At 43.2% G+C, this 288,358-nt stretch overlaps 2 protein-coding genes and 2 long non-coding RNA genes across 8 annotated transcripts in view; all 4 read right to left on the bottom strand.

Moving 5' to 3' along the window:
• Positions 1 to 7,343: 7,343 nt before the first annotated feature.
• Positions 7,344 to 24,069, bottom strand: LOC119869704. The gene is made up of 3 exons (XR_005353195.1): positions 23,864 to 24,069; positions 23,428 to 23,600; positions 7,344 to 7,752 (listed from the first exon to the last, which is right to left on the bottom strand). It is a non-coding gene; the product is annotated as an uncharacterized LOC119869704 (long non-coding RNA).
• Positions 24,070 to 83,198: 59,129 nt separating this feature from the next.
• LOC119869699 lies at positions 83,199 to 84,528 on the bottom strand. The gene is made up of 2 exons (XR_005353194.1): positions 83,980 to 84,528; positions 83,199 to 83,530 (listed from the first exon to the last, which is right to left on the bottom strand). It is a non-coding gene; the product is annotated as an uncharacterized LOC119869699 (long non-coding RNA).
• A 4,637-nt stretch (positions 84,529 to 89,165) lies between these two features.
• On the bottom strand, positions 89,166 to 248,952 carry AUH (AU RNA binding methylglutaconyl-CoA hydratase). Of its 4 annotated transcripts, XR_005354315.1 has the most exons (11): positions 248,660 to 248,952; positions 239,372 to 239,439; positions 239,176 to 239,263; positions 210,892 to 210,978; positions 186,009 to 186,101; positions 184,349 to 184,405; positions 111,656 to 111,731; positions 98,895 to 99,082; positions 95,452 to 95,502; positions 94,264 to 94,311; positions 89,166 to 89,774 (listed from the first exon to the last, which is right to left on the bottom strand). XR_005354315.1 is itself a non-coding variant. In XM_038527301.1 (10 exons), exons 1-10 carry the CDS (start codon positions 248,922 to 248,924, stop codon positions 89,697 to 89,699), a joined length of 1,023 nt encoding a protein of 340 aa, XP_038383229.1. In that variant the 5' UTR covers positions 248,925 to 248,952; the 3' UTR covers positions 89,166 to 89,696. The 4 variants fall into 4 exon arrangements, 3 of the variants coding, with proteins under 3 accessions (XP_038383229.1, XP_038383230.1, XP_038383231.1); XM_038527301.1 differs by lacking the exon at positions 111,656 to 111,731; XM_038527302.1 differs by lacking the exons at positions 111,656 to 111,731; positions 210,892 to 210,978.
• Positions 248,953 to 286,308: 37,356 nt separating this feature from the next.
• Positions 286,309 to 288,358, bottom strand: part of NFIL3 (nuclear factor, interleukin 3 regulated) — a 14,852-nt gene continuing 12,802 nt past the window's right edge. For both annotated transcript variants that reach the window (XM_038527300.1, XM_038527299.1), the window contains exon 2: positions 286,309 to 288,150. In XM_038527300.1, coding sequence (XP_038383228.1) covers positions 286,609 to 287,997 — 1,389 coding nt within the window. In that variant the 5' untranslated portion in view covers positions 287,998 to 288,150 and the 3' untranslated portion in view covers positions 286,309 to 286,608. The remainder of the gene's footprint in view (positions 288,151 to 288,358) is intronic.

Raw genomic sequence — 288,358 nt, 5'->3', positions numbered from 1 at the left:
TCACCACAGGAGCTGCTTTATGACCATTGACCCCTGGGTCCTACTCCCTGTCCTGGTTTGGGGCCTCTTGGTTTGAAAACTGCCTTTTCGGTGTGTGCATGATAAACTGTGACTAATTGCTACTGTGGTGATCTATTGGTCTTAGTTCTGTTATTTCTGAATTTTCAACAGAGGTAAATACCAACTGAGACAGTAGAAAGAACTGAAAGGGTGGGCTCCAGGGAGAGAGACTCAGCGGCAAAGGGGCCAGGGGCCAGGAAAGTCTCTTTGGACCTGGTGACATGCCTCAACTCGATCAACTCTATGAAGACACATGTCAGGGCAGTAGAGCAGGAGAGTCCCGCGCGTGGACCTGTGAAGGGGACACGGGAGCAGAATGCGCTGGTAGGTGGCACGGCGCACGGGGAACTGCACGTGGACCACATGCACCTGTTACATATTTATTCTATTCCAAAAGCACTTCATCTCGTCTGTTCAGAACGGTGGCTCTCAGGCTGAGGGAGGGGTGGGGGGATACTCAGGACGTCCTAGGACTCGCCAAAGACATTTTGAGAAGCCAGGAGGACGATGGGGGCTCTGAGCCAGCCTGGCAGTCACTATAGGAAACCATGCATTACATTCGCCATTTCCAGATGCCCACCCAGACCTGAAAATGTGCCACGAGCTGACAATGCTGTGTCTGCCAACCACAGAAAGGTGATGGTTCCTTATCACTGTAGTCAACAGTGACCTCTCATTTCTATCAGGGACACTTCAAAGATCTATGAACGTGCACATCTGCAATTTAATGCTAACACTTTCACATAAGCTGAAAGACAGTATCATCTGTAATAATGTCGCTCCTGGCAAGCTTTGACCATCATCGGCCACGGACGCCTCTATTCATCTCCTAGTTTTTCTAAATAAATGCTGAGTTTCGGAGTGGCTTCGTCTTTATGGAAGAGTTGCAAAGGCGGTGCACCCCCTCACCTGGCTCCACCCGTTGGTAATGTCTCAGGTGTAACCACAGCACACCTGTCGACTCTGACAGGGCAAAAGAACTACTAACTAACCTCCACACTTTACTCTGAGTTACCCAGTTTTCCACTAATGTTCTTTTCTGTTCCAGGATCCCACACTGCATTTGCCATCCTGCTTTTCCTTTTTCTTTTTCTTTCTTTTTTTTTTTTTTTTTTTTTTTTAGTTTGAGTTACGAAGCATCATATGCCTGGCTCTAGCTTCAATTTTAGCAAGATCTAGTAGACCCGCCGTGAGGCAAAAATAAGACAAGAGGTAGAGCCAAGCTTCTTTATATATCAGAATATGAATTTTGCTCATGCCACTGTCTGTGCCTTCCTTTCTGAGACCCCGAAGCAGTGGAAAGCAATGATATGTCACCTGCCCCTCAGTTGCAGAGGAGCATACACTACATCTCTTACTTGCCCCTTGTCTACCCCTCAACTTGTCGGGTTTCTCCAGAGAAACAGAAGCAACAAGGGGTTGGGGGGCGGGTTGCATGGGGTGAGGGGTTTATGGTAAAGAAAGGCTCCTGCATCCCAGAGGCCTCCAAGTCCAAACTCTGCAGTGTGGTCAGTGGGCAGAGAGCCAGGGAAGAGCTGATGTTGCAAACTGAGTCCTGAGGCCGCCTGCTGGAGGACTTCCCTCTTCCTTTGAGGAGTTCAATCTCTCCGTTCAATCTGGTCCTTCAGCTAATGAGATGAGGCCCACCACATCAAAGGAGGGCAAATCTGCATTCCTCAAAGTTCACCAGCTTCATTGTTAACCTCCTCCCAAAACATCCTCACAGAAACATTTGGAATAATGTTTGACTACATATCTTGGCACAGTGATCACTCAATCTGACACATAAAATCAATACACATCATAATATCTTTCCCTCTTTTTAATCTGTAGGTATCCCACGAAAGACTCCAGAAAGGTAGGAGGGAGTCAAACACTGGCCTGCAAGGACGGCCGATGAAAACGGACCGGTTTGCACTCTGTATAGGAGACTCGGTAGGCATGTACCTAAGTGCATCCTGCTGCTTGTTTTGAACAGGAAGTTCTTTGGTGTACATTGGAATAAAGGGTGCGGTGGCTATAAAAGTGTGGTTCTGTCATGTGTCCCTCAGGGAAAGAGCATAAGAAGCAGCTCTGGCTCTGACCTGGGGCACCTGACACACATGAAGGGCTTTCATGGAAAGGCCAGTCCATTTCCAAAGTCAAGAACGGTGAGACAAAAAAAGAAAAAAAGAAGAAACCACCATCCTGTCTCAGATCCCTGGTGATCCGGGGGATCAGAAGGAAATGCAAGGGGCACCTGGGTGGCTGAGTAATCTGCCTTCAGCTCAGGTCATGATCCTGGGGTCTTGGGATCAAGTTCCGCATCGAGTTCCCTACAGGGAGCCTGCTTCTCCCTCTGCCAGTGTCTCTGCCTCTCTCTGTGTGTCTCTCATGAATAAATAAATACAATATTAAAAAAAAAAAAAAGGAAATGCAAGAACAACATGACCTGGCTGTGTGGGTCAAACTATAGAGGCCCATCAGCTATTACCCACTGAAGCAGGGGTGAGCGCATGATGGAAGCATGCAAGAAGGCACCGGCCATGATTTCTGTGCAGAGACACACTTCAGAGTCCAGTGGAGGAAGGAACAAAAGCACAGGTGCCCACAGAGCATCTTGGACCTTGATTTTTTGACCTGGAAGAAAATTGAGGCTCTTGTGAAAGGAGCTCTTAACTTCCCTTTATTCCCAGGAAATTCCACCCTGAACTGGAGGTTACCCTTTGGAGTTTGAAACATAAACATTTAAGAGGAGTAAAGGAGGAACATTGCATAGCAGGTGGAAAATTTAGAAAGCCAGCGTTCTCCAGCATGCTAGGAGGAAGGAGAGGATCCAACGGAAGATGTAGGCTCCCCTGATAGAAATGCCCTTTCACTTGGGCAAATGCAAATTTTCAAATATGCTGCAGAGCCCCTGAGGTTCCTTGTGACTCATGCATGGGTCCACCAGCCTGGAGAGACATCGCCGCATTGTCAACCTCCACTCACTACCGACCACAAGTGTGACCACCAGTGATGTCTGGGAAGACCCTGCACCATGAGGCCTGCACCATGTCAGAGCCTGATCATTCTGGGGTCACTTGAGAAGTCACTCACTAAATGCTGCCATGTAGAGCTGGGGCATGCCCTGAGCCGAATAATGGGGCTCTGAGACAAGGTCAAGCCAACAAAACCCTCGTCTACGGAGCTGTGGTGGCAGGTCTATGGCATTATGTGCAGGTGCATTCAATGCAAAGAGTGAGCCCTAGTGTAAGTGATAGAATTGAGTTAATACTAGCGTATCAACTAAGGGACCATGTGAACCCAAGATGTTAGGAATAGAAGAAACTGGGTATGCGGACCTCTGTGTAGTATCTGCTCAATTATTCTTTTTTTAAAAAAATATTTTATTTATTTATTCATGAGAGACACAAAGAGAGAGAGAGGCGGAGACACAGGCAGAGGGAGAAGCAGGCTCCACGCAGGGAGCCTGATGTAGGACTCGATCCCAGGACCCCCCGGGGTCACGACCTGAGCCAAAGGCAGGCACCCAACCGCTGAGCCACCCAAGCGTCCCTGCTCAATTATTCTGTGCAACAAAAACTCTACTAAAACACTGTCAGAATCTGCTGAAGACCAAGAAGGCCAGGGGCGTGTGACGCATATGCAGACTGAACTCGTATGCACAGAATATTTCTGGGGAGCTGAGGGTAGAGCTGGGGAAGACACTTAGTTATCTACTTTTTCATTCCCTTTGCATTGTGTACCACGTGCATATGTTACCCCCTCAGTAATAAATAAAATTTAAAATTCAAAAACACGAGGATAAAGGAGCTCAAATAAAACTACTGCACAACTCATGTAGAAGCAAAGTTCTGGGGAGAAAGAGAAGCAGAATCAGACAAATCTAACTGAAGAAAGAGGAGAACCACATGCCCAAACCCTGCGTTTGGGCGGTTTCTATTTTCATTGTGGCCCAAGTAGCACTTCAAATATTGTCCAGCTTCTGAGCAACAACACGATACACAATACACAATACAGCCGTCACTGGCTCCCACGGGACAGCTGGCCGAAGCCATGGGTGGCTGCCCTTTGGACACAGCAGTGGTCTCTACATCTCCTCGTACCCAGTCTCTCCCTCTGACTCACAGAGGGTTCCAGCCTGCGGATGGAACTGAGCTCTTCGGCTCAGCCAACTCTTCCTTTTGGTGGGAACGTGCTCGTTCTGGCTGGAGACCTCCAGCCATGGGACATGAGGACTCCGCACAAGAGATACCCGACGGAGGCAGCAAAAGCGACCCCACTTTGCCCCCATCCGCAGATTTCTAAACAAATCTAAAAGACAACAAGCTGGAAAATCCAGCAAAGCTGTTCACAGGAACCCACGGGTTAATTAGCAGACCAGGGTAGCAGCGTGGAGAGATCGTTACTGTGTTGTTAGCATTTCCTGCTTTAATAAGGGGGGATAAAGTCCCGAAGTCCTATTAACGGAGCATGTCATTTCATGGTGACAAGGGGCCAAGGCTTCCAGCTCTTCTCCTTGGCAGTTTTCAAAATGTTGTTGAACATGTCGCTTTGTGGGTTCACTAGCTGTTTCTTTTCTTCATTAGATTGAAACGCTGTAAAGACTTTTAACAGCATTCTAAATTTCTGGCAAGGAGCTACAGAACCAAGAACCGCTAATGTCCTCTGCTTAGAGCCTCCTCGAAATGTCAAGTGCTCTTGTGGCTTTTGTAGAAGTGGCACAGAAATCACGCTTCAAGTTTGGAGGATGTAATTCACTCCCAGGAGAGGGATGCCGCCTGGCGAGGGCTCCCGCGGGGTGGCACTCCAGCTCGGTCTCCGCCTTGGCCTACCTCTTTCTGTTTCTCTCTGTTTGGAAGGAGTAAAATCACTTCATTTCCGATCTTGTTAGTGGAACTGAATTAATGGTAACCAGAGGCAGAGATGCTAACTGTCACTACGCACAATGGGATGCGTGGATGGTCGCACCCAGTTCAGGCTGCAGGGTATGGAGACAAACCCAGGGACGTGTGAGTGCCCCACGTGGCAGGACAGTAAAGGCCTTGTGTGCATGAGGACTTCCTGGGGTGTCTGGTGAGCTGCAGGCTCCCTCCTAGACCTACTGAGTTGGGTGGTCTGGGGTGGGCACGAGAAACGTGCCACGATTCCAGGCAGACCCACCAACTCTAGTTGGGGAGGCATAAGCATGGTTGAGGACAGGAGTTATCTGTCCTTGTAGCCTGTGTCAAAGGCCTGGGGAAGGAGTCATCTGGGGTAACTGCTGAAGAATGGGTCAAGGGTTCCTACATTTCTTCCCCCAGAGGATCTGGAATCTACACGGGCCTCCACTGCAGTCCCACAAGGGAAGTTTCAAAAAGTCAGAAAATAGGACCCTTACTAGATACTTTGCAATTACAGTCATTACTTAGATTAAAAACAGGAAAAGGATTGTACCAGGCAGCAAGTCCTGCGTCCTGTCTGATGCGTGAGCTTGTGGACATTATGCCCTGGAGCACTTGCCATTCACGGTAGCTGCGCGGACACCAGCCACCTGCACAGCCGCCTCCGGTCACCCATATGTGTCTGGCTCTCGGCGGGGCTGCCTCCTGCACACAGGTTCCCTCGGTCCAGGATGCTCAAGGGGCAACCCTCAGCCAAAGAGGGGTGAGGGCTGGTGGATAAACATCCCAGCTTCCTCGTCCCTGGTGGGGTGACCCTGAGTTCACCTGAGGGTCCCCAGTGGTGATGAAGCATGGTCACCCCACCCCACTGGCTTTTCCCTGCACTTGCCCCCCTCTCTCTCCCACGCGAGCTTCCAAAGGCCGCCGCCCAGATGAAGACCTAACCCAAGCGACCTCAGGCTGTGATTTATGGAGTAAACCAAACTCAGATTCAAGCCTCTGGTTAATAATGATGCTTCCTCCGCTGCTCCCTCTGAATTGTTTGGTTTGGTTTTTACGAATTAAGGATAAGCCAGCACACAAAAGTTATCACATTAACAGGGGATAAATCCATATGAACGGATCAGTGATAAACGATTCAAAATATAGGCTAACAGAAAAATCATATGATAATAAGAATGCAAATCCAGAGGGGGCAACTGGAGCTGGCTCTGGGCCTGTCAACCATAAAGCTAACATTTCCATTTGGTCTGCAGAAGTGACAGGTATGGTACAATTCAGAAGAAGGAGACAACCTGGGGTTCCTGGGTGGCTCAGTCAGTTGAACGTCTGACTCTTGGTTTTGGCTCAGGACATAATCTCAGGGTCATGAGATCGAGCCCTGTGTCAGGCTGTGTGCTAAGCGTGGAGTCTGCTTGAGATTCTCTCTCTCCCTCTGTTCCTCTCCCCCTCTAAAATAAATAAATAAAATCTTAAAAAAAAAAAAAGAAAAAGGAGACGACCTCTGACATCAAAGAAGAGAACTACACTCAGTGGCAATGCAAGCAATGTAAAGTCACCGATGGCATGTGTGCACAGCCGCGTGGCTGTCACTAGTAGGAATTAGATTTTGCGCATAAAAATGTTATAGAGACAGTTTGTATTCTCACTTCGAAGATGACACATTACCTTACACCTCACCCACAAATACTAATTCAAGATGGATCATGGGCACAGCTATAAAAAAAAAAAGTATAAAACTTAGGAAAAACAGGAATTTTAGAATCTCATGCTAGTCAAAGAGCTCGTAGGCCCAACACCAGAGGCACAATCCACAAAAGGAGAAAGCTGGTAAAGGGGACTTCATCAAAATTATAAACCTTTTATTAACTTTCTAAGGTACGGAGGATAAACACACAAATTAGCGACTAAGAAAAATGAATTGCAAACCATACGTGCATCGGACAAGGAACTTGTACCTAGAATATATGAAGAAGTCTCAAAACTCAACAGTAAAGAAAAAACACCAATTAGAAAATTGGCACAAAAAAAGAAAGAAAAAGGAAAATGGGCAAAATACATGATACATCTCACCAAAGAAGATGTACAGATGGCAGACACACACTGGAAACACATTCCACGTTGTCATCCATCAGGGAAACGACATTAAGCCATGATCCCCATGCACCCGTTGCCTGTAATAGAGAACAGTGACAACCCCAGATGCTCAGATGGGTCAGAAGGCCTGGACCCCTCATGCTCAGCTGGGGAGGGTGATTGCAAAATGGTACAGCTACCCTAAAAGACAGTTTGGCACTTCCTTATAAAACTAACAGGCAATGAACACATGACCCAGCAATTCTACTCAGGAGCATTTATTCCAGAGGAATGAGAGCGTATGTCCATGCGAAAGCCTGTGCTTGAATATTCACAGGGGCTTTATTTGCAATAATCAGGAACTGGAAACAACCAAAATGTTCATCAAGGGTGAGTGTTTTAAGCAAACTGAGGTCCACCCACACCTCTCCATCCCACTCAGTAATAACACGGAGCAGAGTATTGGCCCAATACAGGAATGTGGATAGATCACTGGGAAGTTATGCTGAGTCAAAAAAGGGAAAAAAAAGCCAATTTCTAAAGGTTACAGAATGTATGATTCCACGGATATGAGAAAATTACGCAAATGGAGAACCGATGACGGCATGCCAGGGTTTGGGGGCGTGGGTAGCAAAGGGAAGTGAGCCATCCTGAGGGATCCGGGTGGTGGTGAAAGCGACTTGTGTCTTGCCAGCATCCATGTCCGTGTCCCAGCTGTGACACTGTACCATAGTTTTGCTAGACGTTCCCACTAGAGGAAAATGATAAAGGATTTGCAGGATGTTTCCGTGTTACTTGTTACTTGTTACAACTGCATGTGAATCTACAATTACCTCGAGACAAAACCTGTAACCTTCAAAAATGGAGCCAAACACCCAGAGAAATTAATACATTTGAGAGAATTTCAAAATCATGTTTGTACATAAAGGCAAGTACTCTACTGACTCTCAATGCACATTATGTAACAGGAGGAAAAAAATTTTTGATGATTATGGGATTGTGTAAATAATTGCTACTTACTAGTTACAAAGATTGTTTTTAAGTATCAGCAAGGTTGGTTTTTTGTTTTGTTTTGTTTTTGTTTTTTTTTATAATTTCACCCTTAAAACTTTAGGAAGTTTCTGGAAGCCAGAAATCATTTCTACTGCTGGATTCTAGATGGATGTCTTCATTATTGGCCTGGGCTCTCTGTTCAGGGGGGTCTGGGGCACCGTGGGGTCTGCACACCGGGTTTTCCTCCACCGATTCCTGTCTGGTCCCGGCAGAGGAGCACAGGATGGAGGGATGTGTGGGTCTCACACAGCAGCCGTGACTGCCTGGAGGACGGCTGTGCTGGAGGCGCCGGGAGCTGCCCAGAATCCAGAGGGTGGAGGAGGCTATGAGCCAGAGCTGGTTCAACGCTGAGCAAGGAAGTTAACAGAAATGAGAGAGGCCCTCCCACCACAGGTAAGGAGGTGGCCCGGGCATGATGCCAGGGGCCCACACCCACGGCGGAGGGTGCATCCCAGCCAGTGTCCACGGTCCCCCCACCTCTCAGCTTCACCCACAACCTTCAGAAAATTTGGGGTGCCTGGGTGGCTCAGCAGTTGAGCGTCTGTCTTTGGCTCGGGTCGTGATCCCAGGGTCCCAGGATCGAGTCCCACATCGGGTTCCCTGCAGGGAGCCTGCTTCTCCCCCTGCCTGTGTCTCTACCTCTCTCTGTGTGTCTCTCATGAATAAATAAATAAAATATTTTTTTTAAAAAAGAAAATTCATGACTCTGTTGTGTGGCAAGAAATGACACCCACTAGGACAGGTAAATATGCATGTTGAGGCTCCCACACACACCCGACAGTGGCGTGTGGGGTGCAGAGGGCCCTAAAGAGGTAGCAGGACGGCAAGAGGCCCCAGGCAGCAGGAAAGGGGAACACACAGTATTCCCCCAATCCAGAAAATGGAAAAGGAGGAGGGCTATGGAAAATGCCCTCTGCTCCGTCGGGCGGCTCAGCTGCCCTCCCAAAAGCAGAAATAAAAGCTCTTTGAAAAGGCAGTGATTTGCTTAGAAAACATTCATTTAAAACTGTCTTGCAATTATTGACAGTCTCCTTAGACCTGGGCAGGAGCAGGGTCCCCTCGCCTCCCATGTGTGCCTGCCTCGGGCAGAGTCTCCTCGATTTGGAGGGGAAATAAAATGAGAGTCCAAACACCGGGCTGGAAATGCACGTGACGGGAAGCAGATTGTCCCCAGATTGAGGAAACTCGGAGCCGTATGGTCACCCACCTCGGTGGCCTGCATCCTCCTCTCTCTCTCTGTCTCTCTCTCTGTCTCTCTCTCTCCCACCCTCCTCCCCATCCCTCGTACACTTGAGCTCAGCTGGGCAGCCGTCCAAATGATTCATATTAAATTCTGGCTATATTCAGCACAAAAGTCATCTAACATCAGAGGATCAAAGTTACATCAACCAACAAGCGCTGGGGAATTGATAAGCAGCTAAAATTAGGTCATCGCATAGCAGCAGCTTTTGATGGATGAAGTGAAATTTAGCCGCAGGTTTGCTATTTAAAGATCCGTTACAGATCTCTTCCTGTAGTGGCGATGAACTCACAACACAGAACCGGGCCTCTGATGAAATGTTTAATCATCCGCGTCCGCCCGCTGACCGTGGCACAGATTTACAGGTTCCTTAGGAGGAGGCTGGGCTCTCCGGCCGAGCGGCGTAAATAAGTGCATTTTCGTTCCCGTGTCCAGAACCTAACAGAGGCGATTTCTCCCTCCTCCCGGCGGGATTCTGCAACGTTATTTTAATCACTTTTAAAAGCCTTCTGTCAAACACTTCAGCCTGCAAAGCCTGACCCGGCTCCACGCTTCAAAATTCTTCATCTACTTAAAGCAAGCACCGGGCTCGACGGCCGGGCCTTCCTCAACCTGCCTCGGTGGCCTCATTTCTGTTCCCTGACACTTTATTTTTATATATTTATTTACTGTCAAAATGGAACCTTTATTTATTTTATTTTTGGTATTACTATTGTTGGTTTCAGGGGTAGAATTCAGTGATTCATCAGTCGCATGTAACACCCAGAGCTCATCACAAGTGCCCTCCTCCACGCCTGTCACCCGTTACCCCATCCCCCCCACCTCCTCCCCTCCAGCAACCCTCAGTTTGTTTCCTATGATTAAGAGTCTCTTATGGTTTGCCTCCCTCTCTGATTTCATCTCTTTTTATTTTTCCCTCCCTTCCCCTATGATCCTCTGTTTTGTTTCTTAAATTCCACATGAGTGAACTCATATGATATTTGTCTTTGTCTGATTGACTTATTTCACTCAACATAATATCCTTTGGTTTCATCCACGTTGTTGCAAATGGCAAGATTGCATTCTTTTCGGGGTGCCTGGGTCAGTTAGGTGTCTGCCTTCAGCTCAGGTCATGATCTCAGGGTCCTGGGATCGAGCCCCACGTGGGGCTCCCTGCTCAGTGGGGAGTCTGCTTCCCCCTCTCACTCTGCCCCTCACGCCTGCTCATGCTTTCTCTCCTGCTTGCTCACTCTGCTCTCTCTCAAATAAATAAATAAATAATCTTTTTAAAAATTATTTCATTCTTTCTGATGGCTGAGTAATATTCATATATATCTATATATATATCCCATATATATGGATATATATATATCCCCACATATATATGTCATATATATATATATCCCACCTCTTCTTTAGCCATTCATCTCTCAATGCACATCTGGATTCTTTCCATATGTGGGCTATTGTGGACATTGCTGCTATAAACATTGGGGTGCAGGTGCCCCACTGTATGTGTATCCTTTGGATAAATACCCAATTGCTGGGTCATAGGGAAGCTCTATTTTTAACTTCTTGAGGAGCCTCCATACTGTTCTTCACAATGACTGCACCATTTCACATTCCCACCAACAGTGCAAGAGGGTTCCTTTTTCCACATCCTCTCCAACATTTGTTGTTTCCCGTCTTATTAATTTTCCCCATTCTCACTGGTGTCAGGTGGTATCTCATTGTGGTTTTTATTTGTATTTGCCTGATGCCAAGTGATGTAGAGCTTTTCCTCATGTGCTTGTTGGCCATGTGTGGGTCTTCTTTGGAGAAATGTCTGTTCATGTCTTCTGTCCATTTCTTGATTGGATTATTTGTTCTTTGGGTGCTGAGTTTGTTAAGTTCTTTATAGATTTGGGATACCAGCCCTCTATCTGATAAGACATTTGGGGAGTCAGCCATTCACAACATGAACACCTGGACCTGGACCTCAGAGTGTTCACTCTTGGCTATGTTTCTGTAACAGATTTAGCATGGGTTCCCCCAGAAGCCACCCTTGTATAACATTCAGGAGAATGTTGTTCCCAGAGCTGGGGTGGGGGAAGGGCGAGACAAGGAAATGAGAAGGACCAGGAAGGGAAGTATTACTTCCCCAGGATAACTGGACCTAATCCCAGTCAGGATGGGAGGTGGGTGCCAGGGTGGAATGTGGAGGCCGCCCAGGTGTGTACAGGAGATGCAGGTGCAGGAGGCTGGGCATTAGCAGGTACGTGCTGCCTGGGAGCAGGGGCGTGCAGGGGGCTTGCTGGCAGCCCGAGCCACTACATCCAAGAGTTCACGTTCAGGAGTGCTTTTCCAAAGCTTAGAGCTGAGCCCCAGGTTAGGGGAGATGGGACCCCCCCCCCACCACCACCAAGCTTGGAGTCTAGGTGGCAGGCACCTGCACACAGCAGGTGCCTCAGGGCATCCCACCAGAGATGACGTGGCCATGTGTGGGCCCGTCAACCAGAGGGCCTATTGCTTGGGGCCAGTGAGCTGCCACCCTAAAAATTACACCAGGTGTCATTATTAATCACCATTGCCCACCAGTTAGATTGTATCAGGATGGCTCTGGAAGTCATGGTGGCAGATCATATCTTCCAAAGAGGTGACCCACCCCACCAGCTCTTCCTATGGCGTGACGACAGCTTCCTCTAGAGAGGTGTGTCCTAGACTCTCTTCTGGGGTGGGCTGTGTCCCTCCCAAATTCCTCTGTTGAAGCCCTAACTCCCAGGACCTCGGAACGTGACTGTGTTTAGAGACTGGGTCTTGTTTAAACGGGGCTGTTAGGATGAGCCCCAATCCAAGATGACTGGTGTCCTTATGAAGAAAGGAAATTGGGACACAGATAACACGTAGAGAAAAAACCACGTGCAAACACGGGGTGCAGATGCCACCCACGTGCTGACCGATGAGCCTCAGAAGCAGCCAGCCCTGCTCACGGCCTGTGTCTAAACCTCCAGACTGCAGGCTGGGAGGCGCTGACCGTCTGTGGTTCAAGTTGTCTTCTGAGGCACCCTGACTCGGCCGCGCCAGCACACTCCTCCTCACCCTGGGCACATCTGTCCCTGCCAGCAGAATGTAGTGCCAGTGACACTGTGTGACTGCAGGCTGTGGGTCAGGCTCTGACTCTCATGGATACTTGCCCTCCACCCCTGGTCCCCCTGGCTGCATGGGGGACCCCAGCTGGCCAACATGGGGGGACAACAGAGGGACCAGCTCTGAGCCCCCAGCCAACAGCCGGCATCAATCACAAGATGCATGGGGGAGTGAGGCTTTGGGGGGACCCCCCAGGCCCCAGGCTCAGGGTCCTTCAGTTAAGGTTCCAGGCACGGTGGAACAGAGACAACCCCCACCCCCCCGCCCGCGCCTTGTCTGAGTCCCCAGCCGTCCCAATCCAGGAGCGTAACAACGAGCGGCTCCACACTCTGTTTCTGGGTAACTGGGACAGTCTTGAACAGAAGCTAGTGTTGATCCTCGGTTTATCAATATAAAAACTAAGAGGAAGACAAAGTCAATGACTTCTCAAGGTCGCATCTTGAGAAAATGGTAGACATGGGCAAGTGGCCTCCCTGTGCTGAGCAGATTACAGGGACAGAAACGCGCTCAGCCATCGGCGGCACAGACACAGCCCGCAGAGGCCCCTGGTGTGTGCACACAGGGTGTCCACCTGCCACGAAGACTTGCCCCGCCCCCCCAAGACCATGTAAGCAAATCCGTTGGATAAATTCCAAAGGTGGCGTGTTTATTGAAAACATTTCCCCCCAAAGAGATGGCCAGCACCGGTGCTCTGCTAACAGCATCAGACCCCTGTGCCAGCACAGTCTTGGCAATGTTCCGGGGTTTCTGATAACTGGCAACGCTTTTAGACCTTTCACAATTATCTTTAAAACCTGATATAATATACTTAAATCAGTATATGCTGAATTATAACTTTGAAGCTTTATCTGTTGTCCTCATGCTGGGAAAGGCAAGAGAAGCAGCATAATTATACCCGTTTCCTTTTTCTTGCTCTCTCTGCATCTCTAAATTCTTGCTAATTATATAATTATCTCTAAATTGTCATGCTGGAGCATTTGCATCCTGCTCCCTATCTGGAATTTACACACACACACACACACACAGGCTGCCTGTGCTTCTATATTTAAGCAGACTCGGTGCCCGCCGCCAGTTCTCGGGACCCAGCTTCCGAGCCCGGTGGCTCGCACAGGGTCCACCTCCAGCTGCTGGTTGGCAGGGCCCTGGTGCGACATTTTCTCAGTCCTTGTTTGTTTGCTGTTTCCTTGCTACTGACCCTTTGGCAGCCTTGGTACCATCACACCTGCCTTCAGGTGTTTCTTATACACACGTTTTCTTACCTCCGACTTTCATGGAGATGCACGGGTCGGGGATATTCTTTGGCTTCTAGCAGTTCTGAGTGTGGGTTGTACACCTGTTCTGGGTTTAGCAGAACCTTTGCGGGTTCTCTTTTGATCACTCCAAGTGGCTATGCGGGCGCTGTTGGTGGTGGCCCAGTCGCAGTGGAGGAAGGGTACCGGGAAGGGATGGGCAGTGAAGCAGGAATGTCTTAAGTCTAGGTTTGGCCCCGTGGCCACGCACTGCACCCCGGGGTTACTTTACCCAGATGACAGGGTCACCAGTGTACCGCAAACCTGAGCGGTCTGCTGTGCAGACTGTCCTTGCCTCTCCGTCTCTAGGTCATCCTGAAGTCGGCCGGTCGACTCGGAGTCAGGGAAACCCTTCCTGCAGAGGGCCGTGGAGTGGACGGCAAGCACTCACCTGCCAGTCTCCACGTCTCGTGTTGTTTCTGCTCCTGCTGCTGGAACAGCTTGGCTGAAAGCTCTCCAGGGGAAAATCATGTCCTTGTTTCAGTTCTTGCCAGCGACCCACTTAAGGGTCACCATTTGTCTCCTACGATATAGCAGCTTAGCTCATTAAAAAAGATTAACCTTGGATAGAAACAGACTGCGTGCGTGCAAATTATATGAAACAGTGACTTGCACTGTGGCACAGAGGGCGGCCTAAGGGACTGTGAACAGCTGCACAATCCCCAGGGCCATTCCACCGGGATGAGGCCACTGATGTCTGGGGTCCAGGGCATTTCTGTGGCTCTGGATGCACATTACTACCCCCTGAGCCACCTGCAACCCCAAGCAGATCACAGCATGATCTTAGGGCATGGGACTACTGCTGGAAGTTTCCATAGTTCCCAGAAGATCTCAGTGAGTGGCTCGGGTCTAGAGTCCGGGTCTGGACTGAACATGTGGCCTTTGGTTGGTGATCAGAGCCTGCTTTCTCCTGGAGTAAATGTGACCATGAATTCAGATCAAGTCAAACACACTTGTCTTCTCTGGCCACAGGTGCTAACAAAAAGTAACAAATCAGGGGAAACATCTTATTTGGGAAGAGTCCTCAAAAAGCATGTTTTTTCCCCTCTGTGCCCCAGTGGTCTAGGCAATCTTGCACGTTGGCTACTTCTGGACTTACTCTGGGGGCATTAGAACTACACACAGCCCCCATGCCTCAGGCTGACCCAGGTGTGCAAGGACACCTCTGGGTTCCAAGTTGGTTCCAATGGCCCCACCACCCCTTAGGCTACCTAGGATGGTCAGAAGAAACTGTGCACAAGGACCATTTAAAATTCAAAATATTCGTTCATTCAAAGAGTCACTGAGATCATACTCTGTGCCTAGCACCACGCTAGGTACTTAGGACAGGGCTGTACATATAAGGACATGGTCCTTGCCATCTGGTCTTTGTTATATCACATCCCATTACACATGACCATTTTATATCTGCACTGTCATATGTTAACATTATACAGGACTATATTGTAGATAATCTATTATTATATACGACTACCTTATAGTCCATATTATATATTACATATGACTATATTACAGTTCTTATTATATTATATATGACTGAGTCCTTACCAATATCATACTATATTAATTTCATTATATGTGACTATATTATAGTCATTATGTTATATTATATTTGACTTTATAGTCCTTATATTACATTATATATTATATATGACTATATTATAGTCCTTATTATATATTATGTTATATATGACTATATTCCAGTCCTTATTATATTATATATTATATATGACTATATATTATATATTACATATGACTACATATGACTATAATAGTCCTTACTAATATTATACTATATTAATTTTATTATATATGACTATATTATAGTCCTCATTATGTTACATTATATTATATTTGACTGCATTATAGTCCTTATCATATTACATTATCCATTATATATATTATAGTTCTTATACATTATCCATGACTATATTATAGTCCTTATTAATTATATATTATATGTGATTGTATTATAGTCCTATATTTTATATGAGACTATATTAGAGTCCTTAGTAATATTATATTAGTTTTATCATATATGACTATATCATAGTCCTCATTCTACTAGTCCTTACTAATTACATACATTGTCTTTACTACATTCTCATAAACATAATAATTGAAAAGAGTAGACATGTTATGAGTGAGACAAACAGGCGGCTGAGACACAAAGTGGGGAGGTTACTTTAGAGGAAAGATGGGAGCGGGTGACCTCTGAGCTGACCTGGTAAATTGAAGGCGGCAGGTGACAGTGGTGAGAGGGAGGCTGTCTTGGGCAGAGGCATCAAGAACAAAGGTGGCGACATCAGGTCTTAGGGTAACCCCGACTGCCCCTCGGGGCATACCCCTCGTTCTTCTCTGCTTGCCCCCCCACCCTGGGAGGCCAGGCCTGGGCCACGAGGGGTCACAGACAGACCCACGTGGCAGGGACGGACGCCCCCAGGCAATGCCGGTGAGGACCTTCCAGGCGCCACCACACCAACTTGGAAGCAGGTCCCCCCCAAAGCTGGCTGACCCTGAGCCTGGGGACCCCCTAAACCACACCTGGGGGCCCGGCCCACAAACTCTCTGAGGCAATAACCGTTCACGCTCAGGCTGCTGCATCTGCTGTTGTGCGCTCTTTGATTTCTGTGATTTGTCCTCCCTGCTCCCTACAGCCTGGCCCCTCTGGCTCCTGCACGTGTCCCCATCACCTTCCGGGCCCTTGTTTCCTGGCACCACGAGATGTCCCGGCCCCTGGCCTGCACTGAGCCCTGCTGCGCTGGAAGATGGTGTGTAGGATGGCTGGCTGGGACCGGGGTGCTCACTCCTTTGGGGGGGCCCTGCTTTCCGGGTTCCTGGCTTCCCAGGGACCTGCATCCCTGTCTGCTTTCATCCATCCATCTGTATGTGGACCAAAAGCAATGAGTTTTTGCTGACACCTGGGATCCCATCCATCATGCCCTGCTGTGTCTGCAAGCCCTCTGGGACCGGGACCCCTGTCCCCAGCTCATGGCCACCTCCTGGGTCCTGTGGTGTAATGGCCTATGGCCCCGGCTGGCGCTCTGGGGCAGATGCTCAGCCTGTCTGCACCTGCTTGCCCCCTGCCCCTCTTCCTGCCGTCCTGACCTCCTGGGTCCCCAGGCCAGAGGGGAGATCCTGACCAGCCTGTTGGGTTTTCCTTTTTTTTTTTTTTTTGGTTACTTGAGAAAAAGTATGCATAATATAAAATTCACCATTTTAAGAGAGAGATTGCAAGCAGGAGATGGGCAGAGGTAGAGGGAGAGAGAGAATCCCAAGCAGACTCCCCACCAAGTGCAGAGCCAGACCTGAGGCTCCACCTCACGATCCTGAGATCATGGCCTGAACTGAAATCAAGAACTGGATCCTTAACCCCCTGAGCCCCCCCAGGCACCCCAGTGCTAATTATTGTAAAGTGTACAATTCAGGGGCTTTGCGTCTATTTACCATGTTGAGCAACCATCACCATCATCTGATTTCAGAATATTTTCATCACCCAGAAAGGAAAGTCCATATGCCGTGAGCAGCCCTGCCGCCCTGGAGGTCGGGCTCGTGTGCTCACCCAGAGGCCTTGGGGTGGGGGGGGGCAGCGTACACTCAAGTGGGTGACGTGGACTGGCCGCCGTGTCCCACACACACCTGCTAGTCACCTGGGATTCTCCCGTCGCAGATCCTTACATCTGTCCTTCTGTCCTTATCCACCCACACAGATGTCAATGCCATGGACTCTAGTTGTCAGTAGTTCATCACTGCCCACTTGTTTGAGGTTGGGGGGGGGGTTGTAGGGATACCTTGTCACCTGGCTTTGCTGCCCATGCTGTCCACGGGACTCTGAGTTTCCCTGATTGCTCTGTTTTTGAGTTGTTGGGGTGGAGGTGGGTGGGGAGGAGAGGGTGGGAGAGAGCAGAGCCTGCCTTTATGAATCCTCAGTTAAGGCATCTCTGTGACTTTCCCATGGCCCCTGAGCCACAGGGCTTGGAGTTCACCTGGCACCTCTCCTGGGAAGTGATTGAAGTCATTAGGAAAAGGTCAAGTTGTTTTTAAAAACTATTTTTTCTCTTAAGATTTTATTATTTATTTGAGAGAGAGAGAGTAGGAGAAGGGGCAGAGGGAGAGGGACGAGCAGACTCTACACCGAGCATAGAGCTGGACACAGAGCTCGATCTCAGGCCCCTGAGATCATGACCTGAGCCAAAATCAAGAGCTGAATAACCAACTGAGCCACCCAGGCACTCCAGAAAACTCTTTTTAAGAAGGAAAGAAAAGGTATAATATGGCTTATAAATATTTGTTCTTAAAATGCTTAATTTTTAAAGGCGATGTAATGCTACCTGGAACCTTAATAAATGTGCAACTCTTCAGTATCCAATGACCCGAACAGATGTGGGTATGTGAGCGTGTATGGGTCTACAGCTCTTGGTAGCTCAAATACAGGGCTTGAGAGCTGCTTTTTAGAATGTCATTTATCAAATAGGAACTTTTATGGTGAGTTGTGTCTTCCCTTGACTGTCAGGACAGAGCCAGCTCTCAGGTTTGTGTGCTAGCTGATCGATGGGCTTCCATGCTTGGAAACGGCTGCTGGCATTTGAAGCAGAGGCAGTGCACACTTGTCCCAGCTCGCAGGTGACACGGGGTGAGCACAGAGCAGGGCTGTGGACAGGGCAGTAGGTCAGGAACAAGCAGCACCCCTCCTCTGCTGACAGGACCACAAGATCACCCAGAAAAATGCAGGGGCCCCTGCTCATGTTGTGTTTGGAGTATTGTTAAGATGCCCCTGCTTCTCCTTCCAGCGAGGCTGCATCTCACCTGCCCTTGGGCAGTCCTTCTGCAAACCTTTCTGGTAATGAGCTCTCTTAGCTCAATTAAAGTATGCCACCTTCGGAGGTGAGCTTTCGGAGCGAGTGCGAATGGATTGGCTCCAAACACTGGACTGTCAAGCCTCATGTTGCCCTCAAATTCTCAGGAGACCTACATTCTTCCTCACAGTTCTGAAATGTCACTGGGCACAGAGCTCGGGACCTCCAGACAGACTGGACAGCTGATGCAGCCCTCTGTAGATGCAACAGCTCTGAAATCACACCAGAGCTAGTCAAGGGGTGTGTGCACACTGCCCAAGCACAGAGCAGACGGAGGATGTTGCATCTCGGAGTAACTGTGCCTAGAAGACCAGGAGTAAGAGCAGCACAGAGAATGAAGCAAAGCACTCTCAAAAACAGTGAGGTTAATTTTACAGTATGTATGCAGTTTTGGTGTTTACCTCTTTCCCTATTTACTTATATCTGAATTGGAGTTATTTGTGGTAAGGGAATATTTACCTACCGCAAAGAAACCTGTATCAGAGATGGATGACAGCAGCCCAAAGAGGCAGACAGACAAGTCACTCCTCAGGGGGATGCAACAGGGTGGGGTAGAGGCTTAGTCTATGAGCCTGATGTTGTGTCTTATGCACTCACAAATATCTGCTGCCTACACACATTTTGCTAATTCATGGAAAATCAGAGATCTGAGCAGGAAGTATTTGTGAGTATAGTATACTGAAATCTGTAAGATGGATGGATAGATGGATGGATAGATGGATGGTGGATGGATGGAGTAATGGTAGATGGATAGAGAGATGGATGGATGGATGAATGGGGATGAATAGAGAGATGGAAGGATGGGTGGATGGAGTAATGGTAGATGGATAAAGGGATGGATGGATGGATGGATGGATGGATGGATGGATGGACTGACATGTCATAAAGCAGATGTAGCAACATGTTAACTGCATAATCTGGGTGGTAAGGATATCAGTGGTCCCCACAGAGTTCTTTCAACTTTTCCATATGTTTGACATTTTTCATAATGAAGTGTCAGAGAGAAAGCTTGTGGCCGAATGTTCTTCACAGCTTTGTCCTTACCAAACTCAAGGAGCTTGTTAAAAACAAACTCCTGAACCCACCAGGCCCACATCTGAGTTTCTGGGAGGGAGGCCAGAGAGACTGCATTTGCACAGCTCTGCTGCAGATCTTGTGAACCTGGGGTGTTAAAGACACTGCAGAGAACTCTCCTCAGGAAAGCTCATCCCAACATAACCAGGCACAGCTCTGCCTCTCACCTCATGAACCTACAGCAGCTGCCTCGAAAGAGTGGCTGCAGGTCTGACACCCTGACTGCCATGCTGGCACCCAGATTGCCAGGATCCAGGACGGCAGAAGCGTTCACCTTGAATATTTGGTGGTTTGATGGTGGGACGGCAAAGTAGACCTAAGGTGGCCCCATAGCCACGTGTGTGAATTAGCACCATGACCTGGCCCCCAGAAAACATCCTGACAACGCTCAGGCCCCTCACCCAGACCCTGTGGCTGACCCTCCAGAAAAGATGCATAAAGAGACAAAATGCTGGTTTGGGTCTGTATTCAGGAATGTTATCCTGCATCACTCTGAGGATCAGCCGTCTCACGGGCAAGGCCAGGAGCAAAATGGGAATGTGGGGCCTGTTGCTCAAAAATCATTAAGAATTTCAAAGTGGTAACAGCAGAATGTGAACACCAGCCTTGGCTGCTTCCAAGCCTAGGGCTCTGAGGCCAGCCCCCCATGGTGTGTATTATGGGAGCTCCAGCCACTAGGCCAGTCACAAGGCTCATAAACGTTTTTGTTTTTGCAGTCAATTATCTGGTCCAAAGTGATCACATATCCCCACTACAATCTCCAGGAACACACCTATTTTTCCTCATTAAGTCTTCAGCTCCATGGAAAGCTTATTTTTCACATCACGTGCGATGAGTGATTTACTGGGGCACTGAAAACATATCTATTGACTATCAAGGATGCTTCTAGGTCCTGGAGCGACAGTGAGAAGAAGCAGAGTCTTCCAGGGAAGCGGACAGAGAAGGAAAGACACAAGTCTGATGAGCAGACAAGTCCCTGTGAGCCGTGCAGGGACAGTGGGCGCCCCAGTGGCTGGACGATGGCAGTCTCGAGGGGCCGGCCCCAGGACTTCCCAGCATCTCATGATTCCTGAGCTCTCTTGCTATTACTGCTGTTACTGCGTTCACTTTATTTTGAAGAGGTTGATACCTGCAGGCAGCACAAAACTTCACCGTAAGCAGACGGTGTCAAGCCCTGGGCTGTAGGATGACCTGGACGTCTGAGCCACTGTGGTCCTGCTGTCATCCCTGTGCCTGAGGGTGCGCCCCATGGCTGAGCCTGGCAGGTTGCTAATCCCAGCTCCCTCTGTCCTCAGGAAGGACACCCCCGAGTTGCTGTCCTCCGCTAGGGTCAGGGCTCCGAGGGCAGCGGGCTTCACATGCCCGCAGTGTGGCTGGGGGAGCATGGCCCTGTCTCAGCACCTCGCTGTCTCCCACCCCTCACACCACGGGGTGCTTCTGGAGTCGTTCCTCATGTGAGTACCTGACCAATCATCATGTCAGGGTCCCCTTATGAGCAAAGTCAGAATCAGAGGGTGTGAGAACAGCACCTGCAGAAAGGAAGTGGGGAAGAAGCCAAGGAGGAACAAACAACACCAAAGGGAAAGCCAGGGGATGATGCCTGGAGGACACCAAGGAAGAGGTGGTCAGCAGTGAGGGGACACCAGCGAGGGTGGCAGTGAGGGTCCCCGTGATCCCTGCCTCAGGTTATACTAGGGACACCATATGACTGGCTGTAATGAAGTTAAGAACGGGGTCCCGCTGGCCTTCAGAAGAACCCAGACTCCATGAGGACGAGCTCCCCTTGCACACGCAAGTGCCAGGCTGCCCTAGAACCTGTGCATCTCCCCATCAGTCACTGGGGCCGCAAGTGGTGTCACAGCATCTCACACTGTGCGTCTCCCACCTCAGAGCCCAGAGGACAGGAGAGAGCAGCCCCATGGCCCACAAGCGAATTATGGTCATTTCCATCATCCCTCTCACCGGTGAGGCCAACCCCACGGGAGAAGTTCTCCCCAGGACTTCGCAGATGCACCGGTGACCTTGAGCCTTCGTCCTTTCCTTAGACCAGTTTTAATGGGGTGGAGGGAGAGGGGGAAGAGGGATGGGGTGCATTTCTGGCACCAGTAGACAAGGCTGGTTTTCGGATCCTTTCCTTGGCCCGCAGTGCTACTCATCCCTCCGAATTAAGGTTCACGCCAACACCCCTCCCGCTAGCTCTCAGCCTAGAAATAACTTATCCTCACAACACTCAAAAACATATCATTAAAAAAAAAAAAAAAAAACCATATCATTCCGCCTTCCCGACCTCATGCCCCCCACACACTCATCAGGAACACCACAGGAGAGGAAGACAGCTGGATGCCCCCGGCTCACTCAGGATCTCCAGAAATTTAAACCGCGTGGGGCAGGCGTGCAAGGTGTGCACTGGTGAGGAACACGGGAGGCACCAAGAGATCTGAATACACAAACCATGTCCGAAAGGCCGCACGATCCTCAGGTATAGACCTAAGCATAAGCAGATGAGCTACCGGCAGGTACGGGGGGCGGGAATTACCACCACCGCTGTTAGAAACGCAAAGTGGGGCTGCAGCTGGCTCTGCGCTGCCCACAGTCCATGCTTATCAGGCGGTTCAGGTGAGGTGGTGAGTTGGGGAGGACAGTGGGGGAGGCTGGGAGGCCGCCGGTGGCGTTAGGGAGGACGCCCGTGCTCAGTGACCTACATTCCCTCTCTGCACCTGCCGCTCCTGGGAGGTGGGAGTGATGGCAACTGGGCAAGTAGGCTTGGCAAGATGCAAAGGGGTCACATGGTTAACCCACGGTGGGCGGCAGGCCCGGCACCTGGACCAGCGAGGGACCGGCTCTGACCACTGGCTTACCCCTCACCCCCACCCTCCCCCATCCACAGGAAACAAAGAAGAAAATCATCCATTGCTTTGTGTTCTTTGCAAACACCCACTGACCACGTACATGCTGGAGGAGACTCCCTGTCCGTGCCGGATGGAAAAAGCACTAGCCGTGGAGGCACGCGTGGCCTCCGTGGAGGACAGAGCGAGTGAGGGAAGGCTCCTGGCACGCCAGCGGCGCCCTTGCTTCCCTGCAGATGCACAGAACCCCCGGCCTCCTTCTCCTCTTTCTAGAACTGCCGGCCATCTGCTGCAGAGGAAAACTGCTCCCTCTGCGGATGGCAGAAGGGCATCGAGCTCACAGCAGTGGGTCTCGATAGAGCGTGGAGCCAATTCGTCCTGCAGAGAATCACGCCAAAGCTCCAGGTCGCTCAGCGAGGAGGCTAAACACCAGCAGTGAGCACCTGACACCTGATGACGTCTGTGGAGGAGTCACCCTTGGTTGAGCCCCGGGCTGTACACCTTCCACTTCCAGAAATGGGACTGCCGCTTCCTCTGAGTCACGCTAAGAAAATTGGGGTCTCCGGATGTGACCAACTAAGCCTTTCAGATTGGAGACCATGCCGCACCTGCGCGGCCACATTTCTCAAGACTGGGTGCCGCGTGGAGGTGAAGGGACAGCGGTGTCCCCGTGCAACGCAGACCTCACTGTGGCTCCGTGAGCACTAACACACAGCCCAGGAGCCACTTATTTTGATGCGTACTCAATGCCTGACATTTTTAGCACAAAGAAAAGCACTTCTAGTTATCTGGGGGCCGGGGGGGTAGCCCTCCCAAAGCCAGGCGTGCCGTGGGCAGCGAGCGCCAGGCGTCCCCCACCTCCACGGCTCTCCGAGGTGTCCTAGCGAGGGCACGGCCAGGAAGGGCAGGGCGTTGACACCCCAGCCTGAGCCCTGCTCTAGAAAACCCGAAAGTCCCTCTCACCTTCCAGGGTGGTCGAGATTTTGCAAGTCGGAGGATGGGGCGGGGATTCAGGTGCCGGTAAAGTCCGAGGTCGAGGCTGGACACACCGCATTTCAGAGCATCCTCCGTGGGAGATGTCCCCCATCTGGGGGCAGGGGGGTTCCGGTGGACGCCCCTTACCGTGTGTGCAGCATCTACGTTGGCGAAAGACAAAACTCCACCAAGTACGTGTGAAAAATCTGATGGGATTTTGTCAAAGCGGGTTCACGAACCCAGCCGTGTCCCATCCCACAAGCAGAGCGATGGTGTATTGAGTTGTAGGAAGTGAAGATTTTTATAGGCAGGAGGGGGGGTGGGGGGTGGGGGGCCCGGAAGTTGTTAGCAGGAGTGGAGAAAGCATTGTTTGAGGCCAGGACATCTTTTGGGGGGCCTGGGGGACATGATGCAGAGCTCTTACCATTCAGGTGACCTCATCAGGGCTGCTGGGGCGGGGGAAGGATGGATGTCTGATTGTTAAAAGGCCACATTCCCGGGAGAGCTCAAAACTGTAATCAAGGCTGGGTTCGCCGTCCCAGGGAGCCAATGAGTCCGTTTGAGCTTGTTCTTTCTTGACAACGTGTGTGAGGCAAGAGGAAGCTCCTGCCCAGGAAAGAAAGAGGCGTCGCCAGCTTTGAGGACAGACACTGAGCAGAAGGAAGCGCCCCGGCCGCCTCAGCCACGGCCACTGCCGCCTCCAGGCCTCGCCTGGGCAGGAAGCCTGGGAGCAGGTCACAGGGGCGGGGGGGGGGGAGGCTGGGGGGTCCGCAGATGCTCATCCCAGAGACCCTGACCCCGAAGCTGGACTTCCAGCCAGGAGGGGACCCAGGACTGCCCTCCCTGCCAGCAGGAGGCTTCACGAATACAGCTAAAACCACAACCAAGAAGGAAGGTCTGATTGTTCCAGTGAGTTCCATGTGCATCCTGAGTTCTCTCTCTCTCTCTCCCTCTATCCTGTCTTACACCAGATGGGGGTTCCACTCAGAAAACAGAGGAGGTGAGGAAGAGCGGGGAGGCTCTGGGCTCCGCCGTTCACACGCAGTGCACCAGCCATGTCCCACGTGTGTTCGGGGAAGAAGCCAGGGCTTTGCAGTGGGAACCTGAGAGTGCGGGACGGGCGTGTGATCTCCAGGACACTTCTCACCCAGGGCCAGACACGGGACCATGTGTCAGGGTCCAGAGTCCTCCTGGATGGGGAGAGGCGGTCGCCGTTCCCGCAGACAGCCCTCGTTGGGACCTTCCCCTGCTGCTCGCCACTCGGTGGTGACATTGGCCACTTGCAGATGTAGAGTCTCATGTTCCCCTCCCAGCAGCAAAGGTGACTTTCTTTTGTGATGCGCCCCACCTAGAATTCCTCCACGGGGCTCAGTTCACAGTAACACACCCCAGACCCAAGACGAGAAGGCAAATCTGCCGCGTCCACCTCTCCTCTGATTCGGTGGCTGGAAGGAAGGTGGGTCAGCTATTGCGCCGAGAGCGCTGAGGGCCCCGGGGTGGGGGTCCTTCTCCCTCCTCGAAGGGCACGGGGACGCGGACTCCAACCTCAGCTGCTAGACACCCGCTTCCCTTTCAAATGGGCCCGACGAAGCCCGCCCCCCACCCCCGTGCCGAGAGTGGCTCCCCCGTTGCCACACCGTGTAGGACACTGGGGCCGTCCTGGCGGGGAGGGGGCAAGACCCCCTCGGGCCCCAGGGCTGGCAGCCTCGGCTGGGGCCTGGTTTTTCTAATCTAAATTCTCCTTTCTTATTCTATTTTGAGATGCTCTCTGGGATTTCAGGAATGCTAAGACGTGCCAGTTGTGAAAGGCCGAGTACACGCTGATCACACAGGCGCACGTGGGTGGAAGCCAGTCACGCGTTAGGCCCCCAGGCCTTGGGGCGGACGCCCGGGGGGCCCGGGACGGAGGGCTGTGCGCGGGCGCAGCAGATGGCTGGATGCGGGCTAGCGGGGTGGGCGGGGGGGGGGGAGGCCCTGGGTGACCCCGTCATGCGGAGGAAGGTCAGCCTTTAATGAGGGCAAGCCCCCAGGGGTGACGGTAAGTAGGACAAGCAGCCCGGCAAGTGGCAACCAGTGTGTGCTTGGCATCGCCGCAAAGCTACAAAGTGCCGCCCTGAGATTTCACAGTCGCTAGTGGCAGCCCAGGACTGGCCCAGCCGGGTCCCCTCACTAGGAAATTGGTCACAACTCCACACACCCTTACTCCCGAGCTTTTCCACACATTTAGAGATGTTTTGCGTGTTCTTCGGCCACCCTCCCCCCATGAGGTTGTGTAGTACATTTCTGGATTCTTCTTAACCTCTTAGCTTGTAGAAAGGCCCTTTCCATCTCTAGTGGCCCAGCCTGGCATGGCTTGGGCATCAGTTTGACTGGGGTGGGGGCAGATTATCAGATTAAAACTGAATTGAAAAAAAATTAAAAAATAAAAAAAAAACTGAATTGAGCAACAAAGAAGGTGGCATTTTGCGTTTTCTTGGCTTAAGGACAAACAATAAAATCTGACTGGATAATGTTTGATGACGTTCCAGGTTTACTTGGTCAGACACCAAACAAAGAGGCATAAATGGAAGTCCTATCCACGCTCCACTGCCACGAGGGCCACGCAGTGCCAGCCTGGTCCTCGGTGTCCACGTCACGGCGGCCACCCCTGAGTCCCGGGACGGATAGAGGTGACAGCAGACCGGCCACGACTCCCTCGGGCAAGCGGTTAAGAGGGTTTCTCTTCAAAACGTTCGCATGTTGATGAGACAATGAGTCAGGAAGTGATCGGATTCAACTTGCCTGAAGATAAGCTGCTGGAGATTTTCAAATTGGAGTCTGGCACCCTGCGTATATAAAAAAGTCACTGACTTGTGTCTATTCAGAGCTATGAATTTCCATGTTACTAGAGTTTCTTCTTTCTTGACAGAGAAAGTGCTAAATATTTAAAGGCTTAAAGTGGCCAGGAAATTCATAAGCTCACATTCAAAAATAATTTCATTCCGTTCTAAAATTAGAGGTGGAGAAAGTCAAGAGAATCAAAACAAGTTGTTACAATGAGGACTTAACGTTGGATCGAGCCTTGGTGCCCTTTCCTTCCAAATCCATTTTCATTGATTCTTGATAAGCCCCAGCCTCCCACCAGAACACAGGTTATAAAGGGGGTCCCAGAGGTGGGACCACTTTCCCAGAATACTTCTCACCGTGGCGGCGGGGAAGGGGCCTGGGCCTGGGAGCCTCTTCCCCCATCGGAATGCAAATTGCCATTCTGGGAATGTCAATTGCTGCGTGGCTGATAATTTTATGCTTTTGCCATTGGAAGAAGCATTCAGGAAATGTGCCTCAGGCATATTTAGTTTGTTGAAAAACTAAGAATGTCACATATATATGGTTTGGCCACCTACTTGGCACTGGGAACTTAATACAGCATTGTTATTTTTCTACAGAGCCAGAATGCTAAAGAGCTGATGGCTGAATGGTTCTTGGGTATGTTTCAGAAAGAAACATCTACATTTGATGCTGAACAGCTCTCTAAAGGAACAGCAAAAGCAGAGGAGTTTTCATTTTCTAGAAGGCATAGAAGACCACTCAAAAACAAAACAAAACAAAACACAACTTATAAATAGACCATCATGTCCCAAAGTCAAGTAATACACCAGTGTCCTGAGCAAATTTAAAAGGTGTGGTTCCCGGCCCGCCCCGCTGGCCTCTGAGCCACAGTTAGCAACCAGGCGTGTCTGGGCTGGACTGGGCCGGGCTGGGCATTGGCGTGAATCGATGCACGGACTTTATCCATCATGTTCCTCGTGCTTTCTTCACCATGTGTCTTGGAGCTCACTACATGTGTGTACGTATGTTTTTCCTTATGTGAAAGAAATATAATTGATTTAATAATTTTCTCCAGTTGACAAATATTTTGGTTGTTTCCAATCCAATGGCCCCCAAAACCCTAACTCTCATTTGAATTTGCAATTCCCTGAGACCTGGACATTTTCATACGTGTTTATTATCCACCGGTATTTCAATGACTGTGGATCACCTACTTATCTTGCCCATTTTTAAAATTTCACTGCTTGCATTGTTCTGATGATTTTGCAGGCACTCTTTTTGTATTCTGGATACTATTCCTTTGCTTGCTAAATATTTTCTTCCTATCGGTTACTTGTCTTCTCCAAACTTTCCAGAATGTTTCTTCTGCATTTTCCTTTGCACATGGTAGACTTGATATTCAGCTTGCCAATACCAACTCAAAAAATATCTTATCTGGATTCTGACTGAAACAAGTTTGTGTTATTTGGGAAGAACTGAAATGTTTATGATATTGAGGTATCTCTTCAGAAGAGTCTGTCTCACTATTCAAATTTTTAATGTTTTTCTTCAAGGCTTGCATGTAGACTTCTGATTGATGGCCTCTACCAAGGAAATATTTTCTGTTAACTCAATTGCTTACTTAATTAGGAGAGAGTGTTGAATATGTTTTTAAAAATTTATTTATTTATTTGAGAGAGAGAGAGAAGGAGGGAGGGATGGTGGGAGGGAGGGAATGCATGTGTGTGCTTGGTGGGGAAGGGTAGAGGAAGAAAGAGGGGGAGAGTCTCAAGCAGACTCTGCACTGAACACGAAGCCTGATTCCAGGCTCGATCTCAGCATCCTGAGATCACAACCTGAGCCAAAACAAAGAGTTTGATGCTCAGCTGATTACACCACGCAGGTGCCTTGGGAGTGTTGAACATTTTTAAATATTTTTCATATCCATTGAGAGAATAAATGAGTCTGTGATTTTTTTTCTTGTCCTGTCTCTATCTAGTATGGGATAAAGATTATACTGGCTACCTACAGTTGGGATGTATGTCACATTCTCTATTTGCTGGAGAAAGATACATAAGGTAGGGGTCATCTATTCCTTGAAAGTTTGGCAAAACACACATGTACCATCTAGGCTTTTGTGTCTTGGTCATTTTGGGCACCTGTAACATAATGGTGCAAATGGGTGGCTTATAAACAGTAGAAATTTGTTGCTTACAGTTCACAGGGCTGAAAGTGGGTGATCAGCCTACCAGCATGTCCAGTGACAGTCTTCTTCTCATTGTATGAACTTCTCATTGTATCTGCACATGGAGGAAGAGGTGAAAGAATTCTGTGGGCTCTCTTCTATAGGGACACTAATCCCTCATGGGGGCTCCACCCTTGCAACCTGATCACCTCCCAAGGCCCCACCTCCTGATACCATTACTTTGGAGGGTAGGATTCCAACATGCAAATCTTGTGGGGATACAAACATCCAGACCATAGCAAGAGGTGCTTTTGTGAAAGGAGGGTTCTCACAATAAGTGGGGGGCTCTAATAGGCTACTGACTCTGTACTGTCTCCTGCTCTTTTGATTTAAAGTAAAGTTGCCCCTTTAAGAGAACCAGACAAAGTGGAGTCACTAAGATAATGGTTTAGATTTAAATGGGCTTATACGGTGGGGGATGATGGGAGACGATGGGCGGGGGCAGAAGTCACACACAGATCCTCAGGACTCAGTGTGGTTCATAGGCCAGTAACACCAGCATCACCTGCAAACCCCTTAGAAATGCTGAGTATCAGGCCCACTCAGACCCACTGAGTCACACTCTGCATTTGAGCAAGATCCTCAACAGATGTTCAGACCCATTAAAGTCTGAGGAGCTCAGATGGGGAAGGTTCCATAGTCAGATCACACGAGCTGTGAACATTCTCACTCTGTACTTTACAAATCGAAACTAGAAAATGTCAATAGAATGATAGGTGTGGTTTATGTAAGACAAGATGTTGTAGGCATCCACTCAGCAGACCCATTTTTCAAAGAAAAGACTTTGACCTACATTAAGAGCTGGGTGAGTGAATATAGGTTTTTATGTCTTTGATTCAAGTAAAAATGTTTGAGGTCTGTAATGACATTATTTGACGATTCCCAGCTTTGACACACTTCGCCAAACCAACTGCCTACAATCTGGACTGTATCAGGTAAAAGGGATTTTACTCTAATTTATGTTTTCCCAGATTACCATCCTATTTCATCCAGACTCTCAAGAATGTTGACCTAGAGTGGTATTCCATTATAATCTTTTTCAAGACGACAGTGATGGACATGTTACACTTCTGATATTTTCAGTTGTGTCTTGTTTTTGCGGTTTCGTTTGCTCATTCAGAATAGCCAGACATTTTCTTTCTTTCTTTTTTTTTTAAAGATTTTATTTATTTATTCATAGAGACACAGAGAGAGAGAGAGAGAGAGAGGCAGAGACACAGGCAGAGGGAGAAGGAGGCTCCATGCAGGGAGCCCAACATGGGACTCAATCCCCGTTCTCCAGGATCACACCCTGGACCGAAGGCAGCGCTAAACTGCTGAGCCACCCGGGCTGCCCTAGCCAGACATTTTCAAAGCACTTTTTCATTTTTATTTTTTTATTTTTTTATTTCTTTCACTAATATTTAGTTTAGTTTTCATTATTTTCTTACTTCCACTATCTAATCCTTCCAAGGGTTTTTTTTATCCTTGTTCTGTGTTTCCTGTCTTCTGACACTGGCATTGAGAGCTACAAATTTTCCCCTGACAATTGTTTGATATGCTACTCTCACTGACACTCATTCTTAAATCCATTAAACTTATAAATTTAGTTTTATTTTCTTTTAATTTTAAAGGGTGTTTTTAGATCCTGAAAGAACCACTTTACCAAACTTTCAATGTCAAAGCTAATCTTTATTGTGGCCCATTCCGAGGATGTGGCCTATATAATTTCTGCATTTTGGAATTTGTTAAGATATTCTTTGTGTTCTGCTTCAGCAATAATTTCTGTGAATGTTCTATTTGTGTTTGAAAAGGAGGTGTGGACTCTGTTGGCATAAAAGAAAAATATCTGAGTGCACAGATTTATATCCATATATAATCAGGGCTCTTAATTATGCTACTCCAATCTTCTCTGCCCTTTCTTATTTTGGTCTACGCTGGAATAAATGGGCTCACACAGCCATTTGCCTCCACGTATACTTACTTGTCCACACACCTGAGTTTTGTAGGGCGTAGCAATATGGCCAGGCTAGCAGATGAGTCATGATTAAGTCTAGAACAGCACTGGTCAACAGAGGCTTTGATGATATCTTTGCTTCTTCTTGGGATGTTGGTTTAAGAACATAAGATCTAGAGCCATGGCAGCCATTTTTGTGACCATTGGCATCTTTATTCATTTTATAGTTTGTTTTCTCACAACATGTTGTGTCATCTTTATGATTCTCTCATATTTATTTCTATTTTTCTGGTGTATATTTCTTTTTTAAAGAATCCCTCATAGTTGGTCCATGGGTAGGACATTTCTACCTGTCCTACCCATGGACCTGGTGCCCATGCAATGTCTATCATTTGCCCATGTTTCACACTGACCTTGGGCCTGAGCTCCCCAAGCCTTTCTGCCTTCACAGCAACTTCTGCCTTTATTTTCCTCCAATTCTGTTTTTTCCAGAGGATCTGATCTGTCTGCCCACATTCTGTCTTCCACAAATTGTTCAAAAGCTCTCCTCTGCTTGTGGCATTCTTGCTTTCCTGTATTACCAAGGGCCTATTCTTTTAAAAATATCTTTTTTGGTCATTTTATGGGAATTAAGGCTGAAATAAAGGTAGATGCATGAGCTCAGTTATCGTAATTCAGTATCAAAAACTTTAACACGGACTTCAATAATTCATTCTTTACAAATTTATAGGCAAATACTGGTCTTCAAATGATCCCATTTGGGCCAAGGGATATACTGATTACAGTTTTGTTTTCCCTTCCCTGGGCTATGTTTTATATTCCTTATGCTGCTGACTTTCTCCTGTACTATTTAAAATACATGCTTACTTCTAAGTAGATGCCCAACCTAAACTAAGGAGTCAAGCTTGAATTCACATCACATCGAATACACTTGACAGCAGGGCACACCTCGCATCAGCAGCTTTTGGGTGTAGATTTGACTGCAATCCATTGGACACTTGTGTCGATTCTCAGGCAACAGACAAGACTTTGAGGGTCAGGACCCCGAAGAAGCCTCGCTACATGGGTTAGGGGCTGGAGTCCACCCTTTCTGTGTCGGCCAGAGCACATTACGGGGCCTCCCCAAGCCTCATGTCCTTCAATGATGAAGTGACCGGGTAGTGGTATCCACTTCATGGAACTACTATGATACTTGCACACGCAGTGCTCAGAGCTGTGGCCTGAGCAGTGAGCTGTGGCTCACTGCCTGTCCTCATGACCAGCCTCACAGTCCAAACTAAAGCCTAGAAACTTCCGTGGTCAGCATGCACCAGCCAACCACCTGAGCACCTATGTGAACATAAGTCTTAAAAGCAGCCACCTACAGATCCACAAAAGACAGGCAAACACTCGTCAAAATACACAAGGGTGTATGCGCATGTGTTTGTGTCTTCATTTATATGTGCTCATGTGCGTGTGTTCATGCGTGTAGATGAAAGTGGATGTGGATGTGTGTGTACATGCATGGTCATCTTCTGTGTTGAGGTGCTGGTGTATCTGTGCATGTACGTGGGTATGTGTGTACACGGGTGCATGTAAGGGTGCAGCTTGAGCTCATGATCGCATCTGTGCACGCGCACATGCATGTGTTTATATATGTTTGGAGGACAGTGCACGGACAGCATAGAGCACCTCATTCCTACAGCCCAACCTCAGCCTCACGGAGTTGCTCAGCTTACAGAAATCACTAAAACCCTCTGTCAAGTGCAGCTTTGCTGGCTGGTGCTCACTCACCCAGTGTCCAAAGGGATGCTCCAGCTGCCTTTACAGGGCTCGCATTAGCATAAATATTACATTAGTAGGACCGGTTAGAGTGTGCTTATCTCTCAAGAGACTCCGCAATATGATCTTGAGACACTTAAGTTTGACATGTGTGTCCCACATTTAAATAAAACCCTAAGACAATTTGGTCATGTGACTGACAGCTGGCAGGGGAGGGGGGATTGGAGGCACAAACAAATGTTTCTTCTTAAATAAAAAATTTATCCCTGAAGTATTTATGGATCAGTTTCCTAAATTGCTTTACAGTCGATAGAGGAAATTGTCCTTTTGCTGTCTCCCATGATATCAGCATCCTTTTGAAGCCATGATCAACCTTCTTTCCATTCATCTTCCACCAATTTTTCAAGTTGGCATGAGTTATGGATTGTCCCCTCAGATCTCCTCTCTCCTGAAATAATTATAAAATTGAATTATGGTCTCATATTCAGTACTTTCTGTAATTGGAAGAGCTACCCATAAGGAAGTCGGACAAAATCCGAGCATTGTGTTTATCATGTGCTTAGAGGTGTGGGCTTGCTCAGCCAGTAGGCACATCTTCATTCCAAGTGCAACCCAGAGCACCAACAAAGCAGGCAGGCTTACCTGAGATGCTCTCTCTTGTCCGTGTTTCAGTGAAACTGTGTACCTGGTATGCAGACATAGGCTTTCATGCCGATAGAAGGTTCTGGCTTCGTTATCTGAGGCTGTTACAACAAGATGCATCAGACTGGGTGGCTTATGTCTCCCAGTTCTGGAGGCTGGAGGTCCAAGCTCAGGCAGAGGGGCAAGCAACCACCCTCCTGGCTCTTGGCAGGCGCAGTCCCGTCATGGGGGGTCAAAGCCCCATGACCTCATCTAAGCTAATGACCTTTCAAGCCCCCCCATCCCCATCACTCCGTGTGGGTAGGGTTTCACCACCTGAATTCTAGAGGACACCAGCCTTTCGCCTGGAACAGGTTCCACGTCTGTCGTGGTGTCTGTCCAGGTTGCAAAGAGTAGGCTTCGCTGAAGCCCCCTCACATAGGCATGGATATGGCAGGGTGGATGGGGAGCCTTCCAGAAGCAAGCTACCTAACCCAGCCTGCAAGGGTCTGTTGCCCCCTCCACAGTAGGAACCAGAGCCCCTGCATTATCTGGGAGCCCCAACTATGGCTCAGGATGCACCACACACATATGCACAGCAGCAAGACAGACAGCACTCTGCCCATGACCCCGCCACAAGCCAGCGCTGAGCAAGCCAACCTTCACCAACATCACAAGACAGAAGCCTTCCCTGCTGGCCGGCACAACTGAGGGCCGCCTTCACGTCAGCTCCAGCCCTGCAAGGAAGCCCCTGGCATGCTAGCTGTGTGGGCATCTAGGCAAAGTGGGTAGTGGCATCCCAGCCTCTGCCCTCGTGGGGAAGATGACATGGAGGCCCATGCAAAGCCATCCTACCGACCTGGGTGGCAGCTCGAAGCCACACAGAGGTGCTGCCCCGCAGGGACCACCATGCCTACATGGCTACTAGTGTAACTTCCAGGGCATGGGGCTCACAGCCCTTGGGAACCTGGACTCACAGCCCCATGCAGCAGCTGGTAGCCACAAGTTGCCGGGTGCACCTGAATGGGATGTGCTTTGGGGGGAAATACAGCAGACCCCAAAGCCAGCATGAAACAAAGGGTGCGTAATATCTCAAAAGTAACGTTACAAGTTAAAATGATCATATGTGGGCAATGTGGGGTTACATAAGGTATATATTATTAAAATCGATTTCAAATTGACGCGTAAGAGGTTGGAGAAAATGTAGGGTGGATTCACACAAAGGAAGGAGAGCCTGCCGCACGCTGAGACCTGGTTGCGCCTTGAGGACAATCCACACAGCTAGACAAGCCATCCATCCCGGGCGGCCGGGTACTGAGTGGGGGCTCTCGCCGGAGGGACTAGAGTCGTCAGCCTCAGAGGCGGGGAGCAGGATGGAGGTTAGTGGGCACAGTGGGGAGATGGGGACTTATCGCTCAGTAGGGACAGAGTTCCGCTTCGGGAAGGTGAAAAGTTCCGGGAGCGGCCGGTGGCCGTGTGAAAGCACTTAGTGCCACTGAGCTACACCCTGAAAACGGCTCAAATGGTAAATTTTATGTGATGTGTATTTCACCACAACAAAGCTTTTTAAATCAATTTCACCTGTTTCTTCTATTCACTTGTATGTCTTATCTACTAGAACCCTTTATACATGGAAGTTTACTTAAGATTTTACGGATTTTCTGCTAGAACATTGAAAACGATCAATGTGGCAGCTTATGTGTATCCGACAGCACGGGGCCAGAGGGAACCAGTTATTTAATCAGCAAACATTCAGTGACCAGCTCTGCACAAGTCAGGGTGGCAGGTCTCAGTATGTTAAAAAATGAACATAAGGTGCAATCCTAACATAGCTGCAAGGGGCTTACGGTGAGACGGGGAGAGCCGCGTGTGTGCGTGCACACGGGTGTGCATCAGATGTGCGTAGGAAGACTAGAGTTGGCACAACAGAGTGTCCAGTGGCAGAGGCCGCCCGCCAAGTGAGAGAAGAGACCCGCCGCCTGCCCTGAGGCCCCACCGGCCCAGCGGGCGCTCAGCACCTGTGTGTGCGGAGTGGGCGTGGGAGCGGGACAGGTGCAGAGGCCTGTTAGATGTCTGTTGGCCTATGACCTCGAATAGATTTCATCAGAAGGGATAGGATGGTATGTGTGATGCACCCTATATTATGACATGGACTTTTTTATAATTATAAAGCTATTCTTGTAAAATTTTTAAAAGATTTTATTTATGTATTCATGAGACACAGAGAGAGAGAGACAGAGACACAGGCAGAGGGAGAAGCAGGCTCCACGCAGGGAGCCCCACGCGGGACTCGATCCCAGGTCTCCAGGATCACGCCCTGGGCTGAAGGCGGCGCTAAACCACTGAGCCACCCGGGCTGCCCATATACATGGATTTTTATCCATATAACTAAAATAAATAACAGAACACATAAGTAAACAGGAGAGAAGAGATAGGTCGTCCGACAGGAGATTTCTACTTATAAATACAGAAAGAATAAGGAGAGTATAAACTTATTATCGAACACCAAAATAATCACGTGTTTGTGGAGAACACGGGTATGTGCAGTTTCAAAGTATCTCCCCCACAGTATTTATTAATTACAAGGGCAAAAAGAGTAATTTTATTCTTTCTTATTTACCTTATATTCTCTAATATTTCTTATGAATATTTATTTACCTTTTAACACTTACTTTATAATACTTGCATTTTTTTTCTAATTAGGAATTCCAGCAGACACCACCTGAGCCCGATGCTCAAGGTTAACAGCACCAGGAATCACGCATGGTGACATCACGTGCCACTGCAGGTGGCACCGAGGACACACATCACCTCCCAATCTAATCATCCCGGCAGGTTGACCCAAACTCAGGGACATTTTACCCAATACCAGACCCAGGCTCTTCAAAGCGTAAAGTTCTGAGGGACAAGGAAATACTGAGGAATTATCACAGCTTGGAGAGAATTAAGGAGAAAAAGCTAGGCGCAGGGATCCCTGGGTGGCGCAGGGGTTTAGTGCCTGCCTTTGGCCCAGGGCGCGATCCTGGAGACCTGGGATCGAATCCCACATCGGGCTCCTGGTTCATGGAGCCTGCTTCCTCCTCTGCCTATGTCTCTGCCTCTCTCTCTCTCTCTCTCTCTCTCTCTCTCTCTCTCTGTGTGTGTGTGTGTGACTATCATAAATAAATAAATAAAAATTTAAAAAAAATTAAAAAAAAAAGCTAGGTGCTTTGTGGGGGAGCGGGGTGCTCGGACGGAAGTTCTGGGACTAGCTCATGCCAGCGTTAGTTCTTACTCCTGACAAAGGCACTGTGTCATGCGAGATGCAGGGTCACCCTCAGGTATTTCTGCAATGTTTCTGTAAGTCTAAAGTTGTATCAAAGTGTAAAAGTTGAGACAAATACAGAGGCCCGGGCCAGACGCGCCCAGGCCAGCTCTCTGGTCACCTGCTCAAAGCCCGTCATCATCTGGTCCCTGCATCCCCTGCCCGCTCCCAGGTTGCTGTCCGACGCGGGCCAGAGTCAGGAGCCCGCAGCCACCTCTGGCCCACTGTCAGGAGGGCTGAAACCCTTTGTTTACTTGAGGGCCATCCAGAGAGGTCCTGACTCGGTTTTATTAAATGACAAAAGTAGGGAGTCCTCATTCTAAAATGTCAAAGAAAGCACGTGAATGAGAGAAACAATAACAAACAGTTCACCTCCACATAAGTCCATCCCAACCCAGAGGCAACCAGGTCCCGATGGGCCGGCAGCTTCTCCATGCTTCTCCGCAAATGTGGTTTTCTTTCCTACCTTTACGAAGAAACAAGGGTCATCTCACATGTGCAATCTTGAAACTGGCTTTCCTCATTTCACAGCTCCTTGTGGGTATTTCTTAGATATATGGCTGTATAACTCATCCCCAGTGCGCCCAGAGCTGCAGACCATTCCAGCATCCGATCTTATTATGGTTGTACTAGAGTTTACCAGCCTTTCTCCTATGGATAGATTCAGGTCATTTCCAGGGTCCTGCCACATAAGCAATAACTACCTCCTTATCTATCAGCACTCTTGTTTCTGAAGAAGAGTCCCTAAGAGGGATGGTTAGGACAAAGGATACAAGCATTTTTAGTTTAATAAATATCCTTCTATGGATGGCTCTTCCTAGTGGGTTTAGCAGTCCCATCCCCACCAGCCAAGGAGGGGGACTCCATGTGTCAAACCCGCACCTGCATCCATTCATTCAGCAGGAGTTTAGCCCAAGGCCAATGTGACCCACTCCATTAAAATGTTTATTTTATTATACATTGTTTATATATATATATAAAAATATGTATATATATGCATATATATGATCTCTCTCTGTGTATATATATACAAACACACACACACACACACATATATATATATATATATATATACACACACACACAGATTTCTGGTCTATTGATTTTTTTTAAGATTTTTTATTTTTTATTCATGAGAGACACAGAGAGAGAGGCAGAGACACAGGCAGAGGGAGAAGCAGGCTCCCTACAGGAAGCCAGATGTGGGACTTGATACCAGGACCCCAGGATCACGACCTGAACCAAAGGCAGATGCTCAACCACTGAGCTACCCAGGTATCCCCCATCTATTCATTTATTTCACGTTTTTCCCCCATCACTTCTATTCTGTTTTGGTCCTAGTAGCTTTCTACAAAGACCTATGGGCAGGGAGAACACGCAGCCAAAGCCATACTTCCTCCTAAAGTTTTCCTGGCAAGTCTCTCACATTCGTTGCTCTTTAGGAGATTTAAAATAACTTCTGCTAATTCAAATAAAATTCATTGGGATTCTATTTGGAACTGTGTCACATCTATGAAATAAATACATGAAATGCGTTAGTGTTTACAGTAGATTAACATATAAATAATGTATACCTACAGAATCTAGCTTTGTGTTAAAATATGTACAGATACACACACACGTATATTTGCTAGAGATTTGTACTTCTGAGTTTTAGACATGCCTCTCCAGAAATATGGGCTGGATATCTCCCTTTATCTGAGAATGAATTTACATTTTACAAAAGGTTTTACAGTTTTCTTCAGGGTGTATCTTGAACATTCATAAAATTTTTTTTTTTTTTTTTTTTTTTTTTTTGTCCAGGGATTTTACGTTTTGGGCAATGTTTTATCTCACTCCCAGGAGAACACCAGTTGCTACTTAAAAAAGAGAAGATTTTGTTGATCTTTGTGAGTTAATTTTTCTCCCAGTCACCTCTTTAAATTTTCTGTCATTTATTTTAGCAAAAGCCCTTAGGTTTTCTGAATATAGAATCTCATCATCTGTAATTAAAGATTCAAGTGATTTTTTTTTTCATGTTTATTTCACTAGGTATAAGCTCCATAAGGGCAAGAATTAGTGTTTTTGTTTTTACATTATATCCCACTCTCGGCACACAGTAAGGTCTCAGTAAGTATGATTCACAGGGATGGAAGGGAGGAGGGAGGAAGGGCGAGGGAGAGAGGGTTTAGCATTTCATTGCCAGATGTGATGCTTGCTGTTCTAACAAGTCGTCTTAACAGGATATAGACACTTTATCATTGAGCCATCTCTGGTGTGTGACCTGCGGCTTCAAACCTGGGGGAGCCACGCGACACCTCTGTCACCTGGTTCCTCTGACAGAACTGGATGCTGCCTCCCGATTCCCGGGTGGCATTGCCCCTCTGCAGGGATGAGACAGGAGGGGAGCTGGCACCTGCTGAGCTGCCTCTCTGGGCCCGGCACTGTGCTGAGTTTTCTGACGTGTTCATTCAAGTCTCCCACAAACCAGTGAGGTAGATGCTCAGGTTCTCGGGTATTTCTCACTCTTGCCTCCGGAGACTATTTTTATCGGAATCCACAATCTCTAAAAAGTAAACATCGCTCACTTCCCTGGGGAGCACACACAAAAAAAGAAATCTCATACCTATATGTTACTTTATGAATCATACCCTCCAAATTATCCTTCATTTTATTCACCAGATTTCTTTCGAATGAGGACTTTATTATTTTTTTAATATTTTATTTATTTATTCATGAGAGACACAGGGAGAGGCAGAGACACAGGCAGAGGGAGAAGCAGGCTCCCTGCAGGGAGCCCGATGCAGGACTCGATCCCAGGACCCCGGGGTCATAACCTGAGCCAAAGGCAGATGTGCAACCGCTGAGCCACCCAGGTGTTCCAAAAGTAGCATTTTAAAACTGAACATTCCCTCAAAAATCAAACATGGAATTACCATACAATCGAGCAATTCCATTTATGAGTCTATTTCCCCAAAGAATGAAAAGCAGGGATGTAAACAGGTGCTTGCACACCCGTGTTCATAGCAGCAATATTCACAACAGCTGAAAGGGGGAAAGAGCCTTGGCTGAATGGATAAACAAAACGAGGTCTCTCCATACAGTGGAATGTTACTCAGCTCTAAGAAGGAAGGAAATGCTGGCCCTTGCTACAAGGATGAACCACAAGGACATTCTGCTAAATGCAATGAGACAGAAACAAAAGAACAAATACTGTATGACTTGTGAGCATCTATGAGCCACCCGGGGGAGTCAAATCCCTAGAGATAGAAAGTAGAGGGGGTTTGCCAGGAATGGTGGGTGGGGGAGGGGCGTCAGTGTTTACTGGGTTCAGTTTGGGAAGATGGAAAAGCTCGCAGATGGACGGTGGTGCTGGCTGCACAACGTGTGAGTGTACTTAATGTCTCTGAACTGTACACTTAAAAATGACGTGAATGGTAAATTTAATGTTATATACATTTCATGACAATAAAAAACACATTTTAACTGTTTTTTAAAAGTGGCATGTTGTCTTGCCTCTCCCAATGACTGCTGAAGCTCAGTCCTCATCCATGGGAAAGAAGTACAGAAGAGTACAGTTTCTAGAGGCAGACAGACAGATAGACAGACAGGCTTCCTGTTCTGGCCTTACTGTTTCTCAGCTGTGTGACCTACAAGAAGCTGTCCCCCATTCACAGCACTTTTGACGTCAAATGTGTGGCTTTTCCACACCAAGAAATCCTCTAATTTTCCATGGACACCTGCTGGGTGTCCTATAATTTAATTCAGTTCTGACACTAACCACAAAGACTGAATGTTGACCCCATGGGTTAAAGGCTCAGACTCCCAGGACTGCTCCCACTTCAGATGCCACTTATAAATAGTGGGTCCCTGGTTCACTCATACTTCTATCCAACATGGCTACAAATTGGGGGTTACCATGACTCCCTCCTCAGGTTTAAGAATTTGCCATGATAGTTGACAAAGAACTCAGGGAAACACTTATGTTTACCAATGTATTATAAATACTATTGCCAATAATACAAATGAACAGCCAGACAAAGGGGTATCGAGGCAAGGTCCAAAAGGTCCTAAGCACAGGAACTTCTGTTCCCCTTGGAGTTGGGTGCATCACTCTCCTGTCATGAGGATATGTTTACCAACCCAGCAGCTCCCAGAATCCCACACTTCAGAGATTTTTATGGAGGCTTTATCATGTAGGCATGAGAGATCATTAACTCAATCTCCAGCCTCTCTCCTCTCCCCAGAGCTTCGGATGGGTTGACAATTCCAAGCTTCTAACCATGATTTGGTCATTCTGGAGACCAGACCCCACCCTGAGGCTATCCGGTAGCCCACCAGGAGTGACTTCATTAGAATAATACTTTTACCACCCATGAAATTTCAAGGGATTTAGGAACTGGGGGCAGAAACCAAATATATATTTCAAAGGATGTCACAGAACTTAGGAAAGTTACTTCACCTTCTGAATCTTAGGACTGTTGTGTGGAATTTATAAACCAAAGTTTGCAGCAGTTCCTAGCACTATGCCCACCACGTGACAGTCCAATAATAAAGGTAATGAATGCCTGCTGTTGCTGCAGTGAAGACATATATGATAACCACTGGAACTGCAAATCTGTGGGGGATTACTGCCATTTAATTCTCTAGATAGGAAAAAACTCACTCATCTGATTGTTCTGTAACTAATTTTCTTTATATTTTTAGATGCAGTGTCCAAAACAATCTTGGAGGACTCACATTTCTCTTTCATAACGTACTACAAAGCCACTGCAGCCAAGAGACCAAGGTGCTGGCAAAGGCTTGACATACAGGTTCAAGAAATTGAATTGAATCTAGAAATAAATTCTTCCATTTATGTTCAATTCATTTTGACAAGGATGCCAAGACAACTCAGTGGTAGGAAGAATACTCTTTTCCACAGATGGTGCTGGGACCACCGGATATTCACACGCAAAAGAATGAAGCTGGATCCCTACCTCACATCATACACAAAAATTAACACAAAATGGATCATGGATACAAGTGTAACAACGAAACCCATAAAACTCTCCAGAGAAAAAAAGGCGTGAAATCTTTGTGACCTAGGGTTATGCAATAGTTTGTTAAATACAATACTAAAAGCAGAAGTAACAAAAGAGAATATTACAAATTTGGACTTCATCCAACTGAACATTTCTGTGCTGCAAATAAGACTATCAAGAAAATAAAAAGATGACCCACAGAATGGGGCATGATCATATACATTTATGACTTTTATCCAGAATATATAAAGAACTCTTACAACTCAACAATAAAAAGACAAGTAATCTAATTGAAAAATGAGCAAAGATTTTAATTATACACTCCCCCCCCCTCCAAAAACAATACACAATCAGCCAGTAAGCCCATGAAAAAGTGCTCAACATTGTCAATCATTGGGAAAATGCATATATCAAACCCACACCCCTAGTGTGGGCAATAGCAAAGCATTGGTAAGGGACATGGAGAAGTTGGAACCTGCATATATTGAATGTGCTTTAAAGAATGTGAAGTGGTGTAGTCACTTTTTAAAATGACTTGGCAGTTCCTCAGAATGTTAAATATAGGGTGGTCATATGACCCAGCAATTCCACTCCTACATATCTACTCAAGAGAAATGAAAACATCCACAAAAAAAACTGCTCATACAGCAATGATTCATAATAGCTAGGAAGGAGATATAATCCAAATCTCCATCACCTGATGAATGGATAAATAAGATATGATATACCCATTCAGGAGGATATATTATATATATATAATCTACATTTATTTGACAATAAAAAGGAATGAGGTACAGGTGCATAAAAAAACATGGATAAATTCTGAGGACATGATGCTAAGTGGAAGCAGCCAATCACAAGGGACTATCTAGTGCATGATTCCATTTATACGATGTGTCTGGAACAGGCAAATCTATAGAGACAGGAACTAGATTAGTGTTAGTGATGAGAGGGATGGGAAGTACCTGCTGGTAGAAAGGATACAGGGTTTCTTTTGCAAGGGAACAAAAAGGCAGCACCTTGGTGGGTATTTGACTGAATAGCTGGTACTACCTCGAGCCCGGGGGATGCAGGAAACTACCCATCACAGCCTCTAAACCACTTCTCCTGCTTGCTCTCTAAGCCCCAGCCCCTCGGATGTTCCAGCCTTCCCTTATGAAGCCTCCTCTTCCCATCCTTGCTGTCCACACGTGATCAACGCCCCTCCCCATCCTTGGAAACACTTCGCCGCTGCCCCCCCCCCCGCCCCCCAAGCCTCCTCTCCATCCCTACTCCTGCCAAGTACCCTTGGATGGGCCACGGCAGTGCCAGCCAGTTCAACTGTCCAGTCCTCAGCCTCTGTGACCTGGCTTTGTCCCCACCATGAGGGAAACTGTGGAATCAGCCTCACCTTCAGGTTCCTGTGCCTACAGCTAGACACTTACCATCAGATATTCGTTGCTGCACAAGCATGACCCTCAGGTGGTGAGCTAGGACAAACCTGGTCATTCCCACAAGCCAAACCTCTGATACTTCAGAAGCAAAGATTCTGAAGCTAAAGCAACAATAATCTCCAATGCAATGACTTCATTCTTGAGCCACAAAAACCCCAAAACGGGAACTCTGGAGACATGCCTGAGCTTAAGCCATTATGAAATGACATCTGAGCAAAATAATTATCTTTAGAAAGCCAGGTGATTTTTGGACACCCGACATTTAGAGGGCTGAGACCAAGTCAGTAGGTAAGGTATCCTATCATTGCATAGAAACCAACATAACCAGCATTAATACACACGGATCTGTATCCATACGTACATATACCCCCTCCTCCATCTTTGTAGCCATCCCTGCCCTCACTCATCCATTTACCCGCCCATCCCTCTATCCTTGCACCCATCTTTCCTTCCATCCATCTATCTATCCATCATCATCCATCCTTCTATCCATCTATCATTATCCACCTATGTACTCCCTCATCCTCTATTCACTCATCCATCCATCTACCCATGCACTCATCCATCCTTCCACTCACTCATCCATATACTCATACCCATCCATCTATCATGCATCCATCTATCCATGCATTCACCCATCCTCTCGTCCATCCATCCATCCATCCTCACACTCATACCCATCCATCCATCTATCCAGCGGGCCAGCCAGCCAGCCACCCATCCATCCATTCATCTATCCATCCATCCATCCTTTTATTTATCTATCATCATCCATCCATGATAGATATCATCCATTCTGTATCAATCCATCTATCCGTCATCCTTCTGTCCCCCTATCTATGCACAAACATGTCCTTCAGCTCCAGTGTTGTCTTCCCTGCTTGCCAATATAAATAAGGTCTTAATATCCTACTTTGTTGACATACCAGATAAAAACTGTCTAAAGAATCCACATGGTCTGTCCCACAGGCTGGATTTGTCTGTTTTCCTTGGCATCATTTGGTTTGTTTCTTTATTCCCTGAATTTCCTATAAACTGAAAAGTAATCTGGAGTCTCCATGAAATTGAGGTTAAATATTTTTGTTGAGACCACTTCACAGACAGGCTTTGTATCTCTTCTTCCCAGGGGTACATGATACTGATGCTGCTCTCAGTGGCACTAACTTGATCACCTGGACAAGGTGGGGCCTCAAGACCCTTGCCGCAGAGCAGGGCATGCCCTCACAAGTTACAACAGTGGTGGATGTGATTCTGGGCACTGGGTGACCACCAATCTACATCATTTTTACGAATGGCCTGACACTGATGGTCAAGTTTGCATCGAGGAGGACGAGTGTTCTGCAGTGTGACAGGATGGTGACATGGGTGGAAGGCCCAGGGCCTTCCATCTGATGTGGCACACTGGTCCAAGCCAGAGCGGGGCAGGGACAGAATGAGGAGGGACAGTACAGAGGCAGAAATGACAGGATCTGGTGAGGGTTTCATGGAAATGGAGGAGTCTGGGTTTGGGTGTGGGCAACCTGCTGGACGGCATGGGCTTCTCTCTGAACCTGAAAGTGCAGGGGGCAAGCAGGAGGACCAGGGGGAGGTGGGCTCAGGTGCAGCCCCCGGGGCATCCGTGGGGCATGTGGGAGGCCGTGCACAGAGGGGCTGGGGCTGGGGGCTCCAGGACTCAGCTGCGGGCCAGGATCAGAGGAGCCTGGAAGGGGAAGGCGGCTCCAGAAGGCAGCCAGGAAGCCTGGACAGGAGGACTAGGAACTCCAAACATGCTCATTTTTGAAACTGGGAAGGAGACATTTTAGAGAGGGTGAGGCATCAGAGAAAGCGAGAGAAGAGCATGTCAGGTAGGCAAAGCTTTGAGACAACGTCCTCCTGAGGTAGGCTTTTTGATGCCATATGACAGGTCCGATGACAGAAAGTGGTAACATTTTAAGACAAAAAAGCTTACCATTAGGCAGTCTGGTTTATTCGTTTGTTTGTTTGTTTTTTAAATTCTGCTTTATCTTTTTTCTTCCAAATTGAGATAACATGGACATGCATCGCTGTAGGGGTTCCAGGTGCACAGAGCAATGGCTTCACTTACATACACTGTGGGGCGGCCCCCGTAAGTGTGGTGAACAACCATCAACTCATAGACACAGCGAAAAGAAAAAGAAAAAAAAGTTCCCCCGTGATGACAACACTTAGGATCTACTGTCCTGTGACAGCTTTCCCGGGGAGTCACAGCCGGGGTGCCTGTCGCCTCGGTGCCACCTATCGCATCCCTAGCTCTCGCTCACCTTATACCCGTAGGTCTGTACCTCCTGACCACCGTCCCCCGGTGTCCCCTCTCCACCGCCCCTGCTCCTGGGAACCACACATCTGATCTCTTTTCTAGGAATTTGGTTGGTTTTGTTGTAGGGGCTTCGTTTGTTTGTTGTTTGTTGTTTGTTGTTTGAGGCCCCCCAACAAGAGATCACGTGGTATCCGTCTTCCTCTGACTTATTCACTTAGCATCACGCCCTCAAGCTCCATCCACGGTGTCCCAAATGCCAGAAATTCCCCGTTTTTCCATGGCTGGATAACCCCCAACACGTACATACACTACAACTTCTTTGTCCAGCCACCCGTTAGCAGACATGTTCGTGTCCCTGTCTTGGCTGCGGGAAATAATGCTGCTGCAAACACGGGGCTTAGCTACCTCTTCAAAATGCTGTTTTCTTTCCTTCTTTCTTTCTTTCTTTCTTTCTTTCTTTCTTTCTTTCTTTCTTTCTTTCTTTCTTCTTTCTTTCTTTCTTTTTCTTTTTTTTTTCTGCATTCCCAGAACTGGGATTGCCAGATTGTAGGGGAGCTCCATTCTGAACTTTTGGAGGGGCCTCCACGCCCTCCTCCACGGGCCGCACCAGTTTGCATTCCCACCAACCGCGCCCGAGGGCCCTGCTCCCCCACCCCCTGCCAGGAACTGCTGTCCTGGTGACACTGTTCGAACAGGCACGAAGTGAGAGCTCACTGTGGTTTTGATCTGCGTTTCCCAAATGACTAGTAACATTGAGCGTCTTTTCATGTTCCCGTTGGCCATTCATATATAATCTTCTTTGGAAAAATGTCTACTCATCTTTTGCTCCCACCCCCCCTCCTCTTTTTTTGAAAATGAAAGTCATAGCTCATAAATTACTTTCATGGGTCATTAAAGGATCCCAATCCACATCGTGAAAGACAGCACAGTGCTATGTCTCCAGACCACCAGGGAAGGCTGCCTCTGCCCCCGAAGGTCTGTGAGCGTGTGCCCCACGCGGGCAAATCCACAGAAACAGGCATGTCAGGTCTCTGGCTGGGTCTGGTGTGCAGGGAGGGGCGGGGGACAGGTGCCCAGAGAAAGGGTAGATCTGCGGCCCCCTGGCTGCTGTGATTCCAGCTGACATCGCCAGGTTGTACTATTTCACAGTCAGCAGTGCTCCCCAAGTGGCCCCAACCCCGTCCCCAGTCACTGTGTGAGCCTGTCCACATAGCAGGGACCAGGCACCTGCTCACCGGCCCGAGCCTGACTCCCTTCTCCTGCCTCAGCCCGGCTCAGAGCAGGAGGGGCAGCAGTTTGCCCAAACCTCCTGATATAAAAAAAAAAAAAACAAAGGGCACCTGGGGGGTTCAGTGAGTTAAGTGTCTGCCTTTGGCTCAGGTCATGATCTCAGGGTCCTGGGATCGGGTCCTGTATCGGGCTCCCTGCTCAGTAGGGCACCTGCTTCTCTCTCCTGCTCTCCCTGCTTGTGCTTTCTCTTTCTCTCTGTCAGACAAATAAAATCTTGAAACAAAACAAAACCAAAATGGGAGCCTGCCCGCTCCTTAACCCCAAGCGAAAGGGGCTCCATCCCACACTGTGCGTAGCTCCCAGAGGCTGCCCTGCCCTCCTGCAAAGAAGATCCAGCTGCCTTTGTACCTTTTTGTTTTTGTTTTTGTTTTCCTTTCAAGCTCAACATTGCTCCACGAGAATGCTTCCGGGAAATGGAGCGCAGCATAGATGCTGGCCTGGTCGTTAACGAGCCCCCGCAAGCAGCCTGGGAACCAGTTCAGACACCCTTGTCTCAGGCGAAGAATTGCTCACTGGGCAAGAGATGAATCACTGAGGACTAGAAATGATCACTGAGGATTTTCAGTTAAACTACTTTGCCTTCTGTGGAGGTAAGAGTGTCAGAAGGGTTTACATGTGAATGTACTCGGGCCATCTGGGACGTGTTTCAGCAAAATCCCAAGGATCTGCCTCCCGCCCCCTTTGGTGTTTGGGTCCTTTCAGGAAGGAGCATTTGATGCAACCAGGGGGAATGAGGAAGATCTTCTTGCAGGAAGGGGTATTTAGGTTGGGATTTGAAGAATCACCTTCAGTGTGGGGAGTGTCTCAGGCCCAGAGGAAATGTAGGAAGGCAGGAGGATTTAGGGTGGCTCCTTTGGAAACCCAGAAGGGTCCTGGGTCACGGCAGGGTGCATGGGAGGGTGGGAAGGTGGCAGAGCCAGGACACAGGCACTGGCACACAAGCCGGGGGGAAGCCACAGTCTGCAGGTAGGGGGAGCCGTCGGGAGGTCACGGGGTGCAGGGGAGGCGTCGGGAGGTCACCCACAGGGAGCCAGGTAACCGATCTGCTATAAATCACACACAGTGAGACGCTCTGGAGCAGCGGCAGCTGGAGGCGGCACACGGGAGGCTTCGGCAATTCTGCGAGCAAGGGGTAGGGGCTGGAGTGCGCCCTGTGCCCAGAGACCCTCCGCCCTCTCGGAGCTCCCGTCCCCCGTCACTCGGACAGCCGGGCCCCCGAGGAACAGGGACTGCGGAGAAGGCACGTGACCAGGCAGCCCACCTGGGCCCCAGCGACCATGATGTCACCGTGGCCCAGTGGCTGCCACTTCTGACAGTAACTGTCTCATCGTGTTTCTCTTTCCCGCATCCCAGTCCCACGAAAACCCGGGAGAGGAAGCTGCAGGGGAGACGGCGTCCTCACCATGACTCCTGCCATCAAAGGTCCTTTTGCTCCTCTTGGTGGTGGCACTGTCACCAGGCACGAATCGAGGCCTCGAGATTTCACCCGGTCACCCCCCAGGTTGTGTAGGCGGAGGCCTAGGGCCACGGCCTTGCTTCCAATATGATGCTGTTGCACCCTGACGTCTCCTCGAAATCTGTCACCAACGTGGAACCTTCCTTCTCCCTCCCCGCAGGAGGACGGCATCTCCAGAGACGCCCAGAGCCCTGCCCCCAGCTGCCCTCTGTGGTCACCCCGGCGTCACCCAAGTAAGAGGGTGCTTTTGTGCTTTTAGGAGTCCTGGGTGACCGCGCAGGATGGGGAATCACGGCCCTCCAACCAATCTGGCCCCCGTGCCTGTTTTTGTAAATAAACTTTTATTGTAACAAGGCTGTGCCTGTTCATTTGTGGATTGTCTGCAGCTGCTCCTGTCCAGGACAGTAGAGCAGAGAGTGCCCGTGCGGCCACAAGGTGAAAAATATTGGTGACTGGCACTTTGCAGAAAAGTTTTCCAAAGTCTGATCCAAGGAGTCCATCTCCGCATGGAGAGGCCCCGAGGCCACAGCGGGGAGGCCCAGCTGTTCCACGTAGCGGCCTCGGGGCCAGGCTCGGCCATTTCCTGCCAGGGCGGAGGTCCTGAGGGACACGGGCAGAAGTGGCCCCGGACCCCAGGTGACCCACAGAGCAGGGCTGAGGAATGATGGCTGTCAGGCAGTGCTGGTCATCTATTACCCAACACCAGATACCCCCTCCCCCTCCCCCCTCCCCCTCCTCCCCTCTCCCTCCTCCCCCTCCCCTCCCCCTCCCCTCCCCCTCCTCCCCTCTCCCCTCCTCCCCCTCCTCCTCCTCCTCCTCCCCCCCTCATCGCCAGAACAGGCTGCAGCTGGGAAGACGGAGCAGGCCGACAGGGTACCAGGGAAGATGAGATACGCAGCCGAGGCTGAAGCCGCTCCCGCCGCTGCCCAGTGGCAGGATGTCCCCGCAGGCAGAGCTGTTCTGGAGAAACAGCCCAAGTCATCGTGAAACCAGCTCTGCGACCACACACTTCTGTTTCCTCCGCCGTGTACGTCACCCCTACCCTCAGCAACAGTTTGACCACATTTGAGTTTGTGGGTTTCTGCCTTTAAATGAATATTATCATTCTGACGGCACTGAGTGCCTGGAGGGTCCCCCGGGATGGGAGCCCCCTGCCCCCGGAATATCCACTAGTGGGTTCTTTCAGAGGCACCGAATTCCAGAATGTCTTTTTAAAGAAATGAGCCTGTCATTGAGAGTATCTGGGGCTTCAAAGGGACGGGGAGCACTGTGAACCCTGCTGTGGCCCCCACGGCTCCTTGTCAATCTGTCCTGCACTTGAGCCAAGGTCTGTGGGTCACTGGTGCTCCACTGCATCTGGACAGAAGGCTCGGGGCCCTCTCGCTCTCGGGGTGGCAGCTGCTCCTCACAGGAGACAAAGGGCAGCGCCGTGGCAGGGGATGCCCGCCCGGAGAGCAGGTCCCCTCCCCAGACGGCGGGTCGGGCAGGGGGCCCCCAAGACTCGTGCGCCCCAAGGCTGGACCCACGTTCTCCGGCGTGCTTGGCCAGGGCATCTGCAGGTGTGCCCAGAGTGAGAGGCTTTTAAATACGATTGACCTGGGCTTGGGGGCAGGAATGGGGGGCCAAGCCAATCACACCTGCTCCGGGGACCAGAAAACCCTTTGTGGCTAGAGACACTGAGCTGGGCCAGGAGGTGGCTTCGGAGACAGCAAGCGTGAGAGGGCTTAGGTTGGGAGAGGCCGGGACAGCATCAGGTGGACAAGCAGGCGCTGGGCCATGGGGACTGGGGGAGCACTGTCCCTGGAGCACGGCCTGGTCAGCTCCTCTGCTGGCCGTCTCCCCACCCCTTGGTCGGGCTGCAGGAAGGCGCCGCGGCACCTTCCGTTTCCCATCGTCCCGAGGGTCCCAGGACGTCACCCTGGCTCCGCAGGCCCCCGTGCTTCTGGTCCTCACGACGCTGGCTCCGAGGAGTGAGTTAGTCCCCTGAAGGAAAAAGAAGGCACCAGTCCCCCCCTTTCTCTGCACACCTGTCCACCGAAGTGTTGCCTGTCCACGGTCACCTGCTCCCCCAGGTGTTCCCTGTGCTAGAAGTTTCCGTCCTACACCGAGCATAAAGTTGCAGCGTTTGTTCTCAGGGTGGCGGCCACACCAGCACTGGAAGGCCTGGGCCCTTCGCGCTCCCGAGGTGCTGGCTGTTGTCCCCAGGCAGCCCCGAGCTCCCCGGTGTGTGCCAGTTCTCATCCTTGCAAAGGCCCAGGGGAAGTGGGGGCAGGAGGCAACTGGGGCCACAGGACAGGGAACATGGGATTTTACTATTTTAGAAAGCTTTCTGATTTTCCTGAATACCGCACGCTCAGGAAAGAATCCATTCACGCGAGAAAGCCCTGGCACGGAGCAGCAGTGACGCCTAGGGCCGCCCTGCGTGGCACGGCGAGTGGCCCAGTCTGAAGCCAGAGGCTCCCATTTCCTCAAATGCAGTTGGTGTCAGGCCGTCTTAGCGCTGCTGGTCCCTGCGCCCCCGGGGCTGCAGGTGCTCCCGCCCAGGAGAGCTGGGGAGGAGCCTCCTACCCAGCAGCCCTGGCCTCGGGCGGCCACTGTGGGTGCACGCACGCCTGGGACCCCCTCTGGGATGCACTGTGGCTTCTGGAGGACTGTTCTGCCCTCGGTGGCCGTCACAGAGGTATTTGGCAGGTGCCCCACGGGGCTGTGTTCCTACCAACAAACCTTGGCTCTCTGCCCACTGACCCCCCCACCCCACGCCCGTTACACCCCAGGTCAGGGCACCTGCTAGTTGGCCTCCCCGCCCCACCTGCTGCGGGGATGCTGTAGCCACCTGAGGAATGGCAGGAACCCAGGCCAGGAAGGGAGCCTGGCCACCAGCAGGGCCTTGGGCCTCCCTGAGGGTGGGGGTTAGAGTGTCGCCTGCTGGGAGCTGCGAGGGAACGGACTGGCCACAGCCAGACAGGCCCTGAATGACACTGTGAAGTGCGGATGGCCCCAGCCCCGCCGCCCACACACCCAATGAGGCCAGGCCAAGTCTGGGGGGGGGCAAGCGGCCCCCAGGCTCGGGCACTGGCCCATCGCTGCCACCCAATGAGGCCCATCATCAGGCCAGGCCACCCAAGGACTGAGGGGTCAAGGGACTCCTTCGGGCACGAGTTCTCCCCATCTGAGCTGGAGGGAAGGGAGAAGGGGAGTGAGCTGGTCCGTGCCCTCCCTCCCCTCATGGGAACCCAGAGAGGACCGAGCCACCCACCCTCACGGGCGGGGGACAGACAGCGGGCCCGGGGTTGAGAGCAGACTCCTGGCCAGCTCCACCTGGGCCTTTAGTGGCTTCTTGGCTGTGAAATTCAGAGCACAGGTAGGCCAGTAGAGTCTGAGGTCCTCGTCCTCCCCTGCACACTCGTGACACACGGGGACCCTCCAAACCCTCCCAGACCAAGAAACCAGATGTTCTGGGGTGGGGCCTGGGCTGCGGAATTTTAAAAACTGCCCGGATGATTTCAAGATGCATAAAGGTGAAGAACACCTGACCAGTGACGGCTTCCAGACGCTGGTGCTGGTGCCTTCCTGGGGGTCCGGTTAACTGCAGGTTCAGATCTAGGGCGTTGGCGGGGCCAGGGGCGGGGACGGCGTGGGGAATGGGGCGCCAAGCATCCGCGTTTCTAGCTGGCTCCTGGTCCATGCATGCAGGAGGCAGAGCCGTGTGTCCCAGTCTTTATTTATTTTTGACTCTAGCTCCCCAGTGCGTCATGTAAAAAAAATCACACGTCCTCCCTCAATGATACTTGAAAACTGTAGCAGGAAATTTAAAATGATTCTGAGACCAAGTGTCAGTTGCACAAGGACGAAGCCCTGTTGTGCTTTCACATGGACCTCTGTGGCCGGTCACAGGCAAGTCACCCACACCCATACCCACACCCAGGATCTGGGAAAACAGCCTGGTCAGAAGCGACACCAAGGCTCTTGCTCATGCTGGCACCCAGCAGTCAGGTGGCCTGCAGTCCTTGCCCGTCGTGGGGCTTCTGTCCCAGTCACCAAACAAGGGAGCAGCCAGGTGACCTCAAAGGCCTTTCCTATGTGATTGGGACTTTTGATCTCAACTCAGCTTTTGGCTTTCTTTATCACATAACCAAATGGTCTTCAGCTGCCTCTGTGACTTGCAGGAAAGAGGCAGGCCTCCAGCAGTACTTTGCACCCTGGGCATCCACGTGAGAGACTGTGCCACAGAGTTCCAGAAAGATCAACGGCCCAGATCAGGCATCAGAAACTCTACCGAAAAGGGCCTGGTGATAAGTATTTCAGGCCTTAAGGCCTGAAGCTCTCCACCGCCACATTCTCCACCACCAAAGCATAGACAATGTGTAACAAGAGGGTGTGGCTGTGTCCCAGTAAAACTTTATTCACACATCACAGCGGCTCCTGTCTGCCGGTACTTGGCCTGATGTGACTCAGACTTCAACCGCCACGGGTGATCCACGGAGGCGGCAAAAATGAAGATCCTGAGCAAGCAAGCATGAGTGCAAGTCTGTCCATTTTTTTTTTTTTAAATGCACTTAAAAATGTCCTGGTAGTAACATTTTTTTTTTAGAAGTCAAAAGAAACAAGGGACATTTGTATGAATAGGATATTTTATTTGAACTGAAATACTCAAAATATTATCATTTCAATGCGGGGCACCAGTCACATTTCCAGTGCCCAACAGCCACACGTGGCCAGTGGTTGGGGTCACGAAGGGCAGAGTTTAGCGTGAGGCCTGAGACTCTGCATTTCCAACAGGCTCCCAGGCACTGCTGCTGCTGCTGGTTCAGGGACCACGTTCTGCGGCAAGGGCCCGGAGAGCCCTACCTACTACGGACAAGATGACTGCATAGCTTTGGCACAATTCTGTGCAGAAGATTCGGCAAACTGCACACCCACCCTCAAGTGATACGAATGTTTAAGGGCCCATCTGAGGGAACATCCAGCTCCACGTTCACTCATCAGGTCTGTGAATCGCTATCTGTGCATCACTATCAGGTCATCTTCTTTCCAGTGCTTGCTCAGAATCTGCTGCTTTGACACAAAGCCCAGGAAGCGGAGGCCGGGTCTCCTCGTCCTCTGCAAACTGGAGAGCCACGGAAGCCGGTGGTGTGGTTCTCAGAACCGGAGGCTTGGTGGTGCATGTTCCCGCCCAAAGGCAGGAGGAGGGTGTCCCGGCTGGCAGGCGAGCAGCGAGGAGCAGGTCCTGTGAGGAGGGCCCATGGAAGAGACTGATGGAGGACTCCCACGAGAGACCAGGCCAGGACGGAGAAGAACCACCCAGGGGCCAGGCCCTAGGGTGACGGGGGGGACTTTCATCCTGGCCCTCGGGGGACCGCAACAGAGGCAGCACCTGCACAACTCTTGCTGGCCAAGGCCAAGGGTGAAGATGGGCTTGGAGACCAAAACTCCACCCCCTCCCCCGGCGCCTCCTGTCCTCCTTGCCTCCAGCTAATGGGCTTCAGTTGGGGGGGGGGCGGGGAGGGCGGGTGGCTCCCCGGGGTGCTGATGCCCACACGGGCGCCGGGCCCCTTCAGGGGAACTCGGCTTCTCATCATCCGACATCTAACTCAGAGGAGGGGAGGAAAACTGTCCTCCTGGCTGGTGGCTCCATGGAAGTAGCAGCAGCCGTGTGATGTCACCCAGAGGGGGGACAGCGATGCGGTCGGGCCGCCTCCCCCGGCTCTCCTGCAGCACAAGGCTGAAGCCGCAGAAAAGCCACCATGTGCCCGGGGCTCGGAGGGCCCCGCTGTCCCCGCGGGTAGCCAGCACTGCACCTACGCCCCATCCCCCCCACGCCCCTGCCCTGCCGGGTGGCCGTGGTAACCCCCACTATGTAAATGTGTCACTGTGTTCCTGCCTGCGGGCGTGCTCCTTCCCTGTGCGCAGCTAAGCGGTGGGCCTCAGGGTGCTGGGCGGGACCAGGGGGAGGGGAGGGCACAGGCACAGGCCTCCCCCACCTCTGCTGCCTGCAACCATGGGTTATTGAGGCAAAGGAGATGTCCCAAGTGCAGGTGTGGCGGGTGTCACACAGTGGTTCCTCCAGGGACGAACTGGATGGGGAACCTGTGCTGGGGGGGGTCAGAACTCCTCTACCTCGTCTGCCTGCACCCAAATGCTCCCTCCTGCAGGATTCCTAGAGCCCTGGGCTCTTCAGAGCGTCCTCCCCTCCTGCCTTCCTGTTGCGTAAGCAGAAACCACCCTGTGATTTGATCCCTGACCTTCACCTTTGCCCATCTTGCTCTGCGGCCCACCTGGTGTCTCTGTCTACAAGGGTGACAGGGACAGGGGCCTCGCTGGCCACTTCCTGGAACTCAGGCTTACCCCCAGCACACCCACCACAACAGCACCCTCCCTCCCCGGGGCCCAGGCCTCTGGAGCCGTGTCATGGGAGGGCAGGCTTTTCCTTTCTGCCTGGGTCAGCTCCAAGTCCCCTCTCTGGCCACAGAGACCTGGCAGCAGAGTACACCTCGGGTGACCCTCTGCAAGAGGGGGAAGATGCTCAGCAAGCGGGCTGTGCCCAGCAGTGGGCACCTGACGTCCTGTGGGTCCTCCGCCCCTGGCCAAGTCCTCTATCAGACTCATCGGACTTCGGCCCGTCCTGCAGCTCCATGTCGTGCAGGCCGGCGCTGAGAGCGAGCCCACTCGCCTCCCCTAGTGCGCAGTGACCACAGGAGAGGGTACGTGGCACAACATGCCAGCACTGAGAACGGAGGGCAGAAGCCATGCTCTAAAACCACAGCCCTGTTCGAGGAGCTGGGTGGTATATTTAGCAAAGCAGGATGTTTGTGGGTAAATCAACATTTTGCTGTAAATAAAATTTTGAGCTGAGGATTGCAGAAACTTCTCTTGCCTGCATGTTGACAAGAGAGATGGTTTCCTAAAACAAGATCAGTATGACCTTTGTTTCAAAGACGTCCTTCTGGATGAGGGCTCGGGTGCCTCTGTGATAAGCCGTGTTGTCAGGAGCCAGGGCCAGAGCCTAAGGAGCTTAGAGAAGCTTCTCCCCAGGTAGACCAGCAAGCCACCCCAACTCCTGCTCGTGCCTGTGTGCCGTGGCCCCACTGGCTCACTGACGTCTTTTCCTAATAGGCTGCCGCTCCATACAGTTCCATGAATGGGGCTCACAGCTCTTTAAGTCAAGAACTGCCGTGGCCTGCTGACCCCACACTGAATGACTCTGCGTGCACCTCACGCCTTCCATGCACGCACAACATTCACACATCACATGGACGAGGCTACTTTGTCTCCAATCTTGCCTCTCCCCCACTTTTGCCGAATTGTATTTTGACTCATTCCCTCTGTGTCTGATGGAGAACCATGGTGGGGAGGACACGGGGCCATGTGTCAGGGAGGAAACACCGCCTCACGTTCTCTGTGGTTCCTGCCACTAAGAGGTGAATCCAAACTGCTCCCTTGTATTTGGGCTGGCTGGCACGGCCTGTGTGACCCATGGAAACACAAGATCAGTGGCTTCTGGGAGCTCTGCACTGGGTGACAACAAGCTTTGAGGCTCCTGCTTGTGTCTCCTAGAACTCTTGCTCTCAAGGCTCCAGGCATGGAGAGAGGCCAGGTGCAGGTATTCCAGCCGCAGCCCCACCGGAGCTTCCAGCCAGCTGCCAGCACCACCAGCCGGGAGCCACCTTGGATGGCTGGCTCAGTCGAGCCTTCAGATGACCGCACCTGCAGGGCAGACCGTAAGGGAAAGCACCTCACAAGCCCTTCCCAAATTCCTGACCTGTGGAATTGGGAGCAAAACTAAATGGTTGCTCTAAGCCACTGCATTCTGAGTGATTTTGCGTTGCAATGGATGACCAAAGTACTAAGGACATGAATCTCAGGGACGCTTCACTGGGAGTCCTGACGGAAAATTCCAGATAAGGCTTCCTGGAAGAAGTAGTATCTCCAGGGGTGAGATGGGGGGCAGTGATTTCTCAGAAAGAGAAACCAGCCCAAGTGCAAGCAGGCTGCCCCACCCCTGAATGCTCCCTCCTGCAGGATTCCTAGAGCCCTGGGCTCTTCAGACCGTCCTCCCCTCCAGCCTTCCTGCTGCATAAGCAGAAACCACCCTGTGATTTGATCCCTGACCTTCTCTTTTGCCGATCTTGCTCTGCGTTCCACCTGGTGTCTCTCTCTACAAGGGTGGGGGACAGGGGCCTGAGAGGCAGTGAGAGAGAGTTCCATTTCCCTGGGGATGAGCAGTCTGTGGGAGGACAGAGGGAAGATGGTGAAGATGTTGGCAGAGATAAGCTTCTACCAGAGATGCTCCAGAATCCCCATTGGGCTGACTGCAGTGCGGAGGTGAAGGTGTACCCAGCTATCGTCCAGGGCCTCTAGGAGGGAAGCAGAAGCACCCTCCATGGTCTCAGAGAAGTCACAGCAGCTCTGCTATCTCGGACTGACAGAGACAACGGGTGTCTACACCAGCAGCTGGCGACTAGTGGACATGCCACTCTCTTCCAAGGAGCTCCTTCGAAGCTCATGGCTGCAAGCGGGCAACACTGGACTCCCCTGAGAAGGAGCAGTGAGAGTAGCTGGAGCACGCAGGTCTCACTCCAGGGATGACAAGTGGGCGCCTCAAGGCACAGGTGCTGTTCGGTGCCATGTCAGAGGCACGAGTCCCAGAGGTGGCTTGTAGGCCAAGAGGAGAGCCAACTGGAGTGGAAGTTCCTACATCTGAAACCAGAGACGCAGACCCCAAGGCAGGAGCAGGGCCACCACAATGGGGGAAGGTCTAGATGGCCGACCTGGCCACCTGGTGATACGTTAGGTTTAGAACCCATAGGAGCCACACTTCAGGGCAAGGTGGGGTACACTTCAGAACCTTCAGTGCCTGGCAGGGGGGTCTACCTGAAACATGCTTTCATGTAGGGGGCCTGAGAGGCTGCCCAGGACTCTGAGTCCCTAACACACTTCTAAGTGCATCGATGCTGCCACTGGCCCAGGGGCCATACCCAGAGCTGCTGGGATTGATAGGACATCTCTAAGAAGATGAGCCATCATTTTCCCAAACAACAGCAAAAGCTTGGAAACTAGAGGTTTTCCATACCAAAAAAGGAGAGAAAAAAAAAAACACAGAAAAAAGAATAATACTCATTGTTTCAGGAAACAGCAATGAAACAGGAGCAAATTAAATGGTTTAGTGCCACAGTCACAAGACTGCCACATCCCTTAGTGTTCTCCCACTCATGACAGTCACAGACACAGTGACTTCAGACACTTGTTCACTAGCTCTCAGCTCGGCAGCCCACACGTCCAGGCGGGCGGGCCAGCTGCTCTGCTAGGTGCCTCATAAGGCAAAGTCCAGGTTCTGGTCGGGAGACACTGGGAAGAACCATTTCCAGGCTCATCCCTGCCTTGCAGCTCTAGACTGGACTCCCTGTTTTCTTGCCAGCTGTTGGGAGGAGAAAGGGGAACTGCTCTAGGGAACTAGAAGGCACTCTCAGGTCCTTGTCCCAAAGCCAACAACAGATACCCCCCTCACATCACATCTCTAACATCCCCTTCTGTGACTAGCCAGGGATCTTAAAAGATTGAGATGAGTTTAGGCTCACCCAGAAAATCTCCCTATTTTTCAGGTCAACTGATGTAAATCCCTTTGCTGTGCAAAGTGACGTAGCCCTGGGAGTGATCTCAGGGGGGTCCAGGCCATGGGACCCTCTTGGATTTCTGTACCACAAACTAAAAATGGTGCCTTAGGCAAAAACAGACAAATTGCAAAGACTTTCTTCAAGGAGTTTTATGTCTATGATCATTTCAAGTTAATTTTTTGTATACAGCAGGGGAAGGGTTGTTTTTCTCCCCCCTATATATATTCAATTGTTTAAAAAACTCTCATTTCCCTATTGAACTGAGTGGCTGTCTTTGTTAAAAATCGATTGACTCTTTACGTGTGGTTCTCGGTTATGTCCCCTTGATCTGTATATCCACACTTCTTGATTACTGTAGCTTTCAGGAATTCTGGAACTCAAGAAGTGTCTTTCCTCCAACTTTTTAAAAGTTGCTTTGACTATTCTAGATCCTTTATACTGTTGACCTTCAAACAATGTAGGAGTTGGGGATGCCACCCCCTTTTCAGAAATCTACATAGAACTTTTGACTCCTCCAAAACTTAATTACTAATATCCAACTACTGATCAGAAGTCTTACTAATAACACCAATAGTTGATTAAGACAATATTGTGTAGGCTAGATGTGTTAATACACTGTATTCTTACCATCAAGTAAGCTAAAGAAAAGAAAATGTTATCAAGGAAAATATAAGGAAGAGAAAATATATTTATAGGACTGTCCTGTATTTCTTGGAAAGTAATATGCATCTAAGCAGGCCCATGCAATTCAAACCTGTCTGTTCAAGGCTCAACTGTATTTTCAAAGTACATTTTAGAACTAGCCTCTCAATTTCTACACAAAACCCTGCTGGAATTTTGATTGGGATTGCACTGAATCTAGAACCCAGAGATGAATTTGAGGAAAGCTGGTGTCTCCATGACATTGGGTCTCTCAGTCCAGTAACATGGTACATCTCGCCACATACTCAGGTCCTTTTAAATGTCTCTGTCAAAAATGTTCTATAGTTTTCCATGAACAGGACTTGAGCATCCTTTATTACATGTGTTTTTCATTATTTCATTTGGCGTTATAAACAAAATTTTTAAAAAAGTTTCATCTTTCAATTGTTTGCTGCTGCTATATATGTGTACAATTAATTTTTGTATATTAACCTTATATCCTACAACTTATACTAGCGGCTTTATAGTAGTAGATTCCTTGAGATTTTCCGTGAAATCATGCCTTGCTTAAATATGGACAGTTTAACTTCTCCCCTAACAATTTATATCTTTTTCTTGTTTTTACAGACACAGGTTCTCTGTGAGATGACAACAAGTGATAAGAGTGAGCATGCTTCCTTATCAGGTTCCTGATCTTAGAGAGAAAGTATTCAATATTTCAACAGTAGATACAGTATTGTGCTAGGTTTTTCACAGATGCCCTTTATCAGATGAAAGAAGTCACTTTTTTGCTTAGTTTTTTAAAAGAAAAAACCAATTGCACAATCACAGTAAGAGACGTTAACCTTCCTCTCTCAGCAATTTATCAATTAGTTAGAAAAAATCAGTAGACATAGAGGAGCTGAACATCACCATTAACTTTAACCTGTTATTAATACATCATTACATATTCTTTTCAAGTACACAGAAAAAATTACACATACAAGTCTCAAAAATGTAAAAGATTTGAAAATATATGAAGCAGATTCACTGGCTGCAACAGAATTAAATTAGAAGTCAATAGCCAAGGATGAGGTCACTGGGTGATGGGCACTAAGGAGGGCACTAGGTGGGATGAGCACTGGGTGTTATACTATATGTTGACAAATTGAATTTAAGTAAAACACTGAAAAAAAAAAAGGAATCAATAGCCAAATGATATCCAGGAAAAACTCCAATATTTGGAAACTAAAAGACACACTTCTAAATAACATATGTTTCAAAAAAGGAAGTTGCAAATAATTTAGAAAATATTTCAAACCTAAGTGGGAGTGAAAATACATCATATCCAAATGTGTGGGGTGCAGCTAAGGCAGTGGCTAGAGGAAGAACCATAGCTTCAATGCTTATGATAGAAAAGGGGAATGGTCTGAGGTCAATGATCTCAGGGTCGTTCTCAAGATCCTACAAAAGAAAGTAAGAAAAGTAGGCACAAAGGAAGCAGAAGGGAAGAAATAATGATGAGCAGAAGTTAACAGCACAGAAAACAAACATTACCAAGAAATTCCAAAGCGAAATCCTAGCATTTTCAAAGCAACAAAGTAAGTAAAGTGATACCCGGACGAGTCAAGATCAAAAAATCATGACAGGACATAAACCATTGATATCAAGCATGAAAGACTGGTTATCATTGTGGGTATGAGAGATAGTAAAAGGACAGCAAGCTAGTTTCATGAACAACTTTATGCCAACCAGCGTGGTAACTTCATGAACTGTACAGATTCCATGAAAAAGATAATTTACCAGTATTCGGACAAGCTGGAAGAGAAAATGTGGGGAGCCCTGTATTCACTAAAGACCCTGGCTTCGTCATCATAAACCCTCCCACCAGGGAAACTCCAGGCCTACTCAGTTTCACTGGTGAACCCGTCAAATATTCAAAGAAATAATAAGACCAATAATATAGGCAAATCCTTTCAGGAAACAGAGACAGAGGAACACATCTCAATGTGTTTCTGAGACAAGCATAACATCAACACCAAAATATTATAAAACATTACTCCCCCCCCCCCCCCCCAAGAAAAGGGTTGTTTTTAAAGCAGTAAAGTCAACGGGGTAGCATTCATGAAAGTCTCAGAGTCTGCTGGCCCCATGGCAAGAAAAACAACAAACTTCAGCCAATGAGCATGAACTTCAACTCCTGACATCAGAACATTAAACTTCATTCCATGATGCCTCTTCAGAGCTTGCCATGTTTGGTAACAAATCATCTTTTTAAGAGAAAAAAAAAACATGAAAAACAAAGCTAATTCTGAGTGAAGAAACACAGAAAACCACATTATTGGCTTCGCAGAAATCCAAATATAGTAAGTAGGACCCCAGGAAAGCTGCGTGTCGGGAAGGAAACTGTAGGACGGCATGGAGGAGTTCAGGAGGGGAATGGGCCTGCGCTCCCCGTAACTGGCCTGCGGCGCAGAGTGTTTTTTTTTATGCGTGGAAGAGAACTCTGTGAAGAAAGCATTGCAAGTTCTATTTTGACAGACGCTCTCAGTGTGGTTTCCACTGTGTAGCTAAGTGACCTTTCTGCTCCGGAGATCCACGATAGTGACACACAAGAACCTTCTCCACCGGTTATTCAGAAGCAGGGTGTTACGTGGCACACAGTGCTCGGCTGTGCCAGAGACTTCCACTGCGTGAACGTTGTCGGGGCCCCCGGGCTGCCTGGGAGTTGCTGTGCTGAACCTCCCCGGGGTCACCCCCTTAGGAGCCTGCAGCCAGAGACAGGGACACGACGGTTGCCAAAAACCAATAGTGACCACGTTTCTTATCGGGAATCTGGGACCCGGGCTCTGAGAGAGGACTGTGTGGCCGGTAGTGTGACAGCACCGGCGACTCATGAGAACCTGACCAGGTCCGTCCACGCAGCGGGGAGCTGCCCACACCGTCACGGCGGGGTCCAGGGTTGGAGGTCCGGGTTGCCCCCTGCGTGTCCTGCGTGTCCTAGTGGAGATGAGGTTGGGAAGCCCGGCGGCCACCTGATGCCACTGCAACCGCCCGGTGAGGACACAGCTTTAGTAATTCAGGTTTAGGATGTTTTACCCAGATTCTAGTCCAAATGGGTCCCTCTGCACGGACCGAGTGCGATGCTCTGCTGTGGGACGGGTTCTGGGGGAAGAGTAGGTAATGGACTACCGATGACACGGGGGGTATCTAGAACAGACGTGAGTGGATGCGTCCCTGCGTGTGCCCACACCCCGTGCTCTCCTAGGACACCGAGGGCCTGGGGTCTCGGGACGTCATGCCAGGTGTGGGGGTATGGGCAGGTGACCCGCCGCCACCTCATCCCTGGAGCAATGACAGAGCATCCCAAGGGTTCCACAGGTGACGAGGGAGAGTGGGGGAGCTCCCACAGCACCTGGCTTGGGGGGGGGGTCGGGGCAGTGGCGGGGTCCTCGGCAGGAGGCGGGAGCAGGGAGGCCCTGGCTCACCTCAAATCTTACAAGAGCACCTGGAGCTAGTTTGTTGTTCCCAGTTGGCCTCAAGCACCACTTAAATGTGGTTGTGGGGACAACTGGATCTGACGTGGCTCTTTCTTCTCCACACCATCTCCGTGGGGAGCGCGGGGTCACAGAGCCACGGGCGAGCGCCTCTGTTTTCTGCCTGCTTCGCGGTCTTGTTTTACAAAGGGAACAGACTGCCACCTGTGCCCGCTGCCCTGAGCCCCGGCGACCCTCTGTCCCTTCCATTTCCCAGGGTGACCCCATACCTGGCGGACTTCAGCGTGATGTTTGATCTCCTGATAAACGAGCAGTTCAGGGCTCGGCAAGGCTGGCTGCAGGTGTGTCTGCCAGGAAATGAGCCCAGTAGGATTTCTGTGGTTTGCAGGGAAATTTCCAAGCTGGGCAGATTGGGGAAGCAGGGAACCAAACTCGGGCGGAATGAGGAAGGACGCCAAGGGCCGACCTGGGCTCACGCAGGCCAGCAGAGCACGGGCAGCCACTGGGGCCCGGCCTGGGACGACCCTGGAGCCCGCTAGGCGGCCCCCTGGCCGAGGCCCCGGCTGCATGGCTCTGGCCTCAGTGGCCCCTGCTCCCTTCCACCCTGGGCTAAACGGCCCCCAAGGAAGGGAGAACCAGGCCGTTCAGGGTGAAAGTGGACAGGACTGGGGAGCAGGGACACTGGCCTGTGTCCGGGGGACCCACACCTGCAAGGTGCCCCGCCTGAGACCTGCCCTTTAGCCCTCCATCATGCGATGGGCCTCTGGGACCTGCCGGGGCCTCAGGGGGGCATGGGGACACGCCACGGTGGCGTTTCAGGAGAAGCAACCAGTCCCTGCCGCTGCCCAGAGTGTGTGGACGGCAGAGCTGTCCACAGGGCCGGCCTGTTTGCGACGGAGGGATGTCAGGGCACATCGCTGTGAAATCTGCACTGTGGATGTAAAGCTACGCAGATCCAGTGAGCCGCCGAGTGGACGATCCATGGTCACTCCCATGTCCGGGCTGGGGCGTCTCCAGCCTCCTGGCACCATCTGAGAAGCCCTGTGCTGTGCCCCGTGGCAGGGGCAGCCCCGTCCCTCACACTGCCCCCCAGGCCGCTGCCTGCCTGCACCGAGCAGGTGGGGCAAGCCTGTGGCGGGGGGGACGCCGCAGGTGGACAGAGACAAGGGTGTGTCCAGCCGCGGTCCCCACGGAGCGTGGCAGGGAAACCATTTCCTGCCGGTGGCCGCAGCGTGGGCGGGGAGGAAGGGCCGGGAGAGAAGACAGCCCGGCAGGCTGAGCCCCCACGGCCCGCTGGGGACTCGACACGGACTGGGGGTCCAGGGTCAGGCTGCTTCTGCGTGGCGTGAAGTGCACTCTGGAAGGAGCCGGGGCGACCTGGGCCGGGCTGGCCGTGGACTGGACTCGTGGGTGGTGAGTGCTGCGCTCTCCGTCTGGAGCACCCGCCCCACCCAGCACCCGGCCCGGGGAATCGCCAGTGTCCTCGCAGGGGCTTCCATCCTGCGGTCGGCCGGATAGGCCCCCGAAGACATCCACGTCCTAACCTCCGAGCCTGGCGGGGTCACCTCATCTGGCAAAGGGGGCTTTGCTGATGTGATGAGGTTGAGGGTCATCCAAGGGGGCGTCCTTACAGCAGGGAACTCACGGTGGAAAGCGAGAAGGGGGTGCGAGGAAGGCAGATCCTGGGAGCAGGGCCCACAGCCTGTGTGTAGATGACCGGGGCGGCAGAGCCCCTGGCCGAGGACCAGGGCAGCCTCCGGGGTCTGGGGGAGGAAGGACGTGGATCCTGCCTCGCCTCCTCCAGAAGGAACTCGCCCTGCAGACACCTTGACTTCAGCCCAGAGGGACTGACCCCAGGCTTCTGGCCACAAGACCAGCACCGCGCACCGCCTCCCTCAGAGGCCCAGGCACTCCCCCAGCACCCCCAGCAGCACGGGCTCTGCGACAGAAGGACTGGGACTCGCCATGCCCAGGATTGGTGGCCCTACAGGCCACAGTGGCCACTGCTGTGCTGGGTATCGCTGGCACCTGTGCGTTTCTTTCATGTCTGGGGGGATGAGGGGAGGACGTCCCGAGGATGATCACGTCCCTTCCCCAGCCACGCTGTACGGCGACAGCTCCATAGGTTGAGATGGCCCTGCCCATGACCAGAGGGCCCAGGGACGAGGGCCTTCTCCTGGCCACAGTGGCTGGGGGCAGAGGCATGGGCCTCTGCCAGGGATGAGCCACTGCAGTCCTTTCCGCTGCGAGCCCAGAGCCCAGGGCCAGCCCGGGTGGCTTGAGAACTTGCCAGCTAAGGCCCAGGTCCCCGGGGCGGCCTGCTCCGCCCTGGTCACACTCAGCAGGCTAAAGGATGCTGGCTGCATGTGCACACCTTCAAACAAGCATGTGATGAGCGGGTGCCAGGCCAGGTGCCCCACACATCACCCTCAGAGCCGCCCTCAGCAAGGCCGGGGGGCAGGGCAGGTGTGCATCGGGGCAGGTGTGCATCGGGGCAGGTGTGCATCAGGAGCTGGGCAGCCCCTTCGGGCTACATTTCCCACCTGCGTGGAGAAGAGCTCGGGTGCCTTGAGACACGGTCTGCCCCACGGCCATCAGGAGGCCAGGTCCTTGGCCCGGTCTGTGGCCCAGCCCCATGTGTCCTCCATTAGGGCCCCACCTCCATGGCCCATCCTTGGCTCCAGCCCAGAGCAGCCACCTTGGGCCCCACAACCCTTATCCCAGCTTCCTCATCAGTCAGGCTAGATCACCAACTCCACACAGCAGGATCGTTAAAAATTTGTTTTCTGATGTAACCACAAAGCGGAAAAACACCGGCCCTCCTGTGATAGGTGTTCGGTGACCGCTTGGTGGATGAATGACTTCATACTTGATTATTTGTCAACTGAGCACTTCACAAATATCACTGTTGGCAATGATATTAAGCTTCCAAGTTCAGACCTCTTCTTTACATCACGTGTGCTAATCTGGCAAATTTTAGGTTTGAGTAGGTTGTAGATCATCCATAGGTGGATTTTTTTTTCCTGTTTGTTTAAAAAAAGGGGGGGGGGGGGAATCTGCTGTAAAAAAAAACTGCGAAGGCCAAAGAATATGCTGACATTGCTCACAACAGTGCTCGCATGTTGCACAAGATAAAGGAGAGGCCGTCACACAAATAATAATTGCAGAAATGCAAAATAAAACCAGGACAGCACCTTTCCCAATGACAGGGCTAGCAGAGGGCCGGGGCGCATCACCCCCCGTGGGGAGCTGGAGAAATCGACGCCCCACGGCCGGGGGGAAGGCGGCCTGGCACGAATCAGAGCAAGCCGTCGGCAGTATCCGGGAGGTTCAGCAGTGTGCATCCTCCACCCGGGGCCAGCCACGTGCGGCCGCGAAACCTCACAACAACCAACACGTCCCCCCGGAGAGCACCGGCTACGAGGAAGGGCAGGCGGCGAGGAAGGCCGTGTCGCCGACTGGAGAAAACGTGCATCATTATTCTGAGGTGCCGGGGAGCCAGCCACAGGCCCGTCCGGAGTGCACGACACTATTGTTTCTGGGGAAAAAGGTGTGTGTGTGAGTGTCCAAGTGCACACGTGTGGGTATGCGAGTGTGCGAGTCTGGGCGTGCGCGTGTGTGCTCTGGGAGCACGGGGAGCAGTCGGGGGTGGTCGGGAGGGTGACGCAGGTACATATCCGGACAGCACTGCTGGATGTGCTCCATCCTCACCACGATCCTGCCAGGGGGTGCCCGCTATTCTGTCCGCTCCTCGGATCAGGAAACCGAGGCAGCGAGTAGCCAAGCGACCTCCCCACCTAAGGTCCCTCGGCCAGGAGGCAGCAAATCCGAGTCCAGAGGCCCCGCTTCCGAAACCCACAGCGCCACCATCCTGGCCGGACGCCCAGCCCAAAACGCGAGGGGCAAGGCCGCCGTCCAACACTTCAAATGGCCGAACATGGACGTTTCGGACTTTCTTTTTTGTCTTTTTAGAAGTATTTCTACGTTTCAAGTGACTACTTCAGAAACTGGAGGAGGCGACGCCTTTCCCTCAAGAGTGAAGCCGGGGCTGTGGGATGTCTCCCGTCCCCGTGTCCCCCCACCCCTGCCCTCCGAGGGGTGATGTAAGCGGGCCCTAGGGAGGAGCGGCGGGAGCCTCGCCCTTATGCAATCGGGCCGCGTTTCATAGGAATTACAGCGCCCCCGGGGACACTGACAAAATCCTCGGCCAAGAGCTGTCAAACGCAGGTTTCAAACGCAGAAGGAAGACACCCGGCCCGCGTCCTGATTAAAACTGGGAAAAAGGCACATCTGCCTGGTTTCGCGGCGTCCGCTGTCCGCCTGGAGCCGATGGTCTGGCCTCTCTCCGGCCGCCTCTCCTCGTCCCTTGGGGCTCTGGCTCCCAGGATGTTGGGCTCCTACTTTCTGGTGCTGCCACCAAAATGGGGATGTGAGTGCCTTCTGCATAATTCATGAGATTTACTGAGCGTCCAAGTGCTACTACGGTGTCAGAGCCACAAACGTAAGCCCAAGCATGGGAACAGCTGCTCCGCCTCGCCGCCCGGCCAGCCACCGGCGTCTCAAGTTCAACCCAGAACACCTGCCCGCCCGCCGTCCCAGCCTCAGACGCTGCGTTACGTAAGCGATTGGAGGAATGCACGCTTGTTCGTCTCGTGGCTAAATAAATGTGAACTGTCCGGGCCGGGGCAGGGGCCCTGGGACGCCCTCTGGCAGCGCCGGTTCCAGGGTGCTTGGCTCCTGCATCACCAGCAGCGGCCGAGAGCCCAGGTCGAGGGCTGCCTCTATGTCGGGGAGCCCTGGGATGCGCCCACAGAAACAGAGGGCAGTGCTGGGGTGTGGGGGTGGGGTCAGGTCTTCAGGCAATCAACGGAAGGACAACGCTCCCTGCTCAGAAAATGAGGAGCACATGGGGGCCACAGCAAAGAGAAAGAGGTTAGCTCCCTGCTGGGGAGCCCTGGAGGCCACGTGGCCTCAGAACCTTTAAGAACTAGCAGGTGTACAGGTTCTGACATCAACCCCTACTCCAGCCGCTCGGAGGCCCTTGTGTTCTCAGGTGGGGGGGCAACCTTGGGTCCCAGCGGGCCAGGGACGCGGCACAAGGGTCACCCCCAGCAGCTACGCAGTGACAAGGCAGCCCTGCATCAGCCTAGACTGCACACCTGAGCAAGGTCACCTGTGCACACCTGTGGGGGGGGGGTGGCAGGGAGCAGCCCACCTAGGCTGGACCCAGACAGCGGTCCATACAGACTGAACCTCTCTAGGGGAGTCGAGGGCCCTGAACAACTTAGGGGCAGGATCTGCCTTCTTCAGACTGTGGGGTGTGGCCTGGGTCGTTGTTTCTAGGTTTCAAAGGACCAAGGGGCCTGGCCCGCCTTGCACACGGTGCACGCCCTGCCTCTGCACCTGTGAGCATGCCAGGTTCAGGTTTCCCAGGCAGGCATACACGAGGGGACCACCAAGGACCAGAGGCGGCCCCAGCTGGGGACACAGTCACCAGACTGTCAGCATGTGCTACGTCCAGGTGCGGTCTTGGCGAGTCCCTGGTCTGGCTCACAGGGCCTAGTGCCTACTTCCTCCCTGCTTCAAACTGGACAGGCTCTTCTGAGACTCTTGTGCCTGGTCCGTATGAAGCTCTGGGCATCTACCTTCTCCCACACCACCTGGAGGGCCGGGCTGGACATATGACAGATTGGGGTCCCCCAGGGACAGGCCCTGGGGACGGCAGAGGGCCCCACGGCCCCACTGAGCACCATCCAAGTCCTGATCCATAGAACCACAAGGAGAACAGGTGGTGGTGTCGTGAGCACCCAGTTTGGGGACAGCTTGTTACACGGCAATAACAGAACTGCACTCGGGCTTCCTCGTCCTACCCGGTCAATCGGGAAGATAGAAATGGAAAAACCACAGTATGAAATGACAGACAATGAGTGAATTACTGTGCATTTAGAACGAACGCCAAGAACCAGACAATGGGTTATGGGAGTGAAAGGGAGTCAGTAAAGCTGGAAGGAAAAAGCCAACACAGTGCCCAGAACTCTTCTTGGCTGGTTACGTGCAGAAGCACATCGCTGTGAGAAGAATATCGGCCCCTTGAAGAGGTCCGAGTCCTCACCCTCTGGAACCTGTCAATACACCAGGCTTCTGACCCGGGGGGGCTGGGGTAGCAGAGGAAGGTAATTAGGAGGAAGGGAAGACCGCTAATTGGCCTTAAAATGGAGAGAGGGATTTCGGAGAGCCTGAGTGCGTGCGGTGTGGCCACAGGTCCCTGCTGGGGGTGAGGGCAGAGGAGCAGGGTGGGCAGAGAGCTGGGGCTGTGGTTGCTGCTCTGCAGGTAGACATGCAGGTGAACATGGGGATGTGGGGACATGGGGATGTGGGGACACGGGGACATGGGGACATGGGGATATGGGGGGATATGGGGACATGGGGATGTGGGGACACGGGGCCATGGGGACGTGGGGATGTGGGGACACAGGGACATGAGGATGTGGGGATGTGGGACACGGGGACATGGGGTCATGGGGATGTAGGGACATGGGAACATGGGGATGTGGGGATGTGGGGACATGGGGAAATGAGGATGTGGGTATGTGGGGACACAGGAACATGGGGACATGGGGATGTGGGGACATGGGGATGCAGGGACATGGGACACTGGATGCAGGAGGCCTCCAGCAGCTGGAAGGGCAGGGACGGGATCCTCCTCTGGAACCTCCAGGAGGAAACAGCCCTGCTGACACCCTGACTTAGCCCCGGGAGACCCAGGCCAGCCCCCGAGCGCCCGAGCTGTAAGACGACAAGCCCGTGTCCTGCAGGCTACGGCGCTGTGGCTGCCCCAACTGTAGGAAAATTTGAGACGACATATGTGTTCCAGGCACTCCCCTTGACAGCAGGGCGCCCCGCTTTTCCAGGCACACAGCACGTCTCCCTGCCAGCTCCGTGCCTGCTGCAGCGCGGACCGCGTGTCCCCTGCCTTCCTCGGCCGTCTGTATCGACACCCGGGGTAGCTTCTCGGGGTGAATCCCTACGCCTGAAGGTGCTTTTCCGAAGGACAGAAGCTCCCTCTTCTCCTGTGGTTTTAACCTCTTCCGTCGGGTGCCCTGCACCCTCCTGGCGCGGGGCGGGCGCGCCGGCCTCACCACGTCCCGGCCTCTGTGCTCGGCGCCGGGCACTCCGTCTCGGGGGCGGGGGCGCTGGCTGCGGGGCTGTGCGGACACCCCGGGGAGCCCGACCTCGCCCCTGCTCTATTCCGTTTTGTCTACTGTGTCCTTTGCGTTCAAGACTTCCTTTCCTTTCAGGGTGATGCACTTGGGAGCCCGACTTGTCGAGGGCATCCTTTTAAATTGTTTTGAAATATTTTAAGAGCTTTGATCCCTTGATGCGCCTTTGGCCGTAAGCACTGCTACGTGGGGTCAGGACACAAGCAGAAGCTCACCGTGGTCTTTTTCCAGGGTCACCTGCCGAAGCTGGGGGCACAGACTACCATCCCCCCCCCTCAAGAGCCTGGAGCCTCAGGCCGGCTGTGTCTGGCGGGAGCCTCCCCGGGGGCGGGCTTCTGTCCCAGCTCAGCCTCTGGGAAAGCCCGAGTGGCGAACCGAACACCCGCTCAGCACAAACAGGTTAAACTGAGTTCATTCACCAGCGAACGAGAGCCCGCGATTCACGGAGCCTCCGACCCTCGCCACGTGGGCCTGGCCGGCTGGCGCGCACTGCCTGGCCCCGCTTTGCCGCCTGGACTAGGCCCGGCCTTGCTCTGCCCCTGCCCTCCCGCCCCTGGGCTTCTCCCTCGTCCCTTTGTGTCTTCGTGTTACCCACCCCGTCCCAGGAGAAAGCACACTTCTTGGCACACTGTGTGTGTGCGCGTGTGGGTGGGTATACAGAGTGTGTATGTGTGTACAGACATATGCGGCATGAGTATTTGGGGGTGTGGGGGATGTATGTGTGTGTGGTGTGCATGCATGTGTGGTCTGTGTGGGGTGTATGGTATACGTGGATGGTGTGTGTTTGGGTGTGTATGTGGGAGGGAGTATGCGTGTGGGGTCTGTATGTGTGTGGTGTGTGGTATATGTGTGTGTGTGCTTGGTGTGTGTGTGTGTGTGTGCGTGGTGGGTGTTTGGGTGTCTGTGTGTGCATGGTGGGTGTTTGGGTGTGTGTGTGTGTGTGTGTGTGTGTGTGCATGGGGTGGTGTGCCTGCACAGGGTGAGCCCTGGAGCAGTTTCCATTATTCCAAGACAGCACACAGGTTAGGCGCGGTAGGAACCGAGGGGAGTCCGTTTCTGAGGACCAGGCCCGCCAGTGAAAACCTGAGTTTGGGGTGCCCGATGGGGGGCAGGCTCGCCAGGCAGGCGGGGCTCGGGGAGGGCCCTTGTGCTGCGCTGGCTGGAGCCTGTGCCACTTGGGGTCCACACCTGGCAGGGACCCTTCACTTGCTTGGGGCCTAGATGGTCCCAGAGGGGCCAGGCCCTGCGCCCCGACACCGCCCCGAGAGGTTCCGTCCCCCAGACACGGAGTCCAGCCTCCTCAGACAGGTCCAGGGTCCACCCACTGGGAGCATGCAGGTCACCTCACAGACATCTGATGGCACCAGGTACCTTGGCCAGGAGGCCCTGTGCTCCCCAAAGCCCAGCCCGCGTCACAACAGGTGTCAGAGCAGGGGAGCCCCCCCAGCCGGGCCTCATGTCCCCTGCCGCCGAGGAGCAGGGTCTTCACAGGGCAGACCTGCCGCTGCTGCACCTGCCCCTCCCAGCCCCCCGCAGCCGCCCCACCCTCCGGCTTGAGCACCCCGAGGCAAGGAGCGGCCTCATCACTTCGAGCCTCTAGAACAACAGATGGTAATGTGTTGACACTGAGAGATTTAAGGGGACTCAGTTACGGTCTTACTGAAAAAGCTTCCTCTAAAATAAGAAAGCACACAGATTCCTCAACTCCCAGAAATTGCTGACAGCTTTGTTTTCAGCCCAGCAGGAGTAAAAAGAAGCTGACAACTTATTTTTGCAGGTTATGCTCATTCAAGTCTATTTTTAGATCTTTTTCCTAAGTAAGTGCACCAGAATAGCACTCGGTTTGAGAATCACCATCTGTTCCGAGCGGCGAGCTCTGGCTCACAGGGTCCGGGGTGGGTGCGCCCAGCCGCCGCTGTCCCCCGCGGCCGGGAACAAAGGGGGCAGTCTGCGCCTCCCCCGTGTGTGACGGGGCGCTCCCGCGGCATCACAGGCAGGGAGCACCCCGAGAGTCCATCAAACAACCGTTAGAATACATTTTATTTATAACCTGAGCACCACCGGCACATGCCCTTGGCTTTAAAAGAAAAAAAAAAAAAAACTAAAACTAAAAAACAACAACAAAAAAAGGAGCTCAAAAATCCATTGTATTGAAATAGGTTTCTTATAAAAAGGCCATCCAACCTTATCTTGGTCGTTAAGATAAAAATTAACCTATGGAAACAGAAAGCCACCGCCGAAAGCTATAAAAGGCCTGCTCTCTCTTTCGGGTTTATGGCAGCCACTCCTTCCCTCTGCAGCCCGCTCCTTCTCGAAGCTCAGAGAGGCCCCGCTGGCTGGTGACTCACACTCTTCTATGGAAATGCAGTTGGTGCATGACGTACCTTCTGAGAGGGGGGACCTGACATATGAGTAACGAGCTGCCCAGCACCTTCTGGAAATCAGTGCTCGCATGGGGGGCCCTGGGAGGCCCGGGTGCCGCCGGCAGCCCTGAGCCCACAGGCCTGACCCTCCCTGCTGCCCGGCTATTTTTAACCTCCACTAAACTTAGCTCGTTCCACCCTCTCGAATAACCTAGATCTAAATACCACCTTTCTCCTGCGGATCCCAAGAACCTTTGCAAGGAAAACTGTGGGTTAGGTGGTCAGCGACAGGCATGCAAGATGCTACGGCTAAGATAATAAGCCTGTCCCCGTGGGGGGAGGACGTGGCAGGAGATTCAGGGACTGGGGGCACCAGGCACTGACTGAACTGCCCGTGTGCCTATCCCGGGGGTGGTGTCCATCTATTGAGACCGTGTGACCCAGCCAGGGCATGGCAAGGAAGCCTCCCCACCCCATGGTCACTCTTTCCAGCCTCTGTGAGTGTTTTCTAAAATAATTAACAAAAGGAAATCACGCTTGCTCACATAGACACGCACACGCTCTGTCTCTCCTTCCCCAGTACAGAGTCCTTGGGGACACGGGGGCTTGGGGACTCGCGGTGGAGTTCACTTAAAACCCGGTGCCAACACGCCCCCTCTCATCAGCGCCCCGTCCCAGGAAGGAGCTCCGCAGGGGTCAGTGCCCTTTCCAGAGCCGCCCGCACGTAAGCAGCATCAGCGAGCCTGGGGGCCTGCTTCCTGGGTCTCTGCACTGACTCCAGGACGGCTCCAAAGTCAATGTTTACCCACTGCACTGGCCTTCGGGGAAGCCAGAATCTGGGAGGTGAGTGGGGACAGGATCCCGAACGCTGAGCAGTGAAGCCAAGACGAGAAGGGGCCGTCCTGGAAGAGGTCCCATCAGAGTACGGCAGTGGCCTGAATCACACCTGCCTGGAGGTGCGGTCACAGTAATCTAAAGTACCAAGGGAACAGGTCACTAGAAGGTCTCCTCTTCAGCGGGAGCCAGAACCCAGGGTGTTAGAAGATGGTGTGTCAGTGGTGGGGGGGTCCCACACCCCTCCTCTTCTCCTTTCTCCTTTTGCTGTTCAGGGCACCATCTGGTAGCGCTGTCGGTGAACTGATCCGGCCTCACTTACATACATATAGACCTATGTCGTTCAGAGAAAAAGAAAACCAAGCGCCTCCTTCTTCAGAAGTGTCATTTAGGGGATGGGATGCATTATTTAGGAAAGGTCCCCTTGTGTTAGTTACCTGGCCATCCAGCAGGAGAAAACTGAGGAGCTGCTCTGCATGCGAGAGACACAGTGGCTCCTAAGTGGCCCTGCGTGAAAGTAACTGGACATTTCTTATCCTCTGACTGAACAAATAAAATGATAAATAGCTAACATGGATTAGGAGGCTATCGAGGGGACCAGCACTATTAAACACAAGGTCAAGGGCAGCCCAGGTGGCTCAGCGGTTTAGCGTTGCCTTCAGTCCAGGGCGTGATCCTGGAGACCCAGGATCGAGTCCCACGTTGGGCTTCCTGCATGGAACCTGCTTCTCTGAGACACAGGCCTGTGTCTCTGCCTCTCTCTCTGTATCTCTCATGAATGAATAAATAAAATCTTTAAAAAAATAAACACAAGGTTGACAAAATTGGGAAAATCCAAGCCACACACGTAGGTTCAGTTGGTGGCAACACAGATTTAAACATCCCGTGATCACCGAGTGGTTTCCCGGGTGTTCTGGCCGTAGAGCGAGTGCAGAGGTGAATGAGAAAATGTACCAATAACCTAGAGACACAGACATGGATACCTGCCCAGCGCTGTCTGTTGTCTTTACAAACCAAATGTAGAGGACTTGTCTTGCCTTGTCTCTCCACTCCAAGCATGGAGTCCTCTCCCCCAGCCCCAGGCCCAAGTCCTCCCCCAGATACCTCCAGGTGGAGTGGAAGTCACATCACCCTGCTGCCTAGTGGCAAGGTTGGAAGATGGCAAGTGGGCCCTCTTGCATGGAGAAGCTGGCTGGTGGGGGAGAGGGGGTTGTGGGAGAAAACGGGACAACCAGGCTAGGTGTCCCAGAAGCTGGCTGCTCAGTGATTCCCTCTTGTGGTCTAGTGTACTTCAAGTTGGGTGTGTGTTACTTGCCACATAAGAAGATCCAACACACACCTTGGAGTCTTGCCCTGACCACACCGCTCCATCGGATGACCCCCTTCCCTGTAAGTGTGTTGCATTCCCTACATCTCTGGCTAATGTAAGGTCTTTGCTGACAGGGCCACATGCTGGGGTACGTTAGGAACCTCTCTAAGCCCTCTATGTCCCATTGCTCAAAGGCAGATGCCACTAAGCTGAGGTCTAAAGATTGCAAAGAGGTGAAGCCTGCAGATTTCTCCCAGTCCAGGTTCAAAACTGATTTGAATCATGGTATTGGTTGGACAATGCACCGCCTCCCCTACACTAGCCCCGTGAAAAGCCAAGTAGGGTTCTAAGGAGATCCTTAGCCCATGACAAGTTCCAGGACCCTCTACAACGGCACCAAGAAAAGTGAACCAATGAGGGATATGAAGATGCCCACAAACAGGTTCTCTCCACTGATCCTTTGGGGGAAACCCTTCAGCAGGAGACTGGGTGGCTAGACTGGCAAAGGCAGATGGGTCAACCATGGATATCTGACATCCACAGGTCCTGTCACATCCTTTTCTCTGACACAGAATATTTGGGAGCCAGAGAGCTCACTGTGCTTCATCTCCGTTTATAAACAGTTCCCTCCCTTGTTGACACAGCGTGCTGAGATGGCTGAACAGCATGGAGGCCAGACCCTCCCTGACTGCGGAGTGATACTTGGCCTCAAGATCAGTGGATGAGACTGATTTGAGTGATGGGGTTAGGGATGCGCGTGGCTGCTGGGCAGAACTCTGCAGTGTCTCCAAGCAAACATCTGCATCTGTGGACTGCAGGGATGGGTGCTGTAGGGCAAGCAAGTGGGCATCTGGGGCCAAGGATAACTGGTTGGGTCCAGGTTGGCCATCATGGCTGCCATGATTTTGGGGGCCAGAACAGCAGCCTCCCTTCTGTTTCTGTTAGAAAAGTCACCCTCCAGGCATAGCACCTACTCCCACAGCCACAGGGAGGACATGTGATCTACTTCAGCCCAGCAGAGGCCTCTCTGGGAATGAAGTTCTGAGATGGAGCCAAGTGAGAAGAATCCCCCTTTTTCCCCAATGGTGAGCCCGGCGGCTGGGAGCTGCCACGGGGTGGAGCCAGTCTATAAGACCAGTCCCATGGATGAAGTTGCATGGCAGAGAACATGTCAAGGAACGGATCGTGTCCCTGCAGCCCTGACACCCTGGGTCCAGTGGTGTCCAAGGATGCTGCTCCCCTGTCCCATCTGTGTTCCATGCTGAGAGTCACAAGGCTCCCTTTCACATAAGCTACTTAGCTTGATTTCCTGCCACTCACGACAAAAGTCCTACTGCACCAGCATTTCAGACTGCACTCAACTGGTAAGATTTGCAAATATTTAACAAGATGCAGAATTTTAATTTACCTTTTTAGTCATATGAAATCAGTAATAACTGTCACACTGTCCGTCCATCATGCATGGGCATATGACAGTTCTATCTCCATGGCCCCAAAAATGTTTAATACAACCAACAGCATCGTCAACATTTAGGTCATGAGACAGAGCACTGTAAAATAGATCTGCATTTTTGTCACAGCAAATTAGAATAAGGTAAAGGTAAGATTAAAATATGGTAGAAGAGTGTATGTGCATGAACCAATCTCAGAAATTCCTACTCCTAAAAAACAAAAACAAAACAAAACAAAAAAACACACACACAAAACCCAAAACCAAAAAACAAACGAAAACCTCTCACCTAGGTTTCTCTGTTTCACTCAATGGCTTTAAAACAGTTGTTAATCACATACACATAAAGAAGCCAAAACACATTTGGTTATTTCTGAAACACATTGTTTTGAAGCTCTGTTTTTATCTTTCATATTTGTGTGTCGAGAGTTATGTCACAAAGTTAATCATTCCCAGGATGCTTGCATTTGGGGTAATGAAAAACTTCTTGTGCAAGTGGCCATGAATCAGGGAGTGCAACATTGCATAATGTGCTCTGAAGCACATGTCAGGGGATCAGAGCCCAGCATTTCTGCCTCTTGCTGACCTTTTCTGAAGCAGAACTAGAGCCACGTGATGCATGCTTCCTGCCAACAGTCACTTATTGCCAATTATTAAGTTGGATAATGTGGAGAAATAGAAATAGAAATTTCAGTTCCTTCAGAGTTCTAAAAAGAACACTCTTTGAAGTCCCTGGCTTCTGGCACAGTGCTGTGGCTGACTTGAATGTGTTACTCTTGATCATTATGAGAACCACCCATTAAAATTGAAATAAAATATTTTGCTAAGTGGTTCCTGGCATTTGTGTTAGAAACAATAGCCATAGCCCCACAATAAGATTATTTTATACGTAAGAAAGGAGAAGCAAAAAATCAAAGACACTAGGAGCCAAAGACGTACGCATAATACATCAAATCTCAGCCCGTCGTGTTTGATGTTCTTGAGCAAGAATGTTAGCGAGAAACTATTACTTAATCTTGCCAGTATTATCCAAAGAGAACACTTGCGAAATACTCAAGACAAATATGCTGTAATTATTACATGAATAAAGAGCTTGTGTAGCAGAAACTGCATTTGTAATATCCACACAGACTTGAGTGGAGCAGACTGGTAATTAGCCACATCAACAACAATGGCCACTGTGTCTGAGGAGCTCTGGGAGTGCACCGTGCCAACCTGCCGTTTTCAATGACACCTTAACCAGAAAACTCTTCTGAAACTTAACCAAGGGTTTATTATACATTCTAGTAGCCTATTAGAATATATCTGGTTCTCTGGCATATATTAGAAATAATAAATCATCAAATTGCATCTAGATTATTTTCATTTTATTTTTTTCTTTTTTGTTGTTATTTTAGAAAAGGACTCTTTCTTTTAAAAATAAAAAGTTTTTAAAAAGAAAAGAAAAGAAAAGAAAAGGACTCTTTCTTGGATTCCATCACTAGTGAACTCTTACTGTACTTGAAATCCTGTCCAAGAGCTGAGAAGTTCAAATTAATAAACTGTTTTGTCATCATAGCTTTAATGTCCAACAGTGGAACATGAATTTAATAGCATGGAAGGAAACTTTATACTCCTCCTAAAACACAAAACACGTAAATGCCAGGATTTCAATAATTAACTCTTGGGGTTTTTTTACTACGTGAATTCTGCCATTTATGTATTGATTGGCTCTGATTTATGGCTATTAGCTTCACCACTGGTGGTTGAGTGAACACAAATCCTCCACAGACCAAGCCAACCTCATGACTAGGCAGGGGCAGCCACAGCTGGAACAGCAATTTTTTGTTTCCTGGGCCTATCCTCAGAGCACACGTTTAAAAGACAACACCACACTAAACCTTACACTACTTTGACTGTAATAGATTCAACATTTGGGGGATGCCTGGGTGGCTCAGGGGTTGAGCATCTATCTGCCTTTTGCTCAGGTTGTGATCCCAGGTCCGAGGATCGAGTCCCACACTGGGTTCCCTGAGAGGACCCTGCTTCTTCCTCTATGCCTCTGCCTCTCTCTCTGTGTCTCTCATGAATAAATCAAATTTTTAAAAAATAAAAAAAAAATTAACATTTGGGCAATAAAGTATATTTAGTATTTAAGGCTATAATAACAGCAACAATAAATATGAATATGAATAATTAATATATATTAGTATTGATTAATATACTATTATAATTATATTATTATTCAATAAATATCAGTTTATTCAATAAACATCAGTTTTGGTGTACTAGAAGTCAGATGGCTACTCTGAACACCTTATTTATTAATAACATCCATGATCCATGTGGTTGCATTAGAATAGTCTGCATGGGAATTACGTAAGTGGGAATGGTGCAATGAGAATCTCCAAAAATCTGTTTCTCCGTATAAGCAGTAATTTTCAAGATCAACTTTTACAAGACCTGGAAATTAACCAAAAGCTTGCAATAACCTAATGAACATTTATTCCGGAAAAATGGCTGCATCTCAGTAAGAACATCAAGCTATGTGGCATTTTAACTTGCCAAATATCCAGTCTGCTTTTCCTAACTCCTTGAAAACTAATGCCCTCAAGGTCAGGGTAGCTGTGACCTGACCACCATTGTGGCTGTAACCTACCCAAAGCTCTTTTCTTAGGAATCTGTCATTTTCTGACCTGTCTGCCAGCTCTCTGGAAGATCAATTACTGAGGAAAACCCCAACTCATAGGCCTTGCTTTTATTAGATCTGACTTGAAGCCCCTTCACTGTAAATAGTTTTTTCCATAGGGTATTTGTGGAGAACAATCAGTGGCAACTGTTTAGCATCAAAGTTACCTAAGGCAGTGACAGCAGCTGGGACAAGTAAGAAACTGGCCAGAAAACTTAAATGGAGAAACTGGGGAATGAGATATCCATTCAGGGCTGTAAAATGCTCTGACATGTTCCTAGGAATCTAGAAGGCAGTGTGCATGTGCAGGGCTGTGTGCACCCTCAGGAAAGACCTGAGAAGGCCCTAACTCTCATCCCTAGCCAACCCTGAGGCTCTGCACAGAAAGGAAGTGAAGGCTAAAGCAAGGTTCCCAATTACCTGGCAAAACATTTAAGGCATGCCCCAACATGTACACAGTGCCCCTCTGCAAGACCTGGAGACTTACTGCTTCAAGGCATTTATAGGAATCCCAGCTGAATCATTAGCTGATCACTAAACTAAGTACAGACTCCAGGGACCACAGACAACAAAGAACAGAATTATGTCAGATAAGTCAATACGCAAACAAACTGCAACATAACAAACAGCAACCACAAATATGGGGGAGGGGAGATAAGGACCCAATTTCCAAAGTTGCCATATTATATTATTTATTTTTTGACATAGTATATTATTTTAAATACCCATTTTCAACAACATATTGTAAGACATGTAAAGAAACAAGCAAGTGTGACCCCATACAAAGAAAAGAAGCAATCAACAGAAACTGTTTCTGAAAAAACCAAGGCATTGAATGTACTAGAAATGGTTAAAAAAAAATGGTTTTAAATCATTTTAAAAATCTTCAAAAAACTAAAGAAAAGCATGAGAACAATGTCTCACCAAACAAGAAATATTAGTAAAAAAAAAAATTGTAAAACAGATCCAAAGACCAATTCTAAAGTCAAAAATATAATAACTAAAACAAAAAAAATTCACTAGTAGTATCAAGAGCAGATTTGACGTGGTAGAGGAATCAATAAACTTGAACACATATCTATAGAAATCATCAAATCTGAAGAGCAGAGGAAAAAATGTTCAAAGGCCTCAGAGGCCTGTGGGATACTATCAAGTGTACTAACATATGCATAATGGGAGTTCTGAAAGGAGAAGAGAGAAAGGAGTAGAAAGAGTATCTAAAGAGGTAATGGCCAAAGACTTCCAAAATTTGAAAAAAGATACGATCTACACATCCAAAAATCTCAGTGAAATCTAAGCAGAAAGAAGACAGTGACCCACACCAAGACACATCATAAACTGCCAAAAGCCAAAGCTGAAGAATCTTGAAAGCAGCAAGAGAGAAATGATTTGTCATTCACAAAGGATCCCCAAAAGATTAACAGCCTATTTCTCATCAGAAACCACACTGGCCAGAAGACAGTGAGACAACACATTCACAGTGCTGAAATAAAAAGACTCCACCAAGAAGCAGATATCTAATAAAAGTGTCCTTCAAAAATTAAGAAAAAATTGAGACATTTTAAGAGAAACAAAAACAGAAAATTTGTCACTAGCATTACTTCCCTACAATACATTCTATAAAGGGAGTCCTTTGGGTTGAAATGAAGGGACACTAGGGATTAATTCAAATCCACTAGAAAAAATTAAGTGTACTGATAAAGATAACAACACACACATAAAAAAAGAAGAAGGAAAAACCCAAAACAGTATAAATGTGTTTTTTATTCTTTAAGTTATTTTCCTTTAATCAGAATTAAAAGACAGCTGTGTAAAACAATAGTTATAAAGCTGTTCTCGTGGACTTATAATGCATATGGATTTAATTTATCTGACAATAGCACAGAGGAAGTGGAAAGGTACAAAACCACACTGGAGCAAAGTTTTCGTGTGCCACTGGAATTAGTTGGTATTAATCCAAAACAGACTTTGTAAGTTAAGATGGTAGTTGTGATTCCCAAGAAAGCAAGTCAACAAATATATAGCAAATGAGATGATAAGGAAATTAAAGTGGTACACTAGAAAATACCTATTAAACACAGAAAACCAGTAATACAGGAAGAGAGGGAATAAGAGACATGCCACAGAAAACAAAGAGTGAAGTGGCAGATGTAAATCTTACCTTATCAATAATTACATTAAATGTAAATGGTCAACCACTCCAATCAAAAGGCAGAATGGGAAGAATTAATTTAAAAATATGATCCTGGGACTCCTGGGTGGCTCAGCAGTTGAACTTCTGCCTTTGGGTGTGATCCCAGGTCCAGGGATCGAGTCCCACATTGGGCTCCCTGCAAGGAACCTGCTTCTCTCTCTGCCTATGTCTCTGCCTCTCTCTCTCTCTCTCTCTCTCATGAATAAATAAATCCTTAAAAATTTTTTTAATAAAATAAAATAAAAATAAAAATATGATCCAACTTTATGCTGTCTACAAAAAATACACTTTAGATTCAAAAATGTAAATAAGTTAAAAACAAAAGGATAGACAAAATATATCATGAAAAAGCAACCAAGAGAACAGGAGTGGCTACACTAATATCAGACAAGACAGACTTTAAGATAAAAACAGCTACTATGGACAAAGAAGCACATTTTATAATGACAAAAGGATTAATTCATCAAGAAGACATAATAATAATGAATACATATGAATAACAACAGAGTCCCAAAATACATGAAGCAAAACCTGACAGAACTGAAGGGAGAAATAGACAATTCAACAATAGTGGTCTCAGACTTCACTATCTCACTTTAAATAATGGATAGAACAAGTAGAAGACCAATGAGGAAATAAAAGAATGAAACAAGACTACAAATGAACTAGACCTAATAGAACGCTGCATCCAGCAAAAGAGGAATACATATTTTTCTCATATGCACATGGGATTTCTCCAGGACAGATTCTATTTCAGGTCATAAATTCTCATTAAAATTTGCCAAGGACTGAAATTATACAATGATGGGATTGAGGTACATTTCTAACCACAATGGAATTAAATTCAAAATCAATAATATAAGGAAATTTGGGATAGTCACAAATATGTGTAAATTAAGGAACACAATCCTAAAAGACAAAAAGGACAAAGAAAAAAAAACACAAGAGAAATTTAAAAATTCTTTGAGATGAATGAAAACAAAACCACATGCGTTGGGGTCCCCAAAACTCCTTCACGTTTGGTAATTCACTGGGAAGCCTCAGAGTACTAAGCATATAGTCTATTTATGACTATGACATAGTATATAATCAAAAGGACACCAAGCAAAAGCAGCAAAGGAAAAGGTGTAGAGGCAAATATTGGAGGAGACCAGTTGCAAGCTTCCACGGTCCTCTCCCAGTGGAGTTACACACAAGTTTAATTGCTCCAGTGACAAAGTATAACCGGATGTGTAAAATGCTGCCAACACCTTATCAGAGACTCAGAGCCCAGGGTTTCTGCTGGGGCTAGACATGCAGGCACACTCTGCTGACAGATACCAAATTCCATATTCCAAAAAGGAGAGCATAAACTATATTGTTTGCTAGTGCAGGCATGATTCAATCAATTCTGGAAATGGTGGGAATGTCCCCAAATATAAGTTTCCAAATGAAGGCCAAGGACCAGGAACTTCCCCAAATATAAGGCAAGGGACCAATCTTGCAGCCAGTCCTTCAGAAGAACAATAGTCAGACCTGTTGTGTTAACTCTTTTCCACAAACATAGCAGAACTCATGGGATGCAAATAAAGCATACTTATAGAGATATGTATAGTTGTAAATGCCCATATTAAAAGGATCTCAAATCAAATAACCTAACATTCTACCTCAAGAAATTAGAAAAATAAGAGCAAACTATAGACAAAGTAAGTAGAGGGAAGGAAATAATAAAGACTAGAATAGAAATAAATGAAAAAAGAGGACAGAAAAAGAGAACAAAAAACCCCAACAAAATGAAAAGTTGACTCTTTGAAAAGCAACAAGACAGGCAAACCTAGCTGGATGGGCAATGAAAAAAGAGAGAAGCCTGAAATACTAAAATCAGGAATGAAAGAGGGGAAAAGTATTGCTGATCTTATAGAAATAAGGACTGAATAATTGTATGTGAAAATACATAACCAAGATGAAACTTAAAATTCCTAAAAAGAAGCAAAGTATTGACACTGACTCAAGAAGAAATAGAAGATCTGTACAGAGGTAAAATGAGAATGAATGAACAGAGTATTTCCAACACAAAAAAAGCCCAGGTCCAAATGGTTTTACTGATAAATTTTATGAAATGATTATAGAATTTGCACCAATCCTACACAGACTTGTTTTCTTAAAAAAAAAAAAAAAAAAAAAGAAGAAGAAGAAGGGAACACTTCCTACATCATTCTATGAAATCAGTATTATCAGTATTACCCTGATACCAAATCAAAGAAAGATATCACAAGAAAGGAAACTACACAGTAATATTCCTTTTAAATACAAACCTGTAAATCTGGAACATGATCTTAGCAAGCCACAACCAGCAAAAAAAAATTATACACCACAACCAAAGCAATTTATCCCAGGAATTCAAGGTTGGTCTAATATCTGAGAATCAATTAATGTAATAACATATCAAAAGAATAAAAAATAACCACTGCATGATCAAATCAACAGATGCTGGCATAAGGTAGACAGTGGAGTCGAATTAAGAGTTTAGAAATTAACCTTTTTGACAAGGTTACCAAGACAATACAATAGAAGAAAGAATGGTCTTTTCAATAAACAGTGCTGGGACAACTGGGTATCAACATGCAAAAAGAAGTAAATTGATTATACCTTTCACCGTATACAAAAATAAACCAAAATGAATAAAAAATCTAAATGTAAAAGTGAAACTATAGAACACTTGGACAAAGACACATCTTTATCACTTTGGGTTAGACAATGGTTTCTTAGGTGTGACACCAAAAGCACAATCAACAATGGAAGAAAAAGATAAACTTCACCAAAATCTAAAACTTTAGTGCTTCAAGGGACACCATCAAAGAACTGAAAAGACAACTCACAGGAGAAAAGATTTATAAATCATATATCCAATAAGATACTCATAACCAGAATGACTTGTATCCAGAATATATAAGGAAGAGTTACAACTCGATAAATAATAATAGTAATAATAATAATAATAATAATAATAATAAATGGCAACCCAATTAAAAATGGGTTTAAAGAGTTTGAATGGGTATTTTTCAAAAAAAAAAAAAAAACCAAAAAGATATACAAATGACTGACATGCGTATGTGAGGATCTTCAACATCATTAGTCATTAGGGAAATGCAAATTGAAAGCACAGTAAGGTGCCACTTCACAACTACTGGACAGCTATAATCAAAATAAGAGTTAATGCAGGTGTTGGTGAGGATGTGGAGAAATTAGAACCTTCGTATGCTGCTGATGGGATTGTAAAATGGTGCATCCCCTTTGGAAACCAGTTTTGCAGTTCCTCGAAAAGTTATACATAAAGTGGTTGCATGACCCAGTAAGTCCACTTCTGGGTGAACATCTGAGTGAAATAGTATATGTACCCACACAAATACTGCATGTGCATGTCCATAGTGGCATCATTTATAAGAGCCCCAAAGTAGAAACCACCCAAAAGATGGCCAACTGATGAATAGATAAATAAACGGGGTATGTACATGCAATGGAATATTTTCGGCCATAACAAGGATAACATGCTGATGTATACTATACCATGGAGAACCCTGAAAACATTACAGTGAGTGGAAAAAGCCGGCCATAAAAGGTTACCTATTGTATAAACCTATTTACACAAAATGTCTAAAACAGGCAAGTCCAGAGATAGAAAGTAGATTAGTAGTTGCCAGCGGTTGGTAGAAAGGAGCAATTGGGAGAGACTGCTAATGACTACAGGGCTTCTTTTGGGGCTGATGAAAATATTGTAGAATTAAACGATGGTCATGGTTGTACAGCTCTGTGAATATGCTGAGACCACTGAACTGTAGACTTTAACGGGTAACTTCTATGGTATGTAAATTATGTATTAAAAAATAAATAAAACAAAAATATCCACAAAAATCACAAAGGTAAGTCTTCTTCAATTCTGACGGTGGGGCTGCAAACTCAGAATCAATTCAAACATTATGAAATACAGCCTCAAAATGCATCCTAAACATAAGTGCTCCAGGTGCCAGCAGCTTTGGGGAACTGTTCTCACGCGAGACAAATAGACAAGATGAGGTCTTTTTCCTTATGGATGTGGCCCTGATTCTGCATCTGCTGGAGGCCACGGAGCAAGAGAGGTAGGACCTGTCCCAGGCCAGGACGTAGCTTCTCCTCCCAGCTCCCTTCACCAGGACACTCCTCTTTCTCATGTTCACTTTCCAAGACTGGCTTCTCCCTGGGGGAAACCAGATACAATAAAAAAAATGTTGGTTTTGTTGAGTTTCATGGGAAAGTCAACACAAATGTTCCTAGCTACATGTGCAAATGTGTTTAAATACGTGTGAGAGGTCACACGCTCTGCCTAGACTCAGGAGGACAGCACAGTGGACAGGCCAGGGTAAAACTGTCAGTCATTGTAGAAGAGTGGTTTGAGGGATGCCTGGGGGGGCTCAGGTTGAGTGGTTGAGTGTCTGCCTTCGGCTCAGGTTGTGATCCTGGAGTCCTGGGATCGAGTCCTGCATCGGGCTCCCTGCAAGAAGCCTGCTTCTCCCCCTGCCCATGTCTCTGCCCCTCCCTGTGTCTCTCAGGAATAAATAGATAAAATCTTAAAAAAAAAAAAAAAATAGCGGTTTGATGGTCACAGGCCACGCATACGCTCCCACAAAGACCAGAGGGAGAAAGTACCTTTTCACGTTGGGTGCAGACCTGCCCTGCTGTGCCAGCATCCAGGAGGGCACCCACCGCTGCGGCAACTACAGCTCTCTGGTAATCCGGGTATCCTGCCACCAAGTCAGATGTGGGCTGTCACTTCCGGTCTTCTATGGTATGTCACCCAACTCTTGTATTTTCAAAACGCTCCAATTAGAGCCACTTGTGAGCGAGGGCTAAGCTTCATAAAAGGTGTGTGCTTCAGGAAAGTGTTAATAGACAGCTCAAGAGAAAGGTGACTCAATCCAAGAGAGGCCGTGAGGAGGCTGAACTTCTCGGGCCTGCCAACCCGCTCTTCACTTTCTGTAAACGGCACAAAGGTCTCATTCAACTCGGCTCCAGGGCTGGAAGTGAAAGTGATCTGACTATTTTTGAAAAGGTCAGGAGAGTCCACTTGCCCATCTTCAGATTCCTGTGAATCCTCTGCCTGTAGACGTCACGGCGACGGGCGTCCCGCCCCGAGCTGCCACGGGATGCCACCGCGATCCCACTGCTGCTCTCGTCAGCGGCGGTCGGTCCCACTCGGGGGCGAAAGGGCTCACCGTGTCTGAGGAACGTGCCACAGGGCGCCTTCCGGGCCGCGCATCGGGGCAGCGCCTCGGTCCCTGCAGGGAAGCCTGCCCCGCTCCGGGCGGCCGGAGTCCCCGGCATCTCCTCTGTGGCAGCCACACGGCAGCCACTGGGGCCCGGGAACGGGCTGCTCGTCTCAGGGCAACGTCCCTCCCCGGCCCCCGGGGCCGGTACTGTGGACATGGCATTTGGGCACGAGGCTCAACTTTCTTGAGATCCCCGGGGACTGCTGCTTGGGGGCCAGCGTAGGTCTGAACCACGGCTCCCCGTGCGGGGGGGACGGGGACGTGTACCTGCGCGGACCGGCCCACCAGCGCCCGGGCCCTGCCCTGAGGGCCCACCCTCCACGTCAGCCTCAGGCTTCCCCTACTGACTGTCCTCAGGCGTGTGTGTGGACAGCGCAGGCGGCCAGTGGCAGTGGCCCCGGGGCAGGGGCAGGCCCCAGCACCACACGCGGATCTGCCTTGAGCCGGCGCCAGCTGCCCCTCTCCCCTTTCCCGGGGTCAAAGCCAGGTTTCTGAACACACCCGAGCCACCTTCCCCCCGACAAGCGAAGTGAACTCGGCACCACCACACCTGTGGGAGACGGCTCTCCTGCCCACAGAGCCCGCCTGCACGGACGTGTCCCATCTGTCTCTGCAACTGATCATGAGCAACAGCCGGATTCCCTGACAGGGGCTCAAACAGGCTCAGAGGGGTGAGCTGCTGAGCCTGGGGTGGGTCTCATCACCGATTTCGGATGAAATCGGGCCGAAGAACTCCTGTGTGCTTTCCAGAGCAGCAGAGCGAATCTCCGACCAAACTGGGACTGAAGGCAAGCCTCCCAAAGCGGCCCCCACAGGACAGGGTGCTCTCAGCCACATCGGCTTCCTTCTTCAAGGAGTGGCACTACTGACCTCAAACTCACACTCTGGTAGCTGGTTATGGGAGGTGATGCATGGCTCGCGGCTGCCAGGGTGGCCCTGCGGACCCCAGGGTGCAGGGATGAGACACCGGGGCTCGGAACGCAACGCCTCCACGGTCCAGCCGCCGACAGACCCATTCACTGGCCTCTGAGTGCTGGACGTGGGCAGGCGGCCCGGCTGCGGGGAGGCAGCGCTGGGCGGGCAGCCTGCGCCGTCAGACCGTTCGATAGGCACAGGTTCAGTATCTCCCCAGTCTCGAGGACACCATGGGCCCGATCAGGCAGGGGCGGACACACGTGCACGCACGCACACACGCATGCACAAGCACGCACACCCCAGCCGCCTGGGGCTGTCGCTCGGCTGTTTGCAGTGACCAGTAACTGCTCGCCAAGCGCCAGAGCCTCTCCCTTTGCGGCGCTGGGAGGAGCACACACTACAGTGCGTGGGAACAGCCGGGGTGTTTGGGGCCTCACACACGGTACAAAGCCCAGGTCTCTCATTGCATCCACATCCATACCTTCCGTGATCTCGTCAGTGTCCCCCTGAAGCAAAATGGACTGCAGAATACAGTGTTTTCTGTACTATTTAAAAAGGGACAAAAAAAAAAAAAAAAAGGGATGGACGCGCTGCCTTGCGCAGCCCTCCAGGGAACAGTTGGCTGAGGACGGCTGCCCTCCTACCTTGCCTCCTTAGGCTGGCGCTGCGGGGGCAGGTGCCACGAGGGCTGGCCCCCACCACCCATGGTACGGGTCTTGGGCTGTCCTTGGCATCGATTCTCCCCATCAGGTGCCCCGCTCTCACACGGCCTTGAGCATCACCTGAAAAATAAAGGCTGCACGCCAGGTGCTCGAGGACTGGGAGCCCTCCCTCCAAGGGGCAGCTGCATTTCGGAAGGCTCCCGAAGGACTCTGAAAGTCCAAAGGATGGTATGGGAGACGGTGGGTTTTTAGGGCCTGAGACCCACAGGTCTTTTGAGCAGAGGGTTCAATCCCCAACACCCCAAACACAATCTGTGGCCTGTGTCACCTATGCAGAAAAGTGGCTCTCTGACCTGGTAACTTTAAAAGGCTGTTATTTTTTCGCTTGCTACAAATGTACAATTATTCTTTGATACAAGAAAACAATTTCATCGCCGTTTTGATAAAGCCCAATAATGCTGACAGACACAAACATTAAATATTTAACTCGGTGGGTGACGAAGAAATAGCAGCATGATTAAATATTAGAGTGCCTTTCTGTCAGGATTTCTGGACCCCAGATCAGACCAATGACAGGACCTACCACCAGAAGGGAGAGAGTTGTGGTCAAGTGAGATAAAAGATCAACGGCCTGGCCAGCGGGGGGCAAGCCCACGACAAACATAAGCGTCTGCCGTTGAGCACAACACCTGCGAGTGATACCCTACTGTTTCGGGTCCACCTAGAGAGTTCTCATCTGAGTGTGGCCAGGAAAGTGACCCTTAGTGACAAGCCAAGTTTTTGACAGAAGAGAGGGGGATAAAAAAAAGGACCAAGGAAAAACATCTTTTTTAAAAAAGATTTTATTTATTCATGAGAGACACACAGAGAGAGGCAGAGACACAGGCAGAGGGAGAAGCAAACTTCCTGTGGGGAGCCAGATGTGGAACTCGATCCCAGGACCCCGGGACCCTGCCCTAAGCTGAAGGCAGACACTCCACCCCTGAGCCACCCAGGCGTCCCAAACCATCTATTTTTTTTTTTTTTTATTGAACACAATATGAACTTGAAATGATCCTCTAAATAACACAAATGACTCAAGACAATCGGAGTTTTCTCTATAGGCAATTATCACCCTTCTCGTCTGAGCGGCTATGGCTTGGAGCCCTTCTTTCAGAGAAGTTATACATTAACGAGTGCTATGTATTGCAGGACCAGCAGGTCCCCTGCTCTGACATGATGTGAAATGCTTTTCCCCTTACCTGGAACTGTGCTTGGTTAAGCATCTTCCCTCCAGGTCTTCTCCAATGTAATCGGGACACGTGGGGATCGCCACCGCGTTGCCAGCTTGCATCAGCTTCCTGTGGCTTCCGTGTGAAGACGTGCAAATGTGCAGCATGTAGGAGGTCAACTTGGGCAGCTGCTCTGCCCACGGGTGCAGCCCCTCCCAGAGGACCCACAGGAACAGGTCCAGCGTCAGGACCACCCCAGCAAGGCCGCTGTGCCCAAGGAAAGACCCCGGCAAAGGCCAACGTCTACATAGACAACTGGGCGGATGCTTTCCCCTCGTCCTAATACAGAAAAGTCCATATGCTCTCAAGTCACTATGGGAAGATGTCTTTGCTTTTGGACACGCTCCAGTGACTTAATCAGAACTTGCAGGAAATTCACCGGCACTCAATCAGCAACAGACTGCGTCCGTGAGAAGAGAGAAGTCATTCAGCACACACTTAATATTTTCCCCATTAACATAATTATTTCCCATGTGGTGAAAATCATGTGGCGTTTGGATGTGTCGCAGACAGAACAAAATGGCTCTGAAATCTTTAAAGCGCTATGAAAACAAGGGCCAGCACTTTACTTGCAAATTATCCAGCACGAAACAAAAGACACGAGTTTTATCAGGTAACCAAGCGTGCACCTCACTAAGATACAATCAGCAGAGCCGGACGTGGACTCTCATAAACTGCGTCCACAAGAGGCCACTCAGCTGCGCACTGACCATAAATCTGCAGGGTCTGCTGAGAAGGTGACGCCACCTCCGCCCTCCCCCACCCCCCGCCGCCGGGCACAGTGGGCATCAGCAGACAGCAAATCCATGCTCATCTCTTGTAACGTGTTTCAAATGTAATGGAGAGCTCAATTTCCCAAAGTAGAAAACAACAAACCAACAACAAAAAACCCCTCAAAGTTTCAACGATTTTAAAAATTCAAAGTCTGTGTGCTTTCCAAGAGCAAGGAAGCTCCGGCACGGAGCGTGGGAATGCACACAACAAGGCAGTCACTCGCAAGCCAAGTGTCATTTCACGGCAACAAAGCAATGCTGTACTGTTGGGAGGGCAGCGGACACCCCCACCGTCTACAAGCAAGGAGGAGCATGTCCCACAAAAGTGGGGCTTCCCCAGTGCCGCCAAACTCAGCCCTGGACACAGCCTCAGAAGCTGGTATGGTCTGATAAAATACAAAATAAAGCTAGCTCGATCGGTTCAGATAGAGAGCTATCAAGTTCTCCCCACTGTACACTGATCCTACCGCTGTGTCCCACACACTTCATATTTGTCCCCTCCCCAGGCGGGGCTATCAGCTCAGACATACCCCCGAGCCCCTTCCTTTCTAGTCACTTTGCCCGGCCAGGGGTTACAACAGGGAGACAGGGTGGCCGTGTTCACCTCCTGTCCTTACTGAAACCAGGGGCAAAAGCTGGCAGCAGGAGACACTCCAGGCTCCACTCCACTCTTTATCCACAACCCCGAGCCGTTAGACCCCTGGGCCGGGCCACCTGCTGGTCTTACACTCACACCCCCTCCAAGCAGGCCTGCGCTTGGCCTCCTGAGGCCTGAGGCCTGGGCCCCAGGCTCTGACTGGGCTCATTTCCCACCATTCACACTGTATTCTAAGACCACGGAGGTCACCTGATACAACTGGCAATGCAAAGGGGGTATCTCCTCAAATCCAACATGCAATGATTTATTCAGTTCAAAGGGAATGGGGTAAGAGAAAAATATCCAAGTTTTCTTTTCACCAATTTTATTTGTATTTGGTAATTTTCACTCAGAGAATCTATCAGTTCCTTCTTCAGTTTGAGATGTATGTATATATGGACGTATGTATGATCCCTTAGAAACTTTATTTGGTATAACTTCACATTTTTGGTATATAGAAATAATTTTATTTCGTTATCGCAGCACAGTAGACATACAATCAATATTATTTCCTAGAGTGTGCAATATATAAATTATTCACATTAAAAAATTAAGAACAGAAAGCCTCGTATGCAGGAAATATTTAAAAATGTGTATGTAAGTTTGAATCTGTTTTTGACAGTATACACTACTAGCTTTATAAATCTGAATGGATATGATGTGATGCACGTTTGAACAAAGTACACAGAGGGGTCCACTCCAGATGCTCAATTCACTATACAGAGAACTCGCTCTTCACTTTGGTTATTGGGATTCCAGGTGCGGAGGCATACGTGGATCTGAAAGATACTTCCAGAAGTATATTTATTACACTGGCATTGGAAAGATTTCTGTGTCTTCTATTCTCCTTTATAGCGAGGGGGTCTTTTCTCTTTAAAAGCAAGAAGACCTTCAAGTCTGTCTTTTGTTGGAATAGTCTAGAGAAACAAAACATTATGTTACCTATGCCAAAAAGTAAAAACAACTACAAAACTTTAACAAACTTTATGCAGAAGAACTGATCTAAAATTTTGAAATCTAATCATCATTTGAATAATTCTCTTACCAAATTCACCATTCTGACTCCAAGTACACTTTTCCCCCTATTTCAAATGTATTTTAAAAAACCAACAGACTTTATTTTTTTAGACAATTTTAGGTTTACAAAAAATTGAGCAGAAAGTTCAGAGTTCCCATAGATCCCCTCGAACCTCCCAAGATCCCCCCCACACACTTATTAACATCTTGCATCAGTGCAGTATGTTTGTTACAACTGATAAATCAGTATTATCAATAACTATTACCCAAGTCCACTGTTCACATAGGACTCACTATGTTGTATATATCACGGATTTGATTTTGACAAATGTATAATGTCATCTATCCACTACTACAGAATCATATGGAATAGCTTCCCTGTCCTAAGCATCCTTTATGCTCCATCGACTCATCCTGTCCCCTGCTGCCTTTTCTAGAATCTGTTTTTGCCAGTATACACTACTAGCTTTATAGTTGGAATCCTATAGTACATAACTTTTTAGATGAAAACCCTTCACTTTGCAGTATGCTCTGGAGGTTCTTTCGTGTCTTTCTGTGGCAGGAGAGCTCATTTCCTTTTATCACTGAATGTGCCTCCTTTGTATGTGCCTCATTTTATCCATTCACCTATACATCTTGGTTACTTCCAAGTTTGGCAAATATGAATAGAGTTGTTAAAAAACCATGTGCAGATTTTTGTGTAGACATAAGTTTCCAACACATTTGGGTAAATACAGAGAAGTACAACTGCTGGATCACGTGCTAGGATTATGCTTAGCTTTGTAGGAAATGAGCAAATTGGTATCTTGTTTGTGTTTGCATTTCTTAATGATGTATGATGTGGAGCATCTTTTCTATGCTTACTTGTCATCTGTGTTTCGATGTTGGTGAGGTGTCTGTTTTACCAGTCCCTAGTCTTTTTTGGATATAAATCCTTTATCAGATGCATACTGCAAAGATCCTCTCCCAGCCTGTGGCTTCCCCACAATGTCTTTTGCAGAGTGGAAGTTGTTAATTTTAATGAAGTGAAACATCATTTTTTTTCTTTCATAGATTATACTTTTGGTGTTATATCTTAAAGAAGTCATCACCAAACCCAAGGATGCTGACATTTTCTATGTGATCTTCAAGAAGTTTTATAGTTTTTCATTTTTACATTAGGCCTGTGGCCCAGCTAGAGTTAAGTTTTTATGAAGGGTGTAACATCAGTGTCCAAGTTCACTTTTTTGTCGCTGAATGCCCATATGCTTCTGTGCTACTTGTTTTCAAGACTATCTTTTCTCCACCAAATTGCCTTTGCTTCTATGTCAAGGACCATTTTATTTTCTGTGGGTCTACTTATATGACTATTTTATATGAATCTACTTCTGGGTTCCCTATTCAGTTCCACTGATGCATTTGTTTGTTCTTCTGTCCATTCCACACTGTTTCATTACTGTAGCTCTACAATAAGTCTTGGAGTTGGGTAGTGTCAATCTTCCAACTTTGTTCTTCAATGCTAGATTGGCTAATTCTAAGTCTCTGAACTTCCCATATGAACTTCAGAACTGGTTTGTCCATATAGATCAAGTAACATGCTGAGATTTTTACTGGGGTTGTATTGATTCTCTAAGTAAAACTGGGAAGAAGTGACTCTTTAGTAATATTGAGCCTTACTATCCATGAACATGGTATATCTGTCCGTTTACTTACATCTTGATTTCTTTCACCAGTTTTGTAGTTTTCCTCTTATAAGTCTTGTATTTTTTTTTGATTTATACTTAAGCATTCTACATTTTTTTTTGTACTAATGAAAATCCTGTTATGCTTTTAATTTTAAATTCCAATTCTTCATTGCTGGCATATTAATCTTATATCATGCAATCTGGCTCTAATTGCTGCTTAGTGGGTTGTTTGTTGTTGATACTTTGGGATTTTCATGGACAGTCATGTCTTCTAGGAAGTTTTAGTTCTTTTTTCCCAATCTTTTATTTCTTTTTTCTTGTCTTACTACATTAGCTAAGATTTCTAGCAGATGCTGAAAAAGAGAAATGAGAGGAGATGTCCTTGCCTTGTTCTTGGTCATTAAGTATGATGCTAGCTGTGGGCTCTTTTATAGAAGTTCTTATCAAGGAAGGAATTGTCCATTTAATCATAGTTTGCTGAGTTCTTATTATGAATGGGCATTGGATTTTGTTAAATGCTTTTTCCAGATCTACTGATACAATCACCTGATTTTTCTGTTTAACCTGTTGATGTGATGGATTTACAGTGATTTCTGAGTGTTAAACCTGGCTTGCAAATATATAAAACAATCCCATTTGGTTCTCTTTAAATATTGTATACCTACATTTTATACATTTTCAAACAATTGAAATTGTTTTTATACATTGTTGGATTTGATTTGCTAATATTTTGCTGAGAATTTTTTACATCTACATTTATGACAGATAATGGTCTGTGGTCTTTCCTAAAATGTTGGGTTTTGGTATCAGGGTAATAGTGGCCTCAGAATAAGTTAGGAAGGGTTCACTTTGCTTCTCTTTTCTGGAAAACATCACTAAAAATTGATATAATTTCTTCCTTAAATGTTTGGTAGAATTCACCAGAGAAACCATCTGGGTCTGGTGCTTCCTATTTTGGAAGTTTATTAATTATCTATTTAATTTCTTTAACAGACATAGGGTTATCCAGATTATCTATTTGTCCTTGTGTGTCCTTTGGTATGTTGTATCTTCCAAAGAATCAGTCTATTTCTTCTAGGTTATCAAATCTGTGGGCAGAGTTGTTTATGGTATCTGTTTATCATTCTCTCAATGTCCTTGGGAGCATTAGGGATGGGCTTTCTTGTATAACTGATATTGGTGATTTTTACCTGTCTTTTCTTTGGTTAGCCTGTGAAGTCTGTCAACTTTACAGATCTTTATGAGTCAATTATTTTGTTTTGTTGGTTTTTTCTTTTTTTTTTTCTATTTCCAATTTCATTGGTTTCTGTTCTAAATCTTATTTTGCCTTTTCTACTGCTGACTTTGAATTTTATTTGCTTTCTTTTTTCTACCTTTTTTATTAAAAAAAAAAAAGATTTTATTTATTTATTCATGAGAGACACAGAGAGAGAGAGAGGCAGAGACACAGGCAGAGGGAGAAGCAGGCTCCATACAGGGAGCCTGATGCGGGACTCAATCCCAGGTCTCCAGGGTCACGCCCTGGGCTGAAGGTGGCGCTAAACCGCTGAGCCACCCAGGCTGCCCCTTTTTCTACTTTCTTAAAGTGGAAACTTATGACTGACTTTAGATCTTTCTTCTCTCATATATGCATTCAGTGCTAAAATGCTGTTCTAAGCAGTGCTTTCAATAAATTTCTACAAATTTTGAGAGCTGTATTTTAATTTTGGCTTAAAAACACTGAATTCCTCTTAAGCCATCCTCTTTGAAAACATGTGTCATGTACAAATACGTTGCTTAACCTGAATTAAAAAGACTAATCCCACCATTAATAGGTGTGATTTCCCAGCTATCCTTCTGTTTTGATCTCTAGTTTAATCCCACTGTGGTCTGACAGGATGCTCATCATCACTGTTCCTTTACATTTCATATGGTGTGATTTATGGCCAAATATACTTCTAAATTTTTTCTTTGAAGTCTACGGCTGCCCACTGGTAAGAAGTGCATAATTTACTTCATTCATGGCATGTGCTCATCAACGACAGGTGGCAATTTATACATACAGACCAGCCGCAGGGAGCACTCTAGCTGTCCCTCCTAACTCATGACACTGCCATACTTAAGTGGGAGCTGAAGTACTTTCCAATTCTCACAAAAGGTAGGACAAAATTCTCTTGCTACTTTGGATGATGCCCTAAACGAAGTTACATTTTTTAGAAAACAAGGAAGGAAAGAAAAATGGGAGATTTGTTCCTCTATACAAAGTCCTACTAATTCGTGTAAAACACAAATTTTTCTGTAAAACAGAAAACTGTATACACTGTTAGGGAACTTTCAGTGAGCAGGAGGAAGGCTCAGAACCAATGAGTCTCAAATACGGATGGTCCCACAGCAGGCCCACGTTCACCCTACTGCCCTCCTCCCTCCTGTCTACACTGGAGTGAAGGTTCAGACTGACACCCATAAAATACAACATGAGCTAGAGATAGCTACAGCACGAATGGTACTAACTTAATAGTTCTTTAAATTATTCAGACAAGAGACATTCCTATATGGAAGAGAATCAGTGATAAGAGCTGGTAATAGTCAAATAGCAAAAACAACTCATTTCAACCCATTTGTATGATTTTAGGAAAGGCATGAGCATAATCTTGCTCAGAGATATATATAATTCATTTGACTTGTACAAAAGGTAAACATAATTTATAAGAGGTACCCTCACTAAATTTGTAGCTGCATTACATACCTGAGCATAACAAGCTTCTTCTATGGCTAATCCTGTTACTAAATCAACCTGCGGATAAAAGCATAATTAAATTTCAGCAGGAAATGCTTTTTAAAATATGGAATACTCAATATAAATTCAAAGTAGTAATGCTTCTCTCCAAAGCACAGTAACACTTCTCCAAAAACACACAATTCCTTGATCTGATACAGCAAATTGGAAGTATGACCAGCATGAGAATTCTGGAACCGGGCTGTCAGGTTCAAATTCTGCCTCTACCACTTGAGAGCTGTGTAACTTTGGGTAAGTTAGTTACACAATCTTTGCCTGAGAGAACAAATGGGGGTAAACTAGGTAAAGCCTTTATAAAGCATCTATATATGGCCTGGCATGTAGTACAAATCATTTAAAGCATTTGCTGTTAGTATTGTTATGATTATGTGAGAATTTTTAAAAACCATTCAACTACTTTGTAAATTTTTAAAACTGTGTTTATTGCTAACAAATTCAATCTCTTTTTATTGCTAAGAAGCCCATGAAGATATGGTGGCCTCTGGTCTGTAAGGAAGAAGTATCTTTCTTCAAAATTCCATATCTAACCAATGTAACTGCTGTAATGAAAGCTCAATATACAGAGGTGTCTGCATTGCTTCCTTGCCCTGCCTACTTCTCTCCTGGCTCAGGGCCTCCACTCCTCAGAAGCCAGCTCTCCAGGGTAACCCTAGGACACCCTAAAGACTTGCGTTATTTAATGCAGGCTCCCTGCATAAAGCACATTGAGACATTAAAGGTAGAGAGAGGGCCTGGCTCAGCTCTGAGCCTGAAAGTTCTCCTCAGAATGTTTTTTTAATAACACAATACTGGTGTTGAGAATATACAGAACGACCTTTTCTTCTGGTTTTCTATGAACTATTACCCAATAAATCTGTCTATAGCTGAATGGCAAAAACAGCGAGCATGTCATAAGCTGCAGGACATGAGTGAAATTCCCAAGTTCTGTGATTAAGATCCTGATTCAACAATAGCTTAAGCAGAATGAAATCAATAGTGTAGCTAAAAACGAAACAAAACAAATTAAAAAAAACCTAAGCCTCAGTAGCCTGTAGTAATAGTAACATTGGAACAGCTGGATTTTAGAGCATTAAAAAATAAATTAAATTAAATCTCCACTATCTCCTCCAACATGAACTCAAGCATTAAGGCACTCACCTCCATCCCTTGATTAATTGCTAATTTTGCCACTCTCACTGCAACGGGTCCCTAAAATTCAAGTAAAGAAATAGATTTTAGTTACTATTTATGCAAATTATGTCGTATGTCTCAGTAAAATTCAGAAATTCCCATTGCTGGAACCATGGCAAAGAAGCAACAAAAACTGTAAGACAGTTAATGGGAAATTTCTTTCTGGCCTTGCAAAGTCTACACAACACTTGGAAGAACTCTACTGGACTACTAACTCCATGCTTGCAGGTCAGCAGATGGGTGTGCCAGGAGAGGGTCGACCATTCTTCAGTAGATCTCCCTGGAAGTGAAGTAGGGAAAAGAAAAGGAGATGATGACACAATGCCACATGGAAGTGAAGGAGGGAAAACAAAAGACGATGACATGACACCACAACCACAAATGGCCTGACAGGAACCTGGGCTGGCGATGAGGTGAACGCTCCTGTCAGGGTCTGTTTCACACTCTGGCTCTGCACCTGTCCTCCTCGGGCTTCCATAACTAAGCACGATGAGGATGTATGGGTAAAGAGGTGCCCTCCAAACAGTGCTCCGACACCACACAAAAACTTGCAGCCCAAGTAAGTCCTTCAAGATACGTGAGGGTCACAGGGGAAAAAACTGGGTATCTGCCGTGAAAATATTACTTTTGTCGACTTTAAAAAGCAAAATGCTCCAGATGGAATTTAGCTGTTTGCCCACATTTTAAATTCCTAAAAACTGTTTATGGGTCATGAAGTTAGAATTCAATGGTATCCTTTCAAGTGTCTTTTGGATTAGAATGCAAAATAGGCTCTAAATAGCAGAAGCACCAGAGAACTCCAATAAATAATGAGTAAATCCCTGATGGCAGGAAAAATACCATTCTTCCCAGGCAGAGGTTTCATTCATCAACTTTAACCCATCAAAATTCTCTAAGTCAGACACTTATTAAAAATCTTCCTCAGAAGCCACAAGTTTGTGAGGCTCGTACAAGTATCTTTGTCAGAATTCTTGAAAATGTGATCTGCAATATGTGCAACACACACTAGAACCATGCTTTTAAGATCATCAAGCCTTTCCTTTTTTTTTTTGTTTTTGTTTTTTGTTTTAAACAGAGTGCTCCTGTCAGTGAAAGTCTTCTCTATCCCCCTGCATCCACCAGCTGACCCAGACCAGGTGGTTGTCCAACTCCTGTGTGTGCATGAATGGATGGAACAGGTCTGGGAGCCACTCCTGAGGGACATGTGGACCGCAGGGACAGCAAAGTTTATGAAACTGGGAAAACAGGAAAACAGAAATGCTGGGAGATGCAATGTTCACTCAATGGGCCTCTTTCAAAATATAAAAGCAACAAAACTTCTTCTTCGGGACATTTTTTTTCCTTGAACAGAAAAATGGAAGTAACATCCAATACAGAAATCAGAAACACTGATTTTATAGAAGTTTTCTAGTATCTAAAAGAATCATCATTCAGTGACAGAAACTAGAAATAAAGAGTATCACCCTCAAATTTTGTTCTGTAACTTCTGCATATGTACAGCCACACATCTTCTGAACCACAAGCATCTCCCTTGCCCTGGGGTAAAGGTTTAATGGTTAATGTTCTCGGACGCACAACCTCCAGATAAAAGGGACAGGACATAAGGACACCTGTTTTGCCACCTTGTGGAGTGCAGCTGGCTGTCAGATGGCAGGTGGGGAGGCATGGGTACTGAGAGCCACAGGAGAAAATGCGATGAGGTACAGAGGTGCCCAGGGGTACAGACTGCAGGAGGGAGCTGAGCCTTCAGTCCAAAGGACCAGGAGAGGCTGCAACGATCAGAACTGGAAGGATGCCATGACTTTTCTTAAACACCTCCCTCATTTCAATGCAGATGTGCACTGGCCTTAGAGTTTTAAGCCAAAGGAAGTCATTAAGCCAATACTTAGTTAAACTTTTGCTTCTCCTGCTACATGTACCTTTAACTTCTCTTTAGGCAGACATTACCTTAATGTTTTGGGGAAATATTAATACCAAAGTTTCAGTGAGAGCCTTTTTGTTTTTCCTTAAAGCACCAAAAATCTTTTCTATTTGCTGTCTCCATCAATTGAGAGCATAGAGCTCTTGTCACTTACATGGGGAATGAATCATGTAAGGATGTAAGCGCCGTGTCCTAAAAGAGCACACAGCTAGCTAAGTGAGAAGGACTGAAGTATCAACACCCGGCAGCGTGGTTCTAGAAACTGACTCCACCGTGAGGCCCCACCTGTCAGCAATCAGGGGACAAGGGGGCCCAGCAGACCTGAGCCCCTGTCTGCCGACTGGGAACTCCTAACAACACCTTCTGAAACACGATGCAAAGCTCTAAACAAATGTGAAGGGCATAAGCATTTCTCTAGAGGGAAGTTTCATGAGACTCCCAGAAGGACCTGTAGCCCCCAAAAGGGTTATGAGTCCTGTTGGCATCAAACGGTGGAGGTGGAGAGGAAGTAACTCTGATTCCAGTACTGGGGAGGGAGTTATAAAACCTGAAACTCCACTAGGGATCAAGACAAATTGCTAATTGCTCACAAAGCAAAAGTCCTCTTATCTGTGATTTTAGAAGAAAGGAATATACGGAAAATACACCAAAAAGAAAGAACAAAGAACACCTAGACCTGGCCCCATGATGCACCGCTGTTAACATTACTCATAAGAACTGTTGTTTGTGAGCAAATGCACCATGTATTCCAGATTCGAAAGTCTTGAGGCGGGGAAGAATACTGTGTGCAGAGGGGTGAAGACAGTGCCTACAACATCACAGAAACACAAGCAGGGGCGTCTGGGTGGCTCTGTCGGTGAGGCGTCTGCCAGGCTCCTGGGAGGGAGCCCCCTTGTTGTGTCGGCCTCCCCGCTCAGTGGGGGAAGTCAGCTGCCTTCTCTGCCCCTCCCCAACTCATGCGCTTTCTCTCTCTCTCTCTCAAATAAAAGACAAAAAAACAAAAATCAGACACAATGAGACACATGGTGGCTGTGGTGCGGGCAGGTCACTTCAAACCAAGCTGCGGCAACCAAGGCCTGTGCTGGGATGCTGGCTGTGGTCTCCCCAGCATGGATGCTTCAACGGGGCTTCAGCTTGGGGGTGACTCAGCGTGACAGCCCATCTGTGGCTCTCTCTCCGTGTGTAAGCTCAGGTCAGAAGGGTCAGGGGGCTAGTGAGGGAAGTTGCTAGGAAGCCGTCACACGTCAGTATGCACGCCACGCGTTATCAGAGCACGGCTACCACGTGGGCCCCACATTATCTCCAAATCTTAAATTTTAATTCTGAAGGTCCTTCATGTTAATCTAATTTATTACTGCTTCCAGTTTTAGGGCTACCACATACTTTTCTATTTGGAAAACATCTCACATTGGTATGTGAGAGGACTGTTTTGTCAATTTGCTGTAAAGTTATTTAAAAAGAGGAAAAAAGGAAATGCCATCAGAAATACCTGAGGTAAAAACTCTCTTGCTAGGTCCAAGGCCTTTCGGTAGGCAGCATCCCCCTCCTGGTTCTGTTCTAGAACATGGCTGATCAAGCCCACAGCTTTGGCCTCTTGACCATCGAGCACACGTGCAGAGAAGATGAGCTCTTTGGCAAGGGACATCCCAATAGCACGTGGCAGGCGCTGCGTCCCCCCTGCAGAGAGAATGGGGCAAATGCAGGCAATAAGTTCATACCTTTAGTCTTAACATTTCAATGTTTCACTTCTTGACTTATAAAATAAACAAGGGCCAGAAGTTTATATGTCGAGATTAGTAACTGGCAAACTACTTCAAAGCAGAATCTAATTAGTTTATCAAATTAATAATGCCCCCCAAAACCATGGGAGTACCTTCTGTAATTGTTAAGGGATTCTGGCTCTCTTTATTCCTTGCAACACAGCTGGTGTGTCCCCAAATTGAATCCACAGTCATTACCACAGCAAGAGCATGTGGCACACAGGGTGGGCAAGCCACACTGTCCCTGAGCCCATTCACCGGATGCTGGGCACCTCATTTTTGGTTTAGACAAAACTTGTCAGGATCCAAGAATTCAACTCACCACATGCTCTTTAAAGAATTGCAGATGGTAAGTGAATTGCAGACTAATAAAAGAAGGAAGCCAGGTAGTTACAGGTGAAAACAGGTTCTGTCCTCCTGGTGGCGCTTATGCTTTTGGCGCAAGCACGAATCCCCCATCTCTCCTCCCCGTTATGTTCTAGTGACAAGGCCAGGATTTCGTTAAAGAGAAAGCTAGACAAAAGCAGGTAATATTCTTATCTGGTGGCCTCCATTATTACCAATAAGAATACGGAAGCAGCTACAGTGTTAGGCTTTTTTTTTTTTATTACTTTTTTAAAAATTTAAATTCAATTTGCCAACATACAGTATAACACCCAGGGCTCATCCCATCAAGTGCCCTCCTCCGTGCCCATCACTCAGTAGTTACCCCAGCCCCCCCACCCCTACATCCCCTTCCACAACCTTGTTTGTTTCCCAGAGTTAGGAGTCTCTCATGGTTTGTCTCCTTAATTCCACCCCCCCCAAATCTCATCCTTAGGGCAGCGGAGGGGCTGCCCCAAGGCACTGGTGGCCAGGAAAGCACACTGGCGACCCGTCATCCAAACAAGCTCACTGGGTTTTGTTTGGTCCACAAACGTCCCAATCAAAAGTGGCGAAGTGAAAAATAACGACCACAGGTTCCAGAAAGCATATTTCCCTTCAGTGATGAAATATATTCCTACATTTTGAACACATAAAGCTAGCACGCCTGCATTGGTATTAAGCAGATGCATTAAGAACCACGAGAAGCCATTTAGGAAACATGGAGGATTCAGAAAAACAAACATACACAAAACTCAGTGAGTTGGAAAGGATTGATACTTTCAATAGGGACTGGGTTTGAACACAAATGAGTACTGCTTCTATAAAATACAGTTTATTAAGTGTTTACACTGCCTCAGCAGTAAGAGATGGTGAATTTATAAGTGTTTTACTTGATGTGGCAGAAAAACGTGTGTTGGAACAAAATGAAGCATTGACAAATTTAAATCTAACTGTAAACGGTGATGTTGCTCGGTGTGGGAAAGATGGGTCTAAGAACTTATGGGACAAGCTGCAGGGAAAAGACAAGTTATTTATGGCGCTCCCAATGGCAGCTGATTAGAACAGAGATATAAATACAACCCATACAGCTCTATTTCCTCATGGAGCTGATGAGAATTTTCACGAGACAGATGAACTTATGGAGACAGTATTCATGATAAGCACATTAGGAGATGATTCTCTTTTGTGTTCTGTGAAAAGTCTGATGTAGACTGTTCAAAATCAGCCGATGTGACCCTCAACAATCCCTGTTAATGTCATACTTTCTATTCAACTGGGACCACGGAGTCTTGCAAGTCCATAGAGCTTACACCCATTCATCCTATCATTTCATTCATAGTTATTCTCCAGGAATGAGGATTTTGTAGAAGTTAAAGAAAGAACAGTGATGAAACAGAGGCCACAAAACACATCCATTCCCTGAGCTGAACAGCATATAACTCAAGCCCTGCTTGGTGAAATGGATGCATACCAGAACAGTCTGCTGGAGGACATGACCTCCTGCTCAAGAGAGCTTCCTGGTTTTGCTGAAAACAATCCTCACCAGAGGATCTAGGAAAATCCTCACCTTGGCTCACCAACTAACACTGCATCTAAGACTCAGCCTGTAGGTTGACATCACAAGCCATCCACCCTAGGAACCTCATGTAAGTGGGCCCATACAGTGCTCATCCTTCTGTGTCTGATATATCGCACTAAGCATAATGTCCTCTGGGTTCGTCCGGTTGTAGGGAGTCAGCATTTCCTCCCTTCATGAGGCTGAATAATATTCCATTGTATAAATACCAAGTTTTATCTATTCACTGACCCGGTAATGGTCACTTGGGTTGCTTCTACCTTTCAGCTATTAAGAATAATGCTGCCACGCATGTGGGAACAAATATCTCTGAGACTCTACTTTCTATCCTTTTGGGTAGATATCCAGAGACAGAGTTGTTAGATCATACAGAAAAATCTGTATTTAATTTTCCTGAAGAATAGCCGTACTTTTTGCTACTAGCTGCTCATTTTACATTATCAACAGGGCACAAGGATTCTAATTCCACATTCTCACTGATAAGCATTCTTCTCTGTAGTATTTTATTTGGGGGGGGTGGGGGGGGTGGGTTTGATGGTAACCTTCTTGATGGGTGTGAAGTGGTATCTCACTGTGGTTTATGATTTCCCTAACAACTAGTCACAATGAATTTCTTTTCACTTGCTTATTGGCCATTTGTGTATTTTCTTCCAGAAAAAAACATCTATTTAAGTCCTTTGCCCATATTCTAATTGGGTTGCTTTCTGGAGATGATTATAGGGGTTCTGTATATATTCTGGATAGTAATCACTTATCGGATATATGATCTGCAAATATTTCTTCCCGTTCTGTGGATTGCCTTTTTCCTCTGTCCTTTAAAGCACAAAAAGTTTTTAATTTTGATGAAATCCATTTTTTTTCTTATATTGCCTGTGATTTTGGTGTCATATCCACGAAATCATTGCCAAATCCAAGGTCACAAAGTTCTTCTACTGTTTTCTTCTAAGATATTTTTGTAGTTTCAATTCTTACATTTAAGGTCTTTGATCCTTTTTTAAAAAAATTATTTATTTATTTATTCATTCATTCATTCATTCATGAGAGACACAGAGAGAGAGAGGCAGAGACAAAAGCAGAGGGAGAAGCAGGCTTCCCACAGGGAGCCTGATGTGGGATTCGATCCCAGGACCCGGGATCACCCTCTGAGTGGAAGGCAGGTGGCTCAAGTGCTGAGCCACCCAGGTGCCCCTCTTTGATCCATTTCAAACTAATTTTTATTTATGGTGTAAGGTAAGGGTCCAACTTCATTCTTTCACATGTGGAAGTCAGTTTTCCTAACACCATTTGTTGAAAGGGGCATTCTTGAATAGTCACACTAATACGTTATTTAAGTTGCTCATTCCTACTGAAATTTTATCTTTAGGAAACCTGTCTGGTGACAAATCATCTGGCCTGTTTTTCTGTGCTGCAACCAGTCTGCAGAAATCAAAGTTCGACAGAACTAGAGGTAACTGCCTCCCTACTCCCTCAGTCATATAAAATTTGTGATTTCCAAGTTTATAAAAATGATGTGACCTGTTCAGTTTGCCTTCCTCAATTAACACTGATAGTGTGAGCAAGAGCCATACAAATGGAAGTTACTAAACCACAGGGCATCACAATACAAAAAACTAGATACAATTGATGAGGAATCTAAGATTTCCACCAGTATCTCACAAATAGTTACCCTAAATAGAAAATACCTTTCTTAAAGGTTTTTTTTCATTTATTTATTCATGAGAGACACATAGAGAGGCAGAGACACAGGCAGAGGGAGAAGCAGGCTCCCTGTAGGGAGCCTGATGTGGGACTCGATCCCAGGACCCCAGGATCACGACCTGAGGCCATGGCAGGTGCTCAACCTCTGAGCCACCCAGGCGTCCCAACAGAAAATATTTTTATGTCAACATTCTACTCCAGCTTGGAAGTGCTTCTGTTTGTGAATAGCAATTTTCCATTATAAAACGAAACAAAACACGAGTGCCTGTTAGGAGAGTCAAGGCTCGGTGCAGCACCGACCCCATCCTGCAACCAGAGAGACAAGAAGCGCCGCCAAGACCTGATGTGAGGGAAAAGGCGTCCGATTTCAGTTCCAAATGCAAAGAGGAGTATTAGAGAGAATTTACTTCAGTTCATCTTTCATTAATTCTTTCTGAATATTCAATTCCACTATCAGTTTAGCCTTAAGTAAAAACAAAGACACCATGTCCTATTTGTCCGCTGCTTCTCTTATACCAGGCTCACCCACTAGATCACACAACCTGCTTACTTCCCATAGGACTAGAGTTTAGGATGATAAAATGCCACCTCTCCATACAGCCTCGAGGACTGACAAGACTAAACAATGGGACTACACCTGAGGTGGTCCCCAGCGGAATGCAACCTGTTCCACTCTGGCAGCAGCCCTAATGTGTCAAGATCTCAGAGTTCTGCCAGCCTCTCCCCAGAACTTACGCTACTGTCTGTCCCAAGAGCTTCCGACCTGGAGCCCTGACTCCTGGTCATGCCCTGCTCTGAGGCTCAGAGAGTTTTAACAGTTTGCCCAAAGTCAGAAAGTTAGGTTGCAGAAACAGGATTCACACTTACCTCTGACTGATTCTTATCTACTATGTGGTAAGAAAATACAAAGAGCAACTTATGAAAAGAACTGATGGCTTCTTGTAGAAAATAAGAGGTGTGTGTATGGTATGCAGCAGTATGTAATAATGTAAGCAGGCATACACATACCGAACCTGCCTAAAAAGTTGTCTCTGTGGAGTCAGATGATAGCTCTTTTTTTTTTTTTTATTCTGCCTTCCTGTGTTTCCAAAAAAATCTGCAATGTATAGGTAATATGATACTGTAATAGCGTCATTTCCAACATGGTAACACAATGTTCACGCATTCAACAAGTACTTATTGCGGCTTCCTGCTCCAGGCACATAGATACGGTTGTGTAATAAACACCGTCTGGATCTTACGCTCTCATAGAGAAGCCTACAATGAGCCAATGAAGACATACTGTCAGGCAGCAGAACAGTAGAGAGTGTCAGGGTGTTGAGTGCACACAGCATAGACAGGATGGCCAGGGAGGGGCTCTCAGGAGGTGACACTGGAGCCGAGACCAGGAGAAAGCAGGGAGTGCCCCAGTGCTCAGGTCTTGTGGAGACTGTGTCTGATTCATGGAGGAACACAGGGAAACTGGAGTGACTAGAGCACAGAGCAGGGATATGCAGGTGGCAGCAAACACAGTCCAAGAGGAGCAGGGCCAGATACTGTGGGCCCCCTGCACGGCCCTAGGGTTTACTGAGGGTGACAGGAAGCCACTGAGCATCTGACAGCAACCTCAGAAAGGAGTGGTGTGGGATCATCATTCTATAGTGAAGATTTGGGTTTGAAGACCAGCTATAGTCATGATGAGCCAAGAAGACAAAGGTAGGTAGGCTCACACTATGTGTAGGAGGGTCCCAACAGATTTGGAAAGAAATTTCAAAACAAGGTCCCAATTTGCTTTCAGTAGTATCTATCGTGTTTTGGCTGCCTTCATTAAAATCTTGGGTCTTGCTTCTGGAGACCCCCTACTGATAGGTGGCCTGGGACAGTCAATAGATCTTCCAATGGAGGCCAAGGGGCCAGACCCTCCTTCTCTCAGCCCTAGCCCAGCTGGGTAGGCAACCAAGAGGTCTGGTCCATGGGATGTGATTTCTCAGGACCAGGCGTCCTGAATGGGTGACCTTGTGACAACGCAGGGGCAGGGGGATGTGCAGACCCGATGATCCGTGTGTTTATACTGTGATCCTGGCCACGCTCTGCCAGCCAGTGCGGGCTATCTCATTCCAGGGCTCCTAGGTTCCACTTTGTGTTCTAAGCCCTGTTGTCTACTCATCTATTAATTCTGGAAACCTTACAATAAATTTCCTTTTCTTTTAGGATAGTCTGAGTCAATTTCTATTGGATGTTTTCTATGTCATGAAGGACACAAACAATGTAACTAGTAGTTTTGTCTTTGTCTTTCTCAAAAATAGATGAAGCCAAATGGGAGTGTATCTATTGTATTTTTTTGCAAATAAAATCCATCTGTTCAATCTCTTAATTTATTGGTTTAGTGACCTACTGTGTGCCAGATGCTGTCCCGGGTGCTGAACATACAGTAGTAAACCAGATAGATTCTCCAATCTTAAAAAGCTCATTACATCTTAGAGGCAGAGAGGAAAGAAGAAGAGCAGTTAACAAGCGCAGGAACAAGACAGAACAAGTGCCATGGAGAGAATTTAAGGCAGAGGAACAGGCTGCGAGATAACCGCTATGTCTGATTTAGATGGAGTGGCTGGGGAAGCCCTGGTGGATAAATGTGAAACCTGTGCCTGAATGCTAACAAGGCAGCCACATGAAGATGGGTGAGGACACCAGCTACGTGAAGGCCTACAGTGAAGCCTGGCTCAGCATATTTGGGAAGGAGATTACTGTAGGAACATAGGGGGAAGGAATGTGAGGGGAGTAGAAGGAAGGGAGTGAGACAGGCAGGTTCAGATCACACAAACGCAGTGCAGTTTCCATCTTGGGTGATGGAAAGACGCTGGAGGTTTCTGAGCATAAGGTGACATAATTAGATTTGTGTTTTAAGAGATCCTTTGTAAGCCTGGCAGAGAACACGTTACAGGGGTGCCCAGCAGGAGGCTGCTGGTGTCATCCAAGTGCCATATGACGGTGGCTGGAATGGAAGTAGGGTAGCACACGGTGGGGGGATCAGGGAGGGGAATTTGGTGTAACTGTCCAAAACTAGTGAAAAAGATATGAGGAGAATGGGAAATTAATCCATAAACCGGTTTTCTGACTAGAGCACAGGAGTGGTAGGGGGCACTGTTCTCTGACACGGGGAAGACAGGAGGCAGTGGGGTGTGCTCAGGCCATGTTAAGCTCCACACAGAAGTGGAGCAGGCAAGGATGTGACCGGATATGCTGTCTAATGCTTATTCATGATAACCATCACACGCATGGCATTCAGAGCCAAGGGCCTGCATGAGACCACCTCGGGACACTGGTTAGAATAGAAAGGAGCAGAGAGACTCAACAAGACCCTGGGAGGTGCCCAGTTGTGTGAGTGAGGTGGAATAAATGCAGGAAGGTGGTGCTCAGCCGCAGCCAATCACTCCCGGGCGTCTGCCCCCTACTGCTCACTCCAGTCTTCTTCTAGTGAAGCCTGCAAGGATCTTCTGGGAGAGTCTGTCCTCACAAGAATCAAGGCATCCAGGAATAAAGAGGTGTTTTCCCAGGTGTGACCACATCCACACATGACCCCTGGAGCAAGGAGAGCCACCTCATGACCATGATGGAAGCAGCAAGGGCAGAGTCTTCCAAATAAAGATGGCACAGCACAAAGACTTCACTGGGCTGCCAAACTCAGCAGTCCCCAAACTGCCTTACTTGGAGACTTTCTGTGATTGCTTGGCACTTTCTTAGAATTCCAGCTCCTGAAGTAGGGTTTTCTGTTATTAGTACCAACAATGTCTGTGAGTGTAGATGGACCAAGGAAAGTGAGCTGAACACATATTTTGAGGAGTGGAAAGTAAACATGTGAGGGAAGTGTGGGGGAACTGCTGGGCAAAGCAGATGACATATCCAAGATCTGTGGTCACAAGACGAGTTAGCATGGTCATCTGCTTCTTCCCAGCAACTGGTGGCCATCTGGGTGCAGGCACAGCAAAGGCAGAGATAAGCTGGACAAGTACACAGAGAGGGAGGCAGAAAAGGAAGAGCAAGAGGGGACACTGACCGAGCAGACCCCAGGCAATGACATTATGTGAGCAGTCCTGAGCGTTTCCTGTCTGTGAACTAACTCATGTTGGCTTCCCGACTTCCCTGTGAGGCTGGTGTGAAGGGAGATAAGGTTACTCGTAAGGAAGTCATTCTGACGAAGGACCATGAGACCAAGGCTGGGTGCCAGAGCAGGGATGTGCTGAGATGAAAAGGGCCACAGATACAGTGATTTGGTGAGGTCCAAGGAGGCCTGGACAGCGGGGATGCTGTAGACACACAGGAAATCTCAATAAGGAATGCAGCTGGTGGTGATGGCATGGAAGTCAAGGGTATGACCCTGATGGTGCGGGACAGGAAGGAGAATAAGACATGAGTGGCTGCAATCAGGGACCTGGAACTGACACTCACTCTGGGGATAGGAGGGAGTAATGTACACAAGATGCCGATTATCACAACTCCTGAAACAGGCTTTCTTTGTTTTAAAACCTGTGGAATAGCAAACATTGGGATACTGGAAACCTACTACTCTAAATCGGAAAAATAGTAATATTTCCTTGGTCCTTTCAAAAGCACCAACTCATTTCCCCAACTATTAATAAAAGAGCTGGAAAAACTCTCTTAAACTGCCAGGTAACAACAGTTGACCACAATTTCTGCATAGTATTTAGCATTTCTAAATACCAATTACCTAATTATTTAACACATAATGAATTCACTGAGGGAGTATGTTTGGTTGCAGAAAACAAATCCGTCAAGTATGAATTATATTTCCTCCCTCATGCCATTAAACATATGATGAAAATAAACAATTTTAGAACTGTCAGAGGGCTCATTCACATCCAAATCTAACATGCTCTTGGCACTCACATTCTGGAAGCAGGTAGCTCTCTGAACCACTGTCAGAAGCCAGGGACAAAACAAAAACAAAAACAAAAACAGGATGCAAATACTTAAAATGGATGTCTGTCGTTTTTGCTTGAAATCTATCAATAACAAAAATGAGTTTGTAACTGCAGTTTTTCCATGGTTGATTCTTTTCCTTCATTTACTAATTTTCAGGATTAACAATGTGGCTCCCTAGAATCTGTCAAAGGTGACAAGTTTCTAGTCTCTGAGAACCTTCACAGGCTTACAGATTTTCACATTATCTGATGGATGCATTAGCATGCACCAGGTTCATCTGTACGGAGGTTCCAACTGGCCCATCTTTGGCCAGTGGGAACAGACGTAGACTGCCTCTAGCGACCTTCTGATATGACCGTAATAGTCTCTGATAACTTCTCATTGCCCTAGGATCACAAAATGTTCCAAGCTCATCTAGTACATCTCCTCCCCAGACCCTGAATGGGCCACTTTCCCCGAGCCCTGGTTCCTTTCCACAGGGCGGCATTTAATCCAGCATCTGTACAAGAGCCATGACTTCGAATGCATATCGAAGATGTAGGGCCTTTCCCAAAAGTCATATTCTTTCAGTGATTCTGGGCTGAGTTTCGAGGCTCCGTTCTTCTAAAAGATGATGAGCATGGAGGACGAGTGCCAACAAAACGCATGTGGGGAACAAGTCCTTGGCAGTCAGGCTTCGCTGTGTGATGCTGCCACATCTCCAACCTTTTCACTGACCACTCTATTAAATCCAGCCTCTTTCACAGGACCTACAATTTTATTACTCTGATTCGACCACTTCCTTGAAACCTTTGAAGTCAACCACAAAATCTAGGAGAGTTTTTTCAAGGCTGCATCAAGATCATAAACGGCAAAGAAGTCAGAGCACAAGCTCTTGTCTTCCTCCTTTGCTGTCCTTGACCTGCATACTCTGTCCTCCAGGTTATCTCCTGGTTCAAAAAGGCTGAAGTCTTGTCATCATGTGTGCAAACTAAGGAGAAGGAAAGGCAAGAGTGCTGTGCTTTCAGAGGCACTGGTTAAGCCCTAGCCAACACCTCTGCTTCCACCTCACTGGGTAGAACTTGGTCACGTGGTTGCAGGTGGCAGGAAAGGTTACCGTCTTGTCTTGTTCAGGTATTTTGCCATAAATAGGGAATGAACCTGGGCTCTTATCACTAAGGGAAAATGGAAACAAGTAAGCAATGAGCAGTTGCTACCCTGCTTGGTGAAACTGTATAAATCATGTAACAAAATGTTCTCATGTTTACTTACCATGTGGATAGAATGAAAATATATTTGAAATTTTATGTTCCTGTTCAAAATTTCCCAGAATTTAACATCTGTTATTTTAAGAAGGCATCAAGGACTGTTCTATGTAATCTCTCCTCAGGTTATGCCACTTAAACTTACTTTAAAGTAGCAACTTTAGATGAGCAATAGCTTAAACACAGCAAGCTTGTTTTTGCCAGCAAAGGGAAAAGAGGTCAAGATTTTCACATTATTTGGCGATGTCCCCCACTGCTCTGTATTCCTCACAGCCTCGTGGGCTTGCTGGCCCAACCTGGGACTCCCAGACTAAAGTCCTAAACTGAAAGTCTAAAATAAACCAAACACAGATGTTACCTTCCTTTTGTTATATTGACATTATTTAAACAGTTTAAAGCAAGCTTTATTTGACAATTCACAATCAGTTATAATGTAATATATAAATAACTGCCATAGCTTATGGATCACAAATTATGTTTCAGTAACATTTACAAGGTAGAAAATGCCATATTCTCTATTTCTGTTTTTTAAGCTTCTTTTTTTATCCTTTACCTTTTCCCTTCTTTTACAACTTCATGAAAAAAGAAGCCACAGTAATACAGAGAACACTGCTAACAAATACACCAAGTTGAAAAGTTATGTAGCTACCACATTAACGGCATCTGCTGCCATAATGAGAAAGGATCTCTGACTTCTAGAACTGAGTATCGCTTTTGAATTATGTCTAAATCCCCTCTCATAAATAGAAAGCCAATTAAAGTTACTTTTTCCTTGAATTGTGGAAGGAAAATGTTAGCTTTGGATTATAATGCCTGTTGCAACTGATCACTGTGAAACTCTGTCACAAGAGCTTTCTTGATAGATCTGGCCTAGATGTTTACAAAACCAACTTCCTTTTGCTTTTATAATGAAACATCAAGGTCAAAGAGGAATGTGCAATGTGAACAAACATGGCGTGTTTACTGGTCTCATGATAGATCATGTCACAATCATACAAAAACCATAAAAATATTTATCCTTCAATTTGTGACCAATGCTTGAAGTGTTGTAATACTTTCTGTTCCCCGAGGATTTTTAGCATGTTGTAAAGTAGTGAGAGAAAACACACATGGGCACACAGAAAGAAATAACACAGGGATGAGTGGGAAGAAAAACCTACCCAGCTAAACTCCAGCAGAATCTAAGAGAAATACATCAGTTTGAGCTCTGTGTGGTATATTCTAAAGGAGCCTTGTAAATAAAAGCTAAAAAATTTTCAGAATTGGGGCAGAGGAAAAAAGGTTAGACATTAAAAATATTTTTTCCAGAGCAAATTAAGCTGCCAAAAAAAAAAAAAAAAAAAAAAATCAAAACCTTTGTGACTTAGTTTTCATTAAAATGTACTCTAGAAAGCTTTCTTGACCAGTCTCCCATTCACTGTCAGAGGAATAAGTATGCAAAGGTTTTATTCATTAAGAAAAAAAAATGTATTTCCTTTAAAATATTTATGTATAATTTCTACAACAAATACTTGAAGCCCTGTTATATTTATTTTGACTTTTGAAAAAAGAGACTGTTATATACCAGATGAAATACAAAATCATAGTTTTTAAAACCACTGTAAAGACTGCCAGGGTAGACGTGTGCCTATTCCGGGCTGCCCCGTGTCCTCCACCATACTGCCCCGCACTGCCCTCCGCCACCCTTCGGAGCTGCAGGGGCTCTGCACTCAGTGGCCCGAGGACTGCCAGACGCTTCCACCGGGACCTCTCTCCCACCCCAGCACAGACAAGCCACAGGCAGATGACACTCTCCTACAGTCTGAATCATGCACGGAGAGAGGGCAGAATTAAGGGAGCAGTTAGCTTCACCAACTCAAGCATCAGATTTTAGACAAGTCTGGCTAATGCCGTGCTGCCACACAAAACGTTCTGTGATGGGGGAAAAGGTGTATGTGTGACCCATCCAATACAGGAGTCATTAGCCACAGAGTGCTGCCCTGCACTTGAAACGTGCTGAGTGTGGCTCATGTTTTCACCTTAGTTCATCTTAATCAATTTAAACAGACATGTGGTCTGCAGCCACAGCACTGGACCACGCAGGTCAGTCTCCTGTCCCTTCATCCTCCTGTGAGCTCCTTTTTGGCTGCAATGTTTGTTTCTGTTGCAAAACCAAAGAAACTCTGATAAGATCTACAGTTCATTTTAACATGTACAGCACCTTAATCCATAAGCAGCTAAGGTGCACGACCTACCCCTAGCTCATCTATCCAGCAGGAAAGTGCTTTGCACAAAGGGAGAAGGAGGCAATGCATGTTCTACAGTCTGTATAACCTTTGTCATGCCCACATGAGAAGGGAGAACGTCAGAAACCATACAGTTCGCCTGTTCTTACACTACCGTGGAGGCCACAGCCCTATGCTGTGTCTAGGTTGCCTCTTGGCTGCTTGCTTCTGCATCTCCGCCCCATGAGCCACTCCATAGGGCTGCCTCATGACCTGGCAAGTGGCTCCCTACGGTGAGCAATGTACCAATACAGACCTGGGAGTGATTTCCCCGGTCTCCTGCCACATTCTTTTGGCAGTCTGTATGCCCAGGCCTCATGAGGGAAGGGGCCCCACATGGTGTGGACATTGAGAGCCTGCCAAGCACAAAGACTGGGTAGTGGACAGCCCATGCTCTAAAAGCCATCTCTTCTTCTGCTCACCTGTACTTTACCGAAAGCAGTTTTTCCAGGGCACATTCACACGGTATTTTCCAAAACTTCAAAATCATCCTCCAGTCTTTCAAAATTAAGGAAGAGATGAACAGAACATGTTAACCATTATCTTTAAAAAGTAACAGGGGAAGATGGGGAGAGTATAATACAGAAGATGTTCCTTCTGCAAAGCTCATCCTATGAAAAACATAGTCTTTGTCAACTATCACATCAGTGGTGCTTCTAGCCTTTCTAAAATGTATTAATTTAACTATAACAATAAAGAGTGGACCCTTTGGTGCTTCATAAAAACTGGACCCAACTCTTCCGTTAAATGAGGGGTCTAGAAAAGGACTAAAAACACATGTGAAGACTTATCGATACGCACATATTTTCTCCCTGGATATCACAGACATCTGGATAAGCACAGTCACTGTAAGGTATTATTGATAAATGAAACAATACACACAAACATGTGACAAAATGACTAAACAGTGGAGTGGACATGAAGATCTGAATACTCTTTTTCCTTATCAAAAGCAGGTCACATGATAAAAAATTTGAAGATTCTGGCACAGCAGAGCCATTATTAATAGATAAATAGCAACCATTATGTACTATGTCATTTAACACCCTATTTCTTATACTTTTTGCACGAATGCTTTGGGGCTGCTACTATCATTAGTCCTCATTTCACACATCAGAGGATCAAAGGCTCAGAGAGGTCACCCGTGCCCATCAGGTAAACCAGGGGGTGAAGGAGGGGAGTCTGATTCTGCAGCCCACCTGCTTCTCCTAACAGCAAGCCACCTCCCTCTAGAAGACAGAAGAGGCATGGCTTCCCAAACAGTTACCCTTCTGTTGTTAGAACGAAGTCTTAGTGGGAGTTAGCGTAGGAACAAAACTGGAACAAAGGATAGATGGATTATCAGTATCAGGGCAGTGCACAATGGCAGAAAGCTTCACAAGAGCACACAGTGGTCAATTCCTACGGGCAACATGTTGTTGCAGAAAAATGTATTTCAATGCAATGTCCACAAAACAGAAGACCCGCACACTTGTGTCCACCTCCCATTCTGGGGGCAGACCTTCCTCCCCCTCACTCTCTGTGGCTGATGCAGGCCTGCCTCTACCTCATCCTATGGTTCTTAGGGCTCCTAATGCAGGAAAAGGCCAGAGGCGCAGAAGAGGTGGAGCCGAAGACCAGGCGCAACCCCCACACCCCTCCCCCCCACCTACCCCCAGGAGGGTGCGGGACAGGGTGGCCAGCTCACTTTTTTTGTTTCAACTGTGAACAGAAAACAAAGAGCAAAATGAGCAAAATAAAATGAGCATGGCATTTCACAGTGGCTGAAACTACAAAGATGAACTAATCAGCATTGCTCCTGATTGGGACAAGTGCCAACTAGCCGGTGAAATGACAGTATGAGGCTCTGTTATTTAGGGGAATAGTCAACAACTGTTTCATATTAGTGGAGAGAATGAGCCACTCTTCAGAGCATATCCAAGCAAGATGAAGCAACTCTTAACTTACTGGAAACAAATTATTTCTGTAAGATACATCCAACACCCAGTCAGTTTTTCATAACTCTTAACTCATGCCGCAAGAAGAAAACCTGTCAAAAACAAGTAACCTTCTCCCCACATCCAAAATGAAATAAAACAAACACATACTCTCCATCAATTCCAACCTCATCCTGAACCAGCAGCTCCCACAACACACAACACACACGAGTTCTCCCACAGCTTTTGCCTTTTCAAGCTCAGCTGGCTAATTTATAACAATTATCTGATATGTATTTTTCAAATGTTCATTGTATAGTATTAACAGAAATCATTTAAAATGACAAAACTCTCACAATAAAATGGTGGGGTAAAACCCCAAACACTGTACCTGTAGACTTCCCAGTTACTCATTTTGCTCCTACTTACTCAGCTTGCTCATAAATGCACAGAAACTTCAGATGCAGGTTTAATAAAGATGTTTTCATATATTTATATTAGGATTTCGTATTTCAAACTACCTTAAGGCACAGATGGATACAAAATATATGTGAAATTACCTTGAGTAAATGCTAATGCTCTTTCCTTTTCTCCCCAAATCTCACAGCTCACCTCTTGTATATGCTGCTGAGGATAAGGGCAAAGGCCCGGAGGGGACAGACTAGCCTCTCCCTTGTTCCCCTTCACCCACTCCCAGAGTCCTGCTGATCACACAGCACACATAGGAGGCTCCGGAGAAGTAATCCCTGTCTTCCCCCTGTTCTAGGAGGACATCTGAATGGAACTTTCAGAGGCGACAACTATTAATTACTGCCATCCTAGTAAGAACAATAAAAGTTCTTTTACCCTCATTGTGCAAAATGTGGTGGCTGATGTTAACAATGGATTGACAAAGATGTTCCTTTGAAAAATTAAGTTTGAGATGCAAATATTAAAATTAAGCCATACTCTCAGTATTTGAAATGGAAAATTCTTTAGACACTGGAAACATAATATGCATCAATTACAGATTTAACATGTATACCGCAGATTTTTGTAGGACAGATCCTTGGCTAGCTCACTGCTAATTCCTAGCCTTTTTCTTTAACAATTAACAAAAATTAGTTGAAAACTCAATGTGGGAGAGGAAATAAAAGGTGGGGAACAGCAAGGAAAGAGAAGTGCCACAATCCTATGGCATAATTGTAGAAAATCAGGCCAGGAAACACACATGACAGATTTCAAGGTCAGGCCACATGGGGCAAAGCTGGTGTGTGGGCAAGACCTGTGTCGGGGCTACCACAACCCATCTCTTATGTGAGGACAAAGAGTGTGAAGGCATTCCCATGACAAATTTAAAAAACGAAGCACTTTTCGAGAGACAGGCCTTTCTCTCACGTGCTGTCCCACACAGAATGGTCAGATGCCATTTTGGCTTTTATCTGATGAGAGGAAATCTGGACAAGGAAGGCAGAAAGGATCATGATTATCTAATGACTGCCAACGATCAGCAAGAATTGAGTGACGAGGAAGGCAAAAATGATCTTATGGAAGCAAGATCACAGGGATCAAGGGTAACAGAGGGGGAGAAGTGCCCAAGCAGGTGGTTTACAAATACCTACTGGGGGGAGCAGACACCTGCTGGGAGCAGCGAACTGGCCCCACTCGACTCACAGGCATTAGCCCCTCTGCTCCTCCCAACCCCCTTATGATGCAGGACCACCGGTGCCCTTCACATAGACAGGGAAACAGAGGCCCCATGTCAAGGTCAGTCAGGCATGGGGCCAACACGCAAACCAGGCCACTCCTCCTGCTGCCCTCTCATTCCTCCTGGGACGCCCCCGCTCCCTGGGATGCGCCCCCCCCGCCCCCCGGCCGCCAAACAGGCACACACCTGGATTTCGCTAAGCCTTCCTATCTCAAGCTGCCAGCAGTGTTACAGGGGTTGGAGGTGGGAGACTGGGGCAGGCGCAGAGCCCTGCTGTCCTCAGAGTCCCAGCCCCTGTCCCTAGCTGGGGAACAGGGTGTACAAGGGTGTATCTCATGGGAAACAGGTATGGCCCTGATGAGGCAGAAGGAGCCTGGGGCAAGGCTTCTGCACAGCTGCACCACAAGGCTGCTTCCAGTGCCCAAGGGATGAGTCCTGCTCTTCCTGTTCCCTCCTCCCATCCCCTCAGATGACAGGAACACAGGCAGTACGTAGCCCTCAACCCAAAGTTCACGCACCGTGTAGCAGAACAGCAGTCCCGACAGAGGCTCACGATAAAGAAGCATGTGGGTGATGAAAGCACACCAGCACGGTGGCTCCCCCAAATTACGCTGGCCTCCTCACTCCTCTGGGGAGACCACACAAGCCACCCACAGGGCACAGCGACAGCACACGCATGCCAGGGACACTGTTCTTCACTGAGGGAGCGCCATGCAAGGACTAATGCAAAGCTTCCGTGATGCAGAGGGACATGAAATCGATATGCGAGAGGCAAGGGCAATGATAAATCAAAACTGAGACGTGAAGAAGACTGCAGAGCTAAGAAACCCACTAAGGGCCCAAATAATACTGCTACAGAACTAATAAATGAAGTTGAAATAGCATCTCATCAAAGAGATGAGGCAAAAGACACCATGCTTATGGCAAAATACTTGCAAAAGAAGGCACTCCGTGCACACTAGTAGGTTAGAAGCTAAGCAAACACACACAGGACGACTGTTTAACAATGGAACCTGCTGCTCCTTGTGGAGCCTAAGCCCATAGGCTGTGAACGAAAAGCCTCATGATGAGGATGGCAAAGTGTAAGGCTGGGAGGAGTCTGGGTCCCTCCCTGTCCACACCAGCAACTGGCTCCCAGAATCCTCAGCAGACACACCCAGGGCCCGTTCTGCCCAAACTGGCCCAGATCAGCACCCCCGGCTCCTCCTGTCCAACCTCCCCAATCCTCAGCCCCCTGTCCTCCACATCCCCCACCTGCACTCTAGTCTTCCTACTGTTGCAAGTCTTCCACCATGCTCGGGCCAGGACCAGGAACCTTAAATCTCTTTGATCTTGCCTTTCCCTTCAGTGTTCATTGCATGCAACCGGCAGCCAGCAACCATGCACAAAGCTGCCCTTTCCCCTGCTCTCTGATTCTGCATCGGGACAGCACTGCATGGCTGCAGGAAGTCCTGAGATCTATGGAATGATGCCACCCAGAGTTCAGCACCCAATGCCGGGGCACAACCCAGGTCAAAGGAAGCCCTGGTGAGCACTGAACTCTCCAGCAACCCCCACAGTGAGCCCATGTGACACCGCTCCTGTACCCTGTCTCCAAAGGCATCTCTCTTCTCCCCAGTCACACAGGCTCTGCAGGGTCTCTCGCATCCCCTCTGCCCTGTGGATATCCACCTTGGCCACACATACGCATGCAACACCTTGATTCCCAACTTCTGCATCTCCACAGGTGCTGTCTGCTGCCTGCGCCCTTCTGCATCCACCACACCTTCTCCAGTTCAAAAGGAATCCCCCTGATTTCTGCCAGGATCCAAGACCTTCGGCACCATATTGTTTTCATCCTTTCTGTACTCAAACCTGGGTCTACTTTACCCAACTGTGGTTGTAAGCATGCTCCCTTCATTCCCACGGGTAAAGCTTCACTAACACATTGGCCTTCAGTTACAGAGTACCTGGCAGACGCTTAAAAGACAGTGGCACAGAGGCAGCACTTCAGAAATAAGCTTTGCTTGTCTATAGCCACAGTATCACATATTTTCTACTTTCCTTCCACTCTCCCCCGCCCCTGCAACTCGGCTTTACTATTTTTCTTCATTAAAGTCCTTGATAGGCAATATTATACCACTTTCAGGTGTACCACATCATGACTCAACATATATATATATTATGAAACAATCCCCACAATAGGTCTAGCAACTACTCGGTACCATACATAATTATTACAATATTATCGGCTGTCTTCTCTGTGCTGAACTTCAAATCCCATGACTATTTATAATTGGGAGTTTACACATCCGAATCCCCTTCGCCTATTTTAGCCTTCCTCCCTGCTCCCCTCCAGGAATCACTAATTGTTCTCTGTCTTCAGGAGTCTGTTTCTGTTTTGTTTTGCTAATTTGTTTTGTGTCTTAGATTCCACATCTAAGTAAAAGGCATGCATCCTTCTCTTTTATTGCTTAGTATAACGATACTCTCTAGGTTCATGTACGCTGCCACACATGACAAGAGCTCATTTCTTTTTATGGGTGAGTAATATTCCAGTGTGTATGTGTATCACATCTTTATTCACTCTTCTACTGAAAGACACTTGAGCTGCTTCCATATCCTGGCTATTGTAAATAATGCTACGATAAACATGGGGGTACAGAAATCTTTTCAAATTACTGTTTTCATTTTCTTTGAATAGCCAGGAGTGGGATTGCTATATCATAAGGTACTTTTTAATTTTTTGAGGAACTTCCATACCATTTTCTAAACTGGCTATATCAACTTCCATTCCCACCAACAGTGTATGAGGGTTCCCTTCTCTCTGCATCTTTGCCAACACTTGCTTTATCATCCTGTCTTTTTGATACTTACCATTGTGACAGGGAGGTGGTAGAGCTCATTGTGGTTCTGATCTACACTTCCCTGATGAGAGTGATGTTGAGGTTATCTGTATGTATGTCTACTTTGAAAAAACATCTACTCAGGGGTGCCTGGGTGGCACAGTCAACTGAGTGGCCAACTCTTGATTTTCGCTCATGATTGCAGGGTCAGGAGATTGAGCCCCACAACAGCTCCACATGGAGCAGAATCTGTTTCAGTTTCTCTCCTTCTCCCTCTGCCCCTGCCCTGCTTACACACTCCCCCTTCCAAATAAATACATACATACATACATACATACATGAATAAATAAATAATTCATTCATTCATTCATTCATTCCATGAAAAAAAGAAAAATGTCTACTCAGGTCTGTTGCCCATTTTTTTTTTTAAAGGTGTATTTATAAATCAAAACCACAATGAGATACCACCTCACACCAGTGAGAATGGGGAAAATTAACAAGGCAGGAAACCACAAATGTTGGAGAGGATGTGGAGAAATGGGAACCCTCCTGCACTGTTGGTTAGAATGTGAACTGGTACAGCCACTCTGGAAAACTGTGTGGAGGTTCCTCAAAGAGTTAAAAATAGACCTGCCCTATGACCCAGCAATTGGACTGCTGGGGATTTACCCCAAAGATACAGATGCAATGAAACACCGGGACACCTGCACCCCGATGTTTATAGCAGCAATGTCCACGGTAGCTAAACTGTGGAAGGAGCCTCGGTGTCCATCAAAAGATGAATGGATAAAGAAGCTGTGGTCTATGTATACAATGGAATATTACTCAGCCATTAGAAACAACAAATACCCACCATTTGCTTCGACATGGATGGGACTGGGGGGTATTATGCTGAGTGAAATAAGTCAATCATAGAAGAACAAACATTATATGGTCTCATTCACTTGGGGAATATAAAAAATAGTGACAGGGAATAAAGGGGAAAGGAGAAAAAATGAGTGGGAAATATCAGAAAGGTAGCCAGAACATGAGAGACTCCTAACTGGGAAACAAACTAGGGGTGGGGGAAGGGGAGGTGGGTGGGAGGTGGGGGTGACTGGGTGATGGGCACTGAGGAGGGCACTTGATGGGATGAGCACTGGGTGTTATTCTATATGTTGGCAAATTGAACACCAATAAAAAATAAATTTACAAAAAAATAAAGGTTGTATTTAGGAGATTTTTTTTTAAGACTTTATTCATGAGAGACATAGAGACAGAGAGAGAGGGAGAGGGGGAGAGAGAGAGAGAGAGAAGCAGAGACACAGGCAGAGGGACTCGATCCCTGCTCCATGCAGGGAACCCAATGTGGGACTCGATCCCAGGTCTCCAGGACCACACCCTGGGCCAAAGGCGGCGCCAAACCACTGAGCCACCTGGTCTGTCCTGCTGTACATTTTTAAATTGAATTGTTTGTTGTTTTGTTCTTGAGTTCTATGAGTTCTTTATATTTTGGATATTGACCCCTTAGAATACATTATCTGCAAATATCTTCTTCCATTTGGTAGGTTGGTTGCCTTTTTGTTTTGTTGGTTTCCTTAACTATGCAAAAGCTTATGCAAAATAGACATAGTCCCAATTGCTTATTTTTGCTTTTTTGGTGCCTATGCCTGAGGAGAAAGATCCAAAAACATATTACTGAGACTGATACCCAAGAGCTTAGAGCCTGTGTTTCCTTTTAGGAGTTTTAGAGTTTCAGGTCTTACACTTAGGTTATTATGCCTTGAGCTTATTCTTTGTATGGTGGAAGAAAATGGTCCAGTTTCAGGGATGCCTGGGTGGCTCAGTGATTGAACATCTGTCTTTGGCTCAGGGTGTGATCTAGAGGTAGTGGGATCAAGTCCCACATCGGGCTCCCTGTGAGAAGCCTTCTTCTCCCTCTGGCTATGTCTCTGCCTCTCTCTCTCTGTGTGTCTCTCATGAATAAATAATCTCTTTAAAAAAAAAAAAAAGGAAAAATGGTCCACTTTCATTCTCTTGCATATAGCTGTCCAGTTTTCTTAACACCATTTTTTAAGAGACTGTCTTCTCTGTTGTATATTGTCCTAGGTTAATTGACTATATAGGTGTGGGTTTGTTCTGAGGTCTTTATGAAGTTCCACTATGTGTCTGGTTTTCTTACCTGTACCACACTGTTTTGATAACTGTAACTTTGTAATGTATCTTGAAATCAGGGAGTATGATGTCTCCAGCTTTGTTCTTTCTCAAAATTGCTTTCACAATTAGGGGTCTTTTCTGGTTTCACACAAATTTTAAGACTATTCTAGTTCTGTGAAAAAAGCTGTTGGTATTTTAATAGGGATTGCATTAAATCTGTAGATTGCATTGGGTAGCATGAACATTTTAACAGTATTAATTCTTCCAACCTATAAACAGGGTATGTTTTTCCATTTATTTGTATCATTTTCAATTTCTTTCATCAATGCCTTAGAGTTTTCAGAGTACAGGTCTTTTACCTCCTTGGGTAAATTTATTCCCAGGTTATTTTATTCTTTTTTGATGCACTTGTAAACGGAATTGTTTTCTTGATTTTTCTTTATACTGGTTTGTATATATTTGCAACATATTTCTGTATATTAGTTTTGTATGTACAACATTACTGAATTCATCTTGGAACATTGTGTTTTCATTTTCATTTGTCTCAAGATACTTTTTAAGTCCTCTTTGATTTGTCGATTTGATGTTGTTTCACCTCCATGTGCTTGTATTCCTTCTACATTCTCTTGTAACTGATTTCTAGTTTCATACTGCTGTGCTCTGAAAAGGACCTGCCCTTGATAGGATTCCAATCCTGAATTTATGGAGACTTGTTTTGTGGCCTAACATGCAATTTATCCTAAAGAATGTTCCATGTGCACTAAAATTTTATGTATTCTGCTGATTCTGGATGGGATGTTTTACATATACCTATGAAGTCAATGAGGTAAAAGTGTTGTTCAAAGCCACTCTTCTCTCATCTTCTGTCTGGAAGACTGATGTAAGTGGGCTATGAAACCCTCTTACTGTTTCTGTATTGCTGCCATTTTCTTCCTCTATGTCTGTAACAGCTGCTTTGTATATTTAGATGGTGTATTGAATACATAGATATTTACAATTGTTATATCTACTTGATCCCTTCAGCTTTGTAATGTTCTTTTTGTCTCTTATTACAGTTTTTGTTGTAAAATATGTTCTGACACACATATTGCTACCCAAGCCTTTCTTTTCATTTCCATTTGCATGGAGGACCTTTTTCTAACCCCTCACTTTCTGCCTGTCTTTAGGTCTGAAGTGAGTAACTTGTAGGCAACATCTTATGGGTCTTCTTTTTTTATCCATTCAGTCACCCTAGTTCTTTTTGTTTTCTGCCCTGTATCTTTTGATTGTAGCAGTTAATTTCTTTAAAGTAATTATTGATTGGATACACTTACTGCCATTTTGCTCATTGCTTTCTGGTTGTTTTATAGTACTCCATTCGTTTCTTGTTCTCTTGCTTTCTTCCCTTAAAATTTGATGACATTATTCAGTGTTATGTTTAGATTCTTCTTTGTGTATCGATGATCAGTTTCTAGTTTGTGGTTACATGAGGTTCATATAACACCTATGTATATAGCATCTGTTTTAAGTTGAGGGGGCTTCAGTTAGAACAAATACACTACATTTTTACTCCACGTCTGTGATATTCTTCCTTCTTGTGGACTGCAGTGCCTGGAAGTGGGTCTCGATCAGATCGCATCTCTGCCTCTCCTATCATTATCAATGTGCCTTTTTCTTTATACCTTTAGCCATGGAAAACCTGTTCTCCTAGTCTTCAGGTCCTTCTCAAAGAGAGATGTTCTACATGTTGTTGCAGTCTCGGTGTGTCCATGGGAGGAGGTGAATTCAAGATCCTCGTATGCCATCTTGGCTGAGAATCTTACACATTTTCATCTAAGTAAGCTGATTTCAGAAAAACTAAGTTTGTACGTTTTATTATTTTTATTTTAGTAAATGGTTTGTCATTATAATAAAACACATGAGGGAAAAAAAAACACATGAGATACTTCAGGCTGAAAAAACATTCAATTTAGGGAAAGGAAAAAATTTGCTATAAAATGTGTTTGTTTTTAATTTTAAACTTACATTTCTCAAATAATTCTGAAAAGTTTCTCTCAAAACAAAGTAATACATCAATTTGGGACTAAAACCAAGAGTGGTATAAAAAATTTTTTTGATAACAGGTGTCCAAGAAAAAGAACAGATGATATTTTGCTGTCCTCAATGGCTGAGTGCAAGTACTACGCTGTTCCTCCCAATCCCCAGGCAAGGGCAGCCATGTAAAGTTTATCAGCCAATGGTGCAAAGGGCAGGGGCTCCACCAACACCTACAGGTCTCTTTCACCTACACTCAGAGCACGCCAGAACCACCCAGCATGCAGGAGGAGGAAGGATGGGAAAAGGCGGAGTCATACTAGCTGTCCCAAGGGGTCCATCATGGACCAGCTGCGTGGGCCAGCTACCGAGCAGGACTAGGCCTGCTTGATGGATCCAGACTAAATCACTCCTGCATAAGCACAAGGGCTAAATAGATGCTTATTGTTTTCAGCCAGTAACTCTAGGAGTGGATTGTTAAACAGTAATATTGTGGCAACAGACAGCTGGAACATAGACAAAATCCCTTACAGGGAACAAGGACTAGAAATAGACACAACTGTACTGATTTTTTCTGAAACATGTTCTGAGAATACAGACAGTAAATACACAACAAACAAGGGAAGTTTTGATCTGCTCTATGAGAATCCAGTACATGAAACAGATGGACACTGTAAGGACAAGCACAGAGGCCTATCCATCTGTTGCCTGTTTTGAAAATGAAGTCCTACCAGGATGCTATCACACCCACCTTGGTGTGTGGTCTATGGCAGACCCACACAATGGCAGTCGAGATAAGGAGTTGGCCCCCACCACTAATGGCCCCCATGGCCTGACAGATTTACCACCTGGTCTTTTTTTTTTTTTTAATTTTTATTTATTTATGATAGTCACACAGAGAGAGAGAGAGGCAGAGACATAGGCAGAGGGAGAAGCAGGCTCCATGCACCAGGAGCCCGACGTGGGATTCGATCCCGGGTCTCCAGGATCGTGCCCTGGGCCAAAGGCAGGCGCCAAACCGCTGCGCCACCCAGGGATCCCCCACCTGGTCTTTTATAGAAAGTTTCCCCACCACTGATATTGATACAAATAACAAGTATGATCTAAAGAACTCTACACCCCATCTTCCTGTCAAATATATAGGTAACATGCATGAAAACTCACTGTATCCTAGGTCAGAGAGAAACTCCTACCAATGACAAAGTAATTTATACTAGATAATCGGTATACTAGTTTGTCTACAACGTAATGAAGATCACATATCAAACACAGTCTCCAAAGCTAAGTATGCTTCCACATTAAAAACATACAAATCAGTTAAATGACAGGTGAATATGATAAATGAGACAGTTAAAAACCAGATGAAATTTCTGTAAGTGACTTATGAGAAAGTACCTAATATGGTAAATATCTCAATCCTAAAATTTATCTATATGAACCAACAGAAACAATGAAGGGGGTAAAAAGACTGACACAGAGCAAAAGCAAAAATAAATTTACCATATGTAAATGAGTGATAAATATATTTGCAGGAAACATAAAACTAGAAGAAGTGATACAGAGATTTTAAAATGAACTAAACAGAATTTCTAGAAACGGAAAACACAGTAACTAAAATTAAACACTTCACAGATATATTCAGCAGCAGGTTAAACACAGTGTAAGTAAACTAGAAGTATCCCAAATCCAGCACACAGAGAAGGAAATTCAGTGATCAGGTCTTGTTAAATATGATCAGAGTCTGAGAAGAAAGGAAAGAAGGAACAGATAGAAACAGTATTTAAAGAGGTGCTGGCTGGATATTTCCAAAACAATGAAGGGCACCAATTAGCCTATGAAGAGTGCCAGTGAATTAGCAAGATAAATAAGATGAAATGCGTATCTTAATAAATAAAATGGTAATCCAGTCAGAGAGGAAGAAAATTTTTTAAAGGAAGCAGGCAAATAAAACAAAACAAAATAAAAAGAAAGAAAGAAAAGAGAAGATGAAGCAGGCAAATAAAACAAAATAAAAAGAAAGAAAGAAAAGAAAAAAAAGAAAGAAAAGAGAAGATGAGCCTCAACAGATTATCTTCAAAGAAACAAAAGCTACACTACAGCCAACTCCTCTGGCATATAGAAGCCAGGAGAGAGAGACGGAGATCTCCTTACAAGGCTGAAAGGAAATACAAACCAACCCTAGGATGTGAACTCAAGAAAAGACAGGCTTCAAATGGAGTCAGTTGTGCTAAACTCAAACTGGGCAGACCAAGACCTAACCCCTAACACAACTGCACTTTCAGCCTCTCCCAGGAATGTGACCTTTACCTGGTCCATTTGCAATTGCCTGGCTGGCACTAGTGAGCTCACTGACAGACCCCCACCTTCCCTTAAAGGAAGGTGACCGTGCAGGGATTGATCCTTTTATAGACAAGAGACTTCCATTTTGGACAGCACCTACACAGAGCTACTTTCTGTCAGCCAGGATGGGATGCTTGTCATGAGTTGCTCAACAAAGCCGATTATATCTTCAAATTAACTCCACTGAATTTTGTTTAACAGAGTCGGAGGCAGTGGTGGGATCAAAGGAAATTTCCATCAGCTTTGAAGACAAGGAGAAATGCAGGCATGGCACCCAGGAACCCTTTCCAATCTCTTTCTTGTCTTTTCTGAGGGCCTAGGAACGTTCCTCTCCATCTGACCTCTGATCTCTTTGCATCAAGTTCTCAATCTTAATGGGCTCTATAGTTCATAGGTCAGCTGGAGACACCAGGCAGGTCCACCAGGAATCCAAGTCATGAGTGACTGCTTTAGACCACAATCCCCCATGTGACTGGAAAACCCCAAGCCCTGGTTCTGTCCCTGGATCCCACAGTGGGAACTGCTGGCAGTTTGGTCTGCAGGACCCATTTGTTTGGAATCCTTCCCTTGATTCCACTTTGGGAACAGCCAGCAGCTGCCACTCCCTACTTGCCTGGAATCAGTCCACAATCCCCATTTCTGGGGGTCTGCTGTTCTGTCCTTTCCCCATCCAAGGTTCTGTAGGAATTGGTAGTGGTATACACAGGGCCTTCCCTTGGCCTGGCCACAATAACCTCTCTTAGTAACTGCTGGTATGCTACAGGACACATGTGTATCTGTATTCTGTTGTGTAGTAAGGGCCATTGCTAATGAGAATCTCAGAAGTAAAAAGCCACGAACACTAGTGGGCCCAGGTTGAACATTTAATAGTTATTATAGAACTCATCACGCAAGTTAAAAACTCACGTTGGGGTAAGTTGTTCATGGAAGAGGTTAGACTGACAAGTTACCAGTCAACCTCAAGAAGACTTACGTAACCAGGTAAACGGTAAAAACATCACATACTTCTCCACCCAGCAGTACAACCCTTTCAGGTACTAGTGTGGCTTAGCTAAAAATAACTGAACTAAACTAATTAATAAGAATGGATCCTTAAATCCAAAGAGTTGAGCAAGTCAGTTTCCAGCACTGAAAACAACCTAGAATTACAACAGCCATTATGGGAACCATTCTAGTTAGACGAGATCACTTAAAAGATGCCCTTCAGGAGGAGCCCTGGTGGCTCAGCGGTTTAGTGCCACCTTCAGCCCAGGGCGTGATCCTGGAGACCCGGGATCCAGTCCCATCTCAGGCTCCTTCCATGGAGCCTGCTTCTCCCTCTGCCTGCGTCTCTGCCTCCCTCTCTCTGTCTCTCTTGAATAAATAAATAAAATCTTAAAATAAAAAATAAAATAAATAAATAAAAAGTACCCTTGAAACCAAGGGGTTCCCAAAACAAATGGAATACCTATTTTTATCGGTATACTGGAACTTTAAAAAGGCTTCAAAATTCCAAAATAGCTTCATTAAAAAAGTCACTGCGCAAGGGTAATAAAAATTTTAAAAATCTAGATCATAAACAAAAGTCCACCAAACTGTAAGCCTTACAGTGACAAGGCCAGGAACCTCAATCATACCTGGGCCTCTGCCTCATCCCTCCCTTGGGCTCCATCATTGAAACACTGGCCCGGGGTCAGTATCCTTGTTGTAATCAACTGAGTCAGGTCCTTAAAGGGCCTGCGCAAACTTCTCCACACCAACTGGAATGCCCTCCTCTCTACCTTCACAGAAGGGCCCCCCTATCGGTCCTTCCTGGAGTTGACAGACTCCATGGGCTTCTCAGATAAACTGCTACTTCCCTTCAAACAGTAAAAGGGAAACTAAAATTAAAATCAGTGAAAAAACTGGCCAGACTCTGGTAGATATTGGAGCTACACTCTGTATGTACCTCAAACCTCACCTGGAGCCCGCAGATGAGATCCTGGAAAAACGAAGAGGCTGGCTTAACTTGAGAATTCCTCCCAGGGTGTCAGCATCCCCATCTCTCTGGGTACCCAACAGATGTAAAATGCCCTACTGTCCTTTCCTTCCCAAATCTAGGCCACTGGCTATTGATCCTTGGGGGGTTTACTACTGGCAGAAATATTTACAGTTCGTCCTGGCGAAAAATCGTAAGACATTCAAAAGCATTTAACAATATGATCAGAAATTTGGCCACACTGGAAGCTAATACTCAGAGCCTCGTAGGAAGTTTTTTTATCAGCCTTGTCCTTTGAGCTAAATGTAGCAGAGAGAAAGAAAAACACTCCAGCACAGGTGAATGGGCATGCCAGTCCTGTGATACTATACAAACCACAGCCCAATTAGAAGCAACTACCCTTATCCAATATATCTTTGTGAGACCAGAAACGTGGCTCTAGAAACAACTCAAAGTCCACCTCTTCTTTCTACCAATCAAAAAAACTTTTTAAGTATTATAAAAATCCTGGCTTTAGGGAACAAAAGTTGGGTTCTTTCCCTGTGCCTTTGTGGTGTGACTGTTCTAGCAGGGCTTCTCCAGGACATCTCATCTAGGGTGACTCTTTCAAGTACAAATGTCAAGGAAGTAACTCATTATCAGAAGGAAAACAAAAGGGGGAAAGTTTATTTTGAAACTTAGGCGAACAAGGGATGCCTGGGTGGCTCAGCGGTTGAGCATCTGCCTTTGGCCCAGGGCATGATCCTGGAGTCCCGGGATTGAGTCCCACATTGGGCTCCCTGCATGGAGCCTGCTTCTCCCTCTGTCTGTGTCTCTGCTTCTCTCTGTCTCTCTCATGAATAAATAAAATCTTAAAAAAAAAAAAAAAAAAGAAAAGAAACTTAGGCGAATGAAAAAAAAATCTTAAGTCTCTTTTCCATAAATGTTATAGAAAATAGAAATTCAAATAGAAAAACCTTTAGCCATCTGAACAGGTAAAGTTAACTTATTCCAACTATTCTTGTATAAACCAGTGAGCTTTGCATTCTAATAGCCATCTCATGACTAAAATTTTAGAACAAAAGCTTTAAGTCTTTGAATACATCAGCCTGTATGTTTATGTATCTACATATATGTACTGTAGATATGTAGCATTTTTTACCTCTGGATAGTACTGCCAACCGAAGCCAACTCATAAAAGAGCTCTGTTTAACTGGCTTAAAGAAAATTAAGAGATTTGTATGAATTAAGTATCAGTAAAATTCTCAGAAATATAACAGAAAGTAACCCAAATGCTTGTTAGGTTCATATGATCTGAGGAAATATTTGCTATTAAAGCTTGTTTAAGTTTGGTTTAATTGAAAGAGTTATGTCTTCAGAATTATCAATATTAGATACAATACAGACACGCAACTTTTATTCTATCTGGGTGCAGTAATCAAAAAAGTTCATGTTACCTCCATTACAGAACTTATCAGGCAGAAAAATAACTTCAGATGATGATTGACTTTGTCTAATGTCTAACGAACTTATTGTAGGTAATCTAAACAAAACCGTTATGAACAAATGACCTAGTTTTTGAGGTACCTCCATATTGTTTTCCAGAGTGGCTGCACCAGTTTGCATTCTCACCAACAGAACACAGAATTCCCCTTTCTTGGCATCCTTGCTAACACCTGTTGTTTCTTGTGCTGTTGATTTTAGCCTTTCTGACAGGAGTAAGGTTATATTTCATTGTGGTGTCAGTTTGCATTTTTCTGATGAATGATGTTGAGCATCTTTTCATGTGTCTGTTGGCGATCTGGATGTCTTCTTTGGAAAAATGTCTATTCATGTCTTCTGCCCATTTTTTGATCGGATTATTCTTTTTCTGATGTTGAGTTTTATAAGTTCTTTATATATTTTGGATACTAATCCTTTATCAGATATGTCATTTGCAAATATCTTCTCCCATGCCACAGACTGCCTTTTAGTTTTGTAGACTGTTTCCTTTACTATGCAGAAGCTTTTTATTTTGATGAAGTCTCAATAGTTTATTTTTGCTTTTGTTTCCCTTACCTCAGGAAACATATCTAGAAAGAAGCTGCTACAGTCAATGTCAAAGAGGATACTGTGTTCTCTACCAGGACTTTTATGGTTTCAGGCCAGAGAAAGATAAATATATAATTTCACTCATATGTGGAATTTAAGAAACGAAACAAATAAGCAAAGGGGAAAAAAAGAGAGGAAAAAAAAACAGGAAACAGACTTAACTACAGAGAACACATTGATGGTCGCCAGTGGGGAGGTGGGTAGGGAGAATGGATGAACTACATGATGGGGATTAAGGAATGCAATGCTGTGATGAGCACCGAGTGCTATACCGAAGTGTTGAATCACTATACTGTAGACTCGAAACTATTATTACACTGTATGTTAACTGGAATTTGAATAAAAACTTAAAAAAAGAATAACAAATTATTTAAATAGATTTAAATGGAGGACGCCTGGATGGCTCAGCAGTTGAGCATCTGCCTTTGGCTCAGGTCATGATCCCGCGGTCCCAGGATCAAGTTCCACATAGGGCTCCCTGCGGGAGCCTGCTTCTCTCTCTGCCTATGTCTCTGCCTCTCTCTCTCTGTCTCTCATGAATAAATATATAAAATCTCAAAAAAAAAAAAAAGATTTAAATGGGAAAATAGTTTCAAGGTGAACTTCTCAGCAAGTAGTTTCCAAAATCTTCTGGTTACTTGAAACCTTAAAGGTTTGATAAGTTAAATGATGAATTAAAGTAAATTCGTGGACAACCTAGGTCATCTCCAAATAAATAAAAATAAATAAAAATAAAAATAAAAATAAAAATAAAAATAAAAATAAAAATAAAAATAAAAATAAAAATAAAAATAAATAAATAAAAATAAAAATAAAAATAAAATAAAAATAAATAAAATAAAATAAAATAAAATAAAATAAAATAAAACAAAATAAAATACTTAAACATACCAAAACTAGGTTTATCCACTTTTGGCTTTCCTTACAGATGAACTAAAGACCTTCTGGTCTAACACTAAACATGTTTCGTGTCACGCTGGAAAATTTGGTACAAGGAAAATATATGTTTAAGAATTACAAAATGTATTCATAATTTGCTATTAACAGGCTGTTCTTAATTATTTAAAGCTACTAGAAATAATAAAGGAAACATCTCTGTATATAAGGAAAGTAGGATATGTGTTTCCATGAGAGAAGGTATGAAGAAAGGAGATACATTTTTTATTGAGGGAAAAGAAAGTCATTTTGCTGTGAAGGGAAGCTACTTATTTCAGAATGGAAAAAGGGAAAAACACAGCACAAAACATAAATTCAAAGAAAAAGTGGCAGATTCATAGAAAAGGAATCTTGAGAAAGAAATTTTATCTGTGATCAAGCTGGCTAAGTTTGAAATGGATCTAATTAAGTTTAAAAAAAGAATTTTATTATCAAAACTACACCGGTACAAAATCATAATTGGTTTTCTTTCTGTCAAAAAGACAAAGTTTTCTTAGATTAATGGTTTGCTCCTGATAAGAGACTGTGAAGGGTTTTATCTTTTAAAGTAATCTTCCTAGAAAGCAAAGTCTGTTTTCATTGAAATAATTTTCTCTACTTCATGTTGTCACAATCACTTCTTTTTTTTATTTCTTTGATTTCTTTAAATAACTGAATCTTCTTAATTAAAAGAGCCAAGATTTATTTTTTACAATTTAACTTTCTGTATTTGCCTAAGTTTTTAACTGTCGCTACGGTTAAATACATAACTACTGTTTCATAGCAACCTGTGATCCTATCTGACCACATATTTTAAAGCCTTTAGGTATTTCTGACAAACTTCCCCAGATCAAATTATGAAGGTTTTTTTGACCTCAAACTAGCTTTGGGATTTTCCAAAGGGCCAAACATCTCAAGAGACTTGTTCTTCTCCTTATAAAAAAACAGAGATGTTAAACTAATCAGGTTAATTTACTATGTTAAATGACATGGGAAGCACTGTCAAATAAGAATTAATACAAAGCCCCCTCAGCCCCGGTGGCGCAGTGGTTTAGCGCCGCCTGCAGCCCGGGGTGTGATCCTGGAGACCCAGGATCGAGTCCTGCGTTGGGCTCCCTGCATGGAGTCTGCTTCTCCCTCTGCCTGTGTCTCTGCGCCCCCGCTCCTCTCTATGAATAAATAAATAAAATCTTTAAAAATAAAAAAAAATAATAATAATACAAAGCCCTCTTTATGTTGTATGTATCTTAAAATACTGTACATTACAGAAATAACTACATTTCCTTAAAAAAAATTTTTTTTAAAGATTTTATTTGTTTATTCATGAGAGACACACAGAGAGAGGCAGAGACACAGGCAGAGGGAGGAGCAGGCTTCCTGTAGGGAGCCTGACGTAGGACTCGATCCCAGGACCTTGGGATCATGACTTGAGCTGAAGGCAGACACTCAACCACTGAACCACCCAGGCATCCCAATAACTACATTTCCTTATCAGATGAGCTCTCGTTGGATCTTTAGCAATGGGCATTTTAAGTTTTTGTCATTTATGGAGTATTCTGCTTTTTATTTTATTTTATTTTATTTTATTTTATTTTATTTTTTTATTTATGATAGTCACACAGAGAGAGAGAGAAAGAGAGAGACGCAGAGACATAGGCAGAGGGAGAAGCAGGCTCCATGCACCGGGAGCCCGACGTGGAATTTGATCCCGGGTCTCCAGGATCGCGCTCTGGGCCAAAGGCAGGTGCCAAACCCGCTGCGCCACCCAGGGTTCCCCGGAGTATTCTGCTTTTATAAAAGTGTTCCTGCAAACGTGCTTCATCTTCAAGGAGATGACAACAATAGGTTTCTGATAATTTTAAGATGACAAAACTAAGTTCTGGCTAAGAATTTCCAGAACTAACAGAAACACTGCACTCAAGAAAACAAAGATTAATTACATAGGACTGAATGAACTTATTAGGAGGATGATAAATTTTTTTAATGCAGCAATTTAATAAAGTACATCTTTGTAAACAAAGATAAAACATTTACTTTTCTCCCTCTCTGGCCCACCCAGATTTCAAAAACTCTTGAGTATTCTTTTCATGGCAACATATTTAGTTATTTGCCTCAGTTCAACAGTAATCTGTTCCCCTTATAACTCGACAAAATTGGGAACACTGGCTGTATTACCACGGCTTTGACTGGAATGATATCTGCAAGGAAAACTTGATGGTGAGTCCTTGGCATGGCTTCCTGGCCTCAGGGACTTTGAAAGGTTCCATCTGAGATTCCTCACAAACGTTTTCAGCAAAGTAGTCCCAAATATGAGCTATATGGTCAAATTCTATGCTTGCACTTAATTAAGCAAAGAATCCGGCCAAGTCGAATGTAAATAAATTAAGTTTCACTGTGATCGGTTATCTTTAGTAAAAAGTGGGGGTGACCATAGAAAAAAAATTACTTTTGTACCTTTGTAAATATCAGATTTTAGTCCTGTTAAATGTCTTTATGGTTTTGTTATATACCTGTAAACTGGCCTGGATCCTGAATTCTTCTGATTTCCTCAAATATCTGAGTGTGACTTTTCAAACTACTATTTCCCATGTTCTTTGGAATGACTTAGAAGAACAAAGACTGCCCTTGAATCCCCTTGGAAGATCTTGCCAGGTGCCCTCCTTACCACTCAGATGGCAGCCAAACGTAGACCTGAACCTTGGGTACACATCTACTAGCTGAAGAAAGACCATCTGACATTTGGTCCTATGTGGATGCCAGAGACGCCCCCTCCCCCAAACAAAACTGACTAGGAAGTAAGTAGTTGACATTGAGGGAAACTGCTTTCTCCCAAGATATCAGATCAAGACATCATACTTTAAACAAGAGAAGCTTTCTTCTCCTTTCCTTACTGTGGCACTGGCCTATAAGGATCATGCCATCAGTCATATCTCCCAAGCCACTGCTAGAAATGAATTAACCTTTCAATTTGCTGGATTTGGAATCAAAACCCTCTGATCTGTCCACAACGCTCTATTCCATTAACAGTGCCACTTCAGTGGGCAGGGTGTATGACCTGACATGATTTATCTTTGTCTGTGGCAGTCATCATTCTCCTTGGACCTGTGAATGCCTAGAAGGCTGGCACATAACTGGGCAATGCCTCTTATCTAACTGCACCCCTGACCACAAACAAACTGAGACATCTGACAGGTCAACTCTCCAGGATTTACATCATCGAGTTAAAAAGGATCTCCCAACCCCTTTCATAATCCTCTGGCAGGCCTCTACTTCCCTGGTGAGGAGTACATGTAAACAAGGCTGTGATTGGGAACCTCTCCTTAACCCCTGGAAATGCTACAGAATCCAAAGCTAAGACAGCTGCCCAACAAAAACCCTGAGACTCTCTGGCCAAGGTTGTTCTTGAAAACAGAAGGGTCCCGGATTTTCTTTCAGCTCAGCAAGGAGGTGTCCATGTTGTGGCCGATACTACTTGCTGTACCTGGATTAACACTTTTGGGGAAGTTGAAACTCAACTATACAAGATCACTAAGAGCTCCATTTGGCTAAAGAAAATGACTCCTTCAAAGGGGTCTTTCTTTGACTTACTTGAATTTTAGTGGTTTGGGTGTTAGGGACTTGTGTCTGGTTATTTTTGGCAGAAGTTTCTTTGCCATAGACATACTTGCCACAAACATCTGTGCCACAAACATTTTTGCCACATAACTAATTGGCTATAAAGCAATTTGCCATAAAAGAGAAAGTAACCTAAAAGAGGGACATTCAGGACACCTGGGTGGCTAGCGGTTGAGCGTCTGCCTCTGGCTCAGGGTGTGATCCTGGTCCCGGGATCGAGTCCCACTTCGGGCTCCATGCGAGAAGCCTGCCTCTCCCTCTGTCTATGTCTCTGCCTCTCTGTCTCGCTCATGAATAAATAAATAAAAATCTTAAAAAAAAAAAAAAGAAGAACATTCTTTAAAAAGAAAATAATGAAGCATGAAAAATAACGAAATTAAAAAGATTTTATCATGAAATACAAAATATTTATTACATTTAAAATGTGTGTAAGATTTATGGCAATACTGCACATATAGCATTTTATTTTGTGGACTATACCTAAGCACTTGTCTTTAAACTCCTTTGTTCCAAATTCTAGCATGCATATTTGTAACTGAGCTTTGTGTTGCATTATGAAAGCCTTCCAGCACACTGTTGTTTGTTCTTGGCATCCTGTCACATGTCCACTGACAGACGTTCCAAAGTTCTCTGGGAAACCTGGGTTCAATTCTGTGCCTTCGAGTTCCTCAGTTTTTCTCCTCCGGTGCAGTGTTTAAACATAAGAAACCAATGCTTGTGGTAAATCATCATCATCTGTTAGCTCAATAAAGTCATCTATAATGTTGCTAACTGGAAGAAATGTTAACAACATAATGTATTTAATTCTTCTGTTAAATGTAGCATCTGTTTAATGGTACAACTTCTGTCTGATACCAGTTATTTTGTGATAGGTGTTTTCTGCCAGCTGAAACAAACAGTAGGTTATAGTTTTATCCAGGTGTAAGTTAAGAAAAAAAACAATACTTGTGGGGATCGCTGGGTGGCTCAGCAGTTTAGCGCCTGCCTTTGGCCCAGGGCATGATTCTGGAGATCCGGGATCGAGTCCCCCGTCAGGCTCCCAGCATGGAACCTGTTTCTCCCTCTGCCTGTGTCTCTGCCTCTCTCTCTCTCTCTCTCTCTCTCTCTCTCTCTCTCTCATGAATGAATAAATAAATAATCTTTATAAAAAAAAAAAGAAAAGAAACAATACTTCTATCCTCAAAGTCATTTATTAGGGATCCAGGATCTAATGTTGGATGTAAGTGCTTTACGATATTTTAAAAAATCTCTGTAAGCCTCTTCAGATTTCCCTGGAGATAAAATGAACAGATTAGAAAGGCTGCTACTACTTCCCATGATGTGTAACATATATAACTGGCAGTATACCTCTGGACTACACTGGTATGTACACTCCATCTAAGCCACATTCTCTGTATATACCTTAATTCTGTCTATATCATATTCTCCATTATCAACCAGTAAAACATTTTCAACATTTTCAAAAAATTCATCAGGAATCACGCAAATGTTTCCTTCTAGGAGTTAAAAGGGATTGCATTCTTCTTTTGCTCCAACTATGAATATTGCTGGGTAAACTGGTAAAGACAGCATTGGAAAACAAGCAATTGTATCTAAATTAGGTAAAAAGTCCATAATCCATGCTAAGACTGCTCTGACTTACCAGCCGCTTCAACGACTGCTTACCCAGGGTCTGCAGACTAATACACTAACACTCCATAAGGCAGTGTGCAGTTGGGCTGAGCTCCCAGCAAGGCTTACCGGCCTATGTTCAAGTGGATGGACATGGCTGTTGTCACCCACCATCCTGGGACCCCCATATCAACCATCACTGTATGGACCACTACAAGGTCTAAGACTTATAAGACATAAAAATGATAGTACCGAGTTGATGGAGAAATCAAACTTAACTGTCAACTAGTAATTTTTTCTATGTTTTATGGCAAATGTGCCTTACAAGCAATTAGTTAATGTGGCAAAAATGTCCGTGGCACAAATGCTTGCAGCAAAGGTGTCTACAGCAAACATACCTAGAACCTTGGGCACCAGTGCTCCTAAGTATACTCCAGATACTGAGAATTATCCTGCTTATAATAATCACAGCACTCTCCCTGGCACCCTGTATTCCCTGAAAAGCTGGAAGTGCACGTTTGCAGCCACCAAACACCAAGCAAATGATCTCCCTAAGACTAGGACACTAGGAGAGAAATGAGAAAAATAACCACCTAAGAAATTGTGAACCTGAAGTTGTGACCTAGGAATACCACAGAGAGTCAGCCAAAGCAAAAAACAAAAACCCACCATGACCCATGAATGTCACAGGAAGGATCCCTAAAAGCTGCAAGTACAGAGCAGTAGTAGCCAAGAGTGGTGCTAGTGCCTTAAGTTTTTATCACATCTTTCACTTACACTGAGAGTCTAATCAAAAGGGAGGAATTGTTTAAATTGGCCCCACATGGGGGTCGCTTGTGCCAAGCCCCACATGAACCAACCAAGACTTAATACCTAGGCTGAGTGCAGCTTTGACCTCTCCCAAATACGTCACCTTTAACCAATCAATTTGGAATTGCCTGGTCAGCACTAGTGAAGCAATCTGCCTGACAGACCTCCCTTCTTCCCCCAAAGGAACATGACCTTGCCTAAAACAACCCGCTCTTTGCCAGAAACTTCCTTTTTCAGTCCCCTTCTGCCTGTAAAACCTTCCATTTTGTACAGCTCCTTGGAGTTCTGTTCTATTTGCTAAAATGGGATGCTGCCCGATTCATGAGTCATTAAATCAAGCCAATTAGATCTCTAAATTTGCTCAGTTGTGTTTTCTTTTCAACAGACTCTACATCCAATGAACCTATTCTTCAAGAATGAAGGTAAAAATAAGAAAGAATAAAACTCCATTTCTCACAGCACATACCAGGTTAAATTCCAAACAGCCTGAGGTCTAAAAGTAAAAAAATAAAGTCATTTAAAAACAAACACATAAATATACAAAAAAGAGATGAATTCTTAATCACCTGGGCCTATATCTCAAGATGCACAGGTAAAAAAAAAGATGAATGCATTTTAAGAAGACTTTTACACAGAGAGGCTAAGCAAACTTTAAAGACAAATTAGTAAAGAGGGAAATTGGTAGAGGGGGAAAAAATGGGCAACTGGGGAAAAAAAAGACACAAAGAACTAATTCTTAATACATAACAAACCACTAATTTGAGACTGATAAAGCAATTTCATAATAACAGAGAGAGCAAAAGCTACACACAGACCATGGAGAATTCATTCCAACAGTCTGCAGGAGACCAGGCGATGTTACTCCAAAACAGCCACATTGGCTTCAGGACTATTTGAGCTGAAGATGACTAAGAAAAAGCAAAAGAAAAGTTCCAGAAATCGATCCAGGAGTTTTCCTGTTGTCAAAGGTGCGTCCATCAAGGAAATCTCCATCTGTACGGGTGTCTCCGTCTCCAGTCCCAGGGAGAGGAGGTCGACGTCTCACAGTTCCCATCAGTGGAGGATGTGCTAACTTAAGTCTGCATCACAAACCATACTGAACAACCCATTCCCCACACTTTTCCATGACCCACCTCCCAAGAGAAACCCCAACCCACTAAGATGGCGCATGAGCCCTCGAGTCCTAGCTACCTCCTGCACTGACTCATCACTGAGTCTTCTCACACGCAGGTGCACACTGTACGTGCCAACACACTGTTCTTCTCGCTTATCTGTCTCGTCAGCGTGACTGCCAGGGCCTCAGGCAGAGGCCTGGAGGGCAGAGGAAAAGTGTTCAACCTCCCCTACAGGCCTTTGGAAACACAGAAACTACGAACTGAGAAATGAAAGTTCTACCAACTCAAAATGCCCTTCCTCACCGTCACATTAGTAAGCGTGCCAACGACCAGCAACTGTGTTAGTGGGGTGTGTGGGGCACACAGGGTTACAATCCCTGGCAGGAAGCCTAGCAGTACCTGGGAAGAGTACCCTGAGCCTCAGCCATCTCACTCCAAGGGTCTCGACTCCAAGATGGACTAGTGAAAACATCCGCAAAATGAAAATAATATGAAACACGCAAAAATGTTTTCCTTGTGACTTTGTCTTACAAAAGAACAAAAACAAGGGTCTATCAGCAGGGGACAGGCTGAGGGGATGACAGCACATCTGCATAACAGAAAAAGAGAAATCAAGAAGACATCCTCACAGTTGTCCAGGTATGAGTGCTCAAGCTCCACGCACTGCCGTCGAGTATCCCCATATGCCTGCCATATGGCTTGGATGGAAGGTGTATGGTTAACTTCTTAAAAAATGACACAATGTTTGCTAACATTGGTTCTACCACTCTACATTATTGCATGTGGTATGTGTGAGTTCCAGATGCCACATTCCTGTCGGCATTTGGAACAGTCTTCTTAACCTTAGCCACTCCCCTGGGTGTTCAGGGGAGTGCCAGCCTGGGCTGAGCAGGACCTTCCCTTTTGATGCTGGACATCTTTTCATGAACTTACTTTTTAGTCACACATCTCTGGTGAAATGTCTTCTCCAATCTCTTGATTAGTTTTTAAGGCATTTTTTTCCCCTCTTACTACTGATGATGACAGTTCCTGACACACACATAAAGGATGCAGGTCCTTCGTCAGATCTGTGATCTGCACAGATTTTGCCCCATCTTGGACTCTCTGAATATTCTCCCAACAGGGATAAGAAATAGCTTTCATTTTGATCAAGCCCAATATTTACAGTTCCTTCTCACATAGATTGTGCTTTTAACATCTAGGAGATCTTAACTTTCTACCCCAAGAGCACAAAGAGTGTTTTTCTAAATTCTGTGTAGAAGTTTTATACTTTTAGGTGTCATGATTACATCTATGATCCATTTTGAGCTCATTTCTACACGTGGTGGGAAATACAGATCAAAGTTAGTTTCTGTAGATAACCAATTGTCTTTTCCCAATATTCTGCCTTTTTATTTTAAATGTTTACATCTGTATTGTTTTTGTCTTTAAGAGGCCTACTGACACGTCTTCAAAATAAAGTATATTCCTTTTTCCTAAAAATATCTAAAAGTAGGGGCACCTGGGTTGGCTCAGTTGGTTAAGTGACTAACTCTTGATTTTGGCTCAGGTCATGATGTCAGGGTCATGAGACTGAGTCTGTGCTGGGCACCACACTTAGCGTAAAGGCTACTTGTCCTTCTACCTCTGTTCTTCCCCTGGTCTTTCTCTCTCAAATAAAAAAAAAAAGTAAAAAAATTCCTTAAAAATACACCTAAAAGTATTAAGGATATAACAAAGAAATACTAAAGGCACGGATTCTTAACAATGTTGGATTTTTGACAAAAGATGCCCTGGCCTAAATGCTATAAGAAAGCCCAAGGGAGGGGGAGTGGCTCCAGTGGCAGTGGGCACACAGCCCAGGATGCTGTCAGGGCTACAGGCTAGGGCACAGAAATTGCAAGAGTTAGCAGATGAGCCTTCACTCTGACCAGCTCTCACTTACAGGATACTAATGTTTGCCCTTACTGTTTCTCACTAAGATGTAGTTACACACACACACACACACACACACACACACACAAGCACAAATTAGAGCACTGTTATAATGAGCAGGCTGGCCTAACAGCATTTTCTGCCCATGGTCAATAGTATAACAGATGTCTATGTCTACAAGATGGAGCTCCACTGTAAGTGACAAAAGAGAGGAAAAAAAGAAATAAGTAATGAAAACAGTATTTCTAAACACTGGCCTAGAGTTCTATAAACGCTCTGGTGGCTCTGTGACACACGAAGGAAACAGTATCTCACAAACCACTGTGTCAACCCCACTTTCCTGTTACCTCACCCCTGCAGCTGTTCTTTTAGCTGATTACACAAAAGTTGTCTCTTCAGATTTTTTTGTAGCAGTAATATAAAATCAACAATGTAACAGATACACTAATATACACTTAATGATCAAATGCATCTGCCTTTGCTCATAATCATGAATGTGACAGATAAAAAGTATAAAGACCATGTCCAAAATGTTTATCAACCACTCTTTTTCTTAATTCTAAATTAAAATTTTTAAAATTAAAAAACCTCAGAGGTCCTTTGCAAACTGTAGTCACTAACATCTTGTTTTGGAAACAGAAAACTGGAGAAATAAAAAAAGAGCAGAGAAGTTCTAAAGGGACGAGCCTGTACCTGAAAAGATGGGCAGCGTGTGGCTGCTGTGCCACAGATGACCCAGGGTGTCCTATGAAAGTCAAGCACCCTGCTGGCCCCTCCACCCTACATACCCTCAAGACTCGCTCACCCCAGCTTGTCCTGGTGTGTACATCTCGCTCACCCCTCTGGAAAGTTATTTTCATACCATAGTCTTATCAAACCATTCTGCAAAGGGCCATAAAGGTCACTGTATCACTTAGCAAATATTTACTGTTTCCAAAGTTCTCATTCTCTGCCAGGTCTGGTGTAAAGCTTGGGAGTAACAAGAACTCCCCCCGCCCCCGCCCCAGTATACAGCTGAGTCTTCTGCACCCCAGGGAGCTGCAAGACACGAAACCCACTAGCTGAAGTCACATGCTTAGTGAGTATTAGATTCTCAATCAGTAATTAGAAACCTTAAAAAAATGTTGAAGGCATATTCATTATGTTTTCTTCTCACTGGAAAATAGTACCCATCATTTTAATCTCATTAAATATAAGAGAATTTCAAGTCTGCAGGATCTAATGAATCATGGGCATTCTCTTGCAGTCGCCTCCCCATCCAGTCTCCTATCGGACTGTGGACTGTTGACTCGCTATCAGGGGCTCTGTGTCCTCCCACTCAGAAAGGTGCCCATGTTTCCCTTCTGCAGGACTCCTATGTCACCCAGATGGACACCCTTTTGGGAGCACTGGAGGCAAACAAGGGCCCAAGGAAGAGAAGGGATTACATGTGACAAACTGGCAACTTCCCTCAGTGCGCAGAGAAGCCGTGAGCCTGTGGACATCTCTGCTGTGGCCTAAGAGAAAGGGTGATGCCCTGGGAGTCTGGGGAGCTGGGGCTGCAGGGTCCCCGTAGGGAGGATCTTTGGGAGTCAGTCTTATCACTTTATAGGAGAGAAAGATGATGACCATGCCACTGGAACCCCTCAGCAAGATCAAGCATGGAGCCTCTGGCCAGTTCCTCTGCATGGCAGTGAAGGGCCCCCAAAGTTTGGGATACACCAAAATACATCTGTCTGCATGCTGGGATCCCTCCCCACCCTCCAACTCCACCACAGAACTGTCTCCTCTCACGGGGCTTCAACAGTGCAGGTGTGCCTGGTCAGCAGTGGGAGTACTCATACATCCAACCTGTTGGGTCTGTACTACTTACAAAATAGCTGAGTTTCTGAGAGGAGTCACTGGGCAGTGGAAAATACAAGTCAGTCACTGGCTGATCGTGTGCTCACTACAAAAGCCAGAAGCTGTGGTTGCCACTGAGATAAGCTCCCAATGAGCCTGTAAAAGAAAAAGGGAAAGGGAGCCGAGTGTTGCCACAGGTCAGGATGGAGGGGGCATCCCCTGCATTCCTGCTCCTGCTCCACACTCCTTCACTGAGAAGCCTCCAGCCTGCAAGCACTCTGTCCAGCAAACACTGTGATAAACCTTCTCTGATCAAGCACACACCACTGCACATCACCCCTCAGTGTTGTGATCCTCCAACTGTACTGGGTGGGGCAGGGGGGAGAGGGGGCAGCCCGGCTTACGTCAATACTATCACCATCTCAGCTCCTGCACGTTTGTCCCCTCTGCCCTTAAATAGTTTTCTGTGTCCAGCTGAGCCACCAGAGCTGTTAAGGAAATCCATCCATGTCTTGTCTTTTCTTTCTTTCTCTCTCTGTTTTTGAGGGGTGGGGATGCAGGAGAGAAGCAGAGGCCATTTCTGAAAACTTTAACATATGATCAAGGAAGAGCTACATGACAAGAGAGGTGCTTGTAAAAAAGCGTACAGCAAAAAGTGAGCAAGGGATGTTTATCTAGCGCTCCATTCATGCCAGGCCCTGCTCTCAGTGCTTTATAAGCTCACCTCATTCTCACACCCGCTTTGAGGGGCGGTGCCCTAACTCCCACTCTAGGCCCCAGAGGGAAGCATGAACAGTGCTGGGTCTTCATATGTGGGCGTCACTACTTTGCAAGACTGTGAGGTTGACCTCACAGAAACCCAGACTCCCCATGGGCTGCATGAGCACAACTGGTCGGGGACACTTAGGTTAGCAAGGGGGTCAGGTATTAGAAAGAAAGAGCAAAAGAATTTGAAGTCAACCTATTAGGGTAAGATACCACTGGATGTGGATGTAACACATGTTTGGACTACCCTGGAACAAAGTTACCACGAAACCCTCACGGCAAAGAAACAGTATCACTGAAATTGACCTTTTAATATGGAAGTACCACAAATATCTTCTAATTTTCACATTATTACTATTGGACTATAATCTTATAGAGTAGATGAATATTTAATGAGTAGGAAAACTTTGTTTCTATACCAGTTATTACTTGTATTGTTTTAATTTACCATTTCCTTTAAATCCAATTTATGAGTTATACTTTTTTTTTTAAAGATTTATTTATTTATTTATTCATGATAGACACAGAGGGAGAGAGAGAGAGAAGCAGAGACACAGGCAGAGGGAGAAGCAGGCTCTATGCCAGGAGCCCAACACGGAACTCGATCCCAGGACCCCAGGATCATACCCCAGGCCAAAGGCAGGTGCCAAACCACCAAGCCACCCAGGGATCCCCTGAGTTATACTTTTTAAAAGTCAACTAGGGTCTATTACTCTTTAGAAAATAATCCATCATACAATTTCTTAAATAAGGAATTCTCACTGCTTGAAATGCATTTAAAGCAAAGCTGTATCGAATGAACATTACAACCTTGGACTACATGTAAAGGATTTCTTTCTTATCCAAGAGAAATTTCGAAAAATTAGTTTTGTGGCCACCATTCTCATGTTTAATAGAATGCACAGGCTAGGGGCCCTCTATCTATATGACGTAATGTGAAGTGAATGAAACACAACCCTTGGCCTTAGCAGATACCCCGATTTCAGATTTTCAAAGCTATCAATAAATTATGACATATCCTGAAAACGAAGCCTCCTGTATCTTCCTTCGTATTACACTAAGTTCATAAATACATTTCACAGACCCTCTGTGAAGGCAGAAACTAAACTATGGCCTATGATCTAAGACTCGAGAAACACGTGCGAGACTGCTAACAGAACAGAGGTGGCCCTGCCTGCCTCGCCACCCAGAACAGCCATTTCCCTGCTTCCACTGAAGGAGAGGCCTGTCCTGTGCGCTGAGGCCCTGGCGCCCGTGGCTTTGTGGCTTTTCTGTGATTCTAAACCTCAGGGTCTGTGGAGCCGCAAGGACTGTAGGCAGCTGCAGCTCTGTTGCTGCCTCCCTGAAGTGGTTTCCTCAACCCCATGTGGCTCCTTGAGGACCAACACTACAGAACCTTTGTCCTGACTGGTCGGTCAAGGTTATCTAACCATGTCTCTTGGCCGTAGATAATCTCTGTATTTCTTAAAGGCGTTAAGACAAGTAATTCTCCTGCATATAAACCATATTTCAATGGTCCTAAAGAGAGCGCGATTCAAGGAAACAAACTAAAAGTATGTGACAAATTAGCATAACAAAGTCAAGTAAGAGAAGAGTGGAAAGAATTATATTTCAAAGTAACTAAAATGGCAAGAAAACTACTGTCCATTTGGGCAAACTTAAAGATCCATATCCAAACTAAATAACAGAACGAATGTGACAAATCAACGTGGACTGTCTTGAATGTACAGGCTAACGTCAGAGACCAGGCAGAAGGAAAACTGCCAAGGTGTCAAGAGAGGGTAATTTCTGGAAGGTGTGCGTACCTCGATTTCTTAGACTTTGGATTTGGGGCTACCGCTGCAAGGTACTTAAGTGGTGTAACAAAGCGCCACGCTGGGCTCTGGTAAAGTCTTCCAGGAGGAAGGAAGGGCAAGGGCAGCATGGAGGTGGGGAGGGAAGGCAGCAGCCCTCCACCCGCAGCTCAGCTCAGGGCCCAAGAGTAACAGGAAAAGGTCTCCAAAGGCTGAGATGGGGCACAGATATTGAGATGCAAAGGGCAACACTGGTAAGCAAAACTCAAGCCTTCAATCCCAGGACGAGCTGATGCTTTCTCCGGGGAGCAATGTAAGTTATGGAAGGTTCTGGAGTAAAATTAATTTGGCAATCATCGTATGGACATAAATGTACCAAGGAGAGAGCATGACCCTAGAGCCTAATTATAAGACGCTAGATGAGCTCAGGCGGCAGGTAATGGAAGCCTGGATTAACAGAGTGGCTGAAGAAACAAAGACGAATTCTAACGTAAGAAATGATTAATGTCAAACACCAATTGCCCAAGCATCTCCTCAGTTAATACAAAAAGTAAACAGCTGTCCATGTGAGCAACCACGTACGTGCCGTCAGTGCAGTGTGTTTACAAGTGAAGATTACTTTCCTAATGCCAGAGCACTTCTATTAACTAACAACAATCCCAAATGGCAGAGTGGGTTAAGCAAAACATCTAGTAGGATCAAATATCCTCAGTTAGCTATGGGACCCTGGAGGAGGCCAGGTCCCAAAGACTTGGTTCCCACATCTGGGATATGGGAGTAACCTACCTCTTAAACCTCAAGGAGAAACATGAGACAACGAGGTAACGCCCATCACACGGTACCTCACACACACAACAAACTCAAAGTCAACTGAAAATGTTTCAGCCTGTCACAGAAAAGGGGCAGTGAGATTTAAGTATGGATGTATATAAGGTTATATATTCTGTAAGTTCCCATTTGGGTCATGAGTTTGGAAATGTAGACTTCTGACAGTCTTATAAACTCACTAAACGTATACAACACCAACATATAGGCATTTCTCAGCATTAGGGCAAACTAATTAAATGCTGGCATGCTATTTACCCTCAGGGTAGTAAATATAGTCATAGCTAAACTCAGCATAAGAAGTTTCATATTCAAAAGCCTAAGAATGATAATCCACATTACTGATTATATCTTTCATCATAGTTGAAAAAATTTTAATATTTCCATTTTAAATGGTCTCAAAAGAGCAGTTTTTCCATGAAGGTATCATGAAATACAGTGACATCATATATTTTATCTAGTTCTACAGTTTACTTGCTTTTAATTTGCTGCCCAAATGTGTAAGATGTGAGTGATGGCAGCGCTACAAAAGAATGTAATTTTTAAAAGAAAAAGCTTTGCACAGCTGCTTGTAATAAAATAACCAAACCTCGCAGCAAAGGCTGATTAGATAAAGATAAATATAGTAACACATGCATAAGTCTGAAATAGATCTAAGAAAAACTGTCACAGAGGACATTTCCATGACTGTCCTGACAAGCAATTTTTAATAATTAAATGTGCCTATGCATGTATGGTTTTATAGAAAAGCTATTTATAATGCCCCTTACAACTTCACAGCATCATAAAACTGCATATTTTTTTAAACTCTCAAATACTAACTTGGTACATAGTAACTGTTTACAAATGACCTGTATTATTTAAAGTAAAAAGCATAATGTGAATTAATTTAGAAAATGTCTTAATTTTCAAAAATGCACTAATTGCTCGCAAAGTGAGGCACTATAAATTATGTGGCTCCATTTTAGACATAGATAAAGAACAAGTTCTAAGTTCTGGCATGTTATCCTCTATTTACAGGAATTAAATACAATTAAATTTAAATAATGTCGTAAAAACATTTTATTTCAGCTTCATCTTATTTTAGAAACACCAGAGACTGATCATACATAATATATGGAAGTATTTGAAGTTGGTTTTGGCTAGTCTATTAAAATCAGTTAGTGAGGCTAAACTGTAAAACAAATACACATCTACCCAGATTGCGCCAATTAAGTTTATGCTTTACTTAGTGGCATAAAATAACACTTCATATAACTTACCCTAAAATAACATCTGCTAATAAAACTATGACCTAGATTATTGTGAAATTCTGACACTTCTTGCAAGGATACAAGGAGGGCTTCCTTTGCTGCCCTCTCCCTGACCCCTGCTCCCTGACCCTACATGCTCAAGACCATTTCCCTGGGTCTGTTCTCACACCAGCATCGCAGTGTCTTGGCATCTTTACCTTTACACTGTGTCTTAAAATCAGGCAGTGTAATTCAGCCAACCTTGTTCCTTGAATCTCCATTTAAATTTTAGAATCATTTTCCCATTTCATACAAAAAAGGCTGTTAGGGTTTAAACTAAGATTGCACTGAATCTTTTGACCAATTTGGAAAGAATGGACTTCATAGTAGCTCATCTTCTGACACATGAGCATGTTATGTGTCTCTATTTATTTCAGTCTTCTATCATTTCTCTCTGCCATATTTGATAGTTTTCAATGCAGAGATTTTGCACATATTGACCAAATATTCCATATTTTTAGCACTATTATATGAGTAATAGTTAAAATTTCATTTTGCGGGACATCTGAGTGGATCAGCGGTTAAGTGCATCTGCCTTCGGCTCAGGGCGTGATCCTGGAGCTCTGGGATCAAGTCTCACATCAGGCTCCCTGCATGGAGCCTCCTTCTCCCTTTGCCTATGTCTCTGCCTCTCTCTTTCTGCACCTCTCATGAATAAATAAATAAAACTCTTTAAAAAAAATAAAATTTCATTTTGCAATATACAGAAGTATAATTGATTTTTATGTATGATCTTGCATCCAGAGACTCTGCTGGATTCACTGACTAATTGAAACAGTTTTTGGTGAGATTCCTCTGAACATGATCATAGCACCTGTGAAAACACAATTTTAATTCTTCTTTCCAATCAGCATGCCTTTTATTTCTTCTACTTGCCTTATCCCACTGGGTACAGCCTACGGTACGGTGTTAAGTAGAAGTGATCAGAAGAAGAAGTCAGGACCTATTCTCTCCTCTTGTGTTTTCTGAAAGGATTTAGGTAGATTGCTAATATTTCTTCCTTGAAAGGTTGATAGATTCCACCAGTGAAGCCACCTGGGTCCATGGTTTAGTTTGAGAAAAAAAAATTTTTTTAATTACAAAGTCAATCTCTTAAACAAAATACATTAGTATTCAGATTTTCTATTTCTTCTAGTATCAGTTTTGGTTCTCATAGGTCATTCCAGTTGGTCAATTTCCTAGCATAAAATTATACATAATAGTCTCTTAGAATCGTGTAATATCTATATAATTTGTTGTGGTGGCCTAGCCATATTGTTCATGCAGAGTCCTTTTTCACTAATTCCCTGCTCTTAAAAGCAGAGGTTTAAGTTCACTGATCCCAGATCTTTCATTTTTTCTAACGTAGCCTTTTTTAAAACTGTAATGTCTCTCTAAGCACTGCTTTAACTACATCCCACAAAATTTAACCTTGTTTTCATTTTCACTAAGTTCAAATATTTCCTATTTCTCTTGTGATTTCTTCACTGACCCATGGATATACTTTGAAGTGTATTCTTTTATTTCTAAGGATCTGGAAACTTTTATATATTTTTCAGTTACTCATTTTTAATTCAACTCTGTTGGGGGTCAGAGAATATAGTCTGCATTATTTCAATCTTTTAAATTTATTAACATTTATTGAGATTTACTTTATGTATTTAACACCCATCTTTCTGTTTTGATGAATATTCCATGTACAACTTCAAAAGAATGTGTGTTCTATTGTTGTTGGGTAGAGTTCTCTGAAAAAATCAATTAGGTCAAAGTTATTTCACAGTGACATTCAAGTTTTCTATATCCCCAAGTGCTTTCCATTTGCTCCATCAGTTATGTAATCTCTGGCAAAACAGATTTCTTTATTTTTCCTTTTATTTTGGGGAAAATTTTGCTTTGTGTATTTTGAACTTCTGTTATTATACTTGCATGCATTCTTGGGATTCTAAAACCATGTTGGTGAATGCACTCTTGTGTTATTATGAAATGTCTCTATGACTAGTCAGATTCCTGTCCTAAAACCTAGTTTCCTGGTATTAATATAGTTATTAAGCTCTCTTATCTATTGTTAGCATGTCATATCTTCTTCCACCCTTTAGTTTTAAACTATCTGTATCTTTACAGTTAAAGAGTGTCTCCTACAAACAACATATAATTGAGTCTTACTTTTCCAATCGGTCTTACAGTCTCTGCTTTTTAATTGCACCTTTCAGAAAAATTTACATTAAATATAATTATCAATATGGTTTTAAATTTACCATCTTGATTTTTGTTTTCCATTTTTCTCATCTGACTTTTATTACTTCTTTTCTTGTCTTTGGGATTGATCATTTTTAAGTGTTCCATTTTATCTTCACTATTGGCTTATTATTAGTCTTAAAAACTTTTTAGTGGTTGATCTACAGTAAAGTAGCCCTTCTCAAACAGTTTTGTGAGAATGAAGCTAACAGGAAATGGTATGACTATTTGTAAATCTCCCAGTGACAGTACGTAGCTCCTAGGTGCACAGGACAGAAGGTACAATAAAGAGCTTTCACTGGCATCAAATTTGAAAACACTTTGGTCATTACGTTTTCAAGTATTTCTTCTTTCTCAATCTCCACTCCTAGCATACAGACCCCAAGTATAACATGTTACACCCCTTGGTCACTGAGCCTGAGCCTCACAGGTCACTGAGACTCTATTCATTTTTTTAAAAGTTTTATTTATTTTAGTAATTTCTACACCCAATGTGGGGCTCAAACTCAACCCCAAGATCAAGAGTCACAGGTTCTTACAGATTGAGCCAGATGGTGTCCCTAAAGTTTTTTTTTTCCTTCGTGTGCTTCGGTTTTGATTTTCTACCTCTGGGTCTTCATATTCACTAAACTCTTCTTCTGCAATATCTAGTCTGTTAATTTTGCCCTTTTTTCATTTCAGAGACTGTAATTCTTAGTCCTTTCAATTCTGTATTGTTCCATTTTATAATAAACCTTATAATTCTCTCGATTATGCTCATTTTCCTTTTACATAAATATACATAAATATAAACATCTACTTTGAGTCCTTTTCTGCAAATTGTATCATCTCTCTTGTATCTATTTCTTTCTGTTCACGGCTTACTCTTCAGGGTCACATTTTTCTGTTTCATCCTGTCTACTAATTTTTGATTGGTTACGAGACATTACTTGACTATGTCCTGTGCTACATTTCTTGTTTTCTTTTAAAGCATATTGGGCTTTGAACCACAGGCAATTAAATTCTTTGAAGAGCAGGTGGTCCTTCTGAGGTAAGTTTTTAAGCTTTGTTAGGGCAGGTTTAGAGAACTGGTTAAGTTAAGGCTGGTACAACAGCCCTCCTAGAGAGAGCATAATCCTTCTGGGTATGTACTTAATTCACAGTGTGTCCTATAAAGCCTCTCTACTCGGAATGTGGAACTTTTCCAGTCTCTCTTTGTAAAGTCTGGGAGTTGTTCTTCTTACAGTTACCCGGTCATTCTCTGGACAATGGAAGCACATTGTAGTGTTCAGCAACAAACTCAAGGTCACCCCTGTGCAAGTTTCTGGAACTATTCTTTGTTGTAACTCCTTCTCTTCTGTACTGTTTCCTACACATTTAATCCACTTCAGCTTCCCATGGGACCATCTCAGATGGCTTGGATTCTACTTTCTTGTCCTGTAGTCTAGAAAATGCCTCTAGGAGGAAAACCATGGTGATTTGGGAGTTTTCCTTGATTGACTGTTTTGTCTCAGGACCATGGATATGTACTATCTATATACAGTTGTTTCATATATTTGCCCAGTTTTCTAGTTATTTAAGGTAGAAGGTAAGTCTGGTCTCTGTTACTTCAGCATGGCTGGAAACAGAACAAGGATATATACCTCTGAATTGGACATAAGATAGAAGCTTTGAACTGGACTAAACGGGAGTGTTTCTCTCTTAAGTAACAAAAAGTGACCAGAATTTTACTGACTCAATCAAAACCTCATTAACAGATGGAAAAGATTTTTTAAAGTTTAGTTGAAGGCAGTAGGTAAGAAAAATAAAAGCGTATCACGTTTATATTTCACTTAATTCACAGTTTTCACTAAACTATTTAGTTCTCTAAATATATATTTTGCAAAATGTTGTCCAAATACATTCGAGTTATCAAAAACATCTTTAAAGGGTGACTTGTATTCTTTACTGCCTGCAAACCTTAAATTCACATTAATTGTATTCCCATAAAATTTAGTGCAATTTGGATTCAATCTATTTTCCAACAGCAACACTTTAATGTAGATTATATTACTAACCAGAGAGAGATTACTTGAGGATAGGAGGATCCTTTATAAGAGGTAGCAAAGACCAGGGCCAGTTGCCATGGTCCCTCTCCTCCCCTCAAACACAGTTAATTAGACAGCAGTATTTCCAGTGAACATAAACGTGGCCTCTAGAACTCTTGCCATGGTAAGTCAGCACACGAAAGTAAACTTAATGGCCACTCCTACCCTATTTCAAATTCGAGCTAAACTGAAAGAGCAGTTGCATGGCCCAGGCACTATTGGCAACTACCTAACAGATGTTACCTCATTTAATTCTCACAAAACTATGTGGCATTGGTACTTCCACTATCTTCAGTTAATGATGAAAAAACTGAGTAACATAAATAGTAGGCAAGCCAAGAATCAAATCTAGGTAGTCAGTCTAGTTCTAGAGTCCAGAGTCCATGTATCAGAGACTGGCAAACTATGGCCTGTGGGCCAGCTGCCTATTTTGTAAGTAAGAAGTTGTTTCTGCCAGGATGAGGGAATACAACTTTTGGAAACAGCGACAAAGTAAAAAGCCCCCAATGAGAAATTTGCTTAGAGAGGAATAAATGGGAATCATTAATCTCACTTACAAGGATCATAAAAATAAAGAGCCATGGCAATAGGTGTCTTTCTGGAGGCCATTCGGTTGTGCTGATATTGCTGGGCAATATGTCTGTGTTTTGAAGTAATATATACATTTTCTTTCTAGCTAATTCTATATAAGGTTTATCTTCAGAATAGAAAATGAATATCACAGGACTGCAACAGATCTTCCTTTTCGAGTCAACTTGAAATGACCAAATGGAAGACACTGTTGGAAAGGATCTTGCGGCCCATCCTCACTCCAGTATCATGGTTTACTATACAGGATATTATTTGTGTCATCAATGTACTCTGTCTACCAGATTCAGGCCTGAAACTGCAATCTATGAAAATAAAACAGAACTAAATTCACGTATACTCTTTCCACATAATTGACAGTACAAAAACACAAATGTTTTTAGGGGGAATAATTTTTAGATTTAATAATGGATAAAAGAGTTACTCATTTAATTTGTTGTTGTTATTGTTGTTCAATGTGATGGGTAGGTACAAAAAGCCAAGAGCAAAGAGAAAATTTTCATATTACTTTTTATCCCTAAGGCCATTATCACATCAATTCAGGCAATTACTTAAACTGTTAACTCTCTTAGTTAAAACTTCATTATAGGTCTGGATTAGTGAAACACTTGATTAGGAAATACTGAATTTTTTTTTGTCACAATATGCACATATAGAACAAATATAATACAGAAGAATTTATGTGTGTCCACCTTTCCTGCCCACCTTAAGTCCCATTCTCCAGAAAAAAAAAAAAAAATTTGACTGTTTTTTTGTTCCTCTCATAGTTCCCTCTACACATCAAAATCATAAGCATAGTTAGGTTTCCAGATTTAACAGCCTTACACAAGGTCTAAAGGTTTTCCTAAATTTAAAAATCAGAATTTAACTCATCAGTCTTCAACTATCTGTCTCAATTTTTAGCCCTTCTACTAATTGTGATTATTAAGTATATAGAGTATAATTAAATTTCCTATTACACTAAGGTGGCATTGTGTCTCAGTTCCTCATTGACACTGGAGTCATAACACACTTTCTTCTGATGATGTCAAGACTGTAACCATTCGCACCTTGAAGTTAACAGCAACCAAACCTTCTTTATTATAGTCTTGTTCTAAATGTTGGAAACCAAGAGCTAGCATCTACATTACGATATGTAAATATGATTTAATGCCAAGCCAAGAGGCTTGCTAAAATTACATTCAATCCTTTACAAATCCAATGTTAGGATCTCCTGACCACTCCAAGGACAGAAGAATCCTAGTTTTAGGATTGAAGGGACCCACTTTTCCCATGGAGTACTTAAAACCAAGGCCTTTCTTTCCTCCTACCTTTGGCTATGTCAGGAATTTTTCCTAGGGTTTCTAATTGCTTCTTTCAGGAAAGGTAGAGTTGAAGGAGAACAGAGGCCATTGCCAAGGTGTTGATCCTTGTGTTCTTCCTCAGTTTGGAATGGCTGTCGTTTGAACCTGCTTTACAGCCAATATTCATTCTTCCTGCAGTTGCTTTGGCTGCCCAATCAGGTTGACTACTCTGCTTCCCGGGGTCAATTGTCTCTTCTTGTTTACTCTCCTGTTTTGCTGCTGTACACGTTCAACTCTTTTCTTAATAAGGGAACTTGGGAAAGCTAACTTTTCTAGTCCTCAGACATCTCAATGTCTTTTTTCTGCTGTTGTAACTGAAAGTATTTTGCCAGATACTGAATTCTGAATTTAAAAAAAGTATGTTTACCTTTGGATTTTGTTGGCAATACATATAGTATCTAGCATTACTGATGAAAACTTTGATGCCAGTTGGACATTTCTTCACACATGCGGAACTTGTTTTTCCTCCTCTCTGAAAATTTTTGCAATCTGACCTTCACCTTTAAGGTACTGAAATTTTACAAATACATACCTATGGGTGACTTGCTTTTACTAATTGTGCTGGGTCTCAATTGGGTCCTTTTAATATAAAAAACACAACTCTTTCCTGTAGAAATTATCTTTCTTTGCTTTTTTGTTTGTTTTGTTTTAATTTTATTTATTTATTCATGAGAGACAGAGAGAGAAAGAGAGAGAGAGACAGAGACAGAGACACAGGCAGAGGGAGAAGCAGGCTCCATGCAGGGAGCCTGACTTGGGACTCGATCCCGGGTCTCCAGGATCAGGCCCTGGGCTGAAGGCAGTGCTAAACCGCTGAATCACTGGGGCTGCCCCCTTTGCTTTTTTTTTTTATAATTTTCTCTCCTCTCTTTCCCTTTAGTTGCATGGCTGCAACTAGTTGCACGTTCAAATGCCAGGTCCGGTTCTTGCTATTGTCTGTCTCTCACATTGGAGACATTCAGTTGCCTTGTTACTGTACATCATCTCCCCTTTCCCTACTCTGTGAATGCTGTCCTCTTCCTCCTAAGGCTACTACCACCTTTCCCATACAATGGAAAATAAGGACAACAGTGTGGTTGGCTGGTTCCGGCCCCACCCAAATATCACACTCCTGCCCAGAATCCCTATTCCTGGACTCACACGTCCCCCAGCTTCAGCTACACAGTCCTGGTCATCAGACATCAACTCCAGGTGACTCTGAGGATGCCATCCAGGAAGGTAAAATGAAGACTGGACTAAATGTCAATGGAGTCAAACCCTCCTCACAATAACATTACCATTGAAAGTTTACTCATACAACACTTTTCTGTTATACTTGAAAGCAGAAAGTACTTCATCCAAAGTTTGAATCAGTTTGGCTTTAGTACTATCCCACAGGCCTCTTCATCCTATGTAACATTTCTATAATGAGAACATCCTCTGGGTTAAATTCCTTCCAACATAATTCACCCCTGTTTTGGAAAGTACACAAAATGTAGTGTCTACAAACCTTAAAAATGTGCAAAGCGCATATATACACATACACATTTACACTGAGAAAAATGAGACACTTCATTAAAATCCCAAGTTTCTATTTTTGTGCTAATACACCAGGTACCACTGTTGCACAGTCTTCTGTGGAAAGGTGGGGTGCCTCTCCAGCACATCCTCTGCTCAATCTCGGTCTTCTGAAAAAAAATCCATATACACTTCATCACGAGGAGTCTACCTATATCCAGAAATACTGTGCATAATACAACATAGAAGCACAGAAAATAAAACAGAAGCGTATATTTAATGGAAATGTGAACAAGATGCTCTTTTGGTTACTCTTCCACCAGGTTTATCTTAGAGGTGACACGATTCAGACAATCAACTCTCCCTAAATGTTTGAGAAACTGTTCTTCTGAACTCCCTCATGAGAGATGGATTAGCTACAGAAATATGTATCTGCCCAGAAGGCCGCATCCAGAAAGATATTATAGAGTCAGACAGCGATTTAATGCTAACCCAGGTAGTTGACAGATCTAAATATAAATACTCAAAGCTTCCATTTCACTAGTTCATAATGATTGAAAAAAAGTTATTCCATTTCTTTTCAATACATAATTCTTCCAGCAATATTTTAATTTTAGTAAGGCATAAATGCCTCTCATGACAAAAGTATATTTTATTCTGTGTAAGTGAATTTTAAAATATAACACTTCAAATGTAGTCACTTAATATGTCTAACCCTAAAACTCACTTCAAAATTCAAAGAGGGGGGCAGCCCGGGTGGCTCAGCGGTTTAGTGCCGCCTTCAGCCCAGGGCCTGATCCCGGAGACCTAGGATCGAGTCCCACGTTGGGCTCCATGCATGGAGCCTGCTTCTCCCTCTGCCTGTATCTCTGCTTCTCTCTCTTTGTGTGTGTCTCTCATGAATAAATAATAAAATTAAATATAAATTAATAAATTAAATTCCAAGAGGGAAAGTGAAGTACTTCCTGTGCTTATTTTTTGAAAACTACCTTTTATAGAAATTCAGTGGAAACAATATTTTATTTTGGCTACCCTGTTACAGCACACACCATCCAATAACTAACTAGCTTTAAATACTAGGGCACTGGGAAGCATTCCTAAAATTTTGCGTACAATACAGCAAACAGAAAAACACTGCCAAGTCCCTCTATGGTCTGCTATCCAGACCAGCACAAACCATGTCTTTAATGGCCAACTATAAACAGAAACAAAGTGACTGCCTGGCAGAGTCCACAGCATTTGTGGAAGGATTCAGAGCATCATATGAGCCACCAGGACACTTCTACTAAAATTAAAATTTCACGTTAGCCAATTGAAGTTCTTGCGAAAACGATAAGCAGATAAAATTGACTCTGATTAGCACAAGGACAAGAGGGATTTCTGGAAGACTCTCGGAGAATCAAAGGGGGCTCTGGAAGATGACAGGCAGACATCAGGCACACCCATCCAGCAATGACAGGGTTGTGCTGTAGGAGCTCTATCATCTCCACCAGGGAGCCCAAAGTTCCTATGGGAGAGCCAGAGGAGGGGGTCTGCTCTAGCTCCCTGCCTGGTGCAAACATGCTCAGTGTTCTCCTCACAGGAACTGGGGTGTTTTCAGCAAAGGAAATGGGCACTAGGCAGCCAAAAAGCAACAAATATCTACTGTAGACGATCAACAGTCTAGCAATAATGAAGTATTTCTCAGTGTGAGTAAATGGATGCATTTAAGCATATTCACGTGGCCATAGCTCTCAAAGGACTCAAGCTAGATCCTTCCTGTAGGGCAGTAAAGGAATAAACACCTTCGGTTTCGGCTCTACCTAGAATGCTTCTTCAATTCAGACTGTGATCCATATGAACAAAGAATCAATCTGTCACAGACTCAGGTGTGGCCTACTGGGTGCCGTATGTAGTTAACTGTCAAATCAAACATTATACTTATTCACCCAGGAAAATAAACTTGTACACAATCCAAATAAATCTGCAAACTGATAATCATCACTTTGATATAGAGAACAGGTTTATCTCAAAGCTTTTTAAAAGATCTAAATTTTATGAAGATCAAATATTATTATAGAAAACACAATCCTTCCAACTAAAAAGGATGAAAAAGAGAGTAAAAGTAAACATTCTAATATGATCAAGCTACCTTATTAAAAAAATACTAATGTATAAATTAGAATTCATTTATTTAGAAAAAGTTAAATATTAATAGTTATATATATATATATGTCTTTATTATAAAGATGTTTCAAAATACTTCTTTAAAATATTAACATTTCTAAGTTCCCTACCTCCAAATACTCAGTATTACAAAATCTGAAAACACTGCTTACTTATACGGGGATACTTAGGATTTAACTGAAAGGACTTCTGTTTGCTGGAAATGATGCCAAAAGTAAATCTGAACTTACAGCAGCATCCATCCAAACCCTATCATAAAGTGCTTTACAACAAATTAAATACAAAAGAGCATGCTTCCAAGCAGTGGCTTCGGAATGTGCATTTGCTCATGGAGACATGAGTGCGCGCAGCTGGCGCTAACCTTCTCGACGTTTCAATCAAAGCCTGACAGCTACCAGTTTTATTTCACATGGAGTAATTATAGCAAATGGCAGTTAGGCTTAATGTTCTGCTATTTCTTTTCTTTCTGGAATGTAATCAACAAGATATTAAGATTGCTTCTGCTTAGCTTTTCTTTAATCTTCACACCGACAAAAATAAAAATTCAATCAGCAGGCACTGAGTGAAAAGTGCAGGTGAGGGAAGGAGACCTGATGGCCGGAAGGATTTTCTCTGGACCACCATTCCAACACTGGAGGTCTTCACAGCTTTCTGCAAATAACATCTACTCGTCCTCTCATGACGCAATACAAAATCTTCACTAGGCTTCTCATTTGTTACAATTCCTAGACTTTTTGACATATATCGTGGCAACATATGTGGATCAGTGTGAAATGCTTTTGTACGTTCAATAAGGAGAGCCCTGAGCAGCAGCTCCCCAGAGGTTATGCTACTCTGAAACCTGGTGCCCCTACACATGCTTTGTGTACAGCAGGACAACTGAAGCAGACTGCAGGATAGAGAGCAGATGGTCCAGATTTAACAGACCATGTGCTTAAATTCTTAAAGTAGTAAAATGTTACTCTCATATCCTTGTGTAAAATGTACAAATGCACGTATTTTTAATCTCCTTACACCTCTACTTGCTGAAGTGAATTTAGGCTGCTCTTTTAAATTCCTGCCTCCCCATACACACTGTCACTGTCCTGGACCACCCAGCATATCTCCAGAATCCCAGGATCAGGAAGCTGTGAGTGCTCTGGGGAGCCTTACTCTGTCCTAGGCCTCCAGACTGTCCCACGGGTCCAGCACTTGTCCCCACTCAGTCATGAGGCCAGCAGGACGACTCAGCCATCCTCCAGGGTCATCTCTCACCCCTAACTCCAGTGCTTCATTCATGCTGTCATCACATTTATCACCATCCAACATAACTCCATATTTTATTTGTTTGTCAGTCTGCCTCCTCAAATGTATGCTCCATGAAAGCAGCAGTTTGGTCTCCTATTTACTAATATATTTTTCAAGCCCCTACAAGTCCTGATACACAGTAAGTTCTCAGTAAAATACCTAAAAAACAGATAAACACACCTTACAGGCTTATAAATCAAAGGGAATGCATCACAGAAAAAATCAGGTCAGACACTGTAGGCATAGAAAATGCTCCAAAGAAAAAGAAAGCAAAATTCTGAGTACAAAATATTTGCACTTGAACATGAACTGACTATGCTTCATGGATGTGGAGGCCGATGGATAGAATAAATGGTCAGTTGTATCAGGCTCTGTGGCTGTTGGTGAGAAAACTCAACTTTGGTTGATTTATACACACAAAAAGAAATTTACTGAAAGGTTTCTGGATGACTCCAAGAATTACCAGGAATGCTGAATGTTGAAAAAACCAGGTAGGAACCGAAAGTCACCCCAACTAAGAATGACGGCCCCCCACACCAGAGAGGCCCCCTCTAGCAAGAACCCTGCTGACCAGGACTTGGACAAAGGCCTCAGCATCAGAAGGAAACCTCCATCCACTGTCCCTACTTCTGAGGTCAAGTTTTGACACAAAATCCTGAGCAGAAAATCTCAACTAGCATCCACCCACTTGGACCTATACAGCAGGGACCCACAGCCTTGGAAGGAGGGGCTCAGATGCTGGAAAAGCCAAAAAAAAAAAAAAAAAAAAAAAAAACCCAAACAAACAAACAAACAAAAAAACAGCAAAAAAGGTTTATGGGGACAGAGGTGTAAATAACACACACTTCCCTTAGTACAAATAGCAAAGAGAAAGTTCTCTGTACAAAGGACTCGACTATACTTGACTAGTAATGTATTAGTGAAGTGGCTGTTATTAGCACTGTGAGAACAGTTTAAGAATAATATGCTCAACTTCACATATTTGAACAGCAATTTAGTTTTCTGCAATATTAATTGGCATGAGAAATGTTACACAGGGGCGCCTGGGTGGCTTAGGCATTGAGTATCCGTTGGGCTCTTGATTTCAGCTCAGGCATGATCTCAGGGTCCTGAGATGGAGTTCTGCCTTCCGGCTCCAGCTGAGTGTAGAGCCTGCTGGATATTTTCTCTCTCCCTCTCCCTCTAACCAGAACCCCCTCCCTCTCTAAAAGAAAGGATGGAAAGAAGGAAGGAGAGAGGGAGGAAGGAAGGAAGGTTACATTTATTTAAGGTTAAAGTACCACTGAAATATTTTAAAACCTGTCTTTATAACACAACAGAAATGTTTTTCAAGGCATCAGCAATAAGACGAATATGTGTACATTCATGTAGCAAATCAGCAACAAATAATTACACAGTGACCCAAATAACAAGGATTGGGAGGGGGTGAGTGCTCCAGTTACAGAGCAATCACTGACTCATGAAAATTCAGTTGTTTGCATTTAAAAAGAGTCTGAGCTCTCTAATACTCTTTGCAGCTTTAATTTTGTGCAGCCACAAAATACAAATAACTCCCAAATCTAAATCTACTTTCTTTTCTCTCTTCTCAGAAGTATGAAAAGGCTGGCCAGGTATGCTTGAGTTTAAGAGAGACCATCTGTTCCTTTCTTCTTCAGTCTCCTTATACTCAAATGATGTGCACACAAAGCCCTCTCCAGGTCCACCATGGGCAGAGTAGGGAAACAGTTTTTACATGTTCCCTGGAATTTCAAGAATGTGTCCCCAAGGGCACTGAAATATGCCTACTTAAAAACAAACTATACCAAGGAAAGAAAAAGAAACAGAATACAAGTGTGCTAAAACTAACCCAAAGAACATGTAAACATAATTTCTGGGTATGCCTCCTAAAATTCCTAGGAAATACAATATGGAAGAAAAAAAAAACAAAATAAACAAAAAGACCCCCATTAGCTTCATTCAAGGAACACTTACTAAACATCTATCATTTAACCAACACTGGACTAGATGCTGCCAGGAGCCAACCAAAAGGACCAGTTCCTTCCCTGGCTGCATGCAAACTGAGGAGGATACGTGGAGGACAAAATCATACCAGCAGAGGTGCAATTTGTTAAATTTAGTAAACAAGGAGGCCTTCAGACTGACTAATGCCTAAGTAAGCAAACCAAACTTTAACCCTGTCAATGCCTCAAGATAATAAAATCAAAACACTAAGGACAGCCAATCCCAAACAGCCATCTAGGCTTTCAACCATAGCCAATCAATAATTTCCTAACTTTGTTTCTAGCTTTTTCTCTACAAAGTCTCTCCCCACACTCCTTTTTTTTCCTTAAGATTTTTATTTATTTATTTATGAGGGACAGAGAGAGAGAGAGAATGAGAGAGAGAGGCAGAGACACAGGCAGAGGGAGAAGCCAGCTCCCTGTACAGAGCCTGATTTGGGACTCGATCCCAGATTCTGGGATCAGGCCCTGAGCTGAAGGCAGACGCTCAACTGCTGAGCCACCCAGGCATCCATCTCCCCACACTCAGGTTGGTGGAGTGCTCCTAACCATACACTGCTTGGCGCTGCCTGATGCAAACTGATTTTTGATCAAATAAACTCTTAACATATGCCTTAGCTCATCTTTTAACAAAATACAACCAAGAGGGTAGGATGTTATAAAGTTATTTCAATATCTAATGACATGATCTTAATATGGTTAAATTAAAAAAATCATTTCAGATTTTTATAATACATATTTTCCAATGATTTTCTCAATAGCTGTGAAACTTATGAATGAAAAATTTAACTAAAACTTTATAATTGCAACATGGAATGTATGAAAACTAAGGGAGAAGGAGTAAATATTAGACTGGCAACTCGACATCATTTAGGTTTCTGACAAATAAAGGAACATAATTTATATTAAATAAATCTTTACAGAAATTAACAGTAAGATGGAAGTAGACTTCAGATAATGCAGAGAAGAAAAACATCTGGTAAACAAACAAACGCTGGCAACAGAAGCACGGAAAATACTGTTGCCAAACTTTACCCTGCAATTCTCCAGGTTGGGAAAACTGTTCCACAAGTTCAGGCCGGGAGGTCCACCCTCGCAGAATGTGCTTCCTGAGCTGGCTGAGTGATGAGATTTCCCAGTGATTCCCAAGACATGCCATCCTGGGGGAACTAAGCACGACTGGGAACCCCTCAGCACACAGAAGACACTGAGGGTGGAGTAGCCCAGGATGGGGCAAGGGCCACAGAAGAGAAAAAACGACACTGATAAAGACAAACACACTACACAATGACACTGCTAACAACAAGTGTATCACTATACATCCTGGTGCCTATGATCTATCAGAACCCTTTTTTTTTTCCCAAAGGCTGCCTTTGGTTTTATTTTTTTCTATAAAAGTTTTCAATTTCATTGATTTTTTTAAAAAGTAAACTCTACTCCCAATATGGGGCTTGAATCCACAACCCCAAGATTAAGAGTTGCATGCTCTACCAACTGAGCCAGCCAGGTGCCCCCAGAACCCTTTCAATGTGCCACCATGATCTCTTCCATCCTCACAATGCAGGCACCAACTAGTTGTGACTGTCATCACACTTTATACATTAGGAGACAGAGGCACAGAGAAGCAAATCATTTTCCCAAGGCCACAGAGCAAGGATTCAACCCACTCCAGGGCCACACTTGGCGAGGTTAGTGGCTTTACAATAGATCATATTTTCTCTATCTCTTTCTGAAACCCTGATTTAATATATGGCTAATTTCAAAGTAGCTGGTTTAAACTGTCAGGTATTTTAGTTATCTACAGATCATTAACTTTAGAGGACTGTGAGAGTTATTCCCTATTTTTTCAAGTACCTGCTTCTGGCTGTGAATGAATAGGGAACTTCCCTGATCATGTTTAAAGTTGTCTACAGTAGGATGCAGCTCAAAAGTATATATATTAGACACATATTCTCATCCACCTGAGCCAATGGATCCTATCGTGGCATCAGGAAAGTTTGCTTACTAAACAGCTTCTTGGTTTTCCTAAGACATCAACTATTCTGACAGGCCAAACCTCCAAGCTGAACAGAAACCCTACCATGTAGCAACCAACAGGGTGACGATGACCATTTCTAGATGCTTCTTCTGCCTCTGAAATGCTCATAACCAAGTGTAATTATTAACAGGTCAAGGAATAAATTAATTCCAGGGCATTGGAAATTACGTTCATGAAATGAGAAGTGGCCTTGCTGACATTGCATCACTATTTCTAGACAGCACACTTGAACATCAAATAAATCTCGCATCATGGAGACGTGCCAAAAGCTAGTGACCTAGTTTCATTAGGGTGGGAAAGAACAGCAATCTGTCCTTTGAGACAAGGACCAAAATAGCTACAGCCTAGCTTCATGCTTCCAAAAAGTTTTAAATAATTTTTCCAGGCAAGAGCAAAAATAATACTTAGAGTCAGTATCAAATACAAATTTCCTTCATGTAACCCCATGAGTTAATGCCAGCTCTCATGATGTTATCTCTATTTTCAAATTTTGGAAAAAATGAAGGATGAGCAGAATTAAATAAGAAAGTATTTCCAACATCTAACAATTGCCACACTAGCGTACCAAGATTATTTTTGAGAAACTCCAAAGGTAATTAGCTAACTATGACAACTTCAAAGAAAAATACAAGTAATAAACCTTTTTTAAAAAGTATATGACATGTACATAAAAATAGGGCAGCCCCAGTGGCTCAGAGGTTTGGCGCCTGCCTTGGGCCTGGGGCATGATCCTGGAGTGCTGGGATCGAGTCCCGCATTGGGCTCCCTGCGTGGAGCCTGCTTCTCCCTCTACCTGTGTCTCTGCCTCTCTCTCTCTCTCTCCCTCTCTCTCTCTCTCTGTGTGTCTCTCATGAATAAATAAAATCTTAATCTTATAGAGAACTACTGAACCTGCATACAGCACAACAGAAACAAAGCTTGGCACTCAACATAAACTGGCAGGAGCCAGGAACAACTACTTTTAGAAGAAACAGGAAGGGCAGGAAGCCAGTCTGAAGACCCCAGGACTATGAAACACATTTACTATGAGGTCTTCTTCCTGAAATTAAAGCATGTGAACTTAGGATAAAATTACCTCTAAGAATTCACTTTATAACATCTACAAACTATATAATGTCTATAAGACACATACTTGCAACAAAGCAACTCAAGGTAGGAAACATAAGGTTGGGTAAGACACCTCAGGTGAGTGCAGGTAAGTGATGCTAAAATTATTAAGGGTTCATATTCATCACAGTTGGGTAAGAGAGAATTCAAGGTAAAGAAACTTCATGGGAAAACAGGGGCACGTCATACTGACAGAGTGGTATAACCACAATGAAGACATATATGATCTCTTTAGGTCCTCAAAACACATGAAACTGAAATATATTCAATAAAATATGTGACAGGCTTTTAAAATAGAAAAACAAAAACAAAACACTTGTGAAGTGTATGTATACACAATAAACTGAGAAAAGAAAATATGTGAGAGAGACGCCTGGGTGGCTCAGTTGGTTAAGCATTTGCCTTTGGCTCAGGTCATGATCTTGGGGTCCTGGGATCAAGCCCCACATTGGGCTCCTTGCTCAGCGGGGAGTCTGACTCTCCCCTTCTCAAATACATTAATAAGAATCTTAAAAAAAAAAAAAAAAAGGAAAACCTGCTAGAAAAGTGAGACATTGACAGAAATATAATAATATTAGATACTTTAACATACATCTTTCCAATTTGACGGATCAAATACAGGAAAACTAAAATATATATACATATAATTAATAAAACATTCTATAACTATGTCTATACTTCACAAACAAAAAGAAATACTTTCTTTTCAAATGCCATGAAATATCTTAACAAAGTGGTCAGTTATTACACAAGATCAAACCACAATCACTTCTCAAAGGTAATGCTACAAAAAACTATATCTGAACATGTTACAATGAGACTAGAAATTATTAATAGAAAACACTAGAAATGACTTGGAAACTAAAATACAAATAAACAAAAAAACCCGAAAACATTTCTCTAAGCAATTCTTCAGTTAAACTTAATTAAGAATATAAATGCAAATCTGGAAAATAATAAAAGTGCTATCTGAAAATAATGGTAAACAGCTCATATTAGCTTAAAAATATAGTCAAACTCTGATGTAATGAATTAATTCAATTTCTGAATTGTTAAGTTAAAAAGGTGCAATGAAGGGCTCTGGGTGGTCCACTAGACTAAGCACTGGATTCTTGGTTTTGGCCCAGTTATGATCTCAGGATCCTGAAATGGAGCCCCTGCATCAGGCTTTGTGCTCAGTGGAGAATCTACTTGGGATTCTCTCTCTCCCTCTAGAATCCAGAACTATCATTAAGTATGAAAGAATAACAGAGCAGTTCATTCCAATAAAGCTAGAACCTCTCACCAATAGAAAATCTACCTAAATATTTCAAGCACCAAAAAAATTCAACACTATTCGTGTGTCATATTTCCTCCATAAGATTATGGACATATAATCTCAAAATAAAGAGTAGGAGAATGCTTTATGGTGAAACACCAAAGTTCTTCTCCAGAGGTATAAATAAGACAAGCTGAGATATCTAAAATGTACTGTTAAATCAAAAACAGCCATAACAATGGTGAACCTGTTTCAAAGAAAAGGTAGTCCTTTGAAACACTCCTGCCAAGTACATTTTAAGATTGGTGCTCTTAAGATTTCAACTTTGTAGGAAACAGATCCTGGAAGGCGTTTGGTGAGATCTCAATGAATGGAAAAATCTCAGTAAGTCTGGATGTATACATTAAGAGAACTTTTCTGATTAAACTATCAATCATTTAATAAAAATAATGCAACATGGCTCCAGGTCAAAATAGTGAAATACAAGACCCTGAACTGACCTCCTCCCATGGACACATCAAATCTATGGCTAAATATACAACAATTTCCTATGAAAGACATTCAAAAGCTAGCTGAGCAATCCCTACACATTGGGTGAATGAGAAAAAACCTACATCGAATAGCAGGAGAGGCTAAGAGACAAGCTCACCATAAACCCCACCCCAGCACGGCAGCCCATGACCAGGAGTGAACTCACAACTCCAAGACTCTCCCTGAGGAACAAAGGATGTGAACTTCACCCAAATTTTATGCCCTGTACCTGAAAGATGAAAACGTAAAATGTCTCATTTTGAAAGTCCTCAGGATTCATGCCAGAAGAACCACAAGGCTAGTGACTGAGAACAAGACTTCACCTGGCTGCTCTCCAGGGCTCAGCACAGAAGCAGACAACTGAAAAGCACTCAGTCTTCCTGTGAGAGGCTGATTTGTCTATTTTGAAGCTCCATACTATAGGGGAGGTATCTCATTCAATATACACCTAGGGCCGTACTGAAATACTCTTCAAAGCCTACAGAGGCTGGTGGGCACCATCTATGCACTCTCCCCCCGCCTCACTCCAGGTCACCAGTGTCTCCCAGAAATGAGCCTGTGCACAGTTGTGGCATCCCGATTGCTGTGGCTGACACTCCTTGATCACCTGGCTCTGGTGGCAAGTCTTATATTTATATGGGTTCCACACAACTCTGACCGTGCAGAGGCAGCCACCAGAGAGGCCCAGGTTCTGGTGATAGCACCTATCCACTTATCTTCACAGCTGTGGCCCATGGGGCCACACTTTAGGGAGCTCACTACAATCCTCACTAGAGACAGAGACATCAGCAGGCACCACCTGTGAGCTCTCCACCTGCCCTGGCTCAGGTCAGTGAAAAAGGACCTTGGGCATATCTGGCACCCCAGCTTTTGTGGCCGCCATCCAGACAGCCTGGATCTGGTGGCCAGCTGGGCCATGTTAACAGGTACAAGAGGACAGCAACAAACGAAGACACAGTTCTTAACTGGCTCTTGTGTCAGGGATCAGAATACAGGAAATAGACAGAAACGCCCATGTCCCAGTCATCCCCCCACAGGTCTGTCTGCAGACTTTAAAAGCTACTGCTTCACTGTGTGGCTTCCAGTCTGCCTGAACCCAGATGCTGACAGAGATCCTCCCCTCTGGCACTGACAGGTCTGCCCACACCCTCAAATACTGTGAGTCCCCAAGTGTGAAACAAGCTGCTAGGACAAAAACAAAGTTTTGAGAGACATCCAATGGCTGGGACAAGTGAATGACAAGGTTCACTTCCAAGACTGGGCGAGGTGGCTGTTCCATCTAATGCATAAGAAACCAACACAGGCTCAAGGAAAATGAAGAACCACAAGATACATTCCAAACAAAAAGACCAAGACAACACCTCAGAAAAAGACCTTAATGAAATGGGTCAAAATGAGGACCATAAATATGTTCATTGAAGACAAGAGAAGAATCCATGAACAAAGCAGAAATTTCAACTAAGAGAAAATATGAAGTCACAGCCTTGAAAAACAGGACAGCTGAACTGTAACATACAAAAGGGGGTACAAGACAGAGTGGATGAGGGCAGCCCAGGTGGCTCAGCAGTTTAGCGCTGCCTTCAGCCCAGGGCCTGATCCTGGAGACCCAGGATCAAGTCCCGCATCGGGCTCTCTTCATGGAGCCTGCTTCTCCCTCTGCCTGTGTCTCTGTCTCTGTGTGTGTGTGTGTCTCTCATGAATAAATGAATAAAATCTTAAAAAACAAAAAAACAAAAAGAGTGGATGAAGCAGAAGAAAAAAACAATGAGCTCAAAGACCAGTGGAACTCCTGTAAGCAAAGCCGAAACAAAAACAAAACAAAACAAAAAAGGATATGGGAAGACAACAAATAATGAAGAAATCTTAAGAGACTCATCAGATATCATGAAGAAAGCCAACACCTGCATTACAGAGGCCCCAGGAAGAGAAAAGAAAAAGGAGTATAACAGTTTTTGAGGAAATAGTGGCTAAAAATGTCCCTAACCTAGGGAATTAAGGACATGAGGTTCCAGGAAGTCCAGAGGGTTTCCACAAGAAAAACCCATAGAAACCCACATCAAGACATACAATTAGAGTGTCAAAAGTTAAAGGCTAAGGACAGACTCTCAAAAGCAGCAAGACAAATACAACTTGTTAGAAACACGGAACCTTCCACAAGACTATGAGCAGATTTTTCAGCAGACACTCTAGGCCAGGATGGAGGGGCACAGTGTGGTCAAAGTGCTCAAAGAGAGAGGCTTCTAGCCGAGAATACCAGGCAAAATCGTCCTTCACCGAAGGCGAGAGTTTCCTAAAATCACCACCAGATTGGCCTTCCAGAAAAATATTAAAGAAATGGCTTTAAGCCAAAATGAAAGGCTGCTAATTGGTAACAGGAAAACATATGAAAGTATAAATGTCCTGGTCAAAGTCAATATATACTAAAATCCAGATTAACTTAATGTTGTGAAGGCAGTGGGTTAATCACTTACATAGCTAACATGACGGCTGTAAGAAAAAAGTAGTGGAAGTGACTGTTACTACAATTTAATACATCACAAAAAATGTAAATAAAATGTGGCATCAAAAACACTCAATGTGGAGGACAGAATAAAAATGTAGAATGTGTCGGAACTTCACTTGACGTTTACAAGTGGAGGCTCTGTGATATCTGTGATATAAGCTTCATGATAACCACATGCACAAATCTACAGTTGATACACAGAAGATAAAGAGCAAGGGAACTAAGCTCACCACTAAAGAAAGCCATCAAACCACAAAGGAAAAGAACAAAACACGGGAAAAAGGAATTACAAAATAGCAAAAAAAACAATTAGCAAAATGGCAGTAAATACATACTTACCAGTAACTACTCTAAATGTAAAACAATGAGATCCCTTCAAAAGGCACAGAGGGCTGAATGGATTAAAAAACAAAACAAATGCTACTATGAAAGACACATTTCAGATCAAAGGACACATGCAGACTCAAAGTGAAGAGGTGGGAAAGGGTAGTCCACTCAAATGGAAACCAAAAGAAGGATAGCTACACTTTTACCAGATGAAATAAAACTTTAAGACAAACATTGTAATAAAAGACAAAGAGAGGGGCGCCTGCTTGTCTCAGTTGGTGAAGCATTTGCCTTTGGCTCAGGTCCTGATCTCAGGGTCCTGGAATCAAGCCCTGCATCAGGCTCCCTGCTCAGCAGGGAGTTTGCTTCTCCCTCTGCCTCTGCTGCTCTCCTCTCTCGGTCTCTGTCTCTCTCCCTCTCTCTCAAATAAATAAAATTAAAAAAAAAAAAAAAAAAGACACAGAAGGTTGTTAGATAATGATAATAGTCAATCCAACAAGAGAATAGCACATTTATGGGATCCCTGGGTGGCTCAGCAGTTTAACATCTGCCTTTGGCCCAGGGCATGATCCTGGAGTCCCAGGATTGAGTCCAGCGTGGGGCACCCTGCATGGAGCCTGCTTCTCCCTCGGCCTATGTCTCTGCCTCTCTCTCTCTCTGTGTCTCTCATAAATAAATAAAATATTTAAAAAGAGAGAGAGAGAATAGCACATTTATAAATATGTATAGATAGGAACACCTAAAAATATAAACCAAACATTAACAAAACTTAAAGGGAAAAGCAAACACCAGTACAATAGTGAGGACTTTAACACCCAACTACATCAATGGGTAGACAACAAAGACAAAAAATCAACAATGAAACACTACCTTAAATGACACATTAGACCAGATGGACTCAAGTCATTTACAGAACATTCCACCCTTAAGCAAGAACTTTCTTCTCAAGTACATATGGGAGATTCTCCAAGATAAATCATATGTTAGGCCACAAAAATGGTCATTAAATCAAAAACTGAAATCAGATCAAGCATCTTTCAGACCACAATACTATGAAATCAGCAGTCAATTAAAGAAGAAAACTGGAAATTGAACATCCAATGGATCAGAGAAGCCTCAAAAGAATTAAAAAGATCTTGAGACACCAGAGAGTGGGGTAAGCTAGTGGAGCAGGATGCTGAGGTCACCTCCTGACATGGACACACCAAGATAATAACTATATGTAAAGCAATGTGCTTTAAAACATTCTGAAGATTAGCAGAACAGATCGTTCACAACTAAAGACATTAAAAAAAAAAAGAAGAAGAAAATTACAATAGGAAAAATGTCACTGATAAAAGTGAACATATAGTAAAGGTAGTAAATCAATCCCTTCTATGGATAGTATGAATGTTAAATGATAAAAATAGTAAAATCAACTATAGCTACAAAAACTAATGAATAAAAGAGAGAAAAGGGGGTGTCTGGGTAGCTCGGTCACTAAGCATCTGCCTTTGGCTCAGGTCATGATCCCAGGGTCCTGGGATTGAGCCCTGCATCTGGGCTCCCTGCTCCGTGAGGAGTCTGCTTCTCCCTCTCCCTCTGTGTGAGCACACTTTGTCTCTCAAATAAATATATAAATAATTTTTCCTAAAGACAGATAAAAATATTTAAAATATGACTTCATATACATAAAATGTAAAGGTGGGAATAAAAATGTAGTGCTTCTGGAAGGTGTTCAAATATAAGTAAACATCAAATTAATATAAATTGATATATGCATATAAGATGCCATATATGAACCTCCTGGTAACCAGAGAAGTCAGAGAGGAAATTAAGAAATATCTGAGGAAAAATGAAAATGGAAGCATGACAGTTCAAAATCTTTGAAACAGAGCAAAGCGGTTCTAAGAGGGAATATTTATAGCAATATGGGCCTACCTCATAAAACAAGAAAGAAAATTTCAAATAAACAATCTAACATTACACCTAAAGGAAATGGAAAACGAAGAACAAACAAAGCCCAATGTTAACAGAAGGAAGAAAAATAATAAGAATATGAGTGGAAAAATATTAACTAAGAAATAAAAAATATAAAAGATGAATGACCAACAGCTAAGTTTTTGAAAACGTAAACAAAGTTGATAAACCATTAGCTGGACTAATCAAGAGAAAAAAGAAAGGATTCAAATAAAATCAAAGAGAAATAAAAATTAAAACCAACCCCCAGAGAATACAAAGAATTATAAGAGACTACTATGGAAACCTGTATGTCAACAAATTGATGAACTTAGAAAAAAATTGGTAAATACCTAGAAACACACAATTTTCTAAGACCTATTCAGAAAGAAATAGAAAATCTGAAGAGAACAAGTACTAGTAATGAAACAGAATGAAATCGAAGCAACAAAAAAAAACTACCAACAAACAAAATCCACAGCCAGATGGCTTCACAGATGAATTATACAAAACATGTTAAAGAAGTAATACCTATCTTTCAGTCAAACACTGAAAATTATTCCCCCATGTTCAGAAATCAGACATGGACCTTCATTCTTGCTATACAGTACTGGAAGTCCTAACCAGAGCAACTAAGCAAGGAAAATAAAATCCAAATCTACAAGAAAAAAAAATGGAGTGAAACTGTCATTATTTGCATATGATATATTGCATATAAAATATCCTATATAATCCACCACAGAAATGTTAGAAGTAATCAATGAATTCAACAAAGCTGCAGGATAGCAATCTAATGATTTAATGCAATCCCTATCAAATTTCCTTTCTTTTTTTCCTATCAAATTTCCAGTGGCATTTTACACAGAAGTAGTCTATGTCATGTATAGTCTTTCACAGAAGTACTGTGAAGCCACTAAAGAACCACCCAATAACCCAACAATACAAAGATGGAGGCATCATGCTTCTTGAATTTCACATTTTTTACAAAGCTTCAGTATTCAAAACAATATGGTTTGGGCATGAAAAGAGACATACATACCAGAGAACAGAACAGAAAGCCCAGAAATAAACCCATGCATATATGGTCAATTAAGGTGACAAAGGAGCCAAGAATATAACAATGGGGGAAAGGGCAGCCTTTTCAGGAAATGGTGTTGGGAAAACTCCACAATCATATGCAACAGAATGAAACTATTCCAGTTTCTTGTACCATACACAAAACCAAGTCAAAATGGATTAAAGACTTGAATATAATACCTATAAACATAAATCTTCTAAAGGAAAAACACAGGCTGTAAGGTCTTTCACACTAGTCTCAGTGATGACTTTTTGGATTTAACACTAAAAGCAAAGGCAACAAAAGCAAAACTAAACAGTGGAACAACATCAAACTAAATCTTCTGCACAGCAAATGAAATCATCAACAAAATGGAAAGGCCACCTACAAAATAGAAGAAAATACTTGAAAATCATATATCTGATAAGGGAACGATATCCAAAAATTAGAATTCATACGATATCCAAAAAGTAGAATTCATACGATTCAACACCAACAAAACAAACAGGTTACAAAATGGGCAAAGGATCTAAATAGACATTTTTCCAAGGGATGCATCCTGGGTCACTAGGAGGTGCTCAACATCACTAATCATGAGGGGAATGCAAAGGAAAAAAGGAAATGAGGTATCACATCATCCCTGTTGGGATGGCTATTATAAAAAGACAATAGATAACAAGTGTTTGTTGAGGATAATCAAGAAAAGGGAATCCCTGTGCGCTGTTGGTGAGAAGGTAAATTGGTGCAGCCTCTATGGAAAATACTATGGAGGTTCCTCAAAAAGGTAAAAATAGAGCTACCCTATGACCAAGCAACTTCACTCTGGGTAGTTATCTGAAGGAAATAAAAACACCAACTTGAAAAGAAATACATACTCCCATGTCCACTGCAGCATTAATTAGGGTAGCCAAAACAGGGGAAGCTGGGTGGTTCAGTGGTAAAGCATTTGCCTTCGGCTCAGGTCGTGATCATGGGGTCCTGGGCTTGAGTTCTCCATCAGGCTCCCCCCGCAGGGAGCCTGCTTCTCCCTCTGCCTGTGTCTCTGACTTTCTGTGTCTCTCATGAATAAAAAAATAAAATATTTAACAACAACAAAAAAGAATAGCCAAAACATGACAGCAACCTAGGTGTCCAGTAACAGATGAATGGATAAACGCAGCTGTGGTGTATATACTACAATGGAATATTATTTAACCATAAAAAGAAGGAAATCTTGCCATTTGCCCAACATCGATGGACCTTAAGGGCATTAGGCTAAGTAAAATATGTCAAAGAAAGACAAGAGTTGATGATCTCACTTATATGCAGAACCTTAAAAAAAAGAAAAAAAAAACACCCCCCAAAAATCACAAATATAGAAAACCAATAAAAAAACACCCCCCAAAAAATCACAAATATAGAAAACCAATTGGGGGCTTCCAGAGGTGGGGGCTGGGCAAAATGGTAAAGATGGTCAAAAGGTCCAACTTCCAATTATAAAATAAATAAACCCTGAAGATGTAATGAACATCATGGTGACTACAGTTAATAACACTGTACTGCATATTTAAAAGTTGCTATAAGTGAATCACAAAGTTCCCATCAGAAGAAACATTTTGTAACTGTGTGTGGTAATGGAAGCTAACCAGATTTACTGTGGTGACCACTGTGCAACTTATATTCCATATAAGTATATAGGGTCAGGGTTAGGGTTAGGGTTATAACTTATAACCTAAGTTATAAGTTGTAAGTTATAACCCTAACATGCTTATATGGAATTATTATATCATACACCTGAAACTAATATGTTACAACTCAACTGCATCTCAGTAAAAATAAATAAATAATAAACAGTGCAATTAATGGATGCCTGAAGATGCATTCATTTAAGAAATCATAGCTCTTCCTTTTCTAGCCACGATAAGGTAGCAAAGACTGGATTTACTGTCTTCCTGATATAGCCAAAACTGACTTTTCATGACACTGGACACAAGGCAATATGGGACAGTGATGACAGGAAAAACAAGCAAGGTGAGCCCTACCTCTGCACAAGCTTATCCAGAAGGAGGTGCCGAGAGGTGGAGCAAAGCCAAGCCCACTGCACCCTCAGTAAAAGAGAAGCTGGGAGCCCAGAGGGACACAGGTAATAGTGTGCAAGACATAGGTAATACTGCAGAAATTTGAAGAGTCCCTCCTGAGTATCCATCAGAGTACTAAGCACTCTACACATGTGATGAAACTCCCCAAGGCCAAGAGAACCACCTTTTAAAAGGAGGAAAGAGTCAAGGCATTCAATAAACACCAAGCAAAATGCCAATGAAGAAAACTATACCAAGGAACACCATAATTCAAAGCTGCACACAACCAGTGATAAGGAGAAAATCATAAAGCAGCTCTAGAAAAACAACATGCTGCGGTAAAACAAAGATAATGACAGTAGATCCCTCGCAAGAAAAAAAAAATTCAGCCAAGACGACAGTGTTGCAACATCTTTAATGTAGTGAAAGATAAATAATGCCAACCTGGGATTCTATACCGAGCAAAAATATTTTCAAATACAGAGTTGTATCACCAGCCAAAGAAGCTTATCAACAGAGGACATGCATTACAGAAATGTTAAAGGATGATAGATATTGGTAACAAATCCAAGTATGTGTCTACAAAAAGGAATAAATGAAGTGGAAACAGGTACAGAAATAAATTTATGCCATTTTTCTAATTACTTAAATCTCTTTTAAGAATAATATATTTTGGGGGGCGCCCAGGTAGTTCAAAGCATCTGTTTCTTGATTTCAGCTCAGATCTTGTTCTTAAGGTCATGAGTTCAAGCCCTGAGCTGGGCTCCACATTGGGTGTGGAGCCTACTTAAAAAAAGAACAATAGATTTTTTTAAACAAAATTAATCATGAAGCATGGGTTTTAAAGCATACACAAAAGTTAAAAGTGCATAACAATAGCACAAAGACTAGAGAAAAATAATAAAAGTACTTAATATAACATTCTTGTATATGAAATGTTTTATTCATGTGACAGTAGTTAGATAAGGAAAGTTACACAGTTCCCACCCTAAAGCAATCAATAAAATAAATCATAAAAGTGAATAGTCAAAGAAATAAAATAGAATCATAAACAATATTCAATTATGTCAAACAATGGCAAAAAAAAGTGAAACAAATGAGAATAGAGAAATAGAGAATAAGAAAACAAGAGATTTTTAAATATCAATAATCATATTAAAGGTAAACAGTCTGAATATTCCAATTGAAGGCAGCCATTAAGATGAAAAAGCAAGACCCAACAATATGCTGCCTTACTAGAAAAACGTTTTAAATAAACAAACATAAATAGCTTAAGAATAAAAAGACAGGAAAGAATAGATTATGCTAACACCAATCCAAAGTAAACTGGAGTAGTTATATAAATAGCAGGCATAACAGAATTCATAGCAAAGAATATTACCAGGGATAAAAAAAAAAAAAAAAAAAGACTATTTTAAGATAATAGAGAGCAGTCCATCATGAGACATGACAAAATTAAATATTTCTGCACTTCACAACAGGGCCTCAAAATACTTGAAACAAATGCTAACAGAACTGAAAAGAAAAATAGAAAAATTCACAATTATCCTTAACTTACATTTAAAGAATTTTCCACTAAACAGAACACAAAATTTGATAAAGAAAAAATGACGACCTAACAAAATACAGAGCTACATGGTGTTCATGGGTCTAAAGAGTCAATAATGCCAAGATCAAATCTCTACAAATGGATCTACAAACTGAATAAAATCTCAATCAAAATCCCAGCAGGATTTTTGTAGAAATTAACATGTTGATTCATATAGAAATGCAAAGTATCTAGATGAGACAAAACAACTTTGACAAACAAATGTGATGACTAACAATACCTATTTACTTTAATGTGACAATACTCAAGACAGTATGGCATTGGTCTCAAGATAGACAAACAGATTAATGGAACAGAAAACACTCCAGATATAAGCCTACACATACATGAACATTTCATTTCTGACAAAGGTGCAAAGGTAAATAAGAGGGAAGGACATTCTTTTCAACAAATGGTGCCTGGACAATCAGATATCTATGTACAAACGTTTATGAGTCCATACATCACGTTACACACAAAATGGATCACTGACCTAAGAGTAAACCAAAACTATGGAAGTTCTGGAACAAAACTTAGAAGAAAATCATGTGTGACTCTGGTTTAGGGGAAGATTCTGTACACACACCAAAGTCACAATCCATGAAAGAACAAGCTGATAAACTAAACTTCATCAATATTAAAATTTTGTTCTTTCAAAGAACTGCTGAGAATAAGAAGTCAATTCACAGATGGAAAGAAAATATTTGCAAAGCATACATCAGAAAAAGGTCTTGTATCTATAATAATAGTAAAAAACACAATAATAAAAATTCTAAACTCAGTAATAAAACAACCCAATTAAAAATGGGTAAAAGAGGGGTGCCTGGGTGGCTCAGTAGTTTAAGTGTCCAACTTTTGATTTCAGCTCCGATCATAATATCAGGGTCCTGAAATCCAGCCCTATATCAGGCTCCACACTTAGTGCAGAGTGTGCCTGTCCCTACCCCTCCCCATGCTTGCTCTCTCTCTTTCTCAAATAAATAAAAATCTTTTTTAAAAATGTGTAAAGGATCTGAAGAGATACATCACAAAAGAAGAAACAGAGATGTCAAGTGAGCACATGAGATCATTAGACATTAAGGAACTGCAAATCACATCCACAAGATTGTGCCAAGCCTTTGGTGAAGATGCAAAAGAAAAAGGAATTCTCATTACTTCTGGTGGGAACTCATATATGCTGGTCCAGCCAATGGGACATCAGTTTGGCCGTTTAACAAAAAATGTACATAGATACTTATCATATGAAGCCATTCCAGTCCTAACCATTTACCCAAGGTAACTGAAAGCATATGTCCACGCCAAGGCTTCTATGCAAATATGTACAGCAGCTTCACTCCTAAGTCCCCCAAAACCAGAAATAAGCCAAGTATCTATCCAAATACCAACAGATTATCAAATTCTGGCATACCCATACAATGTAATAGTATTCAGCCATAAAAAGGAAGTACTGAAATTCACTACAAAATAAATAAATATCAAAATAATTATACTGAATACAGAAGCCAGGCAAAGGAAAAATTACACAGAACATTTATGCACAGTTCTAGAAAATGAAAACTAATCTAGAGTGACAGTGTGGTTCAGTGGTTGCATGAAAAAGCTTTTGGGGGTGAAGATATATCCATTATACAGGCTGTTTAAGGTTTCACAGGTATAGACATGTCAAAGCTCACCAAATTTTTTTTCCTAAAAAAACACGCATTTTATTGTACATCAATTATAACATAGAGCAGCTGTTAAAGGTACCGTAAAAAGAAGACACATTACAATAAACCACGTCTCAGGAACAACACAAATCACAACAGAGTGCGCGTCAGTACCACCAACGTGCTGGACAGTGTCATGTCATGTCCACACAGACCTTCCTCACCGACTATCTCACAACAGTCATGTGGTACAGTTGTCATTATTTTCATTTCACAACAGAAGAAACTGAGATACAAAGTTCAGAAGGAAACTTGCCTAATGAAATACAATGTAGTGAGGGAGGCTCAGCCCAGGGCTTCTCCCTTGATCCATGACTCTGCCTACTGGTAGGGACGGCTGCTCACCATTCAACCAAGAATGTCACTGATTGATAGGGGTACCTGGGGGGCTCAGTCAGTTGTCTGCCTTCAGGTCAGGTCACGATCTCAAGGTCCTGGGATCCAGTCCAGCATCGACCTCCCTGCTTGGCGGGCAATCTGTTTCTCCCTCTCCCTCTGCCCCTTCTCCTGCTTGTTCGTTTTCTCTCTCACTCTCACATGGTCTCTCAAATAAATAAAATCATTAAAAAAAAAAAAAGAATGCCATCAATGAGTGAATAAATGTGCTCTGAGCACATAAGTAAAAAGAATGACATCTTGACTCCACGGTTCCCAGTAAGTGTTCTTATTGTTAAGACAGCAGACATGTCTGCTGAAAGAGAAAATGCTCCGGGACTCGCACCAAGGGTGCGTCCAAATGGCTTACACCTTCGATTGCACACTACAGGCTTTAGAGATTCAAAAACCAGTTACCAAAATGGGTATTTTGTGAAAAGAAAATTGTTTTACTTTTAAAAGATGGGAGAAATGGACTGCCACTCTTCCTAATTTACACAGGCAGAATTAACTTCTCATCCTTTATGAACATCTTACATATTGTATTTAATTGCTCTTGGACATCTGCTCTCTACAGTTTAAATGTGATCCTTAAAAGCTACTTACTTAACTTGATACATAAACATAACAGAATATTCAGATGCAAAGGAAGCTTTATTATAGTTAGACAACAGGAAAGTAACATGCTGCTTACAAAATGAGTAATCTGGTTTCCTAAAATACCAAGTTACTACTTATTTAAAAATACAAGAAAAAATAAAACAAAGATGAGAACAATAGGCACTAACATCACTCTGAGGTCAGAAGCAGGAAATTACTTAGAATCAAAATCGCTGATTAATTCTATATCTTTACTTATATAATTCGGACATATAAGACAAAAAAAAACAATTTTATTAAAGTAATACATGGAGTTGAAGGAAATGAAATATTCCTGTAATAGTAATTCTCCAACTCACTATGTGTAACCACTCTTGGATGTTAATTTCAGTCTACCTCCTCCCCAGAACTGTAGCTCACACATTTAGTAATGTTCACTGAGTGCCTAGCAACCTGAGGGGTCAAACTCCAGGAGTAAGATTTGTATGCTTTTACATTTTATATTTAAGACATGATTTTGAGTTGATTTCTGTACAGTGAGATTTAGGTCAAAGTTCTTTTTTTTTTTTTCTTTTTTTTTTACTTTACTTCTTGCATATGGATATGCAACTTTTCTAGTATCACACTTTCTGCCCCGAATTATCTGTGCTCCTATGTCAAATACCTTCTGGCCACACTGGATGGGTCTACTTCCAGGTTCTGTTATGTTCACTGATCAACAGGTTTATCCTTTCACCAATACCACACTGGATCTGCAGGAAACAAATTCTCTTGGTTTTCCTTAATCCAAGCATGTCCTCATTTCTTTCATTCTTAAAGGACATTTTCTCCAAATACAGAAGTTTCTCAGTTGACAAGTCTTTCTTTTCATCCTTTAGTAATGTTGTTCCACTTATTTCTGGATTTCCTTGCTTCTGATGAGAAATTAATTCATTCAAGTCATTGTCTCCCTATAAACAATGTGTTATTTTCCTCTGACTTTCAAGGGATTTTTTTGTTGGTTGGGTGGTCTTGGGTTTGTGGTTTCAAGCAGTGTCTGATGTGCCTGGTCATGGATCTTTTTGGGATTATCTTGTGTGGGCTTCCTCAGCTTCTGAAATCCTTCTGTTTACGTCTCTCACCATATTTACAAAGTCTTCATCCATTATTCCTCCAAATACTTCTTTTTTCCGAACCACACTTTCTCTTTTCCTTTTGATATCCTTCTGACACAAATGCTAAACACTTCAGTCTCGTCCCATAGGTCCCTGAGGTTCAGTTCATTCACTCAGGCTGGTTTCTCTGTTATTCAGACAAAATAGTTGCTAGTGATCCATTCTCAAGTTCACTCTCTCTTTCTTCTGTCATCTTTATTCTGTCTTTAGTCCATCCATCCTGCTTCTTATTTTGGCTAATATATTTTCCAGTCCTAAAGTGGGATACACTTAAAGTGCTATGTTTCCATTTGTTCACACAGTGAAGGCCTGAAATTAAGGCCCAATATCACATGCTTTCTAACATCTAGGGAAACCAGGTGAACCACAAATGGCCTGACCACAAGCTCCCCTCCCCTCTCTGTTGGCAGGGATAAGTCCCCTAGACAAACAACCCTCCTCACTGAAGAGACCAGGCAGGGCTCCTACATATCTCTGAGGAGTGGGTTCTCCAGGGTCAGAATGTAGAATTATTGAAATAAGCCCATCAGGGCACCTGGTTGGCTCAGTTGGTAGAGCATGCAACTTTTGATATCTCAGGCTCCTGAGATAAAAAAAAAAAAAAAAAAAAAAATTAAAGAGAAAACAACAACAACAAAAAAAACAAAAACAAACAAGTCCATTACATTCTCCTGTGGGACCCAGGGGGCAGCCCACCCTCCTGTCACTCTAAAGCTTGCCTCTCACTCACGGTCATGCTGGATCACTCTGCTCCAGATCACACCCTCTATGTGGTCCCTGTGGATGTCTGCAGTGTCCTCCTACTTTGGAATAGGAGGACATATGACTAAGAAACTGCTACCAACCACATCTATCTGTGGTCAGGTGTCAAGTGTCTAGTCATCCCAAGAAACCTAGAACAGGATTCCCTCCTGCATTAACCACATGAAGAGCAGGAAAATGAAATGGTTCACCCTTAATTCTTGGGAGCACTTTTACAGCAGCAGCTTTAAAATCTGTCTCAGATAATTCTAACATCTATTATCTTAGATGGCATCTGTTGAATGTCTTCTCCCATGCAAGCTGAGATTGTCGGGTTCTTTATATGCTGAGTAATTCTGTCCTGGACATTTTTGTTTCAGCAGTCAATGCTAAATGTATTCAGGATACACATTCCAACCAGCCTTCTGTGGATTGTGGTTTCAGTGTTGCTATGTTTGTGAAGACTCTGGCCAGTTTCGGATCTGGGCAGTGGTCCATCTCTTGGTTCAAATTCTCAGTGTCTGATATGCTGTTTAGTATCAGAGCCACACATGCTCATCCCCAGAGTGAGTCAGGAGCTTACAAACGACCTTATGGGATCACCTTGCTTTGTCCCCTCCTCTTTACTGTCTCTTGGTACTTTCCAGTACCCTGGGGCTTCCCATTTTGGACCTCCATTCAGAACACTGGGGTTGTTCCATCTTTCACTTCCAACAACTACAGATATGTCCATGGGCAAATGCAGATGGACAGAGAAAAGAAAAGCAGAACTTGCCCCCCACCCCCTTAATGACTGAGGAAGGTTCTCTTCCCCAAGATTCCTGATGTTTTGGGTCCTAGCTGCTCACTACAGGAGGTTCATCTCTCATTTCCCAAACCTGAATATGAGAGAGACTCCTGAAGTTCTCTCTGGCTGTGCCAATGTCCTCTTCTGGGATTTTTTTTTTTAGACCAGGCCAGTGGATGCCAAGAAAAAAACTGAATTCATATTTTTATTTTCAGCCCAGACCACTCTCCTAAACTGCTTAATTAACACGGCACTTGGATGTTTAACAATTATTTTTAACCAACCACTATTCCTGTCTCTTCTGAATGCACTCTGTCCACAGCTTTCCACATCTCTGCTGAAGGGAACTTCTCAATCTCTCCAGCCAGAATACCTGGAGTCCTTCTCTATACTCCTCTGATCTGTCAGGAGATTCTCCAGGGCCCGTCACCCTCCATCTGGACTATAGCCATAGGCTCCTGGCAGGGAGGGGCTCCTGCCTCTCACTTGGCCCTCCTGATACGGACTCTCAACATAGAGATCAGACAGATCTTTAAAAGCCCAAGATCGCATGGCCCTCTGCTGAGAAACTGTAGTGAGCCCTTCTCATTCAGAGTAAAAGTGGTAACAACCCTACTGGGACGCCCCTACTGCTTCTCACACAAGACATCCCATCACTCCCCTCCTGACTGGAATGGGGGCAGTGACGGGGAATGTCGCAGGCATAAATGTCTTCTACTATCTGCATGATTAATCTCCTCAATTCCAATCAGTCTTCACTCCAATGTCACCTTCTCAATGAGGTTTCTTCTGATGCCCTATCCTGAGTGCAACCCCCTCCCCCTGCTCAGGCCCCTTCCCCTACTGCTTTTTCTAGAGCACTCTAGACTTCCACCATAATTCACAATGTATTACTTGCCATGCCAGCCGCCCCTCTGCTGCAGTATCAGCTGGATGGCGCCAGTGATCTCTCTGTATTTGTTCACAGCTGCACGCCCAGTGTCTAACCAGTGCACGGCTCAACAAATATTTACTGTGTGAGGAGAATAAATATCCCTAGAACACAGTGTGTGGGCAAAGCACACAGCAGGAGGACAGGAGGTTAAGGAAGCGCCGACAACCCACCTTGTAGGCCTCGTAAACTGAGATGGGAGAGCTGAGAGAATCCACGCTATTTTCTCAAATTCACAATGCCCAGGTGTAAATTGCCTTATTCTTGTTCAATTCCAACAATTTTCTAATAGGGCAGTTATGATACTTGCAGATTTTCTCTCTCCTACCAGATTTTACATGAGCAATTCAAAGGGAATGCTACTGATTCATACATACGTGTTTCCTCCACAGCAGCTAACAGGTCAACGGTATAAAGTCAACAAATAACCTCCCCAACACTGTAAGTAGAAGTGGTCACCGAATTACACTTCAAAGTACAAAGAAATGAGAGTCTGCAGTGAGAGAAGCATGTTCATAAACAAACCTAACTTCAGAGAGCAGAAGGAGTGCAGGTCTCTGCAGAGGTCAGCAGAAAGCAGTCCACTAAGCCTGGTGGTGCTGTCCATTGCTCACGACACAGGTAAATGTCTGACACTATACTAGCCTCTTGAGAAAAGCAGTCTTATTTTTGTTATTACACTTTTCTTCCTCCTGAAATAGTCTGACCTTATTAATCAGATTTGGCACCAAAAGGTCTTTTGCTATTTATGAAAATCAAATTCACTCTCATAGGATAAAGATGAGTCACTATTAAGGATATTCAAAAGAATGAAGCTCACATTCTGATGCAAACTCTAAGATGATTTCAGCAAAGGTTATAAACAAAACTTTCCAAAATGACTACAGTGTTCAGGACAACATGCACGCAGGATCTAAAAATCCGTATTACTTCACAGACACACCTTAAATAGAGTTCCTGGTCACTTTGCCAAGAAACTGCCTTACTGAGAAGCACAGCCTAGATTCAGATGAACAGGGACACTTCCCACCCTGTTCCCATTACACCTGAGTGCTCTCATTTCCTTCCTCTCATTTTTAATTTGGGGAATGGTCAATCCAAATAAAAGTTATTAAAGATTATTTTCCTGAAAAGTTTCTAAAAAAAGAATGTTAAAAGTGTACTAGTAGTTAGTCACCAAATGAAGCAAGTGATCAGAATTACCATCACCAAAAGTGAGACAACCTAATATCAAGTGCCACTGCATAAAATGAAAATGAAAAACAGAGTATGGCCCATTGAGTATTTTTGGCTAAATATTCTAACCTACATCTAAATTTGAGGAAATGACTCAGTCATATCCAGAATGTGTAAACCTCAGTAGGATAATTTGCCTGAATAGTGCTATAAAAAACAAAGAGATGGAAGACTTGTCTAGATTTAAAAAACAAAACAAAACAAAAAAACCCATAGATCTAACCAAATGCAATATATGACATTTAACTAGATCCTGAATTGAAAAAGCAAAGCCAAGAGTCACCACAAACAACATTCTGAAACATGTGGGGAATCTGAAATTAATGCTAATATTGTTAGGTATAGTACTAGTTTTGTGGTTATGTAAGAGTTTGTTCTTCCTCCTAGGAAAGGTACGCTAGTCCAGCGAAGGTTCACCTGGTCATTTTGAAATGGCTCAGCAAGAACGAATAGAGGAGGGAAGTGAGAGGAGAGGTGTACGGGGATGGGCAGATCTTGGTGAGGTGCATAAAGAGGTTCATTTTTTCTGCCTTTCAAATTTTCTGGTTTGATTATTCCCAAAATAAAAAGCTAGATGAAATAAAAGAGAACCATGGAGCAGTGGAAGTACTACACATCCTGTCCATAGTGATGTATGCCCAAGCAAGAAGCCCTAACAGTTATTTTAATTACAATAAGGTTTCTTGACACAAACCCCAGATCATCTAGAAGAGGCAAGAAACAAAGGCCAGGAATGAGGCAATCAGTCACCATTTTCTGCGCACACTTAAAAGAAATTCCCTAAACTGTCAAAAGAATCCTAATCCTCGGAACTTGTTTTACTTGGTTCTTACAAATGTATTAAAGGATGGTATCATTTGAGGAGCTACTTCTAAGAGGGAATTTTATTTCAAACTATTGGAACATTCTCCCAATGAGACAAACATAGGAGGTGGAGCTTTATTTAAGGTGAAAAGGCTAGAGAATAAAGTAGAGCTCTGTAGTGTACAAAGATTCCCAATTTCGGACATTGCAGGAAGGTCCTATGGTAATAATCTTAATTGTTTTTAAATTGGCTAGTGCTTTCAATCATCAACATTGTATTTTATATTTTATAGTATCCAAAATCAAATATCTATATCTATATCTATATCTATATATATTACAAGTAAAAGTACTGGTTTAAGTATAGGACAGTCGGTTACATTAAATTTTTCTAATTACATCTGATATAATACTATTTAAAGAATACTATTTAAAGAATTCGGATCCAGTATGTTTCTATAATCCTCTTCATTAACTATATACTTTTAATAGTCATCACTGAACAATCTCTTTTCTCGAAAACACGAAAATTTAGAATACCCATCTAAGAATCACATTATAGTAATGGTCTACTAATACTCATGTTCACTAGGAATATTACTTTCTCCAAAACAATCATTTTTAATTTAACGTGTTTTAAGAAACTTTATAAAAAGTTCAAGTAAAAAAAGAAAAAACCCAAAGAAAGCTAAACGCTGGGTTTTGATCAATTTTCTCTGTAAAGTATCATCACAAAAGGACAGAAGTGACGCTGACTAGGACAGCCAGGGGCATCCAAATGGGGAGGTGGGGAGGTACAGCCTCCTCTGGACCACCCAGCGCTAAACCTCGCTCAGGCCTATAAGAGCTCGGAGGGGCAGGACTTGCCAGACCTCCTGCACTACAGCTTCTAGTCTGCATGTAGCTCAGACATTCTACCCTGAGGAATTTACTACAATCTTCATAGTACTAGGAAAGCACCGCATTTATTGTTTCCACAACATTCTCCCCCCACCTCCATTTTCTACCCCCATGTGGCTGTCCCAGCTGCTCCTGTGTGAAGCGGATGAGAGGCGGGGCTGCTGACAGTGACAAGGGTTGTGGGCCACACTGCTCAAGGAGCATCTACAATAGGAAGCAAACTCAGCATCTTTTAGCTGAAAGAGGTCTACCAATAAGGGAGACAGAAACTAAGAATGGTCTACTGCGTGGATTCTAAGAAGCTCTTACAGTAGTTCACAGCCAAAAAGAGGACGTCCCAGGGATCACATTAGCCATGGTAAATCCATCAATTTAAAACCAATTTTAAGGCGGGAAAAAAAGTGGTATTTTCATGAGGATCATCTACTATAAGAAAGGGAAGAGAAGTGATATGGTGAAAATATCTGGATCAAAATATCCAGAAGAGGATTTTGCTCCACAGAAATTTCAGAAACCACTCCTTCAGATAATACATTAAACAAACCTTAAAGAAATTGCACTGTTGTATTAAAAAAAAACAAACAAAAAAACTAGGCCCAACTGAGGGTGCATCAGTAACCATTGCACAGACGTGAAAGTGAACCAAAATGTCTGTGTCTTTCTTCTTCAAAGTGTGAACGTGGCCTCACGGAGAATTCAACTCCATAGAAAGTGAGACATGACAGAGCTATACATATATGAGCAATGAACCTGAAAACAACTGAAATACATTTCCTCAGACTCACTTAGGAAGAAAGACAAAGACAGAAAACTATCCTTTATAAGTAGACGGGAAAATGTCGAAGCATTCTGAATTTTATGATAAATAATTTAATAAAAACTTTAGAAATAATTACAATCATGAGAATACATGGTCCAAAATGAATTAAATTTACAAGTAGTTTCTAATTAGCGGGTCCCTGATTGAGGAAGACCCTAAAGAACTTCAGTACTCTGGAAAGAAAATGCTAATTCCTAGACCTCAAAAGGCAGGGACAGCTCATGAGTGAACAGGGAAAGAGCTAATGTGACCACTCCTGTTTCTTCAGGACAGTCAACTAGGCTTCTTTCATCTAGCCAATGCCAACAGTGCTCTCATGCAACTGTTCTACTTTCTTGTGGTTTTAATGCAAAACCATTTTATCTTCAAGATCTGATAAATACCCAAATTATCAAGTTCATCTTTCTCCTACCCCCTATCGCTGCCATCCACTAACTCCCCATCCAAAAAAATTACTGACACATTAAAAACCACTGTATTAATCTCTAAGGGCTGCTACAACAAATTATCATAAACTTGCTGGCTTTAGGAGCACAAAAATCTTCCCATCTCACAGTTCTGGAGGACAGAAGTACAAAATCAAGATGCTGGCAGGGGTGGGACTGGGAGGGTTCCTTCTGGAGGCTTCTGGCTTCTGGTGGCTGCCAGAGATCCCTGGCCTTCCTGGACTCGTGAAGGCCTCTCTCCAATCTCTGTCTTCACAGGACCTTCTCCTGCTTCTCCTCTTCTTATAAAGACACTTGTTTTAAGATTCATTCAGATAATCCAGAATGAGGCCATCTCAAGATCCTTATCACTTTATCTGCAAAGACCCTTTATCCAAATAAAGTCACACTCACAGGTTTCAGGCTTACCTATCTGCAGGGGTCTGGAGGTAGGGAGAAGGTCATTCCACCAGTCACGGTCTTTCTAGGGTTAGTTATATCCTAATTACCAATAAGTGCTTGCTTCTTTAAAGAATTTCAGAAACACACCACACCATCCTTTTTCTGAACCTTGCTTTATTTCCAATATTATTTATCAGACAATTCTTTTCAACTGGATCCATTTCCACAGAAATCCTTCTTTGAGTGCTTTCATTAGTCACTGTGAACAAGACTGGCATGGTAAAACAGGCAGGTATCAAGTGCTTTTGCCTGCAAGTAGAGTATTTTTGTGGACTACCAAAGTAGAAGCTTTTTCCTGAGTCTTACACATTGACCCAGGTAGTCACCAGTTTCACTGAATTGTATTTTGATTTCTCCTTATCCATCCTCATCAGGATAAACATTCTTATAAAGATAAGGTTAAACATACAATTTTAACCTGTCCAGGCACAAACATGCCTGAAGTGTTCACACACTGCTTTTCACTTTTACATTGTCCCTGTTATTTAATTCATAAAGCTAGTAAGTAATCAACATGCACATCTGAAATGAACCCTACTTTCTGAAACAAAGACCTCATGAATTAGGAATACTTCTAAATTCTCTCATCATACAAAAGAACCAAAGTTTCAGACTGATTGGTTGAGGCAAGCTTTCATTATCAATGTTAGGGAAAGGCTTTCTTAAGAGAGTCTTTCCAAAAAAGCAGCTCACGTACCTTTTTTGTAGTGACAGATAAAACATCTCCGCTCTATATTCAGGCCACCCACTAACCCCAACCTTTGTCCTGCTGCCCAGACACATACCCAGCTAACATGAAGCCTGGGAAGCCCTGCCCACTCCTCCCATGGGGTCTGACCACATGCGCATGCTCTTTGTGGGTGTGCGTGCACATTTATACAACCACATAAAAGTTTTAAAGTATCAGTGCAATTCTTCAAGAAAAAATATGACTGATAGAATAACGTAAAAATTAAGAATTGATACAGAAAAGCGAGAAAACACCAGAACAAGAGAGCAACAGGCGGCAAACCCAGCATCTTCTCAACTACCTAAGCTAAAAAAGCGCATTTTGAATACAGACTTTGCTACCAAAGCAAACAACACAGTACTAGTCTCTTTATCCAAAATGCTGCCTTTTCAATTAACACCCTTTTGCCTTATGCCCTGTAGTTGAGAATAAATCAAGATGAGTGAGAAGAGTTCATACCTCCACCAGGAATAATTGCCAACTTTGTTTCAACCAAGCCCATTTTTGCAGAGGAAGCTAAAAAGGAAAGAAAGAAATTAAGTAAAATGCACATCAGATTCCAACATTAAGACTTGAAAAAGTTAGTAAAATCAGCTTGAAATATTGTTTACTAATTAAACCTGTGTCACAAATCTTTTTAAAAGTCACTTCAGAAGGAATTCAGTTACGGAAATAAGTAAACACTGTCTAAATGATGTATATTAAGACATTCACATAACATTTCCCATTAAAAACTGCTCAGCAGTGAATGAATTTTCGATGCAGAAAAACTAAGGTTACAACTACATAATTTGACCTGATAGTGCCAACTCATGTTTGAAGGCTTAGCCCCCATTAATTATTCAGGACGGGGAGAGAGACTGTGTCTGACAAGCAGGAATCTTTAGCTGTCTGAAGAGTCCTCCAAATCAAACAGCTTAATATAACATATCAGATATGGCAGCTTTTCAGGACCAAATCTCTAGTTACTTTTGACAAATGGTTTTACTGTTCTGACAGCTGGACAGGGATCCTCTTTCCACGTTGTGTTTTTATGGCTACTTTAAAATATCTTAATTATTTCTTTACTTGCATATCAAAATGTGCTTGGACCACCTCCCATATCCTAATTCCCAGAATCTGCACTCTTTCAGAAATGGACTACATGTACCTTAGCTTTTCCATTTAAAACTCATGATTTCAGACAAGTAAGTAGAAATCTGAAATAAAGTGGAAAGCGGGGAGAGTCCACAAGGATTAGCAGCTACAAATCCCAGGAAACAGTCAAAAACTATCGAAAACACAATTATATTGGCTCTATTTTTAACAGGCAGCTGCTTCAGGAGTAATGGTGTGAGCCAGGGGAAGAATGGCAACAAGTATGTTGCCTGCTTTACCCAGTCCTTGGTCCCAGGGCCCCTTAGGTCACCCCAATGTGACCATATGGTGGCAGCGGACAGGGCTCTGCCAGGGTAATAGGAGTGGAGGCCAAGGTGCCAGCATGCCTGGGTTCAAATCCCAGCCCAGCCCCTGATTCTGGGCCATCAGGCCTCCTCTGTGTGCCCCAGCTCCCTCAAGCACCCCACAGAGTGCCTCGCACAGAGGGCTCTGAGGCCAACTGTGTGATGTAATACATGTCAGGGGCTTAGAGCAGGGCTGGGCACCAGGTCAGCACTCAGCACATGGCCAGCCAGCACTGTTCTCATTATTGTTCTCATTATTATTTTCATAATCGCCTCATCCAACTCACAGGAAACCAAGCAAGAAGTAAGTGAGCCTCAGAGAGATTAAGTTATCATTACTGTAGCTGACAAGAATTAAGTACTTGGACTGGGCACAGGCCACAGATTAGCTCCTGTTGTTTCCCTCATCTCAGAGGAGGAAATGGATCTGAAGAGGACAGAGCCAACGAGTCAAATTCACTTCTGTCTGACCCAATTCCTCTTCTCCTCCCAGCCTGCGAAGGCTAACACGAGACTATCAAATTGTTTTCTTAACTGAGAATCTTCAATATTTCATTAAGCCCAACCAAAGGGTGACTTCTACTAAACATTCTATTCAACAACAGGAAAAGAATAAAATATTTGGAATTATCTGAAGAGTAAGCACAAACTTCATTTCTCAAAGGATTACTTCTCACCTGCTACACGTATATCACATGCTAGTGCCAGTTCAAGGCCACCACCCAAAGCAAGTCCATCTATTGCTGCAATTGTTGGCACTGGAAGATTAGCTGAAATAGAAGGAAAGAGTTTATGTTTCTTCAAGATCGTTACCTTACTATGTGATTTATTTTAGACCTTTTTGTGTGAATTTATTTTTTTTTCGTAAGATTTTATTTATTCATGAAAGACAGAGAGTGGCAGAGACACGGGAAGAGGGAGAAGCAGGCTCCCCGTGGGGAGCCCAATACGAGACTCTATCCCAGGATCCGGGATCACGCCCTGAGCCAAAGGCAGATGCTCAACCACTGAGCCACCCAGGTGTCCCGTGAATTTATTTTTAAATGGGATACTATATACAGACTTTTGTAGCCCTTTTGCCTTTAACAAAACAGCCATTTCCTTTGTTATTACTCTTCAAAAACATGCAATGATTGTGTAGAGTTCCACCAAATAAATATGCAATAATGTCTTTAAATCTTCCGATATTGCTGAAATACTTGCATAAATATTTTTTGTTAAATTAGCACAATCACAGTTCTGATTTTGTCATCCTAGGACCTAAAGTCTTTTATGAAATGTGTGGTTCATACAAATTTCTACATGAAATGACTTAGGTATAAACTGCAAAACTCATGATCCTTTATGGGTCACTGTGGTACTCAGAATGACAATCTCATTCAACAAAGTAATACATCTTCTCAAACAACACAAAAGCTGACCAAGGGGCTGCTGGGGTACCGCCCACTAGTTCTATCACTGAGAACGAGGACAACAGGCCAGGCCACAGCTAGAAAATAATCCAACTTTATCAAAGAGCACACTTCAGATGGAAGAGGCTTTGAGAAGGTCCTGAGAACCAGTCCAAAAGCATGCCTGGAAAGGCATCAGCCAGCCACAGAGCTCCAACCAGACTTTCTTAAGCCCAGAATATTACTTTAATGAGATTCTGTAAATTAGAAGACATAGATTTCATTTTTAAAAGTGGTTCAAAAACTGACTGGTTAATTATTCTGTGAAGCAGACTCCTCCTTATTAGCTTTATTTTTGACAATGGGAATGTGAAGCAAGGCTGGCCAAACTTACTACAGTATAAACAGAACTGGCACCATCTCTTAATTGTTCTGATAAAAAATAAATAATAATCACGTGGCATGAGGTACTGGCTAATGCTATAAGGGTAATCATACTGTAACATATAAATATAGCAAATCAATACGTTATATACCTTAAACTTACACAATGATATATGGCAATTACATCTCAATTTTTAAAAATAAAATATAAATTAGTAAATAGATAGAGTCATCCCTAAAAATCTCTTTCTTCAACAGGTATTCTAAAATAGGAAATTCCAGTCAGAGAGGTTCACCCTTTGACTCCTTTTAAAATACACAAATTTGTTGAAGTGCACGGAGTTTTATTCACACATGAAGGAATTTATCAGACTTATCTTAGGTACAAAGTCTGAAAAGGCTGGGAGGGAACACGTACACATACTGCCGCAGAAGACAAAAGCATTCCCAGAAAAGCAGGGGTGACGGGGCTATGGGACTGTCTGTACCTGCCCAAACATTCTGGGGAAGGTGAGGGCTTGAGAGGCCAGGCCTGACTCAAAGGTGCTCCGGGAGTGCACCTGACAGCACACTTGGTGAAAAAATAAACAGATCGCCACATTAGGGTCTACTGTCAGGAAATAAATTTAATGAAAAAATGGTATCTGGTTAACTTTATCTGACAAAAAAAAAACAAAACAAAACAAAAAACAAAGATAATAAAGGAATATAATGGCAAGTTCATCTGAGAGGCTTCCAAGATCATCTCAAACCACGACAAGTCAAATGGAGTTACTCTGCTACCCACTCTCAATCCTTTCTTTCTAAGAACCTAGCAATGAAATGATGGTATTTCTAGACTCCTCTGGTCTCCTGCCTCCCCAGTCTCATGTCTCTCCCATCAGAACCTCTCCCTAGGCTTCCTTCCAGCCTCGGCTCCCATCCTTGTCCCAGGACAAGCTTTCTGAAGGAGAAGAAAGGAGAGCCACCACTGCCACTTACCCTGACCACAGAGCTCCAGCTCCACCCATCTCTCCCAGGCTGCTCTGGCTCTGCTTTCAGTGACACTGGGAGGCTATCCTGTAACCAATGGCCACTACCCGGTCCCTGTTAAACTTGCTGCCTCTGATGATCAGACATTAGTGCCGGACACTCATCCATGAATTCCTCTTCATGTGTCTGGGGAATCCCTCTGTCAACTTTCCTGTCTTTCTTTCCACTTTCAGTTTATTTTTCAGCATTCCTCCCCTTCTAACAGAAGCTCTGCCAGGAATTCTCTCATTCCCACCCAGAACTTTCACCATATATAATACCAAGGATGTCCAAATCTCTGCCTCAAACAGAAACTTCACTCTCCACTGCATCTCTTTGACTACCTGCTTATTTGGACATCTCTACTTAAATGCTTTGATGAGTTGATGTTCAAATCAACTTCCTGTCAGTCCTTCTATATTCTATTTCACACTCAGTAGTATCTCCTCCACCAAGTTACCCAAGACAGATGACCCAGAGTCATCCCAGATGTCCTCCTTTCCACAGGTCACAAATCTGCAAGCCCCCCTCCCTTTCCAACAGCCAGTCCTGGGGTCTTTCCTCATCAGCAGGAAGTCTCTACCAGACCTTCACCCTCGACTGGCCCCTTCCAATGCATCTTCCATATTTCCTATAGGATAATCTTTCTAATATGCAAATGGAATCCTGCCACTGCCCTCATTTACAAGTGTACAAGGATTTATTCCACACCCAGGATAAAAATGGAGAAAACAATCAACATGGCACAGGAGACCCCCCAAAACTAGGTTCTGTCCACTCACCTGACTTCTTCTCCAATCTCAGGCACGTACTCTATGTCCTAGCCCCCAACCACTTAAAGCACCTCCAGTTACTCTTCCATCCATGCCTGTGGATGAACTGCCCTCTGCCTGGCATGCCTAGCTAGCACCTAATTATCTTTCAAGGCACTGCTCCAAGTCCCTTCCTTTGCACTTCCATGGCACTCTGTACATGCTTTTCTATCAGAACATTTGCCACACATTCTGAAACAGAGATTAATACCACATCAGTGCTGGTCAGTAACATCCTTCTTACTACCCTGGGGCTGCTTCTTCTGTCCCTATTACATTAAACCTCATATCCTCCCTGCTTTTCTTTTTATTATGAACTTCTTTCACTTAATACTTTAAAGAAATAACATCAATGTATGTAGCCCAATGGAGCTACAGAAAAGATAAAGTATTAAGGGTTTCTGAGCAGGAGAGAACAGGAAGAGGATGGAGTTCTCTCCTTGCCATGGGAAAATGCAGAAAGCACTCACCAGCTACCTGCGGGAAGCCAGCTCTTCAGAGAGAAAAACCACAAAGGTGAGTTTAAGGATCTCTAAAATCAAACCCAGGTCTGAAACACTGACACTACTGAGGTCCAGTTTCTGAAAATTTCAACTCCTACCTAATACAGGTTGTCTCAAATTCTTTAGATTTTTCCCTCTAAAATAAGAACAGATTTATAAAATGTCATTAAAAGAAAAAAAAGAGTTAATGCAGATAAAAAACACAAAATTGATTAGTAAATATACCCTCCCTTTCACCGCAAGAGGCACTATAAACAGAGATTATGTTGATAAAATAAAATGATTGGGGACAGGGCATGCGCAACAAGCAGGTTTCAATTCCACCTGACCTGGAGAACAAGGCAGGACCTAAGGAGAAAGAAACAAATCCAAACAAGCTGATCTGGGAGATGGGGGTGGAGGTGAAAGCTGTCCCATGCTCAAATTTTCTTAATCCTGAAGGTGAAGAATCAACACTTGCCCCCTATATGCTTATATTCTCTGGAAATAATGAGAATTATTTTTAAATTTGATAGTTAAAAACTTAAGAAACTTTCTCAAGGTGCTAGGTTTTTTAACATTACGTCTTATTCAAAAAATATAAAATAAAATGACATGGAATGTAGGGTCCTTATATAAAATAACAACAAAGAAAATAAGGTATCAACACTCTCAAATCATTATGCAGGTAAATTACTTGCTCCTTTCAAAGGCGGATTAACATAAATTAGCATCCATAAAGCAGTCTATAAAATTTTTCCTACTAAAAAATTATGTAAGCAGAACAGCTTAATTAGCATTCAATGAGTAATTAAATTTCAGCCATTTTACAATATTGTATATTCTGAAGTTCTAGTATGTCAACTGTATACTTTGATTAAAAAACATTTTTAAGGGCAGGCTGGGTGGCTCAGTGGTTTAGCGCCACCTTTGGCTCAGGGCATGATCCTGGAGACCTGGGACAGAGTACCACGTCGGGCTCCCTGCATGGAGCCTGCTTCTCCCTCTGCCTGTGTCTCTGCCTCTCTCTCTGTTTCTCATGAATAAATAAATAAAATCTTTAAAAAAAAAACAAAACTTTTTTAATTAAATTTTTTTTTATCTTAAATTTTACGTAATCTCAAGCTTTCCCTGAAAGACGTTCTCTCTCTTAGCAAATTTTCTTCGGGAAAAGATGAGTCATCCCAAAGTATAAGCTAGTTTCACAGTTACCTCATAAGCTTGTTTTCACTTCCAGTACTTTTTCTGCTTGGTAGCACTTAATAATCTTAGTGGACTCAATATAACACACTTCAGAAGGGCAGATTATCCATCGCAAAGAACTGAGAAATATCAAAACGGCAGTTGTGTAAGATTGTGGCTGGATTACATGGGAGCTGCCAGGAGCAGAGGTTATTCCCAACAGCAAAAGGAAGAAATTATGACTCGGCATGTTACACAACCAACAGGATCAGATACTATTTTGAGTTTAGTACCAGGAAATGGGCCAGGTATGACAAAGAAGATAATAATCCTTTGAAATGCTCCTAAAAATATAATTAAAGCAAACAATTAAGGTTTTGCTATTTCAAGAGAAAAATAAAGGAGCTGCCTGGGAAGGCTCTGGTCTGCCTCAGTAGTCTGCAGGGGAACACCCTGTGACGGAGGGGCACTGGAGTCAGGAGACCATGAATGAGGGGAAAGGGGCACAGGCCTACTTTTAGCTCTGAGAGAGATACCACATGTAACAGGTTTTCAAATGTTTCCAAAAAATATAAATTAAATTATTAAGGAAAAATGCTAGTGTCAGTGTGATTTTTAAACATGGCTTTGACTGAAGAATCATATTCTTATACAAAACAGAGAAATATTTCAAAGAAATGCTCATAGAGCATACTAGAAGTTTGACTTTATTGAAGTCATTCAAAAAGGATAGAAATAAAATAAGAGTTAACTGAAAATTATAATAAATTCCTAATTATAACTAATTCCAACTCAAACTTTCATCTTCATGTATCCTCTCCTATTCCCCTCATCAAATTTCAAAGGAACTACAGAAACAAAATAAAACTGCTCCTGCCCAAAGCCTACAGGTGGCTGTGCCTCTGCAGGCCCAGCTGTGGTTCTGAGCAAGGAGCCAGCCTGGATGCCAATAAACACTCACACCTCATCACACAGTAGGGCTGGAGGCTTGTAAATGGGAGCCACCTTCCCAGGAGTCAGGGGGCGACCACTCTGCAATCTGAGAAAAGATACTTGATTTTTCTAAACTGATCTCTTATCTGCCTATCTTTTTAACTTTCCATATAGTTACGTATCAATCTAGTACATATGATAAAGTGCTTACTATGTGGGGTCACTGTCCTTAGCACCTTATGAATATTACATAAACCTCCTACCGGCCTCATAACATCAGAACTGCTATGACCTTCACCACTAATGGGAGCACAGGGCAGAGGAGCTGCCATCACTTGCCTGGTACAGCCACAATTCAAGTACAGATGGCCTGACTTCAGGGATTTGCTCATCATCATTTGTGCCCCTCACCAGTTCCCACAGCCTGGACTCAAGAGTCCATGGACATGAGCAAGGACTCAGCACTGCAAGGCAACATCCCATCCTTCCTCAAGGGCCTGTGACCATGAGCCTGAAGAAAGGGAAATGGTGAGACCCCTGGGGAAGCCTGACAAGCACAGTGGCTCTGAGCTCTGGTAACTCCTGGAGCCTTTAGAACACCACGAAGTTCACGCAATCCAACAGAGGGAAAGCAGGGGAACTGTCGGTTGCCTGGAACAGAATTCTGACTTGAGATTTTCCTACAAACCTCCAACCCAGACTGTCCCCAGTATAGGATCACAGGTTACTAGACAAGGGCCAACACCAGAGCATCCCTTTCCTACCACAATTCCAAAACAAATAAAGCCTCCCTGGGGAAACAGAGAGAAAGTAAGCAAGGTTAAGCCCCCACACACCTCCACAGCCTTGTCTGGAGGATCATACATAATAAACAGAACTGATTGATAACCTCCACAGTCAACGGCTGCTCCAGGCTGCTCCAGGTGTTCACGACAGTGGGATGTGGTGGGGGAGGGGGAGGGGGAGAGAGGGAGAGAAAAAGGAAGGAGGGGAGAAGGGGAGGGAAGGGCAGAGAGGGAGGGAAGGAGGGAGGGAAAGGAAGAGTGAGCTCTTGGCATATCAAATGCTGCTTGACATGACACATGTAGTTATTTCCATTTCTGACGAAAACATAACACTTTTACTTTTACCTGGTAGGAAAAAAATACCCCATTCCTGCCTTGCTTCACAAACCCTCAAGGGGTTTTGCTGGCCCTCAGTCTGTGGACCAGCAGTACTGGTATCCCTGGGAAGCCTGATGAAATATATGACCCCCCCGGGGTCCCACCCCAGAACTACCCAGCCAGGAGAGGAGTTTTTAACAAAACCTACAGGTGAAGCTCCAGATACCCAGCTAATCCACAGGGGGCCTGATCAACTCAGCATCCTGCAGGATAACATACTGACCACTGCAGTCAGACAAAGTAGTAAGAGCCCTCACTCTTTGGGGAAGACCCAAACGTTCGTACCAGCTTTATGTGTTCCATCCAGACAATGGAGCACTGCTCAGCAGTAACGAGGAACCAACTACTGACTGATGCAAACATCAGTGAATCACAAAAAAATATGCTGAAAGATGACATGCAAATTAACACATACTTTGTGCCGTTTATTCAAAATTCTTACAAAGAAAATGAGTCTCCAGTGATGGAAGTAGCTCAGCAATTATCTGGAGACAGGCAGAGAATGGGAAGGGGCAGAGGAAAGGGTCAGTGAGGGTCACAAAGAAACTTTGGGGGTGACGGACATGTTCACTGTCTCGACTATAGTGATGTTTCCACAAGTCAAAGTCAACACATGATGCACGTATGACTAAAACTTCTATGACTTGAATAATAAGAAAATGATAAATCCAACAGGATAAAGCATACTAGTTTCCTGATCTTTTATAAACAGAGGTTAATTAGATACATAATTTATTTTTATATGGATATAAGTTAAAATCAAGTAACAGGTACGAATCATTTAAAATCATAAAGAAAATATTAAGAAAAACTGATGAGAAAAGTAAAAGGGAAGAATCTGGTTCTTTTAACTGAAATATAACTGACATATATATTAGCTTCAGGTGTATAAAATAGTGATTTGACAATTCTACCCATTACTCAAGTGCTCACCAAGGTAAGTCTAGTCACCATCTGTCCCCAACCAACATTATTACAATATCTTTTATTATTTCTGGTGCTATACCTTTCATCTCCATGACTTACATATTTTATAACCAGAAGTTTGTACCTCTTAATCTCCTGTATCTATTTTACCCATCTGCCCCACCTTCTGACAATCCTAGTTTGCTCTCCGTATTTAAGCATCTGGTTTTCTGTTTATTTGTTTTTTAGATTGTACACGTAAGAGAAATTATATGGTATTTGTCTTTCTCTGATTTATTTCACTTAGCATGATACCTTCTAACTCTATACATGTTGTTGCAAATGGGAAGATCTCATTCTTTTCTATAGCTGAGTATTCCACTGTGAGAGTGTGTGTGTGTGTGTGTGTGTGTGTACATGTATACCACATCTTCTTCATCCATCCATCCATCAATGGACAGTTAAGTTGTTTCCAAATCTTGACTATTATAAATAACATTGCAATAAACAGGGTTATTTTAAAACAGACATCTTTTCAAGTGTCTTTTAGTGTTTTCGTTTTCTTTGGGTAAATACCCAGTATTTACTGGATCGTATGGTAGTTCTATTTTCAATTTTTTGAGGAATCTCCATACTATTTCCCATAATGGCTGCACTAATTTCTATCCTCACCAATTGTACACAAGGGTTTCTTTTTTACCACATCTTCATCAAAACTTACTACTTCTTGTCTTTGATACTAGCCATTCTGATAGATAAAAATTGTTATCTCATTGTGGTTTTGATTTGCATTTCCCAGGTGATAAGTGATATGGAGCATCTTTTCACTTATCTGTTGGCCATCTGCATGTCTTCTTTGGAAAAATGTCTATTTAGGTCTTTTGCCCATTTTCTAATCAGATTGGTTTTTTGGTGTTGAGTTGTAGTTCTTTATACATTTTGGGTATTAACTCCGTATCAGATATATCATTTGCAAACATCTTTTCCCATTCACCAGGTTACCTTTTTGTTTTGTCAATGGTTTCCTTTGCTGTGCAAAACTTTTTTGTTTTGTTGTAGTATCAACAGTTTAATTTTGCTTGTTTCCCTTGCCTGAGGAGACATGTCCATAAATATGTTGCTCAAAGCAACAGGGAGGGAAGAATTTAAAACTGGAAATATACCAATTCTGTCACTTCTCATAGTAAGAAGTCAACAGAACTTTCCAAAGGAAAGGATCAAGTATACTATATAAAGTTGTAATAAAAACAGCAGCTGAGGGGCACCTGGGTGGCTCAGTGGGTTAAGCACTCAACTCTAGATTATGGCTCAGGTCATGATCTCAGAGTCAGGAAACAGAGACCCGAGTTGGGGGGTGGGGGGTGGGGCGGTCTGAGCTCAGCAGGGAGTCTACTTGAGATTTTCTGCACCCCCCCACTCTACCCCTCCCCCTGCAGCACACACTATCACTCTCTTCCTCTCTCTAAAATAAATAAATCTTAAAAAAGAAACCCACAAACACAACCAAAAACAACCACCACCACATAGCATATTTAATATTTTTTAAATGTCAAATAACCAAAATCAGAAGGCACAGGAAATCACAACAGGCGTTAACAACCAAACATATCAATACATTTAAAGAAGCTGTACTCATCTAGTAACAGAAAGACTCCAAGTGGATCATATGGCAAAACCCAATTACAAGTAGAACATTAGAGAAACATCTACAAAAAGAGAGAAAATAAAGTTCTAAAAATTCGAAGTATGGTGTATCTCAGAGTCAAATACAAAGGAAATATCTCATAATCTTAATATGTAATGAGCAACATTTGAGTAAAAGCATTAAATGGGCAAAGGAGAAGCACTTGGTTAGGCTTAACAAAGGAAAAGTGCAGAATGAAGATCTAGAAAGAATAAAATTCATACAGAATAACACTGCAGCAGCATCCACAAGGCAAATACCCAATAAACAACAAATTGAACACAGCACAAATGTGACAGCCACTCTCTGGCCATTATACAATAATTAAACTTAGAAAATTACAACAAAACACTAGCTAATTGGGGACAGACAAATAGGGATGGCCTGAAGGCACAGTTTCTTCCCTATTTGAGTAGCAGAAAGAGGGGGTTCCATATGTGAGGATCAACTCAGGGGAAGTGCAGGCTCCAGCCACCTGCCTCCAGAGGCAGTTTCCAACAAGGCCACTTCCCCGACTGGGAAGTGTCCATGGCTGTACAGATGTTCTCTTCCTCTCTGAAATGCTCAATACATACAGCATGACAGAATGGGTCCCACGTTCCTAGAACTACCGACCCTAAATTTCCTCTACCCCAACAAACTATCTACTTAAATGGGTAATATAAAAAATAATAAACGAGCTTCTCCTTAGCTCAGTTATGCCCTCCTTCTTTCTCAAACACAGGTTCTCCTCCACGCCTACAAGAAAAGTGCCCTGTGGGTTACGTAATGTTGGCACCGGGCCATCTGCCACAGGATGCAGCCGGTGCCACCCCAGTGTAGCTGTGACACGGAAGCTGGCCTGACGTGGGAGAGCCAAATGAGCAAATCTCCTCATCAACCTTCAACGTAGCTAATATCAGGAACTAAGAGAATATTTTGCCCGTCTCTACACTTTATTTTTTAATTTATTCCAAACCTTAGACCGAAGGAGGATTTCTATTTATTAAGGCTCCCTCAGATACTATATGATATGTATGTTTTTTGCACTGTTGTCTGTCATAGTAAAAAACTAAAAACTACCTAAATGTCCATCAATGAAGGAAGAATTACATATATTATGGTATGTGTATAACAAATAATACAACAAAACAATTTTTTTTTTCTAAAATGCAGTGGTAAAAAATCCCACTCTGGAGAAAACTAGACTCCAGACTATTCCCAGAAATAATTTTTCAAATACAATGTCTATCACACAGCCAAAGGATAACCAAGAAAACAAGATATATTAAGAACCAGTAGGAAGAAACATTAAGAAAACATCCATACAAAACTGAGATCCATAACCTTCATGTGCTGACTTTCAAATAAAGACATGAAGCCAAGCATGAAACTGTGAACAATAAAAAGTGACACAACTGATTTTTAAAAGAACCAAAAAGTATTTTAAAATGAAATAAAAAACTCAATGTTTGTAACAAATTAGGGGCAGCTTATGAGAAAATCAGTGAAGCTATAAACTATTCAGAGAGAGATAAGAAGGGACAAACATGGAAACGATGAAGAGGAGACACAGACACACAGTATGGTTGGTTGGATATGAGCCAAAGTGGCAGAAAATAGGTGAAACAAGTATCCCTCGTCCTGGGTTTAAGAGAAAGCAGCAAATGTAACTTGAAGAAAAAAAAAATTAATGAAAATCAGGATGGAAGTTAATAGAACAGACTCAAGAGAGGGAATTACCAAAACCCAAACCAGATTCCTGAAACGTAAACTAGAAGTGGTGAAGCTATGGAAAGGCAGATGGTAGAGGAAAAGAGGACGACGGCAATAGGCTGTATCAGGAGCAAGGGGACAACCCGTTGCCTTGTCAGAGACACTAAGACAATGTTATCAATGACTTCACACTAATCCATTTGAAAATCTGTATGAAATTGGATAAATTCCTAGAAAAGTATTAATTTCCAGAAATAAAATTTAAAAAGACAGCTTGTTTATGTGGTTATTTTCATCTCTATATTTGTACATAATATAAATCAATGTATGGATATAAATACATATTCATGTAAAAGCCAAGAAAAGGCCTAAAAATATTAAAATCATTGAATATTAAAATATTAAATCAGGGCACCAGCAATAATTACTTAGTGGACAGAAAGGAAGTGGGGAAAAGTTGCTAAAAGTTCTAATTTTTTACATTAAACACACATTCAGATGTTCCTTATGGAATTAAAAGCTAACAAACATCAAAAGCCAACAAAGAACAGAAGTGATTTCCCCTTTTGATCTTGTCAAATTCTAAACTATTCCAGGGTAATATCTTAAAGTAAGTGATAAGAGCTTGGTTGATAAGCCCATTTCTTTGGCTATATTTAGCAAAACAGTGTAATTTCCACACAACCATCCAAAATCATAATGTGATTAATACCCAGTGGAAGTCAGCAAAGGCAATAAAATTCCAAAAAGGGAAGGAGAGAGATCCTAAGTTGCAAAGCGAAGTGTAGGTCTATTAGAAACTATGGTTCAGTAGGTGGGGGATGTTAACACTTCTAAGGGAAAATGACTGACTACTAGATATTTGTGTCAGCTTTCTGTCATTCCTGACAAAAGGACAAAGAAAACAGAAATCGGGATCTGGAAGTTACACACAGAAAACTAGTAACTACAGTTAGTGAGAGTTTTTAATCAGTCAATCTTTCATATACTGTAATTGAGCACTTCCAATTTCTAGTTATTACATCAAATTAAAGGGAAAAATGTAATAATACATGCTGGAATGCATCCAATTCAACAAAATTAACTATTTATTTAAAAAAATCTCCTTGACCTTCAAACAAACAAAAAAACGCAGTGAACATAAACATTTTGGGTCAATCTGGCAGACTGACAAACAATTCTACCAACTTCAAAAATGTTCTTTACTAAACAATTCTTAATACATCTAAAATCAGAGGATAGCAAAGAGAATGTAACAAGTACACAACCTTTCAAATTGTAATGTGACAGCAGTCACTGGCACTAATTAAGTATTTTTACAATAAGCTTTATTTCAGATAAAGTAAAACACAAATGAAGTATCTGAAAAATCTCTGAATAGTAATAACAATGATAAACTACCAAACTCTAAAAAAAATAAAATAAACCACAATTCATAGCAGCTCACCACATTTTGGTAACTGATAAATTTAAGTTTTCTGCAGTAAAATAAACATCTTTTGGCAACTTCTTTGGGAAAAATGAGAAGCTGAGCCGATGTCTGATTTTTTGTGAATAAGTATCAGATGTCTCTAAATCAAATGGAAAGCTTAAAAGGGATATATCTGGCATTTATGCAAACCCTTTTACACTCATCACTCAAGAACCTCTAAATATTAAAATGGGATGCTAGAGAGTTTTATGTGGACTCATACCTTCACAAAGCATAGGCCTTACTATAGTGTGTTAGGTAATTAAAAAGAACATGATTAAATATACGAAGTGACAAATACAACACTTTTTAACTTTTAGTAAAATGTCATCATACCTTATTTATATTTAAAAGCTCTATATCTTACTTCAGAGATTATTATTAAGCTATGGTAAATCAGACTTCATGCTTCAAAGGAAGATAGCTACAAATTTTTGACAAAAAACTTTCTAAATACTCTCACCTATAGTTATTTATAAGAAACCAAATCATGGGTTGTTTTTATACACAAACAGGGTAAGTTACAGATAATTAGTTGTTTCTATATCGACCTACACCAGAATGCCCCACAGTCAGACTAAGGGGCCTTCCAAAATCTTCCAAAGAATGGAGCTTTTCCATCATGGCCAGCCCCGGGCGCAGGTGCCCACAGCCCCAAAGCCCATCTCCAGGAGGGTACCTGTCAAAGGCACCAGTGACAAGTGTACTACCAAATTTAGCCATCCATTCTTTCCATGCACCCTCCTGGACATGGCAGCAGCGTGTGACCGAGGCCTCCCACACAAAAGACTTTCTTCACTTGGCTCTCAGAGTACTGTTTCCTTTCTGTGTCTCTACCCTGGCACATCTTTCTGAGTCTCCTTTCTGGTTCTTTTTTCATTCCAGTCTTGCAACAATAAAATGCTTCATCTGGAGGGCAGCCTAGGTGGCTCAGCGGTTTAGCACCTGCCTTCAGCCCGGGGTGTGATCCTGGAGTCCTGGGATCGAGTCCCACGTCAGGCTCCCTGCATGGAGCCTGCTTCTCCCTTTACCTGTGTCTCTGCCTCTCTTTCTCTCTGTGTCTCTCGTGAATAAAATCTTTAAAAAAAAAAAAAAAATGCTTCAGCTGGAAATGCCTGGTATTTTAAAGGATTACTACGGATTATCATTTTCAAAAAAATCATCCACATCAAACTAGATTCCACAACTGAAAATTCTGGTGAAAACCTACTTTAACTATTTTTTTTATCATTAGATGACAATTCTTTGAGACGGAAGTCGACTTGAGCCCACAAAGAGAGAATTCTAAAAGGTTTTCCTAGCTCTTCATGAAATACCACCTGATGAGGCAAGACTGGCCATCAGGAGGGAAGTAACACTTCTGCTCCCATTTTCCATATCATAACTCTGCACAGTGAGGATCCCAAGAGTGGCATGCTATCGTCACCAGTGAAAACAGGAAGGACAGTGTATAGCATGCACCTGGAGGGGGGCGGGTAAGTTAAAAATCAGCAGCTTTAGCAGATCCAGATAATTTCATATCTGTGCATCTGTGATGCCTTGCTCAGGCCTAAGATTTCAAAATAACCCATTACTGCTTTCAACCTAGGCATCCGAGACCTGAAAGGGGGAGAGAACTTGAAACAATGATTAACCTTCTGGGTATCCAGGAATTCACTATTTCTTTAGAACAGAACATCTCAAAAATAGACTTTTTTCTTTGAAAAGAGCAAAAGAACTAAATTTTGTTCTGGAACTTTGGAGTTACTTTTTTTTTAATATTTTATTTATTTATTTATGAAAGACAGAGAGAGGCAGAGACATAGGCAGAGGGAGGAGCAGGCTCCATGCAGGAAGCCCAAGTGGGACTCGATCCCGGGACTCCAGGATTACAGCCCAGAACAAAGGCAGACACTCAACCACTGAGCCACCAGGCATCCCTGGAGTTACTTTTTAAGAAGAGCCTTTCTAGGAAGCTAGAATAGTAAAGTATGGAATTTAGTGACTCGGATAAAATACAGAACTTTCTAATCTCTATTTTAATAACACAGAATAGCTTTCAAATGAGTGCAGTACCTCTAAGTTCCTTATAGACTCTTTCAATAAAGATAAGAAGAACATGGTAGTCACCATGGCCAAGAAAAGGTCCATGGCCCTTGAGACCCCAGAGAAAGATCCTCTAGATGTGAAAAATGCAAATTAACAGGGGGCATGAGGAAAACTTGGTGTTAGACAGGCAGGATATTATACTCTGATTCATACCATTACTGATAGTGCCACAATGGTTCTAATAACCAGCTCACAAAATTCCTGAAAACTTAACAATTATCTTGAGCCTCTATGAACAGGCATCAGCACATCTGTGTATGAAACAGCTCCATGAGTGCAATGCAGGGTCCTCACCTAACGCATCCACTCACATCCTCCAGATAAGACACCCAGGCGGCTCAGTGGGTGAAACATCTGCCTTTGGCTCAGGTCATGACCCCAGGGTCCTGGGATTGAGTCCAGTGTCACTATCCCTGCTCATCGTGGAGTCTGCTTTTGCCCCTCCCCCTGCTCCTTCTCTCTCTCTCTCTCTCTCGCTCACTCTAATAAATAAAGGTTAAAAAAGAGAGAGAGAGCAAGAGCAATCTCCTTTGGACACAATCCACCCTGGAAGCCCTGCTCTACAGAAAATGAATGGACTATGTCAGAAGACCCAGTGCATAAGGACCAATAGGAAACCTGGAGGCTTATGTGTGGAATCTGGTCCATAAACCAATTTCATCTGACATTCAAAGGGTTTTTTCCTTTCCTTTGAAAAACCTTAAAACCAGGAGATAATTTCTAAAAAGTCTAGAATTTTGGCTTCTCTTGAAAATAAGAACCAAGGCAGAAAATGAAGAAAATTATTCAAGATTTAACATTAGAAATGTTTGCAGAATTCAAGATAGATGAATATTTTTAAAACTGATCTAATTAGGCAAATATACAGAATGTATGTAGCTTACACACACGTAAGGAAGCAGAATAATAACAAACTTCCTTAAGATAATCGAAGTACCAACTATGTCAGAACCCACACCCTGTCTACCCATGTGCTCCTCACCTACTCTTCTACTTGCCTCCCCAAACCCAAAGGTTTGAATTCTGTTCATCACTCTATTTTTCATGTGTGTGTGTGTATGTGAGTATATGTGATTTCAGTATACACACATTTCTAAATTATATGTTGTTTTGTATGCGTTTAGAAGAAACATATTGTTTTAATTAAATGTTTCAAAGTTTTATCCATGTTGTTACACATGTAGTTATTCATGTATGCACAATGTTATCTACGGTACAAATACACAAAACCATTCATCCATTCTCCTGTCACTAAAATTTGCTTGTCTTCAGCTTTTTATTATTAATAAATAATAATGCTACTATAAAATCTTTTTCTTATACCATGATATAAGCTTCCCTAGGACACATGCACAAAATGCCTATAGAATAGTGTATTTTCAAACTCCCAAGTAGCAACATACCCACTGGGTCAAAATCAGGTATTTTAAAAAATAAAATAGCATAGTATTCACACGCAGTGCATAAAGAAAGGTTATTATCTTCATGAACCTCTGATGCCCACCCTCTGTGTTTATTGGGATACACTATGGATATGATTCGCCATGGGTCCAGTAAAAACAGTACTAAAGGGCTTAGCCTCTAGATAAATGCCTCCTAAAAAAGTAAACTTCCGAGTCTTATGGAAATTAAATGTTCAACTTTGTAAGATAACACCAAACTGTTTTCCTAAGCAGTTACATCAATTTGTACGCTCATTAGAAGTGAGTCAATCTGCCTGGTGATCCACTTCCTCACTAACTCTCAGTAACTTCAGGCATAAGAATATGTGGCTAATCTGACAGATGTGTGAAACATGACTCTCTGCTATATTGTCTTACAGACTCCCAGGCTGCATGCATGCATGTATGTGTTGATTCATGCGTGCGTGCGTGTGTGTGTGTGTGTGTGTGTATGAATGATTTGGCAGCTCTGTGTTTCAAGTATTTCTTCCCAGTTTGTGGCTTTTCTTTCTTTCTTTATAGCACCTTTTAATGAACAAATGTTCTTAAGTTTAATTTAAGGTGGTGAGACTGGGCCTTTTGTGTTTTCCTGATTTTAGGAGACTACTCTTAGGTTTTACTACTAAGAAACAGATACTTTGCATCAGGCTAAGGAAGTTTCCTTCTATTTCTAGTCTGCCTTGACCTTTTTCTATGAATAGATTTGACATCTCTGAAATTCTTGTCATCAATCTATTAAGGAAGAACATGATTTTATTTTAAAGGACTAATGTCACAAATTTTTAAGATTTTCAAATGGGAAGCTCCTCCTCCCCCTTGTATTCTTGGGAAAATCCAACTTGGGTCTTTTTTAAAAACCTGCGGGATTTCATCCATGCTCTTAAAGCAAGACTGGCTCCTCTTACTTTTTGCTCTATTGTTTTTGTCACATGTACATGTGAAAGTCATACTAATCAGCAATACTGAATTTAGGATTAAATGCTCACTGTATTGTTCTATGGAGGAGTTGTGTGTGTGTGTGTGTGTGTGTGTGTGTGTGGAGGAGTTTATGTAAGATTGCAAGGATCTGTTCCTTATAGGCCAGTGAAACACCAGAAGGTAAATCATTTAACATGTAAAAACGAGCCCAACGCTTTCTCTGTGAAGAAACTTTCAACTACTACTCAATCCCTCCAGGGATAATAGGATTATTCCAGAATACAATTTCTTCTTGAGACACAAATTTCATATTTATTGGCATAAAGATTTTCACAGTATTTCTTACAAGCTTTATAATCTCTGCCCTATCTACAATCATATCCCTCATCTGTAACATCTCCTGTTTACCCTTTAGTCCTTTGTCCAGAGGCTTGGTCTCGTGTAGATTCTCCCACTGCAACTCCAGCTTCTATCTCATTAATTTCTGATCTTTGTATTATTGCCTTCCTTCAACTTTCTTTGGATTCATAAATTTTTAAGGCACTGCTTAGCTACTTATTGCCAGTGGTTTTCCCTTGTTAACATAGGCATTTAAGGTTATCACTTCTCCTCAAACTATCACTTTCATCAAATCAAGTTTGGATATGTAATAACTTTATATTCATTCAGTCCTAGTACTTTTTCCCATAATAGTTCCTCCTTTGACCAATGAGTTTCTTAACAGTTTTTTTTTAATTTACAAATATATGGTTTTTAAATCTGTATATTAACTGTATTTTTATTTCTAACACAGTTGCATTATTCATAAGGAACATGGTCTCTATGTGTGAATCTTCCAGAACTTAATAGAATTTAGGGCCCACCACATGACTTATTTTTGTAAATGTTTCATATGCTCATGACAAGTGTACATGTTCTCCAATTTGGGGTTAAGAGTCTCATTAGTCAATTCTGATACCCATGTTGTTCAAATCTATAGTTTAAACTTTTGCCTTTCACTCTCATGATAAATTGGGAGAGATGAACTGAAATCATCACAATGATGAAGGATTTGCCAATTTACCATGTATATACCCAATATAACTTTATCTGTATACTTTCAGATCTCTGTTTTCCAGAACATGTTTAGTCTTATGAAAAATTTAACATTTTGATACATGCAGTGTTCTTCTCCTACTAATAATGGTTTTTGTCTTACAGAGTATGATTCAATAATTTCCTAGTATGAAGAAAGCTACAACAGAGGTGGCTACTATTAACAATACATAGTTGATTTAAGTTTCTTAATCAAATCTGAATACCCATGTCTTTAACAAGTTTAGTTAACTAACATTAATAGTAATTACTAGACTTATTTCATCATCTCATTATTTAATTTATCCTAAGGTTGGCACTCTCTTGTCCTCTTACAATTTTGTTAGGATTTGACTTTCTTTTGGTTTTTATTTTGTTTTTCTTATTCTGCTCTCCTTTCCCACCCTCCAACTCATTTGTAAGACTTAGCTCCATTCCTGTTCTTTGAATAATAATTTAAACTCCCAGCAAAGGATACAAAGACGTTAAAACCGTTAAGTCTCCAAAATGTAAAAACTGAAAAGGCCTAACTCAGATATGGAGCAAGCTGTCCAAATCAGAACCAAAAGTCAGCAGATTTCTTAAAATATAAGTAAAAAGAACAGAAGACTCTAATTAATTTCAAAAAACAAGAAAATAAAGAAGACATCTGAGGTGGATGAATGTGATGGACAGATGGAAAGAAGGGTGGGAAGGAGGAAGAGAAGGCAGGAAATCAGATGCAGTGCTTGTTCTAGTAAAACCTGTAAGCTAATGTGGTTTCCTAAACAGCTGAAAAAAAAAAAAAAAAAGGAAACATTAAATATACTGTTTCGTAACACATGGAAACTACTTAAAACTTTAAAACTTAAATTTCATGTGCATACAGTTTTATCGGAACAGAGAAACACACATTTGCTTACATTTTGTCTGTGGCTGCCTCAGCATAATACGTCAAAATTGAGGACCTAGTACAAAGCAAGGATGTCTCCTCTCACTAGTTCTTTTCAATATCATACTAAAAATCTTTGCAAATGTTATTGAACAAAAAAAAAGAAATAAAAAGTAATACAGATTGAGAAAGAAGACATCCAACTGTCTTTATCTGCAAATGACATGACTGTCTACAATGCAGAAGATATGAAGGAATTAACAAAAACCTCCTGGAACAAATACACAATTATACCAAGGGTGCAAGACACCAAGTAAATATACAAAAGTCAATCACTTTTCCACATACCAAGAATGACTGAGTGGAATTTGAAATTAAAACAATAACACACTATCATCTCTCAAAACAAAATACTTAGGTATAAACCTGACAAAATACATACAAGCTCTATGAGAAAAGCTATAAAACTTATGTATGAAATCAAAGAACTAAATAAATCGTCCATGTTCATGGATAGGAAGACTCAGTATTGTCAAGATGTCAGTTTTTCTTAATTTGATGTACAGATTCAATGCAATCCCAATCAAAATCCCTGCAAATTATTTTGTGGCTATCAATAAACTAATTCTCAAGTTTATATGTAGAGGCAAAAGACCCAGAATAGTCAATACAATATTAAAGGACAAGAACAAAGCTGTGGTACTAACACTACCCAATATCTAGACTTACCGTAAAGCTATGGTAATCAAAGCAGTGTGGTTATTGGCAAAAGAACAGAAAAACAGACCAAGGAATAGAACAGAAAGCCCAAAAACAGACTCCCATAAATCAACCAATCTTTGACAAAGGGAAAAAGGCAATACAATGGAGCAAAAATAGTCTTTTCAACAAATGGTGCTGAAACAGTAACATTCTCAAGCAAAATCAGGAATCTAGACATGAACAGGCCTTACAACCTTCACAAAAATTAACTCAAAATGGATCACAGATCTAACTGTAAAGCACAAAACCATAAAACTCCTGGAAGATAACATGAGAAAACCTAGATGACCAATAACTTTTTAGATATAACACGAAAAGCACAATCCATGAAAGAAATAATAAACTAGACTTTATTAAAATGGAAAACATATTACAAAAGATAATGTCAAGAGAATGAGAAGACAAGCTACAGCTGGGAGAAAGTATTTACAGAATATTCTGATATTTGATAAAGAATTATCATCTAACATATTTGAAGAACTTCTAAACTTAACAACAAGAAACACAAACAACTCAATTAAAAACTGGGCCAAAATCTCAACAGACAATTCACCATGGGTGTACAGATAGGAAATAAGCACGTAAAAAGATGCTCCATATCATATCATCACAGAAATACAAACTAAAACAAGATACCACTACAAACCTTTTAGAATGGCTAAAATCTGAAACACTGACATCAAATGCTGACAAGGATGTGGAGCTACAGAAATTCTCATTCACTGCTGAGAAAGCAAAATGGCACAGCCAGAGTAAGGCAGGTTTTTTTACTCTTGCCATATGATCCAGCAATTATGCTCCTTGGTATTTTCCCAAAAGAGCTGAAAACCTGTTTCCACCCCAAAACCTACATATATATACTTCTAGCAGCTTTATTCATAATTGCTAAAACTTGGAAGTAACCAACATGTCCTTCAGTAGGTAAATAGATAAAAAAAAACTGCGGTACATCCAAACAATGGAGTACTATTCAGCATCAGAAACACATAATAGCACTAGAAACATATAAGATATTAAGGCATATATAAAGGGAAAAAACTTTAATGTGTCCTACTAAGTGAAAGAAACCAATCTGAAAAGGATACATACTGTGTGATTCCAATTATATGACATTCCAGAAATGGAAAACTAGGGAGACAGTAAAAACAGACTGTCAGAGAGGAGAGAAAGGAGAACACACTGAGCACAGATAATATTTAGGGCACTGAAAAAAAAAATATTTAGGGCACTGAAAAGAGTCTGTATATTACTGTAATGATGGATGCATGTCATTATATATTTATCAAAATCCCCAGAATGTACATCACCAAGAGTGAACCCCATTGTAAACTATGAACTTTGGATGGTTGTGATTTGTCAATGGAGGCTCATCAGCTGTAATAAATGTCCCATTCTAGTGAGGGATGTTGATAACAGGAGAGACCATGCTTATGTGGTGACAGGGAGTATAAATCTCTGTACTTTCCCCTCAGTTTTGATGTGAACCTTTAAGTGCTCTAGAAAATTAGTCTTAAAAATAATAAAAAGTTGAGTAGCTACAAAAGAGATCATACGAAGCGTAAGATATTATCTGTCCCTTTAAGAAAAAGTTTGCCTGCCCTGGTTTAATATATTAAATGAGTAGATCAGATCAAGATACTTAATTTCTATCTGCCTTTCAAAATCTCTGTAAGTCACCACAAAAGACAACTTCAAAATTTTATGTTCACTGTAATGTAATAAAAGGTATCATTAACAAATATTGGGGAACTCATGTATAGAAAAGAGTAGACTGGATTAAAATCCAGAACAGAAATGCTACAGCTAGAATCACTGAAAAGAAAATGCCACTGCAAAAATAGAAACAGGTTGTTGTTGTTTTTTTTAAGTCTCAGAAAAATTCTACTTTCAAAATCAATAAAATGAAAAGAGGCTTGGAAGAAACACCAAGGTGATGTTTACAACTAGACCAGTCTCAGCCACTCCTCCTCCCATTCATATAAAGTTAAAGATAGGGCAGCCCCAGTGGCTCAGCGGTTTAGTGCCGCCTTCAGCCCAAGGCATGATCCTGGAGACCCCCGATCGAGTCCCACATCAGGCTCCCTGCATGGAGCCTGCTTCTCCCTTGCCTGTGTCTCTGCCTCTCTCTCCCTGTGTCTCTCATGAATAAATAAATAAAATCTTAAAAAAAAAAAAAAGTCAAAGACAACATCAACATCTACTTCCAAGATTGTGCTCTCTGACCAATATGGAAACCAAATCCATGCTCTGCCTCAGGAGACATCTGATCTGACCATGAGGCCGAAGCTGAAGACAGAAGCAAAGGAGAGCCACTGAGAACAGCAGCACAGGATTTTAAAAAGATAGAAAGGTGACAATGACCATTCCCGGAATCAAAACAAATATATTCTAAAACTTAGCTCTAAAAAACAAACAAACAAAAAAACAATAACAAAACCACACGAGGCTCCAAAGATTCCACATGGTCAAATTCTACTAAACTTTGAAATAACAGATGATTTCCCTGTATAACAGAGAAAAAGATAGAAAGCTTTTCACCTCATTCTATGAAGCTTACAATCCTGATGCCAAAACAGAAAACGGGGGTGCCTGGGTAGCTCAGTTGAGTGTCTGTCTGCCTTAGGCTCAGGGCATGATCCTGGGGTCCTGGGACCAAGTCCCACATCAGTCTCCCCACAGGGAGCCTGCTTCTCCCTCTGCCTATATCTCTACCTCTCTGTGTATCTCTCAGGAATAAATAAAATCTTTAAAAAAAAAAAAAAAAACTAAGACCATAGAAAACAGTAAACACAAAAAAAGAACTAGAAGAATAATCTCATTTATGATTATAGCAAAACATACAAAAATCGAATCCAGTAGTTTATATTAAAAACCACAATAACCAGTAACCACAATGACCAGGTAGGGTTTATTCTAGTAACACAAAGCCAGTACAACATTAATAACTCTATTAATACAATTTATTATACTAAAGGCTAAATGAGATAAATGAGACAAATTCTAATATATACCAATTACAGTTGATGCTTGAACAACACAGGTTTGAATTGTGCAGGTCCATGGATATGCAAATTTTCTTAGTAAATGCAGGGCAGTACTTGAAATGTATTTTCTCTTCCTTATGATATCCTTAATAACATTTTATTTTCTCTAGCTTACTTTATTCTAAGGATATTATTTTATTAATATTAGAAGTATTACTACTTTATTGTAAAAATATACTATATAACACATATCACATACAAGATATGTGTTAATCAACCGCTTCTGTTATCAGTAAGGCTTCTGGTCAACAGTGGGCTACTGCAGTTATTAAGTTTTGGGGAGAATCAAAAGTAATACACAGATTTTCAAGTGTGTAGGGATCAGCAGTCCTAACCCCCATACTGTTGAAGGGTCAATTGTATAAATACTGACATACATCAAAAAAGAATTTGACAAACTTTAACATGCATCCCTGATTAAAAAAACAGTAACAAATTCCTAACAAGGTGAAATAGAAGAAAACTCCCTGAACTTGCTAATTACTGGCAAAATATTAAAAGCATTCATCCAAGTCAAATAAAGATAAGGAAGACAGGGATGAACACTCTCCAAAAACTGAATAGCGTACCAAGAGGCTTAGCCAATGTAAAACTGCATGAAAAATAGGTAAGATTAAAACACTGGGAAAAGCAAAAATAAAAATAGCATCATTTATATATAATGAACTTTTATCTGGAAAACACAAGAAAATTAACTGAGAAATAACAACAGGTAATAAAAGTAATTATCAAGTCGATGTGATACAAAACAAGCACTTAAAACATAATAACTTTCCTACAGAACTATAATAACCAGACTTCAACAGAAACAGAAGAAAAAGATCCCATTGAAGGAATAAATGCTACAAAATAGCAAGAATAAATCTGAGCCAGAAAAAAGATGGAAGACCAAGCAAGGCAAATATGAAGAAAACTTTCTTGAAGGATATTAAAATATTGGATGACCCCACCCCACCTCCCCCGGATGAAACCCATACACATCATAGATGGAAAGGTTCAGTATCACAAAAATGTCAATTCTTTCTAAATAAGATTTAGAGGAATTCCAATCACAGTCCTGTGATAATACATTTCCTCCTTGCTTTAAAAACCAGTAATTCCAAGTTAATTTGGAAGAACTGATATGTGGGAATTACCAAAGAAAATCTTCAAGGAGAAACAAAAAAAAATAAGAGAACTTCATACCCTCCAGATACTCAACATTTTCAATTTAAATATTGGAATTGAATGAAGGGGGCACATTAGGAGACAGTATCTGTAGTACATTTAACAACAAAGGACCACTACTAAGTGGCCCTTACATAAATAAGCAGTTGTTACCGAAAAGAGGAGGAAGGATGTGAAAATGCAATCTGCAGAAGAGGAAACGCAAGTCTAATGTGAAAAGGTAAAATATCACACAAGCATCTGGGGAAAAGCACATTAAAATGCAAAGATGTCAAAAAATAAATTAATTAATTAAAATAAGATAAAATGCTAAGAGGTCTTCTTTGTTAACCTTGGCAAATTTGAAAAGCAACACTAAGTGTTGGCAAAAATATGAGGAAACCAGTACTGGTGCATAACTGATGGGAATGTAAATTATTACAAGCTTCTTGGAATATAATCTGGTAAAAATTATTAAAATGTAAAATGAATACATGATGCTGAGAACTGCAGTTCCATGTTCAGGAATCTATCCTAAAAGTACACATATTAATGCTCTGAAAGACCTGATACAAAGATACTCACTGCTTTATTATAAAGAACAAAAATGGGAAAAAGTCCATAAACATTAATGAAGTAATTTAAAATTTTGGAGAAGACCATGCTATGGGTTACTATACCGCAATATACTAAAAAGTATCAATAATAAAATAAGTTGATATATACTAAGACATAAAGATTACCCAGAAGTCTATAATTCTAAGGAAATAGTATGATCCTATTTATACAAACAAAACAACTCTGAATCTATAAATACGTGTGTATGCAATTATCTGGGCGACATTTCTCTTTGTTTGCTAATAACTACCTTCATATACCATGTCATCATATATAGGAGGTATCTTTAATTATAAAATATTTTTCACAACTTTTCAAATTAAATGTATTACATGCATCTCCACAGCAACCATTTACAGATCATGATTATCTAATTACATAACTATTTTAGCCAAAGCTTATATATAAGGACAGTGTGCAACTTTCCAAATCTGACATTCAAGGTCATCTTCAGCATGCTAGAAGGAGTGTAATTGAGCTTACCAATTTCATCAATCACTGCTCTTATTTTGGAGACAAAAGGACCAACTTCACTGGGATTCATTTTGACTCTCTCCTTAAGGTCAGCACCTGCAAAGTATTTTATTTACAAATATAATCTAGTTATAAACAAGATCTTAAGGCAATGAATTGAAAATTTACTTAAGATTCATATGTAACTTGAATATCAACTAAATATATCCATTAGAGGAATTATACTACTTAGGTTTTTCTTCTCAAAGACCAGCAGAAGGAAAAATAAAATGTCTGTTCATACACCTACCATGTGCCTAAAGCAGTGGTTCTCAAACTTTGTTGCCTCAGGGCCCCCTTACACTCTTAGAAGAGACTTATTTTAGATTCTATCTAGCAATAGGTGCTCTATTAAAAACTAAAACTATCAAATTTTAAAAATATTTATTAATTTAGTAATACAAATAAACCCATTCATATTAACATAAATGACTACAGATTGATGCCACTTTCTTGGCTCTTACAGGGATGCTGGCAGTTTTACCCACCACTGCTTTCACACTATCAGTGCAAACGTCAACCCAGTAAAAAGGGCAAATCACCAAACATCAGTTTGATTCCATGGATGCCTGCGCCATGGTGGCTGCAGATCATGTTTCAAAAATCACTGGCTTTCACATATGAACAGACAGTTTCATTATTATGAGTTTATCACAGAATCAAACTTGGAACAGAGAAAAATAAGAAATTCTTAAGGAATCACTCTGTGGCTCAACAAAGGCATTCTTTTTAATAAAATTATATGAGAAAAGGAAGGCTCCCATTTAAATGAACAAATACAAACAAAGCAAAATTACAGCAAAGAAGGTACACACTCAGCTCCTTGCTCTCTTCTTAGTCCATTATAAAGTAATCAAGACTAGACATAATATCAAGTGCCAGCCAAGGCTGGAACATTCTGAGCCTATATACTTCCTACAGGAATGAGAACTACAACTGACAGAGCACATACCCTACAATCCATCAGTTCTTAGCTAAATATACCTTAGACAATCTCAAACATATGCCCAAGGAAATATGTACAGTAGCATTCAATACAGCATATATAAAATAGCAAAAAGATTAGAAATAACCTAAATATCTATAAGAAGCATTTTTAATAGCACTAAGATATATTTATACAACAGAAGAGTACATGTTCAGCATGAAAATGAAGGAACTAAAACATAAAGATAGATAAATTTAAGTGTTGAAGAACATATAATTATGTACATTTATTATATATTAATATATAACATATTAATACATATTTATAAATTTAATAACAACATATTATTATATTTACAGAAACATACACAGGATAATAACCCTTTACATAACTTTTTTAAAAAAGAATGCTATTTGGGGGGCAGCTGGCTGGTTCAGTCAGCAGAGCACATGACTTTTGAGTTCAGGATTGTGAGTTCAAGCCCCACACTGGGTGTACAGGATACTAAATAAATACTTTTTTTTAAAAAAAAAAAGCTTTTTAGAGGTATAAAATACACATGGAAATGATAAATATCAAATTCAATTAGTAGTGACCTCTGTGGAATGGGATTCAGATGTGATTGGCAATGGTCACAAAGAACTTCAATCTTATTTGTAACACTGTATTGCTTGAGTTAGGTGATGGGTAATCAATATATCAGTCTTTAAACATATGTCTTCATAATTAATTTTTTCCATGAAAAATATTTGTAGGACCAAAAAAATTCTAAGCCATTTGTTTAAAAAAAAAAAACTGTCCAACTCACTGTCGACTTAACCCTGAGAATATCATTTGAAAATATAAAGTGTTGCTTAGTGCATGTTGGCTAATACATATTGGCTAATAAAAGTAGCTACATGCAGTGCCATATGGGGGGGAGGGTGGATAGATGAAAAGAAGAGCCAAAGCAAGCATAAGGGACACACAGGTGTGTGTGGTGGTCCTGAAGGAGACCCAGGAACCTGCATCACATCCTCCAACCTAGTGTGGATTACAGCACGAGGGTGCCCTGTAACATGTCAACTAGTAACTAGTGCTCCAAAAGGAGCTTTCACTGACATCCACACCCAGGTTAAAGAGACTAGCTGTTGGAAGCCATGCGGGGGAGCTAATAATGGGGGTTTGCTCTGAACAAGCACAGCCCATTCACACACCAGTGCCAGAAGAGGTGGCTGGGTCTAAGTGCAGCCCTAACCCACACAACCATGAGAGACTTCCATGGGATTCATGGATTAGTTTAGAAAAAATTACCTTTTTCCACGGGATGTTAAACATTTGTGACCTTAAGACTGCTTTTTAAAAATGTTAATACCCTTTTTGTTTTTCCTTTAGAAACATACCCTGCAATTCTCCAACATTCAGAACCCAAAAGTACAGAGTTGCTTCTATCCCTCCAGATTATAAATTCCTTATTTGATAATATCACAGTTTTATTTGCAGTCTGGCGTGTTTTACTTTTTAAACCCAAGTCCATGATGATTCACCTCAGGTGAGCAAGCCTCTGTGCTGCCGGGCAATCCTATCGCGTTCACCCTGGTACTCATCTACAGACCATTTCCTAACTCCTCCCTCTCCTCAGACCTCAAGCCTCCTACTCAAACCTGACACCAACTTACTAAGAAAACAGATGCATTCAGAAGAAAAATTTCACCAACACCCACCACCAAACCTACCTATCTAGCAGGATGGAACTCTTACACTCTGCCCTCCCTTCTGCTACTACAGATGAACTAGCTCAACTTGTGCACTAAATCCCACCCCTTCTTTCTTTAGTGCCATCACTCTAGCAATTATCCTTTTCTGGTTGGCATCATCAACAGTATCCCTCTTTTGAGAACCATTCTCATCAGCTACAGGAACACTGTAATACTGCTCATCTTTAAAAAAAGAAAATGATGTTGGTCCTTTTGTCTGCCAGCTTTAATAGAATAGCTTATTATCAAACCAATTCTTTCATGAAACTCTAGATAAAAAACAGAACAGCTATTTTGAGGGCAATGGAGAACAACAAAGACAATGAGAATGTATGAGAACTTCAAGGCAAACATTAGCTTCTGAACAATCTCACAGAAATGGGGAAAAAATTGGAGCTCAGAGCTTGCCAAAGAGGAATGCCACAGGCTTTCGTTCAGGACCTTGAAGATTAAATATAAAATAGGGTAAACACAAAGAAAACCATACCAAGACCAACTGCTAAAAAGAAAGGACCCCCGCCTCCAACAAAAAAATAAAGAAGCTGCCAAAAAGAATAAGACTAGCAGCTGACTTCTCAACAGAAAGTGAGTGACATCTCCAAAGTGGGGAAAGACAGTAACTACCCATCTAGAATCCTTCAAAAATGATGGGGAAATGAAGACATTTTACACATATACACACGCATGGTTCATCACCAAAAGGCCCACACCACCAAAAGAGACACCACACAGAATTCTTCAAGAGGAGATTTTAAGAGTAGAGTTAAAAATCTTATTTTATACTGCTCATGAGAGATATACCTGAAAAGATAAGGGCACAGACTAAACAGTAAAAAGGTAAAAACCATGCAAACACTAACCAAAAAGAAACTTGTGAAGTCATCCCCACAGCTGACAAAGGAGATCTCAAGCAAATGATAATCTCTCAAACTAGAGGGTCATTTTACAATAAGTATGATGATCCACTAAAAGTCTTCAGATTTCTTAAACTGGAATATATAAAATAAGACAGCCCCAAAATATATAAAACAAAAACTAATGAACCAAAATAAAAACTGACAAATCTACAACCACAGTGGATTTAAACAAATCTCCCACAGTAACCAACAAAGCAAGCAAGTAAATATCTTTAATAAATATTCATACCAAGAAATGGACAATAGATAAAGATTAACCCCCAAAGTGGAAGAAATAATAAAAACTGGAGCAAAACTTTTTTTAAAAAAAGAAAACAAATACACAGAAGAAAAACATCAAAGAAGCTGCTCTTTTGAAAAAATACTAAAACAAAAAAAAATAAATAAATAAAAAATAAAAATAAATAAAAAAAAATAAAAAAAAAATACTAAAACAAATGATAGGCCTTTTAGCAAGACTAATCATGGAAAAAAAATCAAAGGTGGCACAAATCCCAATAGCAACATTGAAAGGAGGATACTACTACGGATTTTAAATACATTAAAACAAGAAGAAAATATTACTAATAACCTTGGCCCTATACATTTGAAAAGGACATGAAATGGACACATTTCGAGAAAAACATAACTTCTTAAAACTGACAAAGGGAAAATCTGAAAACACAAATACACATGAAAGAAATTGAATAAATTAATTTAAAACTTGTCTACACAGGAAACTGATGCCGATATGGCTTCAACAGCAAATTCTTCCAAACATATAATGAAAAAAATTGGGGGTCCCTGCCTGGCTCAGGCATAGGGCAGGCAACTCTTGATCTTGGGGCTGTTAGTTCAAGCTCCACGTTGGGTAAAGAGATTACTTAAAAAATAAAATAAAATCTTAAAAAAACAACATGAATCTTACATGGAGAACTGCAAAACGAAAAACTGATTAAGAACACTTTAAGAAAAAACATGACAGTCTAATGTTTCTCATAAACACTGTCTCCAAATAACCTCAACAAAGTATTAGTAATTCATACCTAATGGTAACATAAATAAAATACAATATACGAAGACAAAATTACATTTGGTCTAAGATTCAAGACTAGTTTAATATTGGGGATCCCTGGGTGGCTCAGCGGTTTAGCACCTGCCTTTGGCTCAGGGATGATCCTGGAGTCCTGGGATCGAGTCCTACATCAGGCTCCCTGCATAGAGCCTGCTTCTCCCTCTGCCTGTGTCTCTGCCTCTCTCTCTCTCTCTCTCTCTCTCTCATGAATAAATAAATAAAATCTTAAAAAAAAAAAAGACTAGTTTAATATTAAGTGTTTTAATTTATAAAATTAATAGCATAAAGGTGAAAATCATAAAATTTTCAGTAGGCATAGCAAAAGTAGTTAAAATTCATCTCATACTTTAACATCTTGAGGTAGAATTTACATAATGTAAAATTCAGTCATTTCAAGTATACAATTCAGTAACTTTAAGTAAATTTGCAGAGTTGCACAACCATCATCACCATACAATTTTAGAACACTTCCACTTTCATAAAAAGATCCCTCACACTCACCTGGAGGCACTCCATGTTCCCGCCTCCAACCCTCCATTTCCCTAAAATGATGCCTTCTCTGGACATTTCATACAAATAAACACATGCAACCGACCATCTTCTGTGTCCTTCTTCCACATAGCAAGTATAGTGTTTTTCAGGTTTACACGTGTTATAAGAATGAATCAGTACTTTTTTGTTTTTATTACCAAATAGTATCCCACCAGAGGGACAGAGACACATTTTGTTTATCCATTCATCCACTGATGGATATATCTGGATTGTTTCCACTTTCTGGCTATTATGAAAAGTATTACTATGAACATACACACACAGGTTTTTGTGTAGACAATGTTTTTATTTGTCCTGGGTAAACATACAGGAGCAGAATTGCTGGGTCATATCGTAAATTTCTATTTAACGACAAAAAAAAACCCTACCCTTGCTGTTTTGCCACCATCCTATCAGCAATGCCTACAGGTCCCTGTCACCCTTGCACCACCAACACTAGTCTGCCATTTTTTAAATACCATTTTAGTGGGTGTGAGATGGTATCTATTATGGTTTTATATGTTCATTTCCCTAATGACTAATGAGGTTAAGTATCTTTTCATGTGCTGATTAGCCATTCATACAGGTCTTCGGTGAAATGTCATTTCAAATCTTTTGCTCAATTTTTTTTTTTTTTTACTGGACAATATGTCTTCTTATTGATTTTAAGAGTAATATCTTGGATACAAGTCTTTTCTCAGAAATATGATTTGTAAATATTTTCTCCCCATCTGTGGCTCATCTTTTCATTTTCTTCATGTCTTTTTGAAATTTTAATTTCAGTGAAGTTCAATTTATCAATCTGTGAATCACATGTGCTTTTGGTGCCATATCTAATCAACAGTCATTCTTAATTAAAAGTTCATACCAAACTAGGAAAACAGAATCTTTTTAAGTCTGATTAAGAGAAATCATAAATATCTTTAACATCATCTTTACAGGTCAATTACTGTAAGCTTCCTTCCAGAGATCAAGAATGAGATAAGGGTGTCCTTTATCATTTTTAAAGACAGTAAAAGATATACTAGTCAGTGTAATAAGAAAAAAAAAATTAAATTACATGGATCAGAAGGGAAAAATAAAACTGTCATTATTAGCAAATGACTAAATTATACATGAGGAACACCCAAAAGAATTTAGAAATCATGAAAACAAGTGAATTTAAGTAAGGTTGCTGAATACAAGTTTAATAAACAAAAATCAAGTATTTTTATATATACTAGCAAAAGAAATTTGTGAAATTTTAAAAAGACACCATTTCCAATAACATTCAAAAATCAAGGAGCCAAGGAATAACTCTAACAAAAGATGAGTAAGATCTTGACACAAAAACCTACAAAAATCTTAGATAAATTAAAGAACTAAATAAATGGAGGAGACTACATCATGCTCATGTGTTAGAAGACATCATACTGAAAGGTGTAAATTCTCTCCAAATTAACAATGTGGTTCCAATCAAAATCCCAATGCTTTTGGAAAATGATAAGCTGAAAAAGAAGGGCATTTCAATACCTCTTGCAGAAGATACTCTTGCAGAAGAAAGAATTGGAGAATTTATACTAAAATAGGAAGACGTTATTATAAAGCTAATATACTTAAGAAAATGTAACAAAGCCTCAAAGATAGAGAAAAACACCAAATGGAACAAAATAGCAACTCCAAAAAAGACCCACTTGATTTATGACAATGATGGCACTGCGGGAGCTAAGACCAGATGTACATTATGATAAATGGGGCTGGAACCACTGAATGCACACGTGAGAAGAAAAACAATTCTTAGCTCTTCACACCATACACACACACACACACACACACACACACAATATCAACTCGTGATAAATTATAACCTAAATGTGAAAAGTAAAACAATCAAACTTCTAAATGAAAACCAAAAATATCTTCAAGACTTTGATATACACAATATTTTTTAAAGACTTCTCCAAAGACTTAGGAAAACACTGGACTTTGTTAAAATTAAAAACTTCTTTTCATCAAAAGACATCACTAAGAGAACGAATATGCACATGAAAGAGTGGGAGAAGAATGCCTGAAATGGAAGTCCTGCACGTATAAAGCACTTTAATGGCAGAAAGTAAAAGCTAAATAACCCACATACAAAAAGCAGGCTAAAGATCAGAAACTTCCAGAAAGAGGACACCCAGCTGACTAACAGATGAAAAGGAACACAACATGATTAATTATCAAGCAAACACAAATTAAAAACACAGCTTTATAAACAATACACAGCTAAAGTGTTGGTGACAGTACAGAGAAATGGGTACTTTGATTTAATGCTATTGGGAGTTAGAATCACTTTTGGAAGTAATTCCACCCCAAGTGTATATGTCCATATCTGAAATAAATGATACGTAGAATAAAAGCATATTCACCAAAGTATCATCCACAACAGCTAAAACCTGGCAAGACCCCGAACATCCCCGGACAGTAGAATGGATAAATTGTAAAACAGTCCCACAACACATGATTATACTACTCCTAGAGGAACAGGATAAGCCAAATCCCACAGACATGGTTAAGTAGAAGTTAACCTTAAAAGAGCACATGCTAGATAATACCAGTTACATAAAGTTTGAAAACAAGCAAAATTAATAATTGGTGATAAAAATCAGAACAATCTCCAATAGCTTTGGGTGAAGGGAGGTTAATGATAGAAAGAGGCATGTGTTGGTAATGGCATTGTTCATTTCTTAAATTGGGTGGTAATGGCACAAGTTAGTTCTTTTCATAGAAATGTATTACACACTTAAGAACTGTACAATTTTTGACACGTATAATTTAATTAAAAATGTTTTAAGAAACTTCCTGACTCCAAAAAAAAGGAAAAAAAGAAAAAAAGAAAAAAAAGAAACTTCCTGACTCCATACTGCTCTACCCCCTCCAGCTATCACAAATTTCTCTCCCCTTTGTGAAAGTCAAACTCCTCCGAAGGGCTGCTCTTTCTGTCTCTCACCCTCTCCTCTTAAATTGTGTCTTTTAAGCAAGGGAGACAAAAAGACAATTTAAAAAAAATTAATGTAATAACCAACAACGGAAGTGGTGTTTTGGGTGAAAAAAAGAACAGGCAAGTGTCGACCTAAAGTGCAGGGGGGTTGGTAAGGGTGTGGACCACATTACAGTACTGAATAGTGCAATCATACTGAGGTCACTGAGAAAGTAGAATGAAATTCAGTAAGATCTGCTTTTCATGTTACTGAAAATTTATTATTTGGTTCTAAGTTACATATTTTTCATCACTTACATTTGCCTTTGCAGTCCTTCTCTACTGCAAACTCTTTCCATCTAAATACATAGTTAGATGTGTAATATACCAAATAGATGATGCATGGAGTTATTATATTATATTAAGTGAACTATCTATTTCACTTAAATACTGCCCACTAAAGTGGTCCTCTCCTAAAATTCTTGGGCTTATTGTTTTATATAAGTTCCTTCTTTTAAATATGCTTTAAGATTACTATGTGTTAAAACTCTACTCATTCATTGATATTTGCAGTGGACTAGTCCAGCAGGACTTTAGATAAGTTATGAGAAACAGCAATATTCTTTGTCACATATTGCAGGATGCCTAGCTTCCCTGGCCCCTAATAATCAAATCAGTAAAGCCCTTCAATTGCTGTGCCAACCAAAGAACTCCTGCCCAATTCCAATATGCTGCTACCCAATGAGTGTGGTCATCCCCCTTGAGAGCCACTGCTTTCTCAATGATCTCCAATTGCTTTTGTTCCCCATGCTGCTAAAAAGAATTCTGAAAAGTAGGCTGTCTTGAAAATTTTCATATGACATCTAAAAATGTTCATTACTTAGGTTTAAGCAGCGACAAAGACTGCAGTGCATTCATAATCACTGTCAGTATATCCAGTTCAACCTAACATCCCACGGTGATCTGGTTCACAAAATCATCCGCCTCTAAAACATACAAACAAATCCTTGCTTAACAGTAAAAAACGGGATCCCTGGGTGGCGCAGCTGTTTAGCGCCTGCCTTTGGCCCAGGGCGCAATCCTGGAGACGCAGGATCGAATCCCACGTCTCCCGGTGCATGGAGCCTGCTTCTCCCTCTGCCTATGTCTCTGCCCCCCCCCCCCCCTCTCTCTCTCTCTCTCTGTGTGACTATCATAAATAAATAAAAATTTTAAAAAAAAAGTAAAAAACATTACAGCATTCCTTTTCTGTATGAACTATTTCTACACCACTTTCCTAGAACTATTTTTTCTGATGTAATCACTATTTATGCATAAAAAAACCTTTTGATTCCTCTATCACAAGCCTTTGCAATGAAATATGTATATGGATTGAATTAATTTTTATTAAATTTCCTGTAACTATGGTAAAACACTAACTTTAAAACTTCTCCTCTGGACTGACTTCATTACAAGTATTAACTATCGCACAACTGATTAAAGCATAAATGGAATGCACATCTGATAACTATCAGATATTAAAAGCAAACTTGTATTGGAAATGTATCTCAATGAGATCCCTGGAACTATCTCCCCTCCTTCCATACATCTACGTATGCAAAGCATTTTTGCTAGAATGAGGCAGGGTTCATTATCAAGTTTAGTAACATGGAGAAAATTTTCTCTCATAAAGGAGTTCTACTTCAGCAACATCACCCAATTTTTTCAGTACCTTTGGAGCCAACTCTTCAAAAATCATACAACAACCAAGAAGCATTTAATAATTCCATATGAGCTTTATTAAGCAAAGAATTGGAAACTGCCAGAATAAGAACAGGATCCCAGTTATAATTCTCAACATTCGTTATTTTCAAAAATCCTCTTGTTGGCAATTCAGAAGCTTTTGTTTTCCTCCCTGGTGCAAGGAAGCACGTAAGATCTGGACTGATATGTGAAATGCAAGGACAGCTATGACAGGGAAGATGGCAAAGAGTAACTATAACCCACAGACCGGCCTGAGAAGTCTCATGAAAGAACATCTACGTATGTAAACCGTGTATCAACAAGATGCTTCAAAAACTAGCTGTTCCTCCTGAATGCCTAGAAATATCCCTACCGCAGTCTGGCGAATCACTGTGTTAAGTCATCTTCCTTGGACTGTAGTGGCCGGATCATATGCATGGAGACAGCAGTCTTTACAAGTGACTACCAAACTGTTTTCCAAAGTACTTCTACTCCACACCTTGCCAGCAGCAGTGCACTGCTCCACTTCATCCCGTGGGACTGGCACCGCTAAGTTCTGCCCATCTAATGAATAAGAAATGGTAGCTTTAAATTGCCTTTTGCTCCACAGTAAAAGAAGAAATGCCTCAGGATCTGTAGAGCTCATATGATTGTGTCAACACTTCCGAATTGTGCCAGTGTCCGTACATCTGCTGTCAATCCAAACCACCTGGGTCTTTCTTGCTCCTACCCTCAGAAGGGTTTTTATCACCCCCACTCAACCCAAACAGCAGCTCAAGATAACTAAGGATTTCCAGGCAGCTCAGTCTGCGGTGCCAGATGGAGCAGATGCTCCCAGTGTCCCGGGCAGGTGTCCATCTAGACCAGGAGACCAGTCTACTTTTCCTTTCCTGTACTGCTCCAGTGTGGTACTGGTACTGAGGTTAGCCTAGCCTCACAACAGGTGTGTGGCCAAAGGTCCTTCTTTTGTCATTTTCTCAAAGAACGTATATGAGATTGGAATGATCTGTTCCATTCATCTGTGTAGAACATCTTTCTGCCATCATCTGGCCAGGTGTTTTCACTGTTCTGGGATTAGTCAATTTTCTATGTCTTAGGTCAGTTTTTGTTAACTTTTATTTTGCAACAATTTAGCTATTTCACCTAAAAATTTCAAATTTATTGGTATTATTGACAAACATTATCTAACCAGTTTAATGTCTGTGGAATTGATATCTATGGCCTCTTTTTTCAATCTGAGCATTGTTAGTCTGTTTTTCCACCCTTGATTTAATTTTACCAGAAGTGTGACCATTTGAATTTTCAGAGAACCAGCTTTGGGCTTTATTATCCTCCCTACTTACTATGTGTTTTCTGCATCATAAGCATATGCTCACCTTCGTTTCCTTCCTTCTGGCCTATTTAAATTTAGCCTGTAGCTATCTGTGTCATTTCTTAAGCTGGATTCTCAGTTTATTCATATCAAGCCTTTACTCTTTCCTTAAGATATTACACAATATTTAAAGTATTTTGTTAGAATGTAATTCTGAACATGCTCTAATTTACATTAAGATTTCTTGGATGAGCTCTAAGTTATTTAGAAGTTATTTTAAATTTCCCAATGTATGGAGACTTCTCCTAATTACCTTTTTGTAAATGACTTCTATCTTAACTGCTTGCAGTCACAGAACACAGCCCTTAAAATCTGTAGAGGTTTTACAACCAAGCAGATGGTTAATTTTCATGAATATTCCATGTGTTTCTTGAAAGGAACGCATAAATGTCGACTGCTGAGGGCAATGATCCACTCAGGTACATTACCTTAACCCTCAGCAGAACAAGAGAAATTACCAACACCCTTTATCAGCTAGGGCCAATAAACCCTTTGTATTTTATTTAATATTTAGGTCATTTTATAAATAATTTTCAGAAAAATAGAAGAAAAATGAAAAAGAAAATTTGACATTTTAGTCCAAACATAAATATACCAAACCCATATTTTTACATTTTCTTACATCTGCATATATGTGGATACACACACACGCTACAAATACATACATATGTATGGATATACACTCAAATACACACACATGAGAAGGGGTACATCACTTAACAAAACTGTCATTCAACTGACACTTATGGACCTGGAACATATACATAGTTTTATAAAAACTGACACCAGATTTCAAATATATCTCTAGTAGATGATCATTATTTGGAGTTCTTTTTGAACTTGCATTGTAGAAATGCAGGGCTTTTGAAAATTTTGACAGCTCACAATTTTGTTACGACAGCCATATTCTTTGTACTTGATTGTAAAATACTTTCACTTTTAGATGTATAAATCTTAAAATGACAAAGTCAATGATTTGTTTTCATTTCCACACCATCTATTCCCTTCCTATCACCTCTGTACACACACTAGTCTTCAACACTTTCCCCTTACAAGCTGTATCAAGTAAAAGATCATGCACAAACATTACGTGAAATACAAGAATACTGACACCCATTCTTTTAGCAAAATAGGATATCCAAGTACTTGTCACAAACTATTGCATAAGGAAGTCTGTCCTACCAAGTGACAAACTGAATGCAAATTCTACATTTCCTTTATATAAATCACAGAAATAAACTGTTCAGTCATTGGTTCTTGATTTTGAGAAATTTCATCTAGGATATTGTCATCTGATAACTCATAGTCTACAATTTCACGTATATGTTCAACTGCACCTTCATGTTTAGAAGTGACGGTCTCTTTTGATGATTATTTTATTCATCTTATAACTATGAAATATCTTCCTCAAAAATAAATAAATAAAAGAAATATCTTCCTCTGTCAACTTTCTACTCCTGCCCATTACAGGTAGAAAATTAAAAATTCTAAACACTTAAATGTGTTCAATAAAAGCTTTAAGAAAGACTAGAAAGATGGTGCCTCCAGATTTCATTTATATTTTTAAAAGATGATGCAATTCTTGAGGCAATGCAATCAAAAAGCAATGATCAGACTACTCCATCATTTTTCTGTGCAGTTCCATCATTCTTCCATTTTCTTACTATAGTCATTCTCAGTATAGCTGGGAATCAGTGGTAAGTAATAATAAAACCATTTCTAGATGATGAAATTATTAATATTGGTAGTAATATGAAACAAGAACCCACAATGATTCTTAGATTCAGAAAAAAGGTTCAATGAACCCTCACAGTAATCGCAAGAGAACATGAGTTTTAATCTTCTTTTTCAAAGTAAATTATACACCACAACTAAGTGGGATTTATCCTAGGTATGCAAGGCTGTTCAGCATTCAAACATCAATCAATGTAATCTACCACATCAGCAGCTACAAAAAGCAAAAATATCACATGGCCCTATTAATAGATGCAGGAAAAAGCATACAACCAAATTCAAAACCCATTCATGATATACATTCTTGATAAGCTAGAAATAGATGGGTATTTTCTCATCTTGATGAAGAATATCCATAAAATGTCTACAGTTAATATAACTAACGGTGAGAAACTCAAAACTTTTCCCATTATGATCAAGCAAAAGGCAAGTTTTCCCATTATGATATCCCTCTCACCACACCTTTTTGGCCCCATACTAGAAATCTTTATTAATACAATAAGGCAAGAAAAGAAAGTAAAAAGTAATATAGACTGGGAAGGAAAATAAAAAAATAAAAAAGTGGCAGTTTTATTAACAGATGACATGATTGTCTACTATGTAGAAAATCCAAGAGCCAACAAAAAAAATTCCTGGAATAAGCGATTGGAAGATGCAAGTTCACATATAAAAGTCAATCACTTTTCAATATTTGAAAATAAAAACACAGGATGCCTGGGTGGCTCAGCAGTTGGGCATGTATCTGCCTTTGGCTCTGGGCATGATCCTGGAGTCCCACATCGGGCTCCTGCAGAGGGCCTGCTTCTCTCTCTATGTCTCTGCCTCTCTCTCTCTCTGTCTCATGAATAAATAAATAAAATCTTAAAAAAAAAAAAGAAAAGAAAAACATAGTATCATATTAGCACCCCCAAAACTGAAATACTTAGGTATAAATCTAACAAAATTCATAAAATATCTATAAAAGAACATTACAAAACTGATGAACAAAATCAAAGAACTACACAGTTGGAGAGATAGTCCATATGCATGAATAGGAAGACTCCATATTGTCAAGATGTCAGTTCTTCCCAACTGAGTCTAGATCCAAGTACATATCTAACATCAAAGTCATGATCCATGAAAGACATGATGAATAAGCTGTACTTAATTAAAACTTGTGTTCTGTAAATAATGTCAAGACAATGAAAAGACAAGCCACAGAACGGGAAAAAATACTGGCAAAAGACATATCTGATAAAGAACTATTAACTAAAATATACAAAGAACTCTTAAAACTCAGCAAGTATAAAAAGGCAATTCAATTAAAAACTGGGCCAAATGGGACCTCTGGGTGGCTCAGTTGGTTAGGCATCTGACTCCTGATCTCAGCTCAGGTCTTGATCTCAGGGTCTTGAGTTTAAGCCCCATGTTGGGCTCCATGCTGGGCGTGGAGCTTACTTAAAAACAAAACAAAAACTGGACCAAAGACCTTAACAGACACTTGACCAAAGATATACAGACTGGAAAAGAACATATGAAAGATGCTCTACATCACATGTCATCGTGGAAATGCAAATTAAAACAAGGAAACACCACCATATACCTATTAGAATGGCCAAAATCTGAAACACTGACACCATCAAATGCTGACAAAAACACAGAACAACAAAATCTCTTATTCATTGCTGGTGGGAATGCAAAATGAGATACCCTCTCTAGAAGACAGTTTAGCATGTTCTTATAAAACTAAACATACTCTTAACACACAAGCCGGATATCCTTGGTATTTATTTATCCAAAAGAGCTGAAAACTTGTGTCTGCTTAAAAATCTGTATACAGCCATTTATATTTACAGCAGCTTTATCCGTAACTGCCAACACTAGGAAGCTACCAAGATGTCTTAGTAGGTAAATGAATAAACTGTGGTACATCTATAAAGTAGAATATTATTCAGCAATAAAAAGAAATAAGCTATCATGCTATGAAAAGACATGAAGGAATCCTCAATGCATATTATTAAATGAAAGAAGCCAATCTGAAAAGGCTATACAGTGTATAACATTCTGAAAAAGGTAAAACTATGGACACAGTAAAAAAGATCAGTGGTTGCCAGGGGGTTGGGGGAAGCACTGATAGGTAGGGCACAGAGGATTTTCAGGGCTGTAAAACTATTCTGCATGATGCTGTAATGGTAGAATACATATCATTATATAAATACAAACACTGATGGGAGTATATACACATATGTAATGGAATATAATTCATTTATCTAAGCAGCTCTTAGCTCTATCTGGTAAAAGGACCTAGAGACAAAAACACCAAGGGATACTGAGCACGGTTAGCACCCAGATCCTGGTTCTTAAACACCATTTCCCACGAAAGGGAAATGAAAACTTTGAGCTCTGACTATAATGGAGTGACTCTGCATTAGCCCTTCTTCCTTCTAATATTTGAAACTTCTTTCAGATGCTGATCAACAGTAGTGACAGACTGAATGGGAGCCCACTGACTGGCCCAGCTTTCTAAGGGTGCTTTACAGGGTGGGGTGCAAGGCAGGGGGGCCTAAACAGAGCCAGTAGAGTGGTCTGGCTGATAGATGGGGATGAGAGTTCAAGGACGGTGGGTGGATGGAATCTGTAGAAAAGGAAACCGGGGAGGAATCACTCAGAGAAAGAGCTCCCCTATCTGTACTGGGCTCCCTTAAGCTTTAAACTGAACTGCCCATTCATAGGCAGTTATCAACAAAAGAACATCAACAGGGAGCTGCGGTGTGAACAACTACTGGTGTTCACCTTATGACCAGCAGGAACTGAGAAAATGTACAGAACACTCTGGGCACTCAGTAAAGATATCAGAAGCTTTAAAAATAAGCTTCAAAAGGGTCAGGCGGATCCTCCAGGAGCATGATCACCTGCTAGAACAAACAACACTTTAAGAAAAACACCACGTAGGGGTGGTCATATCTGTTACAAATATAACCAACCACAGATAATTTCATACAATTAAAGAGAAGAAAATCACCAAAAGTTTATAGTGAGAAAGACAAAACAACTGAAAGTACATGATATTTTTATAAGTGTTTTAGTGAATACATTATATTGATATTTATTAATCATGTGGCCTTTACTTTTATTTTAGAGAATATGAAAATACTGACTACCTCCATCTCTCAAATCTTATTTTGCCCTGAAAGTCCTAAGTTATTCAAATGGAAATTCTAATTAGGGGGCTTCCAGGAACAGAAGATGATCCTAACTGACAGTGGCCCCAAATGCCACTCTCACTACACATAGCATTTGTACAACTGCAAGTTGTAGAGCTTTCTGCAGGATCACTCATCAACTGCATACGAAAAAAGGGCACTTTCACTGTATGTTTAGAGACATAGTCTCCATGGGCCAGGCATCTAGCATCTTCCTGTGGAGCTCAACGGAACTCAGCCTGGCTTCTCTAGCTGCAGGTTGAAAGGCCAGGTCCCAGGGAACAGACCTGGACCAGCAAAAAGGAAAAAGAAATCAAGTCTGGACCAGGAGTAAGCCTGCAGGCCAGTCTGCGCCCAGTGGTCCCCAAGCTAAAATTGATCATTATTTCTAAAGCTTTTTACAAAACTAGATAGATAGATAGATAGACAGACAGACAGACAGACAGACATGATAGAGACTGTAAGAGGTCCAGAAAGCCTAAAATATCTGGCCCTTTTACTGAAAAAGTCTGCTGAACTTTAGTCTAGACTAACTCTGGTTCCCAAGGGAATCTTTCAAAAAGCAAGCTGTGCTGCTAAATATCAACTGCCAGGAGCAGAGTGACAAACATTTGATTTGCTCCTAAGTGCTGGAGCTCCAAGGACCCTGACCCAGGTCACAGGCTGAATTACAACCCCTGGCCTCCTGTAGCCATGTAACGGGGCTTTCCACATGGAGGAACTTTTCTGGCCTCTAGCGCCCTCCATCCCGCTGAAGGCAGCATGACCTCACTAAGCAGGCCTGGTGAGGGGCCCTGAGAGACAAGAGCCCAGGCCAGCCACCTCTGGCTGAGCTGCCCACCTCTGGAGGGGCCCATTCTCTCCCCTCCCCAAAAGAGGCAGCTCTGCTCCTCTGGACATGTCTGCAGCTTAGAAGGGTCCGTTTAACAAGAGAGAGTGAGAGGACAGAACCTGAACGAGTCACTCTCCTCTACCCACAAGCCACCACACGTGCACTGTGGCAAAGTACAAGCTTATTTCACTTAACCAAGACGCTCAACACATGTTACTTCCTCAACAGCCAAAACCTTTCCATTCCTTGTCCCACGATTACTGGTTCAGTACCTTCAAAGTTTCAGGCACTGTTTTGTTTTCATTTTTAAGATTTTATTTATTTATTCAGGAGAGACACAGAGAGAGAGGCAGATACATAGGCAGTGGGAGAAGGAGGCTCCATGCAGGGAGCCTGATGTGGGACTCAATCCCAGGACTCCAGGATCACGCCCTGGGCGGAAGGGAGGTGTTCAACCACTGAGCCACCCAGTGATCCCAGGCACTGTTCTGATGAGGGGCCCCTGCCCTAATTCCCGGGAATCAGCACATCTGCAGGAGAAGCAGACTGATCACAAAATCACAAGTAAAAAATAAATTTGGGAACTGAAAAGTGCCGAGAAGAAGCTAAAATAGCAAACTGTGGCGGGGGTGGGGGGAGCAAGGCTAAAATGACAAGGCAGCAGCTCTCCAAGGAGATGACATTTGTGCAGAGGTCCCTCCAAGCTAAGGAAACCCAGTCTGAGAGGAGAATGAGCTCTGCCTTGAGGAGATGAAGGTGGAGCCGACGAGAGGGAGGAAGGTGGGAGATGGGGTGGGAGACTTTATGCACTTGGTACCTGCTGGCCACGTGGGGTCTTCCTCCAGGTCTAGGTCAGAAGTGTAAACTGGAGGCTCCAAGCGGGTGAGGTGCCATGCCTTTCCCAACTCCCTGAGGCTGTCCACACACTGTGGCTCATGTCCACACGCCGTGGCTCACAGCCATTCCCCACACCACTATGACCTTCCCATCACCCTCTGCCTCCTAGATTTCAGCCCTCCTTCTTCCCCCTTATACACACACACCCTTGTCTTTATGCTGGGTCCACGAAATGATCCAGGATAATCTCAGATCTCTAACCTATTCAGATGTCTGACGTCCCTTGTGGCATGTAAGGTCACAGTTATAGGTTCTGGAGATTAGGACATGGACAACTTTGGGGGGGGGCATTATTCATCCACCATGCAATTGATTTCTGAGGAGTGGCTGAAGAAGGGGAGTGAGGTGATCCTTCAGGTTAATCAACTGAGCTACTCTGCAAGACACATGCTACAGAGGGGCAAGGCAAAGGGTAAGTCAGCAGTTTACTACTAATATGTACTTCCTATTTCTTAAAAAGAAAACAATACTTATAGAGCATGAAATATTACTTAGGAAATATTTTTTTAAAGATGTATTTATTTTATTTTATTTTATTTTTTTAAGATTTTATTTATTTATTCATGAGAGATACAGAGAGAGAGAGAGAGAGAGGCAGAGACACAGGCAGAGGGAGAAGCAGGCTCCATGCAGGAAGCCTGACGTGGGACTCGATCCTGGGACTCCAGGATCACGCCCTGGGCTGAAGGCGGCGCTAAACCACTGAGCCACCAGAGCTGCCCAAGATGTATTTATTTTAGAGAGAGAGAGAGGCAGAGAGCAAGGGGAGGGGCAGAGGGAGAGAGAATCTCCAGCAGACTCCCTGCTGACTGTAGAGCCCAATGTGGGGCTCAATCCCAGGACCCTCAGAGCACCACATAAGCCAAAATCAAGAGCAGATGTTCAACCAACTGAGGCACCCAGGTGCCCCTTACATAAGAAATTTATTTAATGGAAATAGGGTTAGAAATGAATTAGCAACAACCAATAATTATTACTTCCTCAGAAAGGCCATGAGCACTCTGGGTTCTTTTTAATGGTATCTCTGGCACATTCAAATGAAAAAATTAAAATGGGCAGCCAGAATGGCTCAGCGGTTTAGCGCCACCTTCAGCCCAGGGTGTGATTCTGGAGACCCCGTATCAAGTCCCACGTTGGGCTCCCTGCATGGAGCCTGCTTCTCCCTCTGCTCATGTCTCTGCCTCTCTCTCTCTCTCTCTCTGTGTGTGTGTCTCTCATGAATTAAATAAAATATTTTTTAAAAAATTAAAATTAATTATAATATTAAAAATTCATATTAGGAAAGAAAAAAGGTTTAACATCAATGATCTTAGCTTCCACCTTAAGAAGCCAGAAAATAAGGAATAAATTAATACCAAAACAGAGGAAAGAAATGAACCAATGAAACGAAAAGCCACTTCTTTGAAAAGATCAGGAAAAGTAATAAATGTTTTACCTGAATTTATGAAAAAGATACAAATTATCAACATCAAAAATGAAAGCTATCTCTATAAAGTCAGTCAGTCTTAGATAAGTGAATATTATTAACTTTATCCCAATAAATTTGAAGACTTAGATAAAACAGATAATCTCCTTAAAAGATACCAATTACAAAAACTTAAGAAATGGATAATTTGAATAGCCCTGTATCTACTAAAGAGATTAAATTCATAGTTAAAAATCTTCCCACAGAGAAAACTGGACCAGATGGCTTTGTTGGTGAATTTTACTGAGCAACTACATAAGAAATAATACCAATTCTATACAACCTCTTCAGCAGAATAGAAGAAACAAAACTGGAACACTTTCCGATTCATTTCATGAGGCAGCAATGCCCTGACACCAAAACCAGACAACCAACATTGTAAGACAACTATACCTCAATTTCCCTCATGAACAGTTGCAAAATTCCTCCACCAAATGTTAACATATCAAATCTAGCAATAGGTAAAAAGTAACAAATCAATGACCAAGAAGCTTTCCTTACAAGAATACAAGGTTGTTCAACAGCTGAAAATCAATTGATAATTACCATTTTTAAAGAGATTGAAAAAAAAAGAAGATCTTAATAGACACAAAAGAAAGATTTGACAAAATTCAACACCTATTTGTAATAAAAAAAAAATCCTCAGCAAACTAGGACAGAACCTTTTCAACCTAATAAAAGCACATTTCTGAGAAAACCAGAGCGAACAGTATACTAATTGGTGAAAAGACTAAACGTCTTCTCTTTCCGGCTGAGAGGAGGCTGGGATGGACATTCTCACTAGCTTTATTCAACATGTAATGAAGGTCCCAACTGATATAATAAGAAACAATAAAAGGCCAACATACCAAAAAGGAAGAAGTAAAACTGTCTAGAAATGACTACTTATGTAGAAAAATCCCAAGGAATCTACAAAAAAAAAAAAAAAGATTCTCAGAACTAAAAAGTGAGTTTTTAATAAGGTTGCAGGATATATGGTCAGTATATGAAAATCAATTGTATTTCCACATGCTAGCAATAAAAAAATCAAAAGCCTAAATTAGGAAATGTCACTTAGGATCAAAAAACTATGAAATAATTAGGAATAAATTTCACCAAATATTTCCAAGATTTGTACAAATTGAGACTAAACAGCATAGATAGCCTGGGTATAACACATATATACAGTAACTGATTTTTTAGAAAGTCCTAAGATAATTTGATGGAGGGAAAGTTAATCTTTTCAATCATTGGAACTAGAAAAAGTGGATATGCATATGCAAAAAAATATTTTTTAAAACCTGTGATACAATACAAAATACATTTGGTCCTTTTCCCAGGATCCTGGCACAGAGCTCTAATAATCCTTGAAATATTCAGAGCGATAGAAGTGTTTTCTATTTTCATTCATAACGAGCCCCTCAATCATACCTGAGTTTATGCTAATGAGATGATTGTTGGAGGGCCTCTGAATAGCTTCAGGATGGAGGCTGCTCACCAGAAAGACCAAGTCATGATTAGAGGGTTGGACTTTTCAGCCACACCCCTCAACCTCTGGGACAGGATGGGGACAGAGATGGACTTCAACCACCAAAGGCCAATGTTTTAATCAATCAATCATGACTATGTCATGGAACCTCCATAAAAACCCATAAACAATAGGGTTCAAGGGAGTTTTCAGGGATGCCTGGGTGGTTCAGCAGTTTGGCGCATGCCTTCGGCTCAGGGCGTGATCCTAAAGACCCAGGATCGAGTCCCATGTCAGACTCCCTGCATGGATCCTGCTTCTCGCTCTCTGCCTCTCTCTGCCTGTGTTTCTGCCTCTCTCTCTGTATCTCTCATGAATAAATAAATAAATAAATCTTTTTTTAAAAAAAAAAAAGGTAGTTTTCAGGTTGTTGGACACATTCATTAGGAGTGGTATGCCAAAAGGGCATGGAAGCTCAGTAGCACCCTCCACTCCACTCTTGCCCTATGCATTCTACCATTTGGCTGCTCCTGGATTCTATCTTTTGTAATAAACCAGTAACAGGAAGTAAAGCACCTTCCTGAGTCTGTGAGTCAATCTAACAAATCCTACTCCTGATACCAGATTGGGGCAGGGCGGGGGCGGGATAGGGTTCCAAGGGGTTCCACACCAGTTCTCCAATTATCCACACCAAAATGGTGCCCAATAATTTAATTCAATCCTGATGCTAACTCCTAAAGTTAGCACAGACCCTACAGGTTAAGAGCCCAGGCCCATGAGCCTGCTTTCACTTCAGATGCTGATCACTAGTCTCAGTAGGTACCCAAAGTTCTAACTGACCAGCTGTAAATTCAAGGGTTTCCACAAAGTCCTCATCAGGTTCGGTAATTCATTAGAATGACTCACAGAACTTAGGAAAACACTTTACTTATATTTACCAGGTTTATTTTATTTATTAGAGAGAGAGAGAGAGAGAAAGAGAGAGAGAGAGAACAAGAGCAGGGGAGGGTCAGAAAGAGAAGCAGACTCTCCACTGAGCAGGGAGCCCGACACAGGGCTCGATCCCAGGGCCCTGGGATCATGACCTGAGCCAAAGGCAGATGCTCAATGGACTGAGCAACCCAGGCGCCCCCTATTTACCAGTTTATTAAAAGGGTATGACTAAAAAATAAATAAAAAATAAATTAAAAAAAAAAAAAGGGTATGACTCAGGCAGAATCAGCCAAATTGAAGAGATATATAGAGCAAGGTAAGAGGGAGGGGGCACATGGAGCTTACAGGACCTCTCTGGGCACAGCACCTTCCGAAAACATTGATGTGTTCACCAATCGAGAAACTCCCCATTGTTTATGGGTTCTTACAGAGTTTTCATTACACAGGCACCAAATCCTTTGGTGACTGAACTCAACCCCCCCCCCCGCTCCTCTCCCCTCCTGAGGCTGGGAGAGTGGCACTGAAAGTTCTAACCCTTTAATCCCTTGATAGATTCTTCTGGCAACCAGGCCCCACCCTAAAGCTATCTAGGGACCCCTGGACCCCCAGCCTTGAGCCAACTCTTTAGTATACAAAGGGCACTCTTATTCAGGAAATTCCCTGAGTTTTAGGAGTTCTGTGCCAAGAATCTGGGGCAAAGACCACACACATATTTTATCATACCACAACACCCAAGTCCACATCTTGTAACATATACAAAAATTAAGTTAGAATGCATTAAAGGTCTATGTGTAAAACATAACTAAAAACCTTCTAGAAGACAACATAGTTTGAGAGAGTCTCTGTGCTCCAGAGTAAGATAATAGTTCTGAATTCACAAAGTAAGTACAAACCCCATAAAAGAATACAAATGGATAAATGCAACTTCAAATAAAAACTTACATTCTTCAAAACAAACTGTTAGAAAAAGGCTAGTCATAGAATGGGAGAAAATACTTACAAAACATTTATCAGATAAAGGCTTTGCACAAGGAATGTGTAAAGAAGTCTACAATTCAGTAAGAAGACATCTGATAAAAACATGGGGAAAAGACCTGAATAAACACACACAATAAAGTGACAGTAAAAGCACCAGGAAAGATGCTCAAAACCACTAGCCATCAGACAAATGTAAACCCACTCAGCATGTAAAATGAGTACTCAGCAAACAACACTACTGAACCATGTAACATAGTGAACCTGAAAGCATTATGCTAAATGAAAGAAGCCAAATACAACGGATCACCTATAGTAGGATTCCATTTAGAAGACTTTTTTTTTTTTTTTTTAAGTTTTATTTAAGTAATCTCCACACCCAACACTTGGGGCTCAAACTCACAACCTCGAGCTCAAGAGTCACATGCTCTTCTGACTGAGCCAGGCAGTTGCCCCAAAAAACATTTCAGAAGAGGAAAAACTATAGTAAGAGCAAGAGAATGAGCTGTTTAAGGGGTCATAGTAAGGGAAGAGATTAACTACAAATGGGCACAAGAAAGCTTTTTAAGTGATGAACATGGTCTAGAGATCAATATTGTGATCATGGTCTAAATGTCAACACTCAGCAATTATATACTTAGAATTGGTACTTTTTCTTTAAGTTTTTATTTTATTTAAGTAATCTCCTCATCCAACATGGGACCCAAACTCACAGTCCTGAGATCAGGAGTCACATGCTCCTCACCCTGACCCAGTCGGGTGCCCCAAGAATTGGTACATTTTATTACAAGTAATTCATACCTCAATAAAATAGATTATTTTAAATAAAAAATGATATACAATAAAAGAACCCTATGCTCAACTATTACGAATTTGTGGATATCTATCCTTTCACTTTATTTATCAAACTTCCTAAGGGACTAGCATTTAAATACATAACTACAACTTAACCTGAGATTCTGAAACAAAATTGAATCAGATAACTTCATCAGTCAGCAGCCCCCACATGTCTGCGTCATGACATCTGTCTCCATTTGAACACTACACACAACATTCAATACAGCATGTTGACAATTTTAGTGAGAAGTTTTTAGTGAAATCATAATTTACTAGAATTCAAAAGCAGAAGCAAAACTACATTTACTTTCAAAAAAACCCCGCACTATTATGTATAATTCGGTGAAATACTCAATTTAGAGTTCAACATACAAGAATCAATTACCAAGAATTGTTTATAATCTATTTTAGTAATTTCAAAGGAAAAAAATCTTTATTCTCAGTAATTTCTCATAAAATTTCATTTCAAAAAATTTATGGTAAAAACAATATATATGGCCTTTGCTACTTAGTGTTGGAACACCAGGGAACAAAACTAAATGATTAGAGTTACACATTTACATCAACTTCTGTAGCCCAGCCAAAAGACTTTTTCATAATTTCATTACAGACAATACCTTAAAATTGTGAAGTAGAATTATTTCAGGTTTCCTTTGTGTGTGGATATGAGTGTGTCTGTATGTGTGTAAGAAACAAGATAAAAGTTTTAAATGTATATATAATACCTAGATCATGCAGGGAAGACAACATAGATTTTGGCCAATCTCTGATATGATCTATGTAGTCAGTGTTTCATGATGAGCTTTGACTATGAAAATGACATGTCTCAATATTCTAAGAGAAATACAGGCAGGCCATGAACCCAAAGTAATGTCTAACCTACAAGAAAGAGTACAAGGGAATTCACAACCTGGAGTTATGCCTAGGGTATGGCATGGTATCTGACAATATCTGAAAACAGTGTACAGGAAACACTGTGTACATTCGTGATAATTATGGTTTTCTTTTCTGTATCTAAATATCATTGTTAGTAACAGAAAATTCACTTAAATACACTATACACAGAATGGCATTCTGACATTACATATCCTCTCAATCAAGTATGATGTGTAAGTACATGAAATTTTCAGAATTTAAAAAGGAGACCTCATATTCCTAAACATTAGACATCATGGTACAGTTAAGAAACAAAACAAAACAACCCTGCTCTAGGAAGTCAGGAGAAGTAGTTCCAACTAAGTCATCTTCTTCAACAAGGCCCTTAACCTCACAGGGCTTCTGTAAAATGAAAGTATCTGAACAAGATCTTCTGATTCTAAAGATTTTCCTCTCAGATGTTGTAACAATTCAGAAACTCGGTCAATTGTCACAATTTTAGGTGCCTGGGATTTTTTTTCAAATTTATTTTGTATATAATTGGTTACTGTAATTCATTACTGTAAGATAATTATTTCACAGAGGGGACAAGAGAGTAATGCTGGGAATCCCTGGTATTCCTGGGGAGCGCACAGCCCTAGTCCGGGGCCCCACACTATACACACAGCCCTGTCCCACAGCACCAGCTTCCCACACCAGGGCACCAGCACGCGCTGTGCTCTCCCTCTTGTCCCCAAGTAGTCCCTGAACGCTGGACTGGGTGCCTCTGTGCATCAGTGTGCATATTTGTATACATCTCTACCATTAAATACTGGAAGGATAAAAAAGAATCTAGTCAAAATGTCTATTTTTATTAGAAGACTTAGCAGAGGTAAGAGCAGGACTTCTCTCTTTGTATACATTTCATACATTTTGACCTACCACCTATTTTTTTTAAATAAAATTTGATTTTAAATATTTAAATGTAACTGGAATATGGTTATGAATTTTAAATAGTATAGTTAAAGGAGAAGTCGGAAATCACTTTACACACTAGGGATCACTTTTTTTTTTTTTTTTTTTTTAGGGATCACTTTAATAGTGCTTCATCATCTGTTTTCTGGCATATCAGAAAAAGGACGTAAAAAGAATGAACCAAAGTCAGGAACCAGAGACACTATCAGTGAATAGGAGGGTGATCTGAGACAACTGAGGGAAGCTGTGGACACATCCCAACAATCCCCGAATCACAGCCATTGAAAGGCTGATTAATTTCAGCGACTACATGCTGAGTCTCCACTGAGGCTGTGTTCCCAGAATACAAAAGATGACTTGCAAAGAAGGAAAAAAGAAATTCCCATCCTCAAGACATGTGAGGCCAGACCACTGTATAAGCTTTAAGTTTCAGGAAACAACCAAGGTGCCCCAGGAATCCAGATGGATGGAGAAAAGGAATCTTTGTGGGGTAGGAAGGGAAGAGGGAAACGAGTAACTTGCAGGGTTAGGGAAGTAAGAGAAAAACCAGTAAATGAAGACACTGTTTCTGAGCATTTTGTGTTTGAATACTGCTACTTCAGAATAGAAATTAAAGCTCTAATTATGTAAAAGTCTGTATTCTGCAACAATAATAAATGAGGCCTAACTAAATTCAGATTTTTATACTGGTATAAACTATGAAAAACTTATGTGTTCATTATAACTCTGCAAAGAGATTTTATTAACTGGCTTATAGTTAATGTGTACATACTAATAATGACTGCCTCCTTCAAATATATGTAAGGAAAAAAAAAACCTTTCAGAAAAATTTTAAAGAATGGTTCCATTATATACACCAAGTTACTAAAATAAATGACTTGCCCCAATTTTTCTATAATTCAAACAATGATTTTTTTTTAACAAAATACGGTAACAAATCTCATGAGTTAAATATAGCAGAAGATTATCCTGATCATGCAGAAATTAGAAAGCACATACAGCAAAGAAAATAAATGTGATTAACCCTCAGGAAAACAGTAGTCAAGGCCAACGTGTTAATCTGGTAAAAAAGCATTTACTTAATATTTTCCCAAGAAGGCAACCCATAAAAAAAGAGCTGTAAATTGTTCTAAAGCATTAAAGGCTTTTTCAGAGTACTAATAACGTGAAGATGCAAAACAAATGGACAGCCAAACTCTTCCAGTAATTACAGTGTTATGGTCACCAAGCCTGTGGCCAACAGAAAGACAGAGATGCCTATAGCCTCAGTAAGTAACACTGAATGTTGAACCGCTGCTCTGCCCTGAAGACATCACTGTCACTCCTCAAAAGATTCATGTCTCTGGGCCTTCCTTAAAGGCCTCCAAACTGCTCCTGGCCTTTCTTCCCAAGAAGCCTCCAAGCAGCCCTCGGGGGATCTACATGTTGGACTCAGTCACCCAGTCCAAACACATCCAAGAATTCCGTTCTCTCACGGTAAATTCTCCATACTGTAAAGCCTGACAGAAATTATTAATGGCCACCATTTATTGGCTCACTGCGCCGTACTCCACCAGCACTCAAGGTGCCCAACAACCAGAAGGGGCGATGGCCTTACCTGCCTGCAATGTGTAAAAAAGCAAAAGCTATACTGCAAAAGGCCCTCACGCCGGCAGCTAAGGATATGCTCTCTCCCATCACCCAACTGGAGTTAAAACTAATCTTTTTAGGTATGCCACGATGCATTAAAAGCCAAAATAGAATTCATTTACGCTGAATGTTTCCTAAAATACCACAAAATTCTGCAGTATTTTAGGGTGGAAGCCACAGAGGTTGAATGAACCCTGCCTGAGGACTCTTAAGAACGAAACTGAGGCCTATCAGCCACAACAAAGACCTCTGCAAACTTTCCAGAGTTCCCAGCATTGCTCTGGGTACACTCTCAATGTTTAATAGATGCTTGTTTAATAAATAAAATGCTCTATGTCATTCCTTCAAATGATTAATTGCCCAAAACAGATTATCTCATATTTTTTACCAAAAAAAATTTTTTAGGCCTCAGCCAACTTCTTCTTTCACTTGTAAATGACAATGATATTGCACGTTATCAGCATTTACCTTCATCATCTACATTTACTAGTTTTACTATTTTACTAGTTGACATGGATTTATTCAATTTCATGGCATAGAAATAACAAATACGGAAAGAATAAGACAACCTAATCTTTAGCTTTAGGTAATACAGTACAATTGGCTGGAAAAAATCTTAATTTTTGCTGCCATGGATGCCAATTTAAAAATACAATCCATGGGGCAGCCCAGGTGGCTCAGTGGTTGAGCAACTGCCTTCCGCTCAGGGCGTGATCCTGGAGACCCGGGATGGCGTCCTGGGTCGGACTCCCTGCATGGAGCCTGTTTCTCCCTCTGCCTGTGTCTCGGCAGCCACCCACCCCCCTCCCTCGGTCTCTCATAAATAAATAAATAAAATCTTTAAAAAAAAAAAAGTACAATCCATGGACACAAACTTAAGTAGGTGCCACTATAAACAATGTCCAAAGCAAATGTCTATCTATACTTAACACCTTTTACTGGGATAGCTACTGCTACTTAAAGAAAGTATTTTTTAAGCAACAATAAACACAGAGCACACTGTTATAGGTAGGAGACTCAACTCTTCCTTCCCAGTTGATCTTTCATATATATTACACATGCATTACAAATATTTTAATGGCTCGAATTATCTTAACAACTTCCAAAACAACACGTTGCAAAAGTTTCTTAACTAATACAAAGCATTTTTTGTCTTGTAAAACAGTAAAAAACAGACAAAGAAAATGTCCATAATAGAATTCTACTCACAAACACTTTATAATGGAAAAATGGGTTATCGCTGAGGAAAAGTTAGACTATGGTTCAATGTCATAATAAATTTATTTACATACCAGCACAGAATATTCCTGGGACTTCACTCCGGACTATTATGGTCCGCACTTTCTTATCAGATTTTAAAGCATCCACAGCTTTTGAGAGCTAAACAGATACAGGGAGGGTAAGGAGAAAAAAAGGAAAAATCACTTTCAGAATGATGTCAACATGTATCTTAATACTAGAAGCAAACAGCTTAATCTTTACACTCACCATTTTTACCAGACTTTTACTGAATGTATTTTTGGCATAAGCTCTGTTTATTCCAAGCACCACAATTCCTAGTCAAGAAAAAACAGCACAAGCATCTGAGTTAGTGAGTATTCGTGGTACAGACTCCCACACACACAGCTAATTAACTTGGGACTTAGGAAATCTGCCCTTTCCTTCAGGTTCACACCAACAGCTTTGTCCTTATTTGAGTCTACTCTCCTTTACAAGATAAGCCTATTTTTAAAGAATGTGGTATATGTAATATATCTATTAAGTTCAATATAGTACTTAATATGCACCTCTTTTCTTCTGCCTATTACATAAGAACTTTATTAACATCATGTCCCTTTCAATTTCTCTCTTAAGCACCACCAAGGTAATATGGCACATTTTACTAAATGTACTTATTAGTGAAAATTCTCAATTACAGAGTACTATTTAAAATGTGGTGTCATCACCTTCAAGTACATACAGAAGTAACAGCTAAGCAATCCTTGTCACAGCATGCCTTGTGGGATCAGGTTTTTGCTAGTGTATCAGGACTTTGTATCATTCCATTTACTCTTTTTGTCATATTACATGGTTCTCAGTATTTCCACCCCAAGTTTCTCTCCTGACTCTGTTCCACGTACTTCACCTGAAGATGCTTCCATTTAGATACAGTCCACCAAGTAATTCAACCTCAATCTATAAAAGCAAAGTTCATTCTTTCTCCCACGAAGCCCAGCGCACCCTCCTAACTTGTCTATCAGAAACCCACCATCCCATTCCAAGTGCTTCAGTCCAATAAATTTTCCAAAAACCATTATGCACAGAATCTACCTCCTCCTTAAAATTCTTTGTCTCCAAAACATCTGCATTCAAAGACCTTATCTGATATTCAAAGCCCTATACAACCTGTACTTGACCTTGATTGACCTCTGAGTAAGCACAAATTTTCCTTGTATAGGGAAATGCCTTCCACCTCCTTGGGGGTGGAGTGAATAGGATCCTTCTTTGTAACGGAGTTAAACTGAAGACAAATGTACACATGCCTTCCCTATGCAAGAAACCACAAACCTATTTGAATAAGAAAGTACAAAGATAAACTTCAGCTCACAGAATAAATTTTCAAGAATCCCAAACAATCTCAGCATGGAGAAAATCATGAAGAACTGGTATCTAGAACTGGTTTCATGGCTCTGCATGAAACCTCCCATTGAGCTGGGTAGGTCCCCTGACTCAGGACGACGGCTGTCACTACTTGAGTACTGTAGTGCATTCTGGACATCGTTCCCAGGGCTCTATGCTCATGAAGCCATGTGACCCCCACAGTAACCTAAGAGGGAAACAGTATTTTTATCCTATTGAAAAGATGGAAGCAACTGGAAGCGGAGAAGCTAGAAGTGGCGACAAACTCCACACTTGAACCAATGACGTTGCTGCACTGTTCAAGCCTCTGCAACCTCGTGAACAAAACCAACTGGGTAAGACCAGATGTGTCAGACTCAACTGTCCTGAGGACACATCATAGTGCTCAGCCCTCAAGGTACTAGAGTCTGGGAAGAAACAACAAACGGTAATAAAATAATCATTCAAAATGGTGCTCCAATAACCTGTAAGCAGAAACTGATAAGACTGGGAGATTGCAGTCCAGCAGGTTTGGCAGAGCTCAACAGAGTGAGGAACACAGTGAAGGCAATTAGGAGTCACTCAAGAAGTAAAATCTGGATTGACTGGACTGAGAACTAACTGCACTGAAAGGTATTAGGAGTGGCTACCAGGGTTTCACACCAACTGGATGACAGATGATCTTCAAGAGACAGACCATAAAAAAAAAAACAAACAAACAAACAAAAAAATAGAACCAAGGTGAGGATGGAAGGGGCTAGAGTTTATGAATTTGGTTTTGAATGAAAGTGAACCTAAAGTGCCTTTGAGGTGCCCCACATCAATATCAACTCTAAGGGTACTAAGAGGCTTAGAATGCAGGTTCTGACATCTAATTACTGGAGTCAAAATCCCAGTCCAACACTTACTAGCTGTGTGACTTTGGGCAAGTTACTTAACCTCTATGGTCTTCAGTTTCTTACTCTATTCCAATACTAATATTTTCCAACTCCATGGGACTGTTGTGAGAATCAATGATAAAATATACATAAAGTTTACAACATAAGCATTCAACTGTTACTGTTCCTTCTAACACACTCTGATGCAATAAATAAAGTATTATCATTATCTGTTGGTATGTACTTTCCAGAAAATGCCATTACATACAGAAATAAAGAATAGTGTACTACAGCTTTGGTTGTTGTTGATATTTGCCACAAACGGGATTGTATTTTCTGTTGGTGCTGGTCTACATAAATAGGTCATACATATTTCCTTTATCTACTTAATTCAGCCTTAAAGATATTTATCAAGACATTCTTCTTAATGAGTAATAGTCTGTGAATTTCCATTATTTATTTTTCTTTTGAGGAGTATTTAAATTGTACCTAAATTTTCCTTAAAAAAAGAAAACTGAAAAAAATAAGAAATAAACTTTTTTAAAAAGATTTTATCTATTTACTCATGAGAGACACAGAGAGCAAGGGAAAGGGGGAGAGGGAGAGAGAGAAAGAGAGAGAGAAGCAGAGACACAGGCAGAGGGAGAAGCAGGCTCCATGCAGGGAGCTCAATGCGGGACTCAATCCCGGGACCCTGGCATCACACTCTGAGACAAAGGCAAACGCACAACCGCTGAGCCACCCAGGCATCCCAGAAATAAACTGTTTTAAATTTTTCTAAATACTTCAATGCTGCAATGAACATTCCTGAAGGTTTCTTTTCTACAGATGTGTACTTCTGACAGGAGGTATCAAGAAGTAGAATTTCTAGGTCTAACAGAATGTGCATTATTTAAAAAAAAAAAAAAAAGATTTATTTATTTAGAGACGCCTGGGTGACTCTGGTTGAGCATCTGCCTTCAGCTCAGGATGTGATCCTCCAGTCTGAGAAGCAGTCTGAGCCTGCTTCTCCCTCTGCTTATTATGTCTGTCTGCGTCTCTCTCTCTGTGTATTTCATGAATAAATACAATCTTTAAAAAAAAGGACAGGGAGAGAAAGTCTCAAGCAGACTCCATGCAGAGTGCGGAGTCCAGCACAGGGCTTGATCACACCACCCTGAGACCATGACGTGAGCCAAAACCAAGAGTTGGATGCCACCCAAGTGGCCTGAGAATGTGCATTCTTAATTTTAACAAATATGTCTAAAAAAATATTATCTCATTAACTGCCCAGCCAAAACACTATTTGTTCACAAGAGCAGACCTCAATGGGATGAAAAACATCTTAGAAGATATTTGGATAACTTCAAGAAACATCTTGAAACTATCACCAGGTAGAATCTAGGCTTTGCAGGCCCTAAAGCTTATAAAATTTAGGGAGTCCTTGTAAGTAAAAGAATACAAAATTATACACATAGAATTAGAGACAGATGTAAATATTAAAACATTCAGAATTTTAAAAACTTGAGAACTACTATATTTTCTTTTCAAATATATATATGAAGTACACTTCCTTCTCTATATTCTTGAATTTTTATTTATCAATAATTCTGAAAAAATATACAAAGCTAATCAAATGCAACTGTAAGGAACCTCAAGTAGTCAAAACAATCTTAAAAAAGAAAAAGGAATTAAAGAATTAAATAAATAAACAATTTTTAAAAAGAAAAAGTAAGTTGAAAGCCTTAGTTGAAGGACTTAATCAGGACACTTCCTAATTTCAAAACTTACTACAAAGCTACATTGAAAACAAATGGTGCAGTACTGGTATAAAGATAGACATACAGATCAACGGAATTGAAATAAGAGTCCAGAAATAAACACCTACACTCACGGTCTTGGTTTTTGAAAAAGATATTGTGACCATTTGGTGTTAAAAAGAACAGTCTTTCCAACTAACAGTGGTGGACAACTAGATATTAACCCACCAAAGAATGAAATTCGACCTTCTCCTCACATGTTATCTCAAAATGGGGACCCTAGGTGGCTCAGTCCATTAAGCATCTGCCTTCGGCTCAGGTCACAATCCCGAGGTCCAGGGATCTGGCCCCATGTCCACCTCCCTGCTCAGCGGGGAGTCTGCTTCTCCAATGACCTGCTGCTCCCCCAGCTCATGTGCTCGCGCTCTCTCTCTCTTCCTCTCTCTCTCAAATAAATAAATAAAATCTTTAAAAAAGAATTATCTCAAAATGGATCTGAGAACACTGTGAGAGCTAAAATTACAGCTCTCTCAGAAGGAAACAAGTATAAATCTTCATGACCCTGGATTAGGCAACAGTGTCTTAAATATGGCAACAAAAGAAAAAACATAACTCACCAAAACTATCAAGAAAAAGTGAAAAAAATAACCCACAGAATAGAAAATATTTGCAAATCATACATCTGACACAGGGTTAATAACCGGATTATAAAAGAATTTTTACTACCCATAACAAAAAGACAAACGATCAGACTGAAAAATGAGCAGAAGTTTAAACAGATATATATCTTCAAAGGAGATATATAAATGGCCAACAAGCACATGAAATGATGCTCAACATCATTTGTTATTAGGGAAATACAACCAACACCAGTATGAGGCATCACCTCACAGCCAGTAGGAGGGCTAGAATGAACAACAAACGGAAACAAGCGTTGGCGAGCCTGTGGGGAAACAGAAACCCTTGTGTACTGTTGGTGAAGATATTAAAATGGTGCAGCTGCTGTGGAAACTAGTTTGGTGATTCCTCCAAAAACCAAACATAAAGTCACCATATGACCCACAGATTCTACTCCTAAGTATCTACCCAAGAGAAATGAACAGATATATTCAAATAAAAAACTGTACACAGTGTTCAGGAGCATGATTCATAAGATCCAAAAGGTAGAAACAAAATGTGGTAATCCATACAGGGGAATAAAAAACAAGAACAGTGAATAAAATTACCATTCACAGCAAGAACTCAAGAGATGTTTAAAGTCTTGACTTTTGATGGCAGGGCCTAAAAATGAACAGGTGGCACCCTTCCACAGTGCTTTTTTTGTTTAATTTTACCATGTTCATATATAATATTTTTACTTTAGAAATTCCGTAAACTTCAATAATTATTATTACTAAAAACTGACATGTGATATGCAAAGTACTGAAAAGCAAGAACAGAAAGAGTACCTCCAATGAACCACATACAGACCTAGGTTCTTCAACATACATCATTAAAAAACTGAATGCATAACTCACAAAATAGTAGTAAATTTTTTTGCAAATCATGTATTTGATAAGGGGCTTGTATCCAGAATATACAAAAACTCTTACAATTCAACAATAAAAAGACAACTCAGTTAAAAAATGGGCAAAGGCTTTGAGAAGACATTTCAGTAAAGAAGATACACAGATGGCCAATAAACATGAAGAGATATGCTACATCATTAACCACTAGGGAACTCCAAAACAAAGCCAGGAGATACCACTTCACATGCACCAAGATGACTATAATCAAAAACACAAATGATAACAAGTATTGGTCAGGATGTACAAAAATTGGAGCTTTCAAACCTCGCTGGTGGGAATGTAAAATGCTGCAGCCACTTTGGAAAAGTTTGGTAGTTCCTCAAAATGTTAATACTCATAGAATTATCATGTGACCCAGCAATTCCACTAAATGGAGGTGAAAAGAAATGTCCACAAAAATTTACATGAATGCTCTAAATAACAATATTCACAATATTCAAAAAATAGAAACAACCTTAAATGTGTATGAATGATGAATAAACGAAATGTGGCCTGATCTATTCAAACAATGGAAATGTTATCCAACCATAAAAAATGAAGTACTGACACTCACTACAGCACCGATGAATCGTGTAAACATAATGCTGAGTGAAAAAAGCCACAGAAGACTATATATACTACTTCTCAGATGAAGTGTCCAACATAGACAAAGCTATTGAGACAGAAAAAACAGATAAATGGGTCCTATTTTAGGGGGAGGACTGCATGAGAATAGGGAGTCACAGCTAAAGAAAACGGTTTCTTTTTGGATGAAAGACATTCCAAAGTTGGAGTTGGTGGCACAACTCTCTATATATACTAAAATCAATTATACATTTTGAATTTTATGGTATGTGAATTCTACATCAATAAAGATTTAATAAATAAATAAATAAATAAAGATTAAAAAATATATACATCTTGCAGCACCTGGGTGGCTCAGCTGCTTAAGAGTCTGACTTCAGCTCAGGTTATGATCCCAGGGTCCTCCAATGGGACTCTGCTTGTCCGGCTCCCTTCCCCTCTCCCCTGCCCGTACTCTCTAGTACACGCTCTCTCCCTCTCTCTGTTCCATATAAGTAAATAAAATATTAAACATATATATATATACACATCTTAATATATTTGTATAAATATAATTCCCATGCCATAAAATTATGAAAATACACTTTTAAAAATAAACTAATAAATAAATGAAAATTAAAACATAAGCAAAATATATCAAAGAAATCAATCTGCTGAAAACGAAAAGCAAGTAGATGTAGGAAGACCAGCTGGCAGACCCAGGGAAAGTGCCCTTGGGAGACGATGCTGGCTTGGACAAGAGCGGTGTTGGTAAAGAAGAATGCAGAGAAACTGGAAAGACGTCAGAGACACTCAGGAAGTCTTGATAACCTGGATGTGAACAGTAAGCAAGCAGCAGATGTCAAGAAAGACTTGCATGATGCACTTGATTATTTGCTCTATTTCTGCCACCAATATTTCCAACATGGTTCTCAAAGATAAGCTTTGAAATGGGTCACAATTATGAGTAGAAGCTTGGCAGACTGGGAGAAGTTTGATAAGGGGAAGAGAGAAGTCATTCTTTTGTATGCAGTCTGGGAACCTCATGCAAAAGCACAAATAAAAGGGAGCAAAGGCAAAGCTTAGGCTCCAGGAGCAGGGGAGACTGGGGACTCTGCCTGCAGGCATCTGGGAGCCACTAGAAGTTTCTAACGGAGCAGTCATTCTTGACCCTGAAAAGAGGTAACCCCAGGATAAGTATGAGCAATAAACTGGGAAGGAGAATGACTAGTGAGCAGCCAACGTATAAAGGACAGACCTTGAGGAACCAGGGCAAGGACTGCTGCTCTGAAACCCCGAGTAGGTCAGACAACAAAGCAAAAAATAACTGCTAGGGAAACCTGGTCATACAAACTGCCCGTCCTCAACAAATTGCAGATATGGAACCCAGACAACAGATGAGTGCTGGTGCATTCTGCACTGAAGCACCTTCATCAGCCTACAGAGGCCTAGAGGGTGAAGAGCAGTTTGGGGCTCCTCAGACCTCACCTCTGGGAGAACTCTCATTCTCTTATTCCTTGCAGGCTGCTGAGTCCCTCAAATTTTGTACTGGTCTCTATGAGAAGCAAAGGCATTGGGACACTCCTTTACCTGCAGATTCCTTGACCTCACTCATGTTTTTCTTTGCACTGCTTACTGCTGGTTTGCTAGTAAAGCAAAGCATGTATAATGTTAGCCAAGCCTGAGCTGTCATTCAAAGGAAGCTGGGTCAACTTTCTTAAGAAACTATAACTTCCCAACAGCAGATTTTTATGTTTCAGGTAACTGCAAACATCTGAACTTATGCACTTGTCTTGTATGCTTTGATTTCTTCTCTTTGATCCATCTGGATCCTAACTTAAGGGCTTTCCAGACATTTTGTGAAATTCTACTCACTATTTGCATTCATTTAAGTCAAAAGGACAAATCAAACAAACAAACAAACAAAATATGGTGCACATTACTCGCTGCACCTGCAATCTCCATGTCTAAGGTACTGTTTGGACATCTAATGTAACCGAAATCCCGGTAAGGCCAAGCTTAACCAAAAAGGCTCTAATCACTCCAGCCCCAAATCTACTTTCCCACTGAATTTCTCAATACTCCGCCTGTCATGCCACACTACAGGCACACATGCCCTGCTGTACTTCCCAAAAACATAACACGTTTGGATTCCATGCCTTTGACCATGCTCGGGTCTCTGTCTGGGATAATAAACAAATGACAGATTAAATAACTCCTCATACTCCACTAGGAGCTAGATACTCAGGGGACAATTTGTATTGACATTCTCATCTAATTTTCACGGCAGCCATACAATGTTGGTGTTATTTTTCCCATTACACACACACCAAAGTTGAGGCACAGAGACAGTTTGCCTAAAAAACCTCACCACTCCCAAATTCTCCTGCCTAGTCAGGATTGCCTGGAAACCTAGTTCATCTGGCCAAACCCTAAATAGACCCTCAGAATCCCCCTGTCAAGTCCTCCAACCTCCCAAATACAACTGATCATAGCCCTTTTGGGGGGTAGTACAGCTCTTCACCCTCACCAAGCCTTTCAAGGTAGCAGAGCCTTTTTTTGCCAGTATCTTCCTCACTCTGTCAGAAGATGCTTTATTAAAGACAGCAATCATGCCTTAACTCATTTGCACTCCTGCTTCACAGATGACAGGTGCTCAGTAACAACCTGTCTGTCCAAATTAAACGACAGGTCCTCTGGCAAACTGCTCTAGCACGTTCCCCCGACCCCAGGGGGCTCGAGAAAGGAACTGGGCTCCACCCCTCACCCCTCCGAGAGGCAGGTCCCTCCCTCCTCCACAGCCCTCCCCCGCCCCGCGGCATTATATTGCTAATGCATCTGTCTCCTCCAGCGCAGGTAGCTCAAGGGCAAGATCCCTATCACCGACCGCTGGGTCCCCGGAGCTTTAGCGCGGCACCCGGAAGACAAAAACGTGCTCAAAAAGGGTCTCAACAAACTGGAATTCAGTCACCCAAACTAACTTTAACTTTCTACAATAAACAAGGAAGGGGGCCGGGGGGGGGAGGGAGAGAAACTGTTGCGGCTGCACGGCTTTACGTGGGAGATTGTTCAGAACGAGGTGCATTCTCACTGCAGCTTCTGAAACTCCACCCCCGGGGGACCCCGATATCTGAGTGCACAGAAAGCAATTACACAGCAAGCACAAAACCTGCAAGCAAATATCACACACCCGGTTTATTGACCTTGGCTCGTCTAGAGATGAGGGCGTAAGCTGCATGTCTGTCTTCGGCGCTGAGTGGGGCCGCTTTTACAGGTAGGCCGCTCCGGAGTACACCTTTAGGCACTCACAGCACCTCAAGGGTGCAAGGCTGGGGTGGGGGAGGAGAGGGGTCTCGACCCGGGCCGCTCAGCGGACGCTGACGTCAGCCGGGACACTTGACCTTGCGACCCCTTCCCAGGACCCGCGGCTGCCGGCGCCGCGCCCCTCACCTCGGTTCTCCTCCTCCAGGTACCGCACCCGCAACTCGTCCTCCGTCTTCACCTCGGAGCTGTAGCCCCTCCGCGGGGCCGAGCCTCCTCCGGCCGCGGGCGTCCAGCCCCGGGCCCAGACCGCCGGAGCGACGCGCGGGCCAGTCACGGAGCCAGGCAGCCTCCACCCGGGGCCAAGCCGCGCACAGCAAGCGGCCACCAAGCGAGCGCGGCCGGCCTGCAAGGTGCCCAAGGCCCCAGGCGCCGCCGCCGCCGCTGCCGCCATCTTGTCTGTTTACGGCGTGGGCCTGCGGCTGCGGCCCCGCCCCCGCCGCGCGCACGCCGCCGCGCACCCGCCGCCGGGCACGCCCCGCCCCGCCCCCCGGGGCCTCCCCCTGGCGCAGGGCCACGCCCCTCGCGGCCTCGCCCCGCCCCCAGGGCGTCTCTCTGGCGCCGGGCCCCGCCCACCGCCTCGCCCCGCCTCCCCGAGCCTCTCGGGGGCGCCAGGCCACGCCCCTCGCGGCCTCGCCCCGCCCCCAGGCGTCTCTCTGGCTCCGGGCCCCGCCCACCGCCTCGCCCCGCCCCCCGGAGCCTCTCGGGGGCGCCAGGCCACGCCCCTCGCGGCCACGCCCCGCCCAGGCCCGGGGACGCCTGGCTCCAGGGGCCGCTAACCCGGGTCTCCCCTCCCTGGCGCGCGAGTTGCAGGCTTGTCCCGCAGAGGCAGGGTGAAGGCGCTTTCCCAGGCTGTGGAATGGTTTAGGGAAGCATGTCCTATAGAACTCCCCTCTCTCCCAGGGATACGCTCTGGGGTCCTAAGTTAGCTGCAAAGGTGAGCTGAGATGCTCCGTCTCAGGCTTGGCTGGCTGGGTAGCAGCTCTGCGTGGGCCTCTGCTTTATCCATGCATGCAAGAGCCACAGGTTAGCAGGTAACGTGCCTGTGAACATGCGCACTGCTTGCTGTGCGGAGTTCAGGACGCGGGTGAGAACAGCCAACGCAGCCGGCGACCTCAGCCCACCACTCAAGCAGGTGCAATAGAGTCCTGCTAAGCCACCCTCTGGTCTTGGCAAAAATGGGCTCTGCAAAACCATATGCTGAGGCGGCACTGACAGCGTGTGGCTCTCACCTCCGCCGCAAACGCAGAGGATCAATTTAGTGCATAGGGTTTCATCAAAGCAGTTTGAAATTTTCTCCCATCTGGTTTTTATCACATCTCAGCCCGACCAAAGGTGTGCTTAGGAATTCTGTTGGAAAAGTATCCTGCTGTGAGCATACTCCCACTGCCATGCAAATTTCTGCTGTACATCCACATTTTTGGATCCTAAGCAAAACTTTCCTCAATATTACACCCGCACCTCTGTCCAAAGTGGAAAGAAAAAGCCAGATGGGTTTCGTGAGCGCGTCTGCTGTGGGAATGTTTCTGAGGGCACTTTTATTCTACCTTCTGTAGAGAGCCACTTGTGCAATTTCTCTTGAAGTTTAGGAGATGGAAAAACTTGGCTTCCTTTTGTATCGTTTCCCTTTTTCTGACACTCATGTTCACTTTGATGCTAGGAAAGTCAAGAATTCTGTTTATAGCTCACCTGTTACAATTATTGCAACTAATTATTGTTCACTTTATTAATTGCTAATTATTTTGCTCTGTTTACATTGGCTCATCAACGGGTTATAAATTCAAACACAGGAGTTCCAGAACACCTGACACAGTGCTATTTAAAGTAATAAAACCTCATACAAACTTTCAGTTGTAAAATCAATAAATCGCGAAAAGTACAGCATGAGAAGGATAGTCAACAATATTGTAGTGACATTGTATAGCTACAGATGGTAACTACACTTATTGTGGTGAGCTTTTGTGATTCATGTAATTGCTGAATAACTACGTTTTACACCTGAAATGAATATAACATTTTTAAAAGACAGATAAAAAATGTTTTTGAGTGCTGTGACTCTTAAGATATTATTAAAGAAAGAAGCAAGTGGATAAGAAATGCTATTTGGTTGCTTTAAAAAGCTATGTAACCTATCTTTTACCACAATAATTGAATCCAATTATAGTGATAATCTAAAAGATCTTTATTGTAGAGCCAGGAATGTTATACACTGAAATGGCCACAACCACATAGCATAAGGAATATAGCCAATGCTACTGCAATAGGTTTGTATGGCGATGTATAATAGCTACACTTGTGGTGGGCAGGGCATAAGGTATAGAGGAGGTAACTCATGATGTTGCACACCTGAAACTAATGTAACATTGTGTGTCATCTATACTCAAAAAAATTTTTATATAAAAAATAAAATGGACACAATTTATTTTTTTAAATGGACACAATTTCAATTTGAAAATACATTCAACTGTTTATGAAAATTTCTAAATTGCCTATGGTACACATATACTAAGTTTTTAATAGGGTCAGAAAAGAGATGTTCAGAAATATGTTCAGGAACCATCAAAAAACAAAAAATGTCAGAAAAATACAAATGACCTGTAAAGTGACAAAGTTTCACATTTTAACAAAATGAAAAAGGTAAACGAAAAGTAATACAGCCTCAGAAAATACTTGCGATTGATTAGGAAAACTGCAGAAAAAAAAAATCCTAGATTGTTAGAAATCTGATTAAGACGGACAGCGCGTGGTTTTGATGGGATGGAGCCTGACTGGAAAATACAACATAGAGACACTTGCTCCTTCCTTAGTAATTTTAACTCCGATCCTTATTAAAAGCAGCCATGAGGGTATCCCAGTCTGTGAAATTGATTCTTAAAAGTTAATGCAGATAGCAAATATGACCATGACCGTTACAACATGTCAGATCAGACAGACTTGGCCTTGGAGCCCAGCTTGATAATTGCTTTACTTTGATCCATGAGCTATGTAAATACTCCCTGTTTCCATTTCTCCATTGGCAAGAGAGCTAGTACGATATCTATTTCACTTCACGAGTTCTTTAACCTCAATTTCTTCTTCTACAAAATGGCAGGGATTGTGCCCATGGTATAGGGTTGATGAAATAAGCAGGTAACACACTTGGCGCCAGGAAATGAGAACAGAATAGATGATACTAGCCACAATTTACCAACTTCCTTCTCAGTCCATTCCAGACATTTGAATAAGTTGCTTTACATCCTGTCCAGACAACTTTTTTTTTTAAAGTTTTATTTATTTATGATAGTCACAGAGAGAGAGAGAGAGGCAGAGACATAGGCAGAGGGAGAAGCAGGCTCCATGCACCGGGAGCCCGACGTGGGATTCGATCCCGGGTCTCCAGGATCGCGCCCTGGGCCAAAGGCAGGCGCCAAACCGCTGTGCCGCCACCCAGGGATCCCCTGTCCAGACAACTTTGAAGTTGGTATTATTATCCCATTTTGCAGATGAGAGCACTGATACTATGTTACTTAATCAAACTCTGCAGCTAGTCCGTCATGAAGCTGGAATTTGAACTTTGTATATCTGACTCCAATCTGCATGTTCTTAATCACTGTTGTGCACAGCCTCTCCATAAATGGTAAGAGGTCTCCTAAAATTTGATTCCCTTTTCTTTTCTACTTTTCAGCAGAAGACATATGCTAGGAGCAGAGTGTGAGCTGGAAACAATGAATATCAGTTTGGGAGAGGAAGATATGGCTGGTGTTTGGGGGTATTCTATTGCTATTACTACCATCTGTTTATATATAGATTGAGACCTACTGTTCCTTCAGGTTACACCAGGCAGCAAAGTCAGCCTTAAAATGTATCATTGTGCTTGGCAACTGCATACCCAGCTATGATTCTATTACTACATACAAAGAGGGTTACTGATTGTCAGGAACACGATCTGCCACAGACTCTTGATGTTTTTACTTTTGAATCAAAATTTTTGTGAATCCTGAGATAAAGATTCACAGCCCCCCCCCCCAAAAAAAAAATGTGATAGGTTTCACAAGAAACCGCTGACACTGGAAATTGAAGACATCTTTCAACATGAGCTTCCTGGAAATAACTGCTATTATATCTTCAGAATTGAAGATTAACTCAAGTATAAGATAAAGGATAACTATAAGGATAAAAAATAAGTATAAGAAATTGTGCACACAATCACAATCATGTTAAACCTGCAAGGATCTACCAGTACCGTGACACACAGAGATGCCTGTCATCTACATGTTTTACAATATAAAACTATGAGAAACTATTTCAAAATGATGTGTGGTACAGATAATGATAAGAAAATGTTAGAAAGTATATATATAACTGTGTTCAGGGTGAGATATTTGTGTGACTTTAAAACTTTTTAAATATTACATAGGCACTTTGCATATTTATTACTTTAAAGTACAAAAAATGGTCCACAGTACATTCCAAGAGGAGTGCAAAGCTTTATTCATGCTTTAGTCCCAAAATAAAAATCAAAAACACCAACACCTTTGAAATTCTTTGGGTCTCTTTTTGGTGTTTTTAAATAGTCTTCTCTTTCAAGTGTTCTCTAAGTCTCCGGAGTGGACCTCCTCTCCAGAATCTCTCCCTTTCCTGAATACTCACCTCCAAGAGGGACGGATTGAATAGCAAACCTGGAAAACCCCATGTCAAGAGTCTTGGAAGTTTCCAGTAAGCCTCAACCAAAGACATTATCCCCACAGAAAAAGTGTGACAGAGGACACCCTCTAAAGAGGCCTGAGTGGACACTGCAATCCACCCCCTGCCAACATTTTGTAGGTTCCATTTATAAGTACCGACCATGAACACATATGCCTGTGAACTCCCTTTACCTACAAGGTAAAAGATAAGTGTTGCACATATAGGGAAACCGAGGCTTTAAATTAGAGTTACATAGCTATACATTACAGAGCAAAGATTCAAACACTTGACTTTAGAATCTGAGTTATTATTTCTTTGTATTGTCTCCTTTTCTCAAGTGGACATCAGGGCTCTGCTGTACCCATTGCCAGCCCCATTCCCAGCTATGGGGAACTTAACCACTCTTCTCTGTTATCCTCTCATTTGGAAACTTCACCCTCTGTTTTAGATCCTATGTGGTCATGATTTCCCAGATACTGCCAATCTTCTCTTCATCCTGCCAGCCCCATAGTTGCCAATAAGTATGCACTCATACACGCAAACATACATGCACACATACACTAGTCTCTGAAGATACATGCCACCACTGTCTAGGATAGGAGGGAGGGACGTCTAAGGACATTGAGGGATGATAGGTAGAGAATATGTGGCTTCATGTGGGGTGATGGAGACATCCTCAAATCGACTAGTGATATTTGTATACCTCTGAGAATATACTAAAAGCCATTGAATTGTACATTTTAAACCGATGAATTGTATGATGTGTAGAACTATATTTCAATAAAAAGAGAAGGTTGATTAGCGCTTCAAGGAGATATGACTGATTCTATATCTGAGACAGAAAAAATGCAAGGCAAGTCCAGAATATTTTGTACCAGAACACAATGAGGTGCTCAAAGACTAACAGAGGTGAGAAAGACACAGATTGAAAGAGATCTCTCTGGCCAAATCTGAGACAAGTGGAGGAGCATCAATAGGAATGATGCCAGTAATGAATACTAACATTTAGATTATTTTTAAGTCAGTGAACAATTAAGTGAACGTCTGGCAGAGGGAGGAGGCCAGTTTCTCCCTGTTGGAGTGGGAGAATACAGATAAGCCAGCCAAGGGAGGTCCTATGATCACGTGTGATGAGGGAATAGCATTGGAGACATCCATATAAACTCATGTTTAGTTTAGTATGGATGCAGATGATTCTGTATAGAAGTATCTAGATAAACAAATATTCATTGGTTAGTATGTACAATATGTGTCCTTGCTTTCAGCTGAGATGCCCCAGAAGCAATGGTATCCTAGTAGCAATGAGCACACTTAGTGCCCAGATCTTGATTTCTAATACCATTCTTCCAGAAAAGTGCTCCTTGGAGAAATAGCTGATTTTAGGACTTTTGCAATACTATAGAAAATATAGGAGATGAGCTTGAAGGATGTTGTAGAGTCAGAAAGTAAGAAAGTGTTAAAAACAAAAAGAAAAAAAAACCCACAATGGAGAAACCCACAATCATGGGAGTATATTAGCAGAAAATAAGTATCCACATATCCCACTGATATAAAGTAAATAATTGGATAAATAAATGGGAGAGAAGCGACAAGTCTCCCAAGCAGAAGAATTCCAAATGACTTATGTAGACTTTCTGCCCTCAAAGAGGAGGAGCATAACTACTATTTAAGCATGGGAGGCTGCACACCAATGGAGAGGAGGTGTGAACTCTCCATTCTGCTATTAATCCCATCTAGTGAATTTTTTTAAATTTCTGAGCTGGAGATGGCTGAGGTTTCTTATTTGATCATTTATTCTGAGCACATTTCCATTTAAAGTGTTGAACATATTTACAATAGCTGCTTGTCTGCTAATTCAAACATCTGGGTCATCTTGAGGTCTCTCTCCATAGTTTACATTTTCTCTTGTGCAGAAGCTCTGAAAGTATGGTGTGCAGACTCCTGGGGTTCCCCAACATGCTTTCTGGGAGACTGCAAGGTCAAAACTATTTTCATAATAATACTAAGATGTTGTTTGCCTATTTCAATATGTTGACATTTGCAGTGATGTGCAAAAGCAGTTGTCAATTAAACTGCTGACATGTTAACATGAATCGAGACAGTATCTTTACTGTACCACTGTACTGCTGGCTGGCTACTTAAGAATTTCTTTGATAAACCCAGATAAACTATTAGTTTCTTTAAATCTCAATCTTTGAGTGTACTCTTTTTAATATTCCATGCAACAAGATGTGACTCATGCACAAGTCACTTTTGCTACATAATGAAGCACATAGAAAAAGTACTTATCTGGTTGATTCAGCAGAACTAGCAGATTCTTTCATGAAACACCATTTCTAATTGAAAGAACAATAGGTGGTCACAGTGGTTCCTCAGAATTTAGTATTTGATAGATATTTTCTTTAAAAAAAAAAGATCATGTGACTGTGTAACTTCAAAGAAAGTGCCAATATTTTTGGCCCACAATGATATTTGAAATTTCAAGTGAAAATTGAAATTTTGAAAAACCTGTATCCACCATCATGATTGTAAGTTTCCTGATGTTTAAAGATTTACCTGGTGAGATCAGTAATGATATTAATGACTGATTTTTAAAAAAAAAAAATATTGAACAATGAAGCGTGCCAACATTTGAAAGGTCTACGTAACTCAGTGAGTCAGTATTTTGTAAATGACCAAAGCTAATGTTGTACGTCGTGCATGAATAAAAGATCCATTCAAAGTGCAATATAAAATGATGGATTTTAATATAATAGAATGTGAAACACAACAGACTATAATATAGTTTCAAATTCCACATTGCAACAAAGCTTTGAGGAACTAGCACTTGTTAAATTTTAGTATACTGAGAAAGAAGAATATCCATAGTTATCTGGAAAGGCTATTAAAATATTCCTATCTTTTGAACTATGGGAGACTGCATTATCTTCACAACCCAAACCAAACCAAAATATTGCAATAGATGGAATGCAGAAGCAAATATGAGAATCTTGCTAACTTTCCATAAAACTAGACATCAAAGAGATTTTTAAAAATATAAAAAATGCCACTCTTTTCATTAATTGTTCTGTTTTGGAAAATATAGTTATTTCTCATGAACCTGGGTTATTGATGTTAAGATGTATGAAGTTTATTCTTTTTTTTTTATTTTTATTTATTTATTTATTTATGATAGTCACAGAGAGAGAGAGAGAGGCAGAGACACAGGCAGAGGGAGAAGCAGGCTCCATGCACCGGGAGCCCGATGTGGGATTCGATCCTGGGTCTCCAGGATCGCGCCCTGGGCCAAAGGCAGGCGCCAAACCGCTGCGCCACCCAGGGATCCCAAGTTTATTCTTTTAATTACTCAATATTTTTAGATTTTGTCAGTTTTGATTTCTAATAAGGTAATAGATATAATATGCATAAAAAAATTCTGGTAAGGAACCTCAGTAATTGTTGAGTGTAAAAGGTTCCTCAGTTCAAAAAGTTTGAGAGATATTGCTTTTAATATGGGTCATATTTTTCTGTTTATTCATGTATCTAATAATTTTGGATTATATTCAGACATCATATAATAGATTATAGCCTGGATTCCATTGTTCATCTGAATAGTATTGATTATTTTGTGTTAGCAGATAGTTAACTTATCTGAACACAAACTCTGCCTCTCTTACAGTAGGCAGTAGCAGAGATCTCTTGTTAGCCTTAATTAGCTGTGTTGCTTGGAATTTGCCATGCTTGTGCATCATTCAGGGGCGAGTCAGAGATTTGGGCAACATTTACACACATCATTTGGAGCACTTGCTCTGTAGCTCCATCTTTCCTGAGATTTCTCCCCTTTATTTTCCAGCTTTTGTGGTTGCCCAAAAGTTTCTCCTCTGATATCTCAACCAGTATATCTGCAGATTTTTTAATCTTAGCCACCACGAATAGTACTAACTGAGGCTTGTCCTCAGGCAAAAAGTTGTAAAAGCAGGAGACTCACCAGTTCTGTACTTTCTTTCCAAGTGCCAACTCCCCTCCTGTTTCTTCCTGCTTTTCTCTCAGCTAGTTGCTTTTAAATTTTGTCCAATATGAGTTACTGTGCCATTACAAGAACAGAACTCCAAAGGCAAAAATAACTTAGTTGTACTTCTGAGGAAAAAAATGTTTACTATGTTTGATATCACAATACCGAGGATCGTTCAGCAAGTTACTTAGAAAGTACAGTCAGAAGAGAAGGGAGACTTTTGCCATTCCTCTTGTACATTTTTTTTTTACCATTTACATTTTTAACACCATATTCATATGTTACTTGAAAATTTTAAACATGTAACGGAAGAAAAAAGGAAGAGAAGTTAAAAATATATTGCAGAAACTCATCGCTTTTTCAGGTAACAGCATGGCAAAATCATGGCCATGGGATTCAAACTACATAAATTTCAGTGAAAGGGATGCCTCTTTTAGTAGCATGAGCTTGAGCACTGGACTTTCATCCATAAGATGGAGAAAATAGTATTATTTGCTCTCTACAGTTGTTTGAGGATCAAGTGAGATGATATATGTAAAGCACGTAGTACGGTACAGATATAATAAACACTATAAATGCTATAACTATTATTTTTATTATAGTATAATTTACTACATGTAACATATTATATTACTATTATTTTATCATATTACTGTTATTACTATTACTTTTAAGAAACAGTAATTTTAGCATTGAGCAATGATCTCCAAGACAATATACATTAAGACTTATGCTTATGTTTTATCCCTTTCCATAACTGTTATTTGTGCATGTTTATATGCACACACATGAAATTATATGCTTACCATTTTTACCCTATTCTTGATAGTGCGTGTGATTTTTTTTTTAAATTGGAGACTATTGGCTCAGAGATTCGATCAAAACCCAGAAGCATATTTATATTCTCCCAGAAGCATTTTCATTCTCAAAATGAAGCTTCTTTTATGCAGACCACAAAATATTTTTAAATCATTAATTAATTATTTTAAGCTTGCCAACCTGTCCTGGGGGATGGGAATATTCCCACTGTGGACTCTGGTCCAAAAAACCAGGATTCTACATTATCTACAACCCCAAGCAGTCAATGAAAATTCCTTTGTCAAACCCCCAGATCAAGAGCAGTGGGTTGCCTTGGATACTTAGTTTATATTAAGCAACTGAATTTATAAATAATTCAGGAAATGAGACAGACCTTGTTTTAATCAGCAGCATTCCTATAGATATGTGCTATTGCAAAACTATGTATGTCATCTCATCTAAAATCACTTGATAGTTACACATCTCCAAATTAGAAAATTGGGGCTTGGGAGACATAGAAGGAAGAACTCTTGACTTTTAATTTCCTACCAGTCAGCAATGATGCCGACCCTCTGTGTTTCGCCACACGTTTGTCCTGTGTTACGTTTGCAAGTGGCTACCACTCAGGAAGTTGACGCAGAGTACATGCCATGGTGGAGCCTCTGCCTTTTTTCTAAAAAGGAGTAGTGGTAGTAGTAGTTCAGGAGAAAAGAGACAATGTTAAAGTTTTGCTGGAGAGAATAATCACATAGAAAGAGAAGGAGAAAGACCAAGAATAATAAATTTACCAGATTATTTTTTAAACAAGTGAGATGTCTCCTTCAAGTATGAGAGGTGTTGGGATATAGAGCCCAAGGGAGGGACAGAACAGTCTGGAAGCCCTTGTGATTGATATCAGCTACAGGACAGTTAATCATAACCCAGCAAATGCCCTGGAATCTTCTGGCTTTTAGAGCCAAAAGTCATTTTCAGCTCCAAAGAGAAAGCCAACTTTGTTTCCCATTAAATATGAGAGTAAGAATATGTTTTTTCACAGGCACATCCCTGTAATGTTACTGGTGCATAGGTCAATTTGGGAATATGTAACCCAGAGCCACATGTCAAGTTTTGCTGTTTGGGGTTGACTACTCCTCTTTTTCAAGTCTGTAGGCCAGGACTGATTTCTAAATTATGTTGATAAATGTCTGTGGCTCTTTTGTATACTCTCAGGATCCACACCTAATTCCTGCTACATTGTAAGATCCTGAAGAACAGCTCATTGTACATCATACTAGCCATAGACCCCAGGGACCCCTGCAATGCCTGAAGCAAATTAGATACTTGAAAATATTTGTTCTTGGGGCACCTGGGTGGCTCAGTCGGTTAAGCATCTGACTTTGGCTCAGGTCATGATCTCAGGGCCCTGGGATGGAGTCCCTGGGATTGAGCTCCATATCAGGTTCCACACTCAGCACAGAGTCTGCTTATCCCTCTGCCACTCCCTGCTGCTGGTGCTCTCTCTGTCTCTCTCTCAAATAAATAAATAACATATTTACAAAAGAAAAGAAAAAGGAAAAAAATGTTCTTTTTGTTGAATAAATGAAAATAAGGTCTGTGGCTTTCCATGAAGTCAGAACTGGGACAAAAACCCCCCAAAGTTACTTCTTAATTTTAGATGTACCTCAAGACCCAACATGTGGCTTTTAAACTAGAATTGTAAAGTAAGCAGTGTTAATCTGGTACTGTTGTACTAATTCTCATGGAATAAATAATTAAATTGTCATTTCTGTAGTTATAACATTTTTACACATTTCATTATTCAATGGGGTTCATGAATTAAATGACAATATTTAAAGATATTTTTAGATGTTAAGATATCTACGCATTTTAAGCTATTTCTTTAGTGAAGAGGTTATTCTAAATTTTTACTTTAAATATCACAGATTGTTGTAGTAATGTCTGACAAACTTAAATTCTCGATCAAATATTCTTCTGCATGCAATGTAGTGTTGATTTAATACTGCGAATCTTCATGATAAGATTGAGTTGCCCAGAAAGTTCTGCTAGAACTCTGTTACTAGAAAATGCAAAGCCTAATCATCTTGACATTGTGTGTGCAGGCCGAGCACAGGGCTCTTGTGCTCTGGTGCAGATGGGCTCCACATTTGGGAGCTCCAACAGCTCAGAACACCACTTATACCATCAATATTAGGAATGGTTTTCCACTCTCAAGTATTGGGTGAGTTGCATAACGTGATGACACGTTATGTCACTGGTTCTCAGCCCCTAGCTGACCAATAGAATTACTTAGGAAGCTTACCTAATAATAATAATAATAATAATAATAATAATAATAATACACATGTCTATGGAGTCATCTCTTCCTAAATGGAGTACTGGAAATCCTAATTTTGTCCTTTGGGAGGTCTCTTTAGTATCTGGTACCATTTTGTATTGATGTCCTTTTTCTTCCCGCTTCTAGAAACCCCTGTTTCTGATGTGTCATTTATGAAACTTCCTGTAAGTGATAAGACTGAACAGGTCTGACTAGTCCATGGTATTTAATCATAACAGAGGAGAGTGGAATCCCCTTTTGGGGTATATTTAGTCAATGATAATCCAGAGGGGAGGAAGATATTGACAAGTGTCCAGAGCTTTGGTTTCTTTGGTCAAGTATGTATCTGAGTTGCCAGCAAATTACTATCCATTCGTTTCTAAGAATAAACATCAGTTCTTGAACAGTTTTGCCTTAATCGTTTGCACGAACCCACCTATGTTCTGCTCAACCTGAAAAGCAATTACTGATGACATTTTCTCACCACATAATTAATCACTTTCTCTTTTTTGGGTCTGCCAGTTTTGTTTTCAGTGTGGACCTAGATCAGGAAAAGGAAACATCAAGAGTCATCAAACATTTAATCACATCAAGATATGAACATATGTCCTAGTTTTCTAAAGACAAGAAACTATGAAAGCCAGAAAAGCAAGGTTTAAATTAAGCATAGTGGTAAATAGATACAGTGTTTTAGACATGAGGAACTTTTGTTTAAAATGATTTAAGAGGGGCGCCTGGGTGGCCCAGTCTGTTGAGCGTCTGCCTTTGGCTCAGGTCATGATCTCATGGCCCTGGGATCTGTCCTGGGATCAAGCCCCACGTGGGGCTCCCTGCTCAGTGGGAAGGCTGCTTCTCCCTCTGCCCCTCCCCATGACTCATGCTTGCTCTCTTGCTCTCTCTCTGAAATAAATAAAATCTTTAAAAATCAATTAAATAAATAAAATAAATAAAATAAATAAAATTATTCCAGAAATCAGTACAAATGTACAACAGCCTCCCGAAAGTTCTACCCTTCAGGAGATAAGAGTTAAGTGTGTGGTTCTGTCCTCCACAGTAGACAAAGAACTTTTCTGTTGTTTCCTGGTTTGTTTGGTTTTTTTTTTTAGAAAACACTGTATACTCAAAGACCAAAATAATATTTACCTGAACTATTCCTTCTCCTCTTTATCATTCATAAGCGTTTTCAGTTAAATACATTTTTACATGCATGTTTATTTTTTAAATACACACAAATGTGGGACACCTGGGTGGCTCAGTGGTTGAGCATCTGCCTTCGGCTCAGGTCATGATCCCTGGGTCCTGGGATCAGGTCCCACAATGGGGTTCCCGCAGGGAGCCTACTTCTCCCTCTGCCTGTGTCTCTGACTCTCTGTGTCTCTCATGAATGAAGGAGTAGAATCTTTAAAAAAAAAAAGAGCACACATGCACAAATGGCACGCACGTATTTGGATAAAAACTTAAAGTCTTAATTTCAGCCTTTTAAAACAAGTTAACCGTATCAATGTAGTGTCATAGGCAATATATATCCCGCATACATTCATCATCTTAATTGGAAATTCACAAAAAAGCAGGTATGTATTAATAGAGTGATGGATTATTTTTATACTCTGTCTTTATGCACTTTAATCCCCAAAGATTTCAGGTGACAATGTTACTCACTAACTTGATTTAATATTGGTCCCAGGTGTTAAAATCAAAAGATCTCAGAAATTATATTTAAAGTGTAATAAAATCATCAGTTTTAAAAACAAAGGGATGACATTTAAAAATCGCATGCAGAGAGGAGAGGTGAAATAACCGAGTTAAAGGGATTTGCACCAGTTTTTGGAGTTTATAAAAACCAATCATATATTAAATGGCAGTTATTCTTTAGTTAAGGACATGTGTTTATATTTTCATGCCCTAAAATATTTTGTGTAAAGAATAATTTATCTGACCCATAAAATCAACAAAAGAAATTGAGAAGGTTTAAAATAACGAGGTTAGAGAGAAGATATACAGCTACTTTTTAATTCAGAATTGCCAAAATAATACAATTTGTCTAAGGATTCATGTTAAATAGCAATATTACTCCTGCCATTTTTAATACAATATATACAACTCTGTACTTATCAACAAAATTTTTGAGCTTAACTTATGTCTAATAGTATATTGATTTTTTAAGGTATTTTTTCTGCATTTTGGTCAATCCAAGTAAGAAGCTTAGTTATTGTTGCAGATTTCCTTTTGGCCACTTTTGTGAGAGAAGGATTTGTCTTGAAACATCGGCATGCCTAAGAATTCAGAAGTTTATTTTGTTGTGCACCCTATTTTTTGTTTTTGAGCTCTGACCTGCTTTTTAATGTATTTTTAAGCTCTTTAAAAATTTTATTTATACTTGAAGTATAGTTGACATATGTTATATTAGCTTCAGGTATACAACATGGAGACTTGACAATTCTGTATATTACTGAGTGTTCACCAAGGTTAAGTGTAGTAACCATACATCTGTCACCATACAAGGTTGTTACAAATATTATTGACTATATTCCTTATACTGTATTTTCATCTCTATGACTTATTTATTTTATAACTGGAAATTCATTCTTATTCCCTTTATTTTGCCCTATACCCTTACCCCGTACGCCTCTGGCAACCACCAGTTTCTTCCCTATATTTATGGGTCTCTTTCTCCTTTGTTTATTTTGATTTTTAGATTCCGTGTATAAGTGAAATCATATGGTATTTGTCTTTCTCTGCCTGGCTTATTTCATTTAGTGTAATAGCCTCTAGGTCCATCCATGTTTCACAAATGTCAAGATATCTTTGTTTTCTATGGCTGAGTAATACTATATTGTGCGTGCGTGCTTGGACACACACACCACCTCTTCTTCATCCATTCATCTATTGACGGACATCTGGTTGCTTCCGTATCTTGCCTATTGTAAATAATGTCGCAATAAGCATAAGGATGTCATACATCTTTTGAATTAATGTTTTCATTCTCTTCTAGTAAATGCCCTGCCAGTGGAATTACTGAATCATATGGTAATTCTATTTTTAATTTTCTAAGGAACCTCCACTGTGTTTTCCAGTTTTTGCACTGGTTTACATTTCTACCTATTTTTAATGGGTGCTTCTTAATTCTCTATAGGCCAACCGAGTCAAAGGAACTTTGCATACTTGCAGCCTGGAGAGAAGGAGAAGCGGGAGCCTCTCTCTCCCATGTGCAGGAGCCCAGTGGGTGCTGTCACTGCAGGGGGTGTCTGGAGAGCGGCTGCTAACCATGAGTTTGTACCACTGGCAGCAAGACGGTGTTCCTTCCCTCCGTGGGATAGCTGCCTGCAACCCGCACATCATCTCTGGTTCCATTTATGTCGTGATTCTCTTTCTCTGCTGATGGATAGAAGGCTCGCTCCCTTGGGCAGCTGCTAATAGGGCTTGCTTGGTCAGGGAATGTGTCTGTTGAGCCCTCATTATCAAAGGATTTCTTCCTCAGTGTTCTAAGGTTTCAGGAGCATCATTTGCTATCTTCTGTGAGATAATGCGTCTTGTCCAACTGGTGTATTTGTTTCCTTTCTGAGCTACTTCACCCATAGCCTCCTGTGTTACAGCCCCAGGATGTTTCCCTGAAGGTGTTCCTGGAAACGTTGTGACTTTAGTTGTAATGCTCTACCCTATTGCCAACAACATCTCAGTATAGTCCATCAATATGCAGACCACATATCATACCACTTGGTGTTGTAAAATACATTGCAAAATATGCTGTGATTATGTGTTCAACTGTAGCTTGTCATTGAGCCAACTTAGTAAATCTCCCCAACCTTTGGTCGACTGTGGTCTTGCAGTGGCAGGTAAAGGATAAGGACTTCCAGGCAACACAGGTATCGACTCAGCACCAGGTGAGGGAGGGACCAAGGCCCAGGGGCTTCTCCATCCAAGTTTGTCAACACCAGCAAGCCCGCTGGCAGGGAGGTTGTAGCCTCACACAGGAATGGCGCACCACGGGTTCTGGGTCAGGCCATGCTGTGCTCTTCACTGGATAGGAGTTGAGAGTCTGGTCCCATCAAGTCTAGACAGGGGTCCATGTAGCCCACTGTACTAGTGGTTATCAGTGTTTCTCACTGTTTTCCAGTTAATGTCTCAGTTTGTTGTAAGACCCGGCATACTGTCAGAACACACACACGTGTGTGTGTCTGAGTGTGAGTATGTGAAATTAGTGTCTGTGCAGATTCAGACTGGGACAGACTTTTAGCCCCAAAAGCCCACTTGCCGACATGGAACAGAGATAAGAAAGTGGGTTATCCAAAACTGACTTCTAGCTAAAGGGATGGATTGTGAGAGTGAAGGGCTTGCATAGCTCACTCACGGGATGATTTGCTGTTGTGAGAGTCCTCGTTCTAGGTTCTTGGGTCTTTCCGCACCTCACAGAGGGGTTGCCGGAGGTGAGAATACATATCCCCAACACCTGAATGCACCATTGGTTTTATATAGTCTTCCTGTCAAAGAGAGAGCACCGTTATTTTTTCTTTAAGATTTTATTTATTCATGAGAGACATAGAGAGAGAGGCAGAGACACAGGCAGAGGGAGAAGCAGGCTCCAGGCAGGGAGCCCGATGCGAGACTTGATCCCAGGACCCCGGGATCACAACTTGAGCCAAAGGCAGATGCTCAACTACAGAGCCATCCAGGTGCCCGGAATGCCATTATATTTCCTATGTAACATCTGTTCCTAAAACTGTTCTGATGATGTCTGAAACTTCTGTTGCCCTTCAGCTGTTCAGATTTCTCCTCCTCAACCTCTTTCCATATTTTTTCCTCCAGGTATATAGTAAGTGACAGAGCTTTGGGTTTTGTTTGCTCATTTTTAGAATCAATGAATCTCCAAAGTTTCCCAAGAAAGAGCAAAAAAAATAATAATAAGGAAACACAACACACTTATTAGGATGATTAAAATGGAAAACCCTGACAATACCAAGTGCTGACAAGGATACAGACCAATTAGACAGTGCACATCACTCAGGGTTGCCGGATGGGGCACACGCCCCGGGGAGGGCTTGAGAGTGTCCCACCGAGTTCAACATACACTTACTAGATGGCCTGGCAGTCCCACTCCTGGGATCTTACCCTCGAGAAATAAGTGTTCTTTTCACGTAGAAACTTGCACAAGCTTTACCTGTAATCGTCAAAAGCTGGACACAGCCCAGATGTCCTTTGGCAGGTGAGAGGATGAGCAGATGGTGGGATAACCGCGCCCCTGGATTCTGCTCCGCAACAAGAAAGGACACATGAGTGACACACAAGGCCCCTGGAGTCCATCTCAGGGACATGATGCAGAGAGAAAGAAGTCCAGCTTGGGACAATTCCATTTGTAAGATGTTCTCGGAAAGACAAAGCCACAGTGGCAGAGTGGCTCAGGGCAGAGTCTTTTTCCCTCTCACTGTTAACTCATTATGTTTCGTAAGATGTGATCAGATTCTTTACCCCTTTAAGTCTGACCTGGTGTAAGTTCCTTGTTGTTATGACGAGGTGACTGGGCCCCGGGCAGTGTTTCTGGGTTTGTGGATCACGCTCTGCACCACTGACCATAGTGGTCTTCTCTCTGCCGCTAGGCAGACTGGGGAGCTGGGGTGTCCAGAGACCTCCAGGGTCAGCTCGCAGAGAGGTGGGCACTCTCCGGCTGGACGTCTGCCCCACCCTGGCTTGCCCTCGCTCCTCACAGTCCACCAACCCGGAGTACATCGTCTTTGGCTTTCTGGGGGTTTTGTTCTCAATTGAGGTTTTCTGGGGGTTTTCTGTTCTCAATAGAGGTTTTCTGGGGGTTTTGTTCTCAATAGATTTAATCAGGCCTCTGCTGAGTTTTGACCTGGATTTATTCCCTAACCTGTTGCTTTAAAGTCTTTTTAATGCATAGACTAGTCAGGTTTTCAGAGTCTCCTAGGCTGAAGGTTTTCTTCCTAAATATGGCTTTAATTTCACAGAGCATTTCTGCAGTGTGATCTGGTTCTTCTGTGCACCTAGATGGGATCCATCCCATATTCATTGCCAGTGAGACACCAGCAGTCAAGTGATCCCAGACGCCCCAGCACAGAAGGTCTCATTGGCCAAATGAAGCTGCTGTAAGCACTGCGATTGTTAAATCAGGTAAAACACATGGTGAGGAGCAAAGGGAAAGAAATAGGGCTCATTAGTGGACTCAAGGCAGGGCAGTGGGATTCATTCCCTAAATCCTGGTTATACTGAAATAATGTCACCTGTGTGTCTGTCTGTCTGTCTGTCTCTGCCAATGAAGCATCCCAGCCCTGTTGTTACAAGGACCAGATTGACATTTCGGCAAGGAGGCCAGGTCAGAGCAGGCACCCCAGTCAGGCCTCTGTGTCCCCATCACTACTGCCAGCTAGCCCGCACACCAGCATGGGGTCATATTTGCGTTTCTCAGCCTGAGGACACAGAAGGCCACAAAGGGTGGTTGAAGGAGAACCTTATGAATGTTTAGAGTCACAGATTGCAGGCCCCTCTTCATCTTTCCGTTCCCTCTCTGACCGTGTTAAGCACACACATGCTCTTGCATGTGCACTTCTATCTACTGAACCTATCTAGGGACGCTGCCGATGGTTTTCAGTCCACCACTGACGTGCACCCAACTTACGTCTTTCCCCTTTCTTGTTTTTTCATCTTTGACACCAGCATTGGAAATTAACACACAAGACAAAAAAAAAAAAAATTTACATTACCCTACACAACCCCCACCCCAATCTGCCAAGGAAAGTGTCGAGGGTGGGAGAGTCAGGTACATGTTTGTGTTATCAAGGGGTTTCCTCTCTTACTCTGGACATGGTCAGGGCTATTAGCAAATGTGGTTTTTCCTTCTGTAGCCAAATGGGCTTGCTAGTATCAGGCCCAGAGCACCCTGGGGAGTCAATGCAGATGATGAGATGCTTGCCCTTGACGTACCTCATTACTGCTGCTCACGTTCCATTGGCACATTGGCAGATCTGATGACCTGGCCACTAGGGTGTTAACTTCGGAAATGTGCTGGGGCGGGGGGGGGGGGGGGGGGGGGGGGGGGGGGGGGGGGGGCATGGGGTTGGTGGGGTTGGTGGGGAGGGGTGGAATTCCCCAGGCCAACAGAAAGTAGGGAGAACCAGATGTCAGTAAACATCAGTAATGTCTAGTTCTGCTTTATTTGCTTAATTTGTGTGTGTGAAATATTTTAATGTAAACTCTTAATATTTTAATGTAAATATTTTAATGTAAACACATGACATAAACATTGTGTTGTGTATCTCTTTAAAATAAAGACATCCCCCACCAAATAAAATAATAAAATAAAATAAAATAAAATAAAGACATCCCTTCCCTGCATTTTTCTGCAATATGGGCAATGTGAGTCATACATGTTATGACAATTCACTTTGAAATACTTCGGTATGCATTTCTTTTTTTAAAAGAAGAAACTTTTACTTTATAATCACATGATCATTATCATACCTACCCAAATTAATAATGCCCCAGTGTCTCCAATATCAAGTCATAGCTAAGTTTCCCAATTACTTCAGAACTTGCTCTTCTGTGTACACACCAGGCTCCAGGTAAGGACTATAACCTGCATTACTATGTCTAGTATAATCTGTCATGATAAAACGTCGTCCCTTCCTGGGCTCCCCCAAGCCCCTGTTATAGGACCCTGACTTTCTGAAGGGACAGTTATACTGTACACTGAGTACAATTGTAGTGTGAATGTCCCACCTCCTGATTTTATCTGTTTGTTTCAATGTGTGGCTACTTCCCTTGCTCCTTTATCCTGGTTTTATCTATAACCCAGGAGGCAGCTAGAAAGGCTTCATTCAAGCCAGGCTAACCCTTTTGCACAAGGACACTTCCTAAGCGCTGGCATAAAGTTCACATTGTTCCAGGAAGGAGGAGCCGTGATCTGATTCCCCACTCTCAGTACTGCTAACACACGGATCACGCCCAGTCCTCCCATTGTGGGCTGCATTCCACCCCCCACCCTGCCCCTGCCAGCAACAAGTGGTCTGTGGGGCAATATTTTGGCACCATGTGAGCCCCCCCACTAAGCCTCAAAGAAAAATATTTTAAGAAGCAATATCCATTTCCATGTGCAACTCTCCCAGGCAGTGACATTTCAGATAAATATAGAGAAGCTACGAAAATGAACTAAGTCAGCGTAGAAAATTGGCAGTTTGAATGTCCGAAGTTAGCAAGGGGAATGTCCAAATCCTAGTTAAAAATGACTCTCCTTCCACTTTTCTCCTGTGGTCCCTGCTCTGGGTTCTGTGACACCAGGGCCACCAGGGTTTTGCTCCTCCCCCTTTGGCTTCTCCTTCCGAGTATTGTTTACAGACCCTTCCGGCTCCTGAGTGTGGATGGGTGCTGTCCTAGGTGCTGTTCTCTCTGCCCATGACGTGCCCTCTTGGGATCATACCACCCACATCCATGGTTTCAACTGCAATCTACACGTATGAGTCATAAACATCACTGTATTAGGGTTCTCCAGAAAAACAGAAGCAGAACCTGTAGGATGTTTATGTATTTAGAGATACGTACGTGAGTCTATATGCATGACATACATGTATCTCCAGTATAGGAGAGAGATTTATTATTATGAGGATTGGCTTGTGCAATTATGGAGACTGGGAAGCCCCAACGTCTGCTGTATGCAGGCTGGAGACCTCAGAGTGTGTAGTTGTACATTCCAGTCTAAGTCCACAGGCCTGAGAGTCAGGGGAGCTGATGGTATAACTTCCAGCCCAAGGAGAGGAGACCATGTCCCAGGCCTTCAGTGGACTGGCGAAGGCCTACCCACATTGGGGAGGGCAATCTGCTTTTTTAGGCCAATTATTCAGATGTTAATCGATGCAGAAACACCCTTACAGACACGCTCAGAAATCATGTTTAGCCAAATGCCCAGGGAACCCTGTGATCCAGTCCACTTGACACTAGGAGTTAAGCAGGACACTCAGTGTACCTGGCCACTCAGCTAATGTGGGGGGGCCCTCCCCCCTCAGCATGCTGAAAAAAACATCGCATTGCAACACTTAGCTCACTCTACAACTCAGCTCTTGCCAAGAATAGCTCCTTTAAATTCTGATAACTACTCCCGTGTTTCTCTCAAGCTTCTTTCTGCTGTTAGGAAAAACACGAACAAATAAGATATACTTCCTGTTAAACTTAGCCTGAACAGTACTTCTAGGCCTCTTGGACGATCTTGTCCTCCTTCCTCCGTAACTGGTGTCCCAGAGGGGGACAAGTGTCCAGAAGTCACGGCAGAAGAAAGCATGAGGGTGGCTGTGGCTCCCCAGTCTCTCCCGGCGTCTGGAGCAGGCTCCCCGCGCACCTGCAGCTTCTACTTCATTCTATCTGGATGCCCCGCCACAGACTTCCTAAGCTCCTTCTTGGGGAAAAAGATGGTATTGAGCACGAAACAGAACGTAATCCTAGCAGGAGCAGCCATAGCCGCACAACTCTACATGGTTCTGGGCTACCCCACCTTCTCTGAAATATAGTGAAATTGAAGAGAAAAAGGCTGGGGTAAAAAAGAAACAAAAACACAAAACCTAAAGAAGAGTGATCCAGATGCATGCCAAAGGGCTGCAGTAACAGGCTTGATGTATTTTCCTATTTTCTCAGTATTTTTAGCACCTAAAATCTAATCAAGAGTTGGTCAGTTTTTGTTTTAAATAAAATGCATTTGAGGCAGACGTCCTCTATCTTATCTGTGTCCCATTCTCCTCCCCGCCAAAGAGAACATCTTTGCAATTTGCATATGAAGGTAAAAATTCTTATTCAGTTCGGCGCACCTCTTTTTAATACAGTATGACCTAGTGCAGAATGTTCTATGTGTATCCACTCAGATTTTAATAATTAAAAAAAAAAAGGCAACCGGTCATGCAGCAGAATCATTATTTTGACTTCTGGGCACCCCACAAGAAGACTTGTAAAGTACGTCTGGATCATTGTAACAGGGGCCAGGTGCCTCTCTGCAGCAGGGCTGACTGTGTATTTTAATCATCATCGGTGATAAAGAAGCGGAAATGTGGACAGTTACAAGGAAAAACTTGCCCAACGTCCTGCAGCTAGAGGGGGGCAGGCTGGTGCTCGAGTGCTGACCTGCTTCCAACCTGTGAACCTCCTTAGTGCCATTTTCCAAGAGGACGCTGTTCTGTGGCCCCCTGTGTTCTCTCTTCGTGGGAGAGTCTCCGCTTCTCTGTCCACATGTCTGGGATTTGCTCTCACTCTCTCCCTGGCCCTTTATCAAACCTACTTGCCCATGTCTTTGTTTCTTTGCATTTTGCAGCTTTCTATCCCATTTCTCGGGGTTTCCCTGAACTCAGCGTTCAGAGGTTAGAGGGTAGAATGACACCGTAGATTTCACCACGTTACATATTTGTGGAACAGCGTGCTTTGGTCCCTATCGCTCCAAAATAAAATTTATTTTTAAAACTATGTTTTGTTTTTCATTATGCAGTGCTTAGAGGTTCTTCTTCCTAAAATTCTTTTTGAGAAATTTTAAATCTATAGAAAACTTGAAAGAAGAGTACAACAGACACCTATATATCTTCTACCAATTTGTTAACTGGTAAAAGGTACACTCATCAGTTGTTAACATTTGTTTTTCTAAGGAAGTTGCAGACATCGTGACATTTCACCCCCCACGTGTTTAAATACGTATTTCTTAAGAATGAGGAAATTGCCCTGTGTGATATTATCACACCAAACACCTGATAAGGATTCCACAAAATCACCTATACTTAGAATTTCCTGGTAGACCTTCTGTAGCCTTTTTTTCTATTTAAAATTCACACATTGCATTTGGTTAGGTTGGTTTTGATCTAGAACAGTCCCTACTTTCTTTTTTTTTTTCATCCAAAAAGATTCACTTTTTTGAAGAGTCCCCCGGGCTAGTGGTCCCGTAGAATATTTGGACTCCAGGTTTCCCTGGTTATTTCCTTATAGTCAGGCTGAGGCTGCATTTTTGGACAGGAGCACTGACTCCCATCAGGACTGCGGTCTGGGGGGTGCGTTTTTGAAGCATCATCTCCATCTGCTCCACTCTGGGTGCTGCTGTTTGATCACTGCAGGCTTTGTATTTGCTTGTGTCTCATCGCTGCTAGATTGGATCTCCTTTGATGGTTGTTACAAACACCAGGATGCCAAGACAACAAAACTGGGGATGTCCCACAGGGACAGAGACACAGCAGGTGTGGCTGGGCCTTGAGACTGAGGCTCTGGGCTGGGGGCTCTGACCCAGAGGCTAGGTTTGCTGCCAGAAACCCCAGTTCCATTCTCAGCTCTTGCCTGCTCTTCATTCCACATCCAGCTGATCACTGAGATCCTGCAGACTCTCACTTCATCCTCCTGGTGATGCTCCTACCCTGGACAGGATGCTGCAGTGGCCCTGGACACAGTCCTCTTCTCTTTTTGTACTATTGCCGCTGCCCCCTGACTGCTCTTCCTACCGACCTCTTCCCCTCACGACTGCCCAGTGAATCCTGTGCACCAGTACAGCCCACCACACCACTCTCCTGCTTAAAAATCTTCACACACACAAAAAAATCTTCACCAGCTCCCCCTTTTTTCTTTTTTAAGATTTTATTTATTTGAGAGAGAGAGAGAGAGAGCACAAGTGGGGCAGAGGGAGAGGGAGAAACAGACTCCCTGCCCGATGCAGGGCTTGATCCCAGGACCCTGGGAGACACTCAACCAACTGAGCCACCCAGGCACCCCCAGATCCCCATTTCTTATGGAGAAAGTTCAAATGCTTCGCCTGAGACACAGACTTCCCCTCCTCCATTGTTAAGCACAATTTCTTTAGCCAGAAACAGTGTTGGTTGTAGTATAAAACAGGCACAGAAAATATGGAATAATAATTGCACAGTTGGATTGGTCTTTACACAGTGAACCCTGCCAGGTCACGATACAGAGCACTGCTGTTACCCAGGAGCGTCCTCATCCCCTCTCCCCATCGCTACATCTCCTTTTTTCCCCAAAACCACCACTTTCCTGACTTCTAACACCATATAGGAGTTTTACCCTTTAAAAAAAAAATTATATAGGGACGCCTGGGCAGCTCAGCAGTTGAGCATCTGCCTTTGGCTCAGGACGTGATCCCTGGTCCAGGGATCGAGTCCCACATCAGGCTCCCTTAGAGGAGCCTGCTTCTCCCTCTGCCTATGTCTGTGTCTCTCTCTCTGTGTCTCTCATTAATAAATAAATAAAATCTTTAAAAATTATATAAATATCTATAAATAGATAGCATGTATTCTTTTAAGTATGGCTTTTTTTTTTTGGCAATGTTGTGTTTGTAAGATTTATTGAGGTTGTTCATGCCTCTTCTGACTGCTCATGTTTTGTTGTACATTACTTCCCTATGTGAGAATACCAGGATTAATTGATCTCTTTCACCATTGATGGATACTTGGGTTATTTCCAGGTTTTAGCTATGAATAATGTTGCTCTCAACACTCATACAGGTTTTTGTGTGGATGTATGTCTGCAAAATTGCTGGGTTACAGGATTTGCATATATGCCCATCCTTAGTAGATACTGACAAATCATTTTGAATTTATTATACCTATTTACATTCCTGCCAACAAGGTATGAAAATTTTGCTTGCTCCTTCTCATTGTCAACACTTGGTATTTTAAGCCTTTTGATTTTAGGCATTCTAGTGAGTGAGTGGTAGATCTCATCGTGGTTTTCATTTGCATTTCTCTGATAACTAAGAAAGTTGGGCACTCTTTCATATGTTAATTAGCCAGTTGGATATCCTCTCTAGGGAAGCGTACCCCTTTTCTTATGGACTGGTAGCAGTTTTTAGCAGATTATGACTCTCTTGTTGGTGATAGGCATTGGTGGAGAATCTTCCAGTCTATGGACTGACAATTCATCCACCTAATGGTGTATTTTGATGAATAAAAGTCCCTGATTTCAACATGGTCTAGAGAAGAGCACTGTAGACACCTTCCCTTCTATCAGGAGAGACAGATCTTTCTCAGAAGCCAGAGCTGACGTCCTTTCCATTCCATTGACAAAGCAGGTTGCAACTCCACCCCTCACTGCAAGGGAGTCTAGGAGAGTGGACATTTCTTTTATTCCTGCCTCTCTATCAGAGGACAGAGCACGGAACATAGTGGTCAAGTGGCTAACCAGAGGTGTCTGTGCTAGAAAGAAATCCACCAGGACTTCCTGCTGTGATCAGCAAGTGGAAGGTGTGTTACATGACCCTCACCACACTGAGATGTGTTGATGATATGTAATGTTGAGCTACTAAATACACTTCCACTGAAATTACATCATGAAACTGAGATATTGGGATGGATTACTGATAAAAGTGAAATGGGTGTGAAAATACCTCCATATGGAGCCCCATATGTGTGTGTGTCTGTGTCTGTTTTCATATACAGGCATATTTAATATGGGAAAGTATACACTACTGGTTTGCTTAACACTGGTCATTTGACAAGGATCAGATCGGAGAAGTGGAAGCCTTAAAATTTTCTTCATATACTTTCATATTATGTTTCTTTAATATCTTTATAACTTGAAGAATACTATAGACATGACTTTATCTATTTGAGTCACATTGGAGTCAAATCCCACTTAGGAGGGTGAACTGCTCTGGTTCACCATTGCTAATTTAAAGGTGTCTGCATTTCTGAGGTGACTTATTGTTGGAAAGTGTTGGAAATCATAACAGCTGGGACACCTGGGTGGCTCAGGAGTTGAATGTCTGCCTTTGGCTCAGGGCGTGATCCCAGGGTCCTGGGATGGAGTCCCACATCAGGCTCCCTGCAAGGAGCCTGCTTCTCCCTCTGCCCATGTCTCTGCCTCTCTGTGTGTTTCTCATGAATAAATAAATAAAATATTTAAAAAAAGGAAACCATAACAACTGGCTGCACTTGTAGAGTGGATAACCCATGTAGGAGGCATCCTAGCTTTATAAAAAACTCCACCAAATACTATGCTAAATTAAATAGATCACTTATGGACTGAATTGTGTCCTCTCCAAATGCATATGTTGAAGCCCTCAACCCCCTCCCACCCAGACCTCAGAGTGAAGGCAGGGTCTTTGCAGAGGTAATAGAGTTAAAATGAGTTCATTAGGCTGGGCACTAATCCAATAGAACTGGTGCCCTCATATGAAAAGGAGATTAGGACACAGACACACACAGAGGGAGGACCATGTGGGCCTCAGGGAGAAGGTGGCCATCCACAAGCCAGGAAGAGTGGCCTCAAGAGAAACCAGCCTTGACCTAGAAACTCCAATATCCAGAACCCAGAGAAATAAATACCTGTCATCTAAGCCACACAGGCCACGGTGCTTTGTTGTGACAGCCTTAGCATGCTAACAGTTACCTACTACTCATATATTGTATACCTTCATTCTTTTCCTCCTCTACTTTTATGGAGGTATAACTGGCAAAACTGTAACATAAAGTGCATGATATGGGGGATCCTTGGGTGGCTCAGTGGTTTAGCACCTGCCTTTGGCCCAGGGCGCGGTCCTGTGGTCCCGGGATCCAGTCCCGTATCGGGCTTCCGGCGTGGAGCCTGCTTCTCCCTCTGCCTGTGTCTCTGCCTCTCTCTGTCTATCGTAAATAAATAAATAAATCTTTAAAAAAAATAAAGTTCATGATATGATGATGTGATGTACATATATATTGTGAGAGGATTCCCCCAACGAGTTACTTATTACATCCTTCACATTGCATACTTTTTTTTTTTTTTTTTGGTAAGAATATTTAAGTTCTCCTCTCTCAACAAATTTTTTTTAAGTATATCTATTTCTTTTTTTTAATTTTTTAAAAAATTTATTTATGATAGTCACACAGAGAGAGAGAGAGAGGCAGAGACACAGGCAGAGGGAGAAGCAGGCTCCATGCACCGGGAGCCCGACGTGGGATTCGATCCGGGGTCTCCAGGATCGCGCCCTGGGCCAAAGGCGGGCGCGAAACCGCTGAGCCACCCAGGGATCCCTCAACACATTTTTTAAAGATTTTATTTATTTATTCATGAGAGACACCGAGAGAGACACAGAGACACAGGCAGAGGGAGAAGCAGACTCCCTGTGGGGAGGCCGATGTGGGACTCAATCTCTGGCCCCTGGAATCATGCCCTGAGCCAAAGGCAGATCCTCAAACACTGAGCCACCCAGGCGTCCCCTCTCTCAGCAGATTTCAATTTCACAATACAGTGTCATCGACTGTAGTCGCTGTGTTTTATATCAGATCCTCAGACCTCATTCATCTTTCAGCTGGAAGTGTATGCATCTCTTTACCAGACTTTCCCCATTTCCGCAGCCCCTGGCTGCTGCCATTCTGCTGTCCATTCCTGTGCATTCAGCTTGGTTATGTGTTCACGCTAATGGCACTCATCTTTACACCAAAGAATTTGCTTAATGCTTCAGCTTTAACTTTTAAAAATTCTTCCATAATTCTTTCCTCTTCACAGGCAGGAAGGTGAAGTGAGGTAAATCAGGTATTCCTGCCTAAGGGATATGGAAACCGAGGCACCAAGGGATTCAGGGACATGCCCAAAGTCACATGGCAAATGAGAGGCAAACCAGGAGCAGATTTGCTCTCCTGGATCAGGAGATTTTCTGTTGGCCAACTTCATCCTATCAAATGGAGCATTTCATGACAGCTGCCTTGGATGGTGCTTCTTTACAAATATATACAGTGCATCCAGCTACTACTTCCTGAGGGGGTGTGTGTGTGTGTGCGTGTGTGTGTAAGCCTTTAAGGAGTTGAGGAGACAGCAATGGAGACGTGACATCTGCTTTTTTTGTGTGTGTGTGACATCTACTTCAAAGGAGCATACAGTCCAGGTGTGGTGGTAAACATGCAATATTTCATGCAATGTGAACATGCAATATTTCTTTTTTTTTTTTTTAAGATTTTTTTTAATTTTTTATGATAGTCACAGAGAGAGAGAGAGAGAGAGAGGCAGAGACACAGGCAGAGGGAGAAGCAGGCTCCATGCACCGGGAGCCCGATGTGGGATTCGATCCCGGGTCTCCAGGATCGCGCCCTGGGCCAAAGGCAGGCGCCAAACTGCTGCGCCACCCAGGGATCCCACATGCAATATTTCATGCAATGTGAAAAGTAATGTGGCAACACCACTCGGAGGGACTTCACAGGTGTGGTGGAAATTGAGCTGGGGTTGGCAGTGAAGGAGCTTGTCAGAGACTGGGATTTGCAGCAGAAGGAGCTTCAGGTATGAAGTCCAGTCAGAGACCAGAGCATAGTGGTGGGAGAACAGACTGGCGGATGATGGCAGGCCGGGTGGGAGACAGTTCCAGAGAGCCTTCCATACACACGAGGGAACTGGGCCTTTGTTCCATATTCTAGACCTTCCCAGGCCTTTGTGTGTCTCTTCTCAGGTAAGTAAAAATTAATAGAAAGCTGATATCAAATTGCTGAATTTTTATTTTACCAAGTGAAAAACCAAACTACCATCATCTGTAATTCAACATCATTTTGTACAAGGAGCACCAGTGAGAATGTGGGAGGGGCCTAACTTTCCAGGAAAAAAAAAAACCCAAACAGTTGAATACATTTGTTTAGCTTTATGAAAACCTCACTATACTCACTGTTCTCCACTAATTTCACCAAGGCAGAATTTGGGGAACCACTCCTATAGATCACACTTCTCAAACTTCAATAAGGAAATATGAATCTTGTTGGAATGCCATTCTGATTCCCGGTGGGGCCCAAGATTCTATATTTCTAGAAGCTTGTGTCAGGTTCTCACTGCTGGAGCCCAGACTACACCTTCATGAGCAAAACTGAGTCTCCACCAGAAGAAACCAGGAGACTGGCTTTGATCATATTTGTAGTTTAAATAGTTAACCAGGTACATGAAAAAATGTTCCACGTCCCTTGACATCAGGGAGATATAAATCAAAACCACAATGAGATACCACCTCACACCTGTCAGAGTGGCTAAAATTACCAACACAGGAAACAACAAATATCAGTGAGGATGTGGAGAAGGGGAACCCTCTTGCACTGTGGGTGGGAATGCAAACTGGTACAGCCTCTCTGGAGAACAGTAAGGAGGTTCCTCAAGAAGTTAAAAATAGAGCTACCCTATGACCCAGCAATTGCACTACTGAGTATTTACCCCAAGGATACAGATGTAGTGAAACGCCGGGACACCTGCACCCCAATGTTCACAGCAGCAGTGTCCACAATAGCCAAACTGTGAAAGAAGCCATGATGTCCTCCGACAGATGAATGGATAAAGAAGATGTGGCCTGTATATACAATGGAATATTTCTCAGTCATCAAAAAGGATGAATACCTACCATTTACATCGACATGGATGGAACTGGAGGTATTAAGCTGAGTGAAAAAAGTCAATTGGAGAAAGATAATCATCATATGGTCTCACTCATGTGGAATACAAGAAATAGTGAAAGGGACCATAAGAGAAGGAGGGAAACTGAGGAAAAATCAGAGAGGAAGACAAACCATGAGAGATTCCTGACTCTGGGAAACAAAGGGTTGCTGGAGGGGAGGTAGGTGTGGGGATGGGGTCACTGGGTGATGATGGGCGCTGAAGAGGGCATTTGATGGGATGAGCACTGGGTGTTATACTATATGTTGGCAAATTCAATCTAAATTAATAAATAAAAAGTTAACCAGGAAGCCATGTGTAAAATTGGTTGTAAGTGAAATGCTCTTATAGTTGATCACACGACAAAAGCTCTGCAGATATGTATCTTGTGGGTTATGCAAGATTACTTCAGGCTAGCACTCTGATCCTCCGAGTCATTGCAGGAACCCCTCAAATGGCAAGAACACCTCAAAGATCCACAATAAACGCATTTCTTGAATTGACCGTGTGTATCTCTTCCTGACTTAATCTTTAGCTGTAGTAATAGAGACAGAATATTGGTGGAATTCTTGTAAGTAAGTACTATGTGTCAAGAACAGACTATCTACTGCCAAAAATAAAATGACTTAAAAATAGTGTAAATCAAACCAGCAGTAGTTGATTTGGTGCCATCGCTTCTCAGGGACTTGAACAATGATTGAATCCTGTACATTGAGAACAGACTGTTCCAGGCCAGGCCTTTGGAAGTTAACTTCAAAGCAGATGTTCTGGAAGCTTCTGTTACCATTACAGACAAGCTGTTCTCATTTTATAGAAAAACAAATACATAATAATAAATTATCATACTTACCTTAATGGCTTCACAAGGATTCATCAGGAAACATTCATAAAAGAGGGGATGAGAAGCTTTAAAATGTTCTTTTTAAAATAATATTTTTGGTACATCAGAAGCCCAGGACATAGTGGGCAATAACAGATGGCGAATCTTACAAATATCTTACAAATACAGGACAGGCTACCGGAACCCAAGGGAGAAAAATAACAAAATAGAATGACTTTGGGGTCAGTAATAATTTAAAAGAACCTCTAAGTTCAGTTTCGAGGGTATTCCTTAAAAGATTAATCCAGAGGGGCACCCGGGTGACTCAGTAGTTGAGTATCTGCCTTTGGCCCAGGGTGTGATCCCGAGGTCCTGGGATTGAATCCCACATTGGGCTCCCTGTGTGGAGTCTGCTTCTCCCTCTGCCTGAGTCTCTGCCTCTCTCTCTCTGTGTCTCTCATGAATAAAAAAAAAATCTTAAAAAAAAAAATCAATCCAGACATACTCCCTACAAAAACTTTAATAGGTGATTGTTTCCCCGAGGCCTATTTGAACACTAGCCCTTAAAGGACTTGCTACTTTTTAAGAGGCTCTTATATTCATTGGCCTTTTATTCCATAAGGGGGTGTCTGACACCCGGCTCACACAGTATTCTTGATGGATCGAAGCCCAACTTCGATAGTTTCCTGTTGTCATTAGACTTCGCTCGCTGGCATGCAGGGCAGCCTTTCCCTGGCCACGGGAAGACACCCGGGCAGACCCATGACTGTCCTGCCCGCTTTGGTAACAGGCGGGTCTTCAGACACCTTATGAAGCCCAGCCTCACTGCCGAGACAGCAGAGGTGTCAAACACAGTTCGAAACTGCAAAATACCAGCAATGCTATATTACCTACTAAAACCCAGGCTGGTGAAAAGAAATAGGGGAAGAATAAATAGGAATGTGTATATATGTATATATATATATATATACATATCTCTAAACTTTAGAAATGTCTGAGAGCTTTGAGCAGAGGTCCTCAAATACACCTTTGAAAAAAATGTTTAAAAGAGATCCCTAGTTTATCAAGTGTACAAAGAGCTGTTAGCCCTCTGCCTCTGAGCCCCCTGCCACAGAGCTGTGGTTGTTAAGTGGAGTCACAACGCCCAGGATGTTTACAAGCTGTGAGGACAGTACTAGAAATTCTTTTGACATTTATTTGTCCAAAAATGTGATACATTAACCTTTACTAGTATCTCATGTATTTATTTATTTATTTATTGTAAATAAAAATACAGGGTGCCCAGATTAAGCATGATTCTGGGAGTGTTTGTCCTCACAGACCCTTTCTGGACACAGTTAGCATTTGAATCAGTGGACTAAGGGAAGCAGACACCCTCCCCAATGTGGTGGGCCTCATCGAATCTGGTGAGGGCACAAATAGAACAAAAAGGTGGAAGAAAGGGGGAAAGCCCTCCCTTTCTGACTGCCTGAGCTGGGACACTTCATCTCGCCATCTCCTGCCCTCAACTGGGATGCATGCCATTGGCTCCCCTAGTTCTCAGGCCTTGGGATGTGGGCTGAGTCATACAGCAGGCTTGACTCTCCTGGGCCTGCAGCTTCCAGACAACAGATCGCGGGACTTGTCAGCTCCCACAGTTGCATAAGGCACTTACTCATCACTGACCTCAGTCTCTCTCTCTATCTACAGATATCCTCATGTCCCATTGCTTCTGTTTCTCTGGAGAACCCTGACTAATATGGCACAGTAACTTTGCAAGTCCACAGAGGACACCGGAGGAGCTCCCAAAAAGATAGCTATTGTTGATGGCATCGTGCAGAAGTCCAGAGCACCACACAGCCTCGTGCACGAGTGCTCACTGGAGAGTCTGACCATGTCCCGCTGCACTCCCAAGGCAAAACAACTCCCCTCAGTCCAGGCAGAAAACTCTTTAGTGCAGCTTCGGGATCTGCTGTCCCCGCAGGTAACTGCTGCTTGTGTGTCTATGCACAGCATCCTTCCCACGGTCACACACCAGCCATGCACCCCTCCCAGAATTACCCCACCCTTCCCCATGTTTGGACAGGGGGGTCACGAGATGACATTTCCTACAGCTGTTCCCCAAGCGATTCCGGGCAACTTCTGCAGCCTGGGATTTGAAGTCTTTGGGCCACCAGTTCCATGTTTACTTTTGAATTTTGTCTCCTCAATCCTCTAAATGAATTCACTTCGCCAGGGATGCAGCACCCCTTTGTGCTTCTCCCACGGTGGGAAGACCTCTGCTCTCCACTCTTGCTGTTGGCCCGAGCTCTGTCCCTGCCCCAGCCAGCTTCTCCTCTTGCTGAGACACCCCCCAGGTCTGCATGGTGACTGACTGCCATGTGTCCTCTGAGCTTCTTTCTTAGCCAGCTCTTTCTGTGCAGTCTACCTCTCCGCAGTGTCTATGGGCTGTTTCCACATTCAGAGTTTTAGTCTTTCCTTGTTGAGAAAATTCAAAACTCAAAAGGAGTTACCGTACCTTTATGTTATGTTTTCCTCACGGCTTGCAGCACAAAACTGGGTACCCAGTGGCAATTCGTGTTTACTGATGATTAGTGGGGCCTCCCTAACCCCCAAGCCCAGGTAAGGTGGCCTCTGAGCCTCAGCTGCCTGGGTGGTCAAGGTCCACGACCCCTTCCAGATTCTGCAGGATCCTCAGGGCGTCGGCCTTCACCATCCCCTTTGGTGCCTGCCCCCAGGTGAGCTGCCTGGCTGTGCAGAACGCTGACCCAGACATAAAGTCCAGCAAACAAACAATCAACTCGCACAAAGCATGGGAGAACCTGTAGGGCTTTGTGACAATCACAGGAGGTCATGCCTCATGTTGATCAGTGGCCAATTGGGCCTCCATCCCTTCCTTCCTTTCTCTTTATTTCCTACCCCACTTCCTGTCAAAAGCAACCCCCAGGATCCCACCCCCATCTCCTTGCACTTTCTCTGCAAAGCACCTACCTGCCTCTTTTTCTCACTGTCCTGGACCTGAAATATCACTGTTTTTAGGGCACTCCTGTGACCCCAGCAGCAAACCAGAAGTTATTTTCTCATAGAGAAAGTTCTCTCCCTCTCTCCTGGGAAATCGGGCATTGCTGTTAGGGAAAACATTTTTCTTTTGTTTTGTTTGTAACCTTGTTGCATTGAACTATATGCTTTTGTCAGGGGTGGTCCCTTTTGGGGCTTGTCCTTCCTCATCCCTCTTATTGGGCACCCTGACCACAGCACCTTGCTGTCCCCTGTCCCATCCTCAGGGTTTCGTCCAGGTGCATTTCCAAAGGAGGCTGGCTCTGGACTCCCCAGAACCTTGGGCTTTATTTGAGCACTTTCCCCACAGTACCCTTTTCCTTCCCGAGGGGGTTAAGATTCAGCAAATGGGAGACGGCACACATGGCAGTGGGTTACTGAGCTTAATTTATTAAGTCAACATCACCATCACTCCTTGGTGGCTGCTAGCATGACGACGCAGAGGCGGTCAGGGCGTGCTCTCCTGACTACTTAAGCAGTGTTCTCCGTCAGCTAACGTCATCCGCTCTCCCTTGCCCAGACTTCCACCACTTAGCTCCACTAGCTCTCCACATACCCTTTCCGCGTGTCTGTGCGGGCCAGTAGGAGCTAGATCCATGGAAAATACTGCCAACACCTTTAAACCAGTAGTATCTTGGGGCCGCTGGGTGGCTAGTGGTTGAGCATCTGCCTCTGGCTCACGTCATGATCCCTGGGCCCTGGGATCGAGTCCTGCATCGGGCTTCACATCACTTCCCAATTATGTAGATCAAGAAATTCAGATCAAGGGATGCCTGGCTGGCTCAGTGATTGAGCATCTGCCTTTGGCTCAGGTCGTGATCCGGGGTCCTGGGATTGAGTCCCCCATTGGGCTCAATGATCAGTGCTTCTCCCTCAGGGAGCCTGCTTCTCCCTCTGCCTGTGTCTCTGCCTCTCTCTCTGTCTCTCATGAATAAATAAATAAAATCCTTTTAAAAAATAAAATAAAAAATAAACCAGTCGTATCTTACCGTACCTGCCTGTAAGACAAGCCCATTCACATTCGTCTAATGAGACAACAGTACATGACTGTGTATTTGCTCTTATTTCTCTGCCCTCCCAGGCCCATCGAGTACCCAAACATCACAACCTTGGCAAGATTTTTCCTCTTTACATTTTTCTGGTGCGAATAGCCTGGAGGGCCCTATTCAAACCTAAACAACCCCTGACCCCTGCCCTGAAAATCACACAAAAACAAAAACCAAGAGGGTGCTGCCAATGATTCTCATTTCTGAGGGATAATTTCTAGTTTTCAAAAAGAGGTTTAATAGCTACCAGATTAAAAAAAAAATCTAACATGATTTTTAAACGAAAATGTTTTTTAAGATTTCATTTATTTGAGAGAGAGAGAGAGAGAGAGGGAGGGAGAGGAAGCACAGGCAGGGGGAGGGGCAGAGGAAGAGGGAGAAGCAGGCTCCTCACTGAGCAGGGAGCCCAATGTGGGAGTTGATCCCAAGACCCTGAGATCATGACCTGAGCTGAAGGCAGATGCCTACCTGACTGAGCCACCCAGGTGCCCCTAAAATAAGTTTTTAATGAATACCAACTGTGTCACAAGGTGACTGGACTTCAGAAGAGGTCATGTGTGGAACACCAACATGAAGGTGGAAGAGCAAGTCAGATATTAGCTGCTTTTATGTGGGAATATTTGCCCCTGGAAGGTGAGCAAAATAGTTACCACTCAACTATCACACGGCAGAAAAGTAGATGCTTCCACAGCAGCCTTCCTAAGCCACAGACGAAGTCACTTCTAAGATCTCAGATTCCCCGCTTTGCTCCCATGGTCAGAGATGCTCCAGCTCAACCCCCCTAGCCCCACTGGGGCAGGAACTGAAGACGGGGTCGCCCAGCCACCTCTGCAGTATTCTCCTTCCTACAATGGGCATAGGAAGTAATAAGATAGTGTCGCACTCGGCAGGGGAAGGGGATGTGCTGCTGGCTGGGCCACGTCGGGGACACATATACCTGCCTCGTTGTCCAGGCCACACCCTGCCCGTGGATCCTCCTCCTGGGTGGGTGGAGGGGAAGGGGGCTGCTCCTACGGCCGTGTCCCCATGAACCCCAGGCCTGCCAGCAGGCTCCCCTCCTGCTCCTGACCCCAGGGCTGCGGTGGGACCTCTGGGTTTTTGCAGCTTTCTCTCCATCAAGCCCTACCGGACAGCTGTCTTTCTGGGAATTCTCAGGAATTTGGTGTTCTGTGCCTTGACTCCTAACGTTTTTGAGTACAGTAACAGATTTATTTGGTACACGGGCACTTTATAGGATTTTGTGGAACGCTGTTGGGAGAGGCAGTCGCATTTCCCCCCACACAATGACGGAAGTGTCATGGTGTCTTTACGCTACATTGCTCTCGTTCTTAGTGAGTGTGGACTTGCTTGTTCCTGCCATTCTTTTATTTTTAAGGAGTAACATTCTACACACCATTCCGAGATCCTTGAAATTGTAAGGCAAAATGATGGAGGGAAAAGACATCCAATTGTGTTTAAATCCAAGTATTGACCCTGACAGCTCATATTAGCAATTAACGTGGAAGGTGCCATGGCCTCAGGTTTCCTCACTGTTCTGACGGAGGTCTACTTCTTCCGTAAAATAACTCAGATTTATCTTTCTTTTTAAAATAAGTCTCTTGTAAGTTTATTTAAAAATGCACTCTACCTCCATCACAGGGCTGGAACTCACGATCCAGAGACCAAGAGTTGCATGCTGTTCTGAACCAGATGCCCTTGATTTACCTTTCTTGCTATCATCTACTTGTTTTTTTTTTTAAGATTTTATTTATTTATTCAATTATTCATATTATTTATTATTTATTCAGAGAGAGGCAGAGACATGGGCAGAGGGAGAAGCAGGCTCCCTGCAGGGAGCCCGATGTGGGACTCGATCCCAGGATCCCAGGATCATGATCCGGGATGAAGGCAGACCCTCAACCATGGAGCCACCCAGGCAACCCCATCTACTTGTTCTTAATCTCCCTCCCAATACCACACTGTATATAGATGGTTCACCTCTTTTGGGGACAATGTGTCAAGGTTTCTTAGTACCTCCTATTTCACAGCTGTGAGAGGTGTCACATCTAGGTTCCTTTGGAGTGTTTACTCTGCACTGAAGAGCTCACAATTACCCAGTGCAACAAGACAGTTGTCCTCGTGTTTGGACACTGTATGAACACAACTGACATCTCCTGGGAGCTGACTCAGAGTAAGCTGGAGGACTCTAAAGCCCCCACTCCCACCCCTACAATATGTACTTATTGTATTATGTTTCTCCCAATTGTGAACTTGCACAGCTTTTATTTTTTATTTTTTTATTTTGTTTAACACAGGAATCTGACCTTACAAGGTATCCCTACTATACCCATGTTGGGTTCATTGCATCCATTCTAGGCTGTCAAATGCTTTGGGATCCTGGCCTCCTTGCAATATTTGAGTCCCCCACCCACCCACCCCACGCTTTGTATAACATTTGAAATGAGATGAGTTTGCCTCAGAGGCCTCACCCAGTCACTGATAAAATATGAAGAGAAAAGGCCAAGGGCTGAGAAGAACCACATTTCTCTAAGAGCCAGGAGATTTCAGAGAGAAAACAAGTCACTGTGGCCAAAAGGACAGAGTGGATACCGTGCACACGCACTATTAGCACCTTTAGTTCCAAGAGCCACTTTTAAAAATATAGAGGAGTGAGTTTTTACTCAGAAACTAGTCTGCCAAAGAGACTGCAGCCCCATAAATGGCATGTCTGGGGTGGCACCATGACACACGGTCAGCAAACCAGGTGAGGGCTGAGTCACTCTGTACACCCCCTGGGAGCCCCGAGTCCCTGCACTCCCCGCAGAACAGCAAGGAGGTCAATGTGGGAAGAGTTGGACCTGGAGACAGCTTCCATGAGGACCACAGCCCTGGAGAAGCCTGGCCTTGACCAGCTTGTGCCCACCCCTCCCACCGCACCCAGAAGACCCAAACTGCTGACCCCACTGCCTTCGACAGGCGACTGCAGATCCTATTCAAATCATCAGTAACCGTCTCACCATCAATCGACTCAGAATGACGTTTTCTCCCGGGCATCTACGTTATAGTTTCTACTACGGAGCTACTATTTATAGTCATCACTGGCAAACTGGAAAAAATAAAACAAGTCATTATGTATCCTCAGACTCTACGTGTTGGACTGGGATAGCCGATGTGTTCTGTGAAATTTTGGAAACGAAGTAAAAATGGAATTTCACTAGCTTAATTCCCTAGACTATTGCAGTCGAGAACTGTTAAGATTTAGAATAACATAAAAGTGACTTCATCCTTAGTCTTTAGACACTCTTAAAAGAACTTCTAATTAATAAAGTGGGTCAGTGACTCAACTATCCACATGAGTGTGTCATACTCAAAAAAAAAAAAAAAAAAAAAAAAAAAGACCCATGAGGGGCTGATGCCAGACAACTTGGATTTTTCTACTCAAAACAACAACAACAAAAAACACGGAAAACTTAAGCCTAATGAAAAATAGATAATGGGAAGTAATTTAGTAAATTAGTCTCAAATGTAAGAGAAGTCATTGTTATTTCCTTGCCCTCCCTCTTCTGGAAAGTTTCCAAACTTATTATTGCCCAGGGCCAAACCAGAAGAAAAACAAATTATGTGCTGAACTTCCATTTCGGTTTTGCCATAATTCAGGGAAGAAAAGTCCCCCAAGTGAGTAAAATATGGAATATTTTAATGTCCACTTCGGGAACTTAAATTGTTTTTTTTTTTTTCCCCTCTCTCTCTCTCTCTTCTATGAAATCAAGTGCAAGGAAGCAGAAGTTCTGTGTTTGTCACCAATCCTTTATTGAAACTGGTAACCGACACGCTTTATAATAGAACAACAAAAATAATGTTCAATATATACAGCCTTTGCATGGACTATCTGACTATACACAAGGCAGAGTGATAACACGATCTAACTTCCATAATCATTTGTGCACAAAAAGACACCCAGCAGACATGTGGACATTACAGTGGAATGACATCACGGTCCAGTGAAAATTCAGCCTAATACAAAAAACGAACTCGTCTATCGCAAATGACAGCTCTCTCAACGCCCAGAGCTTCTCAGTAGTTAATTCACCCGGAGTCCGAAGCAGAGATTTGGTGTGTGGCTATGAGTCTCTTCAGTGAGACCACCTCTGTGGATAAGTTTGCTATGCCCTGCTTCAGAAACAAATTCTCCGGGTCAGACACTTTGTAGCCACTGTCTTGCATTTCCACAACTCCCGTTTTGAAGCTGTTCTGGGTTTTGCCATGAAGTTCTTTTTGGTGCCAGTGTTCTGATTTGAGAGACCAATCTTGAATGTTGGTCACCTGCACTGAGAAAGGGGTGAGGGAAGAATGTACCATCCCGGGGCCCGGGTGCTTCTCGAGTTCGAAATGTCTCTTAGGCGCCCCGTCGACAGGCGAGGACGGTTTCTGCGTGGCGTCGAACTCGTGGTCGAAGGCCTCCACCTTGATCTGCATGGCTTTGGCTTTTATGCGAAGCTTGTGCGGCAAGGCCGAGGAGTTCGCTTCTGGAACCTTAACCACGGTGGCGTGGACGCGCTGAAGCTCCACGGGCGAGTGGATGGGGCCCTTGGGCACCTGCTGCTCGTCCTCGCCGTCCGAGGACTTGCCCACGGCACCGTCGTCCGTCTCCGAGGTCCGGGGGGAGTTGCTGGAGGAGCGGGCCACCTGCAGCAGAGGGGGAGAGTGCGAGTAGCCGGGGAAGGCGGTCCCCATGAGGTTCTGGTACACGGAGGCCCGGTAGGCGCCCCGCTCGTCGCCAGGCTCCCTCGCGTAGCTCTCCAGTTCCACCGGCTCCTGCTTGATGGCCTGGAACTTGCCCTCGGGGCTCCCGCAGCCACCCCGCGCTGCCCCGTCCTGAGAATGTTCCAGCGAGGACACTTCGGAGACGTCAGACAGGGAGGCCTGCGGGGAGTGCTTGATGACCGAAATGCAGCCGCTTGTCACCATCGAGGGCTCATGCTCATCCACGAAGGGGCTGGCGCTGGCTTTGGACGCCTGGTAGTCTTGGAAGTACACGGCCGTGGAGTGACTGAGTTTCTGAATCTCTTGGGTGTAGGCCGTAGAGCTAATTAAACCAAACTTTAATTTTAGGGACAGCAGCTCGGCTTTCAGAGTAGCATTTTCTTCTCCCAAGGCGATCAGCTTGTTCTCCAAAACCAGGTCATTCAGCCGACGCTTCTCCCGGGACCTCTTGGCAGCTTCGTTATTTTTCCGCCTCTTTTCCCAATACATGGCATCCTTCTTCTCGTCGGGAATGAACTCCCGTTTCCTCCGACACGCGGAAGACTTGCTTTTCCCCACGCTGCCTTCGTTCAACAGCAGCTCTTCGCCCGCCGTCAGGTCTTCCGAGACCTCGGTGAGCGTGGGGTTGAGCACCATCATCTTGTCCACACCGCTGCCAGCATCCAGGGATGCCTGCTCCTTCTTGATGGTCTGCATTTTCCTCAGCTGCATCAGAATCAGGACGGATGACTCCCCCAGTATTCACAAATGCTTTACAAGCTGCAGCGTGCAAGCCATCAACACGCGCCCTCCCGTCCTGCGGTCCGGAACAAAGCTCTCCGGCTCCTCTCACTGAAGGGAGTAGGGGTCGTCCTCCTAGGTTCCCTGCAATACAGGAAAAGAACGTTATCCACCGGCCAAATACCTATTGCCAACTATGCACCAGGAGTGACGCGAAGCACACTGGCACACAGGTCTGCACAAGATGCAGGCCTTTCCTTCAAAGAGGCTGCCATCTGGAAAAGGAGATGGGGCCCACATGCCTATGCTGTCAGGCGGAGAGGACAGCTCTCCAGCGAGACCCTCAGCAGAG

Source organism: Canis lupus, chromosome 1, assembly GCF_011100685.1.
Source record: "Canis lupus familiaris isolate Mischka breed German Shepherd chromosome 1, alternate assembly UU_Cfam_GSD_1.0, whole genome shotgun sequence".
Lineage (NCBI taxonomy): Eukaryota > Metazoa > Chordata > Mammalia > Carnivora > Canidae > Canis > Canis lupus.
Note: the sequence above shows the minus strand (reverse complement) of the source record. Positions and strands in the feature narration are given on the sequence as shown.

What these genes read in the sequence shown, in the direction of transcription:
- AUH (XM_038527301.1), bottom strand. Translation starts at nt 248,924, where the DNA reads ATGGCGGCAGCGGCGGCGGCGGCGCCTGGGGCCTTGGGCACCTTGCAG. An exon ending in CAAGAGAGTTTTTACCTCAG is followed by an intron (nt 95,503 to 98,894) that starts GTATTTCTGATG and finishes CTTGAATTTTAG; the next exon opens with GGACCCGTTGCAGTGAGAGT. An exon ending in CAATTAATCAAGGGATGGAG is followed by an intron (nt 94,312 to 95,451) that starts GTGAGTGCCTTA and finishes TTTTATCCGCAG; the next exon opens with GTTGATTTAGTAACAGGATT.